The sequence below is a fragment of the Epinephelus lanceolatus genome, chromosome 3 (assembly GCF_041903045.1).
Source record: "Epinephelus lanceolatus isolate andai-2023 chromosome 3, ASM4190304v1, whole genome shotgun sequence".
In the NCBI taxonomy this organism is placed as follows: domain Eukaryota; kingdom Metazoa; phylum Chordata; class Actinopteri; order Perciformes; family Serranidae; genus Epinephelus; species Epinephelus lanceolatus.
This window is the reverse complement of record NC_135736.1, coordinates 47609420-47879613: the sequence shown is the minus strand read 5'-3', so window position 1 is coordinate 47879613 and position 270194 is coordinate 47609420. Positions and strand designations below refer to the sequence as shown.

Genomic DNA, 270194 nt, shown 5'->3' with positions numbered 1-270194 from the left:
CGACCCGGGAGAGACGCTAGTCACGGCTAGGAGTTCATCATGCCAAAAAGTTGCTGCGTTGTTCACTGCACAGCAAACAATTTAAAAAAAAAGAATTGCGATTTTCTTTGCTCCCGCAGAGAATGAAGAACGGGGAAAGAAGGGGGTCATCCCTTTGTTTCCCTGGTTCTATGTTTCTGTGTTCACTGCTTACCACTCAAAAAGGTCTTATGTTCCCCACTCAACCAAAAAGGGTTTTATGTTTCCCACTTGGTTAAGTGGGGAACATAGAACCCGGGAAACATAGAACCTTTTTTTGTGTAAGCGAGAAACATAGAACCTTTTTTGCAGGGTCAAGTGGGGAACATAGAACCCGGGAAACATAGAACCTTTTTTGTGTAAGCGGAAAAACATAGAACCTTTTTTGCAGGGTTAAGTGGGGAACATAGAACCTGGAAAACATAGAACCTTTTTTGTGTAAGCGGGAAACATAGAACCTTTTTTGTGTAAGCGGGGAACGTAGAACCTTTTTTGTGTAAGCGGGGAATGTAGAACCTATATTGCAGGGTTAAGTGGGGAACATAGAACCTATATTGCAGGGTTAAGTGGGGAACATAGAACCCGGGAAATATAGAACTCAGGAAACATAGATATGCTCCCGAAAGAAAAATTCTGTGGCTCACAGCCATCAAACGGCAGGGTAAAGACAGAAAGCTGTGGATCCAGCCAGTCACTACACCTAACCTTACGTCTGTGGCGGGCACTTCTTCACAGGTTAGTTAGCTAACATTAGCTAGCTAGCTAAAGTCAGTTGATCTCAACAATAACATGAGATATTCTAATGAATGTTAAGTAATGAATCAACAGGACATGAATTGAATTGACAGGGTCATTCGTCCACACAGAGGCTGGCAGCTGAAAAGGGCACACGCCTCCTATCATTTTCACTTTCTCGTCGTACCAAAGGGGATCAGGACCTCTTAAACTCTCTCCGTAGCATGTAGCCTGACTGGCCATTTCATCCGAAGGGGAAAGACTCAACTGATTTGTTTTACATTACACTTTATGTGTGTGAAGAGCTCCGCCGCCAGTCAAAATCCCATGTTTCTATCACCTATGACGTCACCAGCACACGACCCTTTGTAGTTCGTAGTAGTCCCGTTTAAGTCATGTATACTAAACCAGGCAGATGGAGGTTGTCAGGCAGAAGGCCATATCAGCCTCAGTCTGCAGTCATGACCTGTGTTTGTTTTTCAGGTAGGTGAGGGAGGAGACTTCAATTTGAGATAGGACAAGGAAGTTGTGGCAGCCCCCCTGCAGTAACTCTGAGGACCCCCTGGGGGTCCCGGACCACCTGTTGAAGACCCAGACTATAATCCAGTAAAATACAAATCAGAAATGGGACATGCTGCATACGTTTTGTAATTAAAAAATATGTTGTTGCTAATCAATAGTTGTCAGTTGTCACCAGCGTTCTCCTCTACGCTGTGGTGTGCTGGGGTGGCAGCATTAAGCAGAGGGACGCTACTCGACTGGACAGGCTGGTGAGGAGAGCTGGCTCTGTAGATGGCGCAGAGCTGGAGAGGAGGACCTGTAACAAGCTGCTGTCCATCATGGACAATACCCGCCACTCTCTGCACAGCACACTCACTAAGCAGAGTGTGTTCAGAGGCAGACTTCTCTCCCTGTCCTGCTCAACAGACAGACTGAGGAAGTATTTTGTCCCCCAGGCCATAAGGCTATTCAACTCCTCTCATCAATGAGAACTCACCTGCTCGACTGTCTTTAGGCTGCTTGCCCTTTTTTTTTTTTTTTCGATATTTACACCCTATTTGCATTTATATTTATGTATATATTTACCCATCCTGTTAGCATTTCATATTCAGCCTTCTGTGCATTTTAGAATTTATATTTCCCAGCATTCCTTATTCCTAATTTTACATGTTTTTTACTTTTAAGCACCTTCTCCAAAAGACAAATCTGTATTTGCATTGATATCTGTACATATATTTATCTTCAACTGCATTTATATTATCTGTAAGTGCTCTCACACTTTGATGTAATCACCTTACATACCTAAATTTGCATTATAGGCATATCTACTGTAGTAACAGCTCTCTGGAGTAGTCCTGGGACTCCATGTCACTGCTGTGTGTTTCTGTTCTTACACTTATATTCTCTATCCCTATGTGTATCTGTGTTTTTGTGTGCATCATGTAATAAGCTGCTAGTAACTTAATTTTCCTTTGGATTAATAAAGTGTATGTCTATTTATCTATCTATCTATCTATCTATCTATCTATCTTTTTTTATCCAGTATTTTATTCATTTTTAAACAGACACAGAACAGAGAACATACATGACAGCAGAGGCAAGTAAAAACATATCACAGACTGAATGACATATGGAAAGAGGCAATAAAATAAAATAAAATAAATAAAAATAAGGAAAATACAGGTAGAAATAAAACAAACACAAGAATAACAATACTGTAATGGACCTTACATGTAAAGTTCTAAGAGAGTTTACAGTTTAGACATTATACATGGAACAGGGACTGTGCAGCCATATCAATAAAACAAAATCAACACTTGAGAAAGAGCATTAGAGAGACACAGCTTATCAAAATAACTCTTGTTCCCCTTTAAAACTGAGCTCAGGCGCTCCATTGGCAGAACTTTAAATATCTCTCCATACCACTGGTTAACAGATGGGGGTCTGGGCTTGATCCACTGAAACAAAATGCATCTCCTAGCTAAAAGAAGTAACTTGTACAGGAGTTTTTGCTGGAGACCCACTCCTGAAAGATTAAGTAGAAATAAACCAGGATCTATTTGTATGTTCTTAACAAAAATTAAGTTAATTTCCTGTAAGACTTTTTCCCAAAATTTAAATATCAAAGGGCAGCGCCAGATGCAATGTATGTAAGACCCAACCTCCTGCTTGCATTTACTACACAGGGGAGAGATTTCAGGATAGAAAGAGTTCAAGGACTGGGGCGTGCGTTGTAATCTATGAAGGATCCTGTACTGGCTCTCAGTTTGTCTGTTGCATAAAAAGATCTTGCCTATTCATGCTATTGCATCTGACCATGCTTCCTCTCCAAACTCAGTTGCCAAGTCCCTGTGCCATAAACCTTTAATTTTATCAATATTACATAGTTTGAGGGACTGTAGTTTCCTATAGAAATGGGAAATAATTTTCTTGTTATGTTGACATTGTAACAAAAATGAGTCAATAGCTGAGGTTATTGGCTGGGCTTCAGTGAGACCTAGGCTATTAATAAAATGTCTGACCTGGAGGTAGCCATAAAAATGTTGAGATGGTACACCAAATTTGGCCCTTATTTGTTCGAAAGACAACAGTGCATCCCTCTCAAACAAATCTCCAACAATTTTAATACCAAGATCATACCAGCACTGGAATATATTTGTATCAAGTCCTGGGGGAAAGGCCTTATTCTGAATAATAGGGTGAAGGGCTGGTGAGGGACCTTTACTTTGAGTGGGCTTAACAATCCTCTCCCATGTTCTGATTGTGTTCATCATAATGGGACTGTTTTTGACCTTGACTGGGAGCAAAGACTTCTCATTAACAACAAGGCTAAGTGGAGACAATAAGGGGCAGTGCCAAGCGTCAATGTGGGTTTCCTGTGTAGGATCCATAAAATGTTTCGGCCACCCAAATACTGTACGCATATGACATGCCCAATTATAAAGTTTAAAGTCAGGCAATGAAAGACCCCCACTCTCCCTGGGCAGCCGCAGCATTCTCAAACTGAGACGTGGTTTCTTCCCATGCCAGATAAATTTTGAAATAGCTTTATCAATATCAGAGAAAACAGAATTATTTATCCTCAAAGGGAGCGTCTGCATTGGGTACAGGATTCTCGGAAGAACATTCATTTTGATTAAACTCACTCTTACCTATCTATCTTATATATATTTTTTTCATTTTCAATTATTTTACAACGTGGTATATTTAAACTACTTAGGTAAAACATTTAAATACTTCTTCACAGTAGAAATATACCTGACTGCTGTGTAAACGCCCATTGCCACATGACTACACTACCCATGATTCATATCCTCTGGTATTTCCGGGTAGGTATTGCTGACAGCCATATTTGATTCGATTATGCTGTTCTGGCTGCGACAACCAGTTTAGCCAGTTCTTGATTTTCAAAAAAAAACGGTGTCATTTCTTGTGTACGAGGCCAGCCTTTAGGTTCATCTCCGACGAAATCCAGCTGCATTCACAGTAACAACAGTTTATAACCTGTAGTCAACGATGAATCCCGAATAGTAAGTGTGAATTTTTAATGTCGATTATGACAGGTCCGGCTGAGCTGTCAGCTTAGCCGGGGAAGCTAAGCTAACGTTAGCTAGACTGTGTACAAAATGAACGTCAGCTGCTTTGTCTCCGGTGCTAAGCTAGCGAGCTAAAGGGCTGTGGTGGGGTGTACGCACTGTCAAATGACAGCGTTGATATTTATCACGAAACTCACCGTTATCAACATTTTCTGATCAGTATGACACCGATTAAACCGAATATTTATGTGTGTTCCGTCAGTGCGGTTTGTTAGCTCACTTATGGGAACTTAAATGGAAGTAGCATTAGTAGCTAGTATGCTAACTGAATAGCTACGTAGCGTTACCGGACACGGTTGGAGATTTTGTTATTGAGATAGTTATACACACAGTGACAGTTTGATAGGTCACGGTCGTGACAGTACAAGCTAATCGATGTTTCTGTACCGATCCGGTCTTTGTCCATCGGTAATTTCACTGTAATTTATCCGCCGCAAACAGGAAGTTGCTAAATTGTCGGCTGATGATGTGGAGTTAACGTTAGTTAGGTAATGTCAGCGTTACTTCACTACAGGGCTGCGACCAACGACTATTGATATTATGAGTCAGTTTATCGGTTATTTCGAGTAATGGATTACTCGTTTACTCGCTGATGGAAGATGTATTTAAAATATTAACTAAATGTGGCGATAATATACCGTGAAAACACCGGTGGAAGAAGGATTGAGATCATTTACTCTTGTAAACGTGCCAATACATGACTGTGAAAATACTCTGGTACAAGTGAAAGTCCTTCATTCAAAATCCTGCTTAAGTAAAAGGATGGGAGTGTTTTCACCTCACTGTACTAAAAGAATCAAAAGTGAAAGTACATGTTGTGCAGTAAAATGTCTCTTAATATCTGATTCTATGTGACATTATTACAGAGTTAATACTGCTGATCAATGTTAGAGTCGCATGTCACTGTGGTGGCTGCTCCAGTTTGGCTTTATATACAGTTAGCTAGTGTAATCCAGTGGTTACCAACCTGGGGGTCAGGCCCCTCCAAAGGGTCGCCATATAAATCTGATTAGTGGGTGATAGATGAGGAAGAAACTGTTTGTGCTATTTGTGTTTTTAGACTTTTCTCTAATCAGTGTATTGGATAGAATAGTAATGAAACCATGTGATGAGTTTAGATGCATTTTCCTTTAGTCTAAAAGGTTGGAAACTCTTTAATAATGCATTGTATTTTATAACACTATTATAATTTTTAATGTGAAATCTCAGTCTGCAAAGTGACTTGTAACTACAGTTGTCACATAAATGTAGTGGAGTTTAAAGTGCAGTATTTCCCTCTGAGATGTGGAGGAGTATAAGTATAAAGTAGCATAAAATCAAGATACTTCAGTAAAGTACAAGTACCTTGAATTTGTACTTTAGTTCAGTACTTGAGTAAATGTACTGAGTTACATTCCACCACTGTCTACAATCAATATCAAGTAAAAGTACAAAAGCAGTAGCATCAAAATATTCTTGAAGAACTGAAAGTAAAAGTACTCATTATGCAGAATGCCCCATTTCAAAATCATGTACATTATATTAATGGATTATAATTATTAATGCAATAATGTGTTCATCACTTTAATGTTGCAGCTGGTAAAGAAGGTGGAGCTCGTTTAATTACTTCATATAATGCTGGGTAGTTTAATCTGCAATAACACATTATCATTGGTTTCTTGATTATAGATTGTGTATTAATGTGAATCTGCAAATCACTAATAATGTCAAATAAATGTAGTGAGGGAAAAAGTTCAATATTTACCTCAGAGATGTGGAGCAGAAGTCTAAAGTAGCATAAAATGAAAATACTTAAGTAAAGTACAAGTTCCTCGAATTTGTACTTAAGTGTAGTACTTGAGTAAATGTACTTAGAGTAGATGTTAGCTCTATAAAATGTCAGGAGAATAATTAAAAATGGCCATCATAATTTCCCAGAGCACAAGGTGATGTAAACTGTTGATCATCCAGCAGTCCAAATTAAATAAAATGAATAAATAAAGCAAAACTGCAGATTCTCACATTTAAGAGACTGAACCAGAGAATTTGTGGTGTTTTTTGAGTCATAAATAACCTCAATGTTTTAAAAATAGTTGGAGATTAATCTTCTCCCGACTGATGAATGTGTAAACAATACCACACTATTAAGCTTGTCATATGTTGGTGAATTATTCAGATGTTTGTAACACACATGTAACTTAGAAGTAATTCGTAGATTACTTTGACATTCATGTTTTCATGAGTTTATTAATTATGTAACTATTCAGTTTTAGTGCTGAAACAGTTGGTTGACTGATGGAAAATCAAAATTAAAGACATATATTAAGCAAAAACATTAAACTTTCCTTGCTTCCAGCTGTCTCGTATTTTCTCTTTATTATACTTTTGTAAATTGGATATGTTCTGGACTGTTGCTTGGAAAAGTAGATGTCGCCTGGAACTCCGGGAAAATCTAATGTGCATTTTTCTGCATTTTTTCAATAGACAGATTATTTGATAATCAAAATAATCATAATTTGGAGTCTCAGTTCTATTACCTGACACTGAATAAGTTTAATGTTGATGCTATAATACCTCAATTAAGCAGCCTTTGGGAAAAAAAATATAGCTGAGTATTTATTACGCACATATATTTTTTTTTACACTTGACAAAGAAATACAAACTACTTAAAGCATCAATCCAAAGCATGAAAATTAAATTACTTAAATAAGGCACTGTCTGATCAATGTAAACAGGATTAAGATTCTGACAAAACACATTCAGTGACATTTTTAATTTGCTGATAAAGCACTTGTTAAAAGTGTTGTGAGTCTAACAGATCAAATGTTATGTGATTTAAAGTCTTGCAGGTGTTTTGATTATTATTTTGTGATGATGTTGTTTTCCCTCCTCCATCCTCACAGCGACTATTTATTCAAACTGCTCCTGATTGGTGATTCTGGTGTCGGAAAGTCTTGTCTCCTCCTCCGGTTTGCAGTAAGTGTCTGTTTCTCAGCTTCTGTTACGTAACAGGCTTTTATATTTTTTCTCTGTCAGCGCTGTGATGGTTGATAACTCTGCAGGGATCGTATCTGCCACCCAGACCCACCTGTGTGTGTGTGTGTGTGTGTGTGTTTTGTCCTAGGATGACACGTACACAGAGAGCTACATTAGTACCATCGGTGTGGACTTCAAGATCAGGACCATCGAGTTGGACGGAAAGACCATAAAACTTCAGATTGTAAGGAGAGCGTCTTGTCATCGGGCTGTAAATAGATAAGAAGTGATAAACTTTGGATAATGTTTGCACTAACGAGCTCTGCTTTGCTCTCTCAGTGGGACACTGCTGGTCAGGAACGGTTCCGCACCATCACGTCCAGTTACTACAGAGGAGCTCACGGCATTATAGTAGTTTATGATGTGACGGATCAGGTCAGTGCTTCTCCAGGATTTCCCCATGTCCTTAAAAATCCACAGCACCCAGTCATCATCCAGTCACACAGTGATGATAATGCTAATTGAATATGTTTGTTTAATAAGATATGATGACACTTTATTTACAGACTCCTCCGGCCTTGATCAGACAGAGTGAATTTTAGAAGCCTGGAGCGGCTTTTTGTAATTATTTTCAAAGAAAGTGAAGCCTGTCGCTCGCTGCTTTGCTTTTGCTGAGCGCCTGGGGTTTTTGCAGAACTTCCTGAATGCCTAGAGTTAAAAAACTTCAACTCAGAGCAGAAAAGCTCCTAACATAATATGCAGTTTTTCCATTTGTCTAATCGAATTAATTTAGAGGCAGGCGTTCTGTGGTGGTACTGACAACAGGTGGTGGCGTACAGTTCATGGTTTGTGTAAAGCTAACGTTAGCTTTCAATATCTGCGTCTGTATGATAGAACAGCAAGAACCATGGGTTGGAGTCAAAACCGCAGTAAGGACATAGCCTTAGTGTATGGGGCGCCTGCTCTAGAGGGCTACTGGACGCTCAGCTACAAAATATATGTTAACAAATTCAATGTTCCCACAGTCATGAAATTCCTGGAAAAGTAATAATAATAGAAAAGCTATTTACCAGGCCTGGAAAATAGTTTGGAATTAGCAGAATGTTTTGGAAAAGTTTTGAATAAATACATCATTTGGTTATTGCTTAAAATATATTCATATATTCACATGAAAATTGTAACTGTGTGTCCGTTGAAACTAGTATCATGTGATACACATAAACTGGACCGGCATCGCATCATCGCCAAGGCCAGATGTCTGGAGAAGCAATATCCGGTCAGTGCGTTGGGTCACTGATCCACCTGGATTATTAGGATATTGTGAGCACTCAAATTCATGCAAGGTTGCAAAATAATTGTCAAACGTGTCCATAAAACAAATTTTACAGGAAATAAATGCATACAGACGTGTTAAATTGCATTGACATCGACAGGATCTTCATGTTTCTATCCCTGAAATAGGGGTGTGGCCATTTGCAGTGTTTTGCAAAGTACCCACATTTGCCAGTCTGGTCTATATCTGGTCCATATGCAGCTAATGAGCAACTAAAGTTAGCAAGCGTTGCAGCTTGTGCCTCCGCAATTGCCTTGGAAGTGCATGTGTAATATTGTATGATAGTATGGGACAGCCTATGAAACGTCATGGCAGTGGAGTAAAATATAAAGAAAAAGTTCAGGGTAAGTTTTGCAGATTCACTTTGTAACGTTAAGGTTTAATGTAAAGCAAGTGACCAGCTGTTAGCTGAAATCCTTTTCACCCTGTCTTGTTGGAAGAAAGGGGACAGAGGGGGAAATGTCTCTCAGCATCGCAAAAGGGAAAAGCTTCACTTCCATTGAAAACAATTACAGACACCAGGCTGCTACTGAAAAGTGCTCTGTCTGATCAGGGCCTGCTTCAATAAAACTCATGTTTTGCAACTTGCTAAACGCAGCATCTTCAGTGTTCAGTGTCTGTTTTAATGGCTGTTGTCTTTCTGCTCTCCGTCCTCAGGAGTCCTTCAATAATGTCAAACAGTGGCTACAGGAGATCGACCGCTACGCCAGCGAGAACGTCAACAAGCTGCTAGTAGGCAACAAGTGTGACCTCACAACGAAGAAAGTTGTGGATTACACCACAGCCAAGGTAAGTGGACGGCACCCTGACACAGAGATGAGACTCTTTGTTACAGCAATGTCTGATTTAGTCCTCTGACATTTGTATCTGATAGTCTGTCCAAATATCTGTAGCTAGAACTGTGAGGAAACAAGCATTAGCTGACTGAGCAGCAGTTTTCCATCAGTCTGTGGTCTCACTGTAATAACCTTGACATTCTGATGAGTTCAGTTTTTGCTGTGAGATATCAGAGTGGAAAAGATGAGCTTGTAATCGACTGAGCATTTAGCTGCTGGTCAGACAGCTGGGTGAACTGTGGGCAGTGGTTTAGAAGTTGTTGACTGTGAGACACGTCGTTTAATAATCATCATATTTGGTTATATATATTTATACAAGTAATGACTTGTAAAAGGCTCACCACTGAGGTGCAAAGTCATTTTGGTCTGTGTGTACGAACCACACCCACTCTGGTTTTTCAGGCCCTAAAATGAGGTAAAGGTGGCACCTCAACCATGATCTACTGCACCATTTAATTTCCTGTAAATAACAAGAAATGTAAACATACAGCAGGTCCTAAGCAGATGTGCCTGCTTATAGGAGGCACTGGCAACAACTTGATTTAATATAACTCTTTAATTGTATAGTTAAAGATAGAAATATAAAGCGATACTCCCTCCAAATTTTTTTGAAGATCAAATTTTCCCCCACTGCTTAAAAGGTGTCTTTAAAAAATTTGTTGGTCAAAATCCACTTCTCTGTCAATTGTGTGCTCAGTAGGTTCAAAACACTCATATTAGCACCAAAATATGGCTGAATACTCTGCCTTTGAGTCAGTGATCAAATAAAACACCACTCATTTCCTTGTCATGACACCAAATATTCAAAGATTACCTCGACTGTGTTTGTTTAATATCTTTATTTAATATAATAATCAGTTGGCTGCCAGCAGGTTAATCATTACAAAGTGTTGCCGTAAAGCAAACATTATTAAGATCCACGGAACTTTATTTTTCAACTCCAGCGTTTCACATTCCAGTTCTGTCAGGCTGAATACTGGAGTAATGTGTCTGTAAAAAGCTGCTCTACACATCCTGAATATTTTCATTTGGTGTAAAGTTGCATCCATTAAAACATCTGCACCAAACAACATTTATGTTTACAATATTTCGCTCATTGTAAACACAGCGTAGCTTCAGTGATGATGATGCAGAATGTGAATGTTAGTGTCAGACAGTGTGAAATCAGATTATTTTAACAACCTTAAGATGGAAACTCTTAAATGTTAAATGTTAAATGGAACATTTTGGGCTGACTTGTTAGAAACATTAAGGTAAATTTTGATCGACTGTTTTACAATATTATTATTATTTATTTTGTTTGTAACTCAGATAGACCCTGTTGTCAAATTTTTCTTTCTTTCCGTCCACCATTTTGTTTTGTTTCTGGTCACCTATTTAAAGTGGCTGGTGCCATAATGGGTAATATGGGTAACATAGTCCAGAGTCTATACGGTTGGGGGGTTGATGATTAAACTCTTCAGTGTGAAAGCTCATCCTTGACCTTGGAAATAGTTGTGTGACAAAAAAAAAAAAATTCACAGCAAGAGTTTGACATTTTTGCAAATTTGCTTATTCACTTTACGCTTTTGTGTCTGTACAGTAAATATGATGCTACATTCCTCTCAACTCATGTGGAACAGTTATTTTTTGTTTTTTTCATGAACAAAGTTTTACATAGTACCTGGTGCTTTTTTTGGTGCCGCCTCAGTTGTGGCTCCAGGTGAACTGAGCCGATGCTAGATGGTGGAGTTAAAACACTGCAGACCACAAATTGGTCAGAGACAATCGTCACTGGTGCAACATGGGATTCAAATTAGTGTTTCCTTGGATAGCGAAGGCATGACCTGCCCTTCTTTGCCTTACTCTGCTTCTGATTGGCTCACCCTGACATTCTTACCCTAACCAAGTTCACTCCTCATGTCAAATCCAACCAGTCTGACCAACGAAGGCAACAACTACAAGCCAATCAGAGGGAGAGTAGGGAGTGTCATGCCTTCACTATCCTAGAAAATGTAAATTCACACACATGACCTCCTGCACAAACTCACCATTTTTTAAAAAGCCAAGCTACCGTCAAAAGCAACTGCAGTTTTTTTAATTCACCTGTCCCAGATTTTTTTTTAAATGGCTGCTTGCAAAACCCTGCTGTGGTCATTTGATGAAGTGCATACGTTGCTTTGGTTTGGTTGCCAGTGCAAGAATTCAGCATGTGTTGCGTTGACGATGCCACGCCAGTTTCACAGCAAAGAATCTTAGTTAAGAATCTCACCTACATGAGTGGGTACTATCTGCAGTGGAAAACAAAAACGAGAAAAGCACCTGGTACCAAAAGTGAGTCAAGTTGAGTCAAACTGTGCAGCGGAAATGAGGCGTTAGATTGAAAACGGAAACTTAACAGTCTCACCAACACAAGGTTTATTTAGCAGCAGCTCTGGAGCTTTCAATTGTATCACACAGTCTTCCTCAGCACATCATTTGTTGTTATGTTATGGCACTGAATTGATTTAACTCTCCTCGCACTCCCGTTCGTTCACCAGGAATTTGCCGACAACTTGGGGATCCCCTTCTTGGAGACGAGCGCCAAGAGCGCCACCAACGTGGAGCAAGCCTTCATGACCATGGCGGCCGAGATCAAGAAGAGGATGGGCCCCGGGGCCACGGCCGGCTCCTCGGAGAAGTCCAACGTCAAGATCCAGAGCAAGCCCGTCAACACCTCGTCTGGAGGCTGCTGCTGAGACCCCGAAAACAGCCACGACCTGAATCCACCCCCGAGCCCACGACCAGTCTCAATGTTACCATGCTCCACAGGGAAAGAACCAGAAAGAGAGGGAGGGAAAGAAAGACAGGAGGAAGACTTTGAGTGGACCGGTTTGTAAGTGTGTGTGCAGCTACAACACCAGATCCCCACCCCAACCCCCTTTCAAAGTCAGCAATAGGACGGTAAGCCCATCATACCTACAGAACACACTGGGCAGTTCTTGTTTTGTTTTTCTTACTTTACCAAAACACACTCATACTGGAATAAAAAAAACAAAATGTATACAATTTTTAACAGTGTGTGAAGTTAACCAATGAAAGAGAACACGTGTATACAACTTTTCTTTTTTTGTTTTGTTTTGTTTGCCCTGCTCTTCCTTTGTTAAATGAGTCACTTTTCTAAAAACTGAGAGAGAAAAAAACCACACAGTTGTCTTTATTTAGCTGTGGATAAAGCAGCATGACTTTGGCCCTGAATCTCCTCAGACATATGAAGCACTTCAAATGAAGCACATGCTTAAACCAGCATCATGCATGTTCAGAACAGATCACATGCTCCCTCAGTTGCATGTGAGCAGTTGCAGTCATGATGCAGTCATGAAAGCGAGTGGCTTCCCGCTCAAACTACACACAAGAAAACGTCACCTGCTCCAACTTCACCGTGTCGCCCCTAAAAACGATGTGCCAGTGCCTTTGTGGCAGGAGATCTACATGACATTTATGCCTTCGGTGCTCTTGTGTTGTCGGCGTATTCCCCTCATATGCCCGCAGTCGTGACTTCTTACTTAAAAGAATCCACTTTGTATGATAGCAGTTAACATTCCTGTATATATCTATATTCGGCTCTGTGTGTGCTCTGCTGGTATTCATGATACAATAAGCATGTGCTACATTGGGAGACATGACGTCAGCCGTGTGTTTTTCTCTGCTAATGTTCCTCAACCAACAGCACAACCACAACAGGAGAAACGAAACCACCATCCCAGCTCGAGAATAATCTATAAACTGTATATATTTATACATAAATGTAAGAAGTGATTTGCAAATTGTGTAGAGAAGCAAGTGAAGCGAATGACATGATGAATAGCTGGAATTAGTAATCTCGGCACGTGATTTGTGGCTGCGGACATGACATTTTTGTGGCACAATGTCTACTATTAAAACAATGAAGGAGATCTTTGATAACTGCTCGTCCTCACGGTGTGGTTTTTTGCCTACTGCACACTTTCCTCACACTTGTTGGCCGGTCTCAGTTCGACCTTTGTTTCAGAGGGTTTCTTTCAGCGCACCATAAGCTGAGAGGAATGATGACCTTTGGCCTACATTTCTCAGGCTGCAGTTTGGCACAGCAGCTTGTATTTTCACCGCAGCTCTAACGTGGATACACTACCATTAATTCAGGTGTTCAAAATAAAACCTCACCTTAAAGTTAAAGTCACATTTCCCAATATCTAAAGTGTTCAGTTTCTATTTATGGATTCTTGTAAAGAAGTCACACAATGTTTCAGTGGGCGTTTCAGGCCCTCAGTAGCAAAGTTTTCTAGCACAAGGCAGAAAAGTAAGTTTCACTGCTCTCCAAGATGACAAGGAAAAGCTTCATAAAAAACAAAGAATTTTTGAATTTCACAAGATATTTCAACAAATACATATGAACATAAAAAAGGTGCAAACATGAACAGCGACACAAGTCGACACTCAGGGTTCCCACAGTCATTGAAAACCTGGAAAAATCAAGGAAATTCACAATCACATTTTCCTGGAAAAGTCACTGAATTAGTAAAAATGAGTAAAAGTTTTCGAAGTCGTAGACGTTTGTCATGTGTAATGACATTAATACAGTAATATTCCACAGATAACCTCCATGTAATGCAACATCACAGCTTTTTCCTCTGTAGCTGTTGATGTAACGTAGCTCTAATACACACATGGACAAAATTGTTGGTACCTCTCCATTAAAGAAAGAAAAATTAACCATTGAAAATCAGACACTGCATACAAAGAAAAGAAGACTGTACCTACTGTGAAACATGGAGGAGGCTTGGGTCTGTTCTGGGGCTGCTTTGCTGCATCTGGCACAGGGTGTCTTGAATCTGTGCAGGTTACAATGAAATCTCAAGACTATCAAGGCATTCTGGAGCCAAACGTGCTGCCCATTGTCAGAAAGCTTGGTCTCAGTCGCAGGTCATGGGTCCTCCAACAGGATAATGGCAAGAACAAGAATAGCTAAGAACAAAACATTTGACTATTCTGAAGTGGCCTTCTATGAGCCCTGATCTAAATCCTGTTCAGCATCTGTGGAAGGAGCTCAAACCTGCAGTCTGGAGAAGGCACCCTTAAAATCTGAGAGAGCTGGAGCAGTTTGCTCACGAGGAGTGGGCCAAAATACCTGTCGACAGGTGCAGAAGTCTGATTGACAGTTATGGGAGAGAGAGAGCAAGGAAGCTCTTTCTCTCCCATCCTTCCTGTCATGCTTCACTGTCCTGTCAAATATAGGCAAAACATTTCTCCAGTCACCTTGAGGCGTCCTGTTCTACATATCTACCAAGTTTAGTAAAAATCCATATGGCGGTTAGGCCTAGATAAGAAATGAGCTCTCTAGCGCCCCCATTTTGTTTGATGGGGTCAATAATGGAGGGGTCCCCTCAGATTATGTGTGGTCATATGCCTACAAAGTTGCGTGGTGATGGGTGAAACCCTTGAGATGTTATACACCTTTATGTGATGAGCCACGCACACTGGAATGCAGCAATATTCTATATAATATATTGTATATAATAAATGTACTATAATATATAGCAAAATATAATAAATATATAAATATTAGGTGTGTATTAATGCAGTGTTGTGTAAAAATAGACTGGAAAAAAGATACAAACCAATACTTGATAAGACACAGTACAAACAGTACAAAGAAATAAAAAATAAAAATGACAGTGTGACCCTGCTCACATCTCCTGACGGTGTGAAGTGAAGTTACAGCTCCCCACCAGCTGAGGGCAGCGTCCGCTTCCTGCATACAAAAATTTAATTTAATGCAGCAGCAGCAGCAGCTGATGCTCACAGTCCGACTGAGGGTCAATAATCAGAATCAGAAATACATTATGGATCTCTGAGGGGAAATTGTGATTCGATACAGTCTCTGATGGAGAGAGTAGAGAATTATAAGAGGTAGAATAAGAGTATGAAATAGAGGTATGTGAATATAATGGAACAGAAATAAAAATATGCATTACGGTGTTTAACACTAGTGCTTAAGAAATTAAGTAGTAGTTTTATTATGTATAATGAGAATAATAAACTTTTTATATATCACCTTTCATACAAGACACGCAGCATTAAGTACTTTACAATAACACTTCATATGAAAATAGAAATAGTGAACATGAAAGAGACAAACAAGGTAATTCAATAACAGTTTCAAAAACAGTTTAAAACATGGATTCACTGATTCAACAATTTTTATTTAAAAGTGGTGTTGATCTGAGATCCTAATAATCAAACTCTCATATAGCTAGTATTTCCTCGCATGTCACCGTTTAGCCCTTCTGACGTCGTCAACAATCATCTGAATAACCGAAATAAGCATCTTTCAGATTACCCCTGAACGTCTGCTCAAGAGTTGACCTCACTGCGGGTATAGTCTGTGTCGGGTACGACCCACAGCTGCCCCAGAATACCTGCAGATCATAGCAGAACCACGGATCTTAAAATCATTCAGAAATATAAATCCCATCAGAGTAGGTCCTAAACATACGTGCATGAGTAGAACATATAATATTTACTTCTGACAGTGGTGGATGCAGCTACGCAAATTTACTCAAGTACTGTTCGAATACTTGTACTTGAATGAATGAATGAATAAAATAAAAAATAAACAACAATAACAGTGTCTGAAAAGGAGTAGATCGACGTAAAACTTAAATGCCCCTGCCTCTTTCTTACATTTCTTTTAACACATATATTATTTACAACTAATATCCAACCATCCCCGGTCTATTTACCACTCAATTAAATAAATAAGTAATAAACCCAGTTTATTTACAGTCCAAGTAGCACCCAGTGTTACAAAATAAATATGCACTCCCCTGACACAACCTGTCCTCGTCTATGTATCTGCCAAAATATCTCTTCTGTATCGTCCTTTACTTGAGTATTTCAGTATTATAAGACTTCTTCCCCTACACCACATCTCACAGGTTAGTATTGTACGTTTCACTGCACTGCATTTGTCTGACAGCTTAAGTTGAAACCATGTATCTCCAGATGTGCTGATGTTGAGTGTTTGTGATAAACTGAAGGATGACGTGTTCCTTCATGTGTTGAGAACATTCTCCTCCTTCTTCTCCTCCTTCTTTAAGCTGAATAAACTCCTTAGAAACCCTCTCGGATCAGCTGGAGACATCGTCGTCACAAAGCTGAAATCAGGATGTTTTTCTGACTTTTTAGAGATGCATTGTTCTCACAGGACAGCCACGCTACAAACATATGATGATCTTATAGGCCATGATGCTTCGCTGTAGATTAAACTGGCCAAGAGCATATGAAAGAGTTCAAATGAGCTCAACCTGAAACATCTACAGCAGGAAAGTGACACATTAATGCAGCGGTGATATTAGTCCAAAACATCAGATAGAATAAAACACTGACAGCAGGAACAGTTTACTGCAACATACACACTTAAACTGAGTAGAGCTTTGAATGCAGGACTCTTCCTTGTAGTGGAGTCTCGTCTCAGTGTGGTATTAGTACTTTTACTTCAGTAAAATGATGTGAGCACTTTTTCCAGCACAGCTCTCTGGTCTGGTGTTTAAAGCAGTGGAGCTTGTGAACATAAAGTGTTTTCTGTGTGAACCCGTCCTCCCTCGTTTATCAGCACGCTCTGATTATATTAAGCAATAAAAAAGGAAAAGGGAGCATGAGATCAGCCCCCTCCCCCTCTGAGACTGAACCCCCAGTTTGCTTTCAGCTGCACAACAAAACCCACAGTGAGCAGAGAGAGATGTTTTTAGTGTGGAGGAATGGGAGGGAGCAGTGGTGGAGCATGGGGGGAGGAGGACGGTGGCGGTACATCTGAGTAGCTGGGTCTGTTTGCCGGCTTCGTTTGTAGCCGGTTGCTGGGTGATGGTGGAGGTGGGGGTGGGGTGGGGGCGTCTGTGACAGCTGCAGAGGCCGAAGTCTTTCACCCTGCTGCTGCTGCAGGAGGAGGAGGAGGAGGAGGAGGAGAAAGAGAGAGGAGGTTATTATGAGTCCATGTGTGAAGTTCAGTCCCTCAGTCAGTCGGCTGCTCAGCAGCTGATGCGTGTGATGGCTCGCTGTAAAGAAACAGACCTGCAGTGTCACACAGCTGTCAGGGCACACACACATAAACACACACTGGAGGCCTCGTTAAAACCTGCAGCGCACCACAAACTGTCCAACTGCTGTTTATAACACAGCAGTGGAAAATAACATTTACTACAAATGTGAAGTTCTTCAGCATTTTCTTTTCACGCCACTTTCTACTTCTACTTCTAGATTTGTCTGGCAGCTTTAGTTACTCTACAAATCTACTTTTTTTAAACAATATGAAGATAAATTTGTCTTGTTATAAATGAAACTAAAATTAAACTACCTTACCAGGCTGTTCTCGTGCAGTGTTGCTTCGTTTTTCCATAAAAAGTAGCACACCAAAATTCATATATATCCCACGTACTCATGCACCAGCAATTGGTGCATAACCCATGTATTTTGGAAAGCAGCAGTCATGTGACCAGTGCCCTGACAGGAGTAAAGAACAAAAAAGGAAGCAGTCCCATAAGGTCGGAGGTTGGGGTGGTGGATGGGTCACAAAACACAGGACTTTCCCTGAGAGAGCAGTGATCTGAGCCGAGTGGACTTTGAGTTATTTTAAAGTATGTCGTCACCGTGTTTCTCATCCGAAACACCACAGTCTCACTCTGACCTCGTCACATATTGACGTTTTGGTCATGGACTTTCAAAGTCCACATATGACGTTCGTTCGTTGGTTGATGACGTTCTGGAACACTGTGTCAAGTTGTCTTCTTTCAAGATACACTTCCGTTTTCAAAGCACGTGGTTAAGTTTAGGAATAAAGGACAAGGTTTGGCTTTAGGATCTTACGAGACGTGAACACTGCTCTCTCGGATAAAGGTCTGTGTTTGTTGGAGCCCTCCCCCACCCGCTGTGTTTCCCCATGACGCCACCAGGTGCTGTTAAACTATAACGGCATAAAGAACGCCTTTTTCGTTGGTTTCTGACACCGCAAGTCACTGCCCATGCACTGGATTTTGATAACTTTCGAGTGAGACTGTGCTCTCCTACACCTAACCACGGTAACTTTACTTGCCTGAACCTAACCTCTGTAACTTAATGTTGATTACATTCGTTTAATCTGTAGGATATCTCTCATGTTTTGTTGAGGCTGAACCCAAAAGCAGACACAGGACTAGGTGAGGTGAATGGTTAAAGGGGTTTGGGGATGACGAGCAGGGGTTCAGGCAGAGGGCGTTGGTGTCTTGTCTGGGGGTGGATGGTCTTGGCAGGCGGGGGTTTTCTGTGAGGAAAGACTACTGGCAGCTTTACTAAGTTGGAAAATAGGTATGAATCTTCACAGCAGGCAAACAAACAGATTTCTTAAACAGACTAGCAAGCAAACTGAACAAGAGCTGGATCACTAACCGAGTTAGGCAGAGTATTTGTAGTGGAGAGGAGGAATGGCTTGACTGGAGGACCAGTGTGCTGAATACAGATGGAAAACCGGTGTGCAGATGATCAAGGAGGAGAATGAGAGAGAGCAAATTACTCACACAAATATAAAAAATAAGAGCCCAAACACCCACACACAGTTGTCACTAGCAGAGTCAGGGAGGAGGAGTTGTGACAATATCATACGGATCATTGCACGAGGATACGTTGGCCCAACATGTACAGCCAATACAAGAAGTCAGTTATGTGTATTACATGTGGAATATGTTGGCCAAGCTGCAACCTGCGGGGCTGAAAACTGACGCCAACACTGAAGTACCAAAAACTGCAGTTCCATTAACGGCCACTTGAGGCTGGCTCTTAGAGTGAGTCAATCCCCACAGACCTCCATGTTAAAATGCCCAATGTTACAGCAGAAATAAACATGTTTACAGCCTGGTACAAAAAACAGTTTTGGTCTCTGTAGTTAATTTCAACATTCATGAAAACTGCACAAGGGTGAATTTTTATGTAACTCACCTGTTGAAATGTTAGAGCGCCCCAGGAATGAGTCCTACAAAACAGAAATGAGTTAGCATTTTAGCACTCCTGGTTCCATCGTCTCGAAGTCAGTGGGTTTTTTGAACGGGTTTTTTGGTTAGATGCCTGTTAACACAAGCTTAGGAGACTATCATGTTTTGTTCTATGACATAAAATATATTAGTAAATACCCCACTCATAAATTCTGAAGCTTTTCTGTGTCTTAAGAAAAGGCGGTTAACAAGTGGCTAAATGATATCACAGACGCCATCAAGCCGAACACAGCTTTACAGCCTCGCTGTGGTGACAATGTTAAGTCATACGGACTGTGGTGTAGTTTGTTTCTAACCTAACATTAGCTTTGTACTTCTGCTGATTGCATTTAAGCTTCAAAAATAATAAAAGTCGTGTTAATTTGATTATCCTGCTTAACAAAATGCTTAAGTATCATTAACATTTGTTCACAACAGAGTTTATTTTCTGCAATAATCTACAATCCAGTGGAAAAATCCTTTTGGCTTTTTGACGAGGGAACCAGGGCAACGCCAGGTCAGCCTACAAAAAAAACGTCATCCCTGCAGCGCTCTATTAAAGGCTTAAAGTTACACATATTTAGGGGCAGGGACAATTTGAGTGACAGACAGACTGTGAGGCATCACTACAGTCTGAGTCAGATCCATCCCTCGCTCCTCCACATCTCCACCTTCTCATCCAAAATGGTCACCTCTGGCTGCAACAATAAAAAACAGACAGCCAAAATGCTGAACCCAAGGTTTCAAAAGGAGAGTCAAAAAACCAATGGGTGACGTCACAGTGGCTATATTTACTTGATTTGAAGTGTGTGATATCGCCATGTCCAGGTGACACTGCCTTGCGATGCTCAACAAATCCAAATCTTTTAATCTTATTTTAAAAATATATAACTATATCTAATTTAAGTCTGCAACATGGTTTGAGAATTTTTGGAAGGTAAAGATCTGGGAAAACTTCATATTCATGTTTTAAAAGCTGTCCTGGATGACTCAAGTCAAACTGCTTGCTGTAAGTTTCTTGTAGCTTCATGTCGAAGAGATAAAACAGCCTCCACAGCTGATGTGGTTTCTCTGGTGGTCACAGTCTGACGGATGGATCTGTTCTAGGCAGAAAAATTCAATCATCAAACCATTCCTCTTTTATCTCAGCAACGTCTGCAGCCCTCTGAAAGACTCCTGGCTGTGTCCTCACTTGACCTCAGCCTGTTTGTGCCAGACGTCGTACTCCGACTGACTGACAGCTGTTTTCTGGTGCCGCTCCGGTCAAGTACAAACACAACAAGACCTGATGTGAACTCTCTGTTCTGTTCACTCCGCTTTACGTGATCCACATACTGTTCATCCTCCGAGGCATTTACTCAGCCCTTGAACACTGACAGGCTCCTCCTGGCTGCTTTGTACGTGCATGTGTGTGTGTGTGTGTAGGTTCATCCCATCATGACGTAATCAAAGTTTCTCTCCTGCTCTGTTCACACTGTGCAGTTGTTTCTATCCAGTCACGTACAGAGAGATCAGAGTCACATAAAGAAGTATTTTTTGAGTTGTATGACGAGTCGGACCAAGTCAGCAAGTAACAATCCGGCAAGTTTGGTCTGATCTTCAGCTGAGGATCTATAGTCGATGCAGTCACAGCTACTTTGAGGCTGTGTTTAATTGTTTGATTACTTTGCATTTTATGAACTTTATACTTCCACTGTACTGTATCTCAGGGACAAATATTGTACTTGTACCATTATCTTCCACTTGCCTGGTTCTGGGGATACTCCAGACGTCCCTCCCTCCAGCAACGCTTTCAAATTCCTCCAGAGGGATCCTGAGGCATTCCCAGGCCAGATGAGGTATATAATCCTCCTACCAGTGGGACGTGCTTGGTACACCTCTAACAGGAGGCGCCCAGGAGGATCCTGATCAGATGTTGAACCACCTCAACTGACTCCTTTCGATGAGAAGAAGTAGCGGCTCTACTCCGAGCTCCCTCTGGACCACCTGGTCTCACTCCGAAGTCGTCAAAAAACAGTCCTTGGTCAGTGACTTCCAGCGTCAGACAGACAGAAGAAGCCATCCACGTGCCTGTGTTGGCAAAATGCAACCACATGTGCTTATTGCTGAAGGAAAAAAAAAATCAATTCCCAGTGTTGTACCGATATAGTGTGTTTAATTTGAAAGGGACTGTATCCAAACTGTACATTTCCTGTTTAAACGGAAGTGTCTTTTGAAAACAGACAATGTATGTAACAGGCTGAAGTTGACACAGCGTCCCAGAACGTCAGCAACCAACACACCCAGGGTACCTTGGAAAGTCTGTGACCAAACGTCAATATGTGACAAGGTCGAAGTGGTGCTCGAGATGTCTGACTCCCTATCTCTAAGGCTGAGCTCAGACACCCTTCGGAATAAACTCATTTCAGCCACTTGTATTCGTGATCTCATTCTTTCAGTCACTACCCAGAGCTCATGACCATAGGTGAGGGTTGGGACATAGACGGACCAGTAAATCGAAAGCTTTGCCTTCTGGCTCAGCTCCCTCTTCACCACAACTGTCCGTTGCAACACCTTCATTAATGCTGATGCTGCATCAAACCACCGATCCAACTCACGCTCCATTCTACCCTCACTCATGAACAAGACTCTGAGATACTTGAACTCCTTCACTTGAGGCAGTAACTCTCTCCCAACCCAGAGGGGGCAATCCACTGTTTCCTGGCAAAGAACCACGGCCTCAGACTTGGAGGTGCTGACTATCATAGCAATCACTTTACACTTGGCTGCAAACCGCCCCAGCAGACGAGGACCTGCTCCCCATGTAGCTATAAACAGCTCATTTTAAGGTAACGAAAACACAATTTTCAGGTGTGTATACACTAAAGAAAACATACTTATTATATTATATTATATTTCTACCAGTATATACCCCTAACACCTACACACTGGACCTTTAGTGTACTTAGTAGTTTAGTACTTATCCACTGCTGCTAAATACTCCACTCCCATAACAGCAGCTAAACCTCAGTTTCATTTAGAAGTTTTCACCTTTATAAGTGCCTCTGTCCTCTGTCCTGAACACCACGCTGCCCTCCTCTCCTCCTGACAGCAGCAGCGTGTTTGAAGCAGTGACTCAAGGGGAGAAAAGTGGAAAACACACTGATGGACGGACGCCCACGCTCTAAAACCACAGACTGTTACTTTCCTGGTTTCCACCTCTGTCTCTGCAGAGAGGAGACGGCTGTTTGGCACCTGCTAGGGGATCCACAAGTTAATTACCTTTTTTTGATGGCTTAGTTCCTGGAGAGACGAGGTTTTCGTATCCATGGCAACAGCGTAAACATTAAGCAGCGCATGCATGATGCCTTGCGTTGCGGTGAAGAAGCCACCAGTGTGTTTTGTGGAGACTCCGAGGCTGCAGTCAAACACACAAACTGTTTAATGAGTAAACAGAGGAGGACAGGAACAGGTCCTAATCACACTGTGCTTAAACTTTAACAGCAATGCTTGTCAGTCTTTCCATCCATCCTTTTGGTTTGGATACACTAACTGACATGTATGGCCAAAAGTATGTGGACACCCATGTCTAGTTAGTTTATTTATCTGGGGGTTCTGAAGGTTCCACCCTGCTGTATCTCAGGGTCCTCTATGCAAACGCTCCAAATCCACACCAACATCACTGTAATCAACCAAAGAAAGTCTTGGTCAACTGAAATTATACCTACTCTTCAACCAATCGATCGGTGTTGTTGCTTCAGAGATGCTCTTCTGCACACCTTGGTTGGAACCAGTGCTTATGTGACTTCCTGTTGCCTTTCTATCATCTTGAACCAATCTGGCCATTCTCCTCTGACCTCTGGCATCAACAAGGCATTTTGGCTCACTGGATATTTGCTCTTTTTGGGACCATCCTCTGTAAACCCTAGAGATGGTTGTGCTGAAAATCCCAGTAAATACTCAGACCAGCCCGTCTGGCACCAACAACCATGCCACATTCAAAGTCACTTCAATCACCTTTCTTCATCATTCTGATGCTCCGTTTGAACTTCAGCAGCTCGTCTTCACCATGTCTACATGACTAAATGTTAATGAGCTGCTGACACCTGATTGGCTGATTAGATATTTGCATTCAGGAGCAGTTGAACTGGTGTCCCTAATAAAGTGGTTGATGAGTGTACAGTGCACTGAGTGACATAGTGTGTCCACCAAAACATTTTTTTTTTTTTTGCTGTCACAGGGTTCGACATTAACACTTGCCAAGATCAAGTGGAACGCCCCTGAGTGAAAAATAAATGTGATCTCTGATGTAATAACGTCCGAAAATAAATTGCGCTCATTTAACACTTCCACCTGACCTGCTTGTGCGAGTCCATCTCACAACTACGTGTTGAACAGGGCTGATGAAAGGAAATCTGAACACTATAGAAGTTGACTCTGGCGTTGACAATGTCATATACAACTTAACGTTACTCAAATAAAATATCTTACTATTTTAAGCCCAGAAACTAACGTTAGCCATCCTGCCGCTCCAGCAAGAGCTCTGGTGTGAAGCTATTCCTTGAACCAGCCTTGGACTGTAGTGTCTTTTTGGAGACTTGGTGAAATAAATCTGTGATGAATAGTGATAAATCCGACACTGACACTGTCTTCTGTGATTATCTATCTGTTTTTCCGATTAAAAATAACTGTCAAAGAATGTTTAACATTGCATTAACAATCACAGAGGAGGAGGGGCAGGACAAACACAGCAAAGACAAACCTTCACAGAGGACAAATTTAAGTGCTGAACAACAACAGCTGTCGTTTTTCAGCTGGGAAAAGAAGAGCTTTGGTGGACACACGTCCTTATTAAAGTCACACCAGGGAACGTCCGACCAATGAGAATTTGTTCGGACGAGCATAACGACCAAACAATCGACCAACTGACCAGGACTTTACTGACCTAATAAAAACTTGTCTTCACAACGCTGACTTACAAGATGCTGTCAGTTGCATATTCCTCTGTCTTTGTTCCAAATCCTCCAGATGGTAACTGATGCAGATTGTTCTGCACTTCACACTCATTAGAAAACATCAGACCTGAGTCTCATGTGATTGGGAGAAATCATTGGAAGAGCCTTCAGCTGCAGCGTGAGCACAGTGTGAAAACCTTACCTGCCCACTGTGAGGCTGCCATCAGTGATCCATGTCTGTTTGAGCTGAGCACTCACAGATGGGATTTCCATATCTTTGCTCACATGTTCATTTAAAGGGGATCAGCTGCTGCTTTTGCTTTTTATTCAGGCCATCTGGCTGCAATTATGTCGCGCTCTGCCTCTCTCAGGCCCGACCAGCACATCACTGAACAGCTGCCTGAGAGCAGCAGGATCATCACATCACACTCAGAGGTGCAGCCACTGTGAACTTTGGGTGAAGTTTTAACTGAAAATGAAAGTCAGTGTTGGTTTCTGGCAGAAGGAGAACGAACAGCTGTCTGTTTGGTCGAACTCGTCAGACCAGTTTAACTTTGCTCAGTCACAGAGTGTGAGCTGTGACGTCAGGACGAGCTGCTGGCAGATGTCTTAAGTTAGAAGTCAGACAGAGAGTCAGCACGCTGTGCAGATAGTTCACCATGAAGAGTGTTTAACTGAGCTCTCCCAAGTCTCATACATTTAGAGAGTTAAAAAAAAAAGTGCAGCAACATTTTGCAGTGCATGTTTGCAGATGTGTGGACCCAAGTCACAGGACTTTGACTCGAGTTAGGCCCAATCCCATTTCTTATTTTTATCCCTACCCCTCATTTTTGAGTGCCACCTCACCCCTCAGAGCAGAGTTACAAGGATAAGTGGTTGAAACATTCCCCTATGAAATGGGACAACCCTTTAAGACCCTGACACGTCACTGGTCGTCAGTGCTGGTGTTTATGTAATAGATGCAAAGAATGTTGCCGGACATTGTGAATATGCTGTCTTCTTCTGTGGTAAATTCTCTTTGCTGGCAATTTGTTCATAGTTTGCTGTTTGCTGTTTTTGAGTTTTGTTTTATTCTGACTTAGCTCTATTTTATGATTCTTAAAAACTGTCTTTGAGCATTTGTAAAAGCACTTACAAATACAATGTATTATTATTATCATTATTATTATTATTATTAATTAAGTTTCACGCTATCCACCAATCAAACAAGTCACACAATAAAAAAGAACACTGCTTCATTACCAGACCATAAGCGCTGCTCTGTAAGCTAACAGTAGCAACCCGTGTTCCTACCCTGTGAGTCTGTGCTGATATTAGAGGAGTGGTAACAAGTGCAGCAACTTCACAGAACTTAAGTTAAATTTCAGCCATCCTAACAATGTTAACTCCATCAGCACTGTTGCTGTTGTTGGTGCTGTTTATCCACCAGCTCTAACACCACCGTGTTGAGAACTGTGTGCAGACAATGCCGCCCTAGACCCTGAATCATAGGCCCTGTTTATACCTGGTATTCACATGCGTCTTGGTCAGCACGGTGTCACTCCAAAGTCGTTGAAATCCGGCGCTTGGGCAGTGACTTGAAACCAACAAAAAAAGGTTTTCTTTAACGTCAGCAGCATTAGGGGAGTGAAAGGTTCGTACGTGTATGAGTAGAGTCTCTAGAAAGGGTGTGAGGGCTAGCACAGATACCTTGCAAACGTGTGGACCTTAAATAATAAAGCAGCTGCGTTACATCAGTGGACATTGTAGGATAATTAAAACAAAGTGAAATCACATAATATCTTTGACAGGAAAGGGGGAAAGTCACGCAAACACCGACTTTCACCCAAGAGAGCAGTATTCTTGTCCCATAAGATTCTAAAGCAAACCCTGTTCTTTTTTCCTAAACCTAACCACTTCCTTTTGTTGCCTAAACCTCGGCTGTCTGCAGAATTCAACATGTCTCCTTCTGTAGGGCAAAATGATAGATGGTCACATTATGGTCACGTTATTTTTTCTATTTGCACGCTCATAATACTGTATAAAATCCAACTAGTAAAAAAGACAGGATGACAATATGAAGCACACTGAATAAGCCTGTAGCTTCTTAAATAATCTTAAAGGAGCTGTATGTGACATTCAGAGCACATGTGCAGTGTGAGCCTGTTTACACCTGGTGTTAGCATGTATTTTGGTCATCTGAACCCTAGTGAACAGTTGAGACACATCACCTTTAACAGCTGTTTCTATCATGCGTCTCCAGCTGATCATTTGTGTTTAGATTCTGTTACTGCCTACGTCACTTATGCTAGGACAAAACGATAGATGGTCACATAACACTTTGTCCAACTTGTAAAAAATGGGCAAGTTATTTTTTTTATTTGCACTCTCATAAAACTGAATAAAATCCAACTAGTTGAAAATAAAAAATAAGTATGTGTCAGGAGAGTTTAATAAAACTGCTCATGCTGTAATAAAATAAATCCAACCTGCTAACCAGCAGAGAAAACTACAGCGAGAGTTATGAAGTTAATTTTAGGGCTGCATGTAAAAAAAGACACTTTAAGTCAAGAAAAAGCTGTCTGCATGAACGTAGTTTGGACTTGTGTGTTGCAAGAAGAACAAACTTTCCCTCTGAGTTTCATGTGCACAGCTGACAGTAAAGGACTTGAGATGTCCAGTGCTGAATAACTGGAATGCTTCACATAGTTGTGGTTTTTCACTCAGCAGGAGAAGCAAGAAAACAGTCGGTCGGATAAACAGACTAATATTCAGGCGGAAAACTCTGCAGCAGCTGGGCTGAACTGAACTGAGAGCTCTTTCTAAAGACTCTGTATTATATGTACAGTAAACAGCAGGTTAACAGTGATGGTACATTTGATCCTGGCTGAAGTTGAGGGATATTTACTATGAGAGAGGCGGGCCTGCTGTTAGAGAGGCAGCAGCCAGCGCTGTTAGAAACACGGATGCACTGAGGGACCTTTAAAGGTGTCATGAAGTGTCAGGGACTGTTCAGAACAGACACACTAAAAGACCAGGTCAGACCAAAGATTCACAATAAGACGAGTTCAGACAGACAGCTACCTGCAATGCACCGTTCAGCAACGTTCTAAAAACCGGCAGGTTGACAGGAAGTGACCACCATAAGACGGCATATCATCTCTAGTCAACAACTCTCTGTGCTTCTGATCTGTAACGTTGACAGGAAGTGACCGCCATGAGACGGCGTATCATCTCTAGTCAACGACTCTCTGTGCTTCTGATCTGTGACGTTGACAGGAAGTGACCGCCATGAGACGGCGTATCATCTCTAGTCAACGACTCTCTGTGCTTCTGATCTGTGACGTCGACAGGAAGTGACCGCCATGAGACGGCGTATCATCTCTAGTCAACGACTCTCTGTGCTTCTGATCTGTGACGTCGACAGGAAGTGACCGCCATGAGACGGCGTATCATCTCTAGTCAACGACTCTCTGTGCTTCTGATCTGTGACGTCGACAGGAAGTGACCGCCATGAGACGGCGTATCATCTCTAGTCAACGACTCTCTGTGCTTCTGATCTGTGACGTCGACAGGAAGTGACCACCATGAGACGGCGTATCATCTCTAGTCAACAACTCTCTGTACTTCGTTCTGATTTGCAGCTTTTCAGACTTATTTTGTGGCTGAATATAATTTGTAGCTTCTTACAATCTGAATGAGGATAGTGATAGTGAGATACTGGCTGCAGCTGCATTTGTAGTAGTGAGCTGTAGTAGGCTTGGCGGGGACGGAGCACCTGCTGCAGCAAGCGAACACGCCGTCTGCGGTCATTTTGACTTGACCAGCGGACTTCACTACAAGCTGATTGAATGTTAAAACAGGCGACGTGGTTTAAAACAGCTGCCTGTGATTTGACCAACAGAGTTGCAGGTGACACCATCAGCCGGCTTGAGTCAAGCTCAGACCGACCAGTTCACAGCGCTGCAACTTTTCTGTGTAACATTCTAAAATGCGGTTGTGCACAAGTTACTGGCTCGTCATTATGTGAAATATGTATGAATTTTGATGTGTTACTTTTCATGAGAACAGCCTGCCTATCTCTAATAAGTCAATAGTCTGCATGAAGCATAGACTGTAAAAATAATGGACGTAGCTACCTTGATGTCACTCACTGGTTTTGGTATTTTGGCTGTCGCCATCTTGGTTTTGTCTGGAGCCAGAAGTGACCATATTTGGGCGAGAGGATGGAGCTGTAAAGGAGTGAAGGCTGGATCTGACTGAGAAGCTAGCCTCGCATCATCAGGCTCTTCACGTACGGGGAAGAGCCTGGTTTCCATTCACTCTGAATTTTGTCTGGATTCTGGTTTCGGTCTAGAGAGTGGATCCAGAATTCACCAAATTCACCAAAGTAAAAGTGTTCACCAAAGTAAAATTCTGGTGCACCATCGATTTACAATAAAAGAAAAAGGTTAATTTAATGGCTTGGGGCTTTTCTTGTAAATTATATTCTTTAAATTAAAAAGTTTCACCACATTTTTATTAGCTTGGTGCTTTTATTTTGACGGAAAGGCGCATCCATTGAATTCCAGATCCTGTCTCTCTCGCCCTGGTTCCAGTTCCTTACCAAAACCGCCTCTAAATGGCCCCAGACTACTGAGAAGCAGACACTCAAATTATGTGTAACTTTTACCTGCCCTTGAGGTTGTAAAGTTCAAGTACCTTGAGTACCTACTTGAGTAAATGTACTCAGTTACGTTCCACCACTGGGTTTCAGATGCTGTCAGACGATCTGACAGGTACTTAGTTTGAATACTGAGTGTTGTGTCTTCCAGGCAGAAAGTTCGCTGATACTGAGACTTGTTACCTGCAATTAATTTAACAGTCACCACTGACCTCTGACCTCAACAAGACACGACCATGTACAACCAGGTGAATGATAGATGTTGTACCTGTCATGAAGAACAATGTAGACTGGCTGCAGCAGAGGAAATACAAGATGCAGCATATTAACTTGCATCTTTTTGCCTCTGCTGTCAGTTCAAACAGCGGTTACATCCCAGAACAAACCCTCAAAACAAATAGACATCAGCTTCAGCTCAGACCTGCAGTGTGAACACATTCTGTGGATCATATTTTTGTTTTGGTCTGAGCTGCAGAGAGAAGCAGCGGCAACAGTTACTCACCCGCCTGATCTGACTTTTATTTTTCTAACATTTCAAAAGTGTGCATGAAATCTTTCAGACAGTTTTCCAGAGATGGTGAAGCACCGAGAGTCTCATGGAGCCGAGTGTCGATCAGTAAGTTCCAACTCAGCCACAACTCTCTGTGCTCTGTCTCCCAACTGTCTGAATGAATCAAACCACCGCAGCTGAACTAAACGAACACACTCTGCTTCGAGAAGCTTCGGCTGTTTCGCAAGTGAAAACAGTTTCATAACTTGAGACAAATGGAAAACAGTTCGTCCAGAGTGTTTAACTGCAGTTATGAGCAGACCATTAACCTCAAATAATAATCAGGAAGCCTTTTAAGGCGATTTTAAAGAGCTTGTGGCAGACTGCATCGAAAAAAATAATGTGATTTTTTTATTTGGAACAAAGTTGGAGTCTTACAGCACATTACAACTACTGGGTTTTCTCTCTTTTTTTAAATAAAGTAATAAAGCGATCAAATAAAGATAAAACATTTGTTGTATAACCATTCATATATGCAGAGATGGTATAATGAACAAAAATAAACTTACAAAGGATATTTCAACCCTTGAGAAAACTGTTATTGCTGAAAATATTGGGCAGGAAAAAATAAACAAAATGGTTAATTAAAATAAATTATTTCTTTTACGTTGATACATATTCAGATAAACCAGAGGAGCCCCTTGTTGATCAGTTGCTTAATGCAAAGAAAAATAATAAGTAAAGAGAAACATGGAGGGGGTCTAACTGCGTTCAGATGCTCCTAAACAAAAGAACTTGCAGTAAACTACGTACACGTAACATCTGAGTAGCTCAGCGTAAACTTAACTCCGTCATTCATGACCAGCTAAATGACTCAGATTGCCACCTCAGAGCTGCTCCTGTGTTCATAGAAGAACTCACATTAAATTAAAAATAGTGCCATTTGCTATGAGCTATATGTCTTTAAAAGGCCAGATGAGATATATAATCCCTCCAGTGTGTTCTGGGTCTGCCCCGGGGCCTCCTACCAGTGGGATGTGCCCAGAACACCTCTGACAGGAGGCGCCCAGGAGGATCCTGATCAGATGTTGAACCACCTCAACGGACTCCTTTCGACATGAAGGAGCAGCGGCTCTACTCTGAGCTCCCTCCAGATGTCTGACTCCTCCCCCTATCTCTAAGGCTGAGCCCAGACACCCCACAGAGGAAACTCATTTCAGCTGCTTGTATCCACGACCTCATTCTTTCAGTCACTACCCAGAGCTCATGACCATAGGTGAGGGTTGGGACACAGATGGACCAGTAAATCGAAAGCTTCGCCTTCCAGCTCAGCTCCGTCTTCACCATGACGGACCGGCGCAGCGCCTGCATCGCTGCACACACTTCTACCCTCACCGTGAACAAGACTCTGAGATACTTGAACTCCCTCGCTTGAGGCAGTAACTCTCTCCCAACCCAGAGGGGGCAATCCACCGTTTTCCAGCAGAGAACCACGGCCTCAGATTTTGAGGTGCTGACTCTCATCCCGACTCTCATCATAGCAATCTATAACAAGATTAAAATATTTATTCTGCATACACTAAAAATCTGAATAAACTATATATTTAAAAAAAACTATTCAGTTAGATAAATAATTTCTCATGTTCTTTGATATTTTTGTCATATACAGGTGTGTGATGATGATCGTTGGGAACATGTATGTTGGTGTCACGTCTTTATTTGATCATGTGACGAGACAATACGATATCAGGTAGCTAGTTTAGGTGCAGAATCTCAAGACTGACAGTCACCAGTGTTGACCTTACGCCACTGGCCTTTGCTTTATTTTATATTCAGTGCTGGGATCTAGCTAAGGACATCACGCACTGTACTTCACAGCAAATTTAAGGTACTTGTACATTACTTGAGTCTTTTCTTTTCATGCTACTTCCTTCTACATATATCTGACAGCTTTAGTTACGGTACTGATTTACATTTTTGCACACACAACGTTTTCAAAGTGGCTCGAAAAACGGAAGTTGATGCTAAATCCAGGAGGCCTTACAGGCGGCCTCACAGCCTGTCATAACAAATATTAGCATCATGTCATCAAACTGGCATTTAAAGGGTTAAAAACCTGATAATTATTCAGTATTTGATAGTTTTGATCAGGACTTAAGTTAATCAAAAGATTTAACCCAAAAAAGCAGAAAAAATATCAATCCGTAAAGTTTTTATAGCAATTTATTGGAAGTGGACATTTTTGTCCTTAATGACTTAAGAGGGCTGTAAATTAAACTGATGCCTGAGGGTTAAATAAAAGATCTGAGCACTTCCTCTATTACTGTCTATATTTAGCTTCCATAAGATGTTGATGATGATGTTGATGGTGGAAGGCACAAGCTATGACATCACTATGAAATCTCCAGTACCTGCAGGTGTTTGGCTGGATCAGTGAACAGTGAACTCCACTGGCACTTTTTTTTAAATAAACAAGCTGTATTGTAAATGTGTTTTTATGCTTTCTGACACCTTATTTATATTCAAAGTAGGGCCACAAAAAACAAAACAAAAAAACCCCATGTGAATCAAATTATTGTTGAATTATAAAATGGTCGGCCCCCTATGGAGGGCCAGATTTGGCCCAGGAGCCACAGCCATAGCAGGTGAGTCACATCATTTGAATCCTTATCAGACCCTTGACTGAGCCTCCTCTCCTGTGTGGAGGCTGTGTGTGTCTTTAGAAAGGTCCCACAGTGCACCATTATTCTGTGAGTGTGCTGTGAGCACCTCTGCAGGAGCTGCATCAAACTCATCACAGTGAGGTCAGGACAATGTTTCCTGTTGGCCTTCAAACTAAAAGCTTTATATTTCACATGTTAAAAAAATAAGACTTGTTAGGGTCCGGGCAGCTAAGCTGCCAGGACACTATTGTAATCCTAGTCATCCTTATCATTCTTCTTCTACTTCCCATGGGTGAAAACTCACCAAACTTTGCACAAAGGTCCAGTCTCATGCCAGATATCCTCAGCTGTAAAGTCAAGCCAATAGTCCTGATGGTGACGCTACAGCAAGCGTCTAAAGTTCGAAGTTTATCTCAAAAACTGAATTTTTGACAGCATTTCGAATTTCGCTCTAATGTGAACAATTGGAGTCAATGTAAAAATGGCAATTTTAAACATCAGTTTTTCACTTATGAAGCAAATCAATCATTGTTACAAACAAATTACCAACATCTCCATGCTGTCTAGATGCAATATGTGTATTTTCAGATTTTTGTCTTAATAACTAAATTTTTTAAAGTGGTTTCAAATCTGCCTTTCCCTGCACGGATGGCTGCTTTCCTACACAACAGTGAATGGCTTACTCAATTTGTGAAGCCACTGTTGAGTTGCTACTTGCCAATTAGCTCAGAGTGGTAAATGACCGTCTTAGGTTTTAGAGGTTGCGAGTTTGAGCCTCAACTGGTGCTGAATCCACATTGTAATGTAAACATCTTCTTGTGCTCCAGCTTATTGCTTAAAATTGCCTGAGTGTGACTGATCACTGTGCAGCATCTTCAAGTCTTCTTCCTGCTAGAAAATCTGCCTTCTCATGCTTGAAAATAAACCAAACTTTGCACAAAGATCCAGCGTCAATACTTCAGTGTGAAACCATCTGAGGCTTCTCACTTTGCACATAGCTCAACTAGTTAAACATCAGTTTTTCACTTATGAAGCAAATCAATCATTGTTAAAATAAATTCCATGCATGGACGGCTGCTAAACCTGCACGTCTGGCTTTGTCAGTTTGTGAAGCTACACATGAATTGTCACTGACTAATTAGCTCAGTGAGATAGAAATTGATTCTTAGTCTCAGAGGTTGTGAGTTCAAGCCTCAGCTGATGCAAAAGGCAGATTGTGTTGCTAAATTCCTAAATTGTCTTCCAATTCTTCTGCTTGTTGCTCAGAACTGCCTAAAAATGCCCGGACCCGCCCCATCGCTGCACAGCAGCTATAGTTTTTTATATACTTGCCCATCATGACACTTATATGTTTTTTATCATCATATTATTATATAGTAATATATTTTGCTGGCTGTATATGAAGTTATGGTGACCTGTGTAACTACATAAAATGACACTGTAAAGCAGTCTAGTTTATGACTGGTTAATTTCCTTATACAGTTTATATATAAGGGAAAAATCCTTAAAGCTGCACAAAAGTTATGTATTTTAATGATGCCTGTATGTGTACCAACATGTACTTAATATACAGTAAAACACATGTGAGATACATTAACTACAAAAAAACCTCACATTGTTTTATTTTATATTTTTATGATAATTTTTGCATATTATTTATGCACTTTTTGTACATAAGCCCGGCACTCAGTGTTTTATTTATTGATTTATTTAGTCAATGATTATTATTTTATCTACTATATTTTTATTTATATTATTTATAGAAAAGTATATGTTTCTTTTTTTCCCCACTGAAAAAGTGTAATAGTAATATATTATTTTATTAAATAATTAATGTTATTAACAATATGTTTAATCTAAAAATTCATAAAAATGCAAAGTATTTTATTATATAATTAATATAATTCAATATTTGCAAATATATCAATTTATTTATTAACGTATTCATTTTATTTATTTATTCATTTCTAAGCCAACATTGACCAGTACTATAATAATAATACCAAAGAGAATGTTGATAAATATGTTTAATATTGGCTGTACTACAGTGGTTGAAAGTAACTAAGTACTTCACTTAACTACTAATTTTCTTGCTTGTATTTTGAGTATTTTCATTACCAGTTACGAGAGAGTACACCTTTGAAATGTAACAGGTTACAGATTAATAGTTAAAAATGTAATAAGTAATGTAATTACTCCATCAAAGTAATGTAACTTATTACATTTGATTACTTTCTAACAAATGTGTTAAACTGGGCAATAAAGCTGAAAAATGTCCGAAACATGCAAAGCAACAGAATGAATGTATTATTCTACCTATGATAATAATAATAATAATACTCCATAAGTACCACATACAATCCCACAAAAAAATCTGAACTATCCTTTCAAGGCATAAAATAGTTTTGAAAAATTACTTTAACCCATTGAAACCTGGAGTGACATCACATTTCTTGTGCTGCTTTCAGATGCCTTTTGCAGGTATTTAAATTACTATTTAAAAATTGGTGCGATTTATTTAGAAATCATGGGAAAAAAGTAATGAGCAGCTGGGGAAGAAATGTCCCACAAGATGTAAAAAAAAAAAAAAAAAAAACGATTTAGGAAAATTATATATAATAAAAAAATAAAATAAAATAAAATAAAATTTGGGAGAAAACTATTTTTTTTTGTTTTTAATTTTCTCTAATTTCTTGCAAATTTTTTGGGTCATCGTCTTTTGTTGCTCATTGTTTTCAAAAGAAATCAAGTCAATTTGTTCAGTTTTTAAGGATTAAACAAACAATCCCAGTAAAAAAAATCTGAACTATCCCTTTAATGCATTAAATACATTGCCTCCAGAGTAACGTTGTATCTGCTAAACCGGAAGCAGCTTTTATTTTGAAGTTTGTCACCGGAAGTAGGGGTAATGGCGGTTCTTGCCGTCTTGACTGACGTTCCTCAGTGACACATCTCCTCCTCCTCCTCCTCCACCTCCACCGCCGCTGCTGCTCCACTTCGCCATTGTGTGCGGAGCTCGGTGAGTGTCGAGGTCGAGGCAGCCACCGGGGGAACGATGGCGGAGTAGGAACAAACAAACGGACTAACGGCTCGCTTCTCCTCCATCTTCTTCTCCTTCTTCTTCCTGCCGTCCGTCCGCTGCTCCCGCTCCCACTCCCGGCCTCACCGACCGACGACACCCATGCAGCAGAGGAGACCCTGGATGGGACTAGCTACATGTGGTGAGTGACAGACCAGCACCGACCGGACCGACACCTTTAATACACGCAAACTTGTCTCCGTGGCGCCGCACCGGGGGAGCCGTCTGTCGGCTACGATCCCGGGACACTGCGGCCGGACCGTCCTAACTTATGGAGAGAAGAAGAAAGCTGCTGTTTGTGTTGTTTAACGTGTTTAAAATACTGATCACATCGTGGTTATCACCTTTGTCCACATAGAAACTAGTTTATTATTAAGAATAATGAGGGTTTGTGTTAAAATGTAACGAGAACAACCGCTTCTCTCTGCGGTGCTGTGTGGAGGCTGTGGCCGGGTGCGGGTGCCTGGTGGCCGGGCAGGTGGCGGGGAACAGCCGGTGGCCTCCAGGTCCCGGAGGGTCTGGAGACCAGCTGCTGCTTTGACAGCTTTATGCTGCTCTTACTGGGTCACCCGCACTGATTCACAGATATTTTATTTAAGCAAAAAATACTAATACCACACTATACAAATACTCTGCTGCAAAAAAAGTCCTGCACTCATAGTTTTACTGCAGTAAAAGTACAAAAGTATGTAGTTTGTGAATTTCACCAAGGCAGGCATCAATAAGGTTTTATCATAATAATAACAACACTTAATAATGTATTTGTTGATTGATATATTTTGTTAAGAATCCGAATCTGCAGAATTGCTAAAGCTTTGTATTCACAATTTTACAACATGGTTAGTTTGTGAATGTCACCAAACAAGGGATCAGTATCTTGATAACAACACATCATGTCTACTAGTTGATTTATATTTGTGTTAATAATCTGAATCTGCAGATAAAGCTGTCAGGTATTTCCTCTGACATAAAGGGGAAGTTGTAAGTGGCAGAAAATTGAAAAACTTAGGTAAAGTATAAGTACCTCAAAACTATACTCAAGTACAATACTTGAGTAAATGTACTTAGTTACCTTCCACCTCTGTGCAAATTTCCTGGGCAGGAACATGATGAGAAATAGTTTTTAAATGACAGTAATGTTGTTTTAGTTGGTTGTAATGAGTGAATGGTGTTCAGTGGTGACTTTATTAATCCTTGGTGGGCTGTTTATCTCCTGTGGTGGAACTTTAAAGTCACTTAAATGTTCATGTTAGGACTTGTAGCTCATTTTTGGCACTCGGCATCTAGTTTACGGTCATCTAATTATACCGTTGTATTACCAAAATGTAGCATAACTGTCACGTACCTAGCTTTTGGCAGAATAAAGTAGGGCTGCAAATAAATACTTACAGAGTTTAAATCATCTTAAAAATGGGTTTGGTTTGAGTTATTAAAGAGTTATGTCCCAAATACTGAACCAGACATGTAGTTAAAAAAATGAACTGGTCAAATGCATGACACCTAATGTTACACACTATATTTTTGTGGAAAATTAAATTAACAGCTATAAACAGCTTTTAAAATGTGTTGTTAAACCATTAAAAGTACAATAAACTATATTTAACTATAATCAACATTATGTGAAGTAGTATGTGTTGTGGACACTCTTGTAATATAAACATTAAATTAATTTTTGCCTGTCAACAATGACATTTATCCACCATTAACTGGTGTCATTATGCATTCCTCTGCTCCAATTTGTTGTTACTTACCAGCCAAGATTATAACAGCAATACAAAATATCGACATATATCTAAAATCAGCCGATAATCAGATGAAGTCTGAGGCTACTTCATCAGTTCATTAGCTGTCTGTGTCTATAAATGGACAAAAGTAATGATATCTTAAATTACTATGGTGTCTGACCTGCAGTCAAGAAACAAACCCAACTGTATTCAATTTATATTTAAAAAAATAAATAAATAAACAAACTCAGAAAAGAAGAAGAAAGTCTTGTTAAGCTTTCTTTTTTCACGTAGGGGATAAGTAATGTGTAAAAGGTGTAAAAGGTGCGTGTAGACCTGATTTACAGTAGCTACAGGATGACAGCGTGTAAAACAAGTTCTCCAGAGTTGTGTTTACTCTGGTTGTGGTGACACAGATCGGCAGCCGGGGGGGTCAAAGGTCAGCGTGCTGCATGTTTCCTGGTGTGGAGTTGAGGTTTAAAGAGAAGAATGTGGTCGGTGGAGTTTTAAAAAGTGGAGCAGGCGGAGTCACAGCGGACTGACAGACGTTCACTCTGCTCGCAGTACAATCAGCACTTTGTGTGTATTATATAAGACTTTGACATTGGACTCACACACACACTCTGCAGGATGCCAGTTACACTCAACTCTGATACAAGAGCTGACGGACCGAGTCAAGAAGATGTTGAAGACACAGTTGTGTTACTTCACTGTGAGCTGTGGTGTGGAGCTCAGAAGATCAGCTGATCAATCGTTAGTTAATCAATTTCTTTATAAGGAAAACAGTAGTTTACAGCCATGCAGGCTGCACTGTGAGGCTGTAACACACACAGGGGCGCTTTAAGCTTCAAGTTTCCCACAAAGATGATGCTAACATGCTGATGTTTAGCAGGGATAATGTTTACCATGCTCTTGTATTAGTTTGAGATAAGATACTTTATTTGTTGTGCAGCAGTCGCAGGACAAACTAGGAAAGAACCAGTGCAAAGACAACAAATAAAAACAATATAGATTATTAAAGAGGTGCAGGAAACAAATGCACAAAATGCCAGAGATGTATATCAGCTGTGTATCGCTGCAACCCTGTTTAAAATTTGCCTTTGTACGGTGGTGTGTTGGTACAATTATTTTAGTTGTTTTATAAAGTGGAAAACTAGAATATAATATCAGTGTCAGAGAGACCATATCGCTGTCGATCGTTATAGTTTTTGTAGAGTGTTAGTATGTCGTATAAAAGTCATAAAAAAGTCATATGCTGGCTCCCTACAGCGACACTAAGGACGCATTCACACTGGCGCTATTTGGTCCGCTTTAAACAAACCCTGGTCCACTTCCACGGATAGTTCGGTTCGTTTGTCATGGTGTGAACAATCATTTGAACTCTGGTGTGGACCAAACGAGCAAATCCTGGTCCGCTTGGAAACTGGGGGTCTTGTTTACAGTGGGAAATGCAAACGGACTATCCAGCGAACCAAAGAGAGGAAGTGACGTACAGCGCAGTGCATTTTGGGAAGACAAAAAACAAAGCCGTGAACGAACTGGGAGAAGCAGAGGTAAAGAAAAGAAAAAGTTCAAATATGTCTTGTGGGCAGACGTGGAGTAGTGAGGAGGTGCAGGCGCTTATTGATATATGGTCAGAGAAATATATTTCGCTGGTTAGTTGGATGGATTTCTGTTTTTGGTCCTGGCCAATCAGTGAGCTGGGTTTTCTTCTTCTTCATGCTTTTTTTCTTCCTGGTCAGTGGTCGTTTCGGGCAATTCCGCCCCCAAACGAGCAGCTGTTGTAACTGCGTGACGTTGTCCAGGCAGTTTGGTCCACTTTAAAAAGTGCAGTGTGAAAGTGAACCGAACCAAATGAAGGTGTGAAATTTTTTGGCAATCCCCGCCCAATCGAAGCGAGTCTCCCAGACTATCCTGGTGTGAATGCGCCGTTAGTCATCAACACTGTGAGAACAACTGATCTAAGATTTTTGTTTCAAAATGCTCTAGAATGGTCAGTGTAGCTGGTAAAGTTTAAAATTTATCTTGAGACCCGTCTCAAACGTTACGGCCCTGACTCACATTAAATTATTGTTGAGTACTTGCAAAAATAAACAACAAACATCCAAGCAAAAGTGTGGGTAGGGGTTAGGGTCGCCTACTTCCCTGCGCTGCACAGACTGTAGAGATTGTCAGGGTTTATGTCACGTAGCTTCCACTGCACATTCATCTCATTTATTCCTGGCCGCCATTCTGCCGGCAAGACAATCAAGAAAAACAACTTTTTAAATTATTTTTGTGAAATCTCTATTTTTACCCTTCTTTCCACTGGTGTCATATTTCAGGGTTAAGTTTAGTTTAAATGACTTCAGTTTCACTGTCTTTACACACTTCAGTTGCGACCCACTCTTTTTGTAAACACGACGATTTCTCATAAGCGCGTGTGCAGAATATTTTCTGTAACATCAGACAGAAAAGTTCAGTGACAAAGAAACAACAGACTGACTCATCAGTGACTCAAGAAGGAGTGACAGATAAAAGACGCTCGTATCAATTTGTTTGAAACCGGAGTTAAAAAGATGCAAATGCTTTGTTTGCTTTTCATCTTTAAGCTGAAGTGACTGCTGCTGGACGCACTGTACGCGATGACTCACACACACACACACACACACACACACACACACACACACACACAGCGGGGAATATCCTGCAGTGTGCTGAGGAGGCGTCAGCAGCAGTGAACACACAGGATTTCTCCTCTGTGAGTAAAGTCCACCTTCACTTCCTGGAGTCTCAGTTTCCCTTAAAACACAGTTATCAGCAGCAATAAGGAACAGACTGGTTTTATGTTTTTATACTGGAGCTCTAACCAGTAACACACAGACACAAAACCTTCACATTACAAAGTTAAAGAACGGAAGAGGCTGGTTATCTCTGCAAGTTTGGTAAAAAATAAAACAAATGGCTCACGTAAAGACAAAATAACTTTTACTGTAGTATTTTGTTGACGTGAGGAGAATCAGGAAAATGTTTTGATTTAAAGGAAACAAAGAAAATATGTCTCTTCCTCTGCTGAGCGCTGTGAATACAAGCGTCTCTTTAAACAGGTCAGTCGTCAGCAACATGTTCCTACATGTCAGCCTGAGCGGCGTGGGCAGACACACACACGCACACACACACACACACACACACACACTGTTCGTCAGATAGACAAACACTAACACACTGAACCATCCAGAGGCTGAACCCTTTTTTCTTTCCATAATCTTACAGAAAAAAACACCAAAAAAGCGTCTTCTCTGTTTTTTCCAAGTAGCACTGACTCAGTGAAAAACAGATTCAAATTAATGCTGATACTTTTTTAAAAAAATTTTTGATTCATTCTTGAGAATTGGGTTAAAACCTTATTTTGATTTTTACTCTTCAGTTAGGTTGTGAAAGATATTTTAAAAGATCAGTCTTGACTATGAAACCTTTTAACCTCCCAGTTATTTAATTTCTTCTTGAAAAGCATTCATGACAGACGTCAGAGAAAAGGCCAAAAAGTTATATATTTATTAATTTCACAGCAGTCATAGTGAGGAGACATTTCATTTCTAAAAGTTGCTCAGACTTCTCTTTATGCTAACTTAAAATACTCATTTTTAAACAATAATTCACATTTAGTTTGGACGTAGATGGCCGGCAGAGCTGACATGCGATGGTAGAGACACGACTGATAGCAATATTATTTAATGAATTTATCAAAAATAGGAAGCTGACCAGACTAGAGCAGCATTACCACCTTTCTGGAAACCAGGAAGTCAGACAGAGCTCTTTTTGATTAAAGGTTTCACCCTTTTATACCTGATTAAATGATGTTTTTGTAGAAATCTGAGAGTTGATGAAAAATTGGAGACATGTTTTTACAGGGCCAAATCGAGATACTTATGTGAATCGCGTGATAACATCTTCACGTCATAGATAACGGCAGATATTGGCTTTTAAATGAAATATCAGAATTGTCCAACATGCTTTTTCCTAATTTGCTTAATGAATGAATTTACCTTTAGTATGCATGCATAATATGACGTTAACTCCAAAATTAGGTGAGAAAATAGAGGATATATTGATATAGGTATCGGTCAAATGAGTTGTTACATATCGGTAAATCAGATACGGCACAAAATCCAACATGGTGCGTCCCCACTGTGTGTTGCAGACGCTGTTTGGTCTGTAACAGGAAAGAATTGACTTTGAATACGCAGCACTAAACGATGAAGGTGATCGTCACCCTTCAGAAACACAGCAGCAAAGCTAAGAAGCCAACAGTCTCTGTGTGGTCACTCAGTTTGAGTTTTAGACGAGTCCATCACTTCTCTCTGTTGTCAGACAGCTGAAGCACAAACAACATCTACACTGCGCTGCTGTCTGTGTGTCAAGATGACGCATCATCATCATCGTCATCGTGTTATCTGGTCATATTCCTAAAGATCTCCCAGCTGTAAACCTCCTCCTCCTCCTCTGTTGGTCGGTCAGTATGTGTTCAGATGGTCTGGTTCCTCTGCTGAGTCTCAGCTGGTTCTGATCTGTGATTACTTGCTCTGAGCCAGATTCATTATTCAGTTGTTCTGGTTGGCATATTTTCTGTTGCTGTTGTCAGACAGTGGAACAGGCAGAAAATAGTAATTTGATCAGTGCATGAATACAAGCTGTTGTTTAGACTAACATTATTTCCTGTGGTGAGACATCAATACAAGCATTATTTTATGATTATCAGGATGCATGAGCACATCTACAGAAATGATCTGAGGCATGTGATCAGCTCTGTTGACATTTTAAATGAGTTACTGCAGAAAAAGTCAGTTAGCAGCTACAGAAAAGTCTGCTTAACTTAACTGACAGACAGTGGTGCAGCAGAGCCTACAAGCATTTATACTTGTGTGGTGGTGTGTCTGTGTCACTCTGCAGTTACACCTTTCGAAACACTAGTTGGGGGCGGAGGCTTCTGTGAAGTGCTGTAGAGATTAGTTGATTCGAAACACACAGTAAACACACATTAAACATGGCTCAATAGAGACAGTTTCAAACACAAATCAGCTTCACTATAACTCGCAGCATTCACAGACAAACACTTGTCTTTATCTGGACACATTTTCACCACAAATACAACATGCTAACGTTATTAGCACAAGCCTATGGAATTTTACATGGTGTAAATTAGCCTAGCAGCTAGCAGAGATTTCCTCTGCTCATATGAAGCCAGGATAAATCACACACAAGACTTAAAATGCTATTTTTGTGGAGGCTTTATTGTCTTCACAATTTATTGTTTCTTATCTGTGAAATTAAAGTAAATGAAAACTTTGTTTCCACTGAGGGAAATGGTGTCAGCTTACAGAGACAGACAGGAGGTCTGCATCGCTGCAAGGTATAGTTAAATTTCTGGGGAGGTGCACGTCAGGCTACAGCGTAGGTACGGCTTCGACTCGGCGCAGTGGTATAAATTTTGCCTTAGTCATCGTTTTCCTCAGCCACACCAAAACCTGAGGCCTTCATCGATCAATCTGCAGATTATTATTTTAGCAATTACACTGATTTTTCACAGGGCTTTTTAAAAATGGTCTTCAGAGTGGATAAAAACATGATTAGTTGGTTTATCAACAGAAAAATAATCTGCACTGCAACTTCTTCAGTAATATTTCATAGCAGACGTACCAAACGTCGTGTGCGTTTAGCCTCTCAAATGTGAAAAGTTGATGCTGTATTTTGTCTTGCATGATAGTAAGCTGAATATATGGACGGACAAGAGCAACACGGGCTTTGAGGACGTTACCCTGAGCTGTGGGAAGTTCTAACATTTTCACTATCATCAGTCATTTTATAGACAGAACGATAACCATAGATGCACAGTTCAATCAGGCAGCTCTAGAGTGTATTTGTCGCTCTGAAAGTTAAAAGCTTTTTTGTTGCAGATTTAAAGCCTCGTGTCCCCCCTACACAGAGACCAGATAGTGATCACAAACCTGTAAGATGTGTTTACATGACGCTGAATCACAGTTTATTCAAGAAAACCCACGATAAGAGCTTTTGTCTGTAATCTGGATTTGATCTTTACATCTCCAAACACCGAAGCACTCGATCAGAAGTGTGAAACCAGAGTGAATAAAAAGACTCTGCAGCAGACACTGCACAGGACGCAGCTCCTGCTGAATCTGCACTGCAGGAGTCAGTTTGTGAAAAGAAAAAAGAAAGATGGCGGTCGGTGGTGTGCTGCTGGCTGTCATCAGGATGACTAAACACTGAAGCCTGCTGAGCAAGAAAATTCCTGTGAAGGAGGCAGCTGCAGCTTCAACAGCTCCCCACAGTGTGATAGTAACACGCTGACCTCAGTGTGTGAACACTGATCCAGGAGCAGCGACGGAGACGCTGTCATGTTGACTCTGCACTGTGAAAATCACTCCTGCAGAGAGTTTTTAATCTTAAATCAGAAAAGTTGACTCAGCTGTATTTAAGTTTTATTACGCTCAAGCAGCTGACTTACAAACGAGTCCAGACAGGTCACATGACTCTGGAGTTGGTGGCTTATTGGACGGAGTTTCTGGTCTGTGTGCTTTGCTGTTATTAATTTTAATACCCGACAGTGTAAATGATTTCTCTCACCCCACTGGTTGGTTTTTAGGAGACTTGCAGGTGTGTCAGTGGTTTGTTTTGTCGTCACCAGAGTTTAAATGGCGTCAGTTTTATCTGGACAGATTAAGAAAGAAATGTTGCAGAATTTAAACATCCATCCATCCATCCATCCATCCATTTTCAACCACTTATCCGGGGCCAGGTCACAGGGGCAGCAGGCCGAGCAAAGCACTCTAAACATCTCTCTCTTCAGCAACACTTTCCAGCTCCTCCTGGAGGATCCTGAGGAATTCCCAGGCCAGATGAGATATAAATTATCTCCAGTGTGTTCTGGGTCTGCCCCGGGGCCTCCTACCAGTGGGACGTGCCGAGAACACCTCGAATCGGAGGTACCCAGTTGGATCCCGATCAGATGCCCAAACCAGCTCAACTGACCCCTTTTGACACAAAGGAGCAGCGGTTATACTCCAAGCTCCCTCCAGATGTCTGAGCCCCGCCACCTGAACATGGTGGAGGGGTTTGTGTGTGATCCTGAAAGCTGCTTAGCCAGGCACATTCGGAAAAAGAATACCTTACCTGGAGACACTAGGGCCCCCCTGGAGCCAGACCTCACCGGCGAGTGTCTGGTGACCAGGCCTTGGGCTGTGGGGCCCAGTGAGGCTCAGCCCCAATGATTAACAGTGAGTCGCAGCTCTGTGGGCCCACCACCAGCAGGGACTGGCATCGGGGCCGGGTGCATTGTGTGCTGGGCAGCAGGCAGGGGCGGGGACCAGGGCATACTGACCCCCGGTGTCGCAGACTAGAATTTAACTAAACAATTCAGCACAAGATAATCAATCAGTCAGTTATTTTTTGGAGGAAAAACAGCAAACATTTGATTGTTCTGGCGTCTTTAATGTGACGTTTTGCTGCGTCTCTTCATCCTGTTTGATCACAAGCTTAATACGTTTTGGTTTTGAACCTTAGAGCGCGGGGTATATGGTCGAGAATCATCAGTAATACAGATATCTACAGATAAAACGCATGATTTTCTCATCTCAAATGATGTGGAATAGAGTTGCAACGATTAGTTAATTATTAATATTAATTAATTATATTTCAACTGTATGCCCTGTTTTGTTTTTGTGCTTTGTTGTATTTTAGCTAGCCTTGTGTAACATCTTGGCCAAGAGACTACAGATGAACAATAGCCTCTTGGCTAACTCTGGCATTTTCATAGCATGTACGTGTATTAATTTGCACTGTCCCTTCTCAAATAAACTAAACTGAATTAAATTAAACAGCAGCTACTTTGATGACACATTAATATGCAATAATTTCTCAAGCAAGAAATAGCAAAAATTCACTGGTTTCAGCTTCTTAGACGTGAAAATGTGTTGCTTTTTTTGGTCCTAACAGTAAAGTGATCTAAATATCTTTGTGTTTTGGACTGTTGGTCGGACAAGTAAGACATTTGATAACATTACTTTGGTCTACAGGCAATCGTAATCGTTCCAACAACCAAATGCTAATCAAAAGAATAAACAGCAGATAATAAAAACAATAGTAAGCTGCAGCCCTACTGTGATGTACTGTGTGTAGGATGTGGGGGACGTATTGGCAGACATTGAATATAATACAATAAGTATGTTTTCTGTAGTTTATAATCAACTGAAAATAAGAATCTTTGTGTTTGTAACCTTAGAATGAGACGTTTATATCTACACAGGGAGCAGGTCCTCGTCTACAGAGATCACCATTGTGCCCCCCGCCATGTTTCTACAGTAGTAACAAGAGCTTTGTTAAAACACTGATTTTCTTTTTTTTTCCTGGACAATGAACACTGAAGGAATTCTAACCAGGAGAAGTTTCAGCTGGTTGTAATCTGCAATCATCACCGCTCGATGCCACTAAATCCCCCTAAATCCTACACACACTGGACCTTTAAATGCACCTCAGGTTTTAAAACCAGTTCATGTTAGTCTGTACTCTGAGAGCAGAGCTGCTGTAACACAACACCAACTAGTTTACTCAATGGAAAGGTATGTGACACACACACACACACACACACACACACACACACACACACACCTGACACATCAGATCTTCATGACAAAGACTTTGCTTTTTTCCCCACAAATCTGAAACTATTTTTGGATTTTTACTTCATCAGACAGACAGCTGGCGGTGGGGGGGGGGGGGAGGGTGTGTGTGTGACATATACGAACCTCATTTAGCTGATCCAAGGTCAGTCACATGGTACAGTTTTGATTCGTGATGATTCACAATCAGTTCAGTGTTTGTAGTCAGTCAGAAGTTTCATTAGGCAAAGACAGACAGACATGGGGGGAGGATGGATGTCTCTCTGTCTCGCTCTGTCACCTCCTCACCTCGTCCTCTCTGGGTGTCGGAGCAGATGGCCCCTCTGAGGGGCCCCATATGGGTTTAAAGTAGTGAGGAGGAGGAGCTGGGGAATAGGCATTTATAAGAAGAAGTCTGTGTGTGTGTGTGTGTGTGTGTGTGTGTGCGTGCGTGTGTGCGTGTGTGCGCTGCTTAAGTCAGTCCCTGTCAGCACTTTGAGACGCCCGTTGGCCGAGTAATCGAGAGGTCACAGGTTCAAGCCCCACCACCAACACCACCACAGACCTCCAACCAAACAGCTGCTTCATCAGCTCTCCTACACACAGATACACACACACCATCACGTCTAACTCAGTGAAGGAAAGTAACTAAATCCATTTACTCAAGTACTGTACTGAAATACAGTTTTGACCTCAGTCGAGGGTCTGTGTCACCAGGCCGTGAACCACAGATCTGAACTTCTGAACTAATGGAAGTGAAACTAAAAGTGAGCTGATATGAAACATCCGCTGAAAAACTGTAAATCAGAGTCCTGGGTCCATTTTTGAAAACCTGCACCCGCCCATACCCACAAAGCTCAGCACCAGAACCGACCCGTAAATTTGTCTAAGTCAAAGCCACACCCACCCACACAATAAAAGTCCAGCTACCCGTATCCGTGATCAAAGGAACTGCAGCTTGATAACAGTGATTTAGATGTTAGAATATTACACATATACTGCACATATTTTTTACTGCGTTTAACTCTGAAGAATGAAAAAATATATTTTTATTCTCACCTGCTGCCAGCCTGCACATAGTTCATTTTTACCCATGGATTTATATATATATACATATTGTTAAACGTTACACAGCTTTTTGCAGGTTACCCATGGGTACTCACCCTGGTGCAGGACTCTGGTGTAAACCCACGACCATGATAAGTGCTGCAGGTTAACGCTGAATGTTAAAGCCAGTTTAAAGAAACTAATGAAAGTTTACATATGTTTACCTTGTTTTTCCCTTTTCGTACACACTGAACTGCTTAATAACGTCATTTCAGTCCTGACACCACTCTCAGTAAACAGATAAATGCATATGAATGCAGACGCTGTGGTGACGGCACAAGATTTTGAGATCAGAAGTGTTTTGGTTTCCAGTAATAGTCAGAGTAGAGTGCAGATACAATTTAAGAACCCATCAGCTATTATCTGACAATCATTTAGCTTTGTATCAGCTTTTTGTAAAATTCATATGTAGCTATCTGTTGATAGAGATACGCCAACGTGCCCCGCTACACAGGATCTTGTGTAATCGTGGCCCTCGCCCTCAGAGGCTTTAACATCGTCCAACCTGCTGTCATTCTGAAGTCGTCAAATACCACTGCTTGGTCCTTGATTTTGGCATCAGACACTGATGACAAACAGGCATCTTTTTGCGGCGGTATGATACACATCAGGCGGCGTCAGCTGATAACACCACACCACATCGAGGTGGATGGGTCCAACAACACTGGACTTTCACCCAGGAGGCTGATGTTAGCTTCCCATACAAATGTTTAGCCAAACCAAACCTAACCATGTGCTTCTGTTGCCTAAAATTAACCACAGCAAGGACACAGCCTCTGCACATGGGGCCCCTGCTCTAAGGTGAGCTCGTGGGCGCCCCAACCACAAGCACAATGAAATAAACACAAACAGGTGCTTTACCAATGTTGTACTTTTATTTTGAAAAACACTGAATGCTTCTAACTGTGCATTTCCTGTGAAAACAGAAGTGTATTTTGAAAAAAGACAATGCATTTAACAGACTTGATTGACACAACGTCTGTGAACGTCAACAACCGACGCACTCAGGGTACCTAGTGCGTCATACGTAGACGCAAAAGTCCACGGCGATGTGTGATGAGTTGAGTGAGAATATGTTGCATCATCAGATGATAGCCAGTTGGAGGCCAGATTGTCCTCAGACCAACAAATTAAATTAACTAACAAAGGATTTCGGACTGAGACACTGTTAGTAAAGTAAAGTGAGGACACAGAGCAGATCGGTTTTTGATCTGACTCACGTCTTTAAGACTTTATTGTGCACAAGAACTTTGCGGAGTGGGAAGCAGTAAAACCTCCTGGGGTTTGTTGTTGGTGTGAAAAGTTAAAGCTCAAGTAAAAACAGTTTCCCTCCAGATTCTTCTTCTGGTCACGTTAAAGTCATGACTCAGACATTTTAACTTTTCTGAACTTATTTATTTCAGAAGTTAAATTATAAACATCTTGTGGGAAACACAAAGCAAAGAGAGAGTTTAGGGGCACCGGCTGTTCACCCAGGGTATTGAAAGTGTGTGTGTGTGTGTGTGTGTGTGTGTGTGTGTGTGTGAGATTTGTTCAGTGTTTGGTTGTCAGGACGGAAGTCGCCTGTTTCCTGTGTTTTGTTGTTCAGAGAGTCAGAAGGTGTCAGACCGACTCCCACCCAATCAGCTGACTGCAGCTCACATGGGTGCAGGTCAGCTGACTGTTAACACACACACACACACACACACACACACACAGACACACACACACACACAGTCGTCCATCACACCAACTCTACGTGTCATCGGTCATGTGACACGCAGCTCAGTATTTCTCAGCATCACTCTTGATGTGTTTCAGTTCCCTGCAGAGGGGTTAAATGTTACATGCACCTCTGCAGCAGCTGTGGATCAGGGGGTTTGAACCTGTGACGTTCTTATCACAGGAGTCTGTCTGGGATCTGTAGGTGATCTCCGACACTCTGTCATCTTTCATTTTCTGTTTTGAGTTTTGCTCTGAATGTTGTTTCAGATCTTCTTTCAGTTTCCTGATTGTTTGTTGTTCCGTACAACAATTTATCGTCCTCGTATTTTCTTCCTGAGAGCGCGTCTGTGTTAATGATATTTACATCTGTAAGGGCGGCTCGTTATTTATATTTTTGTACAGATTTGACAAAAATAAGAATCCAAAAGTTGTTTTTCCCATTCAAATCAAACATTTACAAGAGTTATTGCTAAATAAGCAAAACTCAGAATATGTGCTGAAGATGTTTTTAATCCATTCTTCACCAAGATGTTTGTACCATTCATGTTTTTTAAAATTTTCACACAGTTTCTAAAAACAAATAATCACAGCTCACAGGTCATCTTGTTCATTTTTGTTCCAGAGCTTTCAGCCACAGCTCACTGTCTTTCTCGTCAGTGTGAGAGGTGGTTGAAAGCGTCGCGAAAAATAATAAGTAGACCTTGATTTAAAGCTGGCCTCCCACCAGACGACCACAAGCATGTGTGTGCAGTGACTTCAGTAACGCGGTGTTTCTTGGACATTGATTTATTTAATCTTATTTCATTGCACAGTTGCATTCAGCACATTCACTCAGCCCCTCGTTGCCCCGCTTTCTCTCTCTGTTTATCAGACAACAAATAAAACAAGAATTAGCTGCTCTCCACCTCACAGTCCCTTCACTGAGGAGAAGAGCAGACAGCAGCTCTGGAGACGCCGCCCCTGTAGATGGTGGCTGTAGCTGCTTAATTTCAGCCAGCACAAACCCTCCAGCACCGCATGTCACAGCGGGCTGGGTCTAACTTGTGTCACAGCAGCAACAGAAAGTTTGCTGATCCAGCAGGGAGTTAAATCCAAAGCTGGCTGGACTTGAGTTGCTGCAGCCGCTGACTGGGGGTCAGCCTCTGGAGCTGCTGCCCGCCCTCCTCCCAGTGAGGCAGAGGACACACACTGGTTTGAGGCTGTAGCTAACGTTAGCTAGGTAAACGTATAGCTGTGAGCCTTTAGCCTTGGTTAGCAGAAGGCTAAACTATCAGCAACATTTTCTTTCCATCTCTGAAACACTTTGCTGATACTGACATGTGTTTTTACTGACTTTCACCATCTGAAGGGACGTGCACGTGCATCTGCATTTGTAGATCAGCCAAGGAACGCCCTCCTTCTGAAATGACCTGTGATTGGCTAAAGTCTCCCATCCCGAGCTATATTTTCTGCAGCCTGAAAACAGAGCCAGGAGAAGGTGCAGAAGTCTGGTTTTCTCAGTGCACTTGAATAACAGTGTGCTCAGAGATTATTATGGGATATTTGTACGATGATGCCATCTGGTTTTGTACTTCTGACGCTTCAGTTTGTTGCGTGCGATCAGTAAAGTTTATCTTTTGATGCCATTCTTGTGGTTTGTCTCTGAGCTGTTTGTGTCTCTGCTCCACAGATTTATGTTGGGTAACGGGGTGAAGCGGAAACTGGACGAGGATGAGGATGTTCTGGAGGAGGACCAGCGTCTTCTGGCAGTCGGTGGCATGTCGCAGGCATCCTACACCCTGCAGCGTCAGACGGTCCTCAACATGTCTCTTATGAAGCTGTATGGTCCGCGGATGGGCGCTGATCTCGGCCTGCAGCGCCGAGTCCTCATCAACAACATTATCCGCCGCATCCAAGATGACTTCAGGCAAGAAGGAGGCATCGACACGCTCTTCTTCTCTGCTGCGCCGCCTGGCGCTGCTGCCACCGCCGCCCGTGAGGACGAAAGCTACCGGCAGCCTCCGCCTCCTTCCTCCTCTTTCAGCATCCTCTCGTCGTCGCTGTCAGGACTGACGGCACTGGACTCCTGCCTGACTCCTGCCTCACTGCTGGAGGAGGACCTGCCCATGTTCTTCACCCTGCCGCCCTCCTCCTCCACCCAACACCACCACCTGCACCACTCCCCAAGGCCGCTGCCACCGCCCTCGCCGTCACCCAAAGACAGCTTCTCCTCCGCCCTTGAGGAGATAGAGGAGCTCTGTCCTTCCTCTTCGTCTTCCTCTTCCTCTGGCCCGCCAGCACCCCCTCCTGCTCGGCTTCTGTTTGACGTCATCATGAAGGAGGAGGGGCGTGGCTTTCAGGAGGTGGAGAGCAGGTTGGAGAAACCTCCTCTTCCTCCCTCTCCGTCCTCCCCGGGCTCCTCCTTCCTGACTGACTTCGCCCTGGACGACGTCCTCTTCACAGACATTGACACGTCCATGTACGACCTCGGCCCCTGCCCGCCCCCGTCAGGAGCGCTGCCGTCTAAGATGGCTCCCGTCATGATGGCGGACGACCTCGTCCGGTCGATGTCCGGTTACGGAGCGGCGGGTGGCGGCGCTCAGAACCAGCCTTTTAAAATGGACCTGGCGGAGCTGGACCACATCATGGAGGTGCTGGTGGGCAGCTGAGAGGACGACGAGGCTTTTTATAACGTTTTGTTAATTTTGTACAGTTTTAAAATCACAGCGGACTTCACACGGGTTTTATTCTGGAGGGTTCAAGCTGCTGTGTGTCGAGTCTGGATAAATTATGACAACATTAGTTCACCTGCATAAACTGCATCTCACACAGAGAGAAATCTGCTGGATCCTTTTATTGAGCGTAGAGGGGTCAAGAGACAGAGACGAGGGTTTCACAGGTGGCAGGTGGAGGTTATGATAAAAGAGCAACAGAAAAATAATCCTTCAACCTGTTGAAGCTTTTCAGAAAGCGGAGAGAAACAGGAAACAGTGTAACGGCCCGGTCACAGCAGAAACATTCATCTGTGTCTCAAGTGTTTGGTTCTTACGTCTTGGTGACGTAGTGAGAACACGCAGAGCTACAATATTTATTAATGCGCTCTGTCCCGAACCAACCGAACATTAAATGAAATAAAAATGTTGTGTCAGGGCCTTTAAGCAAGAGTTTAAATGCAGGACTTTTACTTGTAACAGAGTATTTCTACCCTGCAGTATTACTACTTTTCCTTAAGACCTGAGTCCGTCTCCCATCACTGCGGGGCCTTTCATGTGTGAGGTGCAGTTTGTTCATGCTAATAAAGGTTCACTAATGTTTCTAAAAATCCACACAGCAGCTTTAATCACTGAGTTACAGTATTGGAGCCACGCGGTCACACTGAGCTTCACGCCGAGGAGCCCACGTGTGAATAATTTCCTCAGTAACACCAGTGTGAAGTCCCGTTTTCTACCGCTGTCCGAGAAATTGTAAGAAACAAACAAAAAAAAATCTCTAGAGACTTTTCTACCGTCGCTGCATGTTTCTACCAATAACAAAAAAAAAATCTCAATAGCATTTATGAAAAACAATCCAGTGCCTTTTTAAACCTCGATCACGCGGTCACGTCTTGCTGTTGCTCGTCACGTAGCAATACGAACTCTGACGGAAGTTTTATTCCAACATGCAGTTTCATTTCCTAAAAATTCATCATGTGACAGCTGTTAAAGTCCCGAGCATCCAGTCTGCAACGTGGGTTTCACTCTGTCATCAAAGAACATGAAAGTCTGTTTAAATGCAACGTGTGAATGTGGAGCTATTTATTGTGTCGTAGCTTTTAAAAATAAAATGTAAAGTTTTTCTTCTCATCAGTGAATCCCATGAAAAGAAACGCAGAGCGTAGTCGACAGTTTTATCTTGCTCTTTTCTTTGGATTTAATAAGAAGAAAAAAACATAACAGCTTCAGACTTTCTCGTTTCAGTTTGTTGCTAACGCTATCCGTCACACTTCCTGTCCGAGTCTGTAGTTCAACATGTGTCGGCTCAGTTTAAGCAAAATTAAATTGCAATAATTTTTACTGAGTGGTGGTGATGATGCAGACTTCCATATGCAGACGTTCCCTTTAGCAGAACTATGAATTATTTATTATCTCTCAGCTCTCAGTGTGTATTTATTGCAACTCTGGACACTAATATTTTGTTTGTACAGAACATAAAAATGTTTTATTTTAAAGGACAAATCCACCAACACTGACCTCTGAGTTGATCTGAGGAAGATTTTTGGGGAAAGATGAACTCTGAGGTCATTTTTGGTGGAAATCTCTTCTATGAAATGTCATTTAATAAATGATCTGAGGTTTTTTTTTTAATGCTATGTAATATATTTTAGGATATCAGCAATGCAAACGCCCTCAAGTCAGCCTGTGCCACAGCTCTGATGTGTGTGTGTCTGTGTGAAGATAGAAATGGATAAACACTGGGCCAGTTTTTAAACGTTTAATCTGAATTTTCTTTTAATCAAATGTGCAAAGTTGCTTCCGATCTGGAGGTAGTTTGAGTCAGGTCATAGAGTCACTGCATATGGATCCTTCCTTTCCTTAAGTAGCTTTAAGGTTGTAAAAATCGTATTGTGTTTTACAGTTCCAGTTGCTCATTTAAGCTCTACGCTCTTATCACAGAAACCTGAGCAAACTGGCTTGATTTTAAAAACATGGGAAGACGGCAATGAACGACGAGAGAAGAAATTATCCAAAAAATCTGTGAAAAGAGAAAATTAGTTTAAAAAAGAAAGTAAAAACAAACCAACAAGGAAATGACCTGAAAATGTGCCGAAAAATTCAAGAATTCTGCACCATAATTAGGAATATGTAATAATAACAATTATAAATATTTTTTCCCTAGCTTTTTGTCTGTAGTTTTTAAAAATAATTTTCTATTGTTATTTTATTTATTTTATTATTAATTATTTATTTTATTATTATTTTTTTAAATCTTTTTTTTATACCAAGTTGCTCACTGCCTTTTCCCCATGTTTTTGAATTTGAGTTCAAAGGTTTAAATATTTGCAAAAGGCGTCTGAAAGCAGCCCAAGAAAAGTGACGTCGCTCCAGGTTTCAATTAAACTGAGAGAAATATTCAACCCCAGTCTATCAGATTGAAATATTCCAGATGTACTGGGCATCATTTTAAACACATTTTCCCAAAATTCATCCTGATATATTTGGGATCTTTGAAGACATTAGGATTTCCACTAGAATCTAAAATATATCCAGGGGCCGTGTTCACAAAGCTTCCTCGTACTTAGAGCTGCTCCTGGTGACAATTTTCTCAGAATTTCCCCTTAAAGTTAAGACCAGGTCCTCGTAAAGATGAAAGTTATTCACAGAGTATCTCAGACATTAAAGGAGCTCCTAAGGTGACAAAGTGTCGGGAGCAGGGAGGAGGACTTGAAGAGTTTCTGAATCAGAGGAGAAAATGGTGGAAACACAAAGAGGTCGGACGAATATTCTCCAAACACAGGATGACAGAGAGGAAACGCTACAGATTAGATTGCATTTCCTCTGCAGGCTCACAAAAGGGTGTCTCTGTGACAACCAATCACGTCTGTTAAAAGACTGCATCACACCTGGCAGTGAGGTCAAACACACCTCCTCACTCAGGTAAACCTTTCAGTCCCTCCCTCGCTCAGAGAACTTTAAGCTCGGACTCTTTACAAACAACTTAAAGGCTGAGTTAGGAGCTCTGTGTCTCCACCTGCTGGTCAGATGATGTAACAGCATGTACTATGTCTTATTATGTAGTGTATTTTATATTAATGTAAAAAGATGCGCTCTGATCCACCTACCTTTTTGTAGTTCTGCCGTCAGTAGTCACTGTACTGTTGCCTGCAGTATGAACACCATCAAGACGTACTACTTCTTGCGCCCTGAACTTTGACCCTCTTGCTCATAATCTGTTACCTTGGAGATAAAACCAAACACTGTTTGGCAACCTCGAGATGGAGGTCAACCTGCAGAGCTCTGCTGTTGTTACTCTGCAGTGTTGGTAGGTTAACTTTAAAGTTATAACTGCAGACACTGCAGATTGTAGCGTATTCACCTCAGTGAAAATACATCTGCATTTCTGTCATCGTTATTTTCACAATTGTTCACTTAAATTATATTCCTATTATTACTGCTCGACTGGTCGTCAGTTACTTAAATGCACTGTCATCCATCGTTACAGCTTCTGACAGCGGTCAACAAGCCGTCAAACGTGTGCAGAGGATTGTGGGTCAGAATAACCAGAAAAGCATATTATAGAACATCCTGGTATTTTTTGGCACACTGCATTCAACATACTGTATTTAGGGACATGCCAAATCTTGTATGTGGAGTTGGTACAGGCCATCAAACTTTACAATGACACGACGAATTTAAGAGGCGATAGACTGAATTTTAAAAAGTATTTTAATGTCAGGAACATTATTTATTTAGTGACTTTGCTGTTGTAAAAACTGCTGTTGCTGCTCCACATATAACATGTTGATATATTTAAAACATTCACTAATGCTGTTCTGAATTTATTTTTAAATTATTTTCTAAAAAGCAGTTTAGAAATGAAAAATAACCAATAACAGTATCGATTAAAGTAGTAGTAGCAATAAATCCTTAACGATACCCATCCCGAGTCCTTTTTAAGCTTTAGTACTTATTTTATTAGTTTAGTAATTTATTAGTTTCCTAAGATGTTCCTGGAGCTGATTTATCATTTATTTTATTTTATTTTTTAGCTGTTAAAAATCATTTAATTTATCATGAGCACGCTGCAGACTCAAACTGCTGCTGTGAATCAGTGTGTGGTGCCGAACTGAGACACTTTACATACTGTTTCTGATGTAGAGTAAGATGGAGGAAACTCTGCGTCACCTGGATCATCAGCAGCACCCAGAGTGTCTCAGAGTGTCTGATATCTGAGACCTTCACCTCTGAATCGACTGTAAAACTCAACAGGAAGTCAAACTAAAATTTGACCAGATTTAAAAAAGAAACTGGCTCCAGATTGTTTATCCAGACTCTTCTTTGCTGGTTTTGTTTGTTTCCATCCAGAGACTGACAGACTGACACGTCTCTCATCAAACCGAATCTTCTTCTTCTTCTTCTTCTGTGGTTTGTAGCGTGTGTGTGGCTGCTGCAGGTTTTTACTGGACGTTAACAGGAGGGATGAAACTACACGACTCTGTGCCTTCTTTTATGCAATATGACATGTTTCTTCTGAGAATTAAATTTGAATGTGTCAGATGAGGATTCAGCTCTGGGGGGGGGGGGGGCACTTTAGTAATTTTATTTTCTACATTAAAAGGAAATGATGTCATCTCTGTCTGTCCTCTCGTGTCTTTTTGTCTCCGTGGGCGTTTCTTACAGCGCTCAGGAGGAATATTTTAACTTGTCTCTTGGTCTTTGTCTCATGAGCTGTTTGAACCTGACTCCCTGAGACAAAGCAGCACTTAAAGGAACAGTTCACCACAAAATAACATTTTCTGTATGAAGCCTGGAGGAGTGTGTCACCAGAATAACTGTCTTATGTAATTGAGTTTAATCAATAAATAAAGTGGTTTATTTCTCAAAACTTTATTTAGAAAAGAGACAGGGTTAGAAAAAACATTAAAAACATATTTTTCAATTTATGTCATTACTTTGCAAATTATTAAAAATATATATTAAATATGCCCCTCACTAATTCTATTTTATTTTGTCTTTAATGTAAAATTAATAGTACAAATAATACAAATGTATTGTGACATGAATATGATCACACTATGAAATAAAGTTACATTTAAAAGCAGTTTTAAAATTCATTATAGATAAAATAGGGAAAAATAATTAATGAATGGCATGAATATTTTTTATTTTTATTAGTTTTCTAACGCATCATTTAAATTAAATTTGCAGATTATGTAATTTAATTTTTATTATTTTTTATTAATTATTTATTGACTTGTTTCTCATGCAATATTTAAAATTAAATTAGTCCGTTTAATATAATTAAACATTGTAAAAGCCTATCATGTTTTTGGTGGCACTGTTTTCGAAAGTTAAAGAAAATTTGTATTTCAGTTATGTGTAGATATTAAATTTACTGTTTATTAATTCCACTTTATTTTTTTTTAATTAATTTTATTATTTAAAGACAGTAGGAAAAAATTGTGAATGGCATAAATATTTTTTATTTTATTAGTTTTAAAATACATCATTTAAATGCAAATTGACATAAAGTTTTTCATTATTAATCAACGTTTTTTAATGCATCATTCAAGTTAAAAATGAAACCGGTCGACTTGATATAATTAAATATTGTAAAAGTCCGTCATGTTCCTGTTGCACTCTTTTAAAAAAAAAACTGAGGAAAATTTGTATTATAGAGCAAAAAAATATAAAAAATGAATATGTTGTTCACCAACTTTATTATTGTCTGTAAATGTTAAATTTGTGGTTAAATAACACAGATGTATTGTGACAAAAATATGACCCATCAGTAAATAAATAGGATTTTTTAAATTAATCATATTTCAAGATTGATTTAGGAATATCATTAGTGAATGGCAGAATTAAATTTTTGTAATTATATTTTTTTTCTTAGCTTTACAATGCAATTGAAATCCAAGTCTTAATTATTATTATTATTTTTTTTTTAAATGCATCATTGAATTAACAATTAAACTGGTTAATTTGGTTTAATTTAATTATTATTTCATTTATTTTCTCTGTGGCACTCTCCACCCTCCAGAAACTTTAACTTATATCAGCTGGTTTCAAAAGATTCTGCCAGAATATTTTTTTAATCTGCAGAACTGAACACACAGCTGCAGCTGATGAAGACTCTGTGTCTGTCCCAAAGAAACCGAAACGAGCAGAGAAGATAACTATTTTAATTTCTTGTGTACACTAAAAGTAAAATTTACACACTTAGAGTCTCAAAAGAACCTGGGCATGCACAATAACCTTTTGACAGGCTCTTCAAGTGATTCAGTTTTTTTCCATAGGAATTTTCCCGTACATTTTACAGTCCATAGTTTAACTGTACACAGTCTAAAGCCACAGTGAACTATGATTACATCCATTTCATCTTTACAATGTGCAAAATCCTCCTGGGAGACGGGGCTGACAGTAGTATGAGCAAAAAGAAAACAAAAACAAAACATGAGCCAATAAGAGCCGCAACAACAAAAAGCACTTCATATGAGGAACAGTGAACAAAACCCGACACATGGAAGCAGAAATTGGTCCCTTAATTCCCTTCTGATGCGAGTCGACCTTCACTGCCGAGAATCTTTCGACTTTCAGTGGTTTTAACCAAAAAAAAAAAAAAAAAACAAAGTCCCATTTTCATTCCCTCAGAACAACAACAAGGAACAGTGTGAGAGAGAGTGAACACCAACAAGGAAGGAAACTTGTTTTTATCCACCGACCACAACAGCTGGAATAAACACGGAATAAAAATAAAACCTCCAAATGACGACTGAGGACACAAAGTTCCCCAAACTGAAGAATAAAATAATATCAGTCCCTCCTGTGTTCTAGAGACGGTGGATGGACTGCAGCAACAGTGACGGGGGCGGATATAGTTTATGTTAAAAAGCTGCATTAAAGGCTGCGTTCAGTATTTTTCAGCCTGGACTCTGTGTTCCTATTTCCCTGCGTCCAGTTTTGACAAAGTGATCTGAAGTCGACAGCGAAACAAGCTGCGTTGTCACCGCTCAGCAGGTTCACAGCCTCTGTTCAGTACGCTAAAAGGCTCGGACTGTTTGGTTCCCCTCACATTTAAATGGACAAAGGACACATGATAAAATTTCCATGACTGTTCCCGATGTATAACACAAACAGCATTCACACGGTCATGGAAAACCGGGAAAAGTCAACTGCGGGTCTCACTCCGAAGTCGTCAAAATCCGGTGCTTTGGCAGTGACTTGTGGCGTCAGAAACGAACAAAAAAAGGCGTCCTTTAACTTCGGCATGACACACAGTCGGTTGCTGTTATAGATTAACTGCTTCAGGGGAAAACGCAACGGAACAAGGACGAAAGTTAAGGCGGCAAAAGCCCGACTGGGACGGGCGGGATAGGTCCAACAAACACTTTCACACAAGAGAGCGGTGTTTGCGTCCTGTAAGATTGTAAAGTCAAACCCTGTTCTTTTTTCCTAAACCCAACCACGTGTTTTGTCGTTGAAGCGAAAAAAAAAACAACAACACTAACTAGCAGTGCTGTACCGATTAAGTGCTTTTATTTTGAAAGAGACTGTATGTAAATGTTAAATTTCCTGTGAAAAGAGAAGTGTATTTTGAAAGTTTAGAGTGAGAATGTGTTGGAAAGTCATGGAATTTGAAAAAATCATTGCCAGTTTTAGAAAACTCACGGATTCTTTGTGTGTAATGGCTCCAGTAATCGTGTGGATAACCTTCAGTGCACTATAACAGTGATTTATTTTCTTTAGCCGTCGACGTAGCGTACGGATCTCTAACGTGTGTCAGTGTGTGACGTTTCATTCACCATCACGTATGTTTCTCCCAGCGTTCCATCTCTTTTTAAATGTATACGTGCTCGCTGGAATCATGTCTGGATGGAAGTTGAATCTGAAAACGCCAGGCAAGTGGGGCAAGCAAAAAAAAAATGACTATGGGTCCTTGAACAGTCATGGAAAAGTTGTGAAACTTTGAACACTGCACGGACAGAGTCACATTACTGTTCTCTTATTAAAACACATCAGATTCAAATTTAATTCAAACCTAATTCCAGCTGGCGGTCGCACATGAAGGGAGAGACGGAACGCTGGGAGAAAATTAAGATGTGTACGTGATGGTGTACGAAACGTCACACATTGTCTCATTAAAAGCTACGTTACGTCGTCAACTACAAAAAAAAAAAAATCAGTTTTTTAATTACACTGAAGGTTATTGATGCAAGATTAATGTAAGAATTGATCTGGAAACACACAACACATTTCCACAACTTTCCTAAAAACTTTCAAGGATTTTTACTAATGCCATGACTTTTCCAGGTTTTCCATGACCGCAGGAACCCTGGATTGTTATCCTAAGTGTCTGATAACGTTATGAAAGGATCCCTACAGAGACGGACCTTTATGTTGACCAGTAAGATTTTTGTTTGACCAGAAACAGCCTGAACCCACCAGACTCGTCCACTGTCCATAGACTGTACATAAAGATGGACGACATCACAGCTCAAAACATCTCCGTCGCCCCCTGGTGGCTCGCTGCAGTACACGTCACAAAGCTTGCCTTCTCCATGTTTGTAAATCGGACACTTGCCAAACTTAAAATCAAAAGCACACATTGAATGATTGATCTTTTACTGTATTTTAATCACACTGCCGTTTGTTTAAGTGTTTTTCTGATAAGCTTGGATTTAATTAGTTACTTAATGCTATAAAACGGAGATTTGACGGCATGATTGACAGCCGTGTGAGCCAATACGTTCAATGGTGCTGCTTGCGATTGGTCGGACGGGTGTTTGGATGGAACTGTTCCACCAAAGTGATCGCTACTGTGCAGACTCTGGCTCCGAATGACGTCACCAGCACAAGATGGCAGCGGCCGTGTCCGGGATATTTTAGCTTCACTGACGTATACTGGGGGTAAGTGGGAACGCCTCGTCCGTCTGTATATACAGTCTGACATTTACACATCTAACTGGGTGAATTAACAGTTTATATCAACTAAACCAGAGCTGGTGATTGTTGGAACAGTGGAAAGACGAACTACGACGGGTTTTGTGAGTTTAATTTTGAGTCTGGTGGGTTTGGCGATGGCGATGGCGATTTCAGAAGGATCTTACGCTTCAACACAAAGCTCCGTCTCTGTAGGGATCCTTTCATGATGTCAGAGACTTTAAATCACACTCTGAGCCTGTCAGTGGCAAAAACAGACACTGCTAGTCGACGTACACTGACGGTGCGAACATGCTCGGAGTGGTTACATCACAGCCTGTTCAGCTGCTCACAGCTGCAGCGCTCTCTTTCAACACTGGACTCATTTCAAAGCGGCTGACTGGCATTAGTCACGTCGACACAAGAACACGGGAAAACGGTCCAGGTTGAAGAATACTGAACGTAACCTTTAAATTACGAAAAGGAAAAAGACAGAGTGGGTTAAAGATAAAATCTACACTGACTGCAGGTAAAAACTAAGGCCTTTAAACACAACGCCGGGACAAAACATTCAGCTGGATTTTGCAGGCAGTGTGGTTTCAAGTCGATAAATATATATTTATATATATAGATTTTATATATGTATATAAATGTATTAATTTAAACTTACATATATTCCACTTCAGTTTGATTTAAAGAGCTTCAGCCAGTGTTTCCTTCACAGACAGACACGAACACACTCCCACCAGAGACGTAAAATCATCCCAAATCATTCAGAATTAAAAAAAAAAAAAAAGGAAAATAAACATTTAATCCCTGATTATTTACACGATGATTCTTCTAGATATGAACAGCACACACTTCTACACCTTCCTCTATAAATTATCAACTCTATAAATTAATTTATCTCCTATTCTGTTAAATGTGCAGGTTGTCCGCCGAGCGCTTCTCCCTCCTCCACGTCCGAGCTGCTTCCTGTGATCATAAATGCTTCGCTTTATTTTTTTTTAAAAAGTATAAAGTGAAAAACAAAAGCGCAAATTTAATTTAAAAAAAGAAAAAGAAAAGACGTATGGAAAGGGAGGAACTAAGCCGCAGCGAGAGAACAAAAAAAGAAGAAGACGACTTGTTAAAATGGGTCGAGTCAGTGGGCGGGGCTATGGGAGAGGGAGGGGTGATGTCATGTGAAGGGGGAGGAGCTTCAGTCCGATGTGGCCTGGCAGCCGAGCGGCGTCAGTGTGGCGGGGAACATCAGCACTTTGGCCTGCATGAAGGAAAGATCGGGCAGACCTGCGATCACTTTGGCCGCCTCGTCGCTCAGATTCTCTTCTTTCCTCGGCTTCCTGTCAAACAGGAAGACACACAAACACAAGAGGCGTCACCACACACACCTGTGTACCAATGATGCACAAAAACTCTGATGTCATCTCTGAGCTTTTCTCCTGCTTCAACAGAACATGACATGAACCCTCGTGACACTGCTCTGCTGCACTCTCTCTGCTCTTTGACCTCTGACCTGGTGGAGGTGCTGGTCTTCTCCATGGTGGACATCAGGCGGGCGAAGGCATCTGCCACCCGACTACCGGAGCTGCCGGGGTCCAGCTTGGCCGTCGTCAGCTCGTAAAGCTCCGGGTCGACTCCTAAAAAAATTGAGAAACAAAAAGAGAAGTGACAAAGGAAGAAGGAAAACAGAAACGTGTCCAGGTTGAGTTTGTGTCACAGCAGCTGTCAGTCAGATTCACACCGGGCAGCGTCACAGACACGCTCACCTTCAACTACAACACAATAACAGTAACCGTCATTTACCATCACTGATATATGGCCACTGGTCTCATCCTCTGCTTGTACAGTAACAATCTCTCGATTTCCCAATTGATGGACATTTACAGCTGCTGTTCTTCTGCTCTGAGTTAGCTGCTAACGGCTGCTAGCTACTTACCAAATCTCCTGCAGTGGGTCACATGCATAACACGTCATCAAAACTTCACATTCATCCTGTTCATGGACCCATCCCGTCCCGTTAATACAGACATCATTTCAGTGCTGTTGCTACCTCGAATGCTTCATTAAAGGCGAGACAACTCCCGCGTCGTCATCACCGCGAACGTTAACTTGTAATGTTACTCAATGCATGAGTTGATGACGTGAATCCATCAGCATACCTTAAATTTCACTGTGACAACTTTGACCATCACTTTAGTTTTTATATGACACACACTTTTAGTAATGACTTTAAAAATATATTTTAATTTGGAGCGGATTATGTGAAGGTCATATATTCTAATCCTCACTTCCTGTGGGCTACAGCAACACTAAACCCCTGAGCTTGCCTGAGAAGGACTAAATGCACAAAGCTGCTATTTTTAAATATCCCATGGAGAGAGATTCTCACTGCAGCCTGTTCTATTTTGTTGTGAAAATGTGGGCGTGCAGCCTCGTTCTGTGGACGATAAACCAGGTGCAGACTTCCATCTGTGTCACCGCTGATGAGGAAATACAGCGAGAGTCATTTAAGAGGACTGTCTGAACAGACCGAGGGTCTAGGTACCATGTCTGAAGGGTCACTGCTGGTTCCACAGGTGCTGGACTGAAAGGGTTTGGTGGGAACAGTGATTTATACAGAACAGTGAGGCGGCGTAACTGCATAAATTCCCACCTTGAACAGGCGGCATAAAAAGGGGCTGGTGAAGGATAGCTTTGACGTCAGCAGATGAATCAGTTTTCTTTTCTAAAACGTGGCAGGCCTGCTGTTTGCCCCAAAAGAAAAAACCTGTTGCAGTGAACTAACTGTCCAGCCTCAGAGAGCACGTTGAGGTACGTAAACATTTGTTTAACTTCACAGAAACTTTTTGAAGTGTCCATGCTTGTAAGAGTTGCATGTTTTGTTTGGTCAAATTATTTTCTATGGATTTTTATGGATTTGCTCAAGTTGTTGTATTGGAACTTGAACATGTGAGAAAGACTTAAAGGAGCTATATGTAAGAAATCTAAAGCAAATAGTCGTAAAATCCTCCTAATATGTCACAGAGACTAAGGAATAATGTTCATATAACATACTGATCTCACCGACAACAATAGTACAGCCAGAATATTCGCATTTAAAAAACATTTTTACAGTCTGCAAATCATGTTTATGTTTTGAATTTGTGTTTTGGCCTGTTGCGCCATCCACCACCGTCTACCAGTCACGCAGTCAGTAGAGTCTCAGCATCAGTTACAGTTACGACTGAGCTACAGCAGCACGGCAAGCAGCGTTAGCAGTGTCCTGGTACATAGCATTAGCAGCCGGCTCCTCCTCTGCTGTATCCCGGCAGCAGTGTTAGCAGCAGAGAAGCCGGACATGCTTGAACGGTCCACTGGAAAACCGAAGATCAAGGACGCGGCGACGCGGCCCTGCCACGGCAGCCGCCCGTGGGCAAACAAATCAGTCTCCAGCGTGCCGCTGTCCAGCAACCTCGAGTCTGTAGGGGAGGGGGGGCGGACACGACTCGCGGCAGTATTTTGAATTTGAGTGCAGTAACCGTTTTGGCCACATTCTTACATACGGCGCCTTTAAGTCTTTTCATGTTTTATTTTGTCATACGAACACAACATTATTGGCGTGGATGGGAACCAAACCCCCAGTGTTAAAGGGCCCATGGGGCTCAATTACTAAAGACTGCTGTACTGATGAGCTCCAACGTTACAGGTTCTGATTCCAAAGTCAAACTTGTGATCTGATCCAAAGCCCAGCCTGTACACGTGCTCACTATCATCACATCTGTCCTGTATTCTCCCACAGAGGAGCGTTACGAACGAGAAGCAGAGATGGGAGGTTAATATAAAGAGGAGGAGCAGCAGAGGAGGAAGAGGAGGAGGAGGAGGCAGTGAGCAGCTGCTGACCTGGGATGGAGGGTGAGCTGGTGGAGCCTGAATCCTCCACAGGACCAAAGAAATCCAGGTTTAACAGAGACGAGCCTCCGCTCGCTGCAGAGCCGGGGGGGGGGGGGGGGGCAGCCGAGGTTAACAAACACACAGAGAGAGAGAGAGAGAGAGAGAGAAGAAACCAGAGACATGCAGCAGTGTCAGTGATCAGAGAGTCCGCTAAATGTTAGACAGGTTTGATGACACATGTCTTCATGCAGAGCAGCCATGTTGTTTCACTCACAAGGTTAAAGGAAAGATCCACCATCACCTCGGCTCACTGTGGCGACTCACTCAACATGTCTCAAGTTTGACTGATTCATTAGTGTAGTGACTTGGTGAGACATTTCCTGATTCAAATGTCCAGGGTGTCAGATTTAGGGGGATTTGGTGGCACCTAGTGGTGAGGACTGCACAATACAACCAGCTGAAACTCCTCCTGGTTAGAATTCCTTTAGTGTTTATTGTTCAGGAGGTTTTTACTGGGAGCTGCATTATCCACAGAGGTAGAGCAGCTGATTTAGGGTGTTTTCACACTTGGTCCTTTTCAGCCCTCTAAGCGGACTCAGAGCAGTGACTCAGCATTTTGGGCATATATGAACACTCCAAGAGAACTCAGACCCCTCTGAAGCGACTCAAACTCAGACTACCTCGGCAAGGGGTCTGACGGTTCGCCTCAAGTCTGCAGTGCTGTTCACTTAACCTGTGTCTTGTGAACACAAAGGTTTGCTTTGCTGGTTGCCATGGTATTCAGCCCTCTACATCACACGCTGTTGACCTGGGACGCTTGCAAGGACGCAGGACGAGGAGTAGTTTGGTCCACAGAAGATACTGCACGTCTCCAGATGTGGAACGCAGAATATATCAGACAGCAACAGTCTACAGCACAGAGACACTGAGGTTCTCCTACAATTTAAAGTTCATCTGAAAGCGAGGGGCGTCATAACCACACTGCAGGGACATGTCAAAGTAAAAGCAAAACTATGTCAATGTATATACATAGGCTATAGTGTGAACAGGAAGAGAACCGAGGCCCCATCAGAGCTGAAGTGGACCAGAAAGAGAACTGAGTCCTCTTTAAAATGAGCTGACAATGTGAACATAAAAAGAGCTGAGTCCCTTTTCTGTCGGCCCACTTGTTGGTGCACTTTAAGAGTTCGGTTTGTTTAAAGAGGACTAAATGTGAAAACACCCTTAAACCGGTAAAAACACTGAATAAAGCAGTTTAACATCACACATCAGTGTTTCTCCTACACTGATTGGCACGTAGGAGACAGGACGTTAGCTTAGCGCCTGCTATTGTCTGCTCACCTTATTTGTGTTTCAGATGTTCAGGAGGTTTTTACAGAGAGCTGAATTATCTGCAGAGGTCCATGTGTGTTTTCTGGCATGTTGGTATGGATATAGATTATCTGAGGCAGTGCTAGAACACTTGTGTGTGCGCAGATCGTTTTCATCTTAAGACAGTTTTAAAATCAAAATGTTTTAGTCTCATCACGTGACCCTTTGTGAGGGTCTGAACTGCTGCTGTGATTGGCTCGTTGTTTCACCGCCAGTGTTGCGATGCTCAGTGTGGATTTTTCCTTTAATGAAGAAAGTTTTCTCTGCATCCACAAAACCGTTAATGGTGTGACATTTCCATGCTCAGTCAGGATGTGAAAATACCACCAGCCACATGCTGCTGTCATGTTTGTCTCTCCTCCTGACGTCTGATTGGCTGGGAGCGGCTGCTGAATTTTGGACTGAAGAGTCTACAAACATGTGACGTTCAGAAACACTAGAAGGGTTAGAAAAGTGTGAGGAAGACAAGACGAGAGCAGCCAGGAAGGGTTCAGGGAGGCGCTGACAGGTCACCTACCGTCCAGAGGGTTGGTAAGGCCACTGCTGCTCCAGTCGAACTGGATGGGTGGGAGCGCCTCCTGCTGGAGGAGCCAGAGAGGAGGTCAATATGTGCCAGCCAGTTTATACACACACATTTACTACTAACAAGTACAGTGTGTATCTACAGTCTGATATATCTTCTTCGTCTGTGCAGTAAAGCTTCACTGTTGTTCAAAACAAATCACTGTGTCACTGTTCCTTCACCACCATGAACACACACACTGTGATTTATCCAGACTCAATCCAACACACACACCGTCCTGCTGCCACAAACACTCACTAGAGAGCCAAATGTGGATTAATCCACCGCTGAAAATAGTCCCCAACAAGTGCAATACTTTGTCCTGTGTTTAAAAAAACTAAACTGAGCAGCTGTTTTAAGAAGTTACTGTTGAAACTATTAATTTGTGTGTTTACAGATTTATATTTTCAGTAGGAACCAATGTGCTCACAGATGAGACATCTCAACCCCACTTCTTTTGATGGATTTTTTTTAAATAAATAAATAAATGAAGAACAGAGCAAAGGGTCAATCATTTTCCATAAATATTTCTAAAAATTTTCCAAAGAAAGTTAAATTTTGTGAAACCTGCATTTTGAAATTTTGCACAATTTCAATATAAAAATCATTTTTTTTACCATTTATTTTACTTACTTGGGGGGAAAATACAAAAAAAACATCAATACAAGGTCTTATGGCATGTTGTGGTTAAGTGTATGCCCACTTAACTGAACTGTAACCACGTTACCTGTTACCTTTTTTTGCTAGGTAACTCATCATATGGCACATTTCAAATTGTATGTATTTGACAACTGAATAGATTTATTTGGCAAATGAAAGGGTTATGTCTGCTGCTAATATGTTAACAGGTTTGTTTCTATCTGCAAATTTAAGCCTGAGCGAATAAACCCTATATTTCCATTTTATTCTGTGTATGCGGATCGAGAAGCAGGTGGAATGAAAATACATTCTTCCTATTATTGCAGCCTATTGCTGCACAAAGCTTGGGCATTTTTTATTTATTACTAGTGGTAAATAACTGTTTGTAAGCTAACTGTGATTTTACCGCCTGTTTATCAAGATCACAAGATCTCGCGAGAACTTGTTTTCTGAGACGGACAGGGCTCAAACAAAGTTAACTTTCTCTTGATCTGTGCAGATGAAAAATGCAGCTTTAGTGTCAGGATGTTGGGAAGATGTGTGGCTTGTGGAAAATGAACCCAATATTTACTTTAGTGACTACAGGGCGAAAGAATTGACCATATAAACTGTGATCACGTACATTCCTCATTGACGACAATACATTCAGAGCTGCCGCAAGTCTCCTACAGGGGCGTGGCGCTGACGTCACTGAATCAGGAAGTGAGCTGAGTGGGGTATCTCGCTTTATCCAATATCTCTGATTATGGCCAAAATGATAATCAAGATCAAGAGGGTTCCTGGTTTGAACCCAGGGTGGGGGAGCCCTTCTGTGTGGCGTTTGCGTGTTCTCCCTGTGTCAGCGTGGGTTTCCTCCAGGTGCTCCAGCTTCCTCCCACAGTCCAAAGACATGCAGGTTAATTGGTGACTCTAAATTGTCCGTAGGTGTGAATGTGAGAGTGACTCACATTGGTCATGTCAGTCCGTCTTTGAGAGCTGGATGGATAAGTATCCACAGCTGTACTTTATTTATTTTTTTATTTTTTGGTTACCGTGGTCACTGTACTGTGACACACTGCACAGCAGCGCTGTTAAAGATGTCTGAGTTGACGGTGGAAAAGAACGTGGATTCAATAAGGTAACATCAGCAATGTTATCCTTGTTGGCCTTCATGCATTCATCGTACTGGTTTAAATAGTTAGTTGTGCTGCTTTGCGGTGCAGACACAAGCCCAATGCACTCCTTGCAAAGAATTTGATCTCCCTTAATTTCTCCTTAAAACAATTTGGGAGGAACCCTGCTGCCAAGGCACTGACAGAGCTTCATAGTGTAAATGGTTTGTAAGGCCGGGGATGACTTAACCTCCTTCTTCAGTAGCTTCCACTTTAGTGGGAAATTATTAAAAAAAACTACACATGTAATGAAAGTGAGTGGTAGACTGATCGAATGTGGAAAAACTGAGACACACTGTTGAGTTTGCAGATATTTTTCTGAGGATATCGCAGGCTGTTCATCTGTTTTGTAAATGGATGAACACTTTCAGAGTGGACTTCCTTACAGGAAAAAAGGGGGAAAATTGAAAGTTATTATGCAGTGGTTTTATTGGTGCGGCCCACTTGAGATCAAACTGGGCCCTGAACTAAAATGAGTTGACACCACTGGTTAAGGCAGCTCTTGATTAAATGAGTAGCTGAGTTTTCTATGGGCGGAGCACACATTTTAAACGCCAATATCGCAGCTGATCATTTTCGTTCAATTGTAGAAGCCAAACTTGTGATATTCGATTAATTGTGCAGCCCTAACTTTCAGTGTGTTTCAGTGTTTTGGTGTCCTCCTGCAGACGCTCTGAGGTCCCACCTGGACTGTGTCTGAAGGACAGGAGCTTTTCTCTGGAGCCACTGGAGGCGCCTGGGCTATCGAAGCGATCATCTCTGCTGCAGAGACGGGCTTCACAGGCTCTTTGGTTGGTTCCAGCATCCCCTACAGACGACACACACGCACAACAACATGTTTCAAACACGTCAGGCCGAGTGCTTTCATTGGATGAAATGATAAAGAATATGTGGACCTTGGTTTTAATTAAAAACTGAAACAAGCAGAAACTAGATGCTGTATCTGCCATGATGTGGCGAGTTAACTTTACAGTGACCTCAGGGTCGTTTCAACACACAGTGAGAAGCTTGTTTATCAGATCAAAATGCTTTTATACGTGTGTATAAGTTTGTATTTGTGCAGTTTCCTTGTGAAAAGCCGGATCCAGAGGTTTGTGTCTGGTCTGCTGTACAGCTTGTTTTTTTTATTTCATTTATTTATTATCCTGCCTTCAGGAAGCTGCTGTCAGATTCTTCCTCTGGTCCAAACAGCTGCAGGTCGGTTACAGAAATCTCACAGCTGTTTCATGTCTCATGTGAATGTGGTGCTTAAAAAAATGTGTTTGTGTTTTCAGACTGAGTCGTCTGATTTAGGCAGAACTGCAAACTTTCCTTAAAACAACCTCAGACTGCTGCTTCTGTTCAGCAAAAACCAAAAAGATACAGAGCTTATAATGACGTTGAATTAAAAAAGGTATAGATGATAATGCATTGATCATCTGAGAACAGTAAATAACGTGACTATTTCCAGTCAAGGCGAGTGACACTGACGACATTAATGATGCTTCAGTGTTGCTGAGAAGCCTCACTGTTTGTGGATACATGATTAACAGTAAACATATGAACATGTGAAGTGCTGAATGAAGGTTCATCCTGACTTGGTGAAGCGGGCAGACGACTCACCAGGCTGGCGGCGTACATGGGCACGATGACCGGCTGCTTCTTCTGTCCCGTGAACAGCTGCACACATTAAAGCAGCAGGTTAGAAACATCACACACAATCCTGCTGCAAAGGTCATGTAAAAAAAAAAACCCATGAGAGAAAGTTTGATGTTGCAGTCTGTGATGGCTGCCAGCAGAGGTTAATAAAGGTCACAAATTACTTGAAGCGTCATTAAATCATTTCTAAAAATACACTTTGTGCAGATCAGGAGGTTATCTGTGCAGAATAACTGTGCTCAAGCTCCGGCCTATTTAATACCAACGACTTGTGACGATCTTCAAGTGCACGCTCTGATGTTTTTACTTTTCTTTCCTTCCCATCTGTGACAATAATTATCCAGCTGGATCGGTGAGCTGTCGGGGGACTTACAATGTTCCGGGTGTCGATGCCCAGGCAGCAGAGTAGTGCTTTGTTGCAGTAGGAGCCCCCCCACTGGTATCTGAGGCCGAACGCCTCGTTGATGTCCTGAAGCTGTGTCCACACGCCGCCATGCACAGACCTGCACCGCCCAATGAGACGCAGCAGAGTCAAAGACAAGGTACTGACAGGTTTAAAGGATGAAGAGATAAACATTAATACAGTGGGTGACAAAAAGAGGAAGAGGACTATTAGTATAAACACAGAAAAGATTTAAAACATATTTTAAATCCTCTGCACTGTTTTTTAAAGCTGAATCATGTTAAGTGATACAGCCCAACATCATACATTTGACTTTAACAAACTCTTGGTAACTTTTATGACAATAACTTATTTATTTATTTGCTGAAACTCACTGTATTCTGAAAGTAAATGAGACAGTCTGATCAAAAAAATCACTGAATATATCACTCAGAGCGTTCACATGACATTACAGAAAATCAGTTTAATGCGTCAGTCTGACTAAACCAGACTTTTAAAATTAAATGTGTAAGAGAAGAAGAAGCCGGTAACAACATGGAGAAATCTACATCCAGAGCCGTGACTTTTTGGACGGACCAAATGTACAGAGCTGTAAAGTTGTCCACCATGGTAGCAGTTAGCTGCTAGCTAACCGTAGCTAACTTGTTTGTCCATTGTTTGGTCTGTGACGTAATAGGTCAACAGGAAAAAGGTCCAATACTAACAAGCTGAAAGGGGGCATATCTCCACCTATCGTAGAGGAGTCGCACATACTTGGCTCAATAAATGGATTCCCCTCCCGTGCTTGTATACTGGGACAAGGACAGTAGGCCAGTTAGATGTCCTCGTCCAGCTGGGACTGTAGCTCCACTTCACTGTGAAACATACTGAGCCTCACATTTAAAAAAATCTGTGTTTTTCTGACACTGCTTGTTGTGAAGGGGACGCAAAGTATGGTGGCTGACACAAAAACACTAACGTCCCTGTCTAGAGCCAGTGTTTGGTTTGTCCATTCTGGGCTACTGTAGAAACATGGCAATCTCCATAGACAAGGACCTGATTAGACACTAAAGAAAACACACTTATTATATTATATTCCACTTCTGCCAATATATCCCCCCCCCCCACATCCTACACTGGACCTTTAAGTTTTTATGTTTTAAGATGTTTCATGTTGTTTTTATGTGAAGAAACAGACCGTAGCTCTGCGCCTAAAAGGAATTTCCCCTCTGGGACGATAAAGTTTATCTGTCTATCTTTACGACACTGCCTCACAGACAACAACAAAGAGAACGGGGCACAGCGGACTAACTTGTGGGTTTGACACAGAAAAGATGCTGACATGTTTAAATTTGTGGCCCACTGAGGAGGGACACACTCACCTGTTGCATGGCGACTTCTCCTCCTCCTCCTCCCCTTCAGCTCCTGGCTGTGGTTTGTCCTCTGGAGGTCCCAGCAGGATCCTCAGGGACGCCACTTCGTCCTCCACAGAGAGGGCGGCGGTCTGAGGGAAGCTGCCCTGAAACAGCTTCTCCAGTCGGCTCGACAGCGACGCCTGCAGGGAGCACAGCAGCAGTTTAGGCAGATCACACAAAACACTTTCACAGTTTCTGAGGAAATGATTTGTTTAGAAAACCACAGTTTGCATTTGTGTTGATTTGTTTAGCAACTTATCAAAGAGCCTTTTCCACTCGCGGCTCTACTCAGGGATCGTCTGTAACAGGCTCATAAACAAACTGAGGCTGCAGCTGAAAAACTAATCCAGGAGTTTTCCTCCTGTCAGGCCTTAAACTCTCGGGAGTCTCCATTTTAAATTGCTGGCAATAACAGAAGCTGCACAGATTCCTGGGACGAGCATGTTAAAAGGTGTCTGATCTGTTCTGCTTAGATCTTTGGTTGATTCATTTTCACAGAGCAGCATCTTAAAGCAGAGAGCTGAATATTTCCTCTTTGAATGAGAGTTTGTGTTTTGTTTTAAGGCTGTGGATGGACTCAGAGATGTGAACTTACAAGCAGAGCAGTCCCATCTTTTGTCACAGACCTGAAACACATCATCTGGCCACGCCTCTCCGGTCTGATAAAAGTCTGAGAGGCGAAAGCTCCGACTTTTCACTGTGTGTTGGCAACAAAGATAAACGTGTGGATCCTTTAACTTGTGTTCATTCACTACATCTTTTTGTACATCCAGTACCTTCTCACCTTGTGTTGGTGTGAGGCAGCTCTGAGTGTGAGAGGTGTTCATGTTACAGAGGGTGTGAAGTATGCTGCATGGTTGGCTGCTGAGCTCTGTGCTCCAGCAACAACTCCATTTTACATCCACTCAGAACATGTCGACACACTGATAAATGATAAAACGTTTTCAGAGAGTTTTTGAAAAGTTAAACTTCAACAACAATTAAATCTAATGTTTTACTTTAATAAACGGCTCAGTAGCGCCACCATCAGGTCAGGTCAGGAGTGTTGCTGGGTGGATGTTTGCCATGATGAACACGCTGGTCGTCTTTTTAATGTTTAGTGTTTTATCAGCTTTGACATGTCAACAATGACACACTGAGGTTATTTATTTTAAAGCTGCACACAGTCAAATAATCCGGCTCTCCGCACCAGCTCATGACGACTCTGTGCAGCCTGGTAGTGTTGAGAAGATCAGTGTCACTCACCCACCACTAGCAGGAATGTGTAGAAGTGGCGAGTACGCTATGTTCCACAAGCTCACTTTGCTTTTTTTAGTCTTATAAATAAACAACTCTGAGCCTGTTTACACTTGGTGTTAACATGCATCTTGGGTCATCCAATCACAAGCCAACAGCACTAAATAAAAACAACCACCAAGACGCACTGTGACCCGATCACTCAAACCACTTGCTGAGGTGGTCTCTGATGCATTTAGCCACATATTTTTTGTAGTAGATAACAACGTAACAGGAAAATACATCATCAGTGCAGGATGTAGTGGTTGTTTTGGTGACAGTGCATGAAGGCCAAAAAGTTAAACTTCCTGGGTTTAAAATTACCCGCATCTTCTGCAGCGTGGAGCCCACAGAGCAGGCGCACCTGAGACTTTGCTGGCAGAGGCGGCTGTATTAGTTTAGCGCCACGCTAACTCACAGGGGGAGAAAATGATTAAATCGCGCAGCTGAACTCCTGAGTTATTTTGCATCACATGACCAACACAGTTGTTGCACCGTTGCTCCACTGTGTCAAATCGGCTTCAAAGTCAAGAGCACTTCCTGCAAGCCTGGTGGCAGCGCACTAACACTCTGTAACTTGCCCATCTTACAACCAATTGGATGAAGCGTTGCCTTTGTTTTGTCCAATGAGAGAAGACATGTTGAATTCTGTGTTATCCCTGGCTGTACTGACACAACCACTAATGTGATTGGCACACATGCTAGCAAGAGTGTGGGTATAAAAACTGCGCAAGTGACATAGGCAGTTACTAAATCTGTGGTCAGCTGGAGAGGCATGATAGACAGAAGCGCGAACAGGGATGTGTCTCCGCTGTCCATTTGTGTTTAGATCACAAAAGGCACATTAATACCAGGTGTAAACAGGCTCTCCTGATTCACGCCACGTTCTTCAGCTCTGGGAACAAACAATGAACGAGAGTCTGAACGAGATTCGCGCTGAACGAGAGTCTGGAGCAGCGGCGCTGGGATGTTTACCTGGCTCTTATGCAGAACTGTGCCTGCAGCACACCGTGGCAGAATCTTGGATTCACTTCCGCTTGCAGACAAACTTGTTCCTCTTTCAGAGTCGTTCTAAACGGATGATTCATTCACGGATCTAACGTCACTACAGCTGGGTGTGTTCACAGTAACAAAGACCACTCCTCACCACACCCTGCTGTGAGGTTGGCTGGCACCAAGGGAACAACAGAAAATGCCATCAACCCTTAAAAGCCAGCGCAGCTTTGTTTTCACTCTTTAATAAATCTCATGTGGAAGGAAATCTGTTTGGACGAGGGAGATGGCAGCTTAGTGCGGACGAAGAGAAGAGGATCCTGGTGCACTATTCTCTCCCAAACAGAGAGGAAAAGTTTCCATTTGTGTGAGAGTGACCTCAGACTCAAACTTGTGACCCAGTTTCTTGCTGGCTGTCACACTACTTATACTGGCCATTCACCAGTGCTGCATGATGGGACAGGAGCTCCCAGCGTGACTGATGCAGCTATGAATAAATCCTGCACCAGGCTGCAGACTGTGGGAGACTGTGTGTTAATGTGGTTCAATTCAAATACCTGAGCAGGTCGCATCCTGAGGGCAGAGCTTCTCTATGCTCAGAATAAACATCTGTGTGTGTGTGTGTGTGTGTGTGGCTGCATCATCCACACCTATCCACCTGCACAGACAGCGGACACACCACCATCTGAGGACACTCGCCACCTTCTGATTTGCTTTTCCTGTTTGCAAAGTTCAGTCTCTGCTCCACTTCACCACATCAGAAGGCCGAACATTAATGGCTCGGTTAATGTTTAATGCAAACAGTGCAGGTTGGTGCGAGGGCTGTGACTCAGCTGAATATGAAGAAACACCAGATTTAAATGAAGTCTTTTCAAAATAACTTCCTCTTTTGGTTTGTGGACCGCAGATACTTTCTGTTCTATGTGTGTTATTGTCAAATTTTAACGTACTTTAACTGTCAGTGACCAGTGTGATGTTTGCTGATAGGAAACAAGTTTCATTTGATCAAAACTACTAACTGCTACAGAAATAGTCCCTGTGAGAACATCTGGTGATGATCCAGAGGAACAGGGACGCTGTTTTTGCTCATAAATGTTTTAAATATAAATTTCAATGTTTGAACACAACAAACTAAATTTTAATTAACGTCCACTGCATCTGGGTGGTTGTTTTTAGAAACAGTAAAGAATCTGGACAAATGAAACCGAGACTACAGACACCACTGAGAGTAATCTGGATGAACTGATCTCTGCGTTTTGCTCGTACTGTGCCTCCTTGTTTTGCAATTTATTAACTCCACATTGCATAAAGGTTCTTCACCAGACTGGTTCTCTGCTGTTCAGCTCTACATAAATATAATCAACATGAGCTGGATCATAATGTGGATTCATGGCTGAGTATCTCGACAAAGTTTCCCAGTCTGACCAGTTTATTTCCCACAGTTCTTACCGACTGTCTGTCTGTCCTGCTGGTTTGCTCAATGACTGCAGGTGGTTCACTTTCATGCCACTCCTCCTCCTCCTCCTCCTCCTCCTCCTCCTCCTCCTTTTCCACCTCCTCTTGGCTCTCTGCGGGAGGAGCGACGCTCTGACCCGTGCTGAATGCCGCCCAGGACTCCCCCTCCTCCACCTGGTGCTGCTGCTCCCCAAAGGCGCTCCACCCTACGTCCGCCTCACTGTCTGCGCCTTCGGCAGCTGAGCTGAAATTCCCAAAACTGTCGCTGACGGGGAACTCTGCAAACTTGGATCCATCCTCCCCCTCGGTTCCGCTGCTGTGAAATTTGGGGGAGTTGAAGTCGCCAAAGTCGTCATCGTCCTTGGCGTCTACAGCTTCCTGTGCAGGAGCAGGGCTGTCCGACCTGCTCTGCTCCTGCTGGACATCCAGCTGGTCAAAGTCGGTAAAGCCCTGACAGCTGAAGGAGCCGGCATCTCCAAAGTCCCCAAAGTCCTCGTCCTCGTCGTCCTCTGCCAGCTGGCTGTGGTCAGCGGGCGTGGCGGTCTCCCCTTGGAGGGGCGGAGAGGGCACGGACCCCGTGGTGCTCATGTCACCGTACTCCTCTAGAGCATCTGTTGACAGCGGCCGGCCCAGTGACGTCTCCGTCTCCGTTTCTGTCTCAGTCTCATTACCGGAGCCCTTCCCGTCCAATTGTCCCGCCTCACCGTCTGCAGCTGCGTCCGGTGAGAGGTCGCTTTCACTGCAGCCCGTGGCGTCTTTGGAATCGTCCCTGTCGGCTACATCCACCCCGTTCAGAGTGAGGGGTCTGTTAGTGCAAACTGCCTCTGAGGCCAAGTGATCCTGTGCAAAGGCTACGTCCCTTTGTTGAGAGTCAGCATCCGTGCGAGAGCCCCGGTCCGTGTTGCACGAGCCGTCCGGGGCCTCAGCAGGGACAGATATGGAATCAGAGCTGGGTCCAGTTCTGTTTGTGTCCCTGACATCGTCCTCTGAAGTCGTTCCCTGCTCTATATTACAGTGCTCCTCGTGGGAGGCAGCCTCTGCCAGCCGGCTGCCCCCTGTGGGATTGTCCGAGTCCTCGTTTGCCGTCTGGCTGAGGTGTCCTTCAGCATTGGAAAAAGCAGCAAAGTCTGCAAAATCGTCCTCGGGGCTGCCGGCGGGGACGCTGCCCGTGTCCTCAGTGGACGTTCCTTTTATATGAGAGTGGACAGAATTCTGCGAGGAAGGGCTTCCCTGAACGTCAAAGGTTGCAAACCCGTTTGTTAGCACCTCTGTGCCTCCGCCGTTGCAATCGGGGGGCTCGCTGCCAGCTGTGTCGCTCACTGAAAAATCCAGAGAGCTGGAGAGGACCTTTTTCATTTCAGTTCTCTCCGAGGGACTGCTGCCCAGGTGGCTCGCTGGCACAATGCCATTAGCCTTGGACAGCTCGTTGTTGGGGGCGTGTGTGCCATTAGAGGAGCTGTGGCTGAATCCCATCACCCCTCTGGTGTTGAGGAGCTCAGGCGGCGAGGTGGCGGTCAGAGCCTGGGTCTGGTTAAAAGTGGTCGGGGTGTCGAATTCTGTGAAGCTGATGCTGTTTGGGACGCTAGCAAAGGTGCCGAAGTCTCCAAACTCGTTGTCCTCTTCCTCTGCACCGTCCTCCATCGGGGGCGGCGAGGAAGAGTACATACGGATCACATCGGGCTCCATGATTCTCTCAATCAACGAATCCTCCTGGCTACACCTGAGAGAGTGAGAAAAGACATCATCAGAGACAAGTCACCTTCCACAGTGGATACACTCATAAAAACACGTGTTTCAGCCCCATTCAAGCTTCATAAACACAAGCAGTAAATAAGCGCAGCTCTCCGTGGCGCTCCAGGGCCAATTAGCTTGATGTGTGGTTTAAGCCGAAGCACAAATTGAATTACTGAAGCACTAAAAGAGGACAGATTGGCGTCAAATTGACAGTAATAAAGTGGTAATGAGAAACCAGTGCTGTGATGTATAAAACGGAGACAGCGCTGTAAACGAACTACAAGGACTCACATCAGTGTGCATCTTCTCACCCGACAAGTTCTGCTTATAAACTCCTCAATTCATGCGATGTTTGTACTGACCTGACGAATAACCTCAGGGCAACATGAAGCACAGAAACACTGCCTGCTGATGGAGTCTATCAAAATTAACTCTGCCTTGTCAACACAAATCAATCTTGACTTTTTGCTGGTTTTACATCCACTAGTATTTCACCTCTTCACTGAATTCTCACTTGCATGTTTCTGACAAGCAAAAAATTCCTTATCTAAACCTGAAATATGAATTTTCTCTTCACTTTCTCTTTCTGCAGAGTTCCTGGATGTGCTCCAAAGGCTTAATCTCAGTGAGTATCATGACGTTGTGTGTAGACAACAACCCTCATGCAAGAAGTATTTGTCTTACAAGCACTCAAAAAAGAGTCTTTACAGATCAGTGACATGTACTGCAAAAAAACACAGAATGGTTTCTTAAAAGTTTTTTCAGATTTTACTTGAATTCTGTGACTTGCAATGCAATCACTGATGGAAAATTTCAATCTTGTGTTCGGCTGAACAACATCCTTGAAATAAATATTTAATCATCATCCATTTCTCATATGAAACTTTACTCTTTATACACGTTGAAGCGTATGCTTTCCTGTGGACAATATCTAATCATTAGGTCAACACCAAACAACTAATCATGTAAGTTGAGCACAAACGCAAAGCAGTCCAGCGGCTTTTCTGTGTCTCATAGCCACTGTAAAATGATTATGTTAAGGTTTTGGAAAATGCAACTGAAGCGGGATGAGATGTTACGGCAACTTTTGGACAATTTTATGGTTGAAATAGTTACTGGTTGTTTGAAATAATCAAGAGATTCTTTTTAAACTGATCACTAGTTGCAGCCCTACTTAGCTCATGCCAAGTTCCACAGTTCTTTTAAAAGCCTTCCTGAGAATTTAATTACAACCCTGTGTGAGACAAAACTTTCTGATCTCAAGATCTTTGATTACATGAGAAGCACAAACAGGAGTTTCTCACCGCTTTGACTTCTAACTGAAAAAGAAAGGTCTGTTTGCATTCTCAAACACCAGTCAGAGCAGTGGGTGGCGTCGGATACGTGTGTTTGCTTTGTTGGCCTTATCTCGCTGAAAACCTGGGAGCAGGTACGTTTACACCCAGGTAGCGCTGACTTGGACTACAGACATGCAGGTCCAGAAAGACGAGTTAACGACAAAGCAACATTACAGAGAAAAAAAACATAAATGTTCTTCCTCTTCCTACTTTGTTCCCAAGGAGACGAAGTCGTGATCTGTGCCTCCATCCCCATTAAAGCATTTAATTTGTCCATCTGCTGAACTCACTGAACCTCCAGCTTTACCAGCTGCAACATTTAAGTGCTGAACACATCAACGCATCAATAATCATAATCCCATAATTTGCAGATCTAAAATTGACCATTCTGCAATACTGCACTTAAAGTTTACTCCTTCAGTAACATTTTACACAATAATATCACTACTTCTGTTGATAAGTTAAAGATCAATATACTTCGGTCACCACTGGAGGCAAATCTTGGACTTTTTACTCCTCTATACTTTTTTGACGACTTACGTTATGAGTTACGCTACAGATTGAGATTATAAAATATAAGTGACACATAAATGATGATATAAAAGTGTCAACAGGACTGTATTCATCCCCAGGGAGGTGTTCACCAGCTACCCTGCAGGGTAATGTACTTTAAACTGCCTCCAATTTTACCAGCTGCAACATTAAAATGATAAACACATGAATGCATCAATAATTATAATTCAATAATGTAATATCTTAAATGGGCAATTCAGCATAATGAGTACTTTTACTTTAAGTATATTCTGGTGCTACTACTTCTGTACTTTCACTTACATATTGAATGCAGTACTTTTACTTGTAACTGAGTATTTCTACTCTGATGTACTTATTACACAACTGCTGTTCAGAGAAAGCAGCTGTTTTAAACGAACGCTTCAACACAAAGTTAATTTATCAGCACACACAATATGTCATGTATCCAGACGAGCTGTCACCTTTATGACACGTTAGCATCTTCTCACAGCTGTTTGTTTCATAATGAACTCGCTCAAGATCCGCTGGTTTTAGGAATGTCTCGAGTTAGCCAAGTTTCACACATTTTCCTCACTTGTCTGACGTTTTAGTGAAGCTAGGAGGCTAACGTTGCTAACATCGCTAAGCATCTCGCTTAGCAGGCTAACAGGCTGTGCTAGTGCTATCGTTAGCTCAGCAGAAACCTGTCAGCTCAGTAGAGTTGTGTAGACCTTTAAAACGACTAGATTAGGGTCAATCTGACGTGAAGCTACCGGCTAGCCTTAACTAGGAGGCATCTAATTAAACTACAAGGCCGAGACACTTCGCTGAGACGGGGTGTAACGGGAGCTAACTTAGCTTAGCTTCGTTAGCCTGTGTAGAAAAACCAAAAGCCAAGCTAGTTTATAACCGATGGTGGCGGTTAACGTCTCATTAGTTTGTCGCCACTTTGCCGATTTTATATTGTTAAACACAAACATACCAGGTGTGTAAAGTCTAGCAGAGCAACATCATCAGGTACAAGTAAGTGAGAAGGCAACTACCTGGGCTAACTGCGCAGCTAGCGAACGTCAACGACAACAACAAGCATCTTCCCTCATTAGCTTTAGCTTTAGCCGATCCTCATCATCCGGCTTGGTGTCTTAGTTACCAAAAAAGAAACAAGTGATCTAACCGTGAGATGTGGTCCGCTGATGTCCATGACTCATTGGAAGACGGCGTCCTCCATAGGCTGTCAGATTGAGCCAGCTGCAGAGTGCGGGACGGCTGAAAGTGAAGCAGAAACTGAAGGTTGAGTCAGCCGGCTGCTGCTGCTGCTGCTCCCCTGCCTCAATGTCACCCAGCATGCACCGCTGTGGCAGCTCGGCTCTCTGCTGCTTCTTCCAAAACTTTCCATGTTGAACAGGTACATCACTTTAGACTGCACAGTGGAGCAAAGACCAGTGCTGGAACGAAACCAAGTACATTTACTCAAGTACTATACTGAAGTACTGATTTGATGTACTTTTACTTTTACTTGAGTATTTCCATTTTGTTCACATTTACAGTTCTACTCCACCACTACACCTCACCTTTTACTGTACTTCATTTGTCTGAAGCTTTAGTAACTCTTCAGATTACAGTTTTTCATCCCCTTCCTGTCCTGTGAGAACTTTGTATCTCAAGATGTATGATCTTGGATGCTCCTACGGTTGTTTGAGTATGACCAGGTGCCCACTGGGAGGCTCCTCTAGTGGAGATCATAAGTGCTGTATCGTAGGCAACTGGACTTGCTTGTGTTTCTTGAAGACGTTTCGCCTCTCATCCAAGAAGCTTCTTCAGTTCTAAATGACTGGTACGAAGTTGCAGGTTATAAACCCTGTGTGGGTGTGAACCCTTGCAGAGTCGTCAGGGTCACGTGACCTCTTAAGGCCCTGACACACCAAGCCGACGGTCGGCCGTCGACCAAAGTCGGGCGTCAGTGAGCGTCTGTCGCCCTAGTTTTTGCAGTGTGTCCCGCCCCGTCAGCACTTTGGCATCGGCGGCTTTTCGGCCGATTGAGCATGTTGAATCGGCGGTGGAGCTTGTCAGTGAGAGAGATCACTCTGATTGGCTGTTCAGGTTTTATTTCCTTGCCCCTGTAGCGAGTGAATCTGCCTGCAGTGAAACCGGGGCTAACCGGTGCTTCCTCCTCAGGCTCCACTTCACTCAGCTGCCCCACAGACCCACTCCGGTTGGATCCAAACGGAGAGCCGGGGCTAGCTCAGAGACTAGCGGAGGCTAACTGGCTGTGCTTCCCTCTGGTCATGCTGCGGCTAATGCTCCGCTAGCCGCTCCCAGCTAGCTCCGGTTTGTTATTCAGGTTAAAGTGTGAAGAAGCAGCGGGTCTGTGGGGCAGCTGAGTGAAGTGGAGCCTGAGGAGGAAGCACCGGTTAGCCCCGGTTTCACTGCAGGCAGATTCACTTGCTACAGGGGCGAGGGAATAAAACCTCAACAGCCAATCAGAGTGATCTCTTTCACCGACTAGCTCCGCCGCCGATTCAACATGCTCAATCGGCCGAAAAGCCGCCGTCACTGAAGTGCCGATGGTGCGGGACACACCGCAAAAACTAGGCTGACAGACACTCACCGACGGCCCGACTTTGGTCGACGGCCGACCGTCAGCTTGGTGTGTCAGGGCCTTTAGAGGTGTTTCAGGCACGTCCCACTGGTAGGAGGCCCCGGGGCAGACCCAGAACACACTGCAGGGATTACATATCTCATCTGGTCTGGGAACACCTTGGGGTCCCCCAGGAGGAGCTGGAAAATGTTGCTGAGGAGAGGGACGTCTGGAGTGCTTTGCTCAGTGCTGCCCCTGCAGCACTTATCCAGGGGCCTGCTCCCCTGGATAAGTGCCTAAAAATAGATGGATAAAGTGCCTAAAAATAGATGGATAAAGTGCTCTTCTAGTGAGGAAAACGTGATAGTGTGCCCTCTATGGGGCCCGTCTAGGGCACAGAATGTCATGGAGTGTCATTCTAGTAGAGAAAACATAAAGTGTGTTTTTTACAAACTTGACATGTTCACAAGTCACTTAGGTCCACTCAGAATGGACTCACGACCCATTTTTGGACCACAACCCACCAGTTGGGAACCACAGCTCTAGGGTGCCCTTTAGGACTTCTAGTGGAGAGATGCAATAATAGGCTACAATAGGCTTGATATTACATCCTATAAAACAACAGCATATAAAGCCTGCCCCACATGCAGCTGTCACTCAGACAGCCGCTGATTTTAAATGTTTCAAATGTCTAAAGAATATTTGTAAGATATCATTTTTTAGATATCAGTACAGTGTCTGAATTTTTTTTGTAAAAATATTTTTAAAATAGCTGAATAAGTATCAGCAAAATATCCAAAGATTATCAATAAAATCTTTTTGAACTATAAAATATTTAAAAAAAAAAAAAAAAAAATTATTTTATTTTTTGTAAAATCTTAGTAAAATTTAGTAAAAAAAAATATTTTGTTATATAGATTATCTTGGTTTTGCATTTAGACTTTCCATAAGAAATTAAAAAATAGATATTACTTAGTAATCAAAACGATTAATGTTTCAAGTTGCTGTTTTGTTGTCAGCTGTTTTAAATTTTTCCATCCATGTATTTTCAGGGTTGCAGCCAGCAGGCCGAGCAAAGCACCCCAGACGTCCCTCTCCCCAGCAACACTTTCCAGCTCCTCCTGGAGGACCCCAAGGTGTTCCCAGACCAGATGAGATATATAATCCCTCCAGTGTGTTCTGGGTCTGCCCCGGGGCCTCCTACCAGTGGGACGTGCCCAGAACACCTCTAACAGGAGGATCCTGATAAAATCAAAGATCTTGCTTTCTACTTTATTTTACTGTTACTTTAGAGAAATGTGACAATTTTGAATGTCATTAATCACTTTATTTTGAAAAATATAGAAAATTACAGTAGTTTTCATTGGATGTTAAAGACACACAGGCACACACTGAATAGAAAAATAGTTCAAACAGAATCATGTATTTCTCATAAAGATAATTATGTGCATAGTCTTTTATATATGAACGGCAGCAGGACGTCACTGTGTGGTTTGAGGTAGTCGTCACATACAGATCACATGGGCCTTTGCTGTGTTTATTCATGATCACAAAATATGATTAAAAATATACATATATTAATAAAACAATCTTACCCATGGCGTCTGTCGCCTTCAGTTAATCCCAATCAATGCCTTTATTTGTAGGAGACACATATAATATATACAGCTGCAGTGGTTGTGTCCTGTGGGCTGAATGTTATAAAAAATGGTGCCTCTAGTGACAGAAAGAGAAACCAAACAACAACAAAACAATAAACAGCATCACAATTACAAATTATAAATGTTCTTGAGACTTTTTGGGGAAGTTGGCGAACATTCCTACACAGTCAAAAATGACAGTTCCCACACAGTTTCCTTCAGTAGACCTTAAAACACATATTTCTTACTCATATTTACACCACTTTCTCCTCATGTTTAACATTTGGCACTATAAAGGGTGAATACAGAGTATGTTCAGACGAGGAGGTTTGTACTCAACAAAGTGATGACTCAAACAGTTTGAGATCCACATCTTCCAAAAAGAGGCTCGTGTGCAGAGTACTGAACACTGAAGTCTTTATTTCAAGCCAGTTTAGTGATGGTGATGCTTCCTTTGATCCATAACGTGTCGATGTCGCAGAGTGACGTCAATCTGTGGTGAAAGTCAAACAGCTTCTGTCCGTCCACAAACACGCGAAACCGACTTTGCTCACAGTGAATCTCAATCTGGGAGGAGAGGCGAGACACAAGTGGATGTTTGTGACATGTGAAAGTGAAACAGATTCAAACATGAATCATCCCTGTCAGATATTGCACTAATGTCAACATGACGATCACATTACAGCTTTAAAATGTGTCATTTTATGTACCAGAGCAAAATGCGACAGGTTCATGTGACCGTCTGTTTTCTAAAACTTTAAAACCCTGTGTTGGAAAAAAATAATTTAAAGTTTGGTAAAGGAACCACAGACTGTATAAAATAATGGACGTAGCCACAGTGAGGTCACCCGCTGGTTGTGGACGGTGGTTTTGAAGCCTCAAATTCAAACGTATTTGAACAAGAGGGTGGAGCTACGGAGGAGCGAGGGGTGGATCACAGAATGTGGTGACACCTTGCAGACAGCCTGTTAGCTCTCTGCAAGGTGTCTTAAAGTGGCCCGGACTCAAATATGCGTAACTTTAAGCCTTAATGAAATGTAAAGGGGTGAATTAGATAAAAATTCACCGCCTGTATAGACTCACAAGTCAGTCTTTAGACGCTTTGCTTAACTAAAGACTGATGACTTTCTCCCTGATTTTGTGTTTAGATGGGCGGATACAATTTCAGAGTTTAAAAAAACTCCCTACGTTGCAGAACCAACAGTAAATCTGCAGGGCGGTCCTTCGGTGGCTCGCTGAACTCTTGTGCTCGTAAACATAGTCCGACTAGAAACACGTGTAGTGGTACAAAATGGCTCAGCTGTGCTCACAGAAAACGCCGTCAAAGTTCAGTGGATGTTTGTCGCGTTTGCGGCGACACAATCTCGCCAACTAAAAGAAACAAACATAATCTTTTACAAGGCCATGACTCATCCGTCCGGCCGGACTATAGACTATAGAGGCAATCATCTTGTTGTTTACAAGGCGATTGCCTCTATAGTCTATAGTCCGGGTAGAAAACCAGCAGAGCTATATATATAACATATATATATATATATATATATATATATATATCACATTTTTCACATCACTGTATCACCATTTAGACTAATCCGATGTTTGTAAAGTCTATAAACACAATGATTGAACAAACATTACTATTTATGTGTGCACGTTTAGCTGGGCTAACCGTTAGCTGTTAGCCCTGTTAGCCGTTAGCGGTGTCTGTAATAGGTAATAACTCGTTAAACGGTCCGTGAAAAAAATATCTCTTCCAGCGGATATCTTAATTACAACATGATTGAGCTAGCAAAGCAGTTTTGTGTTGCTATGTGTGGTATTTATTCAGTTTTGGGAAATCATGATGTCTAGAAAACATCAGTGGCTGCAGCTGACAGGGACAGCTAACACTAGCAGCAAAGCTAACATCAGGACTTCATCTGTTAAAAGCCTCCTGTTGTCGGATACGACATGAAACTACTCCAGTTAGCTCAATCATGTTGTAACTAAGACATCCGCTGGAAAAAAAAAAAATTTCTTCACGGATGAGCACACGTTTGATAAAACGGAGTTAAATCTCTCGGCATCCATTTTCAAGCTCTCTGTGTGTTTGTTTCCTTGTGGACGAGAAAAGGGGGAGCGCACATTTCTGAGTAGGCGTGTCCTTTTCAAAAATGCAAGAGGCGTTGCTTTGTTGCCGGCCGTTTTTGCCGGTGTGTTAAACACACTTTAGAAAGGAGTGTCCCTGTCAGAAGGCGGAGATCTCTGATTGTCTGGTGGCGAGACTACCCCCGTACAGTCATCAGGGACGGAGAAATTAGCCATAGAGACCAAACCAGGCTGTAAACATGTTTATTTCTGCTGTAAAGTTGGGCATTTTGACATGGAAGTCTATGGGGATTGACTCACTCTTGGAGCCAGCCTCTAGTGGACATTAGGGGAACTGCAGTTTTTGCACTTGCCGTTTGGAAGGAACCAGTGGTTGTTATTCTTTTGATTTCAGCTCTGCAGACTGTCATGCTCATCACCTTTGGGTGGTGAATAAGTCTGTGTCACAGTACAAACAAAAATTAGGTGTACCTGACGTTTGGTTATGGTCAATAAATTTGTAATTTTCCATGTACGAGCCAGAGCTGGCAGCCTATCTCAGCTGACACTGGGTGAGAGGCAGGGTTCACCTTGGACAGGTCACCAGACTATCACAGGGCTGACACATAGAGACAGACAACCATTCACACTCACATTCACACCTACAGACAGTTTAGAGTCACCAATTAACCTGCATGTCTTTGGACTGTGGGAGGAAGCTGGAGCACCTGGAGGAAACCCACGCTGACACAGGGAGAACATGCAAACTCCACACAGAGGGGCTGCTGCCACATCTCAGTGACACAGATTGAGAGTTTATCGGTACCTTGAACGGCTGGTCTCTGATGAAGGGGAAGAAAGGCACGGCTCTGTCGACGTCTCCCCAGTATCCGGACACGCAGGCTCTGCGCAGGACTTGTCGGTCCCTGAATCGAACACACAGCTCCAGAGCCACATCAGGCGGAGGCTCCCTGGATGTTCCACGACCACATGTCAGGGCGATGTAGAACCTAACGGAGAGACAAGCTATAAATCGGACACTTAACTGACTTTATATAAAGGATTCAGGGGACACATTAACAGTAGAGAGCAAACAGAGGTTTCTCAGCAAACTCCAACTACCCACGGGTGGGTTATGAGTCAATGGGCCCCTGGGCACAGACAGGCCTCTCCTACATATGAGCAGGACACCCAGATGGTGGTTTTGCCTCTTTTGTTGTTGTAGTTATTTTGTCTCTCTTCGTGGTTGTTTCCTGAAGACTTTTTGTTGGCTTTTATGTCTTTTTCTGTCTCTTTTTTTGGAAATAAACCTTAACATTTTGACTATACACATACCAGCCTGTTCTCATTCCAAGGTCGTCAAATTCCACCGCTTTTGTCAGTGACTTTGGTGTCCGACACCAACGCCAAAAGCCACCTTTCCCGGTAGAATGAGATGCTACCAAGAGGCGTCAATTCAAAATGCGGCCGGACAGCATCTCACGTGGCGGTATGATATGCAGCTGGATGGCGTCATTTAGAAAAGCTGCCGATAACAAAATAATATGAGGAGCTGCAGGTGGGTCCAACACACCCTGAACTTTCACCCAGGAGGCCGGTGTTCGATCCCCATGTGAATGTAGAACCAAACCATGATGTTTATTTCTAAACCTAACCACAAGGTTGTGTTGCATAGTGTAAACTGACACACCGTCCTGGAACGTCAAACGCAGAAGGATACTGCGCATATGATATGTAGATATGAATGGCACTGACTAGGTGGTGATATGTGACGAGTTGGGATGAGAGGTTGCGCATACTTCCATTTGTACTGCTGCTTTTAACCAGGGTTTCATTTTATTGTAACTCCCATCATCCCCCAGGCTTTAAACAGGAGCATAACACTGACCGATATCGGTATGTGTTTCATTTCTGTGTGTTAAGATTTGACTCGAAGAAGGAGTGTGATTTTTGACCCAAATTTACCCCATACGGTATTTTTTACCTCACATCTCCCCCTCCGCCTCCTGAACTCTACAGCCCCCCTTCTCTTTTGTCTTTGTCCTGCTGAATGTCTGCGTCCATTACAGACCGAATCCTGAAATATCCTGATGGTTAAAATGCCATTTGGAACAACGAGTTTAATTGAAGTCTACGGTCCCACCCATAACTTCAAGAGGCAGAAATGTAATGTTTGTCTCGAGGGTGGCGCTAGAGGAAATGCCATTGTGTCATTAAAATCAAAATGGTTCATCCTTTTGAAAACACCAGTGTGGGGTGAATTAAGGGTGACGGGGACATACGGTCCAATGGGACTGTATAACTACATTTTGTTGATTTTCTCACCTTTGGTCAGATTTTTTATATTTTTTCCCTCCATCCATTTTCAACCGCTTATCCAGAGTCGGGTCACAGGGGCAGCAGGCCGAGCAAAGCACCCCAGACGTACCTCTCCCCAGCAACACTTTCCAGATCCTTTCATTCCCAGGCCAGATGAGATATCCCTCCAGCGTGTTCTGGGTCTGCCCCGGGGCCTCCTGCCAGTGGTACGTGCCTGGAACACCTCTAACAGGAGGATCGTGATCAGATGCCTGAACCACCTCAACCAGCGTTGGCAGGTGTACGATAATTATCGCATTTGTACGATAATTTGGCCCTCTGTACAATGTACGATCAATAATCCCAAAAAAGGCCAAATGTACGATAATTTGACCATTTCGTGAATGTGTGCTGTAATCAGTATGCCGTAGATTTTTTGTGAACCCTGAAGGCATCTATTCCCATGTGACATGTTTCCAGCCAATCGCGCTTTGCTTAGTGAGAGATACAGGTGACGTTTGTCTCAGAATAACGAGCACGATTGGCTGAATGGTCAGCTGCACCTGCCCCACGAGACGCTAGACTAGACCAGACTAAGTGAAGCAGGATTACTCTTTATTTTCTTGTTTGGTATCATGAATACAGTTTCTCTATGACAAAAATTAAACCAAAAAAGTAAAAAGAGTGACTATATTTGCCCATAGTGCATCATTAGGCTTGTTATTTATTATGACGGGTGTACGATAATTTCCCTCACAATACGATAATTTTGAGTCTCTGGTACAATAACACTACATTTCCTATCTGGCAACGCTGACCTCAACTGACTCCTTTCGACACTAAGGAGCAGCAGCTCTACTCCGAGCTCCCTCTGGATGTCTGAGCTCCTCACCCTATCTCTAAGGCTGAGCCCAGACACCCCAGCGAGCGTCTGGTGGGCAGGTCTTAGGCCATGGGGCCCCGTCAGGCTCAGCCCAGAAGAATAACACAGAGCCCTGGCCCTGTGGGCCCACCATCTGCAGGGACAGAAAGCAGGGTTCAGTGCATCGTGTGCCGGGCTGCAGGCAGGGGCGGGGCCCTGGGGTGCATGGCGTCGCGGACTGACTTGCAGACATGAGCTTTAGCTAGTTTTAATCATAAGGTCATTATATTGTCAAAGCTAATATATTGTACAAACATTTGATGGAAACATGGCCATGATGTACTACTGCTCTAAGATCAGTAAAAAATGTGCTCATGTCGTAACCCAGGTTTTTTACAGTAGTTATAAAGTTTACGTAATTTCGATTTTCCCTTACACGCATCGTGAGCAAGTTTCTGGTAGACACCCTATAAAAACTCCTCCCAAGTGTAACCGCCCCCATGGCAACGGGCAGGTGTCTAAGAAAAGTTACACCTGGAGAGGCAAGATAACTTTACGAAAATTGAAGTGGGTTTGAGATGAGTCAGCAGAGTGACGGAGTGCTGAGTCACCGTGTGAAGGAGGTTTTGTTGTCGCCTATTAACGTGGATATTCTGGTGAGTTAGCTCATTAGCCCGGGAAAAATTCCTTTGTTTAACATTTTGGTGTTACGTCATTTTATTTCATGATGTATAGAGCAAAAACTAGTCTAGTATTATGTGTGAACTGAAGCTATGTGTGTCCTGTGGCAGATATTAGAGACCTGTTTAGCCGCTAACACGCTAAGATGCTAAAGGCTAAGCTAAATGCTACATTCATAGCCGCTGCTGTAGCTTCAGTCCAGCTCACAAAGTAATTATGTGTAGTTGTAATGTGTTAAGTTAACATGTGTACGCTGTAAAAAGTGAACGCAGTGTGTGAATGTGCTTCTGAAATTATAAAGTATGAAATAATCTGTGCCATTTGGGGTCAGTTTACTCAAAAGATTATGTCACACCTCCTTTGAATATGATATAACTTTATTTCCTCCTCAGATGGATCAGTAACATCTTTGGTATTATCGAAAATTAGTATTTGTTGTGCTTTTTCTCTAATTAATAGCAAGAAAGCTTACAGAAGGAGGAAATTAAAAAAACTGTCCCAGTCACCTTTAGTTCACCTTATTTGAAATCTGGTCATGTGTTTTCAAAATCTCTCATGAACCAAAGTGTAGGTGAGTTGTGAATGTTAGCATGGTGGTGGCACCTGAAGATATCCATTATGATTCATTCCCAGGGGACCATGAGTATCCAGTTAGTAGCAGTGCAGTGAAACTGATGGGAGGAGGACGGATTAATAAAAGAGAGAGGAAGTTATATTTTACCTGTCCGGACAGGAGTCCACAACACCCACCACCACAACCTTCTTCCCTGGCCGCATCCCACTTGTGATGTGACCTCTGAAAGGAACCACCTGAACACACACAAACATTTAATGACGACAAAAAGATGAACAGAAAATGTGATGAATTATTCTGGAGTCGAACTGATTAAAGACAAAAGACAAGAATAATGAAAACATGCAATTAAAAAACTGATCGATGGAATAAAAATGATAAATGCTGTAAAATACAAAGTCATTAACATCATCTAATTTAAATAACAGAAATACTAGTAATATATAATATTATAATAAATCTTATTTATAGAATGCTTTTTAAAATAAAGTCACAAAGTGCTTTACATGGTTGATCCTGGATTTAAAACATGCAGAATTCAAGCAAATAAAATGAGGCAATTTTAAGAAAATACATCCAACAAAAAGATAAAAAGATAAAATACCATCACTGAAGATAAGCAACTAATTGCCCTGTAGATTGCTCTGAGGTACGGCAAATCAGCAATTAGAGTAATACAAAATAAAAGAGTAACTGCTGACAACACAAGATAAAAACAATAAAGATAATCAAATGAGACATATATGAAATTAGCAGTGTGCTGAAATTAATAATTAGTTTTTTAGAGTTATAAGAAGATTTAAATGTCACTGATTCAGTTTACCATTATTAAAACTCAATCAAGTCTTTGGGTCAATGTGAGGGAAAAATATTTTGAGAAACATGCTGCAACATTGTGAAAATAAAATTGTAATTTTGAGCAAAACGTTACCAGATTTCTCTCGGCTTCGGTGTCGGGAGGACGAACACTCGGTTTATTCTCATGAGTCGCACTTCTCTGTGGAATGGTCCATTTCTGAAGGACAAAACATAAATGTAACTTCACTGGATCAGTGCTGCATTTCCAAAAATAACTGAGGATATTTAGATTGTTTGAAATCACTTGGCCATTAGATTTTTCACTGCCCTCTTTTAAAGTCATCTCTCAAAACTCACTTCTACTGTCTGGCTTTCTCCTGACTTTTCTTAATTAGTTCTCAACTGTTGTCATCTGTTCTTTATGTGCACTTTTATTTGTGAACTCTGTGAATTTATATTTGATTGTTTTCGGTTATCTTTTATTTGTCCTCATGTGCGAAGCACTTTGTAACAGGTGTTTTTCAAAGGTGCTGTATAAAATAATGATTATTATTAATGTTATCATAAGTATGTCAAATTTTGTACTCGAGCACAGTGCTTGTATCTGTATTTCAGCTTCTTCCTTAAAACGTACATTACATATTTATATATTTTTCAGGATAGTTTTATTATTTATATTTTCCAGAATAAAGAACATCCCAGTTGAATACATTTTTTGATTTAGCATTATCTCTGTCTATAAAAACGTCAAAAGTTAAAGTATCAAGTAACATAAACTGATATGAAGACAGTTCGTACCCTTCAGAGAGTTTTGGGTAAAATCAAATCAAATCAAATAAAATTAAATAGAAATTAAATAAAATAAAAATGAAATTAAATTAAAATACGATGAAATTTGAAAAAAAAAAAAAACATAAAAGTTTTGTATTGTATTTTGTATTTAATTCACTGATGCTGACACTAATTTAACGGAATGAAGTCAAAGCAGCACATAGCTTGACGTCACATGCCCTGTGACCAGCACACGCTGCGTCACATCTGACTAAAACAGGAAGTTGAATGAGTTCAGCAGGTCTTACCTTCAAAATAAAGCTATCTGTTCTGAACATGTTGCTAAAAAGGTTCACAGATCAGGTTTGAATCCAAGGTGAAAAAGAAAGTTCCTTTATTCGATGTAGTGAAATGCAAATTCAGAATAAACCACCTAGAATAAACACCCTCAGTTTTTTTTTTTGAATGAATAACATTCAGCTGAAAAGACAAAAAAAAAATTCATCACTTTTTGTTTTTTGTAAAAAAAAAAAAAAAAAAAAACATTAAAAAATCAGGATTTTAGAAATGCTGAGGCCACAAGTCCCACTTCCTTTGGTACCTCAAATCTCTAAAAATATTTTTTTAGTCACAAAAAAAATCTGTGTAAATGTCTTTATATATTTTCTGTCAAACTAAATTATATTTTCTGTGAATAATATCCCTCTACACGAGGGTCGTAATACTGTTTCAAAGCACTGTTATTATATTATATTCCTGTTACATACCAAATACCAAATCCTTTTTTGAAATTAATTATTTTATTTTATTTTATTTATTTATTTATTTTGCCAATAATGTTTAGATTTAGCAGTACTGAGTTATATAATCATCAGAAACTCAGGCATATTATATATAACTTATTTGTACTTTGTGAATGCCATCTCAAGTCAATAAAACCCCAAAATACAAAGAAATACAAACCCCAAAACACAAGGACATGACCCTGGTGTCCTCCAGTGGTGTAAGAACTACTCAGTAACACCACAGTGTAGAAATACTCTGTTACAGCTAAACATCATTCATTCAAATTTTTTTTATTATTATTTTTTTAAAGATATTTTTTTGGGCCATTTAGCCTTTAATGGATAGGACAGTTAAGTGTGAAAGGGGGAGAGAGAGGGAGTGACATGCAGCAAAGGGCCACAGGCTGGATTCGAACCCGGGCCGCTGCGGCAACAGCCGTGTATATGGGGCGCCTGCTCTACCACTAAGCCACAGACGCCCCGCATGCATTCAAAATCTTACGTAAAAGTATGAAAAAGGCACCAAAAGTAAAAGTATATGCAGAACTGCCTCTTTCACAACAATGTTTGATATTATAGGATTAAAATTATTGATGCATTCATGTGTTCATCACTTTAATGTTGCAGCTCATAAAGGTGGAACTCATTTTTTTTAAATTATTTGTTACACTGTTGGGTAAATTAATCCACATAAATTATCAGTTAATTATATATTTATTGTATTATTAACTTGTAACTTAAGTTATCACATAAATGTAGAGGAGTAAAACGTACAGTCACATAAAATGGAAATACTCAAGCAAAGTTCAAGTACCTCAAAACTGTACGAAAGTATTTATACTGTCTTCATGGTGCTTAAAGTATTACTGTAAAAAGGTAAATACTTCCCTACTGAGCCTCCTGAATACAGTATGTTGAATTGTTTTACATTACTTAGTTAATACATTTTTAAAAAATGCTGCCACATTTATTTGATGCAGCTTTTATTTTGTTAGTTCTGACCAGAAGTTGGCGTGTTTCATTTCTGGTAGTTTGACAACAACGTGTTTCTGTCCAAACTAACAGAACAGGTTTTCAGTCACCTGAGAATTAAAGCTGCAGATCAGAAAAGTCAGTCTGATGTGGGGTTGGGGTTAGACGTGTACTGATCAGGCTCCTCTGCTGGGCTGGTTTATGTAATCTCCCTCACCTGCTTCCTGTTGCTCAGGTGTGTGTGTGTGTGTGTGTGTGTGTGTGTGTGTGAACTCACCTTCCTGCCCTGCGCCGTCACTCTGTGTGTTTCAGCCATGTTGAGTCGACCTGAAGGAAACAAACAGCAGAGAGTGAGCTGCACGTCCAGTTTGTCTGCCTCCTGTCGACTGAGTCCACACTGACGTAACAGCTTCAACCTGCCTCATTACACTCCAACACACACACACACACACACACACACACACACTGCTGTGTTAATCAGCTGCCCCTGCATGCCTTTCTCTCTCTCAGGTCAATAACAAGAGAGCTTATTGTGTGAGGCTGTAGCTGCAGGCAAAACCCCAAATATTAAATCCTCCACAGGTCTCTCTCCCAGCTGACTGAAAATACTTTACACCTTTTATTTATTCCTGAAAACAACAAGTCTCTCAGACTCATTATTTACTGTAATAATGGCAGAAAAATACATAATTGTTAACAATAAAGCAGACAGAGAATCTTTATATTTACCTGTACGTCTGATGACAGAGAGCCGAGCTCACACAGCTGCACTGTCAAATATTTGACTCTACGTTTACATTAAAGCAACAGCCAAAAGATTATCAGGGATGCAGCCTTTGTCAAATATGCCCCAAAGCTATTGAACACATGACCCACAGATATCAGGGAAGCTAGCTCATGAAATATTTTTAAAAGAAAGCTAAAAACATATTGTTCACTTTAGTCTTTAACTGACTTTCGTCACACAGGTCTGACACTCTTTCTTTTTGCTCCTCACGCTGCTGCAACTCTTTTAGAATCTCACTTGATTTTATAATTTATAGTTTTTGTGATTTTATGAATGAGTTAAGCCATGATTAAAATGTTATAAATGTCCTTTAACACTCACCTGCCTCTTTATTAGGTACACCTGTTCAACTGCTCGTTGACACAAACAGCTAATCAGCCAATCACATGGCAACAGCTCAAAGCGTTTAGTCATGTAGACATGGTGAAGACGTGCTGCTGAAGTTCAAACGGAGCATCAGAATGATGAAGAAAGGTGATTTAAGTGACTTTGAACGTGGCATGGTTGTTGGCGCCAGACGGGCTGCTCTGAGTATTTACTGGGATTTTCAGCACAACCATCTCTAGGGTTTACAGAGGATGGTCCCAAAAAGAGAAAATATCCAGTGAGCCAAAATGCCTTGTTGATGCCAGAGGTCAGAGGAGAATGGCCAGACTGGTTCAAGATGATAGAAAGGCAACAGGAAGTCAAATAAGCACTGGTTCCAACCAAGGTGTGCAGAAGAGCATCTCTGAAGCAACAACACCTTGTCCAACCTTGAAGCAGATGGGCTACAGCAGCAGAAGACCACACCAGGTGCCACTCCTGTCAGCTAACAACAGGAAACTGAGGCTACAATTCACCAAAACTGGACAATAGAAGATTGGAAAAACCACATTCAGATGGAAGCATGGATCCATCCTGCCTTGTATCAACGCTTCAGGCTGCTGCTGGTGGTGTAATGGTGTGGGGGAGATTTTCTTAGTACCAACTGAGCATGGTTTAAACACCACAGCCTACCTGAGTATTGTTGCTGAGCGTGTCCATCCCTTTATGACCACAGTGTACCCATCTTCTGATGGCTACTTCCAGCAGGATAACGCACCATGTCACAAAGCTCACATCATCTCAAACATGACAATGAGTTCACTGTACTCCAATGGCCTCCACAGTCACCAGATCTCAGTCCAATAGAGCACCTTTGGGATGTGCTGGAACGGGAGATTCTCATTATGGATCAACTGTGTGATGTCATCATGTCAATATGGACCAACATCTCTGAGGAATGTTTCCAGCACCTTGTTGAATCTGTGACACCAAGAATTAAAACCTGGTATTTTGTATTGTCATCATATCATTTCACACGTCCAACCCATCAATAAGCCCACACACTGATGACGGATGAAAGTCAGTGTTTGTTGAACCCATCCACCATCCGTCCTGCCTGCCTCGGTTGGACTTTCGGTGGTTTAACTTTTGTCCTTGTCCCGCCGTGTTTCCCCCTGACGCTGCCAGGCAGTGTTGAACTGTAACAGCAGCTGGCCATGTATCGTACCGACGTTAAAGGACGCCTTTTTTCGTTGGTTTCTGACACTGCAAGTCACTGCCCGAGTACTGGACTTCAGTGACTTCAGAGTAAGACGGGGCTCTGACCGCTAAATATCAACACAACTTTTGAGTAAATATGAAGTTGATAAACTTAAGTAAGTGTTTCAAGGTGAAAGCAAATCATGTTGGTTTTACTAAACTTATTGAGTTTGTCAGATTATAAAGGACTCATAGGATTTACTCTCAAAGGCCAGAGTTGGAACTACTCGAGAAGATGCATGCAAATTGTTACCTTTATGTTTATAAGTAAAAAAAAATTAACTAAAGCTCGTTCCTGCACTTTCCCATGAATAATGGGGTATTTTATTATTTCTGGGGTTATGTATGCCAAAGTAGTTTGAAATATTTTTTCTGCATAGCTTTAATGAACCAAACTATGTCTCTCCCTCAGGTAGCTTTGCTGTAGTTCAACTTCGTCCAGTGTGAAGGAACTGGAAGCTTGGCTTCCACAACGCTGGTTGTGAGGTTAACTTCGGCAATAACAGTTGTTAGTCTCACAGTTTATTTATAAAGAGAAATCACGAACAGAATCAAGCCAAAGAACTCACCTCACACGCCTGCAGCTTCACCAACAGCACAGTGTCTCTATCTTTGGCTCTGCTGGTTCATTTTTAAACACTGAAAAACCTCAAAGTCTTGTCGCAACTTTCCTTTTCATTCTCCATGTGGAGAGTAAAAGAATGGGAGGAAGCAGGAGGACATGAGGTCAAAGGAAAGGGCCGAGCTGGAGGAAGAGGAAATAACAGAGGCTCCATGCTTGAACAGTAAAAACAAATTCAAATATTTCGTCATAATTTATGAAGCTTGCTGACTCCGTCGAATGACTCCTGTTTCTACAGCTGATAATAAGTGTTGAACTCGTTTTCCACACGCCATTTTAGAAATGGAGTCACTGCTAGGTTATGGGATGTCATAGTTACCGGTATGAGTTATTTTTGCACGTATTTTTTGAATTGTGAACAATTGCACATTCTGCAGTCAATATTTTGAACATTCCATTCTCTCTTGTTTTTAAATTTTGCACAGCTCTTTTGATTTTAAAGGTCCAGTGTGTACGATTTAGGGAGCCTGGTCTCACTCCGAAGTCACTGAAATCCAGCGCTTGGGCAGTGACTTGCAGCGCCAGAAACCGAGGAAAAAAGGCGTCCTTTGACGTCGCCATGATACACAGCTGGTTGCCGTTATAGTTTAATGGCATCCGGCAGCATCAGGGAGAAACACTGCGAGACAAGGAGGAAAGTTAAGGAGGCCAAAGTCTGGGCGGCAACATAAAGTTTACATATATTCTTAATTGTACATTTCTTTTTTATTTCTGTGATTCCTGACTGTTGCAATACTTGTTTTTCATCCATTCATTGTCATCCGCTTATCAGGGGCCAGCAGGCCGAGCAAAGCACCCCAGACGTCCCTCTTTTCAGCAAAGCATTCCAGTTTCGTCAGGAGGACCCCAAGGTGTTCCCAGTCCAGATGAGATGTAATCCCTCCAGTGTGTTCTGGGTCTGCCCCGGGGCCTCCTACCAGTGGGACGTGCCTGAAACACCTCTAACAGGAGGCGCCCAGGAGGATCCTGATCAGATGTTGAACCACCTCAACTGACCCATTTTGACGCGGAGGAGCAGCGGCTCTACTCCAAGCTCCCTCCGGATGTCTGACTCCTCCCCCTATCTCTAAGGCTGAGCCCAGCCTCCCCACAGAGGAAACTCATTTCGGCTGACTGTGTCAGCAGTCTTATTCTTTCAGTCACTACCCAGAGCTCATGACCATAGGTGAGGGTTGGGACGTAGATGGACCAGTAAATCAAAAGCTTCACCTTCGGGCTCAGCTCCCTCTTCACCATGACGGTCCAGCGCAGTGTCTGCATCACTGCAGAAGCTGCACCAAACCACTGATCCATCTCACGCTCCAGGTTAGGTTCAAATTCCTTGTATGTAAAAACCTACACAACTGAAAAACAATGATAGTTTTGTGCATTTTATTAAAAGAGAACAGAAAATTGCTTTTCAGTTAATAAAATATGAAGGCAGGAAAAACATAAATAAGCAAGTAATAAAAAATGTCTTCAGTTATAAAAAATGAAGCACAACCAGGCCCAGCAGTATGACGTAAAAACACATTAATATAATATGAATGGTCCCTCATCAAAATGCAGTAAAAATAAAAACAAGTTGAAATTCAAATTCTGTGCATTAAAACATAAATAACAAAAAACAAACCAACAAAAAAACTGAAGTTCAGTGATTGATACACAGTCTGAATTTTAAATACAGTAACATGAAGTAAAATATAAAACTCATCAGCGTGTGACTTCTGTTAACCCGTTAAACTCTCAATACTCAATCAGTGTCTCGTTTAATTTAATCCAATATACAACATTCTCCGTTCTGCTTATCATGTTAGGGGGTGGGGTGGGGGATGAAGCCTATCCCAGCTGACACTGGGTGAGAGGCAGGGTTCACCCTGGACAGGTCACCAGACTATCACAGGGCTGACACATAGAGACAGACAACCATTCACACTCACATTCACACCTACGGACAATTTAGAGTCACCAATTAACCTGCATGTCTTTGGACTGTGGGAGGAAGCTGGAGCACCTGGAGGAAACCCACGCTGACACGGGGAGAACATGTAAACTCCACCCTAGGGTTCAAACCAGGAACCCTTTTCCTATGAGGCACCAATGCTAACCACTGTGACGAGGAAAAGACATTAATTTGGAAAGCTCTGAGTTCTGAAATGTTCATCTTGTCTTCAGAATAAAAGCAGGAATTTTAAATTAAAAGAAAAAAAATACACATATAATTGAGGTTGATCATTATGCCATGTGATAAAAGTACAAATCAATAAAAAATAAAATTCCTGTTTTTGACAAATTATTAATCTGGCCTCTCCGGAGACAACCACACTCTTTGATAATAATAATTCATAATCCCTAATAATCCCTGTAATTGTAGTTTTCCCTTCAATAATCCATGTATATTTACTGACACTGTAAACATTGATTTACAGGTATTTGTTTCTAAACTACGTGACTCTTGAGGGGCCGTGTAATTTCATTTAACCAGTGGTGGGACCAAAAATAAAAGATGTGTCTACAGTGAAAAATAAATATTCAGATTCTCAGCATGCTGACAAAATAAGAGCCCGTACTGGGGTTCATTCTTTCTTTCTTGACAGGATGAACTAAACATTTCATCACATGTTGGTGCTTCGTTTTGTTTGAGTCTCACATGGTTTGCTCAACCCAGTCGTCTAAACCAGTTTTCCCAGTAGGAAGGAGAAAGACGCTCCTATTGCCAAACCCAGCACGAGGAAGAACGTCATCAGGGAGCCGGCCGTCTCGCAGTCTTTACACCGCACTAACCTGACAGACACAAATACACAGTTACAACATGACCTCTCGCCATTTTGACTTTAAAACTCAAATCGTTTTGTGCAGTAGACGCAGCAGAGACTGCACTTCCTGTAGCAGACTCACTGTGGAGCGTAGGCCATGCAGAGGCTCGCCAGGTATCCGTTAGTGAAGGCGAACAGGGCTATGATGGTGACGAAGGCGCAGTCGTGGCTGAAGAGGACGGTGAGTCTGGAGTTGTGGACGTTACACAGCATGAGCAGAGGGATGAAGACCAGACGAGACAACACGGCGGCGGGAAACAGGAGGCTGTCCTTCGAAGGCTGCACAAACGGCAACGCAGTCGAACCATTACTATGACGACTGAACATTTGAATAGAACATAAAGCAACACTGAGCAGCAGACTCACCCACTGGCCAAGAGACGGGGCGCTGCGCCCGACCACGTCCATGACGTTGAAGACGATGAAGCAGCAAACGCAGGTGAACACTTTTTCTGTAAGAGAAGGAGAGCAGGACTGAGCTGGTGGAGTGACTTTCACACACACTGTGACCTGGTGATGAAACACTGCGTCCAGTCGGTCTCATTCATGAAATATGTCAGTAAATCTGTGAGTAGATTTGCACATAAAAAACCTTGGTGCTAAGAAACCTACACAGGATTCACGAACGCCGCAGGAAACTCGGATTTAACCGTAGGCACGTGTGTTTGTTCATGAATGCCAGTCAACTGCAAATTGACAGCGTGCTCAAATTAGCAATTAGTGGTGCAGTGGTTAGCATTGTCACACCACAGCAAGAGAGTTCCTGGTTCAAACCCTGGATAGAGGGTTTGAACCTGGAGCCCTTCTGTGTGGAGTTTGCATGTTCTTCCCGTGTCAGCGTGGGTTTCCTCCAGGTGCTCCAGCTTCCTCCCACGGTCCAAAGACATGCAGGTTAATTGGTGACTCTAAATTGTCCGTAGGTGTGAATGTGAGTGTGAATGGTTGTCTGTCTCTATGTGTCAGCCCTGTGATAGTCTGGTGACCTGTCCAGGGTGAACAACAAACACCAACTTTCACCTAAGAGAGCAGTGTTCGCGTCCTGTGAGATTATAAAAGCCAAACCCTGTTCTTTTTCCCCCAAACATAACCACATGCATTGGTTGTTGAAGAAAAAAAAACTTAAATTCACGGTGTTGAACCAACCTAGCTCGTTTATTTTGTTAGTACCCACGAAAAGATCAGAGCTACTAACATACCGATGAATTATGAATACATGTACATTTCCTTCTGCAAAGACTTTACACACAAATTCATTCTGCTCACGTTTCATGAATGAGACCCTTTGTGTGTAATTACTTTCACCATCTGACTTATATTTGGTTGGTTTTCAAGCACTTCCAAAATATTATTGAGCACCAAAGACATAACTAAGACTCTGACGCTATTTCAAAACTTGTAAACTCTTAATTACGATCACTCTAATAAGACATGAACACAGCATGATGGTGCGACGTCTCACCCCAAGCAGCGTTGCCCGTGTAGACGGTCTGAACTCGCACTGTGATCACAGGAAACACTGCCAGGGTGACGGCAAACACACACGTCACACAGGCAGCCATCAGCCAGATCTGCAGGACACACAAGGACTCGTTTAACACACACTCACTCTGTCAGTAAAGATTAGTAAAAAGAAAAGGTAAAAACAACATTTCTAAGGTAACAAAAAGAATATTTTTTTCTAATATAAGTATCAACATGTTAAAGTGCAGAGTGAGAATGTTATTGATGCTAACAGGAAGTAGACAAAGACCAAAATGTTTGAGTCACAAAAGTCAGAATTTAATTAATGATAAACTACAGCAGGAACACTCACTCATCACAGTTTGTTTGCTACTTTCGGTCCTTTAGTCCTTTAATAAATCTAAAAAAATAATCAAGGATCCAACGAAAAACAGTCAGTGTCCTTTTAAAAGTCATAATGTCCAAATCATTTGTATAAATTTTATGTCTTCAACCATCTGGACAAACATTAAATAGAATAAAGTGCGTAAAGTTCTTCACCTTCTTGAAGACGTTCAGGACCGACGAACGCTCCTGGTTCTCCTCTGGCTCCATGATGAACTTCCCGTTGGCCTCAAGTTCTTTCTCGTTGTTCAAGACTTTCTTCTCTTTAAAGGGAGGAAATAAGAATACATCAGTGACTTCACTGATAGTGTGATTAAAAGAACCTCACCTGGAGCCAGCTGCAGCTGCAGTTCCTAGGTTCAGATTTGGACCAAATTAAAGCACCTCATGAACCGTCGGGTGTTTCTGTTGTGTAGCTAACTGATAACGCTAACGTTAGCATGCCAATGCAAAAAGTAAAATATAGAATATGGTCGACATATCCAACCTGGTTTGAACAAAACACCTTTAGTTAAGATTTTCTTTTAAGTCCTTTTTCTCCTTATCTCCTTACCTTGTGAATCCCTAGACCGTTGCACAAAGACCGTAGCAACCAAACCAATTTCAAAAAAATCTAAAGGTACCTGTGACAGCAGCAACATGTCCCTGAGAAGAGTGTTCTGCGACCGGGAGAACCCAGCAGATATGTTTTTGATTTCACACTTTATATATGAATTCATTTTTATCTCAGTTTCTTCCTACAATCGTTTTGTTTCCTGGTATTTGGGGATCAAATTTACTTTGTAGTTTGTGCTCTCTATGATTGTAGTCCTCCAGAAGTTTAATCTTTTCCTCCTCTGACCAGTTTCTTGTTCTATTCTTCTTCTCTTCTGCCATTTTTCCACTGTCTAACTATGAGCCAATCTTGAGAGACGATAACAGGCATCACAAATGTGAGTCCAAGCAAACAAACCATCTCCATGGAAACTTTGACTGCTGTAAAAGCTCTTTCAACACACTTAATGAGTTGATGTTTTTCCTTAACTATGCAAACCTTTTAAGGGATTCTGTGCAACCGTGTTAGTCCCTCAGCTAAGGAGAAATTAAGCTGTAAGTGTCATACTTAAGGACAGAACTTAAGGTGTTTTGTGTAGCCGGTCCCTGAAACTTGTTTGATGCTGTTTAATAATTAAATAATAATTAAATAAATAATTTAATTTAAATATTTAGGAGTTTGAATTGCATCTCATTTAAATAGCACAACAAACCTTAAATGAGAGCAGCACGAGATGAGAAAAATACGCAGTGTCATTGCTGAATATCATGGTAACGCACTGCCAACTGGCTTAATGTTCTGATCACGCTGCAGCTCAAATATATATGACAATATTACTGTAGCTGATTACAACATTACTGAGGATGGAATCTCCATTTTCAACAAAAAAAAATCTTAAACTATATATTCACTTATTCCGATAGCAGTACCACCTGCTAAATATAACAGACAGACCATACTGTTGATGGTGAGATGTGGGACACTGTATCTACTCCTCCTAACAAATGTGTGTGTAAATATGTGTAATTATTTAAAGACATGACACATGCACCCTCTGTGACAATACGACAACACTGGAGCTCTTATTCTCTCAGTGCGCACATGTGACTGTCTTCAGGACTGATTTTCAGTGTCTCCAAAGACATTTTGGCAAAAACATTTCACTCAAAGAACCTGATTTGTTAATAATGTTCAAAAATCTAATCTAATTAATTTTCTTGTTATTATAGCTACATTTTATAAACATAAATTAAAATATAATAGAAACTGCCCCCCTCATATCACTGATGTAACATTATTGTGTCGCTGACCGAGACTTTGTACCGACCTGTGCTGCTGAGGAGTTCCTGTTTCGTCTCCACGTTCTCACACTGACTTCTGTTCAGGTAGAAACGAGCAAATTCCTGCAGAGGAGAGTCGACACTGTCAGAACATAATACTGTGAGCTCTACACAGGCTCCGAGATGATATGTTATTCAATAAAATGATTATATATCATATTTCAGGGACAGAGTTCATACACAAGACAACATAAACCTTGACTGATTTAAAAATCATAGTAATTATAAATGAAGACAATGTGCACAGCTGGATTTATCTCCTTCTGAATGTTTAGGAACTGGAGATAATTGTTATTTAACCTCCCGTGTGTGTGTGTGTGTGTGTGTGTTGTACTGTAACGTGTCCTCCTCACCAGGTGTGGCAGCAGCAGGTAACACATCAGAGTCCCCAGAGTGGCCACACACGGAGTGATGAAGTATCCCAACGCTGCCGAGCTTTCATCTGCGTTACCTGCCGAGAGAATCAGGCGCTTCAGCTCCATTTACAACCACAGGTTTATTTCTTATAACTATTTTACCAAACTACACATTCTGCAGGCCGTTATTACTGTGCGACTCCCAGTTTATTACAGTTATACTGGTGAATAAGTTTTAAGTTATTGTACCACCCCTGCACCTACATTGATTCATGTCCTGAAGTCTTTAAACCTACCAAGTCACCGGCTGTTTTCACCGTCCCAGTAACTCAGTATATGTATAGGACTGAGGAAGGTATCTACATGGAGTTTGTGTATCTTTGGTGTTGGAGTTTAAACACACTTGTGTTGGTTAGTTCATGTTGTCACTCACTTAAGATGGAGAGGAGCATCGCGAGTGCAGCGAAGATCCCGGCCAGACCCTGACCGCTCATGAACAGAGTGCTGTAACGAGGAGGAAACAGACCGACCACACCGAACAGACTGCCCTGCAGCACCGCACCGAACACTACACACACACACACACACACACACACACACACACACACACACACACACACACACGCGCAGGTTTGCATATGGCGGGTTGGTGATATGTCCCTAAAATATGATCACAATATTTTATGGTATCCTTGACGATATGACAAATTAGTAAACAAATATATCATTATTAATTTAATAATAATAATTCATTTGAGTGTGTGTGGACCTACTGTTGATGAACCAGATGGTTGCCATGGTGACGGAGAAGAAGGTGTCCGGCTGCATGGGGACCTGGACCAGAGCGGCAGTGAGGGAGAAGAGGATGAGGATGACGATCATGCTGAAGGCCACACGGAGACGCTCCCTCACCCTGCACACAGACCAGACAGGAGGTATTATCATCAACATGTCATCTTTGATCAATACAAGTGTTTTCACGTCAGCTGCTGCGGCAGCGGTGGCGGCGGTGGCGTTAACTCACCACTGATACAGGAAAGAGTTGAGCAGCGTGAACAGCAGCAGGGGCAGCTGGGAAAGCAAGGCCATCCAGCTGTCGTAGTTGTAGTCTTTGGCTGTGGCGCCTGATGTGCCGTTGGAGGTGATGTTCGGCGTCATGAGGCGCTTGTTGAAATACTTTAACACAGAGGGAAAAAGAAGACGAATTGATCAACATCTTTATATTAAATAACATGAGAAATGTTTGTAGTGTCGACTTTGTGTACAATCTGAGCAGTTTATGGTTTATTAAGCAGTTAATTAATCTGTCCACACATTACTAAATCCTCAGTTTTCTCCCTCTCGAGCCTTGATAGAGATGCTCCAGGCTACATCGCTCCTGAAGTTAAGTAGAGATGCCTTTATTCAAATATGTTTGTGGCTCCAAATAGATTTTATTTTGTCTTTTTTTTTTGGTCAATAATGGATCTTTCAATAGTAAAGGTTGCTGACCCCTGCTCTAGGCCACACAACACACATTTTAGCTGATGAAACGTTAAAACATTTTTTACTTTGATATACAGGCTGCACAGTCTTACAGTTGTAGAATGCAATAATCACTCTAGGCCTGATAATTTTATGTCACTGGAGAGAAGCTTAAGAGCGGCAGGTTGCCTTCCCCTGCTCCAGCCGATTGTACAATATTCTTGCATATGCTGTGATAAGTGACAAACCGTCTTGTAAGGCAAACTGCCACAAGATAATCATGGAGTGTTTTCCTCTGGGATACCTGACCTGTTTGCTTCACTCCACAAAGGGACAGTTCATGAAAATATGGACTCCATACCTCCGTTTCTCAAACTATACTGTGGCTTCAACACTTGCAAGGATTTTGCATGACCAACTAAAGACGCTGCACCTTTACACTGTGCTGTTGTTATGTATTTACATCTAAATGTTTTATTATTTTAATTCCCAATGGGGTTTGCTGAGCTGTTTGATGTTCGTAAAAAGAAGAACAGTCAATAACTATACTTGTAAAATAAATTAAAATCATGAAGAAGAGGAAGGTGTGGTTGTTAACCTGAGAGGCCGTCATGAAGAAGTTCCAGGGCAGCAGAGTTCCCAGACCGAGCACAAAGATGATGGCGGCTACAGCCTGACCGCTGTGGAGACAAAACACTCTCGTAACCTGAATTTAGAATTTATACAAATAAAATGTAAAAACCAAACGTCAGACTCACCGGTCAGCAGGTGGACTCTGTTTCTTCTCGTTCCACATGGTGTTGCTTCTGTCACTTTCTGCATAAAGCCAAGAGAAGCCTCTGAATAAACAACCCACAGGATGTGTTCACAGCACATGAGCTAGCTCTTTACTTCTGGCATCTGCATTAAGACTTCAGTAAACATGAGGGTGGGTTTTATTTGTGAAGGCTGTCCTGCTGAACAAAATGTTAGTATCACAAATGTTTGTTTGCCACAGAGCGGATTTTCAGAAATAATCCAAAATCCAGTGGAAAAATACCACATGCTTTTTGACGAGGACACCAGGGTGAAAAGCGAAATTATAAATAATATTTAACTGTTAGGTTACTGGGGCGGATGGTTCACATTGTCCCCTCACAGCAAGAGGGCTCATGTTCTCCCTGTGTCAGCGTGGGTTTCCTCCAGGTGCTCCAGCTTCCTCCCACAGTCCAAAGACATGCAGGTTAATTGGTGACTCTAAATTGTCCGTAGGTGTGAATGTGAGTGTGAATGGTTGTCTGTCTCTATGTGTCAGCCCTGTGATAGTCTGGTGACCTGTCCAGGGTGAACCCTGCCTAAAATAGACCCCAGATAATAACGTTACACTGGCAGACAGACAAGAGGAGACACAGCAGCGTGATATCAACCTGTCCTACTGATGTCAGTCATTTTCTGTTTAACCTTTGTTGAAGTTTGTTTTACCGGCAGTCGTGTAATAACTTGTGAACTTAATGTGTGACGTTTGGCAAACGCCTGTAGGAGCCAAACTGTGTATTTAACCTGTGTTGTTTATTATTTATTGTGAGGCTGGACACACTCTTGTGGTCACTTTCACTTCCGGTGGTAATTGCCACAGGTGTGGGTGTGGTTTCACAATATTTGACCAGTTCTTTCACTGGTGTGACGGTTTGTTTAGACAAAGAGGATTGGCTCCGATAAACTGTAGTGACTAATATAAAAGAAAAGCTGCTCAGAGGCTGAGTTTGGCTCTTAACTGTGACTCGATGAAAGAAATCCATGTAGAAGCCCATACTGCGTTTATAAACATCATTTATAAACAAACAACTGACGAGCTGAAGCAAAATGAGGCAACGGTCAACAGAAAATATCGGAGCCAACAACACCGTTACAGCATAAGTCAGAGCTAGTGGCGACCCAGCTTGCTAACATTAGCTAGCGTTATTAGCCTAAAGAAAATCAACTGCTGATTTATTTTTATCTTTTCGTTAACAGACGACAACACATTAAACTGACAGTTATATTGCTTGGTGAGTGATCATCCATTGTTCATTACTTTTCATTGTGGGACACTTTGAGTCCACTTTATAGGGTTTAATAATACCCACTGTACGTTCAGCACTACAAAATGGCGACCTCTCTATACAGTGAGTGGTGAGTGATTTTGGACACAGCCAAAGCGTGATTTAGTGTGATTGCACAAGGATTCATAGGTAACGGTTAAAAGGGATTTATGGTTGTGGGTAGACCCTACGCACATGGCCTTCACCGTTGTGAGCGTTTTTACTTGTGCGGTGGTGTGTCTGTGTCACTCTGCAGTTACACCTCCAAAACGCTAGTTGGCGGTGGAGGACTGTGTCAAGTGTTGTTAAATTTAGTTGATTCAAAACACACATTAAAAATACATTAAACACACATTAAACATGGCTTAATAGAGTGTGCCAGTAAACCCGGAACTCCGTTAGCGCTTTTAGCACTTCTGGTTCTCATCTAAAAGTCAATACGTTTTTGAATGGAATTTTGGTAAAATGCCTCAAATAAGGTCTGTGGTTAACAAAAGCTTAAGCGAGTTTCAGGTTTTGTTCTACGACATAAAACACGTCAGTAAATACCCTACTTGTGAATTTTGAAGCTTTTACGTGTCGTAAAAAAGGCGGTTGCTAACAAGTTGCTCAATACGACTACTAACCCTGTCGGGGACATTAAACGTCATCACCCCTGAACAGGCGAGAGTACTGGCAGTCCGCCATTACAGCTTCTTATTTAGCTTAAACAGTCCGATTTCCCCATTATACAATGTTTTTAAAATAAAGCGGCCGAAATCAGTTGAAAGCTTAGTGGCGGTGACGTCAAGAGTCATGCGACTGTGGAGTAGTCATGTAGTCCGTTAAAGCCTAACGTTAGCTTTTTACTTCTGCTGATCGCATTTAAGCTTCAAATGCGGTATGAAAGGTGTTCATATGTGAAGATTATCTCGCTGAACAAAACCTGTAAGTATCATAAACTTGTGTTAGCCACAGAGCTTATTTTCTGACATAATCCAAAACGCAATGCAAAAATCACATTCACTTTCTCTTCCGGGAACCAGCGCGATGCTAAACTTCCGGGTTTTGACGTCAGCCCTGGCACACTCTATGGAGACAAACACTTGTCTTTATCTGGACACATTTTCCCCACAAATACAACATGCTAACGTTATTAGCACAAGCCTATGGCATTTTACATTGTATAAATTAGCCTAGCAGCTAGCGATCTTTTCCTCTACTCATATAAAGTCACGATAGATCCCGAAGTATATATCCATAAAGGATAAATCACACACAAGACTTAAAATGCTATTTTAGTGGAGGCTTTATTGTCTTCACAATTTATTGTTTCTTATCTGTGAAATTAAATAAAAGCTTTGTTTCCACTGAGGGAAATGGTTTCAGCTTACAGAGACAGACAGGAGGTCTTCGTCACCACAACGCGTAGTTACAATTCTGGAGAGGTGCACGTAGCTACGGCGTCGATTCAACGCAGAAGTATAAATGAACTTTCAGCCTGTCGTTAAGATTGTGACCTGTAAATTATTATTTTTGTACCAATAGGCTGATTTATTTTTGCTATCAATATGTTGGATTCAAACTCACATTATCAAACTTGGCTGACCCCCTGCAGTAACTCTGAGGACCCCCCTCGGGGTCACAGACCCCCTGTTGAGAACCCAGGCTTTAGGACTTCTACCTCACTAAAGGTCTGAATGCAGATTTTATCACCTTGATTCCTCCTCTTCATCACTTAAACAACTTTAAGTGACAGTGTGCACTAAGAAATCTGGATTTGAATCTGTTTATTTCTGTACACAGGAACTTGTCACAAATTATTTTTGGTATTTTCATATATTTAAAACTAAATTTCACCATTAGAACACAAAACAGTGACTAAAGTCTGTGTCATTCAGCCTGCACATTGAGTTCACACTGTCAGTAACTCAGTGATACGGGCAGGTTGTGACTCATCTGGTTGCGTCATCTCACGTACAGTAGTTTCCACATCAGCTGTTGTTGCCAGTTCGCGCGGTTTTCCGTTTAATTTTGATTTCACTAGGCGGGTAAACTTGTTTTGGGTGGGTGGGATCACTTGGGCTTTGTTTTTGTGCCATTTGGACACCAACGAAAAGTTCAGCTATATTTCTGCATATCAATAAATGACTGATAACTGATCACCTGCAAAACTTAATTCTAATTTCAGTTCATTACAAAGTTAATATTATAATTATTCTGTCACAGCATAGTGATAAAACAGGCCTCCGTGTGCATCTGTTCATTTGGTGTTTTAATGCAACTGTCTAAAAGACTTTTAGATAAATACAAGATATTTTTATTTTCCATTTGACCTGTATTACACATATTAAGTGTATAAGTGTTACAACCACAGAAGACAGGAGGCAACATGACTCTATATTCCTCTGCACAGGTTACATCCACATTTTACTTTTTTAATTTCTTTGTTTTAAACCTAAATCAAACAGACATAATCTATGTGATAACGTATAAAGATCCAGTTTGTGTAAAACCATTATTCATAAACCCTCTGAGCAGCACAACAGAGTAAAGAACTTAGAAAGCAGCCTAAATGTAAAGACGTTATCTCACGAGTCCGGTTATGTCGGACATATATATAATATAACATGTTAGGTTACAGTCTACCTGTCATGTATTAATAATGACACGTTTAACTCGCGCGCCTTCCTCATTTAATGGCGCCTTAAGAGAGTCATAGCAAAGCCAACACGTGCAGAGAGACTCCATGTGAGACATGTTTCAGAGGTTCATAATAAATCACCACAGGCAGAAGTGATGAAGATGAAGGAGAAGGAGCTCACCTGAGGGTCGCAGGGAGGTCCTCGCGCGTCAGGTTCTGTTTGAATGAATGGAGCAGCTGGCGCGGGCGGACAGTGATGACGGTTAAAGAGGAGGACCTCATGTGCTTCCTTCCTTCCGGGACTTTATGGGAGTGTTGCCAGCACGTGCTGTAAAGTGGTTAATGGGGAAACTAGTTTATGTAGATTTTTTTATCACCAAAGTGTTTCTATAAAGACATGAAGAACATTTGTTAACTGATTACAGAAGATTGACACATCTGTTTGGGTCCTCCCCCCCTCTCATGTGTTTATGCCAACATGTCTGTTCTTTTATTTCCCAGCATAGCACACTGATTTTCCCTTTAATGTACAGTTTGGCTTTTCTAAGCTACTTACTTTTCTACAGAAGCACATCAATAGGGTAATGTATTGTCTGTTCAATTCTACTGGCAAAATATATTAATACATCTAAATTTTCCAATCATAAACCCTCCTTTTAGCTTTTGAAAATGAAATTAATTACAATACATCAGCCCAGGGACTGTTCATGATTTAAGGGGTGGTGCAAGAAAGGTGGAGGCATGTCAAATAACTTTTTAACCACTGGAGTTGAACCTTTTTTTATTATTATTATTATTTTAGCTTAGCTGAGGGGCATATTTTTAACATGTTTAGAAGGCATGATGTCTTTTTTAATTTGCTAATGTTACACTATTTATTATTGTTCTTTACTTATGAGGGGGGAAGAGGCGGTGCCAACAGGGGGGAGGCATGTTAAATATTTTTTTAAGAGCTGAGCACTTTTATTAATATTATTATAGCTTAGGCATACAAATTCAATTGGTTGTATTTTGATTTTATTCTACTGCTGGTTTTTGCCCTCAAAGCCTGAAGGTTTCTAAACCGGTGGGTTTGGAAGGCATGTTTTCTTTTAAATTCGCCAAAAATGACACCATTTATCACAGCCAGAAACTGTTAAAAAAGAAAGAGTCGTCAGAATCTGGCGCTTGGGCAGTGACTTGTGGCATCAGAAACCAGCAAAAACAAGGCGTCCTTTAACATCTGCAAATAATAAGAAGAAGAAAGTCTATATAGGTTGTTTTGTTTTTTTGTTGTAACCCAAAGCTTTAGGCCTGCTTATTAGAAAGCTATTACTTAGATATTTATGTTCCTAATGTAATCTCTCAAAACAGATTCTGCAATCTACATTGTAGATGTAAAGGAAGAACATTTTTATTTATTTATTTTTTTTTTTTACCGATGGATTTCCAGATTGTTCCTAATTGTATTTTCTCAACAAAATATGAAAAACAACAAAACAACTTTTCATCCATTCAAACACTTTTAGAAGCAGAAACTGAAAGATGTCTTTAAATATATTCTTTGGTTTTAAAATGTTGTCTGTCATTTAATTTTTCTTTCAAGTATTGCTGTTTGTTTTTATTGGTAACATTTTATTTTGAGTCTCCAAAAACTACACGTAGCCTTCTTTCTAGTGATTTCACATCTTTAACACTAGATGGCCTTACACACTGCCAACTTCACTATAACCTCTGTAAATACAGGTTATCTGAGAGTCAGTCAACATGACATTATCTGTCAAAATGAGCATGAGCTTTAATGTGAGAGGAAGAGGGACAAGAGAGAAAGATGAGGCAAAGACAGAAGTGAAGCTTGTCTTTCTCTTCTTTGAGTTTCAGTGGAAAGTTATTCAAAGAAAGGGAAACTTTGACCTAAATCCACTAACAGTTTCTTTCAGGTAGATTTAATCTGAGACGGATACACTCAGACATTTAGACACTTACTACATGTTAAATGATGTGACTCATGTTTCAGGAGACAGGATTACTTCATATATTTGAGCTGCCAGGCTGGTTGGCCCTGCTCTGCATGTTTGCACACCACACACTGCAGGAATGTGTTTGTGTGCTATGTGTAACTGAGGCCAGTACCTTTCTGTGCTGGTTTCTCTGAGGTCATGAGCTCATGACCATAGGTGAGGGTTGGGACGTAGATGGACCAGTAAATGGAAAGCTTCGCATTCTGGCTCAGCTCCCTCTTCACCACGATGATCCAGCGCAGCGCTCACATCACTGCCAACGCTGCACAAAACCACCGATCCATCTCACGCTCCATTCTACCCTCACTTGTGAACCAGACTCTGAGATACTTGAACTCCCTCGCTTGAGGCAGTAACTCTCCCCCAACCCAGAGGGGGCAATCCACCGGTTTCCAGCAGAGAACCATGGCCTCAGATTTGGAGGTGCTGACTCTCATCCTGACTGCTTCACACTTGGCTGTAAACCGCCCCGGTGCATGCTGGAGGTCACGGTGTGATGAAGCCAACAGAACCATTCATCAGTCACCACCACCCAATCATCTGCAAAAAGCAGAGACACACTTCTGAGGTCACTAAACTGGACAACTTCCTCCCCCCAGCTACACCTTCAGATCTTGTCCATGAATAACACAAACAGAATCGGAGACAAGGGAGAACCCTGGCGGAGGCCAACACACACTGAGAACATGTTTGATTTTGCGTCGTGCACATGGACACAGCTCTCACTTTGATCATACAGGGATTGGATGGCTCGTAGCACCGACCCTGTGCCCCATACTCCTGCGGTATCCCCCACAAGACTCCCCGAGCGACATGGTCGTAAGCCTTCTCCAAGTCCACAAAACACATGCAGACTGGATGAGCAAACTCCCATGACCCCTCCAGCAAAGAGCTGGTCCACTGTTCCACCAACACATTCTCACTCCGACCTCGTCACATATCAACGTTTGGTCATGGACTTTCCGTGTCCACGTACAAGATACCCTGGGTGTGTTGGTTGTTGATGTTCTGGGACACTGTGTCAACTTAAGCCTGTTAATGCATTGTCTTCTTTCAAAATTCACCTCTGTTTTCACAGGAAATTTAATGTTCACATACAGTCTCTTTCAAAATAAAAGCACTACATTGGTACAACACCACAAATAGTTTTTTTGTTCCTTCAACAGCTAACACACATGGTTGGGTTTAGGCAACAAAAACATGTGGTTATGTTTAGGAAAAAATAACAGGTTTTGACTTCCGAATCTTACGAGACGCAAACACCCCTCTTTTGGATGAAAGTTGGTGTTTGTTGAACCCATCCACCACACCTCCCGCCCAACCCTGTTGGACTTTTGTCGCCTTAACTTTCATCCTTGTCTTGCCACATTTCCCCCTGATGCCACCGGGTGCCATTAAACTATAATGACTATATGTATCATAGTGATGTTAAAGGATGCCTTTTTTCATTGGTTTCTGATGCAGCAAGTCGCTGCGACGACTTCAGAGTGAGACCGGGTTCATTCCACAGCCAGGGCAGAAGTCGCAACGCTCCCCCTGAATCTGAGGTTCAACAGGCAGTCGGCGCCTCCTCTTCAGCACCCTGGGATAAACTTTCCCTGAGAGGCTGAGCAGTGTGATATCCCGATGATTGGCGCAAACCCTCCAGTCCCCTTTTTTGAAAATGGGAACCACCACCCAGGTCTGCCACTCCACAGACACCCTACCTGACCTCCATGTGACACTGAGAGTGACAAAAACACAGATTTTTTTTTTTTTTTACGTGAAAGTGCTTTAATCAGTGTTTTTACTAGTTTAAATCAGCTGGTCTGTTTGTTCTGGTGAAGAAGAGACCTCTGCAGATAACCCAGCTCTCTGTCAAAACCTCCTGAACAATGAACACTGAAGGAATTCAGAAGTTTCAGCTGGTTGCAGTGTGCAGTCCTCACCACTAGATGCCACTAAATCGCCCTAAATCTCACACACTGGACCTTTAGGTGCCAGTTCTAGTGCTACGCGTTTGTACAGCATGGCTGTGACTGTCAACATTCAACAATAGATAATCTGATTAGGAATAAACCTGCCTGCTGAGTGAACCTTACGTAGCTGAGTACAGCAGGTTCATATTACTGTATGTAACACTGGGGATAGTGGTGGTATTTGGAGAAGTAGAATACGATGTAAAACGTTTGAGAACCACTGCTGTAAGAGATTTAACAACACAAATTCAGAACATAGAAGTTGTTCTCATGTACTCTGATTAGCTTATAACTGATCCATGAAGCATAATTTAACGATTAATCTGCCTTCATAAATTCATTACAGGTTATAAACCCTTATAAATGATGCCGTAGAGTCAAAGAAGTTAATGTATACAGTACAGAGTCTATCAGATAGAGTTAGATAGAGACCAGTAAGACCAGAGTAAAAACAGGAAGTTCTGGTTTGGGCCTTTCACAATAAAACACATGTTACTTGTTCAGTTTTGGTGAAGATTTACTTCTTGACAGCAAATATTAACAAAACAGAGAAAACAATATATAAAATACTGTGATACAGTGAAACTGCAATATTTTCTAAGACGGTCATTGCACCATGAAAATCTTATAATGTTGCAACTAAAAAGGGCCTACTGATGAAAACTAGCTTTTTAGCTCAGTTGTGTGCATTTGTTTAAGTCTGGATTAATATCAGTTGTCCCTTCGTAAATAAATAAATAAAATCTAAATTGTAAAAAACATGTTTTTTTTTTAATTCATTCTTTTGTTCTCTGACTAATTTCAAGTCAAAGCTAAAAACATTACTCTTTTACACTGGCTACTCTTCCCTGTAATGACTGCAACCTTATTGTTAAACTCAATTTTGAATCATTTTAAATAATAATTTTTCTCTTTGCTCTTTTCTGTATCCTTTATTATGTTTTTATTTTATTGCTTTGTAAAGAACTTTAAATTGACCTCGTGTATAAAATGTGTTATACAGATAAAACTGCCTTGCCTTTTTTTTTATTCCATTCCGATTTTAGTTTCTTTATACACTTCTTTTTATTTATTTATTTTACTTTGTCTAATTTCTGTACTATTGTAATCCTTATGCTGATGCACCAAAATGTTAAAGTAATAGGCTTTGGAACAGGTCTATGGTTATAAAGTTATTTGAAAAATATTGAAAAATAATATATATCCTCTAGGGTCCTGACAATTCATTTTTGTCCTCTGTGGAGGACATTAGTCTAACTAGTGTAACTCAAGTATTCTTTATGCTATCCATTTGGGTCAAATTGTGTTCTGAAGAGGACATCCAGGGCTTTCTAATGATGTAGACATTATGTGGGTGGGGTTAACAGGGCAAACACACACCCTTTTCAAAATGGCTGCCATTACATTTTTCTCGTTTTTTGCTGCCAGAGTGGTAATTGATCATTTTCTGGCAAAAGTTATGATTATTTTGTCAATATTTAATTTGTTTCCTGAATATAAGGGTCTTAACTTTAATTTAGAGAGATTTCAGAAATCCAGAGTAATTTTAACCTTTTCAAAATACACTTTTTATTCAATGTCCTCTGTAGAGGACATCGGGTCTTAGTACCCCCTGTTTTTTAACCAATTTCCATGATTCAGCAGGCAGAAGGCCATTAAAGGGAATGACGTTTTTTTTTCCTCATAATTTCTAATACATTTTAAAGGTTAGTCAGTGTGATAGCAGAAAATTGGCTTGGATTGAGACTCTGAAGTAATGTGTATGCAAGAATTTGGAGGTTTATTAGAAAATAAGAACACCTTAGGTGAACATACATTCCCATGCGTCTATGGTAGGATACTACCTAAAAGGAGGATTTTGAGAAACTTCTTGCTCTATTTCCTTTAAACAATGAAAATTCTTGCTGAGAGTGTATTCACACATACAATAGTATCTATAAAGCTTCACTCCACTGTTCTTTACCCTTCCTAGGCCACCACACACAATAAAATTTACCTGGTCTTTGGGGTCCGTCACATAGGGGTCATGAGTCAAACTATGGGGCTCCCCATCACTTCTTATTGCCTGGGCGAGTGTTAAATGACTACATAGCAAGCATTACACGGCATCATATCATAGATAGTGAGGGGTGAGTGCAGTTGGACCACTAGGCCCTGAAACCCAGTGGTACAGGGTACCAATCCTGCACCCTGACTGCAACGTCAGACCCATTGGTATAGCTATTAAGAATACACTCTACCTTGCTACAGCTATCCATCATAGTGTTGAGCATTGAAGACAGCCACATAATAATTCCAGGGAAGTAAAAGTCCTCTGTAGCTCATATATTTAGAAATAAAAGCATAAAATACCCCATAGTCCCATTGTAACTCAACTGAAACTTATTGACTAACTGGAAATTTAAGACTCGACTAAGTCCCAATGTCCTCTACAGAGGACGTGATAAAAAAATAAATAAATAATATTTTTGAATTTTTTTGATGCAAAATGTTTCTTTCAAGTCTAATACTTAAATTACATAAAACAAATCTTCATATCAAAACTTTTTTTCTTCTGGGTCCCAGGAGGATATAAAAAAATAGAATGATATAATATTATATCTTATATAGTAAATCAAATAATAATATATTAACAATGAAATTTTGTGATTAAAAAATATTTGTTTTGTTAATTAAATAAATTCAAATAAATTAAGTTAAATTCGATGAAATTGAATTAAAATTAAAATTAATAAAACAAAATAAAATGAAATAAGATTAAATTAAATTAAATTAAATTCTGTTACCGACAACTGCTTATTATATTTTTATTACCAGTTTAATGTTCGTCATTCTCGCTGCATCACCTAACACTACACATTATTTCACCTTTGAAATACGGGTTCTGAATTTGCTGTTTTTATTTTGAAATGTGCACCGGAAGTAGGTGCAGTTTACTTTGAAGGCTCAGGTTCCGGATGCAGTTCAGTTGGTATCAGCGCAGAGCAGACGGAGCCGAACCTCACTGACTTTTTATTTAATGTAACGAGTCAACTACCGGCTAGAGAACACGTTAAACTGCCCGGGTTACATTTAACTAGCTAACTCAGCTAACTGCTCAGAAACAGTTAACACCGTCGGTAACCGGAACGGACACATCCAGGAACAGAAAATGCTTTAGGACGACCGGTAACTTCGGTAAGTTTGTTGTTTAAAAAGTAGTTTATATTCATTCTTACTAACGTTAACAGCTGCTAACTATGCTAAGTGCTAATAAACGAGCTAGTTAGCTGACGAATTAGCAACTTTATGAGTTCTTTACTTGAACCGACCAAAAATCATACACGTTAACGTTAACTAGCTAACTGCTGTAACTTACAACGTTTAAATACTAATAACAAGTATTTCCGCATGCTTTTTAATATAGATATCCATAATTAAAAGTTATTATTAGGGAATAAAGGTTGTGTCTCTCTCAGAAATATCCAATAATGCTAATGTTCCTATGTTAAAGTCATGATGTTTAATGGTGGTGTGTTTATGTTGATATTTGGGTAATTTTTTATTATTTTATATAATAATAACAACCATAGGCATCACTTAAATACTCTTATAGTGACTTATAATGTAATTATAATGATAAAAGTTTAATCTTTAAATGTTTTTCTTTGTCTCTTCAAGTGGCACTATAATACTCCTATACACTGTATTGTTTTTATATTTTCTTCAAACGCGTGTGGTACTGACGTCTGATTTTAAATGACCAATTTAACCACTAAATAGTTATGATATACACTTCTCCAGGTACTTTGATCATAGCGTATATATATGTAGCATGTGATCCCAAAGTACTCCTTTACTCTATGATGTTTTTACATTTATGTATATGGACTTTATCAGTCTGAATTTTAAGTTAGCTGTCTTTTAAAAAGGTAATAAATATCACCCCATGCATGTAAATTTTTTGCCATACTATATATGCTATAGTTTGTAGTCCTTGAATACTCCTACACTCTATAATGTTTCTAGTCTGAATTTTAAGTTGCCTTTTTCACAGAGTGATCATAAATATTATTCTACATACTTTTTTGCCATAGTGTACGTATAGTATAGTATAGTATAGTATAGTATAGTATGCAGTATGTTATCCAAAAATACTCCTGTACTTCATGATGTTTGTGTTTCTCCATATAATTAGTTTATGAGTCTGAATTTTAAGTTGCCTTTTTTAGCATTTATAATTACAACTCCACGTACACATGCGTTTCACCATATTGTACGTATATGTATTATGTAGTCCTACGCAGGGCTCCAGCAGCGGTTGTGGTTGTCACGCCGGTCTGTCCGTCTCTTTGTGGCCCAGCTGGCCTCTTTTGTTCAGACCACACAAACTGATTAACATGCACCATCCTACCAGAGCATCTGTCCCCACAGACGCTGCTTTTGTTCCCCATGTAAAACTTGAAAGTTGGCCCTTTTTGTCCAACTGTCCGCTCACATTTAAAGCTTACAGACACGTCGTCAACCCTCTTCTCCACACGCAGATGTTGACTAAAACCTGGAGAAAGTTTAGTGTGGGTGGATTAAAGCAGTGCTGAAGCAGGGGGTGACCAGAAGTGATGGTCACAGTTCAAGCTGTCACGTTTGACCTAAAGCTGGGCGAAAGGGTGGAAGTTCGTATCACCACCTATTTTACTTTATGAAATATAGCATTAGCCCCCTACGAAAAGGAACAGAGAAACTTTTTTCACAGAAAAACACATCACATATAATGTACCTATTGTTTAGGCCGTTATCTACCATACGATGTATTGGGATTTGGGTTATTTACAGCCTCGACTAAACCATTTCTTGTGGGAATCGCTGTGATATGGAAATAATCTGAATTTGACACAAGTCACAGCATGACAAATGTTAAAAAAAAAGAATAAAAAAAAAGAATAGATAAGATAATCAACCTTATGTTAAAAGCAACAAATTGTTACGCATTGCGCACAATGCATTAAACACAAACCAAACTCTTTTTATGTGCAAAACATGAACCTTAATTTAATTTAATCTTGATTGAAATGAACATGTTCTTGAACTACACCTTGAGTTATTGATTCACCAATGATAACTTTAAAGGTCCAGTGTGTAAGATTCAGGGGGGTTTGGTGGCGTCTCGCGGTGAGGGTTACAGACATCAGGTAGCTTAAACTTTTCCCGGTTAGAATTCCTTCAGTGCTCATTGCTAAGGAGGTTTTAACCAGGAGCTGAATTATTCTAGAGGTCTCTTCCTCTTCAAAACAAATGGACTAGATGATTAAAACCGGTAAAGAGATTGAAAAAAGTAGTTTCAAGTTACGAATTAGTTTTTTACTTTGGCTGTTAGCCCAGCACCTGCTAATATGTGCTCACCTTTTTTCTCTGGTAACTGAAGATTCAGATGTTTAGGAGGACTGAATTATTATGAGCTGAATTATCCACAGAACTTTCCCCTCTAAAACAAATGGACCAGGTGATTAAAACACATTGCAGAGGGGCTGCTGACTACAATGGCCAACGCAAAAACATGAATATCTCTCTGGGGAGCCAGGGTTTGTTTTGTCCGTTGTGGGCTACTGTAGAAACTAGGGATGTGCGTAATTAGACGTCTGAACGATTAAACGTCCGCCCCCTCGCTAGTCGGCACCACAAATATTAGTCGGTTAAACCAATTGGTGTTTTATTCATGTACGAGGCCGCTTAATTGTCATGCAGCCGCCCGCCACTAGTGGTTGCTACAGAGCCGTCAGACAGCAGTCCCCCTCCCCGCAGTAATGCTCCAGTAGACTGGAGTTTTAAATTGGAGAGATGTCCTCTCACAAAACTTTTGAGATGCTATATTATCTGAGATTGTCAGATAATGTGCAGGTTTACATTCATACCGCACGGAGCAAAGTGTTTCGTACTTCAGCAGCATTTAAAATCCAACATGGTTGTTGAAGATTGCGATTGACTGTTTTCTGAGTGTTTTCCTTTTTTTTTTTTTTTTTAGACTAGACGACTAGTCTTAATTCAAATTTCCGTTTAGTCAACAGAGAAATTAGTCGCCAGGAACATCCCTAGTAGAAACATGGCGATCTTTGTAAACAAGGACCTGCTCCCTGTGTAGATATAAATGTCTCATTCTGAGGTAACAAAAACACAGTGATTCTTATTTTCAGGTGATTATACACTAAAGAAAATATACTTGTTATATTATAGTCTGTTTCTGCCAATATACCCCCCTAAATCGTGCACACCGGACCTTTAAGCCACCAGATTATTATATTGAACCATCACCCAGCCTTGTTAAGAGATTCCCAAAACTTAATTATGATGATTTTATAATGATTTGATCTGATGCTTTACGTCTTTTGTGCTTTAATTCAAAGATTGATGAATGACCTGTCTGTTAATCTTGTTACATGTGTCCTAATTTTGATTCTAACTCATCTGAAATAATCTATTTTAAACTCAGTTAGAAGCAGTAATGAGACCAGACTATTGCCCTAATCTGCTTGTAACTGAATTATTGGTGCACACTGACGGTATTGTGTCTCTGACCTCCCTCCAACCAACACACACATCCACACTCCGCCTGTTCTGGAGACAGTTTGATGTGGTTGACAGGCTGCTCACTGATACCTCACAGCCACAGTCTTTATCTCTGTCTGTTGTCATTGAGAACTGGGTTAGTTTGTGTTTGTGTGTGTGTGTGTGTGTGTGTGTGTGTGTGTGGGTGGGTGGGTGGGTGGGGGGGTATTTCCTCTTCAGGGTTGGTGTGAAGACAAACCCGGCTGGTGTTGCCCTCTGCCAGTAAATCCGCCAAACCAATAAATCGGTCAACCTCTCGTAAAAATATCTATTGCTCTTTATTGTCACTTGTAAAGCCAGTTATTTTATCAGGATCCCGTAGGAATGATGACTCAGTTTTTCCAGTGATCTGATTAGTTAGTAGTTTGGCTGATTGCATGTTTTTATCATATCCTCTCACGTGAACCTGCTCCTGGGCGTGTTAGCCACGGCGTGTATGTTACCATGGTGATCTACCCCTGTTAAAAGCAAGCCAGCTTTGTGATACCGGAAAACCTGAGTCGAGCCCAGAGATAGCGGTCTAACCCAGTTATTTGGCCTCGCAGTACAGTTCCCCAGGTGATGTTAGTGAAACCTGCTGTGTTGTTTATTTCCTCTCTAGATAAATAATTCACAAGTTTAAATTCACGAAACATGAGGCGTGAAGCAACACAAAAAAAAAAACAATTACAAAATGCCGCCTCCAGCTGCTGTAACGCTTTCTGTGTGATCAGGGCCTCAGTCATCATACCCAAAATACTGATGATCATTTATAAGAAATCTCATTATGTAAATATTTTTGAAAGCACCACAAGCATCACAATATCAATATCGAGGTAATATGGTGATATTTGATTTTCTCCACATCGCCCAGCTCTACAACATAGACACAGACATGAACTCAGTCATTAGATACTTTGGTGCATTAATATTTATATTATCTCTATATTTTAACGTCAGCACTATTTTAAGTCTTAAATCCGTGACACTCAGCTTACGGTCTGCAGGTCAAATCTGGCCCCGACAGGACACTGTGTTTTACAACTCTGGATATTTAGACACCAACATCATCAGCTGCTCCATCTTGTCTTCTTTCTGCTTCCATGATGAATTTCAATACTGTGAACTCAGAGCAAAATCTGTGCACGTTCACATGGGCGGCATCTGCTTCATACCCCTGCCGCCATGTTCAAAACCGCTTCCCCTCTGCCGCCTTCCCCATCTTGAGATCTTGTTTATTAAATCAAGTGCAGGGGGAAGTGGCCCCTGAGCAAAACAAGTTGAGTATCCCCGTCGTAGATTCTCATTTTTTACTTGCATGATTTTCTTTTTATACATATGTAAAGAGTTGGAGGTTGTTGGAGGGAGCCTGAGATTAGTGTTGTAAAAAAAATATGTATTGGTACGATATTTGAATACTCATTTTCCACAGTATTGATACACCAACACCAGCTGTGCCTTCTCATTCAGTCACTCTGCTGCTCTCTGCTACTAACCAAGTCATTGTTTTCACATCATAGCCTTGTTATATTTATCTTTTAATAAAAATGTTAGAAATTCAAAGTTACAAATTCCAGTATCATGAGATCTACGAGTTTTATTGCCAACTACTGCCGCCCTGTAATTGTTGTGCATATGATAATAAATAAATAACTTGAGCTAACTTGAATGATGTCAAGAATCCCCCGTTGCCATGGTGATGTCGGCAAACTGTAGTCAAAAGTAGGTTGTGTAACCTCGACCCCATGCAGCTTTGTGTTGTTGATCAGAAACCATGAGATCTGAGTCACATGTGAGGGATAAAATCAGCTTTGAGCCGCGGCGTGAACAGCGCAATTCACCTCCATGTCAGACTCGGGGGGACGCTACGTCTCCGTCACGAGAGGAAAGGGACGCACAAAAGAGCGGTTGTTGTGGAGGAGTGAAGTCACTTTAGAAGTCGTCCTCTTTATCTGGTGTCCAGTTACAGGCAGTGAATGGGTCTCTGTCCTCCTGCAGTTCACTGGCTGTATTCATGGCTGCTGAAATAAGCTGATGGAGGGGTGAGGCGCTCTTTTCATGATACGTGGACCTATAAATGTCTTTCACCCACTGAGTGCAGCAGATTTCCAACAGGGCTGCAGGGTTTCCCCACAGGAAATGGGATAGAGGAGGTGGGAAGCATCGGTCTGAAGGAGCACTGAACTGCAGTGTGGAAGATTTCAGCCACTGGTTTTACTGCAGACAAAAATAAAATAACTTCCTGATGAGTCATTAATACAATTAATCATTAATCACTGACTCACAGAGGTTAAAATACAAGTTCAGCTGATCAACACCTAGCTCTAAACCAAGATAGAAAGATACTGTATTTTTTCCAGGTGAGAAGCTTAAACGTCACAACAGCAGTACACGAACAAACCACATGGTACAAAGAAAAATGCAAAGAAGGGATGCATGTAAATATCAGCACATCATAGGTGTTGGCGGATATGATATTGGCTTTAAAATGAAATATTGGAATTAGCCAACCCGCCAATTTCTGCCGAAATGACAAACCAATTTCTTTTTTTTTAACTTTCAGTAAAAGTAGCTGTCAGTAAGTCATTGTGTACAAAAGGCAAATGATAAAGCACAAGTAACAAAACAACACATCTGAAAGATATAAGTATATATGAAGAATATAAGGGGCAACAAACAAAAGAAGGATAAATAGACGATGAAATAAATATGTGTAACCCTTCCACAGTCGCCTCATAGTGCCGTTATTACCACCAGAGTAACGGAGCAGAAAAGATAACTGTGGCATGCTGGTAAATGACGATTAAAGCCCCATTAACCAAAGATAACATGTCTGTGTCACTCTGCAGTTACACCTCCAAAACATGAGTCAGTGGCGGAGGTTTCTGTGAAGTGCTGTGAAGTTTAGTTGATTTATAACACATTAAACACACATTAAACATGGCTTAATAGAGACAGTTTCAAACACAAGTACACAAATCAGCTTCACTATAACTCGCAGCATTCACAGACAAACACTTGTCTTTATCTGGACACATTTTCCCTAGTGGCTAGCAGACTTTTCCTCTACTCATATGAAGCCAGGGACAACAGTAACACTTAACAAAGGTAACGTTACAACATTTAGCTCCATTACAGCTCACAAGGTTCACTGACAAAACAACTGTCTTATACTAAACACGTTTTCCAAACAAATCCAACATGCTAACTTTAGTAGCACAAGCCTATGGCATTTTACATTGTATAAATTAGCCTAGCGAGGAACAGAGATTTCCTCTGCTCATATGAAGCCAGGATAAATCACACACAAGACTTAAAGTGCTATTTTTGTGGAGTGTCAGCTAGGGCTGTACCCAAATATTCAGATATTCGAATATTCGTTTCTTTGGGTAGGTATTTGTGCTAAATGAAATTAAGAAAGTAGGCTCTGTTAAGCACATGCATAAATGTATATTATATATATAAATGTATTTTATATAATAAAAAGTATAAGAAATATATTTCACTCTGCCAGAGATTACAGAAAATGTCATTACAGGTCCAGCTGGTGAGTCAGACTGTAACAGTTGTGATGTTTTCCTTCACATTTCCCAACTAATTTGGGATTAACTGAGCTGTTTGCTTTGACCTTTCCCAACTTGTACATCTCAGAAGGTTCCACTGACGTCTTCAAATGTCTTTTTTTGTTCATTCAACAGTCCAAAACCCAAATAAATTCAGTTTACCGTCATGTAACATGCAGGAAACTGAACAAGAGTCACATTATAAAGCACTTTGATTTAAGAAGAGCTACATAACTGCAGTTTATTTACATGTGACAGACGTATTCTGACGCATCTCGTCTTGTGATCAGTGTAGCTGCTAACTGATGACCTAAACAGTCATCTCACTCATGAAAGCTGCCCTGTGGAGTTTTCTTGTAAACAAACATAGTGTCTGTTTACGTCCAGTGTTGCTCATCAGAACACAGTGTACACACGTATTGAATGCAGTTTTTTATTCATAAAACATTTGCAAAGCTGTTTTTTTTTCTTCAAATTTTGGACCATGTTTTATTTACGTTCATGTTTACTCAGTAGCTGTCTTCTTCTCTGCCTTTGTTGGTGTATTGCTGCATTTCTTGATGTGTCGCCTGTAGACCAGTGAGATAGTGTGAAACACAGTGATAGTGAATAGTGATATTTTCTGGAAAACATGAGTTATAACGTGGTACGTTGAAGCGTACCAGAGAAAACTTGTGAAGGTTTCTGGGTGCAGTGTGTCCTGAAGGTACTGATGTCATATTTTCAAACCAGGCTGATAGCTGTTAATATACAGTACAGGCCAAAAGTTTGGACACACCTTCTCATTCAATGCGTTTTCTTTATTTTCATGACTATTTACATTGTAGATTCTCACTGAAGGCATCAAAACTATGAATGAACACATGTGGAGTTATGTACTTAACAAAAAAAGGTGAAATAACTGAAAACATGTTTTATATTCTAGTTTCTTCAAAACAGCCACCCTTTGCTCTGATTACTGCTTTGCACACTCTTGGCATTCTCTCCATGAGCTTCAAGAGGTAGTCACCTGAAATGGTTTTCCAACAGTCTTGAAGGAGTTCCCAGAGGTGTTTAGCACTTGTTGGCCCCTTTGCCTTCACTCTGCGGTCCAGCTCACCCCAAACCATCTCGATTGGGTTCAGGTCCGGTGACTGTGGAGGCCAGGTCATCTGCCGCAGCACTCCATCACTCTCCTTCTTGGTCAAATAGCCCTTACACAGCCTGGAGGTGTGTTTGGGGTCATTGTCCTGTTGAGAAATAAATGATCGTCCAACTAAACGCAAACCGGATGGGATGGCATGTCGCTGCAGGATGCTGTGGTAGCCATGCTGGTTCAGTGTGCCTTCAATTTTGAATAAATCCCCAACAGTGTCACCAGCAAAACACCCCGACACCATCACACCTCCTCCTCCATGCTTCACAGTGGGAACCAGGCATGTGGAATCCATCCGTTCACCTTTTCTGCGTCTCACAAAGACACGGCGGTTGGAACCAAAGATCTCAAATTTGGACTCATCAGACCAAAGCACAGATTTCCACTGGTCTAATGTCCATTCCTTGTGTTTCTTGGCCCAAACAAATCTCTTCTGCTTGTTGCCTCTCCTTAGCAGTGGTTTCCTAGCAGCTTTTTGACCATGAAGGCCTGATTCGCACAGTCTCCTCTTAACAGTTGTTCTAGAGATGGGTCTGCTGCTAGAACTCTGTGTGGCATTCATCTGGTCTCTGATCTGAGCTGCTGTTAACTTGCGATTTCTGAGGCTGGTGACTCGGATGAACTTATCCTCAGAAGCAGAGGTGACTCTTGGTCTTCCTTTCCTGGGTCGGTCCTCATGTGTGCCAGTTTCCTTGTAGCGCTTGATGGTTTTTGCGACTCCACTTGGGGACACATTTAAAGTTTTTGCAATTTTCCGGACTGACTGACCTTCATTTCTTAAAGTAATGATGGCCACTCGTTTTTCTTTAGTTAGCTGATTGGTTCTTGCCATAATATGAATTTTAACAGTTGTCCAATAGGGCTGTCGGCTGTGTATTAACCTGACTTCTGCACAACACAACTGATGGTCCCAACCCCATTGATAAAGCAAGAAATTCCACTAATTAACCCTGATAAGGCACACCTGTGAAGTGGAAACCATTTCAGGTGACTACCTCTTGAAGCTCATGGAGAGAATGCCAAGAGTGTGCAAAGCAGTAATCAGAGCAAAGGGTGGCTATTTTGAAGAAACTAGAATATAAAACATGTTTTCAGTTATTTCACCTTTTTTTGTTAAGTACATAACTCCACATGTGTTCATTCATAGTTTTGATGCCTTCAGTGAAAATCTACAATGTAAATAGTCATGAAAATAAAGAAAACGCATTGAATGAGAAGGTGTGTCCAAACTTTTGGCCTGTACTGTATTTTGCAGCTCTGTATCTCAGCTCGTGGAAACACAGAATAGTCATCATCATCTTCACCATCTCTTCATCGTGCAACATCCTAACCTCAGATATTTTTTTGCTTTGACATTAATACCAGTAACTCTTGATACTGTTTTTGTTTCCTGTCATTTGACTCTTGTGATTTTATCTCGAGTGTCTGTTAAAAAAGGAAACGTGTCAGAGTCAGGCCTCGAGGTGGGTGTTTGTAACCTTATTTATCATGTTAACACATAAAGCTGTATTTTACCCCTACTGATGAGCGGAGGGGTCTGAGAAGATCGTGATCATTAGCTCAAAAGGTCACCAAGAGATGTCATCACTTCCAAACTATCACTCATCAACATGGTATCTTGAGCCAACATTTGTAAACTCTTCAGTTTAAATGTCAGACATTTAACCAATAGGAGTGGGAATCACCAAATGACCCATGATATGATATTATTGAGATATTACAACATGCTGAGTGTTGCGATACAATATATTGCAACTAAATGTGACACAGAGCAGACAGACTGACCAACACTGTTATAACACCTGTCAGAAATGCTGCATACACCTGACAGACTGAACTGTGGGCAGATTAAACGCCCTCTGAGAGGACAGATGAAGCACCTGAACACTTCTCATGCAGGTGTCCTGCTGACTGAATGACAACACACATGTTAGACGTGTTGTCTGTTACAGGAGGTCTGCAGTGTTTGCTCTGCTGTGACTTTGGTGTCCTGAGACAGTGTCTCCTGTCCTCTGTCAGATAATGTCCCGCTCTAGTTTGGAGAACGTGAGACAGTGTCTCCTGTCCTCTGTCAGATAATGTCCCGCTCTAGTTTTGAGAACCTGAGACAGGGTCTCCTGTCCTCTGTCAGATTATGTCCCGCTGTAGTTTTGAGAACGTGAGACAGCGGTCTCCTGTCCTCTGTCAGATAATGTCCCGCTCTAGTTTGGAGAACGTGAGACAGCGGTCTCCTGTCCTCTGTCAGATAATGTCCCGCTCTAGTTTTGAGAAAGTGAGACAGCGGTCTCCTGTCCTCTGTCAGATGATGTCCCGCTCTAGTTTGGAGAATGTGAGACAGTGTCTCCTGTCCTCTGTCAGATAACATCCCGCTCTAGTTTGGAGAACGTGAGACAGCGGTCTCCTGTCCTCTGTCAGATAACGTCCTGCTCTAATTTGGAGAATGTGAGACAGTGTCTCCTGTCCTCTGTCAGATAATGTCCCGCTCTAGTTTGGAGAACGTGAGACAGCGGTCTCCTGTCCTCTGTCAGATAATGTCCCGCTCTAGTTTTGAGAACGTGAGACAGGGTCTCCTGTCCTCTGTCAGATTATGTCCCGCTGTAGTTTTGAGAACGTGAGACAGCGGTCTCCTGTCCTCTGTCAGATAATGTCCCGCTCTAGTTTGGAGAACGTGAGACAGCGGTCTCCTGTCCTCTGTCAGATAATGCCCCGCTCTAGTTTTGAGAACGTGAGACAGCGGTCTCCTGTCCTCTGTCAGATGATGTCCCGCTCTAGTTTGGAGAATGTGAGACAGTGTCTCCTGTCCTCTGTCAGATAACATCCCGCTCTAGTTTGGAGAACGTGAGACAGCGGTCTCCTGTCCTCTGTCAGATAACGTCCTGCTCTAATTTGGAGAATGTGAGACAGTGTCTCCTGTCCTCTGTCAGATAATGTCCCGCTCTAGTTTGGAGAACGTGAGACAGCGGTCTCCTGTCCTCTTCCAGATAACATCCCGCTCTAATTTGGAGAACATGAGACAGCGGTCTCCTGTCCTCTGTCAGATAATGTCCCGCTCTAGTTTGGAGAACGTGAGACAGCGGTCTCCTGTCCTCTGTCAGATAACATTCCGCTCTAGTTTTGAGAACGTGAGACAATGTCTCCTGTCCTCTGTCAGATGATGTCCCACTCTAGTTTGGAGAACGTGAGACAGTGTCTCCTGTCCTCTGTCAGATAATGTCCCGCTCTAGTTTGGAGAACGTGAGACAGTGTCTCCTGTCCTCTGTCAGATAATGTCCCGCTCTAGTTTTGAGAACGTGAGACAGCGGTCTCCTGTCCTCTGTCAGATAACATTCCGCTCTAGTTTTGAGAACGTGAGACAATGTCTCCTGTCCTCTGTCAGATGATGTCCCACTCTAGTTTGGAGAACGTGAGACAGTGTCTCCTGTCCTCTGTCAGATAATGTCCCGCTCTAGTTTTGAGAACGTGAGACAATGTCTCCTGTCCTCTGTCAGATGATGTCCCGCTCTAGTTTTGAGAACGTGAGACAGCGGTCTCCTGTCCTCTGTCAGATAACATTCCGCTCTAGTTTTGAGAACGTGAGACAATGTCTCCTGTCCTCTGTCAGATGATGTCCCACTCTAGTTTGGAGAACGTGAGACAGCGGTCTCCTGTCCTCTGTCAGATAATGTCCCGCTCTAGTTTTGAGAACGTGAGACAGTGTCTCCTGTCCTCTGTCAGATAATGTCCCGCTCTAGTTTTGAGAACGTGAGACAGTGTCTCCTGTCCTCTGTCAGATAATGTCCCGCTCTAGTTTGGAGAACGTGAGACAGCGGTCTCCTGTCCTCTGTCAGATAATGTCCCGCTCTAGTTTGAGAACGTGAGACAGCGGTCTCCTGTCCTCTGTCAGATAATGTCCCGCTCTAGTTTTGAGAACGTGAGACAGTGTCTCCTGTCCTCTGTCAGATAATGTCCCGCTCTAGTTTGGAGAACGTGAGACAGTGTCTCCTGTCCTCTGTCAGATAATGTCCCGCTCTAGTTTGGAGAACGTGAGACAGTGTCTCCTGTCCTCTGTCAGATAATGTCCCGCTCTAGTTTGGAGAACGTGAGACAGTGTCTCCTGTCCTCTGTCAGATAATGTCCCGCTCTAGTTTGGAGAACGTGAGACAGCGGTCTCCTGTCCTCTTCCAGATAACATCCCGCTCTAATTTGGAGAACGTGAGACAGCGGTCTCCTGTCCTCTGTCAGATAATGTCCTGCTCTAGTTTGGAGAACGTGAGACAGCGGTCTCCTGTCCTCTGTCAGATAACATCCCGCTCTAGTTTTGAGAACGTGAGACAATGTCTCCTGTCCTCTGTCAGATGATGTCCCACTCTAGTTTTGAGAACGTGAGACAGTGTCTCCTGTCCTCTGTCAGATAATGTCCCGCTCTAGTTTGGAGAACGTGAGACAGTGTCTCCTGTCCTCTGTCAGATAATGTCCCGCTCTAGTTTGAGAACGTGAGACAGCGGTCTCCTGTCCTCTGTCAGATAATGTCCCGCTCTAGTTTGGAGAACGTGAGACAGCGGTCTCCTGTCCTCTGTCAGATAATGTCCCGCTCTAGTTTGGAGAACGTGAGACAGCGGTCTCCTGTCCTCTGTCAGATAATGTCCCGCTCTAGTTTGGAGAACGTGAGACAGCGGTCTCCTGTCCTCTGTCAGATAATGTCCCGCTCTAGTTTGGAGAACGTGAGACAGCGGTCTCCTGTCCTCTGTCAGATAATGTCCCGCTCTAGTTTGGAGAACGTGAGACAGCGGTCTCCTGTCCTCTGTCAGATAATGCCCCGCTCTAGTTTTGAGAACGTGAGACAGCGGTCTCCTGTCCTCTGTCAGATGATGTCCCGCTCTAGTTTGGAGAATGTGAGACAGTGTCTCCTGTCCTCTGTCAGATAACATCCCGCTCTAGTTTGGAGAACGTGAGACAGCGGTCTCCTGTCCTCTGTCAGATAACGTCCTGCTCTAATTTGGAGAATGTGAGACAGTGTCTCCTGTCCTCTGTCAGATAATGTCCCGCTCTAGTTTGGAGAACGTGAGACAGCGGTCTCCTGTCCTCTTCCAGATAACATCCCGCTCTAATTTGGAGAACATGAGACAGCGGTCTCCTGTCCTCTGTCAGATAATGTCCCGCTCTAGTTTGGAGAACGTGAGACAGCGGTCTCCTGTCCTCTGTCAGATAACATTCCGCTCTAGTTTTGAGAACGTGAGACAATGTCTCCTGTCCTCTGTCAGATGATGTCCCACTCTAGTTTGGAGAACGTGAGACAGTGTCTCCTGTCCTCTGTCAGATAATGTCCCGCTCTAGTTTGGAGAACGTGAGACAGTGTCTCCTGTCCTCTGTCAGATAATGTCCCGCTCTAGTTTTGAGAACGTGAGACAGCGGTCTCCTGTCCTCTGTCAGATAACATTCCGCTCTAGTTTTGAGAACGTGAGACAATGTCTCCTGTCCTCTGTCAGATGATGTCCCACTCTAGTTTGGAGAACGTGAGACAGTGTCTCCTGTCCTCTGTCAGATAATGTCCCGCTCTAGTTTTGAGAACGTGAGACAATGTCTCCTGTCCTCTGTCAGATGATGTCCCGCTCTAGTTTTGAGAACGTGAGACAGCGGTCTCCTGTCCTCTGTCAGATAACATTCCGCTCTAGTTTTGAGAACGTGAGACAATGTCTCCTGTCCTCTGTCAGATGATGTCCCACTCTAGTTTGGAGAACGTGAGACAGCGGTCTCCTGTCCTCTGTCAGATAATGTCCCGCTCTAGTTTTGAGAACGTGAGACAGTGTCTCCTGTCCTCTGTCAGATAATGTCCCGCTCTAGTTTTGAGAACGTGAGACAGTGTCTCCTGTCCTCTGTCAGATAATGTCCCGCTCTAGTTTGGAGAACGTGAGACAGCGGTCTCCTGTCCTCTGTCAGATAATGTCCCGCTCTAGTTTGAGAACGTGAGACAGCGGTCTCCTGTCCTCTGTCAGATAATGTCCCGCTCTAGTTTTGAGAACGTGAGACAGTGTCTCCTGTCCTCTGTCAGATAATGTCCCGCTCTAGTTTGGAGAACGTGAGACAGTGTCTCCTGTCCTCTGTCAGATAATGTCCCGCTCTAGTTTGGAGAACGTGAGACAGTGTCTCCTGTCCTCTGTCAGATAATGTCCCGCTCTAGTTTGGAGAACGTGAGACAGTGTCTCCTGTCCTCTGTCAGATAATGTCCCGCTCTAGTTTGGAGAACGTGAGACAGCGGTCTCCTGTCCTCTTCCAGATAACATCCCGCTCTAATTTGGAGAACGTGAGACAGCGGTCTCCTGTCCTCTGTCAGATAATGTCCTGCTCTAGTTTGGAGAACGTGAGACAGCGGTCTCCTGTCCTCTGTCAGATAACATCCCGCTCTAGTTTTGAGAACGTGAGACAATGTCTCCTGTCCTCTGTCAGATGATGTCCCACTCTAGTTTTGAGAACGTGAGACAGTGTCTCCTGTCCTCTGTCAGATAATGTCCCGCTCTAGTTTGGAGAACGTGAGACAGTGTCTCCTGTCCTCTGTCAGATAATGTCCCGCTCTAGTTTGAGAACGTGAGACAGCGGTCTCCTGTCCTCTGTCAGATAATGTCCCGCTCTAGTTTGGAGAACGTGAGACAGCGGTCTCCTGTCCTCTGTCAGATAATGTCCCGCTCTAGTTTGGAGAACGTGAGACAGCGGTCTCCTGTCCTCTGTCAGATAATGTCCCGCTCTAGTTTGGAGAACGTGAGACAGCGGTCTCCTGTCCTCTGTCAGATAATGTCCCGCTCTAGTTTGGAGAACGTGAGACAGCGGTCTCCTGTCCTCTGTCAGATAATGTCCCGCTCTAGTTTTGAGAACGTGAGACAGCGGTCTCCTGTCCTCTGTCAGATAATGTCCCGCTCTAGTTTGGAGAACATGAGACAGCGGTCTCCTGTCCTCTGTCAGATAATGTCCCGCTCTGGTTTGGAGAATATGAGACAGTGTCTCCTGTCCTCTGTCAGATAATGTCCCGCTCTAGTTTGGAGAATGTGAGACAGCGGTCTCCTGTCCTCGGTCAGATGATGTCCTCATTATATGAACGATATGAATCCACTGAGCTTGGAGTCCAGGCGTCACAGGTTAACGCCACCCTTCCTGCTGTTCTCAAAGATTCCTCAGCTTTATGCTTCACTTCTCTAGAGCTTGGGTACGGCTGTGTCGGTGAACAAATGTGGGGGCGGAGTCACATACCTGGGTTCACATGTTTTTAGCATGTAACAGTGAGAGGTGAGCCCTCATGTTTGTGGTATTCAGAGTATTTTTATTCTCATATGGCACAAATCACGTTGTGACAACGTGTCATATCCAAGTCCTTCGTCCCCTACTGTTAAAAAATCCAAAATAAGTCCAGACTATTGCGAGACTATGCTGTATTGATTCTTCCTCCACCCATGTTAAATAAGCTATGTCATTGTCTCCATTGAGTCCAGTAGCTTAGCTAAACAGTGGCTAATCGGTTTCATTTAATTCAGTTGGAATTTTTCTTTTTAAACTGTGTTTGAGTTGTGAGGATCATAGTGATGGGAAAAAAGGTGAAATGAAGAAATGTTTTTAGTAATGATATCAGTGACAGGTAGAGGTATTAAAGCAAACAGATGTTCAGTCAGTTGAATTCTTGGAAACAGTTGTCTTTTTTGGCTTTTGTGCACCACAAGGTTAATGTCTGTCATATGTTTGGTATGTTCTTTACATTGTTTGTTCTCATTTCTGTCATGAAAGCTTAGAAAAAAAGCTTCTAAGTGGGTTCAAAGTTGAGTTTATTTTGTCAAACTACAGCTCCCAAGGTCATGGTTCATGTTGGTGGTTGTCCGATGCAATTAATTTGGCAGTTTGGCTTTATCAAGATAAATAATTTTAGATATGAAGCATCTTGTGGTCTTGGTTTTTTATCTCTTAAGGGTGTTTACTTCACTTCAGTTTAGCGTTTTAAAAGTTCATCAGTGGTTTCACAAAGATAACACAAACACTGACTATAAACATAAAGATGCTGCCCACGGTAAATTTTAACACCAAAATCTTAACACCAAAATGTTTCATGTGGGACACTTCTTGTAGAAACCTCCAAGCAGATTTGCAGATTTTGCAGACTCTCCACAGTATGAACAGTGGTTACATGAGCCTCAAAACCAGACACAACTCAGCCCTGAGCAGAGTGACCGTCCTCTACCTATTCACATATATGGAGTTCGTTGTCGAGCTGCGAGCGTCACGTATAGTAGGGTTACATTCCCAAAGGTTTATGACAAAATCACTTGACGACACGAGAGAGGAGAGGGAGAGACGCTGTGCTGCTGCCAGAGGAGCCGCTGAATGCGTTCCCTCTGAGCGCTAAGAGAAGGAAAACATTCAGGACACCACAGTTTATTCCACACTACTGAAGCTGCTCCTCTCTTTGGAACCACTGCAGAGTTGCTAATAATTTCGCTGGCAGCCATGATTGTTGTTGCCGTGGGTAACAGCGTGACGTCAATATGCCAAAAAGTCAAAATACCACGAGTATCAGCGTAAGAATTTTTCATATAGATTTGGCCTGTGGGCAGTAAATTGAGTATCACTGCTCTATTCCATTGAGAAACCAGAAGATATGATTCGTCATAACAACCATTTTTGAAGCTCCTGGAGGTTTTTGGATCGTCCTCGGCCTTTTGACATCAGAGTCATGTTTCTGAGTGACACTCGGCCTGTTTTATTTTCATGGCACAAAGGATCATAACATCAGTTCCAGTTTGCTGCTCAGTGAGTCACCCGTCACAGACGCACACCTAACAACCCCGCTCAGTGTACTGGAGTGAATTCACACATTGTCTCAGTGTTGCTCCCAGCACAAAGACAGTGTGGGTGTATTGTAGTGATGAATGCTGTTGTGTTGAAGCCTCTGTGTGTGTGTTTGTGTGAATGTCTCAAGAGTGTTTGTTAAATTTTAAATGAAACCTCCAAAGTGATGTTTTTCCTGAAAACTCAAACTTATAAAATGACTTCTTTTGTTTGTGTGTGCAGGTGATGTTTGTACCTGCGCTGATGGAGACGCTCTGAAGGTGACAGTGGGAAAGACCTCATCCTTCCTCCCCCTCCTCCCCCCCTGAAGGCTGCACAGATGTTTTCTCTCGGTCAGGAGAACATCCCCACCTCCCCTGCTTCCACCAAAGGACCAGTCAAATATGGAGAGCTCATTGTGCTCGGGTAAGAAGCTCTCTGAGGAGCTTTAACAGCTGCGCTCAAAACTTCTAAATCAAGATGGAGAGTTTTAAAGGTTGTGCTTGTTTCAGCCTTTTAATTACTCGTATATGTGCACTTCATGTTACTGCTGAGCGTTTGATTCTCTGAAGAATAAAATTTGTTTTTAGATCAGGTTTGTTAAATTGTACAAAAATAAGGCCCTGTTTATACGTACACAGATGTTATTGTGAACAGATATCCTCTATGTTTGGGCCTCTTGTCCACATGCTAACAGAGTTTTAGGTCACTAGAACAAATATTTTTTTAAAACACCTTCTAAGGTGAAGATTTATCAAAACTCTGGTTACTCTTTATCTGTGTGGACGTGTTAAATGTGGAGCCAAATATAAATAAAATTGTGCCAAATCTTTCTACACAAAATCAAATAATCAGAACACTTCACTTTCACTTTGTGCCACATTCCTGTTAATTAAAAAAATCTTTTCATCAAAATAAGACTTAAAATAAAGTTCTTTTTCACCTGAATGCAGTACATCTCCTGTGGATAGGTCTCTGCCGCTGTATTATTTTTTACAGCGGTCACGGTACGGTGACATGCCGCAGCATTGCTGTCATAGTTTTCTGAGTTGACACGGGGAAGCGTGCATCTGCTCAGAGACGAGAGGCTCGTGCTTGTGACAGTGCAAGATGTAAACTCTTAGCAGTAGATGCACACTTTCTTCTGATACAGTTGGCAGGCGTAGTTCAGTAGAAAGAAAATGGTTCCTATATGAAGCTGCTCACAACAAGGTCTGTGGATTATCTTGAGAAACCTGGTCATAATTTCTGGAAAGAGACGCTGAGTTTTTTAAATGTTTTTGTGGCACTTTGAGCTCCACAGGCTGAGTACCATCTAGCTCCATTACATTGGAGAGAAGGCAGACATCTCCACCACTCAGCAACTCACACCAAAAGTATCCAGACTGATAGATAGCACGACAGGTGAGAGGAAAATATGTGATTTTGGGGAGAACTGTCCCTTTAAGTGTGTAAAACCCTTTAGGTGCAGATAATAATTTGAACACTGCCAATTTTGTTCAGATAAAAAGGATCAAACAAATAATTTGAGCTCAGTGTGCCGTGTAGCATCTTTATGAGCAGTATGAAAATGTTCAAAACTCATCCATTTAACGTGTGGAGAAACTCCACCACAGCAAAGAATGCAGCTGACTTCCTGACTGAAGGCCGTTCACTGTGGACACAAGAGAGCGCCTGTGGTTCAGGAAGGTGGAGAGACGTCAGGAGAGTTGTGGCTGCTGTGGTTTCAGACCCTTTGTTTGCTTTCGGATCATAGTGTCCGCATGTGGAACTCAACAATCTGAGAGAGCCAGTAACTGGCAATTACACTGGTCACAAGGTTTAATTTTAAAGAGCCATATAGTTTGTGAAAACAGAGGTTGTGTTATATGTCATGCAGTGGAGCCACAGTGGAGCTGGGGTGGTCTGAGTTTGTCTAAGAAAAGGAGGTGGGCGTCTCTTTATCTGAAACGCAGGAAGTTTGCATTATCCAGCCAAAGAATGGCTCCACTTTTAACTGAACTCAAATGTTTACTTAACCCGTGGTTGGCAGCAGTCTGGCTCTGAAGATAACCTCCAGCTAAACTTTAAATTAAAGGTCCAATAACATTCAGCTTTCATAAATGCACAACAGCTCAGGACGAGAATAACGTTCTGCAGATAAATGTTTTCAGTTTGAGTTGTATTTAACAGGCGTCCTGATGGATAAATAATAAACCACTTCACCACAACGTCCTGCTTTTAAATGTGGACTCAATCAGTCGTTGCTCTTTGGCCTTCTCTCCCCCACAGAGCTTCCTGTCTCCAGTGAAAGCTGTGAAAGAAACATTTGGGAAATATGTTTGTTTGACTTGACTTTGGACCAATCCTTGATTACATTTTGCCTTTAGTCTCTAAGGATCCACTGATAGAACGATTCAAAAAGTGTTTCTCATAATTCTCATAATACTGGATGAAGGTGTGTTGTGTTGGTTTGCTGGGTGCCGTGAATCGACCGTCAGAAGGGGCACATGATGTGTCTTTAACCCCCTGGAAAACACTTGGTTGAGCGCTGGGTAGAGCTGGGCGATTTATTGACTATGTACGATAGATCGATATATTTTCAAGCAAGATATAAATTTAGACAACACTGTTTATATCGATGTAGGGTCTCAGAGAGACACAGAGCTGCTCCTCTGTTTAATCTGTCTGTTCATTCGTCTACAGTGTGACGTCGCTCTATATGTTGCACGTGCTACGCTACATCAGTCTGAGAGAGTTACCGCAGCACACGTTCAGTACAGCGCTGCACTGCTAGTTTGTGTGTGAGGTGGATCATCGCCATCCTTCTTGGTAGTTGTAGTCTGTTTTGTGACACTGAGACAGCGCCTGGATGCAGGCGACAGATGTGTTTAATAAAAGCAGTGACAACACAGACGCTTCACATACAAGACGTATAATGAAGGCAAACTGTCTCTGTTTCCATCTCTCCCTCGGCCTCTCTGTTCATGTTAGGTGCATAAACATGATTAACAGCCTGAACAAATTAAAATATTTAAATCATTTTCCAGCACTAGATTCATTTGAAAGGCCATGGAAAGCGACATTATTCCTCCAGCAAAGCTTTTTAATTACAATGGATTTAGGCCGACTTGATACCTTTATACTCATGTTATAGTTTAGTGTCCTGTGCTGCAAACCTTTAAACCTCTGTAGCTCCAGTGCTGTGTGCAAAACGTAAACGTACAGCCCTGCTGTTTATTTTATATCATTTATAATGTTGTGCAGCTGTCTTTGTATTTTATTCTGGTCACAGTCTGTTTTTATAAAAGTGCTTGTGCTTGTGCTATCTCAAAATGTGGCTTTGACTTGCAGCTGAAAGCATGACGCCCATTTCATAGAAACTGCCGATATATATATATATATATATATATATATATATATATATATATATATATATATATATATATATATATATCGTGTATCATATCATACCATATCGCCCAGCCCTAGTGCTACTCTTGCTGCTAACTCTGACAACTTTTAAGATTGCCGAGGCAGGTTGCATTTTAGGTTGCTAAGTGACCATAACCAGATGTCCTGAGTGCAGAGCTGATCTTCTTCCAGGCGTTGTTTTGTAAGTATTAGGCCAAACATATCGTCCGTGGGACAGATGTAAAGCTCTGACAGCTCTGCACTTAAATAAATAACTTCCCCTCCATATTTATCACAGACTGATATTTACGGAAGAAGGGAAGATATCTGTCAGCTGTAATTGGTTGTTCCTTGTCACATGACATGCGGTACACGCTCCAAATGTTGATCTCAGGGTGCAGCCGTAGCGCCCTGAAAAATAGGCGCTCAGGAACACGTGTGTGGCGCTCAGGCATCGCTCTGGTGTTTGAGCGCAGCTGCTGCGCGTCTACATTAAAAACAATGAATCTGAGGGCATGTGTACGGCCCCCAACTCCCTCCGTCTCTCTCGTTCTCTGTTTTGCAAAAGTAGACTAATATTCATGATGGATAGAATAAACGGTTTCCAAGTTTATTTGATTGATGATTTGATTTTGATTGATATCCTAGCAGCCTGTTTCCCATCTTTGATGAACAAGAGGTTTGTGTGAAAGGAATTAAAGGCTTGTCCCGTATGGACGCTTGTTTCAAATATACACCGGTTGAGTTTAGTTATTGAAGCAATATGTGCTGATATGTGGGCATATGTAGACCTTACAACATCTACAACAATTTACTTACAGACTTAAATCACTGACAGTAGAAGTTTTATGTATTTACATTAAAAATAAATGTCATTATTATTAAAACACCATCTGATACTCCCACCCTGCGCAGGTACAGTGAAAGCTCACAATGCTATTTTATAACCAGCAACCTTATTATGCCCCTAATGAAGATGTAAAGCCGTCCTACATTAGTGAACTCTCATTTAAATCATACACGTTATCTGAAGCACACATTACCTTGTATTTGCATGTGGGGAACTCCCTGCAGAATCCTTTCGGCCGTACCTACATGACAAGTGGAGGTCACAGCTATCAGCCGCTATCGGAGCCCCGTTCCCTCATTATGGTAACTTGTATAAAGTCCTTATTGGCCAAACAGATGAACCGGTCGACCTCTGATCCATAATGCAAGTCAGGATGTTTTAGAAAATGCTGTTAGGTGTTACAATATGTTTTTGAAATTAGTAAGAGCATTATTATTTCTGTAACTTAACATTCAGTGAAGGGCACATAACAACTTGTTTAAGGCACAAAACACAAAGATCAGGACTTTAGACGTGTTTGTCTTGATTTAGGATTTCATGACTTATTTTGTGTTTTGCCAAACAACGACTTCGTCCCACCTCTGGTAGAAAGTGTTTATTGTTTGGGAGCAGCATAACTCAGCCTGAACACTGTTCAATGTGTTGAGAAACTCCACCACAGTGAAGAATGCAGCTGACTTCATGACTGAAGGCCATTCAGTGTGGACACAAGGAGCGCCTGTGGTTCAGGGAGGTCTGCTGCTGTGGTCTCAGACCTTTTGTTTGCTTTTGTATTATTGTATCCAGAGCTGAATTAAAGCTGTCTGGGACCCTGGACCGTCACATTGCAGGGCTTAAAATACTTCCTTCACTGCGTACATGCATCAGTGATTGAAACTTTTAAAATTGCATGCACCAATTTATTTATGTAATTTTGGTACTTCTTCTTTCTCTGCACTTTGGCCACAGCCGGATCTGATTAAAAGAAATCCAGTGTCGACTGCTTTCTTTTTTATGACGGTTCAAATATGAAGAAATCATGTTGTAATGTAATTTGAGCTGACTGTCCCTTCCCCTAACATTCCCATAAACTGTACAGTAAAAACTCGACTTGCGCAAAGTCCGGGTCATTCAGAACATGATGAAAATATCCACAAATCCTCTAAAGGAAAACATTTGTGCATTTTATTTATGAGTTTAAAATAAGGACATATTCTCAAAGTGTTGTTCCCTGTACAGTAATGTGCAGTGAAACTACTTCCTATTTACTAGTCTTATACGGTCATTGGAATGTGTTTAACAAAAATCCATTGCACATCCTAACAAACCAAACATGGAAACTGTTTTATCAAATTAGGATTTCTTTGGTGACGTCCCATATTCAGGAAGACGTATTTAACCCGGGTGCAAATATGTGCTCAGGTTAGATTTAATGTGTACTACTGTGCTTATCCACTTAGTATTTTGAGCCCTGCTTTGTTTCATCACTGAGGCAGGAACCAGGGTTTTGGGCTTGTTTTGGTAGATTTATATGATCAAATATGTACATTTACATGTTTGCCTCAAAAGCCTTTAAGGCGTCATATATCAACTTTGGAATGAGCCCGGCCTCATTCCAAAGTTGTCGTAATCCAAAGATGGGCAGTGACTTGCGGCATCAGAAACCAATGAAAAAAGGCGTCCTTTAACGTCAGCATGATACGCAGCCTGTTGCCGTTATAGTTTTACGCTGCCCGTCTAACGGTTTGTAGATGTGTCCAACACACCACGACTTTCACCCGAGAGAGCGGTGTTTGTGTCCCGTAAGATTATTCTAAAGCCAGACCCTGTTCTTTGTATTTTCCTAAACCTAACCACCTTTGTTTGTTTTTGGAGGAAAAAAAACATCAATTCGCAGTGTTGTACTGACATAGTGTTTTTATTTTGAAAGAGACTGTATATAAACTGTAAAGTGTATTTTAAAGGAGACAATGCTTGTAGTTGACACAGTGTCCTAGAACGTCAATAACCAACACACCCAGGGTACCTTGCACGTCGTATGTGGACGCTGAAACCAAACATCAATATGTGGTGAGGTCGGAGTGAGAAAGTGTTGATCTTAATAAAAAGTAATTTCTATAGTCAGTGGTGCAGGTTTGACGTGTCCTGATAACTTGTACAGATTTTATATGAATGTTCTAATACATTTCCCGTCTTGTGTGTTCAGGTGTAATGGCTCTCTGCCCAACGGTGACAAGGGGAGGCGGAAAAGTCGCTTCGCTCTGTGTCGCAGGAACAAGGCCAACGGTGTGAAACCCAGCACTGTCCACTCATCATGCACACCTCAGGCTGCCAAGGTGAGAGCACAACACACAGGTGACTGTGCACATAAGGTCCTACGACACAGCACAGGAGTGAGAGCTTTGAATGTTGTGTGCACACAAGAACACAGAAAGTGAAACTGATGAGGCTTGGAAACATATAACATGTACCTGTATATTTCTGTTTTTTTATCAGCTCTGTGTCTGTAACATTACCTGGATTAATAAGTGGATTTATATTTATGTTTCCACACACTGCAGCATGAATAAAATATGCCATTATCTAACATTAAGAACAGTAACAGTGGTGTTTGTCTTTCAGCATTAAAGCATTAAACACGTTATAACAGTGCATCTCTTGTGTGTTTCTGAAGGCTGTAAGCAACAAGGAGCAGCACAGTATTTCATACACACTGTCCCGGGCACAGACGGTGGTGGTGGAGTACACCCATGACAGCAACACAGACATGTTCCAGGTCTGTAGCATCCACTAACTGATGTCAGTTCAGACACACAGATCAGATTCAGCTTTTCGTGGTTTATTTTTGTTTGCTGCATCAGGATGAGAAGGAGTTCTTGGTGTAATAGTATGAGCTTCATTCTTGGTGCCCGTTCTTGCTTTCAGTTAATTTTATTTTATTTTTTTATCGCTGTTGTTGAAATCTTGCATCTCTAAAAAGTCCACTAATGTTTCCCAACTGTAAACGTCTTCACGTCTAAGAAGAATAGCAGTGATTTTTGTTCCTGGGTGCGTTTGTTTTTGACCACTGTACATTTTGCATGTTGCTCAATGTGGGCCAGCTGCTTGGTAGAATTTCCTCAACCCACAAAAGACAGTTAAGAGCGACAGGAAAGCCAAGACAAAAAACGAGGAACCACATTTTGAGGAACTGGAAACAGAAATGAGAATCAACACAGCTGCAGACAAACTGCTGTGAGAAAAATTCCAGAAATTAACCCATTTTTAAAAAAATATCGAAGGTTACATTTTCTCAGTTTGACTTTTCATGCTGTTTCTTGCACAGTCATCATCATTTTCCTGAGACAGGTGGGACGTACAGGCCACTTCATGTGAACATGACACTAAGATAAATGCTCCTGTGTACACACACTTTGTGGCAACATGAATTTTATCTGTGTCGTTACAGATCGGTCGTTCGACAGAGAATCCCATCGACTTTGTGGTGACGGACACGCTGCCCGGCGGTCAGAATCAATCTGACGGTCAGACAGTCCAGAGCACCATCTCCCGCTTCGCCTGCCGCATCATCTGCCAAAGAAACCCTCCGTACTCTGCACGGATCTACGCCGCAGGCTTCGACTCTTCCAAGAACATCTTCCTCGGGGTAGGCTGCAGTAACTGGTGCTGTCAGAGGCGGACGACGCTGCGATTCATCACTTGTGTTCTGTGTACTAAGAGGTGAAATCTCGACCTGTTCGCAGGAAAAAGCAGCCAAGTGGAGGATGCAGGACGGTCAGATGGACGGACTGACCACCAATGGCGTTCTGGTGATGCACCCGCGACACGGCTTCAGCCGAGACTCTAAACCTGGTCTGTGGAGGGAAATATCTGTCTGCGGCAACGTCTTCACGTTGCGGGAAACCAGATCATCTCAGCAGAGGGGCAAGATGGTGGGTGACTCCGTCGGCTCCTTGTGGGAGCTGTAATTTGTTTTCATTAATGTAAACACAAATAATCCTTTAAAGCTGCTCGGTGGAGATCCAGTGTTTCTCACCAAAGCTCACTGTGAATCCTTGAAATCTTCCAAACAAGTTGAATGCACACTCTTTCCTCAAAACATTTGCAAAGCCAATTAAATTAAAATCTTTGTGGTAGTTTACATTTTATGTCTCTTTGCTAACAGCCTTCATCTGTGCTATTAGTTAGTAGTTATTTTGCACATTACTGCCACCAACTGTCGATCAGCAGGAAACCAGAGGCAGGAATATGCACGCAATATTTAATGAGTGCATGTTTGTCCTCTGACTTGCAGGACTGATGGTTCATCACGTGCAACATCAGTGACATAATCATAGAACATTTGAATCAACCATGTGCACTTAACCTGTATGTAAAATATGATATTGTACATACATATCTATATGCAGCACACCAAGGAGCAACCTTAACACTAACTTTTTTTATAATAATAAACACTGATAATAATCTTTATTTATAAAGCTATTTATTATTTATCCTGCAGTAATCAGTGTGTAGCTGCTGTCATGTTGAGGCAGAGGGTACTGTCTGTAGCTCTGGTTGAGGGTGAGAGGCTGTCAGCAGATAAACAGAGATCTGTGTGGGTACATGAGACCCTAAAAAAGAGGCTGGATCATGGGGAGTACCACCAGTTGGTCCAGCAGCTTCTCCTCCATCATGGACGTTTACAGGCAGATTTTAGGATGACTCAGGGGCAGTTTGACAACCTGCTGTCTATCGTCGGGCCGTATAGCTCTGGGTATCTGGGTGTATTTTTGGCACTGTGCATTTAAATTTTGTGGATTTTGGATCTTTGTTTACTGATATTTCACTTATATTTGCACTTTTCTACTTCGTGCTCCAGCTGTTGCACAACAACTTACTCTAGGATAAGCCAAGTTCTACTTTAACTTATCTTAGGTGAGTGATGCAAACTGCAGATGTGCAACTCTGTCACTGAGGCCAATGTGATTAACATCTCAGTGCATCACCAAAGATCCACTTCATTAAAGATACATATGAAGCAACTACCACTGCGATATAATTCTCCCCAGTGTGATGCAGTGCGATTCACAGTGCGAGCACTTTGATGTGATGCAAAAGAATTTGATGCAGTGTGATTCAACGTGGAGTTTGATTTTATGTCTTTAGTTTTTCCTGCAAACAGCAAACTATGAAAAACGAAAAAAGTGTCATTTTTACTTCACATTTGTTTCTCTCGTCCTGCAGCTCAGTAAACATCTTGTTCTTGTTGTTTCTTTTTGACCTCTGAAAACTACATGACCCTTTTACAAACAGGCCTTTCTACAAGTCCTTTGTAGTGCACAAAAAAAGTCTCTGACAGAAGTACTGCCGGGGTCTAGTAGGAGCTGAATCTGAGGAGGAAGGGGAGGCAGACGTCTCCACACTTAAACCATGTCACCACTTCAGGCGAGCACCTAAGTTAGTCGTGCTGCCTGTGTACTTTATAGCGGCACGACATATTGTGCAAATTACATGCATCTTGTCATGTTGTCTAATTAGAAAAATCCGTTGCTGAAAAGTGTCACCGAACATTTGATTTATAGGAATTCAGTGGAACATGTAGCTCTTCCTCCTCCAGCTGGACACACACAGGCCTCTGTAGGAGTCACTGACGGCAGTGCAGCAGAGAGAGCGTGCTTGAGAAACAGAGGCTGTCAGCAGATAAACAGAGATCTGTGTGGGTACATGAGACCCTAAAGAAGAGGCTGGATCATGGGGAGTACCACCAGTTGGTCCAGAAGCTTCTCCTCCATCATGGACGTTTACAGGCATGTTTTAAGGATGACTTCGTGCTGTCTATTATCGGGCCGAGCATAACTAGAATGAATACTAACTACAGGGAGTCCAGTGGTCCTGCTGAGCGACTGAGCACCACTAGTTTCTCCTTCATTGTTTAACAACTGTAAAAATGTTGTGGTGAGCAGTTGGGAGAAATTTTCCTCGAGGGCTTTTTACCAGAAAGAGTCCTCTTGGTTAAGGTTAGGAAAAAAGTTGTGGTTTGGATTAAGATGAACAGGTTTCTGTCAGAAAGGGATTTCTTGGAGAAAGCCCTTTGACCACTACAGAAGGCCCGCCTCTCAAATCATCTGACTGGACAATGGGGAAAAAGCAGAGATGACGTGGGCCGTTTTTCTGCTCTGAGTTGAAGTTTCAACTTGAGGAGTTCAGAGCGCCAGGAGTCTAGAGCTTGCCCTTGATTGGGCCTTAAGTAATTACAAACTCCACAGGGTTCCTTTAAGTTTGTTAAAATCTAAAAGTTGGTGGTCATTTATCTTAGAGTATGGACAATAAACTCCAGGGACACGTTTCACTTTTTCAGAAAGGCTGAAGAAAGTGACAGGATCTCTTGGAACAGCAGCACGACAGGAGGTGACATCTTGAATTTGGCTCTCATACAATACAAATTTAAACAGGATGTTAAATATCTTCTGCTCGTCTCTCTTCCAGGTGGACCCCGAGTCTAACGAGCTGGTGGACGGGTCTCTCATCGACCTGTGCGGTGCCACCCTGCTGTGGCGGACAGCTGAGGGTCTGGCGCACACACCCACCGTCAAACACCTGGAGGCCCTGCGGCAGGAGCTGAACGCCGGGCGTCCGCAGTGCCCTGTGGGCTTCAACACGCTGGCCTTCCCCAGCCTCCGCCGCAAAGACGTCCTGGATGAGAAGCAGCCCTGGGCCTACCTGCACTGCGGCCACGTGCACGGTTACCACGGCTGGGGGAGCCGCCGGGACCCCGAGGTGGAGGCGGAGTGTCAGGAGAGAGAGTGCCCCATGTGCCGGGCGCGGGGCCCCTACAAGCCGCTGTGGCTGGGCTGCGAGGCCGGCTTCTACGTGGACGCAGAGCCCCCCACCCACGCCTTCGTCCCCTGCGGTCACGTCTGCTCAGAGAAGACGACGGCGTACTGGAGTCAGATCCCGCTGCCGCACGGCACGCACACCTTCCACGCTGCCTGCCCGTTCTGCATCCATCCGCTGAGCGGAGAGTCTGGCTGCATCAGACTCATCTTCCAAAGCCCGCTGGACTGAACCCACTCAGACTTCTTATGTCAAGCCTTAACCAACAGAGAGGTGGACACAGCTTTGAGTTTTTACATAACTTAATTTTTATAACTTAATTTAACTTAATTTTGACCAATATCGACACATGTACTGGGCTGACTCCCGCCTTTTTCTAATATTATATATGATTCAGGCAGTGTCGCCCTCTTTCCAAGTGGTCAAAGTTCTTCCCTGGACAAAACTGTGACGATGTGTGATTTGCTTTTTATTTATTCCCTGTCGTCTTCAGTAATGTCTTAACTCAACAGCTGCCTTAAAGAGCCATTAACACTAAGACGTGATCCCCAGTTTGGTTTCAGTGTCTCACTGTGGTCCAGTGCTTGATTTTAAAGGCAGAATTTTTATGCAGGAAATGGTAAAAGAAAAAGAAATCAGGTGATCCATAACATATTTATGTGTTTGATCCTTTTCTCTGAAATCAAGTGACCTTCCTCTGTACTGCTGTTTCCTCTTTGTACACAGAATAACTGTATTTTATGATTTTAATACGAGCTTTGTATCTTAACGTGACAAAAATATATTTCGTGGGAAACTTTTTAACGGCTGTCTCGTGACTTGAAGCACACACATCCAGACTCAATGTCGTTCTTACACAAAATAAAAATACACTACAGGCATGAGTGTCCATAAACCAGCGTGATCAAGTCGTTACATGACGAGTCAACATTTAATAAACTCATTAGATGATTCACATTCTGCCAAGGTGCTGTTAAAGGGATACGCCACTCTTGTACACATGCATTTACATATACTTGCCATGTATCAGATAAAAAGGTCTATCTACAACATTTAGATGACCAGATCACCATGTGATGCACCCAGAGGAGGATTCCTGTGATATTGGTGACTTTCTGACCTCTAGTGCCACCATGAGGCCACTTTTAAATAAATATTTCAAATCTATCATGTTGTTTCCTTCACCTTGCTCCGATCACATTCCTGTTCCCAAGATGATGAACTTTTTTCATTATATGACTCAATGACCTCTTTTGTCACCCTCAGAACTTTCATTTTTACCTCTGTCTTTGGTGAAATAGACGAGTTTATATACAGTTCTTTATCAGTGCCAATGGGATCTGTCAGAGGAATCCCATTCTACAGAGAACCTTAAAAATAAATGGGGGGAAATTTGAGATTTCAAGGGAGGGATGGTGTAGTTGTTGCAGCTTTCAGTGGAAGTGCTCTAATTCATGTGCATGGAGAGAATTTGGGTGGAAATGTCAAATTAGATTCTTCATTACAGAGGCTCCCCTGGAGATTGTGCGGGAACCAGGATGAAAATCACTGACATGTATTTTGTCCTGTAACAAGTGCACAAAATACTGGAAGGCATTTCTAACATAAAAATACCTTTCCATTTATTCATCTATTCTTTTTCAGTACCTGCTTATCCTGTTGATGGTCACAGGGGGGGCTGGAGCCTATCCCAGCTGACACTGGGTGAGAGGCAGGGTTCACCCTGGACAGGTCACCAGACTATCACAGGGCTGACACATAGAGACAGACAACCATTCACACTCACATTCACACCTACGGACAGTTTAGAGTCACCAATTAACCTGCATGTCTTTGGACTGTGGGAGGAAGCTGGAGCACCTGGAGGAAACCCACGCTGACACAGGGAGAACATGTGGGAGCACCTGGAGGAAACCCACGCTGACACAGGGAGAACATGCAAACTACACACAGAGAGGCTTTCACAGCACTCAAGGGTTACAGCCTACTGACACATCACGACCGTTTAAACAACATTCACAACTTGGATTAACTTTTATAAAAACACATTTGATTCTTTTGATCGGTGGACTCTCAGGGACTAAAGAAATATGAATAACTTATCGGGTAATTGAGGAACGGACACATAACATAGGAAGTAACGTAGGGAGACACCACTTGTTTTTTAGTCGTGCTGGTAAATGTGTGACATTGCAATTACAGTCTTCTCTGGTGCTCATGGTTTCAGTAAAATGAAATGAACTGAGCTAGCGATGTATAGCATCTCCATATCGACAAAAGTTAAAACATTTATATTTATGTGTGCGATCTAAGCAGGTAACTATTAGCGCTGGATAGTCAACAAACCTGGTTTTATACATCTAAGGAACCTCTATAAAATGAACTGCTTGACAACCAGACGAGGCCTCTAATTGAGACAGGCCTTTATTTGTCAAAATGTGTAGTCACACTGGGCGAGAAAGAGACTGTGTTTAACTGGCACTAGGCTTGTAATTGAAGTTTTATGGTAAGTGTGTTTTACAATTACAAAATTACTTATAAAAATTATTTAAATGAAGTCTGGTGTGTTTGGCGATGGCGATTTTAGGTCTGTTTCTAGTTTAACAAGAAGGTCTATCTCTGAAGGGATCCTTTCCATAATGTTGTCAGACACTTAGAATAACAGTCTGAGCCGGTCAGCTCACTTTAATTGGACGTATGTTGACGGTGCACAAATGCCCCGAGGGATGACGCTGCGGCCTTTTGTACTTTGACACAAAACCATGAGAAAACAGGGCCCGGGTTGAAAAGTACAGACCTTTAATGAGTGAATTTAGCGATGAACTATTCTTCAGTCAAACCAGTAAAACCTCAGCTGTTCTTAGTGTGAATGAGCACAGATGAAACCAGCAGGAGGGTAAAAACAGGAGCTGACCAGTTCACTGACTCATTTCATGTGATCCAGACTGAATGTGTTATTTATGTTTGTTTGCCTCGCAGCTTTGTGGTCGTGCTGCACGCTGACTGTTTTTACTGCAAATAATAAAAACACACACTGCTGATGTTTGTGCAGCTGTGTGTGTTTGTGTTGGTGGAAAGCTGCGTGTGCTGGAGGGATATTACCTTACAGATAATAATCACACCCTCAGAAAATATTGTGTACAGACATGAGTTCTAGGTTTTACCTGCTGCAACATTAGAGTGAACAACACAATTATAATCCAATAATATAATACACTCTGAAATCAGCCACACTGCAAAATAATCAGAACTTTCACACTGGGAACTTTAAGTATATTTCATTGCTAATACTTTTTTAAAACTTTTAAGTAATAATTTAACTGCGGGACTTTTAGTTATACAAACTGTTTTTACACTATGAAATAAAGATCTGGGGCCCAGTGGTTCAAAACATTTAAGGTAGCCAAGAACCCGCGTTAATGAATCTAAAGAACTTCTATTCAAGACGTCTAATTGAGACAGGCGTTAATTTGTCACGGTAGCCATACCTTAAAAGGGACTGAGCGTTTAATTTAAGTTTTATGGTACACCGATCAGCCAAAACATCACAGCCACTGACAGGTGACGTCATCGATCATTTCATTACAGTGCAATGTTCTGCTGAGAAATCTTTGGTCCTCACATTCATGTGGATGCTCCTTTACACACTCCACCCACCTAAACATTGTTATAGACCAAGTACCCCCACTCACTGCAACAGTGCACCATGCCACACTGCCAACACTGCTCAGGGATGGCCCAAAGAACGTGACAAAGAGCTCAAGGCATCGACCTAGCTTTCACATTCCCCAGATCCCAATCTGATAGAGCATCTGTGGGACAAACCAGAACCCCAAAGGTCCTTTGTCCAGGCCTTGACGGGTCAGAGCCAAGTCTGATCTACGGTGGAGCCTCTGGCCTGTCAAGGCCTGGACACAGGACCTCTGGGGGTGTCCTGTGTTGTCTGGCACCAAGATGTTTTGGACAGATCCTTTGAGTCCTGTGGGTTGTGAGGTAAGGTACCGGCATGCCCAATGGATGTTTGATCGGACGCCTTGAGCTCTTTGTCACGTCCTGAGCAGTTTTGTGATGTTGCATGGTGCATTGTCCTGCCTGGGGGGCACACTTCCATTGGGAGTGGAGTCGCCAGTGGGGGGGTGGGTGGGGGGTTGGGGGTGCACTTGGTCTGTCATGTTGTTTGGGTGGGTGGTGCATGTCTTCTGATTTATTAAAAACTGTTCTAAGTGAAACATGACGCTGAATTTAGCAGCAGACTTCAGTTGTAGTAATACAGAGTAGGAGTAAAAGAAATAACTTTTGACGTTCATTCTATATATATGATATAAAGGAAGTAAATCAGTGACACATTCTCAGCCCTGATGACTAAATACATATTTCACAGTTTATTCTCTAATGTAGGTTGAGAATGAAGTCAGACGGGGAAAGACAGGGACATCGTGTACTGACGCTGAGTGATGGACCTGTCAGTCTACGATATATTCGCTATGTCTGGTTAAACTCTTGTGGGTTTATTTCCCACATCAACGGTAACCATGGCAACAGGAAGAATCCCTTTCTGTTCTGGTTACACGTTCAACACACAATTGCTGAAGATAAAACTTTAGCTCAGATTGGTTGTTGGTCGTTACAGACACGGACAGTGCAACAGGTACCAGAGCTACGCAAAGACATTTTAGAAAATGCCAAGTTAACCTTAGTTAAATATTTGTCAAAAGATAAATCAGTATTTGCTAAACTGAAGGCAAATTACTTTGGAAAAGAACCAGCGTTGGCGGATAGCCACTAAGAGTAGCCACTGGGACTAACCACAGACAGTCTATGGGACTAACTAGCTTACTGCTACTTCCTCTGTCTCACAGGAAGTTGAGCCCAGAATCATTTCTACAGTCGTGCCCTCAGGAATAAGGTGGATACAAGGAAAATAAGATGGGGCCTAGTATGGAGCCTTGTGGTGTGCCACAGGAGATGGGTACAAAGGGGAAGAGGACACATTGTTGCTGAAACAGAGGCAGTGGAGTTTTGTAGGTAGGAAGCAAAGCAATGTACTCAAGTAAAGTTTAAGTACCCTTATTTGTACTTAAATACAATAGTGAGGTGAGTATACTCAGTTACATCCCACCACTGGTGTCCACATACTGTTACTGTGTGTTCATACAGGTGTCAGTTGATCAGCAGGTGGCAGCAGCGAGCTTTATGAGAAGCGAAGAAGAAACTGCCCCTCCTCCTGCAGTGCATGATGGTCGGTGTATCTGTTGCTGTGAGTGCTGTTGTTTTCCTCCCGGTTGCTCCGGTGTTCCTGTGATGGTGAAGAGGAGAAACACCGGCTGCTGTGCTTCACACGACAGGTACGGACGCGGCCGCAGCCCCGCGGTAACTGAACCTCCCCGGTGTGTCTCTCGTTTCATCCCGCCTGTCAGACTGTTAGCTGCGCGGCTAACCTGCTAGCATTAGCCAGTCTACGTGTAACCCCCGCTGACAACATTAGCTTCAGCGTTAGCTCCAGGCACGGCCCGCGGATATTCAGAGCCTTGTCAGCCCTGTCATCGACACTGAAATTTGGTTTCGTGTGTGTTGTGTTGCCGTTTATTGTCGACTTCACCGTCAGCTCGGTGGATTTAACGCTAACGGCTGCAGCAGTGAATGCACGGGAGCTAAGCTAACGCTAGCAGGCTAGCTTCTGTCACTGCTGCCTGTCCTGTTGGAAGGCAGCTGTGCAGGAATGTAACCTAGTATAACGATTTTGAGGTACTTGTACTTAACTTGAGTATTTCCATTTCATGCCACTGTATATTCTGCTCCTCTTCTACACCCCAGAGGTTAATATTGTACTTTGTAGTCAGTCAGTTACTTAGTAAGAATTTATTTCGGCCAGTTTTCTAAGAGGAACAGGCTACATAAAATAAAGATTAAACAACACCAAAGCATTAAATTAAAAAGACAAATAAAAAATACAGAACGATGTGTAGGCTGAAGCTTATTTTGCTTAACAACTGTACTTTGAATATTCTCATGAATAACTCATTAACTGCTAAGTCTAATTTAGGGACTGTTCTTTAGTGATCAGAGGAGGAGGGGTGGTTGGGTGTGATTTATTTGGACCCTCCCCAAAGCAACAAATATTTTTCTTTGAGCCTCCCTGAGTGACTGCCTGAAAATGCATGACCCTCCCTTCACCAGAAATTGTTATTATGAGGGAAGCACAATATTGATTTTTTTTTTTGGTCAGTATCTGATATGCAGATAACAATTCAGTTGACAGAACACTGATACTGATATCAATATATCCACTTCTTTCCCCACCTAATTCTAGTGATCATCAAGTCTCTTCTGCCGTGGAATTAACATCATATTATACATGCATACTTTTATCGTGACAGCCCCCCAGCTGATGGAGACATGAAATACAGTACTTTTAAATGTATGTAATATTCATTCATTGTGTAAGATGAGAAAAAGCACGTTGGCTGATTCTGATTGTTCATTTTAAAGCTGACGTTGGCCGACACCAAGGACGTGCCGATATTATCACGCATCCCTAATTTACTCTGTGATGTTTGAAAGCTCAAAGAAAAGACAAAATCCTGGAGTTAAAAAAACAACAACTTGGTTTTTCAGTCTTGTCGTGCGTCCTGGTTAGTTGTGCAAACCATTTATTTTTGGCTGAATTTGAAACAGGATTTACAATTAAGTGATTTTGATGACATCGGTATTTTAAGCTTAAATCTGGTTTTGTTTTGTTTTTTCTGAGGAAGGTGTTTGTCGCACATGATGTCTCCTAAGACAGTCGCAAATTTGAAAAGTCAATGCTAATTTCTGTTTTTAAATCGTCTGGTTATGAGAAATGGTTTGGAAGGCATATTAACTTTTTAAAAATCTGTGGTAAAATAGGTAACAAATATAACTATTCAAAGCTGTATGCCCGTCCCTAAGTCCCTCCCCAGTGCTTAAAAAATATTTGACATCCCCTCCCCTTTTTGCAGCCTTATGCCAAAAAAAGAAAACAGAATTAACTACAGGGAGACAAAAAGCAAAAATAATAACAAGTACTTAGGAGGTACTTGGTCTGAAAGGCTGTCGGTTAATTCTGATTCTTCTCTGCTCAGACAGCGCGCTGGGATCATTTTATTACAGAGTGATTATATAGAAAAGCATCTTTTTCTACCAAGCATGGACACATGACAATGGAAACACAGTAAACACCTGTAAAATAATGCTCTTTCTCTCTCATGTTGAAACACAGATCTAAATCAGTTTTAAAGGTTTCTAAGACGGCGGATAATGAAGTATTTTATCTGTTTTAATGTGCAACACCTCACTCTACAAAGCAGCCCTGTCATCCAAAAAAATAAATCGACCAATTATTTCTATTTTTACCTCACAGACGTCTCAGTGGGCAGTGGAGATGAGCAGCCAGGCCGGCTGTGACACTCTGAAGTTTTACACTTTGAGATGTTTATTCTGTCGTTGGAGATGAGACGATGAGACAGTTTTTCATGTGTTGACAGGATGAGCTAAAAACAGTGGTGGTAGTAAGAGTGAGGCTGCAGACCTCTCCTCTAATCCTCTCAGTCAGTCAGTGTGATGGGATTAACAGCAGAGGGTCTTACACCTCCACTGTCTGAGCAGTCAGATTAGAGCTGAAACAACACATTCACATCCTGTGCTGCTCAGTCAGGCGCCGCCATGCTCATTTAACAGCTCTGTTTCTGTGTCATCACTGCTTTTTGGTGATGAAGTGGATGTAGCACTGCACCGTAGATCGAGCACGGTCACAAATAGTGCTGGTTTTATATTGAAGTTTTTAGGCTGTGATTAATTAATCTGACAATATTTTATCTAATAATAGTTGTCTGTAAGATCTCAAAAATATTTTAACAAAATAATTGAAATTTTTCGCGATGACAATTTCCTGAAGATGAACATGACATCTTCATATGTCTGTACTAGAATTATAAAACCCAAGTAAATCCAGTTTACTGTCACATGGAACAAAAAAGCAGCAAATCCTCACATTTGGAGAAGCTGGTACGAGAGTGTGTTTAGCATTTTGACTTCAAAGTACAAATACCTTGAATTTGCACTCGAGTATTCTAGTTGAGTGAATATACTTAACGTTACATCATAGTACTAGTGTCATACATACTTTTAGTCGGTCTTAATTAGGGCTGGGTATTGTACCAGTTTTTGGGGCTGTGGTTGATTAATCTGAATATAATTTCATTGATCAGTCGCTGTCCGTAAGATCCCAAAAATATTTTAACAAAAAAAAACAACATTTTTCGCAATTACAGTTTCCTGAAGATGAACACAACATGTTCAGGAAATTGTAGAAAACCCCAAATAAATTCAGTTAAATTCAGTTTACTGTCACATTGAATCACGTCGTAAGGGTCTTATGTATTTTACCCACTTCGCCCAGAATTTAATGAACACCTTTTTCTGAAGATGAAGAGAGAGTGATCGTTTCCATAACATAAATATAATTTACAATATCTATCCAGTCCTCTAATGTGGGGGTTCAGGAAGCAACCAGCGCCTTGTGAGGGCTTTCTTGCAAGCAGATATCAAAATACCAAACACATATTTGTCGGAACGCTTTGCCTTAAAATCAGTACTTCCTAAAATTAATGTAGAAAATTACAAAGGAAGATCAGTGTTAAAGTATCTGTTTTAGTGCTGTATGAAATTCTGTCCAGAAAGGCCTGATCACTGGACACTCCCAGAATACATGTCAACCGCACCAGGATTCACTTGCAAATGAACTCTACAGTGGGATATGCAAACGGACTATCCAGCGAACCAAAGAGAAGAAGTGACGTAGAGTGCAGTGCATTTTGGGTAGAAAAAAAAACAGTGGACACATTGTTGCAGCGTAAACCTGAAGAAGCAGAGGTAAAAAAAAGAAAAAGTTGAAAAATTTTTCCTGGGCAGATGTGGAGTAGGTTTGAACACCAGAGTAAAAGCAGAAACCCCAAAACTGCATAAATTTGGTGTTGCTCCGTTGTTTTTGTGGTGACCAAGCCGGCTGAAGGGGATGGATTTCCGTTATCGGTCCTGGCCAATTGGTGAGCCAGGTTTTCTTTATTTCTTCCTGGTCAGTGGTCGTTTTGGGCAGTATCGCCCCCAAACGAGCAGCTGTTGTAACTGCGTGACGTTGTCCAGGCGATTTGGTCCACTTTGGTGAAAGTGAACCGAACCAAATGAAGGTGTGAAATTTTTCGGCACTCCCCGCCCAATTGAACCCTGGACTGTCCTGGTGTGAATGTGCCCTTATTTCAAATTTTGACAGCATTTTTGGTGCAAATTCAGGAGCAAATCCATCAGAAGAGCAAAATGTCAAAAGATAATGAGATGGATGTGTTATAGTGATGATGCTTTGCAGAGCCATGACATCATAGTCGGGATGATGTCAGTAAATTCAAGAGAAAAATACAGACTTGCTTATGCTGTTTGAATGTAGACGTCTGTATGTCCGTGCAAATAAGGCTGTAGTCACAACCTGTAGTGTTTACACGGGCGCAAGTGACGTTACTTTCATTCAGTGTGAAGAAGTCACTTCTTATCGCCTGCATTGTTTGACTAACAGTAAAAACAGTTTTCAGAGTGTGTACCTGATGAACTGATAAGAGACGTAGTACAGATGGTGCGGACGTGCCACAGAGGATGAACTACAAATCAGTTGGCATCACCGCCTTGAACCTGCTGCACACAACAAGCAAAAATACACTTTCAGTTCTGGATTGAAGTTCTGCAGCTGGCTGAAGTCAGCGTCACTGAACAACAGGTGTGACTTCCTGTACTTTGGAGAGCTTTCTACCAATGACAGAACTGACAGCAGCAGATTCTGAGACAGTTTGGATCAATCGGTCTGTGTGGACGAGATGTTTTACTCCTGATGCTCATCGTTATTCAGGTGATTTAAAATGTTGCAGCGCTGCTTAACAGGATCTGCCTGATGTTATTCTATACGTTTATTATCATCTTTAAAGTCCGTGAAAATATCAAAACCAATAACATGTTCTCAAGAAGAAAAGAAAAGTATCAGTTTCCCAAAACAGCTGCTCACTGTAGTTTTTTGTCAAACAGGAGAAAATCGTGCATTTGTTTGGGACTATTTTCAGTGGCTGATTAATCTTTTAATTGTCTTTTAATTTAATTAATTTGAAGATTTATTTTCCATAGTTAATTTATAACAGTAAGAGTTGGTAGGACCAGAAACGTTTTAACTTCTTCTCTTTTGAACATGAACGAGTTTTTGTTTTTTCATTGCCGATAAGTTTTACTTTGTGTTTGTATTGATTGAACATGTTCAATAATTTGACCAAAGAAATCCACATCAGGGCTGCAGATATTTGCAGTTTTAGTGGAAGTTAGTGGAACTGGTCTGCCATTGTGATGGAGATGAATCGCCAAACTTTACTTTTTCAGTATGTGTGTGTGTGTGTGTGTCCCTTCTCTAAATTCAGGGTTCATGAACGCAGCGTGTAACTCTTCATGATTCCTTTTCTTCCTCAGCAGCAGTTTGCAGAGTTTAAGTTGTAGGGTGGATAATTGATCAGTCGATCGAGGGTGAGAGGAGCAGCTGCTGCAGAGGCCAGTGAAAGCAAACCTTCAGACCCAGCACAATGAACACTGAAGTTTCACCGCACTCAGCATTCTGCTGCTCTGTCTGTGCCCTGAGTACGATCTGCTCTCAGAGAGTGTGGTGCAGTGAATAAGTTAACGGGATATATATTCCAACAGCGCTCCTAATGAACAGTCCAGCTCCAAAAATAAAAAATCAATAGGCGGCAGCAGATGTTGTTATTGTGGTGAATGTGTGAGACACCCTGAAACAAGCCAGTTCCCTAAAGAGGCTGCACACATGCTGCGTCTTTAACCACCTGGAAAACACTTGGCTACTTTTGTGCCTTTTCTGAGCCAGCTTTAAGGCTCAAAAAAGGCACAAAAGTGTGTGTGCGTGTGCGTCTTAAAACAATGAATTTGAGGGTGCAAAAATGCGGCATGTGTAAGTCTGGTAAATGATTTATAGGCCAGGGCATCTCCATAACACCCCAGTGCTTTATTAATAATGGTATGTTGTGACGAGGGCTGCACCTGACGCAGAATTATCTCAGTCAAGTTTGTAAAAAACACACTGCAGTGGATTTCTGGCACAGACTTTTTATTTTAAAGTGAGGTTTCCTGATGTAGAGTGAGTGAATAATGGAAAGCTACTTCACAGAGACAGCAAACTCCTCGACCACATGGTCAAACACAAGTTTGATGGTTAATGTATTTAACTGTGTGGACCGTGAACTAATGACTAAGGAGAAATCTGGACCCCGTAGCTGGACCAGTTAGGAACCACTGCTATAAACAATCATTAATGGTGGCAGATGTTGCTACAAATAAATGAATGTGTGGGAATCCCTGAGACGAGCGTGTTTCCTTAAGTCTGGAGTATGATTTGTAGGCGGGGGCATCTCTGTCGGGACACATTTTACCTTTGTCAAAAACTGCAGCTCCTCAGGTTGATTTTACACTTGGCCGTATTATGATTTCAGTTCATTGTGCAGCCCTGATCTACATTTGGTGCTGTCGTATTTGTGGCAGCAGGGCGGTGTGTGTGAGATTGAGTCAAATTAAACTGTGTGTGTGTTCGTGGTGATGAAGGAACATGTCACCCGGTGCAACAGTGTGACTCACCGACGTGTTTTTAACAACAGTGGAGCTCTGCAGCACCGAGGATACACACACTGTTGGTTTGTTTTTTTGAATGGGATTTGTTGACAAGAGAAATACATCGACAGCCCCGTCCTTTAGTTTTCCTGTCCTGTATCTAACGCCAGCATCATTCATGTGTGTGTGTCTCCAGCTAGCCTCCTGGGAGGCGAGTCCCAATGCCATGGCCTCCAGCCACAGCTCCTCCCCAGTGCCTCGTGGAGGCCGAGATGGGATCTATCGCAAGGAGCGGGATACCTCCCCCCCTCGCTGCCGGTCCATCCGCTCCCTGCCTGACGTCTGCCCCAAGGAGCCCACAGGTGGGAACAGCTGCAGTCCGTCTGTCGCAGCATTTAAGTTAGATAATAGATTATCAGACGGTAGTGAAAAATGTCTGAGGTGACGTCTGAAATTATTTTGTATTTTTTGAACAGTTGAAAAGCAAAAGTTAACAGTGATATAAAGCAAAGAAAATATTATATATTTGAATCTGAGAAGCTGGAATCAGGATATGTTTGGATTTTTATCTTGCCTGACAACTTAAAGTGACTTTTATGATTGATAAAAACTGTCTAAGATTCATTTTCTGTCATCATGTCAGCACTTTATGCCAAAGTGGTACAGACTTTACACTTTGCTTTAATACCTGACTCTGCTTTCCTGCAGGTGAGGGGCGGGGCCTGTGTGACGGCCCGTCCGTGGTGGCGGAGCACGACAGGTGGACGGTGTACAGCTCCAAGGTCAACCTCCCCGCTGCGCTGAACGACCCGCGGCTCGCCAAGCGGGAGTCCGACTTTTTCACCAAAACATGGGGGCTGGACTTCGCAGAGACGGAGGTGATGCCCTCCTTCTACCTCCCCAACATCACCAGGGAACACTTCGGGCCCTACCTGCAGGAGATGGCTCAGGTAACCCACACCCACACTGAATTATTCAGAGCATTTGTGATAGACAGAGAACGGATTCACTCAGCATCACTGCGGCTCAGACCTCGACACACCCACTGACTGAACCTTCCTGCTGGGGAAGGAGGGCGTAGCGTTGATGCTGAACATGTGACGTGTGTGATATTTGTTGTGTTTGTGGGTGTGTCAGGAATCCTGTTGAAGCAGTTTCAGCTCCTGTTGTTTTTTTTAACAGGCTCAACACAGAAGCCTTTTGAGATCGGAGAGATTTTTGGCTCAGTTTAAATGTTTCCATTCATATATTTTAATCCTCAAATTTAAAATACACAGGATGGAAACACATCGACCAGTTTCAAGCTTCCCCATCTTTCATTCTGTGTCGTGTAACTGCAGAAATGAAAAGTTTTTTTGTTTTTCCTGTTGGTCGAGAGGTTTAAAACCAGATGTGATTTTTCCCTCACTGTCACACCATCAAATATGGAGATCCTTAAAAAATAGGAAGCATGTTTTAAAGAGGAGGAAAAGATGACAAGCTTTAGGAGAGCCAGAGCCTGTGAGTATTTAAAGCTGTAATGTGAGTCACAGGTGAGATTTGTGTGGATTTGACACGATGGCTAACAGACAGTTGAATACAGCCCTGTTTCAACCAATGGAAGCGTTCCTTAGCGTCCCCATGTTTGGTCCCCCCTCTGTTGGGGTACCTAGCACACAGATCTGGTACTAAAAGGTGGAGCTGTGAACACTGCAGTCTGATTGGTCAGTAGAGGACGGTCACTCTGCTCAGGGCTGAGTTGTGTCTGGTTTTGAGGCTCATGTAACCACTGTTCATACTGTGGAGAGTTTTATTAGTAAACTGTAACTACAAAATGAAAGGATGTTTTGCTGCCTCTCACAGCAGCTGGAGTCTGAGAAAAAATAACTTCATTCACTGGGCCGACTGCCGGCGACTTTTAAGGTGGAACGTTAACTTGTAATGTTACTCAGTGCATGAGTTGATGACGTGAATCCATCAGCGCACCTTAAATTTCACTGTGACAACTTTGACCATCACTTTAGTTTTTATATGACACACACTTTTAGTAATGACTTTAAAAATATAGATTAATTTGGAGCGGATTATGTGAAGGTCATATATTCTAATCCTCACTTCCTGTGGGCTACAGCAACACTAAACCCCTGAGCTTGCCTGAGAAGGACTAAATGCACAAAGCTGCTATTTTTAAATATCCCATGAATGAAGGCTGCTTCATGTGATGTGTGATGAAACTCCTCTGAATATGTGACATAAAACACGTTAAAGTAACACCAGACTGTTTCTGCTGCTGAAGTAAAGAGTGGAAGAGTAGTTAATGACTGATGAGGTCTGTCTGACTGACACGCTACATTTATAATAACAGCAGCTGATTAACAGTGTGTGGATTATTTTACTGATAAAATATGATGTGTTTTATCCCAGTTCTCATCACACAGGTGTCTCATGTTATGTTGAGCTGCAGTGATGAATCAGAGTGTAAAAGTAGCAGCACTGTCACTGAGGATTCAAACAAACTTTGCATCATTTTAAATCCTGCTAAAATCATGTGTTTAGTGTGTAAACGATCTCTGTGTTTGTTAGGGCTGCAACGATTAGTCGACTATTAAAATAATCTTTGACTATTTCAGTACTCGACTAATCGGTTTGAGTCATTTTTCATAGGAAAGTACTATAAAAGTACCCCAAAATACTCTTATTGCAGCTTCGTATGTTCAAATATTGGCAGCTTTACACACTCTCCCATGACAGTCAACTAAAACTCTTTGGTATGAGTACGAAACAAGACATTAAATGACATCATTTTGGGGTTTGGGAGAGACAGACCGACATTTTTCAACATTTTAACACATTTTTCGATAAAATGATTAGTCAGCTAATCGAAGAAATAATGGACAGATTAGTCGCCAGTGAAAATAATCGTTAGTTGCAGCCCTAGTGTTTGTTTGGAGCTCTGTTTGAAAACCAGTGGAAACAGTGAAATGATTCTCCTGACTCTGGACTTCTGCTCGCTGATTCTTTTTTCTTCAGTGATCTGATTGGTCAGAGGTCGGGATGTTGACAGGCTTGTTAACTCCAACTCCTGCGTCGTAGTACATGCGTCTGTCCTTTCCTTACGATGACTGTGAACCAGCCAGAGCCCTAACGAGCTCATTAAGGGCTGGTAAAAGTTGTCTGAGACCTCAAATGTCTTGGGGTGCCCGAACTTCTGCACGGTGTTCCTTTTCGTTTTACTCTAATATTGTACAAAACAGAAATAAAACACTGATCCTCACCTTTAACGTCATGCCGTTTGCAGTTCATCTTCGTGTTCACTAACAAAAGGGCTGCCCAAACTTCATCATGCCACTGTAATGTTCAGATTAAATCCCATATCAAAGTATTTAACATTTTTATTGTTGACAGTATGAAAACTGGCGAGTCTGCTCTCTACTGAAATCTGTCAGGGCAGTGTTGTTCCTCCGCTTGTGCACTTTATTATTTATGATTGTGCCGTGGTTGTTGTGAAACTGTAGCGGTGCACCACAGATGAGATTTTAATGGGGAACACTTACAATATGTGACCACAGTAAAACATCAGGGAGGAGCCACGAACATGGAGGCGTCCTGCTGCTCAACTGAATGTGCCGACTGTTTCCTGTTTTATTATCAGATTAAATCATTAGACGCGTCACACGCTGGAAATGGAACAAGCCTCAGTGTTGTATGGTGGAATCTGGGACACATTTTTAATGTTGTGACGCTGTGTTCGACAACACAACACAGCAGAATCTGGAGGAGCACATAAAGTGTTTTCATCTGAATCCTTTCTGACATGTTGTGGTTTGAGTCTTGTACTGATTTGCTTTGCGCTGACATTTTTAGACCTGACAGAGTATTAGAATATCTCGAGTTTGTTTTACATTCCTCACGTCACATCCTTTTTGTGTTGTTTTAGCTGCATGTGTGTTTTCAGGTCTTCTTTTTCTCATTCTTCCTGTTTGTAGGGTCATGAAGTTTCATCACAAATCTGCTCATACAGCAGCTTTTTATTCCTTTTTGAAAACATTATTACTCAGCTTTATCTTCACGTCCTTACAGCTGTGAAAGGGAATAAACGTTTTGAAATTGGTTATAAAACTCTTCAGATAAGCCGTCTGTGGTTTTAAACTCCAGGCTGAGTTGTTTATGAACTTTGTCATCTGAACCGACTTCTTTTCGTTCCTGTAAGAGCTGTCGAGTTCTTAGAAATGTCACCATCGACATGTCATTGTCACATCGTGTTCATTTCCCCCTTCAGGTTTCAGGGTGATGTGTTGGAGACGATAAAACAATGAGATTGAAGAACAGCTGTCAGACTTTCCCCTGATACTTCCTTATTCCTGTGGCGTGCTGCTTGTAACTGTGGCCTTTGGAAACTTTCCTCTTTGTCATTGAGCGCCACCCTCGGGCCAAACACGCCAAAGTGCGGCTGCAGATGTTGAGTTTCAATCAGAATGATCCTGAAGCTTTTTTGTGTTTTCTGTGTTTTTATTTTTAGAGGGAAAGAATCCACGAGCGCTGCAAGACGATCTGTCCCAACAAAGACGACGTGGACGCTGTCTCCAGTATCACCACCAACCACGGTATGAATTATTAACCAGCTGCTGCTGCAGGACGCTCCCTGACCGCCTCCGCTCCAGTCCATAAAATGACCCACACACATGCACAAACCTCCCACCACCAGTGTCGTGCTCCTCTGCAGCGGGACACCCCTGATAGGGCTGCAACTAACAGTTATTTTCATTGTTGATTAATCTGTGGATTATTTTCTCGATCATGTCATCAGTAGTTTAGCATATAAAATGTCAGAATATGGTAAAAAAAAAATGTTGATCTGTGTTTCCTTAGCTCGAGATGACGTCCTCAAATTCCTTATTTTGTCCGCACTTCCTGTCACAGAGGACAGAAACCAGAAAATATTCACATTTAAGAAGCTGGAATCAGACAATTTTTACTTTTTCCTTTAGTAAATAAATCAAACTGATTAATAATCAAATTAGTTTGCTAAATTCAGATTGATGTAGAACTCAAAGATGCACTTGAGTTGCTCTGAGTTGTAACCGTGGAAACCCTGACAGGAAATGGCACTTGTAATAAACATCAGATATGATCTGGTTTCGAGGTTTTGAGATGAGTAATGTGACAGTAGGTTGTTTCTGACTGTTGGCACTTTGCACAGACAGATAGTTTCATTATCTCCCTTTAATTTAGGGCAGCAACTATAATTATTTCATTGTTGATTAACTTGCTTATTATCTTCTTGATTCATTTTTTTGTCAGTAAAATGTCAGAAAATAGTGGAACATGCCGTGCTGTGTAATTTCCCAGACCAAGGTAGAGCTGCTCCCAATGAGGCGTTTTCCTAGTCGACCAATAGTCGTCGCTTCACTGTGACATCATAACGTTCTACATAAAACACTTCTCTGTCCAATACTCAGCGTCATATCTCAGGAACAGAAGAGGAGACATTTGGTCAGATACTGAATTGGTGACTCCAATCTTGAAACTGTGCTGGTTGTATAGATCTGTGTGTGAAGCATCCATGTTTTCACTGACATGGATGGAGACTGTCAGAGAAAAAGGCGAACAACCGCAGGGCGATAATTCTGGTTATTTATGTATCATTCAACTTTGTTTGTTTATCATGTAAAATGAGCTAAAGCACAACTGACTAATCAAACGATGACGAGAGACTGATTCAGAACTTTTGTTGTTCCTAGATAAATCCAGAGCTGAGCTGGAACAAGTCCCGAAGGTAACACGTCTACTTTATTCTGTTTTTATTGGATCAGAGTTGAGGAAACTAATATTTCTGCTCAGAAACCTGATTTTTATTAACTGAAACTTATTTGCAGATCTTCATGAAGCCTGAGTTTGCTCTGGAGGACCCGGCCACCTTCAACACCGTCCTGCCCTGGTCGCACTTCAACAGTGCCGGTGGGAAGAGCAGCAGAGACGTGGCGTCCTCCAAACTGCTGCAGGAGAAGGTGAACTCTCTCAGAACACACATCACAGGCTTTTCTAAGACACGTAAACATAAGGTTAAACTCTGTGTCTCTGCCTTCCCGCAGCTGAGTCACTACCTGGACGTGGTGGAGGTGAGCATTGCCCGGCAGATCTCGCTGCGCTCCGAGGCGTTCTTCCACGCCATGTCCTCGCAGCACGAGCTGCAGGACCGGCTGCAGGAAACACAGCGGGCCGTGGCCGTCCTGCGGGGCCGAACTGCCGCCATCGACAGGGTCATGTGCCAGGGGCCTCTACAGGCCCTCCGCACCGCCCTGACCCGCAACAACTGCGTAAAGCTGCACAACAAACTGAAGTTAATGGCCGCGGTGCATCAGACGCAGCCCACCGTGCAGCTGCTGCTCTCCACATCTGAGTTCGTTGGAGCGTTGGAGCTCATCTCCACCACCAAGGAGGTGCTGCAGCAGGAGCTGCAGGGAATCCACAGCTTCAGGTGAGTGAGCAGGTGTCTGTGTTCATGCTCTACAAACAGCCATTGTACCCAGTGTGTGTGGATGTTAATGTAAGCTGAACATTTTCAGCCACTGCAGATTTGTCTTTGCCTCAACTGAAGCAGCCCAGCACTCATTTATCCTCCCTTTACATACACTTAAATTTCAAACCATGTTACCATCACTGACCACATATGTGTTCTTCACATTGGCATAGATCCATCCACTAGAGGGCAGCGGTCTTACATGGACCTCCACTTTTCTTTGGCTCCTCTCCAGTTCACATTTAATGCCTGTCCAGTCTCCTCCCAGCTATTTGCCCCTGTGCATGGCGTCATATAGATGTTAAAATCTCTGACCAACTTGCATAACCTCTCCTCAAAAAATAGCTTTGTCTGTATAAGGTCCTCGTCGTGTCATATGGTCGTGTCTCGTTTGAACTGTTGGCTATACTGCTCATATGATTTCCTGTGGTCCCGCTCTGTTTCATCTGTATCCGTGAGCTTTCAGAAAACATGCACGAATACGGATGACAAGAACGCAGGCTACGGACAGAAGGCTCCGTCTGTGTCTGGATATGTATCTAAAGTTGAGCCTTTACAACAAACTCACATTTATGTGTGTGTGTGTTGTGTGTTTCCACTGACTTTGTGTTCAGGCTGAAAATCCGTCGACCGCCTGATCACACCACGAAAAGGCTCTGTGAAATTCATTTGCCTGTTGCAAAATAAATACAAAGAGGAAGTCTCTTCCTGAGTTGCTGCTCTTTCAGCAGAGCCTGATAATATAAGACTGAGTGTTGTAACATTTTAAATACAAGTGCAGTGCCCGTTGAAATCCTGCCTGATCAGAACAGGAACTAGAACTGCTCGGCCTGTGGTGTTGCTGCTGGAAGCTTCCTCGACAACGCTCATCCAGACACCTTCACACTCAACACCTTACGAGCAGTACACCTGGGTTCACACAACCAAATTTGAATTCATTGTGGAGGAAAATAAAGAACAATTGGAACCCTTGATTCGTCCAAGTCTGCTTTTATTTTTAGTCATGTTTCAGCTGTCATAATTTGTGCAGTCTTTTTATGGCAACAGTGAGATTTAAGTCTATTTTTAATCAAAGACAGACGAGCATAGATGAGAGCATCATGAGGCTGAATCTTCACAGCAGAAGATGATGAGCGCAGTGACAGGCGGGTTTGCTGTTTAGCAATAATCATAATACTATCCAGGTTTTTAAAAGAGATCTAGTCACAGTCACAATAAATCAAAGACGATCATCAAGTAATTTAATGTGAGTCTTTAAAGCCTCCGTACAGGAAGTTGTGGAAATACTGCTCACTGTCTGACCGTCTGTGTGTGTTTCTGTCCACCTGTCCCTCAGACATCTGGGCTCGCAGCTGTGCGAGCTGGAGAAGCTGATCGATAAGATGATGGTGGAGGATTTCAGCATGTACGCACGCAGCGACCTGAACCGCAGCCTGAGGGACGAGCCACAGGTCCTCGAGAAGGTCTGAACACACTCCTCCATCACCTCCAAACCATTCATTCATTCATTCATCCCTGAGTCTGTCACCTTTTATAGTTAAACCCTCTTCACACAGTATTTACCCCAGTGCCTGATGGGAACTATAACTCTGAAGCTTGTCATAAATATAAGAACACAACTAGACAAATGTGGATCAGCCACAGGTGAAAGAAATCAGCTGAGGGGAGTTATGTCACGTGACACAAAGGATGGGAGTTATTTAAAATCAGTAAATGTGGAGTGGAATTTGTTGACAAAAAGACAGATTTCCAACAATCACATTTACTCAGAGAGACGCCTCTCAGCACTGATGTGAACTGTTGTGTGTTTAACGGATGCTGTGCCCATCACAGGTCCACCAGCCAAACGCTGCCTCACAGAAGGTGGGACACACACACACACACAAACACACACACACGAAAATCCCATCAAAATCATGCCTGCTGCTGAAATCAGTCTCGTTGTTGCAGTGTGAGTCAGTGATCCATCAAATCCTGAATATAAGTAATTATTTGAGTGTTTGTTTTAACGTGCTTGGAGCGCCAGGTGGGAAGAGTTAGTGTTTTCAGGAGGATTCAGATGGTGTCAAGTAGCTCATCAAGCTCCAGAACACTCATTAAACAACTTAGAGGTTTCTGTGGAAGCTGATTTCTGCCAGTGTGATGAAACAAAAGATTCTGTAAGTCGTTACAATGAGAAACCTTCTGGAAGAATAATGACAAGGGGCAGCGCAACTGTCGCAGTCGTCAGTTTCACAGCTAGCGGCCACGTTTTGTAAGAAGCAAATGTATTGTCAGCCACCTCTGCACCCATGGGCGTGTTTCACACCTCGTTTCCACTTATGGCTTCCACAGAGTTTCTAATTATGAGTTAACATTTGTACCCATGTGGTGAATCTGTCTGATCTCCAAGCAGGTTAAATAAACCCTCTGAGTGTGAGTTAAATGTGTTTTACTTTAATTCATTCTGAAGGATGATCTTTGAGTTTGGGTTGGGCTCTCCTTTTTTTAAATTTTTAATTTACTATATATTAATATTTATTTTCAGTCGAATCATACAGTGATAAAGTAAGGATTTTAATGTTGTAGTGCAAAATGAATGTTTGCATCAAATACTGTTGAAAAAAATCTTCGTTAAACAACTCATTTAATCCTTAATTTAATCAGGTCTGATTATTTACAGCTGGTTATGTTTTTGTGTCTCTTTTGCAATTTAAAAATTCATCCTGTGTGTTTTAGATACCGTCAGTGTAAATGAGGATTTAAAGGCAAATAAAGATTTTTGTTTAAAATGGATGAAATGTTATTTTAGATAATCATGGTGTCAATATCTAGACAATAATCATGAATTATGGAATTGTCGTTTGTGATCTCAGCTTGTGGAAGAAATCTTAATTTATGTATAATCTAATTAAATTTCTTGTCGTGTGAAACGCTGCTGATCGAGTTTGACATTTGTTTGTTTGCACAAATTTGGAATCTATTGTTGAGGAATTGTTATTTTTTGCTGTTATTTCTGTGTGTGTTTCAGGAGCGTCTGGAGTCTCTGGTGTTCGGCCTGCTGCGGCAGAGGAAGCTGGACTTTCTGGACATTTACAGCGATGAGATGATCATGGCTGCGAAGGCCATCGTCTCTCAGGTACAACAGCTGACAGCGACTGTGTGCTGCTGCTTAACCTGCAGATCAGTCATCAAACATTCAGTTGTTATTAGGGCCAACAGTCAACCAACCAACCAACCAACCAACAGTCCTCATCAGGGTCCATCAGTGGACTAGTCTCCTGCATGTTTCTGATATGAATGTAATGATTAAATGATATATTTTGGTGGTTTGAGTTGAAGGTGTGAGAAAGAATAGTATCAGTAACATTGTTAACACTGTGCTACATTACAGAGAAATACAAACCGTACTAATGAACCTTCATTAATATAGGCCTATATTTTATCTCCAAGTGCACGTCACACACTGAGCGAGCCGCCTGTTAATGACGCTGTGGGCTAATGGGCATGTAGCTACTTCCATGTTTCAGATGATACGTCATGTTTGTAGTCGACCAATGAAGATGAGTTTACATATCACCTTGGGTTCGTCCTTCACCTTCTCAAAATGATCCCACACTTTGGATTTCCTGCCCGACATGTTATTAACTAGCCTGTGGAATAACCGCAGGTACCAGCCCTGGAAATTAACCTGACTCCTGTCTGACTGCTGAGCGTGGACACTTCCTGTGTCTGTCCTTTCAAAGTAAACTCCCACATGGTCCAGTCACATAGGTTTGGATTTATTTTGACAAGGCGCAGCTCATAATAGTTTCCCGTTTACCTAATTGGTTGACTACCGTTTGGTCGACTGTTCGGGGGGGCAGTCCTGTTTATTAGGTAATGACATAACTCTCCTCATCTGTCGTGTTTGTGTTTTTCAGTGTGTGGCAGAAAATGTTTTGCACATAGAAGAAATTGACACTGAAGTCGTCACTAAGTAAGTAAGAAATGTGAATGTAAGCTGATTGAAAGGGTGACACTCTGCTAACTGTCATATACTGTGATCACATATTGGTTTTATTACTTTACTGTGGCATTTACAAATTGAACTACATCAGTGTGACCTGGATTTGTCACATATTGCTGGACATCATAGACTATGAACTTCTTTTTAAATGTATTATATCATGATATAGATCAATATTGTGGTTTAAATTCACAGTTACATGTCGCCTGTATTGCCTTCTCTAGAGTACAGTTGTTTATTTTTAGTGAGTTTATTATTCTAACAGGAATTCTCTGTTTTTTTTTAATGATAACAGTAATAACTTTAAAAGCGCTATATAAATGAAGTTAAAGCTCAAAGAGCTAAAAGTGATTAACTTTAGATAAGATGTGTGATTAATTCAGAGGTGAATCATTCAGCACTGACATTTAAGGTCATCACTTTAAACTTTGTGAGGAATCAGGACTGTTGAGTCTCATAAATGGAAGGTAGATAATGTTCCCAGGAGGCCACTTACTGGTTTCCGCACGACCCCTAACAGCGGTTAAGGAAAATGAATGAATGTATCAGTGTGTTGTGTGCACTCATTTCCTAATAAGGAGGCAAACTAGCTAAAAAATGGAATTTAATTCAGTTTAATTTAAGAAATCTTCACAGGGAACCTGTTTGTTGCTATTTTTATGTGGGAATTGTTAGTGTGTGACACATCACAGGCCCTGATTGGCAGCCAGTGTGAGGGATGATAACATTTAAAGGAGAAAGCTGTGAGTTGGTCAAATTACAACAAAGCACCAGCGACGACGACCTACTGCTGAATAAAAGAGAAAAAACTGTCAGCAGACAGAATCATGAAAGCTGTCTTACCTTTTCTTATTTTTATCATGTTATGTCATGATAAGAGTGATGACACATGTTCTAGAAGCTGTTGTGCACAGATATAAACACAGGTGCATTGAGATTTTGGCGTGCCCTTTGGTGTGCCTCGGGGACAAAAAGTTTGTAAACCACTGGTCTAGGAATAAAAGCATCGGATCAGGACTCTGTATCGGCAGATAAATGACTCATTTATCAATAAAGGTGACTGGGACATCTCTAATTATGATATAGAAATGACTCTCATGTCACAGGATGTCTTTGACTTTATATAAAATGTGTGTGTGTCTTAAGGCTAGCTGACCAGATGCGTCTGATGACGTTCCCTCAGTGGTTTGAGCTGCTGAAAACCGTCTTTGAGAGTTTCCTTCTCTTCCTGCAGAGGATCAAGGTGAGTTAAATGTCTCAGCTACAGAAAATGATCCCGCGTGATTGACTCATCTCATTCAGTCAGTGTTCAGAGGAAGGCTCAGGTATCATAGATGTGGTAATAAAAGAAATGTAAATGTAACAGACTAATCGATGAGCAGAGGTCTACGTAGAAGATTATTCAAGCGCTTAACCGGCTCAGGTGTCATCAAAACATGACTGGATGCATCTTTTATTTCCCATCTGTCTCCCAGGCCACTCTGAGTGTGGTTAAAAACGTGGTTCTGGAGGTTCTGGCATCAAACCAGAAGAACCGGCTCCTGGAGGAGGTCGGGTCCGGAGCTTCAGTCCAGGAGGCTCCCCACGGCACGTCGCTCCTGCAGGGGGAGGCCGAGCTGGCCTACCTCACCCACGAGGGTCTGTTCATCAGCGACGCTCTGAACGACGCGCAGCAGCAGCAGCAGCAGCAGCAGACGGTCCAGGATCAGAGCTCCACTGTGGGCTCCAGGATCCAGCCGAGTCGGGCGGAGGCAGCCAGCAGCGACTCTGCGTCCGGGACATCAGAGACCTCCGTCAGCAGGGAGCAGAGCTTCATGTACGTCACTCTGCTTTACCTTCAGCAGTAACGAGCTTTGTTGGGGTTCAGTTTTGTTCGTTCTGTAACTCTGACAGAAAACATGTTGACACAGATTGCTCAGATGATGACGTGGTTATGAGCAACTTTTATATTTTGACCAGTAACTCCCTCGAGGCTTGGAATTCAGTAATGTTTTCAAGTTCAAATTGGTGACCCTAAATTGTCCGTAGGTGTGAATGTGAGTGTGAATGGTTGTCTGTCTCTGTGTGTCAGCCCTGTGATAGTCTGGTGACCTGTCCAGGGTGAACCCTGTGTTAATGACGTGATCATTTTAAGATGGCAGGTGAAGTTTTCATGTGTTTTGTCTATAAATGTGTCAGTGTGTGTGTTTTTGTTCAGGTCTGGTGAGAACATGATGCCCACTGATCTGGAACTGAACCGTGTGATCAATAACATCCAGGAGCTGCTTTACAACGCGTCCGATGTCAGCCACGACCGCTGTGTCAAAGTCCTCACAGCCAGAGCCAAGGTACGATATAAACACCACCTCTCAGTAATCAGCTCACATCAGACACTAATGACGACATTATTATCGCATAAGGTAATTATCTTATATATGAAGTTTATTTCCTAATGTCTGTATATGAAATGAGCCAACACCGAACTGCTTAATTCAAATGTCAGAAACTAAATAGGTGCACTCAGGATCACATCAATGCAGAAAGGTGAAGTTAAACAACAGCAGCCTAAACAGTGTGTGTCCACGTCTCTCATGATGCTCCAGTTTGTTTCATTTTTGCAGAGGTCGATATTCTCATGTTTGTTTTGCGAAGAGGAAAACTCACTGAATTCAGCAAAACTTATTCAAACCTAGAAGTGTTTTCATAAATGTTAAGATTTGGTTTGACCTCTGGTATCGTCTCTGTCTCCAACAGGACGGCTCTCTGGAGCGTCTCAGCTCGGCGGAGTTCGTGTGCCTCTCTCAGGCCGTGGAGGGTTTCGTCAGGGACACCGAGGAGCTGTGCGGCAGGCGCAGCGTCTCCCTGAGGGGGGCGCTGCAGAGCCAGGCCAACCGCTTCGTCCACCGCTTCCACGAAGAGCGCAAGACCAAACTCAGGTTACCTGCAGCTCAAATATGAAGTACACAAATGTGGAAGATAAACCCTGTACATGAACTTGACTACATACACTAGAACTAAGGGAGTTTACATTTCTACTGCTCGTATCAGGAGGGGAGAGGAAGAAGAAACAGTCGTGGAGTTTTACAAAGTCTGCTCTTAATATGGTTATAATTTGATCAATTTATTGCAGATTTAATTGAATATGTTCTTTTGGATCCTTGAAGAGAAGGTCAACTTTTCCATTTTAAATATTTCTAAAATTATTACATACGTATCTTCCAAAGTAGGTGGTGCTGGGTTTAGCTGTTTTATAGTGACTGATTTCTTACTTGCAGCCAAGTTGGCCTGCAGCAGCTTTGTGTCTCTCCTCTGTTTCAAAAACACAACGTGACCCAGATAAAGAGTCTCCAAGTTCAGAGATACTTGAGTCTAAGGGTGCTCTCTTACTGTTTGGTTCAGTTCAGTCAAACTCAAGTTGGTTTGCCCCTCAGTGTGGTTCGTTTGGGGGCAGGTGTGAAGACAGCAATCACACTCAAGTGTGAACACACCAAAACAACCAGACCGAGACCTTCTTGAAGAGGTGGTCTCAGTCCGGTTCCAAAGGAACTCTGGTGCGGTTGGTTTGTGGTGAGAAGGTGTTGCGACCTGGATGTGAAGCAACTGCAGTCACATGACACATTGTTTGGGTTAAACATGAGCATGTTACAGTCCTGGAGGATTATTAATGTGCACCTCCTCCTGTACTGCCTTAATATGCACATTCAGCACATCCAATGCATCAAAACATTGTTTTCTAGTTGGAGCCGCGCCTCGTTTTCAAACTGTATGCTTTGACTAAAATGAACAATGACAGCAATATAGTCCACGATGAGCAGCGCTAAAATCAACCTGCGTAGTTGTCCCTCCATTGTGACATTAGAAAGTGTCACATTTATCTTGCAAGTGTACTCTTCTTCAACGTTTGCTTTACTTCCTGGATTTTTCCCACATGGAAATTCTGACCAATCAAGAGCAGCTTTCTCACACAAGGCATTTGATCTGGTCCTCTTGTAAATGCTGCCGTGAGAACACCAACCAACTCTAGGCAATTATACAACTTTGGAACAACATGAGTCCCTGATTCAGACCAGAGGAGACGACTCTAGGGCTGACAGCAGCCTGAGACACAAACTCAATTTGGGACAATCCCAAGAAAACATCCAGTATTATTAACTCTTTGTTCTTCGGGCAACAATCTGAATTTGTAAAGTCACTAAAGCTGTCATATAAATGTTGTGAAATAGAATCAGAAAGTGACGTGAGAAGAAAATACTCAAGTCAAGTACAAGTCCTGCATATTTGTACTTAAGTACAGTGCTTGAGTAAATGTACTTGGCTACATTCAATCACTGAAGTTTATATCGGTATCAAACATGAAAAGGTTGAGGAGTGTTCATATGATTTAGTTCCTGCTTTTATAATGTTGAGTTTAACTTTTTAAACTCTTCCAGTTCTTTGTTTTGCAGTGTCGGCTCTGTTTGTGTGTCCTGATGTTGTTTGTCGTTTATTTGCAGCCTCCTCCTGGATAACGAGCGCTGGAAGCAGGCGGAGGTTCCTGCTGAGTTTCAGGATCTTGTGAACTCCATTGCTGATGGAAGAATAACACTACCAGAGCGCAAAATCCCAGGTGACCAAAAAACACCAAAACCTTTAACACATACCAGCTTCAAAAGCCCCTCTGCTTCTGCTTCACATTGTTTCTAATGCATCAACAACACCTCCAAAAACCTCCCAAAACTGTAATAACAGAAGTTACTGGAACTGGCTGATAATCATTTTACTATAAAACACTTACACACATGGGTGATGTGGATGTTATCATACTCTATAACATCACACTTCATGATTTCCTTTTTCGGCACAATCCATGCTTGTGCTAATTTATAGTTTACAGTTTGCATGGTCGTAGTTTAGTGTCTGAGCGTGCTCGTCTTCTTTTCAGCTGCAGCTGAGCTTCAGGGACAAACTGTCCTCACCAAAATGTCTGACTGTTCAGTAGGAATGGGAACATTAAGGTTTTAACAATACTACTACTCTTACATGTCCTTATCGATCCGGTACTTTTAACGGTGCTCTTATCGGTTCTTTTGGATTTTTTAAGAGAAAAAAGTTAAACAAACTAAGAACAGAATCAACATTGCTTTATTTTCTATGTATGTTAGTACAGTATATAAATTAATATTCTGCAACAACATTGTTTTGAAGTCAATATCACAGATCACAGCAGACAAGGAAAAACTCCCCAGAAATCCCTTTAACGAGAGAAAAATGGCAGACACCTCAGCAACCTGAATGAACCACTGTTCTAGACTATAACATACCCATTTTGCGCCCTCCGCCATCGTCACTGAGAGCATGGTGTGACGCAGAGTGGCAGACGTGGCCCTGCCCTACGCACATGCAGCAGGCTGTAAGGCTGCGACACAGAGAGCTCTCCTCTGGGTTGAACAGCAGAAATGCATCATGAATGTCTTCATCTTACTGCAAATTAGAAACAGAGTTGGTGAGATAAAAACTGTACAAGATAATGTTTATGTGACCTAAATGAACAAGAAATATCTCTTATAAACTAGCAGAACTGTTAACGTTGGAGCTTATCGATACTACGGTCTTCAACAATTCGGCCTCAGGGCCCGTTATACCGGATCTCATTCCCATCCCTACTGTTCAGTGGACAAAAAAGGATTTCAGGAGGAAGTTAGCTACGGCTACATGTCTAAAAACAGTGCAACAGCACATGTCCTTTTTCAATAAAGCTTTATTCAGCCAAAAAGGAACTGGTGATCTTCAACAGCTCTGACACATAAAGTTTTAGATGTGGGTGTTCTGATTGGCTGCTTGTTGTGTTGACACAAAGGGACTCTGCATTGAAGGATGCAAGATGTTGTTGTGGACATGGACGTGTATCCGTCTGTCAGATAGAGGACAGAAAGTGCTCCATAAATACTTAATACAACATCGTGGGTGTGGATCAGCTCCCATTTGACCTTCACTCTGATAAAAGACAGGAAATATGAGCTGTGATCAATAATCTGTTTGGGAATCATTTATGATAATCATCTGAGAGACGTCACTTCTCAGAGCAAACAGAGCTCCGTTAATGTATGTGAAGATTTGAAGACTTCAGCTGTGACATGTTGACTTCCTGTGTGCAGGTCCAGAGGACAGGAAGCCCACCGAGTTCCTGCTCGTCAACGGGCAGAAATACGCTGTCGTCGGGTACGTGACCTCCTACAGCCACAGATGGAACATTCCTGATGTAACACAGCAGTTAAACCAAAGCACACAGTACTGTTAATGTAGGACGATAAAAGACGGCAGGACACTGACCTGTGAGGAGTTTGTTTGTGACCATCGTCTCTTTGTTTTTGTTTTCAGGACAGTTCTGCTGCTGATCCGGATCTTTCTGGAATACTGTCAGTGTGTTAACGACATCCCATCCATCGCCACCGACATGCTGACACGTCTGTCGGACCTCCTCAAGGTCAGAACCACCTCGAACCCTCAGACCACATCGTGTTCAGTTAGCAGTTAGCTGGTCATGAAGTGTTACGTTAAAGAGTGGAGGTTAAGGGTAGGATGAGGGTGATGGGAAGGGTGAGCTCTTGTTGCTTAAAAAGTAAATGACGTTTTCATATAATGTGAATTATAAAGTTCATTAATGCTACATTTGGTCTCATTTATTCATGACAGCATTGTAGCAGGGTCAGGGTTGGGATCCGGATCCGGTTCTTTTTTGGAACTGGGTCCAAAGTTCCGGTTCCGGAACCGGTTCCATCACATTTGGAGTAATGGTTCCTGCAAATGGTTCCTAGATTGTAAAAAAAAAAAAAAAAAACAACGTCACATGCATTTCCATTAGAGTGCGGCACGGGCCGCATATTTCTGTCCGAACCCGACCGAGCCCAACATTATTTAATGACTAAAGCACTGAGTTTGTGTCACACAGTTGTCATGGTTACAGGCTATTTAACAGGCCGGGCGTGCGCCGTGGGTGCTCAGCAGAGAGGGAGACCTCCGTGTTTGAGACGGGAGTGGGCGGCGGGAGGTCCGACGCTTCCAGCGAGGGGAGAGGGAGAAATATAACAAAATAAGATAAAATAGGAGACACCTGTCTCCCTCTTTTATTTAATTTTCAGTGTTTAATCAAGGCGGGGGCGGGCGGCGGGAGGTCCGTGGCTTCCAGCGAGGGGAGCGGTAGAAACAAACAGCCAATGTGTGTGTGTGTGTGTGTTCTGTTCAGGTGTTGTCACGTAAATAACAGTGGCCAAGCATGAATGCATATAAGTATTTTTTACTGCATTGCTGTGGTTAATTTGAGGTAATAGTGTTACTGTAGAAATCAGAATCACTTTTTGTTGTTATATATTCTCAGGGAGATGATACAGGCTCTAAATCTTGTATCAGAGGAGGCTGCAGTTTGTAGCAGCATGTCGTGTTCGGACTCTGTCTGCAGCTATACATGTCTCAAACCCACGGACGCTGCAGCAGGGTCGTAGCCTTTGTACACGCCCACACCGTCATCAGCAGCTGTTTCTAAACTTCTCACTTTTAAAATTTAACATTTAGATTTTTAAGCTGTAGAAATGCTGCAGACTGAATCAAAACAATGGGCACAGCCATGATGAGTTTTTTCATCTCAGGATTCACACGGTCATAGAAAACCTGGAAAGGTCAGTCTCATTTTCCAGGCCTGGACAAGTCGTGCAATTTTGTTGTGTGTAATGAAATAAATTGTTAGAGCAATCTTCCAGGTATAACTCTCCACGTCATGTAACATTACAGCGAATTTATTTTCTGTAAGTTAGCTGGTGACATAACGTGGCGCTAATATGCGTCAGCTAAGAGCTGCACGATACATCGTTTCAGCATCGACATTGTAATGTGAGCAAACAAATTATTCGATGCCTGATACAAATGGAAAACTTTAATGGTTCTTATTTTCCATGACTAATACCGGCCAAGCCTTCCGCTTTTAGATGTTACATGTGTGTGACGTAGCGTGGCGCCGTTTGTTAAGGGAAGCGTGACCAAACACTGAACAAGACTCTTTTAGGTGACCAAAACATTACAGGTGACTTTCATGAACAGGAAACATGCTGAAATAGCAACAGCTACGGCTACACCTATACTCTGAATCTGTGGTTACACCATGGTTACGTTACCTGACTGACGTTGCTATGGTAGCCACTTGTCAATCAACCACCCCTAAGTGTCACTCAGAGTAATCATGCTCTTAATTATGCATAACTTTAAGCCTTAATAAAATGTAAACAGCTGAGTTATATAAAAATTCAGCCCCTGTACAGTTGTCAGAAATGTTAACTTTATCTGTAGAGACCAAAACAGTTTTGTGTACCAGGCTGTAAACATGTTTAGGGGGAGACAACATGTGTGTCGGCTTCGTCGAGTGTAACAAGTGCAGCTGATGCTGGTATATGACAGCAAAAAGACGGGAACCTTGACACTTAAGAGGCACATGACGAAGGCTTGCCATGGAAAGAAAGACGAGAGTCAGTCTTCAATGTCCACGTTTGTATCCTTTGAAAAACGTCGGGTTTAAACCGGGCTCGGGCTCATAATTACAATCAAAGGGCCGGGCCGGGCTCGGACAGAGCATGGGTGGGGTCGGGCTGGATTTTTTGGCTCCGATCTAAGCTCTAATCTCTGGACCATCATTGAAGCTGGAGAGTGACTGCAATGGAATATAGCGAGACGTTCTGCTGTGAAAAATCACCCAATAAAAGCTTCTTAACACAACGGGACACGTTCCAGCAGGAATATGATCTGAAGTTGGGGAAAAATTTACAACATCAGCATCCAAGATTACATGTTTCTGTGACGTTAGCATGTAGCTACATGTAGCAGTGTATGTGATGTAAACACTTGCAACAAAACTGTCACAAGCTGATGTCATTACTGACACCAGAGTTGAAAAAAAACTGTTAGAAACAGAGCATTGAAGCCTGAGGTTTTCACAGGGATTGTTTTTTTATACCTTCACCTTATTATCTGTAACTGTGGCCATGTTTAATATGATCCTCCAACACTGTAACATTATACATGTGACAGTAAATAAGGGAAAGCATAACAGGTCCTGTTTAAATTATCACCGTGTTTTTGTGTTTCTGCAGCACTTCAACTCTCGGAGTTGCCAGCTGGTTCTGGGAGCCGGAGCTCTGCAGGTCGTCGGCCTGAAGACCATCACCACCAAAAACCTCGGTATGACCAGCTGCACACACCAGTCACGTTGCTTTTAAGGCTTGTTTATCTGAAAATGAAGATGCTCAGTTTGTCACTCAGCCACAAACACAAGTGTTGCGTTTGCTGTCTAATATTCAGACTCCATCTGTGTGTTTGCAGCGTTAGCTTCCCGCTGCCTGCAGCTCGTGGTTCACTACATTCCTATCATCAGAGCTCATTTTGAGACCAAACTGCAGCCCAAACAGTTCAGCGTCCTCAGACACTTCGACCACATCACCAAGGTAAAGCACAGAAATAGATGTACACTTATACACACACGGTGACTTTACTGTTTCCTTACGTCTCTTCATTCAACATTAAAAACAAGAAGAAGTGTTCGCATCAGATTTGTGACGATGACTTTTACAGCTGATCCAAGAGAGTTTTTGAAGAGTTTATTTAGCTCAAGAAGGAGAAGAATTTTCTCAACACATGAAGGAACACGTTCCCTCTGAGATGTAGTGGAGTAGAAGTATTAAGTAGCGTGAAATGAAAATTTAATTGTGAACATTTCATCTCTCTGCTTTGAGTCATTGTGGTAAACTGTTGTGGCCCGTGTTGCTGAGGCTGTTATATTTTGCAGGACTACAACGATCACATAGCAGAGATATCTGCTAAGCTGGTGGCCATCATGGACAGTCTGTTTGAGAAGGTTTTATCTAAGGTGAGATCAGGTGTTCTGCACGTCAGCTTTCAGTTTGATCACTGAACACATGTTGATGCTGATCTGTCAGGACGTATTTGTTGTTGTTGTTGTTGTTTACTCAGTATGAAGTGAAGGCTCCCATGCCCTCGGCCTGCTTCAGAAACGTCTGCAAACAGATGGCGAAGATGCATGAAGCCATATCTGAACTTCTACCTGAAGAGCAGACGCAGGTGAGACTCAACACAACTCACCCCTCTGTTGTTATTGTAATGCATCATGGTTTGTTTTTGTGTGTGTGTGTGTGTGTGTGTGTGTTCCGAAGCCTGTACGACGAAGCAGGATTTGAAGTTAACAACGTAACTTCACCTACTGTGAAACTGATTCACCAGCATAAATCAGTCTGTATGTTTACATGACATTAGAGAAAATGGATTTATTGTGCATGCTGACTAAAACCGGACTTTTAAAATATCTGTAGGCATGTTGACACTTTGAGAAATTTGATTTAGTACTATTGCAGTGGGACTAACACACCCAGATAATGTGCATGTATACAGTCAGTCAGACCCAAACTGGCTGAGGCGCTCTGAGCATGCTCCACAAGTTAGCTACGGCTAACTTGTTTGTCCATTGTTTGGTCTGTGACGTAATAGGTCAACAGGAAAAAGGTAACCAGCTTCATGATACCCGTTGTCTGACAGTCAGTGTTAGGCTTACTGAAGCCAGATAACGAGAAGATATGTTAGGTATGTTGAACTGGCTTCGTAGTACCGGCCTCTGATGTGCAGCTGTGTGAACATAAATCTGCTGCAGGCTCACACAGAGGTGTGTTTTCCTGTACAGATGTTGTTTCTGAGGATTAATGCCAGTTATAAGATGCACCTGAAGAGGCAGCTGGCTCGACTGGGGGTCGTTAATGATGGAGGACCACAGCACGGGTAAATGACACACACACACACACACGGCTCATAACTAAAGTCACACTTAAAGATAATGACTGACAACTTCCTGGTCCACTGAGAGGAGAATTCAAGTCTCATCGACTGAGGTATTTTTAAAGAATGTATTTTTCACTCTGTCTTCACATCTTCCTGTTTTAATTCATGTCAACACACACAGCTGTTTGTGGCCGGAGAAGATAAACTGACCAACATCTACGAATAGTTTAAGGGTCGCGTCAAATATGAACTCAGTTTCCTGCTCGTTGTCTCTGTAAACTGCTTTTGGAGTTTTTAAGCCCAGTTCAGACCAAAGATTCACAATGATATTAAAACCGTTTTAGATCGTTGCAGAGAAAAGTGTCAGCAGTGTGAAATGGCCGGCTCGACTCAAGCCGGCTGATGGTGTCACCTGACACTCAGCTGGTCAAATGGCCGGCGGCTGGTTTTAAAGCACGTCCCCTGTTTCAACAGCCAATCAGCTTGTTGTGAAGTCCGCTGGTCAAGTCAGAATGACCGCAGATGGCGCGTTGGCTTGCTGCAGCAGGTGCTCCGTCCCCACAGAGCCCTCTGGTTCCGTCCTCACGGTGTGCCGGTGTCAGACGGTGGGTCGCTGCCTTGGCGCTGGTTATTTATATTATTGTGGCGTATTGATTATGAATACAGTCCATCTGATGCTGATCTTGAAGGCTGAAATCAGCTGTGATGAAATGAACCAGACTCTCATTTTTGAGTTCTCCGTGATTGCGAGAAAAGAAAATGTTTTCTCGTGATAAATAATGTCGTTACTTTGAGAAATTAGACTTTTGTTTTCCCGAAAACCAACTTAAAATCGACCTGTTGTCATTAAAAAATGAGCTGTTACCTCGATAGCAAAAATAATTCCGGCATTAACAAAATAACTGCACAAACGACCGTTCTCGACTTCTTTAAAAAACAACAAAATAGATTGGGATTATTGATCCATCACTCGGCTAATCAATGAACAGTTTGAGCTCTTATCTGACAGTTGAATTGACTGTGGTTGTTCGCAGGCTGGTGGTGGTGGACGTTGCCTTCTACACGGAGAACGTCCAGGCGCTGAAGAGCCTCGAGCGGCTCGACCTGAACATGGCCGAGATCTGGGAGCAGAAGAGGTGATGGAGGACGCAGACAGGACGTCCAGGACCGACCGACCAACCCGGAGACAGGGGGGCCGACCTCGGGGGCCGACCTCGGGGGCCGACGGCGGCCTGCTGAGGGTGGAGGAGGCCCGGAGGGACCAAAAATACAAAACTGGGAGTAGAAGCGCAGCAACACACTGGAGGCTTCCTGAACTGCTCCACCTTAAAAGACTTAATCAAGTAACACACAGAGCCTCCTTAAAAACTGCTGCCACCTCATCTCACTGTGTGCAATCCAACAGGAATACTAGTAAATTATTAGAGACACTTTTAGTGGGAGCCAAGGGTGTAGATAATGTTTAAGAAATGGCGGGGTAATTTATTTTTCTGTCGTCTTGAAAACATTCTATACTGTGGCGGACTCTTTCTCCAGATGTCGGAGCTGAAGGGATTTTTTATCACCAATGCACACTGAGACCGAATTTTTCTGTTGCTGGTTTCGCAGACGTTTGCTCAACGTTCCCAGCCGAGGATTCAGGGTTCAGATAACAGAATATTTCTCTCTTTCCTGCTCTGAAAGAATCAACAGGGTTCCTTCACGGTGTTTCCAGACTTTTTCCAAACCTCCTTCATCAGCTGGTTTTGGTTTTATTTGCTGAGGTGACTGCGGTAAAATGGATTCTTAAACTTTTATACTCCAAAACAAGAATATTTTCCAGACTTGTTGTGGTCAAGTCCTGGACATCCAGACAGTTGGAGACCTGGAGGAACCCAAAAATGTGTAATTGAAGAGTTAATTTCCTTAAAAACTTTAAATAAACAACATCCAGACTGTGAAAGCATCGCAACTCTCAGCTACATCCTGTTGTTACCAAAGTAAAACACTTTCTAATTCAGGAAATAGACTCTTCAGCTACACAGTTTTTTTTTCCTTCACTCAAATGATGCATTAAGTTTTCTTCAGTCGTGACAATCCAGAGACGAAGGTGATTTTCATACGTGTAGTAAATGGATGAGTTTGACTGCAGAACATGAAGCATGAAAATCAGCTGTTGACTCAAACTACTGTTCTCCCTCTTACTGTAGTTTTATTTAATCTGCATGAACAAAACGTGAGCTTTTTGTTTCCTCCGAGGCTCAAATGACTCAAAACGGAACAGAAAATCTGGCTTCATTTCCATCTCTACAATCTACATCAGATCTTCTTCTTCTTGTTTTTATAATGAAGAAAACAAACCACCAGGATTTAATCTGCACAAAGTGACACTTTAATCAAACGATGCGTCTGCAGCAGGTTCGTCCTGATTTTCCAAAATACATTAAATGTCAGGAGGTTAAATTAAATTAAATCTGTATCGGCTCCTAAAGTCAGAAAATAATCAAGTGACCAAGTTGTGTCTCCCAGGTGTTAGTGTTCAGGCTGATGTTGGTTACAGGTGGTCACGGTCACACATGAGCCCGCTGACATGATATTTGTGTTGAATATGAGCAGTGATGGTTTAAAGGACGTAGAAAGCTAGCTTGCTAGCTATTTATCAAGCTTGCTAATAAATGCTGCATCATACAACGTTATTGGTACATTTTCCATGTCCTTACGTTCTTTACTTGTCTCTGACTCGCTGCCAGCCAGGCAGCATCTCTCATGGTTGGTATCATACAATATCAGCTGCTTAAACACGACAACAGTCAGTGTATAACTTCTGTGGTGATACTTTGGCTGCTTCTACAAACTGGCAACCGCCATCCACTGAAGGTAACACACTGACTCTAGATAAATACGTCATACAACAACTCCTTGAGTTGCGCCAAATTGTAGTTCTTGAAACGTCAGATTTTCTGTTCCTGAGTGAAGTTCAGTCGTTCTGAGCTCCAACCCAACAAAACACACCTGACCAGCTGCGGCCACATCACCTCCCGTCTCTGAAATGGACGTCAACACTACAGGCAGCGTTTGGCTCCCAGAAAGTCCAGGATGAAATGACCCCAGGGTCTCATGTCTCTTGTCTCACTGCATTAAACAGCTGACATACTTTCATACAAATAGTTTGTTTCCAGATTATATCCTGTTATCATGAGAAAGCTCCCGAGGTCATGTGATGCTACAGCTGATCTTGACCGTCCCGGTTTGGAAACAGAGGAGGCTGAATTCAGAGCGTGTGATCATGTGACCGCAGCTGTCAGTCTGTCATCACTGTCTGCTTCAGAAGTGCCTACTTTTGATCTGAGACGACACATCTGAGCTCTCTGCTACAGTGTGCCTACCATACCACTGTGTGTGTGTGTGTGTGTGCGTGCGTGAGTGTGTGTGTGTGTGTGTGAGAGTGAATGAGTTGGGTTGCATGTCTGAAAATCCAAAATGTCTTGAATCCTTCAAACCTGATGTGAATAAAACAGGATGATGGAGCAACTTGTTTTTCAGTTTGTTCATCTGCTGCACGTTTTTATGCCGTGTTCACACTACACGATTACAGCCCGACGCAGCGTCGTACGGTGACGGCTGGATCGTGAACAACAACAAGTGTCGTACACGATAATCCGTCATTTCTTCTCATGTAGTGTGTCATTGTAGATGACAACCAATGCCACGTCTGGGACGCCTCACGACATCCCGACAGAAAGTTGATTTTCTTTTTGTCTTTCGTGACTTCTCCCGTCACAGCCATCACTTTGACCAATAGGAACACAGAGCGATCTGCTGTCATGGAAACTGTGCGACAAGAACACCCCAGGCTTTTAGATATTTCCTGTAGGGACCTTAGCACACAGAGTAAAAAGGAAACAGCAGAGGCACTTTATCAACAGTTAGCGTCAAGCTAGCAAACAGTGTTATTTCTTCATAATGGAGACGAGCATAAAGTAATAAAATTAAAAAATAGTGGCTTTTCTTCACCACCTCATTTGAAACAGACCACATTATAAATGGGCCGTTATTTATTATTCCCTCTGTACTTTTATATTTTTTACTTTTTATCTGCTTCTGTTGCCTTGATGAAGTTAATGCATCGCGCCGTGGTTTCAAACTCAACTCTTCCTGTATCTGTTTCAAATTAAAAGCCTCTTTTAACTTCAGTTGAGTGAATCCCTTCATTTTCTAAAAGGCTTTTATTGTGAAACATTTGCAGGAACTTGTGGAGGATTTAGTGGCTTGTATGTTTGCATGCTGTGCTTCAAATGTAGCTCCGCCCCTCTGGTGGCACTCTTCACATTACTACAGTAACATTTCAGCTGGCACATGAACAGACACAGTGACTGAAATAATAGTAACAACAGTAAAAATAGGACAAGAATAACCTGATGACATCACACACGTCGGGGGTTTATGGTGTGGGCCAACGTGTAGTGTGTCATGTCTGTCAGCTAAGTCACAGCACGATGTTATGACTCCACAATTGTGTAATCTAACATGGTGACCATTGGAATGGACAGTAGTGTCGTGTAGTGTGAACCAGGCATTAGCTTTAAAGGCACAGTTCATATATTTTTTTCTGAGGTGGGGCTGTATGAGATACTGACCTGTAGTCAGTGCGTTACATACAAAAACAGATGGGACCAGCATCTCTGCTGTTTATTAGGGTTAACAGCAAAATTTAATATAGCTACTTAAAAAAAAAGAAAGACTTGAACGTTTCCTTGATGACGGTCAGGAAGTCATAAATCGATATACTGTGTGAAATGGATATAGAGGAACATGACTACATAAAACGGACGGATGAATCTGCAGGTGACAGAAAAATTGAATCTCATGTTGGACTTCATCCAGACAAAACTAAGAAGTAATTTTTTCCTCAACTTAACTGATTTACACGACGCTGAAGTTCACGTCTGATTCAGCAGTTTTAAGGGGAGACTTAAGGGAAAAGTCATTTATATTGCTGAGAGACCCATCTTTGACTTTTTGTACTTTTTATTGTCGTAAAAGCACGTTGGACATTTTAGGTAAATCCTCAGTGCTGTCTGAAACTCACTTTCAGATTTGTGAATCCTTTATTCTATTTGTGAAAATGTAAAGCAGGGAGAGAGGCCTTTTTCTCATGTAGACCACATTAGACCAGGTTACTTGAAAACCACTACACTTCTATGGATCAAATCTGGACTAGATTTTTGTAGAGAGTCTAAATATTATTCAAAAACACACTTTCAGATTTGTTAAACCTTTATTCTGTTTGTGAAAATGAGCTAAAAAAAAAAGAAAAAAAGACATTACACCATTTTTTTTCATGTATAGACCATGTCAGACCAGGTCCAGATCAAAACCACTATACTGAAACGGATCAAACATGGACTAGATTATCACAGAGAATAAATGTTGATTTAAAAAAACCAAAAAAACACACAGTTTCACATCTGTGAAATTTTTTATTCTATTAAGGGAGATGCAAAACATTTGTCTGTGGTTTTCACAAAAAGACCACACTGAACCAGATCCAGATCGAAAACCACGATACTAAATCCTGTCTAACATGGACTGGATTATCACAGAGAGACTAAATGCTGATAAAACACAGTTTCAGATTTGTAAAATATTCATTCTGCTTGTGAAAATACAAGAAAGGGGACACATCTAGTATAAATAGTCCTGTCTAGTCCAGAACTGACCAAGTACATTGGTTTTTGATCTGGACCTGGTCTAAAGCGGTCTATGCATGAAAAACACAGTGAGGTGTCAATTTTTTTGCATCTCCACAAATAGAACAGGTTTCACAAATCTGACTTGACCAGACTTGACCTGTTGAAATATAGTGGTTTTTGACCTGGACCTGGTCTGATGTGGTCTCCATCTGAAAAACGCAGTGAAATGTGCCCTTCTTTTGCATCTGTACAGACAGAATGAAGATGTCACACATGTGAAGCTGTGTCTCAGACAGAGTTGAGACTTTTCCTAAACTGTCAAACATACTTTTACAACGACGTCATTAACGGTAACTACCGAATCGGAAGCGAACTTCAGCGTCGTGTGATGTGCCCACAGTGAACACGGTCGTCATTACAAATGACCTCCTGTTGTTACACAGCCAGCCGATAAAAGCCTACAAGGATCCAATGGGCTCTCTGCGCCATCTTGTTTTTCTCCGGGTGAGTAAACGTGTCTGACAATAACTAGCCTATCTTTTACGTTTAATTTAATTTTAATTTATTTTATTTTGTCAAGAGGGACAGTGTACATTAATGAACATTTTCATAAACATAAAAACGTAAAGGGACCCAATGGAGTTCTCAACGGGCCCAAAAATTCAACCCGAAACCGAAATGACCCGAGGGACTTGAAGCCCGAAACCGGCTCGGCCCGACATCATCACATACATCACAACCAAACAAGTTAACCGGAGTTTGTTTTTTTTTTTTTTTAAATGGAAGGGGGAAATAATGATGCTCCCCCTGTGTGCCTCAGCAGTCTGGCTTCCCTGGCTCAAATACAGTATCTTTAATCACTTAAAGTCAACCAATCATTCATGTCCCAAAATAATATCACCAGACAGACAGGCTTCAACGTCAGCGTGGGGGAGAGCAACCATTGCGCATCATGTAGCGCTGCGCCGCTGCATTTAATGAGCCGCAGCCGCTCTCAACACTTTTCCTGCACCTGAACGCTGACTGACTGACTGAACTTCACTCACACTTCACAGCAGCATATCTTGTTTTAGTATTATTTTTTTCGTCAGAACGGAATTCAGCTTTCTTTATTTTTATAATTCGCATTTTCTTCTTGCTTAATTATTATATCCCTATTATCATCCCCCTTACACACACACACACACACACACACACACACAGCAGACAATACTTCAACTTCAACTCGAACACTTTATTAAAAACGGTAACTATAACCTTCAAATATCAACATAACATTGAATAATGAATGGATTTGGAATAATCTTAACAGACATGCATATTTTCTTCCTCACAGGCTGCTCAGAGGTGAGAACCATGGACAGCAGCATTGTGTGTTAGTGCTGCTGTCACACCCTCACACAGTGCGCTTCTCTGACAGACACATATTTCTCTCTCTCTCTCTCTCTCCGCTGTCCGAGCCCGACTCAGCCCTCCCCAATTAACTTAATTAGTCGGCCCAAACCGACCCGACCCGTCGGGCTTATTCGGGCTCGGGCTCAGGCTCAGGTTGAAATTGAGAAATCTACACCAAATTACAGCCAAAGGCTGATTTCCATTGCCAGTCCCCCTGCCAGATGGTACACGCGACAGTTCCTAAAAATAGTGTAAACACTAAGCATATTAAAGGCATAGCAATTACAGTAATGAAATCATAACTCAATCTCAAGGCTAAGTAAGTACACAATATAAAACATACATTTGTCATATACAACAATCACAACAAATTGCAAAAACCCTCAGGTACTTCCTATAACATATTGCACCCCGTATGCTGCACCCAGCACCCATGCAGCATCTACTACAGTATACAGATAACACATCAGAGGTCGTCAAGTGCTTCATATAATATTGCACACAGTATATTGCACCTGAGAGACACCATCACAACACTATTACAACACATAAATACAGCACATAAACCAGTCAGTCACATAATATACAAGCTACCTCACATGGTACTGAGCACTCAAGAGCTGTGGAAACAATTTTTGGTGGACCTCAGCCATCCCTTCAAATGTTTTTTAAAAGTGCCAAAGGTGAGACACTCCCCAACAGTGGATGGTATGGTGTTCCAGAAGTTTCTACCCTGGACAGACAGAACCATCTGACTAAAGGTGGTGCGCCTGCGTGGAATGACACAGTCACCTCGGGCAGATGCTCGGGTGGTGGCCATTTAGCGATATGAAAATTACACAGGCTCTTTTTAAAGTTGAATCCATATTTCTCAAGGATCTTACAGTAATGATAAGATTGCGGTTTCTTAGCAAATACTTTCAGCGATCTTTTATATAATGATTCTAAGGGCTTGAGAGTGGAAGCGCATGTGAGGGACCAGCTGGTCAGACAGTATTCAATGTGACTGAAAATCATAGAATGCAGAAATGTCCTGGCTGGCTATGATTTGAACCAAGAGACTGCGTGTGTAGAAAGGTTGAAATGGGTTAACCTAGATAAAAGGACTTGGTGGTCTATAGTGTCGAATGCTCTCTTTAGATCAAGAAAAACTGCAGCAACACAACAAGCACTCTTATCTACCATGCATTTAATTTTTTCAATAAGGACGCACAAGGCAGTTTCAGTGGAGTGGTGAGTGCGGAAAACAAACTGCATAGGATGTAGAAGAGGAAGATCACTGTTAAGATGCTCTACAAGAAGTTGGGCAACCCATTTCTCAGCAATTTTGGACACAACTTAGCCCAGAGACATCCCTGGACCTTTAGCCACCTCTGATTCAGTAATATCTATAAAATTGAAGGTTGGTCGGGTGTGGTCGACTGGAGAATAAACACACTCAGGAGAGGAAAGCTGCTGGACTATGTCATTCACAGATTCAAGAAAGAAGTGATTTAAACTAGTGGCCAAAGTAAGGGGATCCTTCACTGGCGTGTTTTTTATACAGAGCTCCAGTCCCTTGTCCTGTTTGCCTTGGCAACCCAGCACTTTATTAATATTTTGCCAGATAACTTTACCATTACCATAAGCATTCTCGATTATACCCATGAAGAACTACGTAAAGCCTGAGTAACTTTATTTCTGGCAGTGGTGAATTTTAATCTGTCAGGGACCAGACCAGACCTTAAAGAGCGTTTCAGTAAGATGTCCCTAGCAGACGTGAGCATCCTGCACTCCTCATCAACCCATGGCAGAGTGTGACCCAATTTTTTCCCGTATTTCCCTCTACAGGTAAGAGGGGCCAAGACCTCCTTGATTGATCTATCAAATAGATCCCAGCCACTCTCCAGGTTCACACATGCAAGGATTTTAGACCAACTGAACTCTTTAAGTGCTGAGGCTAAGTTATGTTGCTGGTTTTTGGGTATAAACTCAAACACAGATGTGGAGTTAACTGGAATAGGGGGAACATTAGAGAAACGTGATCTTGTAAGTTTTCGAGAAAAAATGATCGCATTATGATCAGAGAGCCCTGTTAACAGATTGTGGGTAGCCGTTATCCTCTCAGGTCTATTTGTAAATAGCAGGTCTATTCTAGTTCTAGAAGAATTAGTAATTCTGGTCGGTTGTTCAAGCAACTGAGATAGATTGAAATGATCCATAGATTGTTTAAAGATTTTTCTGTCTTTTTTCACATCCCAGTTAATGTTGAAGTCCCTCATTACCAAAATTTCAGACTGATGATCAGTGTGGTGATTTAGGAGAGCTTTTAGATGGGCAAAAAAATCTGATTTGGCAGAAGGAGGGCGGTACATACAAATCAACACAAAAGACATTTCAGCAGAGAGAGAGACTTTCACACTGACAGCTTCAATATCAACTCCACTAGGAGCAGTGAGTTGACTGCATTTGATGGTGTCTTTAACATAAAGAAGAACCCCACCACCCTTACCTATGGCCCTGTCATGCCTGAATACATTATAATGGGGTAAAAGAATGGCAGCTTCAGGTGAGGAGCTGGACAGCCATGTCTCAGATAAACCTAGAATATCTAAATTTGAGTTACCAAGTAGATGTTCAATTTGTTCACATTTGGGTACCATGCTACAGATATTTAAATGACCACATAATAACCCATTAGGTTTAGAAAGAGGGTCCAATACTAACTTGGCATGATTTAAAGTGCTGAAGATTCATGTCCGTTATTTCTTTAGAGCTGGATTCCTGCATTTTGCCAGGCCCGCGGGAGGCTCTGCTGCTGGGCCACTGACCACCGGAGAAAAGGGCTGCTCAGTCCGATGACCCACTGGAGAGGTAGACAGTTCAGTCCACTGACCGACCAGAGCCTGCCGACCCGCCGAAGAAGAGAGCTGCTCAGTCCACCGACTCACCGGAGAAGTAGACAGCTCCGTCGACAGACCAACTGGAGCCCGCTGACCCGCCGGAGAAAAAGGCTGCAGGATGGATGGAGCCACGAGCTGCTGAGCTGGACGCTCTGAGCGCGACCCCCGCTGGTGGAGCCGCTGCTGCCGGTCCGCCGCTGCTACGGTAGGACAGGTGCCCGTCCAGCGGTCCCGCAGGAGATGACGGCTGCTCGGAGATCAGACCCGCCGAAGGTGGTATGGGCCCCCCAGCTGCTAGGCACACTGCCGTCGGCGTATACCCGCTGGGGGCCCACTGCTGCCCGCTGGGGACCTCGGCTAGCAGGCCCGCTGGAGATGTTAGCTGCCAGGCTAGTAGCTCCGCTGGAAGTGACAGCTTCCCGCCCGGCAAGCCCGTCGACGTTGAGCTTGATGAATCATCCTCAGACGAATCTGCACCATCACCAGTGACTGGATCCTCATGCCTTCCTTGTACAGCCAATGAGGGACCCTGGGAAAAGACTGAGTCTCTTGACCCAGAGTCACCTGATCTTTACCCTTGCAGCGAAGAAGCTGCTACACAAGAAGGACCTGAGCTTGATGAATCAACCGCCGTCATGCCGATCATTCACAGCTGGGATTTAGCCAGAACCTACAGTAACCTCAGGTTACAGCGTCAGGGAGGACTCATCAGGTTTGGTGTTGGACTTTTCCACCCCAGTTCACTCCCTGTTAACACAGGGGAACCTGAGCGCAGTGAATTGCCCTCAGACGACCCTGTTGTAGAGGCAGCAGCTCAAACAGACTCGGAGTTCATTAGCTTACATAATGTGAGGTTGCTGCATCAGTGTGCTGTCAGTAGCTCTGGTCTGGACTGTCTGGGTGATGACACTCAGCACAGGACACAAGAGCTGGACAGCACCTCTTTATGGACCAGCGCCGAGATTCACAGCTGCGATATAGCCAGAAACAATAATTTAAGGCTTCTGCATTGCGTGTGTGGTGGACACAACAGGAATAATGTAGACATTATTCGCCCCACGTCACCCCTGGAGAATGCAGCAGAACCTGAGCTTGATGAGTCATCCTCAGACGAATCTGCACCATCACCAGTGACTGGATCCCCATGCCATGGTCCAGCCAATGAGGGACCCTGGGAAAAGACTGAGTCTCTTCACCCAGAGTCACCTGATCTTTTTCCTTGCAGCGAAGAAGCTGCTACACAAGAAGGACCTGAGCTCAATGAGTCAGCCTTAGTCAAGACGGCACCATCACCAGTGACTGGATCCCCATCCCATCTCTGTCCAGCCAATGAGGGACCCTGGGAGAAGACTGAGTCTCTTGACCCAGAGTCATCTGATCATTTTTCTTGCTGCAATGAAGCTGTTAGCCAATACAGACCAGAGCTCAGTGAATCCCGTTCAGATGAATCTGAACCACTAGCAGCTCAAACACACATGGAGTTCAGAAACCACAGTAATCTCAGATTTTTGTGTCTGGATGGACTCGTCAGGTATAATGTGGAACGTATTTGCCCCAGTTCACTCTCGGTTAACACAGCCGAACCTATGAATCATCTTTAGATGATTCTACTCAACCACCAGTCACTGGATCCCCATGCCATCCCTGCTGTGCCGATGAGACCCTGGGAAAACACTGAAACACTTGACCCAGGGTCACCAGATCTTGTATCTGGTAAAGAAGACATTGCTGTTTCCAAAGAAGGACCTGAGCTCAGTGAATTATCCTCAGATGAATCTGCACTGACCCCAGCAGCTCAGACAGACCTGGGGATCAGAAAGAGCCGTAAACTCAGGTTGCTGCATCCGGGTAGACTTTTCAGGTGTGGTGGGAGACGTAATCCCTCCAATTCACCCCCAGTTAATACACCAGCACCTGAGCTGAATGGATCGACCCCAGAAGAGTTTGTGCCATCAGGAGCCCAAACAGACTCTGAGCGTAGTCGTAATTCGGGCAGCGAGACTCTCAAGAAGAAAGAAAAGGAAAACACACCAAGAAAAGTAAATGAGAGACCCTGAGGAAATATTGAAACACCTGACCCGCAGTCACCAGGGCCTCTTAGCAGAGGGACAAAATTTTCACTGAGGCTCGAGCAGCAATGTCAACTTATTGGGTTTACTCCGGGTGCTCCGGTTTTCCCCAAACATGTAAGATAAAATAATAATAAAAAAATCTATCTATCTATCTATCTATCTATACAGTACAGGCCAAAAGTTTGGACACACCTTCTCATTCAATGCGTTTTCTTTATTTTCATGACTATTTACATTGTAGATTCTCACTGAAGGCATCAAAACTATGAATGAACACGTGGAGTTATGTACTTAACAAAAAAAGGTGAAATAACTGAAAACATGTTTTATATTCTAGTTTCTTCAAAATAGCCACCCTTTGCTCTGATTACTGCTTTGCACACTCTTGGCATTCTCTCCATGAGCTTCAAGAGGTAGTCACCTGAAATGGTTTTCCAACAGTCTTGAAGGAGTTCCCAGAGGTGTTTAGCACTTGTTGGCCCCTTTGCCTTCACTCTGCGGTCCAGCTCACCCCAAACCATCTCGACTGGGTTCAGGTCCGGTGACTGTGGAGGCCAGGTCATCTGCCGCAGCACTCCATCACTCTCCTTCTTAGTCAAATAGCCCTTACACAGCCTGGAGGTGTGTTTGGGGTCATTGTCCTGTTGAAAAATAAATGATCGTCCAACTAAACGCACACCGGATGGGATGGCATGTCGCTGCAGGATGCTGTGGTAGCCATGCTGGTTCAGTGTGCCTTCAATTTTGAATAAATCCCCAACAGTGTCACCAGCAAAACACCCCCACACCATCACACCTCCTCCTCCATGCTTCACAGTGGGAACCAGGCATGTGGAATCCATCCGTTCACCTTTTCTGAGTCTCACAAAGACACGGCGGTTGGAACCAAAGATCTCAAATTTGGACTCATCAGACCAAAGCACAGATTTCCACTGGTCTAATGTCCATTCCTTGTGTTTCTTGGCCCAAACAAATCTCTTCTGCTTGTTGCCTCTCCTTAGCAGTGGTTTCCTAGCAGCTATTTGACCATGAAGGCCTGATTCGCGCAGTCTCCTCTTAACAGTTGTTCTAGAGATGGGTCTGCTGCTAGAACTCTGTGTGGCATTCATCTGGTCTCTGATCTGAGCTGCTGTTAACTTGCGATTTCTGAGGCTGGTGACTCGGATGAACTTATCCTCAGAAGCAGAGGTGACTCTTGGTCTTCCTTTCCTGGGTCGGTCCTCATGTGTGCCAGTTTCGTTGTAGCGCTTGATGGTTTTTGCGACTCCACTTGGGGACACATTTAAAGTTTTTGCAATTTTCCGGACTGACTGACCTTCATTTCTTAAAGTAATGATGGCCACTGGTTTTTCTTTAGTTAGCTGATTGGTTCTTGCCATAATATGAATTTTAACAGTTGTCCAATAGGGCTGTCGGCTGTGTATTAACCTGACTTCTGCACAACACAACTGATGGTCCCAACCCCATTGATAGAGCAAGAAATTCCACTAATTAACCCTGATAAGGCACACCTGTGAAGTGGAAACCATTTCAGGTGACTACCTCTTGAAGCTCATCCAGAGAATGCCAAGAGTGTGCAAAGCAGTAATCAGAGCAAAGGGTGGCTATTTTGAAGAAACTAGAATATAAAACAGGTTTTCAGTTATTTCACCTTTTTTTGTTAAGTACATAACTCCACATGTGTTCATTCATAGTTTTGATGCCTTCAGTGAGAATCTACAATGTAAATAGTCATGAAAAGAAAGAAACTGCATTGAATGAGAAGGTGTGTCCAAACTTTTGGCCTGTACTGTATATATATAGATGTAGATATATGGCCTGTTGTCAGATGTAAAGCTCTGACAGCTCTGCACTGAAAAGATCAACTTCTCCATATTTATCACAGACTGATATTTACTGATTAAAGGAAAAGATGATGCCACATGATGTGCGGTGAGCGCTGCTGCATTACAAAAGCCAAACTTTGTTTATCTCAGGGCACAGCCGTTGTGTCTGCTGCACGTCTACACTGATAACAATGAACACGAAGGCAGCATGTGTACGACCCCAAAGAGGTGCCAGGTTTCAGGAGCAAGTTAAACAGTGAGGGACCTGCTTCATGTAAAATGCTGCCTCAGGGGCTTTTCAGCCCAACCAGAATACAGTTCTCTGAACAAACAATAATACTTATTGTGGTCATATTTTAAGGGACTGGGTCTCATTCATGAACTGTCAGTAAATCTGTGAAACAATAAAAAACAATGGCACTAAAAATCTACCCAGGATTCATGAACGCTGTGGAAGACTTGGATTTGATCGTAGGCATGTTTGTATGTTCATGAATGCCAATCAATCGTAAGTCGACATCGTGTTCCCGCTAGTCAGCAGTTAGCATCCATCCCCGCCCATGAATATCCAGTGACCACCATGTATGGAGGTGATAATTACAGTGGGTAGGTGCATCCTTTCGACCTGTGGACATGGAGCAACCTAAGAAAGAGGGAGAAAAAGAAAAACGTTTCTGACATTGAAATTGAAGTTATTTTAGGTGAAGTGGGGTTCACCAAAACGCTTGATTTGTAAATGGTCTCTAAAGCTGGGAGTAAATCAAACTGCTTTCTCAGTAGGTAACACTTTAGTTTGGTGGGTGATGCCAGTTTTACTACACAGGAGTGGAAATGTCTGCACATGAACTCACTGAATGTTGAGAAGCAGGAATATTGTTGACATGGCACTTATTTTTCTGAAGATATCTCAGACTGTTCATCGTCTGTTTTTTATAACAGGATGAAGGTTTTCAAAATGTACTTTTACTTCTTCACACTAAAAGAGAGTTATTATTTATAGGTTAAATCTGCAGTGGTTTTCCAGGTGCGGCCCACTTGAGATCACACTGGGCTGTATGTTGCCCATGAACTAAAGTGAGTGTGACACCCCTGATAAAGGTCTTAATGCATTCAAACACTTAATCCCCAACAAACACTGACATGTAAAACTGGAAACCGTTACATTAATCAATGTATTCGGACTCTGCCTCACAACAGGTTACCATTTGTTGGCAACTCGTAGTTCAGAAATAATGAATAACTATTAATAATAATTGTTAATTATGTTAGTGTGACTTAATTTACATTGAATCACCTCGTGGGGCAGCGTTCCTGAAAAAGGTTAAATGATTGTCACTTAATGAAGTCAGTCTCATAAAATACACTCAACTGTCAATGTGGAACTCTGAACTGTGATTAATAATTAAATAAGTATTAATTATTATTAAATGAATAATTGCAGAGGTGAATTAGCCTTGACAAGACAACACTTGACATGTTTGATGAGGACGATGAACAGTTGTCTGTCATTTTCAATTTATGCTTTAATCACATAATATTACAACTTTTTTTTCTTGAAGTTTCAACTTTATTCTGGTAATATTTGGACTTCATTCTTGAAATCTAAATTTTTTTAACATGGCTAATTCTAATTCTCTGTTTTAAGTTTCTTTGGTTGAGAGAAAAAACAGTAGGAAGGAGCTGTAGGAGCCATAAATTATATTCACGTTTAAATGTAATATCCCACCAGGCCACAAGGGGGAGGTTATAGTACTGGCTGAGGCCAGCCAGCGTAGCGTTAAGTTCATGCCAGGAACACAGGTGCTGCTGATGGAAGGAGACAAACAGTTTTTGACTGTGCTCTGATAAAGATTTGTCCGGCTCCAGACACTGATGAACAAATAAACGTATGATGATATAAAGTATTGGTAAAGACTGGAAAACATTTTCTGAATACATGTCATATTTGAGGTATCTGTACTTCACTTGAGTATTAGTAGACACTTCATACTTCTACATAATATTTCAAAGAGGGTCATTGTACTTTTAACTCCACTAATTAATTGCCAGCTGTGGTAATTATTTTACAAACACAACTTATGAAGAACTGATGCATTGTAAAAATTGTGTGTTTGTGTGTATACACATATAGTTGTCGTTTTTTCCAGGAGAAAACTATTCTGTTATTTAATTATCTTAAGATAAAGGTATAACTTCCTGAATTCAAGCTAATGAGATAACAGTCATCTTTTAATGAGAACATAATAAATCTTATCATCTAAAATAAGTTAGAAATATTTCTTTGGGATAACTATCTCAAACCTGATAATTATAATCGTCATCTTGACGTAGAAATGTTTGTTTTCTTGTGATTATGGTCTAATTGTCTCCTTATTTTAGGGAAGCAAAGTTATTTTTAGTGATATTTTCAGAAAAAAAACCCCAACAACATAAAAAAACATAGTTTTATGTTGAAATAACAAGATAATTATTCTGTAAAATAACAGGATATTTATCTAAAGAAACAAACATTTTGTTTTTTTGCAAGTAACAAAAAGGTTTTCCTTTGTCATCTTGGGATAAAGAGATAACTGAACTCAGCATAATGAATTTGATGAAGTCATTTATTGTGAGATCACAATAATTTTCTCGTTATCTGGAAAGGTTAAATGTCAGTTCCTTCAGCCTTTATTAAATTAACCACAAAAATTTAACGTATACTTTAACGCTCAAAGTATCGTCACTGTCAAAGGGTTCAAGTTGGATTCTTTTTTTAAAGTGCCGACAGTGTTTTTGTCGTAGATCAGAAATCAATAAGAGGAAGAATATCCAGTGATGATTCTGATGTTGTTTGTTGTGCAGGTTCAGGATTTTCTGACCAGAGGCCTGCACTATGAAGCCAGTTGAACTTACCCAGGATATCTTCTCACCATCTGGTTTGACTAACCCCAACATCGGCCGTCTGGATAACCGTTACTACAAAGCTGGTTGTGAACTAGGTCAGTCAACTCTGGGTTTTCCTATCCAGCCATGAGTGCGATCATGTAAAAGAAGCGGGGTTGTCAAGTGTGAGCGTCATCATCAGAACCATGAATGAAGGAGGCTGCTTGATATGAGATGAGATGAAATGGTAGTGACAGTGAATTGTTGATGAGACAGTAAAATGTCAGTGGCGCAGGATATAAACGACAAACTGTAATCTGAAAACAGAAGATCTAGACACATTGAAAGCACCATCCAAAAATTCACCATTGTCCGACTCTTAAAATACGTGCAGGTATCACTGAGCTATCGCTATGGGCCTCTGTGACATTAGTACAGAGTATGTTTTGCTGTTTAGTTGGATGATGACGAAACTCCTCTGAATATGTCACATAAACACGTTAAAGTAACACCAGACTGTTTCTGCTGCTGAAGTAAAGAGTGGAAGAGTAGTTAATGACTGATGAGGTCTGTCTGACTGACATGTTACATTTATAATAACAGGAGCTTATTAACAGTGTGTGGATTATTTTACTGATAAAATATGATGTGTTTTATCCCAGTTCTCATCACACAGGTGTCTCATGTTATGTTGAGCTGCAGTGATGAATCAGAGTGTAAAAGTAGCAGCACTGTCAGCCATCACTGAGGATTCAAACAAACTCTGCATCATTTTAAATCCTGCTAAAATCATGTGTTTAGTGTGTAAACGATCTCTGTGTTTGTTAGAAGCTCTGTTTTAAAACCAGTGGAAATATTAAATGTTCTTCTGGCCTATAACAGCATACAGGCTCCTCTTTTTAAACCGAGACTCTGGACTTTGATTCATGTATTCATGCTTCCTCAGTGATCTGATCGGTCAGAGGTCGGGGTGTTGACAGGCTGTGATCTGATACCCTGAAGTTAACCTGCTCCAGAGCAGGTTAACTGTTCAGCATCAACTACCATGGTGATTTAGCTTCCCGCTTCCAGCTTCCCAGTACTGAAAACCCAGAGTTAACCCTGAAGTTACCTCACTAACTCCAAATCCTGCTTTGTAGTACAGGCCTCTGGTTTGAGAGCATCCTTGACATGTTGGAGTTTTGAGACAAATTTGTTACTGAAGTCCTAAAGAATAAACTTTGGAGGTTAAAGAAGAGTTAAATTACCTTGACCGTTATTGGCTGGCATCAGGCAGCCATGTTTATTGGCTTCTTTGAGGCACTTATGTCCAGACTTGACCTGTTGAAATATAGTGGCTTTTGACCTGGTTTTTGGTCTGATGTGGTCTCCATCTGAAAAACGCAGTGAAATGTGCCCTTCTTTTGCATCTGTACAGACAGAATGAAGATGTCACACGTGAAGCTGTGTCTCAGACAGAGTTGAGACTTTTCCTAAACTGTCAAACATACTTTTACAACAGTAAGAGGTGCGACAAGCCGGGGAGCCCCGCGACGTCATTAACGGTAACTACCGAATCGGAAGCGAACTTCAGCGCCGTGTGATGTGCCCACAGTGAACACGGTCGTCGTTACAAATGACCTCCTGTTGTTACACAGCCAGCCGATAAAAGCCTACAAGGATCCAATGGGCTCTCTGCGCCATCTTGTTTTTCTCCGGGTGAGTAAACGTGTCTGACAGTAACTATCTTTTACGTTTAAACTCGCTGTCGGGCTAATGCTACTAGCTAACGTTAGCTAACGCTAGCTTTGTGTGCTAGCTGCTCTCCCTTTGTCTGCCCCAAGGAGGGAACATAACTCAACATTAACTTAAATTTAAACCGTATATTGACTTACCCTGCTGTACAAGAACCTTATTTGTTCCTGTATTTGTCCTTCACGTGAAGTGTCAAGACGTGGGGTGCCTGATGGTTGCGTTGCATGTTCTGCAATGTTCTCGTGTTTTATACTCCGCCAGCAGATGATATTGTGAATGTAGCTCTCACATGCACATTGAAAACCTTTCTGTCGTCTTCTCTCTATCTCCGAACAGTTTTAACAGAAATTTGATGTTATTTCCTTTGGAATATCTCTCACTGAAATCGCTGAAAACTCCGTATTTCTTACTAGGAGCGAAAGCTTGACGGACGTGGCAACAGTAACCAAGGGGGGCGGGGCTTAGGGGGTAAATTGCAACGTGATGTCACTGTGACGTCACAGTTTTGATTAAAAAGTTTGTAAATATACCCCGTCCAACCTTCTGAGTTCCCCCGTCGCCAGCAGCCACATTGTCTCACGTTCGTGTGAAACTTGACGACTCGTGTTAGACATCAGAAGACACTGAAATTCTCCTTTCAGTTCACTTCAACCGCCGTCATGCCGATCATTCACAGCTGGGATTTAGCCAGAACCTACAGTAACCTCAGGTTACAGCATCAGGGAGGAATCATCAGGTGTGGTGTTGGACTTTTCCACCCCAGTTCACTCCCTGTTAACACAGGGGAACCTGAGCGCAGTGAATTGCCCTCAGACGACCCTGTTGTAGAGGCAGCAGCTCAAACAGACTCGGAGTTCAGAAGCTTGGATAATGTGAGGTTGCTGCATCAGCGTGCCATCAGTACCTCTGGTCTGGACTGTCTGGGTGATGACACTCAGCACAGGACACGAGAGCTGGATAGCATGCTGATGCAGGGACTTTTCCACCCCAGTTCACTCCCTGTTAACACAGGGGAACCTGAGCGCAGTGAATTGCCCCCAGACGACCCTGTTGTAGAGGCAGCAGCTCAAACAGACTCGGAGTTCAGAAGCTTGGATAATGTGAGGTTGCTGCATCAGCGTGCCATCAGTACCTCTGGTCTGGACTGTCTGGGTGATGACACTCAGCACAGGACACGAGAGCTGGATAGCATGCTGATGCAGGGACTTTTCCACCCCAGTTCACTCCCTGTTAACACAGGGGAACCTGAGCGCAGTGAATTGCCCCCAGACGACCCTGTTGTAGAGGCAGCAGCTCAAACAGACTCGGAGTTCAGAAGCTTGGATAATGTGAGGTTGCTGCATCAGCGTGCCATCAGTACCTCTGGTCTGGACTGTCTGGGTGATGACACTCAGCACAGGACACGAGAGCTGGATAGCATGCTGATGCAGGGACTTTTCCACCCCAGTTCACTCCCTGTTAACACAGGGGAACCTGAGCGCAGTGAATTGCCCCCAGACGACCCTGTTGTAGAGGCAGCAGCTCAAACAGACTCGGAGTTCAGAAGCTTGGATAATGTGAGGTTGCTGCATCAGCGTGCCATCAGTACCTCTGGTCTGGACTGTCTGGGTGATGACACTCAGCACAGGACACGAGAGCTGGATAGCATGCTGATGCAGGGACTTTTCCACCCCAGTTCACTCCCTGTTAACACAGGGGAACCTGAGCGCAGTGAATTGCCCTCAGACGACCCTGTTGTAGAGGCAGCAGCTCAAACAGACTCGGAGTTCAGAAGCTTGGATAATGTGAGGTTGCTGCATCAGCGTGCCATCAGTACCTCTGGTCTGGACTGTCTGGGTGATGACACTCAGCACAGGACACGAGAGCTGGATAGCATGCTGATGCAGGGACTTTTCCACCCCAGTTCACTCCCTGTTAACACAGGGGAACCTGAGCGCAGTGAATTGCCCCCAGATGACCCTGTTGTAGAGGCAGCAGCTCAAACAGACTCGGAGTTCATTAGCTTAGATAATGTGAGGTTGCTGCATCAGTGTGCTGTCAGTAGCTCTGGTCTGGACTGTCTGGGTGATGACACTCAGCACAGGACACAAGAACTGGATAGCACCTCTTTATGGACCAGCTCCGAGATTCACAAGAATAATGTAGACATTATTCGCCCCACGTCACCCCTGGAGAATGTAGCAGAACCTGAGCTTGATGAGTCATCCTCAGACGAATCTGCACCATCACCAGGGACTGGATCCCCATGCCATGGTCCAGCCAATGAGGGACCCTGGGAAAAGACTGAGTCTCTTGACTCAGAGTCACCTGATCTTTTTCCTTGCAGCGAAGAAGCTGCTACACAAGAAGGACCTGAGCTTGATGAGTCATACTTAGTCAAGATGGCACCATCACCAGTGACTGGATCCCCATCCCATGTCTGTGCAGCCAATGAGGGACCCTGGGAAAAGACTGAGTCTCTTGACTCAGAGTCACCTGATCTTTTTCCTTGCAGCGAAGAAGCTGCTTCACAAGAAGGACCTGAGCTCGATGAGTCATCCTCAGTTGAATCTGCACCATCACCAGTGACTGGATCCCCATTCATTCCTTGTGCAGCCAATGAGGGACCCTGGAAGAAGACTGAGTCTCTTGACTCAGAGTCACCTGATCTTTTTCCTTGCAGCGAAGAAGCTGCTTCACAAGAAGGACCTGAGCTTGATGAGTCATCCTCAGTTGAATCTGCACCATCACCAGTGACTGGATCCCCATTCATTCCTTGTGCAGCCAATGAGGGACCCTGGAAGAAGACTGAGTCTCTTGACTCAGAGTCACCTGATCTTTTTCCTTGCAGCGAAGAAGCTGCTTCACAAGAAGGACCTGAGCTCGATGAGTCATCCTCAGTTGAATCTGCACCATCACCAGTGACTGGATCCCCAATCATTCCTTGTGCAGCCAATGAGGGACCCTGGGAAAAGACTGAGTCTCTTGACCCAGAGTCATCTGATCATTTTTCTTGCTGCAGCGAAGCTGTTAGCCAATACGGACCGGAGCTCAGTGAATCCCGTTCAGATGACTCTGAACCACTAGCAGCTCAAACACACGTGGAGTTCAGAAACTACAGTACAGTCAGGATTCTGTGTCCGCGTAGACTGGTCTGGTATTCTGTGGAACATCTTCGCCCCTATTCACTCTCAGTTAATACAGCAGAACAGAAACTCAGGTTTCTGTGTCCGGATGGACTCCTCAGGTATTATGAGGAACTTCTTTACCCCACTTCACTCTCGGTTAACGCAGCCGAACCTGAGGCCAATGAATCATCTTTAGATGATTCTACTCAACCACCAGTCACTGGATCCCCATGCCATCCCTGCTGCGCCGATGAGATACCCTGGGAAAACACTGAAACACTTGATCCAGGGTCACCAGATCTTGTATCTGGTGAAGAAGACATTGCTGTTTCCAAAGAAGGACCTGAGCTCAGTGAATTATCCTCAGATGAATCTGCACTGACCCCAGCAGCTCAAACAGACCCGGGGATCAGAAAGAGCCGTAAACTCAGGTTGCTGCATCTGGGTAGACTTTTCGGGTGTGGTGGGAGACGTAATCCCTCCAATTCACCCCCGGTTAATACACCAGCACCTGAGCACAATGATTCATCTGAGGATGAATCTACACTGACCCCAGCAGCTCAAACAGACCCGGGGATCAGAAAGAGCCGTAAACTCAGGTTGCTGCATCTGGGTAGACTTTTCGGGTGTGGTGGGAGACGTAATCCCTCCAATTCACCCCCGGTTAATACACCAGCACCTGAGCACAATGATTCATCTGAGGATGAATCTGCACTGACCCCAGCAGCTCAAACAGACCCGGGGATCAGAAAGAGCCGTAAACTCAGGTTGCTGCATCTGGGTAAACTTTTCAGGTGTGGTGGGAGACGTTATCGCCTCATTTCACCCCTGGTTAATGCAGCAGAACCTGAGCTGAATGTATCGACCCCAGAAGAGTTTGTGCCATCAGGAGCCCAAACAGACTCTGAGCGTAGTCGTAATTCGGGCAGCGAGACCCTCAAGAAGAAAGAAAAGAGAAAACACACCAAGAAAAGTAAATGAGAGACCCTGAGGAAATATTGAAACACCTGACCCGCAGTCACCAGAGCCTCTTAGCAGAGGGACAAAATTTTCACTGAGGCTCGAGCAGCAATGTCAACTTATTGGGTTTACTCCGGGTGCTCCGGTTTTTCCCAAACATGTAAATAGATAATTAAATAGATAAATAAATTATATAAATATAAATTACATATATTTATATAAATTATATATGTACATAAATAAATAAATATATTCTATTAAGTTTAAGTTTATTTACTTTATTAATTAATCCCCTGAGGGGAAATTCAATGTTTTCACTCTTGCTTGTCAATTACACACAGGTCTGAAAGACACACACATGCACAAACAGGACCTATACATGCACAAAGTGGAGAGATGTCAGAGTGAGGGGGGCTGCCCTTTGGTCAGGCGCCCCGAGCGGTTGGGGGATTCGGTGCCTTGCTCAAGGGCACCTCGGCAGTGCCCAGGAGGTGAACTGGCACCTCTCCAGCCACCAGTCCACGCTCCATATTTGGTCCGGACGGAGACTCACGGGGCCAGAACTGGTCTACCAGAGGGTCCAGTCTGGCCCACTCTTCAACCTTCTGGATGAAGGTTTTCAAAATGTGCTTTTACTTCTTCACACTAAAAGAGTATTATTTATAGGTTAAATCTGCAGTGGTTTTCCAGGTGCGGCCCACTTGAGATCACACTGGGCTGTATGTTGCCCATGAACTAAAGTGAGTGTGACACCCCTGATAAAGGCCTTAATGCATTCAAACACTTAATCCCCAACAAACACTGACATGTAAAACTGGACATAAATATGTACCGTTACATTAATCAATTAATTTATGTACCATTTTTTCCCCTGTTAAAGGGAGTTTTTCCTGATCAGCTGAGAGGGTCCTAAGGACAGAGGGATATCGTATGCTGTAAAGCCCTGTGAGGCAAATTGTGATTTGTGATATTGGGCTTTATAAATTAAATTGATTGATAGATGTATACATATGTGTATATTTGTGTATATATACACATATGTGTGTGTCTACCAAAAAGTCATAATTACAACTTTTCCTTTCAGATATATCAGCCTACTGAACCTCCAGAAGTGCCTCAAAGAAATCAATAGACATGGCTGCCTGATGCCAGCCAGTAACTGTCAAGGTAATTTAACCCCTCTTTAACCTCCAAAGATTATTCTTTAGAACTTTAGTAACTCATGTCAGTGATTGTCAGTATTTGTAATCCTCAGACTCTTAATTTGAAACCAATAAACAGTCCAGAGGATGAAAACTTTCAAATCTTATTCAAAATATGACATTAAAAAAACCCCAAAACTCTCATATGAAATTTGTGAGGAGTTTCTGTCAGAGTCCAAACATCACATGACACTCAGCTGACCCATATTGCACTTGTTTATTTGACAGCAGAAGCAGACGACACACAGTGGACTCAGACTCTGCAGCGGCTGTTTGCAGTAACAGGAAGTTTCATCACGTCTGCATCAGGAGGAACATGGAAGACGCTGACCTTTGACCCTTTCAGGTTGGCTTTACATTGAAAACAGACAAACAAACAAAGTGAGATAGTTCATCAGAGAAGAGAAGAAAAATAATCTCTTTAAGTCTCTTCAAGGCGCAGATGGCTTCGTCTTTGTTTCCCCCCAGAAGGCCTCAGTGGTCGAGGATCCGCAGGTTTCCTGAAACGATCTTGTTCTCCAGCATCGCTCCGGCAGGGATGTCGATCCTGTCGCCATGATTGGCTATGATGATGACGGTTCCCTGGTGAGGGTAGAAAGGTTTTATTAATAAACACAGTGACGTCATTTTACTGGTTTATTGTTTGTGTGGAGTGGAGGAGGTCCTCAGATCCTTTACTTCAGTAGAAGTACTGACAATACACTGTGGCCCAAATCACTCACCACTCCATGATGTTGATATGACATATTTTCATTGTGCAACAGCAATGATGTAATAAACGGCGCAGAAGAAAATGACCTGAGTACTGTCAGAAAGTGTTCTTTCATGTTTATATAGTCCTCTACATAGAGCTCCCTGTATAGTGAGTTATGGAAGAGTGAATGAGTGAATGATTTCAGACACAGCCTGTGAAAATACTCCGCTACAAGTAAAAGTCCTGTACTGAAAGTGCTACTTAAGTTAAAGTATGTAAATATAATCGGAAAATGTATGTAAAGTATCAAATATATATATACAGTACAGGCCAAAAGTTTGGACACACCTTCTCATTCAATGCGTTTTCTTTATTTTCATGACTATTTACATTGTAGATTCTCACTGAAGGCATCAAAACTATGAATGAACACGTGGAGTTATGTACTTAACAAAAAAAGGTGAAATAACTGAAAACATGTTTTATATTCTAGTTTCTTCAAAATAGCCACCCTTTGCTCTGATTACTGCTTTGCACACTCTTGGCATTCTCTCCATGAGCTTCAAGAGGTAGTCACCTGAAATGGTTTCCACTTCACAGGTGTGCCTTATCAGGGTTAATTAGTGGAATTTCTTGCTTTATCAATGGGGTTGGGACCATCAGTTGTGTTATGCAGAAGTCAGGTTAATACACAGCCGACAGCCCTATTGGACAACTGTTAAAATTCATATTATGGCAAGAACCAATCAGCTAACTAAAGAAAAACCAGTGGCCATCATTACTTTAAGAAATGAAGGTCAGTCAGTCGGGAAAATTGCAAAAACTTTAAATGTGTCCCCAAGTGGAGTCGCAAAAACCATCAAGCGCTACAACGAAACTGGCACACATGAGGACCGACCCAGGAAAGGAAGACCAAGAGTCACCTCTGCTTCTGAGGATAAGTTCATCCGAGTCACCAGCCTCAGAAATCGCAAGTTAACAGCAGCTCAGATCAGAGACCAGATGAATGCCACACAGGGTTCTAGCAGCAGACCCATCTCTAGAACAACTGTTAAGAGGAGACTGCGCCAATCAGGCCTTCATGGTCAAATAGCTGCTAGGAAACCACTGCTAAGGAGAGGCAACAAGCAGAAGAGATTTGTTTGGGCCAAGAAACACAAGGAATGGACATTAGACCAGTGGAAATCTGTGCTTTGGTCTGATGAGTCCAAATTTGAGATCTTTGGTTCCAACCGCCGTGTCTTTGTGAGACGCAGAAAAGGTGAACGGATGGATTCCACATGCCTGGTTCCCACTGTGAAGCATGGAGGAGGAGGTGTGATGGTGTGGGGGTGTTTTGCTGGTGACACTGTTGGGGATTTATTCAAAATTGAAGGCACACTGAACCAGCATGGTTACCACAGCATCCTACAGCAACATGCCATCCCGTCCGGTTTGCGTTTAGTTGGACGATCATTTATTTTTCAACAGGACAATGACCCCAAACACACCTCCAGGCTGTGTAAGGGCTATTTGACCAAGAAGGAGAGTGATGGAGTGCTGCGGCAGATGACCTGGCCTCCACAGTCACCGGACCTGAACCCAATCGAGATGGTTTGGGGTGAGCTGGACCGCAGAGTGAAGGCAAAGGGGCCAACAAGTGCTAAACACCTCTGGGAACTCCTTCAAGACTGTTGGAAAACCATTTCAGGTGACTACCTCTTGAAGCTCATGGAGAGAATGCCAAGAGTGTGCAAAGCAGTAATCAGAGCAAAGGGTGGCTATTTTGAAGAAACTAGAATATAAAACATGTTTTCAGTTATTTCACCTTTTTTTGTTAAGTACATAACTCCACGTGTTCATTCATAGTTTTGATGCCTTCAGTGAGAATCTACAATGTAAATAGTCATGAAAATAAAGAAAACGCATTGAATGAGAAGGTGTGTCCAAACTTTTGGCCTGTACTGTATATATATATATATATATATATTTTTTTAAATATTTTTATATATATGTGTGTGTGTGTGTATGTATATATATATTTTTTTTAATATTTTTATATATATATGTGTGTGTGTGTGTATATATACGTACAGTACGTGTGTGTGTATATATGTACATAAATGATTTTTTGACAGATCATCTGTCTCATGTACTGCTGTGTGAATATTGTGACACTTTCAACAAATATAAAAAATGTTATTTTTTGTAAAAGTTACCAACTACAGCTAGGGTTGGGTATCGTTTGAATTTTAGCGATTCCGATTCTGCTTTCCAATTCCGGTTCCTAACGATTCTCGATTCCGATTCTTTGAGGGGCGGGGTCAAAAAATGTCAAATGCTTATTTCACACAATTTTTATTTTTATACACCTTTCCACAAATTGACTCACATTCAGTCAGTCATTCACATTCTGCAGGAAACTAGCAGGTATAAAAAACAGAATAGAAACAGTTCAAGAAAATAAGCATATCTCAAGCCTTCTCAGTCAGTATACGTGAACGTTCAGCACAGATTGTGTTTCCTGCAGTGGAGAAAACTCGTTCACTTGGTGTAGAGGAGGCCTGTACACATAAAAATGAAAAGGCCATGTCTGACGAACAAGGATACGTCGTTTGCATGGTCCACCACCAAGCAGCAGGGTCATCAGATGTAACGATGGGTGGCATATCCTTGTACATCTGCAACTCCGTCCTGGATGGATATGGAGGTCTGCAGTGATGTCATCTTTACAGCATCTTCGTCAGCAAAAAGCTCCTCCAGTGGAGTCATCCTCACAGTTTTGCAGGGAGGTGGCTGCAAAACAAATAACGAACAAGCTTATCCAAAAAAGTTCCAGCATCCATAGATAATAAATAAGATTCAGAATCTATCAAATATAATTTCTGCTATCATATGCTTACATGCTCCTCTTCCTCACTCTCCACTCCTTGCTTGTCGCCCTGGCTCCTCTCACCATCTCCTCCACAATCATGCACTGTTAACTACAGACAACATTTGGCATTTAGATAAAACACTGTAATGACTGAGGAGAGACAGTGTTTGTGCATGAATGACATTTCACCTGTTCAGTGTCGATCAGCTTTCCAGCCAGGAGCCTCTCCTTGATTCGATCCCAGACAGCGGCATTGTCAGTCATCTTCTGGGTGTACTTGGGGTTTAAAGCACTGAGCATGTCTCTATAAACACAAAAACAAACATGACATAACGTTACTGTTAGTGTGAGTCGCTAACAAGTTAGCTAAACTGTTTTCTTACCTGAATGTCGGTGCTTCAGCTTCTGAGAAGGGATGCAGCCTTTTCACCACATGAGTCGTGACTTTTCTGTGGCACTCCTCAACTTCCTCCTGTGACAACTTTCCCTTCGCCGCTAAGGTGAAGGGAGTTTCACGTTGTGGGACCAGCTTGTTAGCTTGAGCAGTAATGTTAGGCCGTAAACTCTGCGACTGCGAGCTTTCATCTATAAAAACACATTTGACACAGTTGCTTTATTAAATTTCGAAACTAAACAAACGTTATTTAAATGTTCAATAAAAATTCACTGAACTTACCCGACTGCGAGGGCTCCGACGAGGAGGTGCTGGCTGTTGGCTGAGCCGGGCTGACGGAGGAGGACGAGGCTTGTGAGGAGGAGGGAGGCTGGCGCAACATGTCGAGCACAGTACATTATTTGATTTGTATACCGTGCTGCTGGCGAAGATGTTTTGCCATATTCGTGGTGCGTCCTCCATTGCATGAAATACGTTTGTCACAGGTGTTGCACTGTGCCAAACAGTCATCCATTTTGACACAATGAAGCCACACTTTAGAGCGCCTGCTGCGCTCCATGATGGCAAACAGCTTACATTATACAGGTTCGTATCGTGTTTTCAACAAAGAAAATATCCGTGTGCAGTCCAAAAAGAGTGGCGTGCCGTGAGAAGCTGGGGATAGATGCAGCTGCACGTGCGTTTTTAACAGAAACGAGTGTGTGCGGCGAGGGACAATTTTTAGGAATCGAAAAGCAGAACTGAAATTAAAATTTCTTAATGATTCAGGTGGAACCGAAAACTCGGAACCAGTTCTAATTTGGAACCGGTTCTCGGGACCCAACCCTAGCTTTAATGCTCATTAATCGAGACTAAACATGTTTTAAAAACAGACTTAACCATTTGTGAACTTATCCTCTTGCCTGAATTAGGAAAACTCAACTTTTTATAAAAAGCAGAATTATTGTAGTTTTTAAAAAAATCTAAAATCAGCAGTGCAGCATCAATGAAAAGTGTAAAAGGGCACTGAAACCTTTACCTTCAGACAGACGTTCTTTCCGAAGGTGACATCGCCGGACACAGTGAGGTGGTCGAGCTCCAACATGTCCGGGATGCTCTCGAACCTGGTCAGAAAATCCTGAACCTGCACAACAAACAACATCAGAATCATCACTGGATATTCTTCCTCTTATTGATTTCTGATCTACGACAAAAACAGTGTCGGCACTTTAAAAAAAGAATCCAACTTGAACCCTTTGACAGTGACGAGAAAATTATTGTGATCTCACAATAAATGACTTCATCAAATTCATTATGTTGAGTTCAGTTTATCCCAAGATGACAAAGAAAAACCTTTTTGTTACTTGCAAAAAAACAACATGTTTGTTTCTTTAGATAAATATCCTGTTATCTTACAGAATAATTATCTTGTTATTTCGACAAAAAACTATGTTTTTTTTTTATGTTGTTGGTTTTTTTTTTTTTTTTTCTGAAAATATCATTAAAAATAACTTTGCTTCCCTAAAATAACGAGACAATTAGACCACTATCACAAGAAAACAAACATTTCTACCTCAAGATGACGATTATAATTATCAGGTATGAGAAATTTATCCCAAAGAAATATTTTTAACTTCTTTTAGATGATAAGATTTATGTCATCATTAAAAGATGATTGTTATCTCATTATCTTGAATTCAGGAAGTTATACCTTTATCTTAAGATAATTAAATAACAGAATAATTTTCTCATCTAAAAAAAAACTGTTCTTGAAATGATTTTTTGAACTTATAAAGATAACAACAAAATTATTCCATTATCATGAAAAACTAACTGCTTTCCTAAAATAACGACACAAACCATTATCTCTACATCAAGATAACAAGATAATTATGAGGTAAGAGAGAACAGGATGTTTATCTCAAAAAACTAACTTTTTGTTTTCCAAGATAACAAGAAAATTATTACTTGAACTCCTGATTTAAAAATAACGTCTGCTTTTGGCCTCCGTATAAAAGAAACTGATAAAAGAAGTGAAGTTGACAGCAGTGATATTTAAATGTTTCCCTGCTCGTGTTTTCCAGTCGTCGCTGACCTTGGTGAAGGAGCTGCCCAGCTTGACATGCGGCGTGGTGGGGAACTCTCTCTTCTTGCTCATGGTGAGCGAGCCGGCGTCCAGGCTGTACAGATTGGACATCACCAGCAGCAGGTCGGACGACGTCTTCACCGGCAGGAAGCGGCTACGGGGGACGTTCACACCCATGGCGTTGTTGAAGCTCTTGATGGCAGCACCTACGGCTGTCTCCAGCTGGATGACGTTCAAACCGCCGTCCAACGTCTGCAGAGACATTCAGGGGTTTGGGGTTAAGAGTAGGAAAAGGCAGCATCTGTACCGTGCAGTGAGAACATTCTGAAGGCCTCAAGGCTGTAAAGAAAGAAAAGTTAATTATTCATGTCCGTCACCTTTGGGTTGACGATGATCTCCAGGTCCATGGCGTTCTTCTCGTGCAGCCTCTTGATGGCGGGCAGAGAGATCCACAGGTTGTTGGTGTTGAAGATCTTAAACTTGGTGACGGACTTGAACTCATCGACGTGGGCCTTCGGCACCTGCGCGATCTCCAGCAGCCTCAGGTGATCCTCGTACTGGATCAGCGTACCGCCCTGCAGAGAGGAGGACACAGAAAGCACAGAGACTGAGCAGAACCTCATCTCATCTTGCCAAGATCACCACGTAAATGAAAACCTGCACTGACCTTGACGTCAGCTCTGGTCTTGTCTGTGACCTCCATGATGAACTCGCAGCGTCTGTCGGCCGGCTGGCTCATCAGGTGGTGGAGGATGAAGAGGTCGACGGTGGCGCCCAGGTTGTCGATGTTGGACACGAAGATGTACTCCTTCCCCTCAGCGAGGAGTTTGTCCAGCACGCCGCTGTTGGAGAAGCTGGCATAGATGTCTCCGTGACCCGGCGGGTACCATGCCTCCCCGTTCTCTCCGCTCATCCCCATGTTTTTGGCGATCGGCAGCAGTGACTCCTTGTTGATCCTCGGATACCTGCGAGGAAAATAATTGATCACTGTGGTAAAAAAACAAAAAGGTACAGATGTTGCATGAGAAGAATTAAGATACTTAAAGGGACAATTATTTATGTCGCACCAAACTATGATTTAACAGGAATGTACATCCGTGTGTTTGCAAAAGGAACTTTTGTAGAATTTTACAATTTTAGCCCAGATTCCAGAAGATTTATATTCTAAAACCACTAACAGAGCTAAGTCTCAAACCCCAAATTTTCATGGTACCAAACTTAATGTAAGTATCAAAAAACTGTCAAATATTCTTGGCCATGTCTGGTCAGATTTATAATCATCTTGTTCTTTCATCACATAGTTCCTGATTTAATTCCTAATTTTAGACTTCATGTTAGTTTAAGTTCTTGTACAGCTGCTTCTGTTTAAACATTTAACATTTGAGAAGTTTGTCTTCTTTTGTTAAATGAAGAAAATGTTTTGCAGAAAAAGATGTTTGTTTATCAAAGTGAGCTACCTATAAAACTAGAATTTGAAATCTGAAGAAAATCCCTTGAGGCGTTCTTGAGATATCACGTTCACAAGGATGAGACGTATGGACGTACTGACGGACAGCCTGAAAACATAATGCCATAAGAAGTATCATTTTAGTATTAGTGCTTAAGACACTGTGTGGAAAGATGTTATACTGTATTGAACCCTGGTTACTACTCTCGGTTTGTTAAGATTTTAAATACAATATATCATTTAACAAAACACTTTGTTAATGTTTTCTGGATTAAGATGAAATGCACTGTTCCTGCTGTTTTTACAGGGTTTCAACACTTTTTTTTTTTAACATTAAAATGAAATAATTTCCACTGTTCTGTCATCAAAACACTGCTCCACCTTCCTCTGTAACAAATGCGTATTTCCCAGGAGGCCACTGACAGTTACTGGAAGAGCAATGGTAATTCTAACGGTAAAATACTTCACCTGAAACAAATGAACACACCTCCTGGCTGCAGTCAAATATAGTTACTGTAGTGAGCCGCACTTCACCACTGCCTCCTGTTTTTTCAGTGTAATGGGACTGACTGTTTCTTTAAATATGGACATACAAACATCGATGTTATAATATTTTACCATTTATACTTCCACAATATATTTAGGCGAGTTTGCACTTCTCTCTTTGAGTTCACTGTGTGCTCTGTGTATCATCATATATCATTGATCCAAGTCAGATGTTAAGTTCTTGTGGCCACAGTGTGTTGTTGGTGATGTCTGTGTCTTCGTTTATGTGTTAGTAATAAAATTACTGTTCAAAAAGATGACTTGCACGTACTTCATACTAACACAATGAACACAGACCAGCATGTTCACGTCTTTACAAGTCAGTGTCGTTACAATTTAAGACACAAGATGAGAAATACTGGTAACTGTAAAAACTCAGTATGTTTAGATAAGTCATAGTACACAGTATGTCGATAAAGAGTCATAGTATAGTATGTCGAAACAAAAGTCATAGTATAGTATGCCGAAAAGAGTCATAGTACAGGATGTCGTAAAAAAAATCATAGTATAGTATGTAAAAAAAAATTAAATCATAGTATAGCATGTCAGGAGAAAAAAAGTCAGTATAGCATGTCGGAAAAAGTGATAGTAGAGCATGTTGAAAAAGAGTCATAGTAGAGCATATTGAAAAAGAGTCATAGTATAGTATGTTGAAAAAGAGTCATAGTATAGCATGTCGGAAAAAAAGTCATAGTATAGTATGTGGAAAACAAGTCATAGTATAGCATGTCGGAAAAACAAGTCATAGTATAGCATGTCGAAAAAAGTCATAGTATAGTATGTGGAAAAAAGTCATAGTATAGTATGTGGAAAACAAGTCATAGTATAGCATGTCGAAAAAAGTCATAGTATAGTATGTGGAAAAAAGTCATAGTATAGTATGTCGAAAAAAGTCATAGTATAGTATGTGGAAAACAAGTCATAGTATAGCATGTCGAAAAAAGTCATAGTATAGTATGTGGAAAACAAGTCATAGTATAGCATGTCGGAAAAAGTGATAGTAGAGCATGTCAAAAAAAGTCATAGTATAGCATAGCATGTTGAAAAAAGTGATAGTAGAGCATGTTGAAAAAAGTCATAGTATAGTATGTTGAAAAAGAGTCATAGTATAGCATGTTGAAAAAGAGTCATAGTATAGAATGTTGAAAAAGAGTCATAGTATAGCATGTCGAAAAAAGTGATAGTAGAGCATGTTGAAAAAAGTCATAGTATAGTATGTTGAAAAAGAGTCATAGTATAGTATGTTGAAAAAGAGTCATAGTATAGCATGTCGGAAAAAAAAGTCATAGTATAGTATGTGGAAAAAAGTCATAGTATAGTATGTCGAAAAAACTCATAGTATAGTATGTGGAAAACAAGTCATAGTATAGCATGTCGAAAAAAGTCATAGTATAGTATGTCGAAAAAAGTGATAGTAGAGCATGTTGAAAAAAGTCATAGCATAGTATGTTGAAAAAGAGTCATAGTATAGCATGTTGAAAAAGAGTCATAGTATAGCATGTCGAAAAAAGTGATAGTAGAGCATGTTGAAAAAAGTCATAGTATAGTATGTTGAAAAAGAGTCATAGTATAGCATGTCGGAAAAAAAAGTCATAGTATAGTATGTGGAAAAAAGTCATAGTATAGTATGTCGAAAAAACTCATAGTATAGTATGTGGAAAACAAGTCATAGTATAGCATGTCGAAAAAAGTCATAGTATAGTATGTCGAAAAAAGTGATAGTAGAGCATGTTGAAAAAAGTCATAGCATAGTATGTTGAAAAAGAGTCATAGTATAGTATGTTGAAAAAGTCATAGTGTAGCATGTCGAAAAAAGTGATAGTAGAGCATGTCAAAAAAAGTCATAGTATAGCATGTTGAAAAAAGTGATAGTAGAGCATGTTGAAAAAAGTCATAGTATAGTATGTTGAAAAAGAGTCATAGTATAGCATGTCGAAAAAAGTGATAGTAGAGCATGTTGAAAAAAGTCATAGTATAGTATGTTGAAAAAGAGTCATAGTATAGCATGTCGGAAAAAAAAGTCATAGTATAGTATGTGGAAAACAAGTCATTGTATAGCATGTCGAAAAAAGTCATAGTATAGCATGTCGAAAAAAGTCATAGTAAAGTATGCTGAAAAAGAGTCATAGTATAGCATGTCGGAAAAACAAGTCATAGTATAGTATGTGGAAAACAAGTCATTGTATAGCATGTCGAAAAAAGTCATAGTATAGCATGTCGAAAAAAGTCATAGTCAAGTATGCTGAAAAAAAGTCATAGTATAGCATGTCGGAAAAACAAGTCATAGTATAGTATGTGGAAAAAAGTCATAGTATAGTATAGTATGTGGAAAACAAGTCATAGTATAGGATGTCAGTGGGGCGCCAGTTAGCATTAACAAAGGCTTTGTCCATGCTGCAGCAGCCGTTGGTTTGATTCCAACCTATGGCCTTTTGCTGCATGTCATCGCCTCTCTCTTTCCCCCTTTCACGCTAACAACTGTTCCATCAATTAATAGCAGAAAAAAACCCTTAAAAAAATACACAGTATAGTATAGTTTATCGAGAAGTCATCAAATGGTATGTTAAAAAAAGTCACAGTATAGTATGTTGTAAAAAGTAATAGTAAAGAGACTCAGTATTGTATGTTCAAAAACAGTCAGTGCAGTATGTCACAAAACCTGTTAAAAAATATAGTATAATATGTTGGAAAAAAGTCAAAGTATAGTATGTCGAAACTAGAATTACGCTTTGGGGTTGTATGCCTCCACACACCAGTTGCACTTACAGTTTACATCCACGTCAGTGAAAACATGGATGCTTCACACACGTTTTCCCCTCGACAGCACAGAAGATCTATACAGTGAGCACAGTTTCAAGGTGGACTCAAACTCAAATGAGATGGACACAAGGTCACACCAAAGTCTAATCAGTTCATTCTTGAGTCCAAGTATATGTTTGTGCCAAATTTGAAGACATTCCCTTCAGGTATTCTTGAGATATTGTGTTAATGAGAAAGAGATGGATACAAGGTCACGGATGACCTTGACATTTGACCTTTGTGTGTGTGTGTGTGTGTGTGTGTGTGTGTGCGTGCTCTACCTGCTCTGGTTGAAGGTGTGGATCTTGACACGGTGGTGTTTGTATTTCTGCAGGATCTTGTTTGTGTCTTCGTCAGTGTTGAAGGAGTTCATGAGAACGAGCGGCACTTCTGCGTTAAAGGTTTTGTTCAGATGCTGAAAACAACAACAGAAACACAGAGTTCAGTTCAGCCTGGTGCGAAGGTTCAAAGGTTCAGAGCTGCTTGTTGTGACGTTTTGTGAGTCTCTACCTCGATCTGCTGGACGGTCAGGTCCAGGAAGGTGTTCTCGTTGCGGACGCTGATCAGACTCTTGGGACCCTTACAGCCCATACTAGTTCCCAGACCGCCGTTCAGTTTGACCACAGCGAGCTTGTTGAGGCTGGCGGTGATGTTGTCAGGAAGACCTTTCATCTTGATCTTCTCGTACGGCTGGATCTGAGCAGAGACATAATTAAAGGGACATTACGTCAGGTTTTGACTGGGTAGAACAGAGTATCACAACATGTGTGTGTCGACAGGTAACATGCCTGTGCCTTCCCCTCTTTCAGTACACTAGGACGCCAGCGTCCTCAGCTGACACCACGACGTCTTTCAGAGGTAGCAGAAGTTAAGAGGAACTCAGCCATCCACTGGTACCTACCATGTCCTGCTATCTTGTCGGGAAGGTGGTTAAATAATGCTCGAAAGGTGGGCTAAATTTTGTCGAGGGAAAAACTGACATGGTCACTTTCACAGAGGTCCCTGAACCTCTCACCTCAAGATATGTGAAATTAAAATGGTTTCTATGGATACCCACCAGTCCCCTCTTTACAGACATACCCGTTTTATGGTCCTGTGCTGTTTTTGGCAAAAACTGCAGACTTTCAAGAGCACGGCAGCGTTTGCGTCTAAGTTGCTAAGCAACCTTAACAAGCACTGCTTCATAATCTATTTACCCAAAATCCTGAGAGCAGAGTTGATCTTCTTCCAGGAGCTGTCTATAAGTGTGTAGGCCTGTTGTCTGTGGGACAGATGTAAAGCTCTGACAGCTCTGCACTAACATGATCAACTTCTCCTCCATATTTATCACAGACTGGATATTTACGGAAGAAGGGAAAGATATCTGTCGGCTGTGATTGGTCATTCCTCGTCACATGACATGCGTTGCGCGCTGCTGTGTTCCAAAAGTTGGGGCGCAGCCGTGGCACCCTGAAAAATAGGTGCTTGGGAACGCGTGCACACCGCGACAACATCACTCTGGGGTTGCTCTGGTGTTTGAGCTCGACGGTGTGTCTATATTGAAAACAATGAATTTGAGGGTGCAATAAACGCAGCATGTGTACAGCACCTCGTCATTGTTACAGAGAACGTTTCCACCTGCACATGTTCCTGCTCAATTTCAAGTTATCTTCTTACTGTGCACGTCATGTTTGGATGTAGTATAACATGTTTACCTATCTAAACAGGTAAAACGATGAGGTTTCACTTTAAAGACTTGTCTTCTGTCTGCTGTGCCTGCATCCCTGTCTGTCTGTCTGTCTTTTTTAGTAACCTGTTCCCCAAAATGTTTTTGTATTACTAATCAATGCACACAAAAACACTCCACTCATTCACACCTGCAAACACATGCATAGATTTAAAAGTGCTGCAGTTTGACAAGATGAATATTAGCTTCCTGCTTCTGTCTGACAGTCTGAATCCAAATGAATGATGCAGCAAAGCTTTGACATCAGAAGTTAGACCTAAACACAAGCTAACTTTATCTACTGAAGCCACGAGAGCAGAAGCACTTTAGTGAATTGAATGATGTCGGGATATTCTCTGGTGAATGAATTTCCTGCCTGCCAAACACATTTACACTTATAAAAGACAAAATATATGTTTAACCGTGTCCTCAGGGGGTAACTGACATTATGCACTGAGGAAATCTGCAGGTAAACAGGAACAGACTGAGGTCGAGGTCAGACTGAGAGCAAACAGTTTGCTTTACAGAGCAGACAGCAGACTGTTAGGCAACGACACAACCTTATTTTACCCTGATTGCCAACCAGTGTTAACACAGCTGGAGGACAGTGGCTTAATATTACACACAGTGAAATATATTTTAAAAAATATCTACTTCATCATTAAACAGTTCTGACATGGAAGTGTTTTTATGCTGTCACGACTTCAGGAACCTCGTTTTCCTTTCAGAGTGACCAAAACATGTAACTTCACATGTTGAAACGTGAAGCCTGAAATAACTTACTAAGTAATACTAAAGAAGGATCAAAAGACAAGTTGATAAAATCATGTACAGATGCTACAATAAAAAGAAAAGAAACTGAAGGGACAGATGGAAATCAACACATACTGACCCAAAGTCCAGACAGTTGGGACACTATGTTAAACAGAATGCAATGATTTGCAAATTCTTTTTAACCTATATTCAACTGAGTACAGTATGAAGACGAGATATTAAACATTCAAACTCATAAACTTTATTGTTTTGTTGTATCATTCTGAGTTTGATGCTGCAAAGGAGCAACCTCGAAAGTAGTAAGGCCAAAGAATTTAGGGATTCCACATCTACAACTGATAATATCATCAAAGGATTCAGAGAATCTGGAGAAATCTCTGCATGTAAGAGGCCAAGGCTGAAAACCATCACTAAACCTCCGTGACCTTCGACCCCTCAGGCAGTCTCGCGTGACCAGCCTCCCTTACTCCAGAATGGGAGTCTGGGGACATTTGTCTTTTGTTTTGTAATAGAAATGAACAGGGATATCCAGACCACGTGACGGCGTTGCCATAGGTTCAGCACGTGTGTTACATGTAACAGAGACATTGCAGCTCTGCAATAGAGCTGAATCAAATGAAATCATATCTATTTTAATCTCTTGTTGCGATGCACTGAACACTTCCTTTTCTGTTGTACTACGGACAACAATTTGGGAAACAGCAATTCCGGTGTAGGCGGGTGTAAGGCAAAGCTAATCAGCCGTTAGTCGAGGAAGTACGGAAGTACATGGATTTGGATCCAATCACATCACTGCCGCTGGGAGCCAGAGCTAGTTCTATTACAACTTTCCTATGGGAATGTCCACAGACGACAGAGTCAGCCAGCGTGCTGACGTCATCGGCGTCTGTGTAAGAGACTGCACCTCAGGCTGCACTACATTAGAAACCACAACTGTCTAACAGGAGACACTGTCTCACGTCCTCCAAACTAGAGTGGGACATTATCTGACAGAGGACAAGAGGCTGTGGTCTCACGTCCTCCAAACTAGAGCAGGACATTATCTGACAGAGGACAGGAGACACTGTCTCAGGACACCAAAGTCACAGCGGAGCAAACACTGCAGACCTCCTGTAACAAACAACACGTCTAACATGTGTGTTGTCATTCAGTCAGCAGGACACCTGCATGAGAAGTGTTCAGGTGCTTCATCTGACCTCTCAGAGGGCGTTTAATCTGCCCACAGTTCAGTCTGTCAGGTGTATGCAGCATTTCTGACAGGTGTTATAACAGTGTTGGTCAGTCTGTCTGCTCTGTGTCACATTCTGCTGCAATAAAAATGATTGAAGTCGATGAACAGACTGAAAACTGTGTCTTAGGAGGTAAAACTGATGCTGACAAAGTTTTCCTTTAGGAATAATTTGCAGTTGGAAAAAAAGGTAATACATCGCAATAATATCATGTCATGACCAAAGTATTGTGATACTATCGTATTGTGAGCCCTTGGCGATTACACCTCTATCATTTATTGATTCATTCATTTATTTTCATGGTAAAAGGATAATATATGCAACCAAAATTCTGGTAAACAGCAGCATGAATTAGGGCTGTGTGATATGATGATATATATATTGTGTGACGAGAGAATAATGTCTGTCGTTTCATATTTTGCTCTATCGTTGATATCGTTATGACGCAAATTACACTTTTTACGGCAATATTTTTCGTCATTTGGAGTCTGTCCATCTTTTGCACGGATCACACTGATTAATTACTCTTGGCTTTTTACTTCACGAAGCTTTTACGGCACTTACAGTCACATAACGAGTTTATAACTTTTATTCATTGGATTAAAATGTGCTATATCGTGATATGAGATTTTGGTCATATCACCCAGCCCTAGCATGACTCAAATAAAAGTGATACAAATACATATAAAGATCATTAAATGGGAGTAACTGGTTACTAAACATAACGACAGCTCCTTTTTCAGCCGCAGAGAGGGACGTGTCCCAAAGCCTGCCGCTGTGTTTACACCCTGCACCTTAATGTAGCTTCATTCAGCTGTGAAAGTGACTACAAACGTACACTCCGTGTGACACTGAGTGGGAGTGTGCAGGGTCCGGTTTAGAAAGGCCCCATCAGACTTTCGAATGCTGCGGCGGTCAGACTATTCTTAGTCCTAACCTTCACTCAGCTCGAGTATTTTGGGAACACTGAGGGGTGGAAAGCGTGTGTGTGTGTGTGTGTGTGTGTGTGTGTGAGTGAAATGTCAGCATGCTGATAAATAGCTGGCTTTAGGCTGAATGTTCTCTGTACTCAGATCTGGTTACGTTAGCTTGTTTCTGAAGCAGGAACAGTCCTACGTTCAGTCAGATGATAAAATGGATCATCTTCATCTCTGCGGTGCACATTTTGATTCATAGCTCAGCTCACTGACAACACAGCTCCAGATGAACTGCTTTAATTACATTTCCTACAACAGCTGCGTTCTTTTCGTTCATTCACTACACTCCGTTTTACGAGCGATGGTGGGAACGGATACGTCTTTAGATACGCAGCAAAGGCTCTTTGTGTCTTCTCCTGTTTCTGATGCTGTTGGAGATTGTTGAGCGTGAAGGCAATATTGAAGTCATTAAAGACAGACTCTCAGGTGCCTTCTCCTCAATAACACACACCTAGCTAAGCCAGTACCCTGCAGACATTTATGCACAAAGCATTCCCTCTTGTGGAGTATTTCACCGCAGGTAGGACGGTCTTAATAAAACTGGGCTGTCGCTGCAGCAGGAAGTGGTGCTACATGGTGAGAGAAAACAGAGGGAAAGGACTGTGACATCTGTTTTTGCTCAAGAGGTAGAAAACCTATAACTACCAGAATGCACTGCGCCTCACCGGACCAGTAAACATTGGGCGACAACGCTATGTGAACTCGTCAGTTTGACACAATGGCGGCCGGATGGTAACAAATGATCCTGTATTACAGTTAAATATGTTTCTAAAGACATCTGAGGAGAGAAATGAGCGATGCTGTGACAGAATCTTCATTTATATTCGATCAGTGCTGCTTAGCTTTACGGTTTGATCTCAGTTTTTTTGGCCTCCATTTTCACTGTGCAGGAAACAGTATGACACCTACTTCCTGTTCACAAACTTTCCCTATTACAGCTAAACAGGGCACTAAAAATGTTTCTGAAAACATTTTAGGGGAGAAACAGGCAGTGCAGTAACATAATCTTGATATATGTTTTGTCAGTACTTCCACGTTTTACCGTTTGATTAGAGTTTGGGAGACAGGGGGACGGGTCCGTGTCTTGACCTGCTTCTATGCCCCTTGTGTCTGCGATGGCAGAATGGGTGGTCGGCAAGATGAAAATGCGGAAGTACAGCTTGTACTTTAATCAATGGCCTGGGAGGGCAAGCAAACGCTGCCGGATGACAAGTTTTGTGCCATCTGCGTTATTCAGCAGAGCTTTGCCGTGGGGCAAGGAGAGATATGTAAGCACTGGTTTGATGGAAGGAAGTTTACAGTTAATGTACACACACTACCCACACTGTTAAGATAAAGAGCTGGTTGAAAATCGGAGAAGTGCCCTTTTCAGCAAAGATAGTTGTGTTTAGATTTCCATGAGCCAACAAATGGATACACGTAGGGTTTTAGCGGTATACTGGTTTCAAGGTATACCGCTGTATGAATCATGAGTGCTAATATCGTAGGCAACTGGACTTGCTTGCATTTCTTGAAGACGTTTCGACTCTCGTCCAAGAAGCTTCTTCAGTTCTAAGTAGGGATGCACCGAAAATTCGGTAACCGAACATATTCGGCTGAATATTGCAAAAAAAACCCCACACATTCGGTATTCGGTGGAATAAGTTAAAAGCAAGGCCGAATAACAGTGGCGTGTTTTGATAACGCAATCAAACAGCGTGCCGTGACGGGCGGAGTAAAATGTCGGCAGTGTGGCGATCCGTCCATCACCGCACTCGCATTTGCGACTAAAAATAGTTTTGAGGGAGCAAAATAGGCTTAAATCATTCAGCACACTGTGCGAGCAGCCTACAGATTTCAACCAGCAGCAGAAACGAAATCCAACTGGTTGTGGGTTGAACGGGGGTCACAGACACAGACAGTAATGTATCTCTGTCAAATACGGCGGCCATCGGCTTACCTGCGACAGAGAAGTCGGCTCCAATAATATCCTCTTCTCGGCGTCATGACTGCCCAGTAGTACCTGAACAGCCGAGCCGTGGCGGCACAAAGGTATGTGACGTGTCAGAGGAGAAACGGGCCGATCACATTACTCTTTGTGGCAGGTAACGGCCCACAAACCTCACCGCACTTTAGGGACTGTTCTTTACTTATGAAGGGACTGTTCTTTACTTGTCAGGGGAGGAGGGTGGCTGGTTGATTTTTGTTTTATTTATTTATTTTATTTTGATCCCCCCTATGTTCATCACTTTTTGATGTTGTTTTTGAAGTATGAATAAGTCAATAAGTAATTTATTCCATTGAAATATCATTGATGTATTATAGAAAAGTGATTTATCTTTTTATAAATGACAAAAGGCACATCTGCGTCATTTTCGCTGTGGTATCCTGATACTACTCAGAACCATGATATTTTCACTGGTATCGTACCGTGGGTCCCAATTTTGGTACCGTGACAACACTAATCTGGAGGGGGTTCATCCGCAAAAACTAATGAAAAACTAAAAAATGGCATTCGGTATTCGGTACTCTGTATTCGGCCAAGCATTTAATATTATTCGGCTTCGGCCACAAATTTTCATTTCGGTGCATCCCTAGTTCTAAGTGACTGGTGCAGAGTTGAACGAGTCACATTGTGACACCAACAATTCAAAGTCAAAGTTCACTCCCACACAGGGTTTAAGGCATGCAACTCTGCATCAGTCAGAACTGAAGAAGCTTCTTGGATGAGAGGTGAAACGTCTTCAAGAAACGCAAGCAAGTCCAGTTGGCTACGATATAGCACTTATGATTACTTTGACCTGGATGACTGAGAATCTTCACCGACACCTCTGTAAGAACATTGACAGTTATCGTACTATGACCATTTCTTCATCTACAGTGTTGCAACTGGATGGAGAATCTCACCTTTATTTAAGTTTTTTTCAAAGGGGAAACTTAATTCATACTTACAGGGTTGGGCGATAAAACAATCTCGAAACGGGATCACAATAAAATGTCGATGACGATAATAAAGTAAAGTTACTTTTACTCGATATGGACGGACCTAGATATACCCAAACTTGGCTACTTGACGGTCTGCAAAATCTGTCGCTGGTTGGTGCCAACCAGGACGGGACACACAACAAACCTTTTCCATCACCTGAAAAGGTGGCATCCCAGCGAGTACACTGAGAGCATGGAAGTCCAGCCCCAACTGCAGTCAGTCCACTAACAAGTGTTGGCCAATGGCCGAGCACTTCGGCTACTGTGGGCAGCGCTAATGTGGCCTCACAAAAACAGCAATCAATTGTGTCCTCTTTTGCCGCCGTAACCCGAAAAGGAGCAGAGATATAACAGACGCAGTGATACTTTCTAGCCAAAGACGTTATGCCCATGAGCACTGCGGAGAAAGACGGTTTCAAGTGCGAGACTGCGGGTAGGAGCTCACAGGCAGGAAATATTTTTGTCAAACTGCTCTGCCCAGCTTTACAACAAGTGCTGTGAGAAGCTGGAAAACCATTTGGTTTCTTCAGGTGTCAGACATTATCAGGATACTTTTCAAACTCTAAGCATTATCAAAATATATCGTGATAAATATCGATATCGATCAATACGGGGAAAATTATTGTGCTAATATTTTTTGCCGTATCGCTCAGCCCTACATACTTAGATTAAAAATAATCCATTATATTCAATTATTACACGGCTCTATTAAATGCTGTATTCTGATTGGTAAGTAGCGGCATTCTGCGGTCTGATATTACTGTGTAATGACCGCTGCTAGTAGCAGCGGTCCGCTGCGCGTCGGGGTTCTATTCCCCTGTCGGGAGTTATTTTCCCAGTATTCACCGGCTCATTATACATTATCCCTTACTTATTACACGGCTCTATTAAATGCTGTATTCTGATTGGTCAGTCACAGCATTCAGAGGTCTGATATTACTGTGTAATGACCGTTGCTATGCAGCCCAGCGTTGCTAGGGACGCTGCTTTTCATTTTCTCTTGATTCCCTGTAGCTATTGTAGCGCAGATTCAGTCGTTGCCGGCAGTTTTTTTTTCTCTCCTCCCGATTTAATTTATAAATAGTGCTGCACATTTTGGTAAAAATGTGCGATTGCGATTATGGTGGACAATATCGCGATTTGCGATTGCGATTACAATATAATTACAATAAAATGTATTTATTAAATGGTATCATGAGTCTTTTTGCTTGATTCAGTGTTTCCCCTACATTATATCAGGGGGGCACTGACCTGACATTACGTTATTGTTATGGACAGACAGTGTGTCTGTGACCATCAACAGACTGAGCACAGTCAAACTCGCTGCTCACACAGCAGCGCAGCACGGAACTGTACACACAGCAGAGCGAGCCTGTGTTGCGTTCAGGCGTTGTCACGTAAATGACAAATTCCAGCACGCCATAGCACAACACAGCAGCATGTCAAGTGGGCCGAATCCAAGCAAAATTGCTCAATTTTTCATTTGTTATGGAGTCCATGATTTCCCTGTGACACTTACAAATGTTTGCTTAACTGTGCTTGGATGTTGTTTTATGAGGCTCTGGCGGCTTTCAGTTGTCTCTTTGTCTTTAACGTTACACGGCTCCGCTTTCTCTCGCATGCACTCTTCCTACTTTTCTCTGTGCTGTCTCAAGTGTTGATATAGATTGGTTGTGTTGCCGCGGGACGTGGCGACTTTAACTTTTAAACTTTTACACAGCACATCTTTCAGGTACGGCGACGTTGGACAGAAAGATGTGCTGTGTAAAAGTTTAAAAGTTAAAGTCGCCACGTCCCGTCTCAAGTGCTGATATAGATTGGTCATGTTGCCGCGGGACGTGGCGACTTTAACTTTTACACTTTCACAGCACGTCTGTTCAACGTCGCCGTACCTGAATCCAAAGTATCACCATGTAACAGACGTTTTTTTCGCCACCTACTCAGCCTGTTCATGGTCGAGCTCATGCTCTTCAGCGTCTGTGTTGGTCACTGCTGCACGCCGGCTGCACGCACCAGGATAGCTTGTGGGCGTGATGTCAATAAACTCCACACACTACAGGAGAGGCAGTCACGTTCACAGGCACACACGTTAACATTTATTTAGCCTACATTAAATTGCAAATCGCAGCCTTTTATGCGGTTATGTAATCGCACAGCCTGACATCCCAATTGCGATTAGATTAATCGTGCAGCACTATTTATAAATCAATAAAAATCGTATAATTAATCAATATTCTGTCTCAAATTATTTATTTAACTGATAATTAGCCGTGAAATAAGCTGCGCGTCAGGGTTCTATTCCCCTGTCGGGAGTTATTTTCCCAGTATTCACCAGCTCATTATATGTTATCCCTTACTTAACGTCCTTAAAGTTCATCCCTTTAAGGATCATTCTAACTGATAATAATACAAATTCTGTAATACCGTGAAACCACAACACTCCGAATTTTACTGGGGCTACTGTTGCAACCCTAGACACACAACACTTTTATTATGCTGCACAGGAATTCTCAGAAAGATTTTCTGATGTTTTACGAACTTTTCCTGTCGTTCATTGTCTATTTGTCACAATCTGTTTGCACCAGGTTCTCAGGAACGCAGCTCAGCCTCGCTTTGAATTTTCCGCAGTGGCTACTTGCGGTATTACTGCGAAAAACATCCCCTACGACCCAAAAAGCATTTTGACAGGACAAGTCAAACTGCAAACAAGCACAATAACTCTTTTTATTCTGAATTTTTGATCCATGGAGGTTTAATATTTAGAAAACATTCCTCAAGCTAAGAAACGCAAATTAAAAACCTGTGACAACATCACAGTGTAAAGTCTACGAGCCGGGGGAGATCTTATAGGCGTACTGCACATATTCAGTGGGCTGCAAACTAGGGAAGTAAAACAGGAAGCTAGAGGTTTTTCGGGTATACGCCAAGCGAGTAATTCTCATTTGAGCTAATAGGTGCTGTCTTAGGTTCCTGTATCTATAATCCATCCATGGTTTGCAGGTATGCTTTAATTTTTCAGGTGCACTCTGCTCTCCTTAACACCATTTGATAGGAGACATTTTCTGGGACCATAGAGAGCTGAGGGAGGAGGGCACTATACACAATTTATATTATTATTGGGTGAACTATTCCTTTAATGCACAACAGCTAACACTGGTCCAGCTCGACTCCTGATGATCTGTGCAGTCAGTTAACACTTTGTCGTTCTGGTGTCTGAGCTGGGCCTCTGTATGACCTTGGATTACAACACAGAGGATTGCAACATGAGACCCTGGCCTCTGGGAAACAGTGTGACCGGCGGTATCTGGAGCTTACCGAGTCCTCTGGCGGACGGTTGATCTTGGCCCATTCGACTGAAGGACCTTTGACCTGCAGGAATCTGTGGAAGAGCTCTTTGAAGCCATCGAAATCTTTTCTGGAGATCTGAAACAGAACAAACCACAAAAACTTCTGATAAACTGAATGGCAGTGACAGTAAGAACAAAAATCTATCCAGCTGAAAGTCTGCAGAGTCAATATTTGTTTTGGGGTATTTCTTTAAGCAGATAAAACTCCGGCACATTTAGAGGAATGTTTACTAATGTACACAGCCCCATTCAATTAACCAATGAATACATATTTCCTGTGTTAATCAGCAGACACACAGAGGACAAAACCCAAAAAGTAAAGCTGGTGATTTACAAAAAAAAAGAACATTTTGAAGCGCCAACAGGCACCAACTCTCAACTCTTTTAAATCAAGGCTGAAGACGTTTCTGCTGCTGCCTGTAACTTTCATTCTTGTATCTTATAACCATCTTCGTATGTTTAAGCTTGCTTTTATTTTCTCTTCTCTATCTCTATCTCTCTGTGCTTTTATAATGTCTTTCTTTTTCTTTGTCTCGATGCTTTTGATGTTTTATGTAAAGCACTTGGAGCTGTCTTATTGCCGAACTGTGTGACATAAATAAACTTGCCTTGCCGCATTGCATTCATGGCAGCAGGATGGTGTGTGTGAGTCAAAATAAACTACAGAGTGTGTGTTCATGGAAATGAAGGGACATGTCGCGCAGTGCAACAGTGTGGCTCACTGATGTGATTTAAACAATGGAGCTCCACGGCACAGAGAACGACAGATACACACGCTACTCTTGTCAGAATACATTCACTGTTGGTTTTGGTCTTTTTTGCGCACGAGTGTGCAGAATGTGTGTGTGTGTAAACTCAGGGTTGTTCACCTCATGTTCAACCAGAAGGCCAAAACTCTACCAGCAGAGTCTGTGTTTTATCTGTGTGATAAGATGACCAAGTGGACCCTCTGTATGCAACACTTTACAAATATTTGTAACAGATACATTAACCTATGACGACACTCGTTACCTCGTGTGCCACTGTAACTGCAATCTGTGGTTCAAAAATTCACATTTTTAAAATGTTTTGATGCTGCCTCAGACTGAATTCACTCCGTTTACCACAGCTAAAAACACAAAAACAAGGCAGGAAATTGTGAACCTTTGGATTCTTGTAGGTCTGCTACAATTAGTTGTCGACTTATTGAAGTCAGCGCAAATGATAAAGGTCATGTCCATTTGTTGTACGATGCTGCCTGCTCCGTGACAATGTCGCCAACATTTTAGCCAACATGATGCCAGAATAAACAGCAGCGTATCCCTGACCATAAGAAGACTTTGATGCAGCACTAAAGCCAAATGAACAGAAAAAAACTAGCATTACCTTTGACCTTTGGATTTAGTGTGTCATTAGATGTGCCTGAATAGTGGGTGGAATTTGTGACCCACCTGCCAATTTTGGTGTTTCTAGGTCTTAGGATTTTTGCTGCAGGAACACTCACAGCAGAAAAAGACAACGACAATGAAGAAGACGAAGATGTAGAAAAAGATGATGAAGACAGCAAAGAAGACGAAGATGTAGAAGATGACAAAGAATAAGACAAAGAAGAAAATGACAGTGAAAAAGACAAAGATGACAAAGAAGACACTAAAGAAGACAAAGGGGAAGACGAAGACGTAGCAGACGATGACGAGATGACAAAGTAGAAGATGAAGACAAAGAATAACACAACAATAAAGAGGAAGATGAAGACGCAGGAAAACATGACAAAGAAGACAGCAAAGAAGACAACGAAGAAGACAGAGATGTAGAAAGAGACGATGACGAAGAAGATGACTGTATGACAAGAAAACAAAGAAGTAGACAAACATGACGAAAAAGACAGCAAAGACAAAGAGGAAGACAAAGAAGAAGACAAAGAGGAAGACAAAGAAGAAGACAAAGACGTAAAAGAAGACAACGTCGAAGAAGACGGTAAAGAAGATTGCAGAGAATAAGATGAAAATGACAATGAATAAGACAAAGAAGATAACGAAAAAGAAGACGAAGAAGTAGAAACAGATAATGAAGAAGACAGCAAAGAAGACGATGACATTGCCGAAGATGACAACGACGACGACAAAGAAGATAAAAGAGAAAATGACATGAAGACAAAGAAGACAACAACAGAGAAGAAGGTAGAAAAAAATTACAAAGAAGACAAAATAGAAAAGGATGACGAAGAAGACAGCAAAGAAGACAAAGATGAAGACCATGATGACAAAGAAAATAAAGAAAAAAATTACAAAGAAGACAAAGAAGTAGACGACAACAACAAAGAAGACGAAGACGTAGAAACAGATGACAAAGACAATAAAAAATAAGACGGCAACGACAAAGCAGACGACATCGAGGACAATAAAGAGGATGACGAAAAATAAGAAGGTAGAAAAGACAATGAGGAAGAACAGCAGCTGCTTGGACCTCTAAACACGGTTCTATCAGCTTAAAAATATATATATATATATCAGTCCATTCCCTACACAAGTTATTACAGTGTTAAGGCGACCCAGTGACTGTTTGATGATGTCTGACGTAAACTTTAAAAGAAACTCAGGAGTTGAGTTACAAGAGTTGAAAACTTCCACAGAAACATGTTCAGTAGTTGAGAGCTTATTCTGTAAAAACATTACACAGCTGTGGCTGTGAGGTGGTACGGGTATAAACTGAGACTTCTTCTTACCTCTGCCTCCGCCTTGTTGGCTGTACTGAGCAGCGCCTCCAACTCGCGGTGCATCGACTCCTCATGCTGCTGACGGAGCTTCTCCTGGAACTCTGTCATCGCTCCTCTGGTCAGGTCTGTAAGGACGCACAGATCTTTAAGTTTTACTTTTCATTAGAGACCAAACCCTGAGGACAATCTGTTTATCTGCGTGTATGAGGTCACACACTGCTGATAAAACAGTCAACTCAGACAGCCCTTAAAGACAGAGTGCCCCTTACAACGAAGACTCAACTTACACAGAACAGTTCAGGACAGTTTAACATCTATCAAAACACATACTGTAGAAAAATCTTAACAGGAGCATCAGGTTTACTAAGGTTCGGACGATATCTGATGTGTTTCTAAAGCTGCTTTCAGTCCTTAAAAAACAAACAAATTCAACAGAAAACACAAAGTATTGATTTTAAAGATATTACTACAAACTATTGGCAGCTGCAGTCTAAACATGTGAGCTGACCTTGAACAACCTGAATCAGCTGAGGCAAACCGTCTTGTTCAAGTTTGCAAATTGTGCAACGTCAGTAAAACATATCTGAAGTGAAGTCTCTGTATCTCTAAAAACTCAATCTGAACGCTACCATAAAAATAATATTTTTAATGACACCAACAACAAATTTTCCCCCAAAAAACAGCAGTATACTGGGAAATAACAGGGCTGCCCCTTAATAGTGCACCAACCTTAAGTCAACCAGAAAAGCATCGGCAGTCGGCAAGATTTCATTGGTTGCTTAGTCGTAGAAAAACACAAAACAAACAAATATGAAACTCTATTAGGAGCTGCACCTTGTCAAAATAAATCCAAACCTATATGACTGGACCGTGTGTGACTTTAATGTGAAAGGACAGACACAGGAAGTGTCCACGCTCAGCAGTCAGACAGGAGTCAGGTTAATTTCCAGGGCTGGTACCTGCGGTTATTCCACAGGCTAGTTAATAACATGTCGGGCAGGAAATCCAAAGTGTGGGATCATTTTGAGAAGGTGAAGGACGAACCCAAGGTGATATGTAAACTCATCTTCATTGGTCGACTACAAGGGGCAAAAAAATCCCACTGGCTTTTTGTTGAGGGCACCAGGACGACCCTAACTTCCGTGGTGGCCAACACATAAAGTCATCCCTGCAGCACATTTTCACATTTGTTCAATAAATTATTTAAAACATTTTCCACTTAAACAAAATATATGTGCTCTTGATCAATATATCCTTATCTGATTTTTTAAACTCCCAAATATCAATATCAGTATCCGGCTAAAAAAAATAAAATAAAAAAGATAAGTCAGTATTGGTTGGGCTATAAATCAAGTCTAAAGCACCGACTATCGAAAACTGTCAAGTACCAAAACTGGCGTTAAATATCTGGTCAGGTTTTGAGTCTTGTTTCCTCGTTGTCTGACTGGCTAGTTCCTGGTTTAGCTCAGAATTTCCCCAATTTTAGGTTGTAATTTATCTGGGAAAGGTTCTGGTTTATAGTGTTTATAGAACATTTGAAAAAGGAGCATTTTTGTATCTTTACTGCAACTATTTATTCAGTTCCTCACTTCGACTTTTCCATAAAGTCACAGCTGAAACTAAGATACCACACTTAAAAAAAAAAAAAAAAAAAAAGATCTAATACAATTTGGAGGCTTTTCAAGGTTCATGTGTTGCAAACTTTGACAAGAAATTCTCCAATTTAATCTAAAATGTAAAGATCACAAACGCTGAAGTTACAGTTTCCAACAATTAATTCAGAGACAGACACGTCACGCTGTCCAACAAGACCAAGACTATTATTATTATTATTATTATTATCATTATTATTATTATTATTATTATTATTGTATTAAACTGATTTTAAAACAAGCTGCTGAAAAGTAAAATTCACTGTCAGTGTCTGCAAGAAAATTACGTCATTCAAAGTTTTGAAGATGAAATTGTTTTCTTATAATTCATGATAAATTATAAAAACCAAAATATTTTATACTCTGAAGTACTGTTTATGTAAAACACCATGTCACATCGGCTCTGCTACTTACTACTTATTAACTTCTGTGAAAGGACAAAAGTCTAATCACACACAAACACACTCAGTCCCAAAATCTGGTTGAACAACGTGGATATAAACTTACCAGCTACAGTCAGAGACATTTTATCACAGTCTACTTAAAACCAAGTCACAACAAAGATACTGTCTGAAGGTTTCTGGCAGCAGGTGCGTCGCTCACAGTGAGTCCATATGTTTGTTAAAAAGTTAAAAAAAAAAATGGTCCCAGAGAGAAAAAGAGTCAGCAGCTGTCAGAGAACAACAGACGTCCTCCTCATCCTCAGCTCAGAGGAAGCCCACAGAACTGCAGCTCCGACCCTGAGCTCGACACAAGGCCTGCCCACAGCCACACACGCCAATCACACACAGCCAGACAGGGTGTGTGTGTGTGTGTGTGTGTGTGTGTGTGTGTGTGTGTGTGTGTGGGTGTGTGTGACAGCGCAGCCCACTCCACGTCACACACTCCAGAGTGCTTTAAATGTTCAGTTAGTTTAGTGTTTTTACATCCTGAGACACAATAAAACAACTAGTGCTGAACCAATATGTTGGTGAAGATCAGTGCTGGATTGTAACTAAGTACATTTACTTAAGTACAATTTTGAGGTACTTGTATTTTACTTAAGTCTTTCCATTTTCTGCTACGTTATATTTCTACTCCACTACATCACAGAGACACACTGCGCTTTGTCCTCCTCTACATTTATCACTTTGCAGATTCAGATGATTGATACAGAAATAAAGCTGCATGATGGGAGGAAAATATGTAATAATGTTCATGAATATCAAGATAACGATCTTAATTGCAATAAATAAACAAATATTAAAGTGTATGATCAATCATTATTATTACACATTAGTGGGATGTTAATGATCCCTGGGGGAATTTAAATGGTTGTATTTTTTGTTTATTTTGCAATTAAAAAATGTCTTTTTTCTTATAAAATCACCAAAATTACACGAGAAATTACAAGATTATGGAGGTTCGAGGACAGGCCTACTGAAAAGCCATCATGTCGATATCAGAGGCTGCTGATCGAAGCAGCAACTGGCTTTGGAAGAAGAGGAAGGACCCCAACCGGTCTGCAGGATGTCCAACATGAGGGCTAAAAGCGGAGGGGGGTACACCTGGGACACCAGGTGTCACTGTTGAGCCCTGTGGAGGTGTCGTCCTGTTAACGAAACACCAATGAAGGAGGGTGCCCACCTGATGACCCCCATGAAGTGATTACCCCTCTCACACTCAAGACACCAGGCAAGTGCTCATGACCCTTAAGGCCTTGACACACCAAGCCGACGGTCGACCGTCGACCAAAGTCAGGCCGTCGGTGAGCATCTGTCGGCCTAGTTTTTGCAGTGTGTCCTGCACCGTCGGCACTTTGGCTGCTAGCTAGAATCCAAACAGAGAGCCGGAGCTAGCTGGGAAGCTAGCGGAGCGTTAGCTGCAGCATGACCGGAGGGAAGCACAGCCAGTTAGCCTCCGCTAGTCTCTGAGCTAGCCCCGGCTCTCCGTTTGGATCCAACCGGAGCACCGAGCCCTGGTTTGTTATTCAGGTTAAAGTGGGAAGAAGCAGCGGGTTTATCGGGCAGCTGAGTGAAGTGGAGCCTGCGGAGGAAACACCGGGACCGTCTGGATGTAATAGTCCGTGGAGGTGCTGCAGTGCTCGGCTGCACAGATAGGAAACCCCTCGGCTGACAGGATGTACCACTCTCTCACTCCGCTCTCTCTCACGCAGGCGCAGAACGTACGTGCTACTTGGCCGTCGGATGTAGTCCGTGTGGTGTGTTCAAATGCAACTGACACAGGGCGACGTGAGGCGACGTCGACGACGCAACAGTTGGCTTTTGTCGCCGCTAGTTCTTTGATGTCGGTTTGGTGTGTCCGCACCTTTAGGGACTGTAACAACAAGTCCTCTAAGCTCAACTATTTTTACAGGTTAGAGAAGAAGTTATTGATCCCCGGGGTAATTTAGACAGGATGTCGAGGCACAGCTGGGGGGGTCTGGTTTTGGTGACCTCAGAATTGCATCTCTGCTTTTTGCAGATGATGTGGTTCTGTTGGCTCCATCACACCGTGACCTCCAGCGTGCACTGGGGCGGTTTGCAGTTGAGTGTGAAGCAGTCAGGATGAGAGTCAGCACCTCCAAATCTGAGGCCATGGCTCTCTGCTGGAAAACGGTGGATTGCCCCCTCTGGGTTGGGGGAGAGTTACTGCCTCAAGAGAAAGAGTTCAAGTATCTCAGAGTCTGGTTCACGAATGAGGGTAGAATGGAGCGTGAGATGGATTGGTGGTTTGGCGCAGTCCATCATGGTGAAGAAGGAGCTGAGCCGGGAAGCGAAACTTTGGATTTACTGGTCCATCTATGTCCCAACCCTCAGCTATGGTCATGAGCTCTGGGTAGTGACTGAAAGAATGAGATCGCAGATACAAGCGGCCAAAATGAGTTTCCTCTGTGGGGATTACATATCTCATCTGGCCTGGGAACACCTTGGGGTCCTCCAGGAGGAGCTGGAAAGCGTTGCTGGGGAGAGGGACGTCTGGGGTGCTTTGCTCAGCCTGCTGCCCCGTGACCCGGCCTCAGATAAGCGGATGAAAATGGATGGATGATTTAAGTATGCTACCACAGGTTTAATTTGAATTTGAAATATTACTTATTTACATAATCTAAAATGTAAATGTATACTTGGAGTCTGTGCACTGAAACATTATTGCCATGCAAAATACTGCGACACTATGCTGTGTCTGCACCACCATCTCTAGCAGTGCCTCAGCTGCAGGGCTCCACCAAATGTGTTTTAAAACAGAAGTCTGACACAGATTCTGTTGCACTGAAACTGCTGATTGACAACATTCTGCACAGTGTTCAACATCCTTAAACATGACTCCAAAAGTATTTATTGTATTTCCAGTGAACTGTACTGTGGTCGGGGTGGAGGAGCCTCTGAAGCAGCTTTTCACACTGAGTATGAGAACTGGCTCCAGACAGCTGTGCGTCGTAGCCGTCACAACTGCTTCAATATCAGGTGTGCAAAGTCATTTAAAGGGCCGCATTGGACCCTTTGGCAGTCGGTTCTGGATCTTGTGCCGTATGTTTGACACCCCGGCTCCAACCTCAGATTTATAGTCTTGTAGTTGTTGCAGATGATACGTGTCAAAGTCAGGTGCAGCTGTCAGTTATGTCTGCTGCTTTAATGGCTCACATCTGCGAGGTTGTAATGGTGACCTTTATCTTGGCTTCTACACCCTAAAGGTCAACTTAGTATTAGTATTATTCAGAGTCTTTTAAAATGTGTTCAGAGTGATCACAGTGTGGCCTTAATGAGCGTTCAAATGAGGATCGTTATGAGTTGAATGTATTTTAATTCACCTCTAAAGCAACACGTCTGTCTGGTTTGTTTCCTTTAACTACTTACTATTGTTTTTAATTTTAATTTTACTAGTTTAGTTACAGTTTACTAATTTATATGACCTACTAAAGCACATTTTAAAACACATTAACTGTATGTCTTTTAACACGGCCTTGGGTTTCTTCCATATAACGCCTTGCTAAACCTTGTTTACAACAAAAATAACATCTTATAAAGTTAATTTATAATTTCAGATATGAATATTTAATATTTTTATACAGGTTATCTTCACATATTTTGATGCATACCTCAATAATGTTGCTGTGGGAATTAGTTTTTCTGTTTGGTAGTTCACTGGTGACACGCCTCTAAATGACTCACTCACACTCACACACCCACACACACACACACACACACACACACACAGGTCCATGACAGCAGACATGTCAGACACGTTTAAGTCATAGTTTAAATGCGTTAAATTCCCATTGAACCCCCCCACACTGCAGACACCAACTTGTTTATGACAAACTTTTGGTGCAAGCTCAATATGTCAATATGTCTGTCAGACGGAGCTTTACCCACCTGGACACAGTGGACAGCCTCAAAGACACAGCCGAGGACAACAGGGACAGCCTGAGACGGGGACAGACCACCAACACACCCGGAGGACTCAGTGTTATAAAACAGAACTCGAGTTAAACGGTTAAATGTCGCAGTTTCATCCTCCTGCTGCAGCCTGTTAGCTTCTGTAGCTGACAGTCCGCCAGACAAACCCGCTGCTGAACGCGGTGACGTAGGACGCACAACAATAAAGAAGAACGGTGATTGGTGAAAGTAATCTGTCAATCAGAGGAAGTTGCCGACATGTCCCGCCCACACAGAATGGTCTATTTTTACTACAAAAATGATTTTATTTTATTAAAATAACGTCTTTATTTCAATGTTATTTAAATATATTAAGGTTTTAATACAGTTAACTAATATTTCGTCACATTTCGGATCAGTTTTATTCAGTTTTATGCCCATTTTATTTATTTTTAGTTCAATTTTGACTCAAATCCTGTTTATTCTACTGCAAATTTAAACATTAGAAATAATTTAACTGATTTTTTTTTTTTTTACATAATTTTATTGTCCCCTTTACACTTAACCTTCATACTACTATTACTATCTGTTTATATCTGAACACACTGCAAGTTACATATGTATTTATTTGTTTCTGTCTATATTACAATTTATTTTATCACTAGAGTATCTCAGCCTAAGAGTAGAGCTGCCACACCATGATTTATAAATAAAAATAAGATAAAATAAAATGAGATGAAATGAAATTTAAAAAAAAAGAAATAAAATGAAATAAAATAATGAAATAAAAAAAAAGAAATGAAATAAAATAATGAAATGAAATAAAATTAAATGAAATAAAATAAAATAAAAAAGGAAATCAAATAAAAATAAAATCATTATCAGGTAATGACATGAAAAGTTGTTTTTTTTATTATAAAAAGATTTCATTTTATTTTTTTTTTTTTACATTTTTACAAGATACTTTCACGTTATAACAAGAAACTGTTCTTGTAAAAAAATAAGTTGTAACAATGAATTTTTTTTATCTTGTTATTTCATGTTATTATGCAATAACATATTGTTTTAATATGAGGCAACTACCAGCCTACCACATATTATATTATATTATATTAATATATATTTGATCTTGTTCAGTCATATGAAATTCAGTATTACGTTAATCAAATGACCAAAAACACACACAGTGAACCTTTTAGGGTCCCTCAGCAGTCTTTTACTGCATTTTTTTTTTTTTTTAATACAGTAGGCCGACTGATTTTATTTGCAGTTCACACATTTTGTTTTGAAGAGAATATAGTTTCTTGTTATTGTATTTTTTCCAAATATAAAGAGAGTGAATGTTCAAGCTCCTAAGATAATAAATAAGTAACTGAATAAATAAATAAATAGTTGAAAAAGAATCACACAATTTATGTTCAGTTTAATTCGATCCTGCCCTCATGTGGTTAAAATGATCCACTGCAAAACACTGGAGGACTTCATGTAAGTCACTTACAGGTAGATAAAAACTGAGGCTGACAGAAATCACTCTAATCTGTTTACTGTTAGATTTCACTTTTTATATTACATTGGATTCAAATCCTAAATTTACATTTTTTTAAACCGTTAAATAAAAGAAAATTGTCATCATACAAACTGAGATTTGTACTGGTAGTTTTCCCGGGAGGGAGTTTGAAAGTGATGTCATGTCTCTCTTGGCTGCTGAAACACTGCCACATATTGTCCTTGTGTTTTTAAAAGTTTTTAAACAAATTACCTGAGCATCAAATATTAACTTGAAGAAGCCTCAAGCTTCTATGTAAAAAAATATCTACAGCAGAACGCCCCCAAAACTCAAACTCTGCTCCAACTGTCTCTTTTATTAAATTACAGGATATTTACCCCTATCTCTACCTCCACTGACATTTTTCTGTTTTGTTTGACTCAGTTTTAGTTTGTTATAATCTTATATTTTTAAAACAATTAGAATGCAGCAGAAAATTTCATTTATCTAATACAAGCAAAAAATCTTTTATTCCTTCAGAATCCTCTTTGTGTCATTTTATATCACTGTATTTTTGGTTTTAATATACTTTGTATTGTCTGTTAAAGGTGCTGTGCGAACAGATAAACTTGTCTTCCCTATGAGGATGTTAAACTTTTTCGATGAGATGTTCTGACAATGTTGAAAAACAGTTTCTAAAGCTTAAGGTAGAACTGAGAAGCTAGTGGAGCTAATAATAACCTCCTTTATACTGTAAATACATCAACAAAATATCCAAATAACAAAAGTCACTTAGATTTATGTAAATAACGGCACTTGTTTGAGGTTTGATTTCTTGGTGCCAAAACTGTTTAATACGTCATTGATTTGAACTTTGTTTTGTTAAGGCCTCTTTTAGTTTTCATTTCTTTTGAACGAGACAGTCGAGACATTCAGCTCATAGCGTCATCTGGCAACTCTTCACACATCCTGCAAATCAGTCGACTCTAAAGCCAACTGAAACACCTGGATCACTGAACAGTGAGTAAAACTAAACCAAAGACAGTGAGGGCATCAGATCTCCTCTTATGGCGTCTGTGGGCGGCCATTTTTTAACGTATTTGGAAGCCCTAATCCCCCCTCTGTGGTATTTATGTTCAAATTAAAGTTTAAGAGTGTATTTTTCAGGTAAAAACATCTGTGATAACTGCCTGCAGAGTAAAATACTAAGACTTGTGAACATTAAAAGAAGCAAGAAGGAGAGCGTGATTGCATAATGTCAGTTTCCTTGTTGTTTTATTGGTGACAACATGTTCCGTTACAGTTTCTGGACAGCTAGTGTGTGTTATCATCTACCAACGGAGACATTCTCTCAGTGTCTTGCAGACAGAGGAGGCCAGGTTGTGGTCGTTAAACAGGTTTTCTGTAAACCTGAAGAAGTGGCCAGTTGACACGCGCACACACACTCTCACACACGCTGACACACACGCACACACACACAGAGGTGACACACAGACACCAGCTGGGACGGTAAGTAAGAGTGGAGGGTTTCTTCTTCTTCAGAGCCGTGAGCAGCGAGCCTTCAGGGGAGCTATGTGCTGCTCTTGGCCAGCAGGAGGCGACAGTCACTGGGACAGGAAGTCCAGGGCGGTGTCTCGCTCCTCCACCAGCTCAGCCGCTGTGGCGTCCATCTTGGCGCGGGAGAAGTCGTTGATGGAGAGTCCGTCAACCATTTTCCAGGTCTTGTTCTGTGGGGGAAAACAGAGGGAAGGTCAGAGGTCAAGATTTTCATTTTGTGGTATTTTATCTGGTTCTGTTTGGACTTCAAATATGGCTGATGCCAAATTGTGTCTCTCAGGTTCTCATATCTTGATACTATGAGAAATAATTGACCAGAATGGCGCCGTGTCATCACCACAGCCAAGCCTGCTTATCGAACACACCTTCCACACACACCGTGGACTGGTTTTACAAATACAGCCTGTCTGTGATGTTCACTCAGTGTGTTTATTCATTTATTGTGTTGGTCTAACTACAATGAAAACATGTTAGTGCAACTGAAATTGTACTAAATTGAATTTCTCAAAGTCGCACTAACACACCCAGATCATGTGACTCCTGCATGTATACAGTCAATCAGACGCAAACTGGCCGAGGCGCTCTGAGCATGCTCCACAGTTTCCTCCCCGGGCTTTGACCTGGAAGTTGGTCCAATACTAACAAGCTGAAAGGGGGCATATCTCCACCTATCGTAGAGGAGTCGCACAATAAATGGATTCCCCTTGTGTGCTTGTATACTGGGACAAGGACAGTAGGCCAGTTAAATGTCCCAGTCGAGCTGGAACTGTAGCTCCACTTCACTGTGCAGGTAAACGTACTGACTGTGACATCAGCGCCTATGTTCTGTTGGCTGGCAGCTGATTGGATGGAATTAGGAACACAATAAGTTATGTTAGTGTCTCTTCTTCTAGATGTTCTTGGTCTTCCTTATTTAATGATATACGGTGGGAGAAATCCTGTTTAAACAACAAGCAAGATAATTACATATAATTTACCTGCTTGTGTTAGAAAGAAGTTGAATATTTATTATAAGTGTGATTTCTTTCGACTAGAAAAACTATTTGTATTTGTCATGTATTTTTTCACTGTGCACTCCAGAGTGTTTTGGATTGATGTTTCCAACTTTCTAAAAAAGGAACTTGAGATGGAATAAATACGTTTATTTAATGCTCTATTTCAGATAAGAATGTTGTTCATCATACATACAAGTCTTCAGTATTTTTGGAAAATTCCACATTCATCTGAAACAAACTGTCTTTCCTGAACTTTATTAATGACTTTCTACTGTTATTTAATGTTAAGAACATTCATGTATTTCATTTTTTAAGTCTATATGTCTATTTGTATTTCTGTAAATGAATGAAAGTGGGGGGAAAAAAATGCCGGCAACTCACCTTGATCTCGACAGGGAAGGAGTAGATGAGGTCCTCTGGGATGCCGTAGGAGTTTCCGGCAGCGTACACGCCCATGGAGATGAACTCACCCTGTGGGCAGGAAACACAACAACTTCAGTCAGTCAAAAACAACAACAACACGTCCTGCTGCAACAATAAATATCAGACACTGTGCAGCCTGTTGTCAGATCATTATAAGTTTTGTTTTCACTTTTTATTTTAATAAATTATTTATTTAATTAAAATAAATAAATAACAGGGAGCCCTTCTGTGCATGTTCTCCCTGTGTCAGTGTGGGTTTCCTCCAGGTGCTCCAGCTTCCTCCCACAGTCCAAAGACATGCAGGTTAATTGGTGACTCTAAATTGTCCGTAGGTGTCATTATTGGAAACTATTGCATCGTACGTCGTAGCCTGTGATTCAGTAGGCGCTGTCATCGTACAGTCTGCAGACATCAAACCTGACGTCGTACCCAAGTTTATTAGATCCACGTCGCACAGTGTAGCTGCACTAAACTTGTAAGACTCCTAAAATCTCACAGTGTGTGGGAGGCTTTTGTGTGATGGACGCGTTTCCTTTCACAGACACCACAGTGGAGCAAAGCTGACACATCGTCCTCATCCTGTTCACAACCGTCTCTCTGTTGCTGTTATAGCTGACGGGGAAAATGGAGGCAGGTCGTCTTAATCCACCGTTTCATTTGCACTCACCACAGTGTAACTGACTCACACTGTGTGCGAACCTCAGCACGTTTCTAACAGCATACAGCTACAAGTTCACGGGCAGATCTTGGCTTGTGAACTTTTGCTCTGCATTACATGTGTCAGTCTACACACCATGTATTCTGCGAGCATCATCTGTGACGGTACTGGACAAATTCACGCACCGTTTCAGCCCTAATCTGTACACAAAGAATTTAAGTTTGTGAATAACTGAACTGCAGACACATTGCTGCAGAAACACTGAGAATATTTCCTTGACGTAAAGCTGCCGCCATAAAAAAAATACCACCTGTGATGTGAATATATTTATCCCTCTATATCCTCTTACAAACAGGAACATCTTTTCTTTAACTTGACAATTGACTTGAAAGTAACTCATAACTAATGTTTACATTTCTTGTTTGTTTTTTAAAATCAGTTTAAGTGAATAAAACTTTTCTCTGACTGAATATTAAACTTTTCCCAGGCCTGGAAAATGTGCTAAAATGTTCATCACTGTCAGACTGAAACATTCAGCTCTGTCTCTGTTTGTCTCTCCGTCCACACTGACCTCCTTGGTGCCGAACCAGATGTCCCTCATGTGGTCGCAGATGGCCTTGGCAGCAGACATGGCGCTGGACAGCTTCCTGGCTTTGATAACGGCTGCACCGCGCTGCTGCACTGTCTGCAGGAGGAAGAGGAAGATGAAGAGGTTTGAAAAGAGGACAGAAACAAGCTCTACTGTTTAATTAAGGGAAAAAAACTGTCTTAAATCTCATCAGAATTAAATCAGATGAAAACAGTGAGCGCTCACAGAGATGAAGTCTCCTCTGAGCCAGGCGTCGTCCTTGACGGCGTCGTAGGCGGCCTTCTCGCTGCCGTTTAAGTTGACCTTGGCGTGGTGGACGTCCGGGTACTGGGTGGAGGAGTGGTTCCCCCAGATGATGACGTTCTTCACTTTGTCAGAGGACACGCCACAACGCATCGCCACCTGCAGGTGAGGGACAGGTACAGCAACAGTGTCACTCTAGTTATTCCATTAATCAGAAATAAATCAAAGTGACTTTCACCTGATGATCAATAATGGAGAACAATTATTAATGTAAATGAATATTAGATTGGTCAATATTATCAAGATATCCCCAAGATTTGTGACGAGTTGAAACAGGCGACTACCTGCAACGTGTGGTCTGCAACGTTCTGACTGCAACTAGATGAGACGGTGTGTCATCTCTGTGCAACAACTCTTTGTACCTTTTATTCTGATTTGCAGCTTTTCAGACTTATTTTGTGGCTGAATATAATTTGTAGCTTCTCAAAATATGAATGAGGATAGGGATAGTGAGCCGCCGGTGATTTGACCAGCTGAGTTGCAGGTGACACCATCAGCCGGCTTGAGTCAAGCTCAGACCGCCCAGTTCACAAAGCTGCAACGTTCTAAAACAGTTTCGTCTTGTCGTGAATCTTTGGTCTGAGCTGGGCTTTAGAGACAATGGAGACGCAATTTAAGTTGTTTAACTGTGGGGTGAAAAGTTCGAGTAACCCGTCAACATCACAAAGAAATGTGCAAACTGATTCAACTGACAAAGAACCAGATGAGCCTGCATGAATGGATAAGATCAGATAAATAATATAATCACACGTCTATGAGCGCTGGCGTACGTCTAGCTGCCGCCGCTGTGCAGCTGTACATAGAAAATAATCAGGGCTACCGTGTATGTGTGTGTGTGTGTGTACCTGGGAGCTGGCTCTGTTGTGGTCCAGTCGGGTCAGGCAGGAGAAGTTCTCTTTGGGGATGGATGGAGCAGACTTGGAGGCGATCAGACAGTTGGTGTTCGCTGGGTTTCCAACAACCAGAACCTGAAAAACATGAAACACCTTCATCAGACTGACGGTGACACACAGGTGAGCCGGCAGCTGGGTGAAAATATGGAATCAATATGGAATGAAATGTGAAGATCTCAATTGTTTGGTGTAAGTTTTTAGTCTTGGCTCAATCAGTGATGTGAATGATGTCAACAACCAATAGCTGCCCTCTCTCGAACACCAAACAGGAAGCGGCCAACTGGGTAGACCGTGAACATGGAAAGGACTGTGGAGAGGCACAAGAACGTGAACAAGTCTTGTTTCTCATGTACTGTGAGAAAGGAGGAGAAACTGTGGAGTTGTGGAGTGAACAATAGTCAGTGTTTAATTCAGCGAGTATCTGATCCATCAACCAGCACTTATTTTAGAGAGAAATCTTAAGTTTTGAAATGATTGTCTTCTCCTCTGACTAAACAGTGCAGCTCACCAACAGAGGCTGGCAGAGGGTACTGTGTGTAGCTCTGGTTGAGGGTGAGAGGCTGTCAGCAGATAAACAGAGGTCTGTGTGGGTACATGAGACCCTAAAAAAGAGGCTGGATCATGGGGAGTACCACCAGTTGGTCCAGGAGCTTCTCCTCCATCATGGACGTTTACAGGCAGATTTTAGGATGACTCAGGGGCAGTTTGACAACCTGCTGTCTATCATCAGGCCGTATAGCTCTGGGTATCCAGCAACCACTACCACCAGTTTCTTCTCCATTGTTCACCAACTGTAAACTTGTTGTCATGACCACCACAGAAGGCCCGCCTCTCAAATCATCCCATTGGACAATAGGAAAAAAGCAGAGATGACGTGGGGCGTGTTTCAGCTCTTAGTTTAAGGGCCTGTCCCATTTCTACCCCTTAAATCTTCCACTTGGTATTGAGTGCTCTCGTTTGTGAGATAACCCTTGGTGAGGGAAGTGAGAAATATTAGGGTAGAGATCTTTCCCTAAGAAATGGTGCACCACTTCATGCAAATCGGCGTGGCCGACGTGTGGGCATACGTCACACGTAGAGGCGACACAATGAAAATGCCGGCTCCAGCGCTTGTGTTGTGGCGTGCGCTATGTTTATTCTTCTCCGTCTGATGAATCAACGGAGAAGAAATGCTGAAAACAGGAGGCGCCTACGACGTCTTCTAGTTCTGATCGATTCTGTTTGGGTAAGTCGATTTGTTAAAATATTTTGACGCTGAGTTGCTGATGAGTTTACGCTAGTCCAACCATCTGTTGTTTGTATAGCCTACATTCCAATCATACAGTAACAAACTGTTTTCCAAAACTTGCCGAAGTTGCTGACCTTGCAAGGTGTTCTGGGAAATTTCATCTTCCACTTTGTTGAGAGTGTGGGTCAGGGCTCCCTTGGAATCTAGGGCAGGTTTTAAGTGTTGGAAACCACTTCCACTACCTCAGTTCTGTTTTGGGACACCACTAGCCTAAACATGAACGCACACAACCAAGTGCAAGTGGGTATTTCTAGGGGAAGTGTGGGTATTGGGACAGGCCCTCAGTTTTTAACTTGAGGAGTTCAGAGCGCTCCAGCAAAAGCTCCAGGCCCCTAGAACGCAGAAATGCAAAAACTGTGAGCAAAAAGCTTCATTCTCATTAAAAACAATTACACAAAGCTGCCTCCAGCTTCTATAACGCTTTCTGTGTGATTGGCGCCTTAAGGCGACAAAATCCAAAATATAAAAGTTTGTACACAAATACAGTTTATCTTTATGGTTTATACTGATGTCGAATTAACAAGAATGCTGTCGATATATGACACGTTTTATCTTGTATTTCTAGAGTTATGTGTTTTGCGGACACATAAGGAATTGTTAATATGACTTATTTCTTAAAGGGACTTTGGCGTAATATTTTCCACCAAGAGCAGGATGAGAAATAATCAAAAGTAATCTAGTTGTAGTTTTGCAAAAGGTGACCCTGCAAGATCTCCAGTCTTGGTGAAATCTTATAGTGTGCGACTAAAACCGCTCACTGTCTTTAGATGTAAGAGGGTTTCAGTCTTTTAAAATGTCTTCTCAAAGTCTCAAGAAACAGATTCTTGTGTACAACCACAGCTGAAGGTGAATCAAATTAGTACTATCTTAAGTAAACTTTAGGGGGCGAATATTAAGTTTTACTGTCTAGATGTTTATTTCTAAATTAACTTTTTCACCATTTCGCAGTTAAAAGTTAAAAATAAAGAGACAAATCTGTTTTTTCTGAAGGTTTCTGGTATAACAACAGTTGCACACATATCCTCCTGCAAATCAAAACACTGTCCGACAGAAACGCACTCCTGTTTTTGGTTTTCTCGTGTGGCATAAAGGGACGACAGCCTGCACGTGGTGGTGCAGAAAGACAATAAATGAACCTTGAACATCAGGCTGTTTTCTTTTCTCCACAGATTCCTGACATGTGAAGCTTTGACCTTTGACCTCAGCAGAGACTCTGATGCTGGGCCTCACAGTGGACTCAGGGTCATTAGGGGCCCTCCTGCTGATCTACGAGCTATGGGACTGACACATTACAGCACAAGCGGCTCTAAACACACAGAGGAACTTTGGAGAGCTGCTGAGCTTTTCCAGATTAGAGCTGTGCAGGAACATAAAGCCGCAGTAAGAGAAACATTCAGCTTTGTTAAAGGAAAGATGTTTGGAGAAGCACTTTCATTTCCCCCTGTTTGAACAACACAGCTAAAACTCCCAGAAAACCCTGAGACAGAGTTCAGCGACCCTCCAGCATGAGTGATTGATCCACACTGAGTGAATGAGGAGGCTGTGGGAACAACATCAGTGAAGGAATAAATGATGAAATGATAATACATATAATGGAGGATTAAACGTCACCTTGACGGTCTTCTTGGCGTACTTGTCCAGGGCGGCTCCCTGAGTCTTGAAGATGGCCACGTTGGCCTTCAGCAGGTCCTTCCTCTCCATCCCCTCCTTCCTGGGCATGGAGCCCACCAGGATGGCAGCGTCGATGTCCTTGAAGCCGACCTCCACCTTGTCAGTGGGGATCACCTCTGTGGGGGGAGGAGAGGGACGTGTTCAGCATGGACTCACTTTATTACTTTATCAGAGGCAACGCACAGCTGTATTATTATTAAGATTATTAGATAAATGTGTAGGGCCGCCCCCGAAGAGTCGACCAAGCGTTTGTCGACCAGAAAGGTCATTAGTCGGCAAGATTTCAGTAGTTGCTTAGTCGCAGAAAAACAAGGAGCTGCACCTTTTCAAAATAAATCCAAACCTATGTGACTGGAACATGTGGGAGTTTAATTTGAAAGGACAGACACAGGAAGTGTCCACGCTCAGCAGTCAGACAGGACTCAGGTTAATTTCCAGGGCTGGTACCTGCGGTTATTCCACAGGCTGGTTAATAACATGTCGGGCAGGAAATCCAAAGTGTGGCATCATTTTGAGAAGGTGAAGGACGAACCCAAGGTGATATGTAAACTCATCTTCATTGGTCGACTACAAACATGACGTATCATGTGAAACATGGAAGTAGCTACATGCCCATTAGCCCACAGCGTCATTAACAGGCGGCTCGCTCAGTGTGTGACGTGCACTTGGAGATAAAATATAGGCCTATATTAATGAAGGTTCATTAGTACGGTTTGTATTTCTCTGTAATGTAGCACAGTGTTAACAATGTTACTGATACTATTCTTTCTCACACCTTCAACTCAAACCACCAAAATATATCATTTAATCATTACATTCATATCAGAAACATGCAGGAGACTAGTCCACTGATGGACCCTGATGAGGACTGCTGGGTGTTGTAGTCAGGAGCAGCCCTAATTTCTGTGGACTGAGACCTCAACATTTTGGAAATTAACTCCTCAATTTAACTAATACTTAAACTTTAAAGGGGGTGAACTGTCCCTTTACAGTTTAAATATAAGATGAAGAGTTAAATTCCGATTTTTTTAGTCTTAGTTTGGGGAAATCTTCCGAAATTTCAATAAAAAATAAAACATAAATCATAATTTTGCATTGAAGTCAACTACTTTTCGAACTGACGATGAAGACGATGCTCAACTATATCAACAAACTCCCTGTCCCTTTAAGGAGAATTTCATATCCACAGTGCTTCAGTCATTTCACCCTGAGACACATCAATTTATTGATATGTATTGAGAGTCTGTTGCAGTGAGGGATATCTTATCTGTCGGTGCAGATAACAGGAGGCAGCTCTGCTACAGGGACACCGTGATAACGATAAGATGATGTATTGGGACTCATTCGACATGTGCGTACGTCAACCCTCTCTGTATCACAATATTTTTTACTCACTCTGCCTCGACTTAATGTACTTTCTCAACTTAATTTGCTCTGAGTCTCTGTTCACGTTCCCACTGTCATTGAACGTCCTCAGACAGGAGACTCTCATTTGATAATTAAAGTCCATAGACTCTGATTATTTCACAGCCTCTGTGATAAATTTCCTGCTGCTCGTCTGAGCTCGATGATAAGATGTGTTTGGTGTCCGCTGCTGCTATCAGACTGGACTTCAGTCAGAGTTCACTTCTCCTGCGGTCATTGTTGTCACACCACTGATCTGATTGGCTCCTGTGGTGCTTTCACCAGCAGCCAACCAGAGGCCTTATTTTAGACACTCCTTCCTCCTCCTCCTCCTCCTCCTCCTCCTCCTCCTCCTCACAGCAGCAGCACAGAGAAGAGGTTATGAAGGACAAATACCTCACACTCAAAATCACACAGTGTGTGCAGCTAAAAAAAACTTAGCAGATGCTCCACATTGAACAACAGCAGTTGAGACACTGTGGTCGACCACACAACGAGCAGCTGTGGTTTGGACTGCAGAGGCTCCTGTAGATAACGCAAGTTTAACATTTTGTTCTTGTCAGGGGGGTAAATACCGCTAGCTGTGCCCATGGGTGCATGATTCATTTCATTGATCATTTTGTACATGTATTTCTTGCTGGAAGGAGCCAGCACCTCTACAGGTATCAGACAGTTCAATTTAATGCTTTTTAAAACCTGTTCGAGACACTTTAACCAAGTTTAGGACAGACTTTTGGACAAATCACGTTTTACTTATTCAAACACTGCAGGCAATTAGTATGTATGTGGTCCTGTGTGTGCAGACGCAAGTGTTATGTAGAAATATGGTTATTAGAGTGAGTTAAGTTAATCTACATTTTGCCAACAGGTAACTGCAGGTATGAAATAAAATGACAATATTATAGTGTTTTAAGGTTTGTAACATTAGAAATGTGGACTTTCACATAGGAAGGGTTCGCTCATTTTCATTACAAGAAATTAAAAAATGGATAAATAAAATGAGATAAAATGTCTGTAGTAGTTCACAGGGTGAAACACGCCAGTGTGACCTTCCGCCACCCGACACGTCATATCATCCACGCCTTTTGTTTTCTATGTAAGTCGACCGGAGTGTGGACGTCAGTGAGGTCGACACCACGCTGTCCTGTTCCAAGCACTAACGCAACATCATGACATTCGCTCCCCGTATCTCCACCTCTGACCTACTGCACCTTCACTACGTCTCCTGCTTGTGCGACACATCCAGTGTGTGGTGCAGAATCAGAGTAGGGCTGTGTCATATCATCTCGTTCATGGTAATACCAGCATTATTTTTGATATGATATGAAAAATGTACATCATGATACTTGTGATATTTCCACTTGCTGACATATTTACGTCATACTGTTATCCACGGCAACAACAAGCGTGGCTGAAAGCAAAATTATTAGCGACTCCGTGGTGGTTCCAAAAAGAGGAGCAGCTTCAGTAGTGTGGAATAAACTGTGGCGTCCTGAATGTTTTACTTCTCTTAGCGCTCAGAGGGAACTCAGCACAGCGTCTCTCCCTCTCCTCTCTCACACACACACACACAGGAGTCTGTGTCGTCAAGTGATTTTGTCATAACTCTTTGGTGATGTAAACCCACGTGATGTTTGCAGCTCGACAACAAACTCCATATATGTGACTGTGTGATAGTTTTGGTATCATAACAGCCTGTCACAGGTTACAGCATGATGATTAGAGGAGAAATGGCAGAGCATAAAGGTCCAGGTGGAAAAAACACAAACTGTTATATCCAGATATTAAACCACTATAAAAGTTAATTAATAATTGTGGTGCTGAATCAGCGCATAGAGTCACGTACTCACCAATACCAGGTCTCGCTTTTAGGTAGTATGGAAGACATTTCTGATGCTGCTTTCAGTACTGGAACAACTCCAGAGGAAACATTCCTCCAGCATAAAAAATATTATCGTTGGAGTCTCAGATTTGCACCAACTGCAACTGATTTTAAAAACAGGCTGAAGACGGCAACGTTCATTACTAACATTTATTAACATTACACTCTTTTAACCTTTCTTTAAATTTTAGATCACTTTACTGCTGCTACCATTGTTTCTTTAAACTTCTTTATGTAAAAGATGAAGTTATTTTGCACTTTTATTTCCTGTTTTTTTAAAGCTTCATTATGTAAAGCACCTTGAGCTGCCTGTGTGTGTGAAATGTGCTGTATAAACATACTGTCTCACCTTGAAAAACACCGGGTCAAACCTCCACACCAAAAGCGTTAATGAAGCGGAACGCATTTTATTTTGTATTAAAAGGTCAGATCAGTGTTTTGGTTTAAACACACAGTCACACACACACACACACACACACACAGTTGGCTCACCCCTCAGCAGTGGGAGGGCGCAGTCCTGCAGCTCCATGACGACTCCGTCCAGTACCGGCAGCATGGGAGGGATGTCCAGAAGGATCAAGATGATTGGCTGGAAAACAAGAAGGACAACAAAAAGGTGTCACCTGAAAACGATACCTGTATATTAAATGAAAAAGCACACACAACAGTCACTAACAAGTCACCTGAAAACCTTTAAATGACTTTGATCCGGCCACATAAAGGTCATGTTTCAAATCACAACATGGAGACAAATCAAGGTCTAAAATAAGATAATCCCCCGCACGTCTTTGTGACCAATATTTGTTTTCAAACTTCCAAAATGGTGAGAATGTATTTCTTGCAGATCTTGAAGATTTAGAAAATTATTTTAATTATCATTTAAGGGGGAAACAAGAAGCTAGGGGAAAAAAAATATTTACAATTATGATTACTACACGTTTAAAATTATGTTACAGAATTATTATAATTTTTTAATCTCGTCTTTACAGGTCATTTCCTTGTTTGTTTGTTTTTACCTCTTTTTTTGGGTCTCTTTATTTTAGACTAATTTTCTTATTTAATTTTTTTGTTTTCCACCTTTATCTTTTTTCCTCTTTTAAAACTATTTTTCTTGTTTTCAATTTTTTTGCTAATTTTTTGGGTCATCTCGTCTGTCGTTGCTCGTTGCCTTCTTCTCATGTTTTGTAAAGTCAAGCCAATTTGCGCAGGTTTCAAAGGGTTATTTCAGCATGCACTGCATCAATGGGAAACTTTCCATTTCCAAGGATAGTGCAAATGCTACCAGAGATGTATATTGGTACAAAGTTTCATATCACTTGATGAGTCTATTTCACGGTGCCTCCTATGGGTCAATCATCTTATGGGGCTTGATGGAAAGGTATGATATTTTCGTGCTGACTTAAAAAGCAGAATATTTAGAGACAATACGATGGTTTCTTCCTTCTGTATCTGACAATATTTCACTGATCATGTGCTGATGGCATCCCTACATTAAAGCATGTATTATTCATGGTAAGTACTTTATGTAACAGCCATGCCACACACAGTGCATCATCGCCCAGCTGTCTGTGCAGTGATCAGCTTCAAGGGGGGGGAGGGAGCTCTGCTGCTGCTGCTGCTGCTGCTGCTGCTGCTGCTGCTGCTGCTGCAGGTTATGTAATCAAGAGATCAGGCTCAGTCTTACCTGGTCCTTTCCGAACACATCTCCCTTGGCGATGCTGTACAGCAGGGAGTAGGCAATCTGGCCAGCAGCGCCGGTCACCACAACACGGATTGGTTCGGCCTGGGGGTAAAACAAAACAGATCTGGTTCATATGTGTCATTGACCTAGACAAACAACAGGGGGAGGAATCCAAGCAACAGCACATGCATTGATTGGTGTGAAGTCACAAGGTCTATATTTAAACAGATTGAATCCTCACAGTGAGGCTGCTGGTTCACAGGGCCTTCATCAGTGGCTCCTCCTCCTGGGGAACTCTGCCCTTTGTATCAACAGGACTCGCCACCAAACTCCATTAAGAAAATCGCGTAATACAGATTGACCTTGGTGCTGGCAGGAATGGGTACGACTTTCAGTTTACTGTTAGACTTTATCTGTAACAGCTGATGTCACTCTTTAATTCGGCGTGCATATTATCAGCAGACAAACTTTTTAAAAACCCGTCAGCTTTACACAACCTTCTAATGAGTGTCACTGTGCGAGGTAATGAATGAAAGGGCAACCCACGAGAATTTAGTAACTCTAAACCATACAGTGATTAAACATGAGCCGAAATGAAGGGTGTTTCTGGTACATTCATAAATCGCCTTGCATCATATTTTAACTGGTTGCAGCTGGTCTCATCAGCAAGAAATCTTTACTTTGCGAGATTTGAGAAGCGAGGTTCAGCCTCCTGCCATGCTCGATGAACCGGACTCAATAAAAGAATAGGCCGATGATGTAACATGACGCTGACGCCACGCCACAGCCTGCTCATTAAAATGGAGGCAGATGCTTCAGAGTACAGTGTGTTAAAACAGCGGAAATAAACCTGCACCCTCGGCTGCAGACACTAACGCTGCATCTTTGACCATCATCTGTAATCTGCGCGTTGCAACTGCGCCACAAACTGCGTGCAGCTGTGCCCTTGGTTCAATGAGGAAGTCAGCGCAATCGTTTATCACACCGTTACAATCATCTCATGCACTCATAAAGGACTTAAATTATCATATCAAAGTTTTACAATCAGATCAGGACGATAAACAGCTCATGTGCCATCTTACCATTTTAGCTATCGGGTGGAGATGCTTCGGGTCTGCGGTGCCTGTGCCCCCTGCTCAGAGTCGGTCTAGACGGAAGGGTCACCTCTATCCCTGTATTGTAAAGTCAGGCGGTGAAACGACTCGTGCTTCACTCACTTCGGGACTTGTAGTCGTTTTATGGCACAAACAGGTTTTGCAACCGAGCCGCTTTGACAAAAGGAACACACTCTCCCATGATGCACCGTAATAGTCACGCCACTCCCACCCACTCCATACACGGCAGAGGATTTTCTGAAAAGGCTCCTTTTTTAACTGAACCTCAGGAGACTGTGCTTTGGCGACATCTCGTGGCTGGCAGCGGAACTGCACCGCTGTCCTGCACAATAGTTTTGCTTTGAGAGTGGTCTTGTCTGTTACTGTTTTTATTCATTCTTACTTGTGTATGACTTCTCATATTAAAAAAAAAATAGGTCAGTGATTGTGTAAGCCCCTTAAGACCCAAGAAACCCTCTGAAAACCCTCTCAAGAACTTCCACATACCCATTTGACAGTGCTTGTTATTAACCCCAGGATTCCTTGGATCCTATGAGTCTCCTCAAGAACTCCTGGAACTCCCACAAAGACTCCTTGGGTACCTTATCAATAAACACACCTCCTCCAGGAGTCCCCTCACTAACTCCTGGGACGCTTTGAGGGAACCCATCAGGAACCCATGGAACCCACTTGAAATTCCCGAAAACACATAAACAACGCCAGGAACATCCTCAGGAACCAAAACCCATTTAGGACCTTTAAACCCTGGAAACACTGGAGGTTCTCAGGCACCCCTGGAGCCACCTGAAGAAACAACTGTAATCCCATAAGGACCCTCCCAAGGTACCCCTTATAAGCTATAGAAACTGCTTAAGAATCCATGGTATCCACTTAAAGCCCCTGAAACACAGGGACATCCTCAGGAACTTAGAATGGTAAATGGTCAATGGACTGCACTTGTATAGTGTCTTCTGACCACTCAAGGCATTTTTACACCCATTCACACACCAATCGAACAGCCACTGGGAGAAATTTGGGGTTCAGTATCTTGCCAAAGGATACTTCAACACACAGACTGGAGGACCCAGGGACGAACCACCAATCTTCCCATTAGAGGACGACCCGGTCTACCTCTGAGCCACAGCCACCCCTTAGAACTTCTCAAAGACCCTTGATTTCTGGAAACATTGGAGCCTCGTATGTCCCTGACCCCCCTGAAAAACAACTAAGAGCATTTTCATATGAGGTATGATTGATTCGTACAGAGTATGATTGCCCTGGTATCTCCTGAAGACCAGTAAAACCACAGAAGAATCCTTTGAACTCATAAAGGATCTCACAAATGTCCCCCTCAATGATCCCCGGGTGTCCTCAAGAACAACTTGAAAAAATCTCAAGGACCCTTTAAGCCCCATCAACTTCTAGATCTCTATCAAGAACTCCAACATTTACTCAATTTTTACACTGAATTACTATCAAGTTTAAGGTAAAACAATTTAAGGTACCTGTACTTTTCTTGAGTATTTCCATTACATGCTGCTTTAAACCTCTGCTCCACTACATCTCAGAGGGAAATATTGTACTTTGACTCCACCACATTTATCTGACAGATATAGTTACTAGTTACTTCTCCGATCAAGTTTTCATTCATCAAACAAGCGTGTGAAGTGAGTCACCAGGTTACAGCCTTAACCCTTACAGATATATATCCAGAGAAAGGAGAACACTGACTACCACTGTATACTAACAACATTCCTCTGTTGCCTGCAGGGAGTTAAGCAGCTTCACGTAATGATCCTTTAAGTGACTTAAAGGTCCCATAAAAATGGACAGTGCTTTTCCATGTTGTTACCAAGCCCCCAGGAACAGCGCCTGACATTGAGGACAATCTACAGTGGCTAAACTGTAGAATCACAACTTCAGGGTCCTTCTGTGACACCATGTGGCCAAAAAGACCTTACATTGTGAAAGAGATGTCTTTAAATCATTGGATACATATTTTTGAGCATCACAACCCCTGCAAAATGACTTGTTTCTCTGTTGGGATTTGATCCATTTGGTCTGACAGCATTTCAAAAGCCTAGTAAAGCTAGCCTGAGTGTCAGACTGAAGCTCCCAGAACCTTCAGACTGACATCGCCTCCATTGAAGGTGATTTACAAGGGGGAGGGAATTTGATTTTTCCCTAACCAATCAATAGAGATCAACGACTCACCCAGAATCTGACGTCATTAGTATCCATGCCTCGGGATGCCGAAAACAAGCGAGCATTGCCCGTTTAAAATGTCTCCGTCGTTGTGCACGCCCAGCTGCATTGCCGTTAAATCCAGTTTAGCAGCTTCCTTAATTTGGTCCTCCATTAACGCGAGTAGTGGCGAAATACCTCGATAGCATCGTCAATGTGGTCTGTAGGATCTGTAGCGGTCGCCATTGTTGCTATCCTCACCAGTTACCCACCGGCGCACAGCTTGACATCAGCGTGGCACTGATTGGCTAATCGCTAGACCCGCCCCCACCCCCAGCGTTCATTGGTCCGTCCATCGTTTGGACGAGATAAATCGCAAATTCATTCTAGTATGCCAGACCAGAGATGCAAGCCTACTCAGTTGAGTGGGCAGGGTCTATGGTCTGGAACCAGGCTATAGTAAAGCTGCACAATTAGAAATTTTTATCTCCATTCAAGTAAGCAGAGGGTCAAACTGGAAGTTAGCTGCTTGGCCAGCGTAGTGTTTAGTGAACCTGCTCTATAGGCCAACGATTCAAAAGATCCAGGTAATTTTATACCTGGGAAGTTGAACTTTTTTGTACCACTGAGCATCTTTTAAAGGAATGAACTGGGCCAGGCCTCCAACACTATGCATTTTATGTGGTTTTTTATGTGGTTTAATGACAAAATCAAACCATGGATGTATTAGGAGAACTGGATACAGCATTGAACACAATGTCCTGTTCAGGTCTATGAAATTTGTTCAGTGGCATATGAAGCCAAAATGGTTCAACTGCCGCAAAAAAATTACCCGGATGATTCTGGGATTGCTGGAACTACTTTCACACTGTGCAGCCCATAGAGCAGGTGCACTAGAGACTTACAGCGGCCAAGTGCGACAGAGTGTGGCCAAGAGTCTTACTTCTGCCGTCTGTGTTAACTTCCAGTTTAACGCTCTGCTAACTTGAAAGGGCATGACATGATTTCATTGTGCGGTTTTCCAAATGATATCAAGACTAAATGGACTAAATCCTCTAACAAATCATTTTGTGGGGGTTGTGACGCTCAGAAATATGTATCCACAGATTTACGCCATATAAGTCCATGGGGAAAAGTCTTTTTAGGCGCAGGGCATCACGTGACGGAGCCCAGTGCAGTACCACTGTTTGGTCACTAGGAAAACTGACTTAAAAGTCCGGGGCACTTCCTGGGGGCCTAAATCGAACATTTTCTCTTCCTTTTAAAGTTTTTCACCGATAAATCCTGGAACATGGGAACACACATAACAATTCCATGCACCCCAATACGATGGAGGCAAATGTAATTTCATTTGGACCTAAAAGGTTTTGTCCCAGTTCCTCTGGAAGATCCACACAGCTCACAGTTCACAGTGAGGTCTGTGGATTATTCTGGATGACCAGGGTCAAAGGTGAAAGGTCTCTTCAGGTCAAGTTCACTGCCCAGACTACAGGAAGTCATTGGGTTCTGTTGCCAGCTTGTTAAGTTGTTGTTCAGCCTGTTATCTGCGGCCTCGCAGGAGGTAAATCTGAGCCGAGACGAGCTGTCTGATCTGCTGACAATTATAGAGCAGAACAGCAGAAAGTTCAGACATCACCAGTGGTGGAAGAAGTACTCTGATCATTTAAGTGAAAGTACAACAGCATAAAAATACTTCCTTACAAGCAGAAGTCCTGCACTGAATGTTACTCAAGTAAAAGTGCCTTACATTATCATATTATTAATACTAGCGTATCAGTGGTAGAGCAGCATGCTATGGTTGTCGCTGCTTGAGGTGGAGCTAATTTTCTCTTTGGTTCTCAACCTAGGGATCGGGCCCCTTAAAAGGGTCACCAGAAAAATCTGAGCCATTGTATGTTTCTGCGAACCACGGATATATCAAGTTTACACGTAATGATGTTGCAGATACGTTGAAACATTTAGTTAATAAAAAACACTGTTGTTAATGTGTTTAGGTTAAGCCACAAAAACACTTTTTAAGGTTTGGAAAATATCATGTTTTGGCTTAAAAAGATATGGTTCTGGGGGCACAATCCCCGTTGGAGAAGCAGCAATATCTATATAAAAAAACAACTTCTTTTTTCAGGCTATTATCTTGGCAGGAAAAGCAGAAATGTCTCTGTGGAAAACAGCTGCTTTTGGTGGCGCTATCCCTGCTGGAAAAACAGTGACGGGTCCCTAAAAAACACCCCATTTGATGCCTAACAGGTAAGCAGCAAACTCCAGGGCTAAAAAATGAAGCCAACACGGAAGTGCCAAAAACTGCAGTTCCTCTAACTGCCACTTGAGGCTGGCTCCAAGAGCGAGTCAATCCCCATAGACCCCCATGGTAACATGCCCAAATTAACAGCAGAAATGAACAAGTTTACATCCTCATACAAAAAATAGCTTTGGTCTCTATAGCTTATTTCCCCGTTTATGACAACTGAACGGAGAAGGAATTTTTATATAACTCACCCTTTTACATTTTACTAAGGCTCAAAGTTATGCAAAATTAAGAGCGGGCCGCTTTGAGTGACAGGCTGCCTGCCGATAGTGCCCTCAGCTTCTCAGTCAGATCCACCCCTCACTCCACAGCTCCACCTCTTGCCCAAATATGGTCACTTCTGGCTCCAAAAAAACAAGATGGTGACGGTCAAATGCCAAACTCAAGGCTTCAAAAATGGAGTCCACAAACCAATGGTACGTCCAGTATTTTTACAGTCTATGCTAAAAAACTGCTGGAAATAGAGCCTGGTCTCACTCCGGCGCTTGAGCAGTGACTTGCGGCGTCAGAAGCCAACGAAAAAAGGCATCCTTTAATGCTGGCATGATATGCAACCGGTTGCTGTTATAGTTTAACAACGCCCACCAGCATCAGGGGGGGACACGGCGGGACAAGGACTATAGTTAAGGTGGTGTAAGTCTGAGAGGGGTGGCGGCAGGGGTGGTGGATGGGACCTGAGAGAGCGGTGTTTGCATCCCGTAAGATTCTAAAGCCAAACCATGTTCTTGTGGTGTTGTACCTACGTAGCGTGTTTATTTTAAAAGAGACTGTATGCTAACTGTACATTTCCTGCGAAAATGGAAGTATATTTTGAAAACAGACAATGCATGTAACAGGCAGAACTTGACACGGTGTCCCAGAACGTCAACAACCAACAACATCCGGGTACCTTGCACATCGTATGTGGACGTGGAAAGTCCATGACCAAAACGTCAATATGTGACGAAGTTGGAGTGATAATGTGTTGTAAAAACAGCAGTGACTCACTAAAAAAAATAACCGTTTTTGTTTTTGTTTTTGTTTTTTTTAACAGTCTGCAGCATGGCAGGCGTCTCACTTAGGTGTTACGTCACTGTAGACACTTTAATATGATATGTATAAAACGTGCAAATGTAGCGTATTCATGGTTTGCAGAAACGTACAATGCCAGCATTTTCTTCTGGTGACTGGGCTGCTGTGAAAGGATTAAGGGGAGAAGAAAGAAGCAACCTTTTTACCCCAAAAAGGTCACAAACCACTGGTTTAATTTTTTAACAATGTATCATATTTATATAGCTCATCACATGTTGTAATGAGTTAAAAGTACAATATTTCCTACTGAAATGTCGTGGAGGGTAAGTGTAAAGTTCCATAAAATGGAAATACTTAAGTAAAGTACAAGAACCTTTTCGCTGAAAATTACTTTTGAAATGTGGCTTTTGTAGTATACTGTAAAACTTCAATTAAAGGCCTAGCCCCAAGTAAATTCACAGTCTCTTTTACTAGCCTGGTGTAGCTACACATTTTGACAAATAAAGGCCTGTCTCAATTAGGCGCCTGGTCTGGTTGCCAAGCAGTTCTTTGCATGTATAAAACCAGGTGGTTGACTAACCAACGCTAACGTTAGTTACCTGCTCAGATCGCACACATGAATATAAATGTTTAAACTTTTGTCAATATGGAGATGCTATACATCGCTAGCTTGGTTCATCTCAATTTACTGAAACCATGAGCACCAGAGAAGACCTTAAGTCATTCAGATTTAATGGCATGACGGGAAATCAAGTGGTGACTCCCTACATTCCCTCTGAAGCTGTCATGAAGTCAGAGTATGTGTCCTTTCCTCCATTACCCAGTAAGTTATAGATATTTCATTAGTTTGTAAGGGTCCACCAATCAAAAGAATCAAAAGTGTTTTTATGAAAATTAATCCAAGTTACAAAAATTGTTTTTAAAGAATAAAGTGGTGTTGTGTCAGTATGCTGGGTGCCATAATCCTTGGGTGCCGTGAAACAAGTGTCATATGACACATAATTGAGACATAAGGAACTAAAGGCCTGTCTCATATAGACACCTGTCCCAAGAGCATGGTCTCACTCCGAAGTCGTCGAAATCCGACGCTCGACGCAACTCTCGACTCTCTCAACTTTCACCAGAGAGAGCGGTGTTCACGCTCCATAAGATTCTAAAGCCAAACCCTGTTCTTTTTTCCTAAACCCAACCACGTGTGTTTGTTGTTGAACGAAAAAAACATCAATTTGTGGTGCTTTACTAACGTAGTACGTTTATTTTGAAAGAGACTGTATGTAAACATGAAACTTCCTGTGAAAATGGAAGTGTATTTTGAAAGAAGAGAACTCAACACGGTGTCCCAGAACGTCAACAACCAACACACCCAGGGTACCTTGCATGTCGTATGTAGACGTGGAAAGTCCATGACCAATATGTGACGAGGTCGGAGTGAGAATGTGTTGGTCCCAAATATAAGCCTGTTGAGTTCAGTGATTTTTAGTAGCCCAGGCTACTAATTGAAGTTTTATTGAACATACAAACTGGAGTTAATGACTGCGTTAAAATACAAGTATACAACACTGGCTGCCCAGTATATGTGACATTTTCAAAATTGCCAGGAGTATGTGTAATTCTGGTCTGGGGCTGTTTTTCCTTGTTTGGACCCCTTCGTTCTAGTAAAGGGAAATCTTAATGTTACAGCGCACAGTATTATTTTAGACAGCTGTGTTCTTCTAACATCGGCTACAGTTTGGGGAAAGCCCTTTACTTAAAAATGACAGTGCCCCTGTGCACAAAGTCATAAAGAAATGATTCTCCCAGCCTGATGTGGAACAACTTGCCCTGACCACCATCCAACACCCTGCAGCCAACACGTGCAGGCAGCTGTAACAGAGGAGTTGAGGCTGTAGCAGCAGATCTGCAGCTATTCTGTGTGGCTGGAATGTTCAGGTGTCCACATACTTTTGTCAACCAACTGCTCCCTTAAAGGAAAGAGCTCAGAATGAAAGTGAATGAGATGGATGTGAGGGATGTTGTTTGAGAGAGAGTATAAGTTTCAGCCAGGTGAGGTTTTAAATTACAGTCAGACTTCCATCCATCCTTCAGACCATCAAGGACACCGGCGGCCATGTTGGATCTGTGTGCTGTGTGCTGGGCTCAGTTTCTGTAAAGCTGCCTGAAGCTAAAACAGGCTGCGGTTCTGGGCTTCTGGCAGGAACTGACCGTGGTGCTGATAATCTGTAGGCAGGACTGCTGCATCAAGGTGGCGGCAAAACAGGGAACTCAGCCCCGGAAGTCTGGTAACTGAGCCTTCAAAATAAAAGCGCAGATATTGCTGCTTTATAATAAGATATAAAAAGGAATTCTAAGTGAAATATCATATTAAGTGCTTTGTTTTGCTCACCATATATATAGTTTTCTATCGTGTCTTTTGTTTTATTGATGCTTATCTTAGATGTACCCTTTATGGAGTATTTCTTTAGCAGAAAATCTAATCTCATCTGACCTCTCAAAAAACTATTTTGTATATTATTTTTTGCATATTACGTCCTACAAATTAATTAATGATGATGTTAAGAAACATTTAGGTACAACTATAAAATTATTCTAAAATAGTGAAACTATCTGCGCAGGTAGTGTAAGAGGTAATCAAAATGTTGGAGACTACAATGGGATAACACCTGATTATAGTCTTTTTGCTAAAAAATGTAGAAAATAACATTCCTTCTGTTGCTTCGCATCTTTTCACTGTGCAGGAACGTCTTCTTTTGACACAGCCTATTTCTGGACATTTTTCAGCTTGATGGCCCGGTTTTAAACACTTTTTGAAGAAGTTCTCAAGCAGTAATCACTTGTAATGAGTTACATTACCTAGATGAAGTAATCAAAATGGTTACATTACTTGTTACATTTTTAACAGGTAATCTGTAATCTATTTAGTTTCAAAAGTAACCTCCCCAATATTGATGATCAGATTACAGATTACATTATGATGACTCAATTACTCAGTTATTAAATAGGTCAATACTTTTTCAGACTTTTCTCTTATTTCAATAAAACTTGCTCAGTAAGAGGTTAAAACCAAGGATCGATTAATGCCTTTCAATTAAAAATACATTTACATAAAGACAAATAATGAAACTATTTAAATGCTGTCCTGTTGCAGCTGTCAGGGAAGACTGCTTACTAGGGATGCACAATAATATCAGGACATCATCGGTATCGGCCGATATTGGCTTTAAAATGAACTACTGGAATTGGGAGATATGTTTTTTTATTATTTTGCACAATGAATGAATATAACATACATTGAAAAGTATTGTATTTCATGTTTCCATCTGCTGGTGGGCCATCACAATAAGAGCATGCATACATGATGTTGCGTTAATTCCACTACATGAGAGACTTGATGATCACTAAAATTAGGTGGGGAAAAAAGGAATATATCAATATCGGTATCTGTAATTGGCCAAATGAGTTGTTACGTATCGGCGTGTTTGATATTGGTAATATAAATGTATACTTTAAATGTATAGTGTATACTATTGTATACACCTCTGTTTGATTTATAAGTTATTATTTTACAACAAAAAGTGCTTTTATTGATTTTTTTTAATTCTAAGAATATTTTCTGGGGGTTAAACAGACTTCAGTACTACTAAGAATTTGTAATTAACACTTCTTTTTGTTTTATAAGTTATTATTTTACAACAGAAAGTTCTTTTTTTTTTTAATTTTAAGAATTTTTTGGGGGTAACCAGGCTTCCCTACTATTGTGAGTTTGTAGTTTACACTTCTTTTTGTTTTATAAGTTATTATTTTACTTTCATTAAGTAATTCTATTGGACCTTTACTAATTTTAGGAATATTTTCTGGAGGTAAAGAGTCATCCCTACTATTGCAAGTTTGTAGTTAACACTTCTTTTTGTTTTATAAGTTATTATTTTACTTACATTAAGTACTTTTATCGATCCTTTTTTAATTTTAAGAATTTTCTGGGGGTAACCAGGCTTCCCTACTATTGTGAGTTTATAGTTTACACTTCTTTTTGTTTTATAAGTTATTATTTTACAACAGAAAGTGCTTTTTTTTTAATTTTAAGAATTTTCTGGGGTAACCAGGCTTCCCTACTATTGCGAGTTTGTAGTTTACACTTCTTTTTGTTTTATGTTATTATTTTACTTTCATTAAGTAATTTTATTAGACCTTTACTAATTTTAGGACTATTTTCTGGGGGTAACCAGGCATCCCTACTATTGCAAGTTTGTAGTTAACACTTCTTTTTGTTTTATAAGTTATTATTTTACTTACATTAAGTACTTTTATCGATCCTTTTTTAATTTTAAGAATTTTCTGGGGGTAACCAGGCTTCCCTACTATTGTGAGTTTATAGTTTACACTTCTTTTTGTTTTATAAGTTATTATTTTACAACAGAAAGTGCTTTTTTTTTAATTTTAAGAATTTTCTGGGGTAACCAGGCTTCCCTACTATTGCGAGTTTGTAGTTTACACTTCTTTTTGTTTTATGTTATTATTTTACTTTCATTAAGTAATTTTATTAGACCTTTACTAATTTTAGGACTATTTTCTGGGGGTAACCAGGCATCCCTACTATTGCAAGTTTGTAGTTAACACTTCTTTTTGTTTTATAAGTTATTATTTTACTTACATTAAGTACTTTTATCGATCCTTTTTTAATTTTAAGAATTTTCTGGGGGTAACCAGGCTTCCCTACTATTGTGAGTTTATAGTTTACACTTCTTTTTGTTTTATAAGTTATTATTTTACAACAGAAAGTGCTTTTTTTTTAATTTTAAGAATTTTCTGGGGTAACCAGGCTTCCCTACTATTGCGAGTTTGTAGTTTACACTTCTTTTTGTTTTATGTTATTATTTTACTTTCATTAAGTAATTTTATTAGACCTTTACTAATTTTAGGACTATTTTCTGGGGGTAACCAGGCATCCCTACTATTGCAAGTTTGTAGTTAACACTTCTTTTTGTTTTATAAGTTATTATTTTACTTACATTAAGTACTTTTATCGATCCTTTTTTAATTTTAAGAATTTTCTGGGGGTAACCAGGCTTCCCTACTATTGTGAGTTTATAGTTTACACTTCTTTTTGTTTTATAAGTTATTATTTTACAACAGAAAGTGCTTTTTTTTTAATTTTAAGAATTTTCTGGGGGTAACCAGGCTTCCCTACTATTGCGAGTTTGTAGTTTACACTTCTTTTTGTTTTATAAGTTATTATTTTACTTTCATTAAGTAATTAGACCTTTACTAATTTTAGGACTATTTTCTGGGGGTAACCAGGCATCCCTACTATTGCAAGTTTGTAGTTAACACTTCTTTTTGTTTTATAAGTTATTATTTTACTTACATTAAATACTTTTATCAATCCTTTTTTAATTTTAGGAATATTTTCTGGGGGTAAACAAGCTTCCCTACTATTAGGAGCTTGTAGTAAACACTTTTTGTTATTTTTATTTAAATCTGACATAAACATTATCAGATCTACTCAGCGTTCGAATTTAGAGCTTTTATTTTGAAGGCTCGCACCGGATGTCCTGTTGTTAACCATGGCGTGCTTCACTAAACTCTCCGCCAAAGCTGCCAAGTGAAGACTACTCTCACTGAATTAATAATGACGGGGTCAGAAAAAGACGCAACCTGCCGAGGTCCTTCACCTACACGGAGGTGGTGTTTGGTTTCCGGCGGCCATTTTCACACCTGAAGTGTAACGGGAAAAGGCCCCGGGTACAGAAACACCGGGGGCTGTTCTCCTTGTCAAGTCGCCCATCTGTTCATTAAACAACGATGAGATACACCTAAGTAACCCCGACACGACACTTAGTTTGGGAGGGCAAACGGAGTCCAGCCGGTTTGTAACGGTCAAGTTTCAGACCGGACGCGCAGCCGGTCAGCTCCGTCCCCGGCCGCGGCGGCGGACCGGCCATTAAACGGCTGCGTTTCAACTCACCTGCGAGGAAAACGCCCGCACCACCAGATACATGGAGGTCAGCATAGTCAACATGGTCCCGCCGGTGTTTGGGTGTCGTTTCTCTGACAAACTGACGGTCCTCTAAAGCAGAAATGGCGGCTCGACCCGACACGGTACCGGGAGAAAGACAGCTAGAGAGACAGGTAGACACCCACAGAGGACGGTGGAGAGAGACAGACAGGCAGGCAGGTGCGACAGGCAGCGGCACCGGAGGCGACCTTACACCGCGCTGCAGTTCGACTTTCACGGCTTCTTGTACCTCGTTTGCCTCGGGACTCACTCACACCTCCACCCGCCAACTCTACACACACACACACACACACACACACACACACACACACACACACACACACCGCAGTTAGTCTAGTCCCTTAATAAGATTTTGAGGACGTAAATAGCCGCTGACCGGACTGCTATAGCTTTTCAGGTGTGATCACAGGTGTAAATTAAAGGACTGAAGCTAAAACACAAAACACTGCACAAAAACAAAAAAAAGGCAGCTTGGTATGTAGGAGTACGTGACGTCACTGCAGGGGAACGGGATATTATGGCTGCTCCAACTCAAAATGCACATTTCAGGGTCACATGAGGACAGACAGGACCGCGCTGCTGCAGAGTCAGTGGGAACTGGGATGTGAGAGCACCAGTGAGGGAGGAATACTGGAGGTGTGTGTGGAGAGTGTTTGAATCAAAATGATCAAAATAGTGACACAAAGTGAAATGAAAAGGCTCAAAATTCCTCTTTAATGTATTTATTTCTCAGCTGAGGGGGGCTCAGAGCTACACAGCAAAGCTTCAGTAGTTCACACCTGCTCCTAATGATCATTTTCATCATCAATTAATCTGCAGATTATTTTATTAATTACATATATGTGTGACAGGGTCAGTTATACAGCAGTAATGTGTGTGACAAGTCGAATTTGTAATGTTGAGTATTATAATTCCACAAAATTTGGTTCAGGTGTCATTACCTGACACGCTCAGTCCTCCGTAGTCAACATGTGGAACGTTTCATACCCAGTTTCTGTACCCCTACATTCACCTTTAGGGACACCCCACCTATAAAGAGGTGTCTACTGCCTTACCTCTCCCCTTTTGTTGTTGCGCTCTGTGGGAGAGGTAAATCACATCCCTCTTGTGGTAATTTCCAGAGTTTTAGCGCTGTTAAGCTTAGCTATTTTATGCTAACATAATCTTGTGTTGCTTTATTTTACAGAAGATATCCACGGCCTGGGCTTCTTAATATCAAAACTCAAGGGGACCTTTCAGGTTAAATTCACTAATCAAATAATTGATTAAACGTTTAAGCTCTTTATTAGCTTCTGTGTGTCAAATACAAGTCACCAAGACATTGTTTTTTTGTGGGTGTTGGCAGAAAGGGACAGTAGTGGTGTCGGTGTGAGCACCAAATAAACTGTAAAAAGCACTATTACATTTATATTTCTTAACCGATTGCAATGACTCGTTCCTATATCCATGAGTTTATGATCTACGTGTTGTGGAAAAAAAGGTTTGTCTCAGTTAATGAGGACTTTAGGAGTGTGTGTTCAACTTCTTTCCGAACATCTACAGATACGTGCAACGTGCTAGCGTGCTAGCCAGCTAACAGTCAGCTTATTAACACCTTGATCATAACAAAGTATATTAACTTTCACAACTGCTCACTTTAGAAAGGACACCGCAAGAAAGCCTTTAATGTATGTTTCGATCCCATCTGCATCCAGGCAGGGAAAGTAAAGGGCATCCTAACATTAGCAATGTAGCTAACATAGCTAGCTGCTGATCAGTGTCAGCCAGAAACAAACAATGATCCATCGTCTGTTTATTAATCTAAACAAAGAACATGTTTTCTTGTGGTGTCCTTTTCAAAAATGAGCAGTGGTGAAAGTTTCTATATTCTGTTATGATCAAGGAGTTAATAAACAGACAGCGTTAGCTAGCTAGCTAAAAAGTTGTCTGTTACTTCCACATTATATGTGGACGTCTCTAAAAGTTTTAAACAAGATAATAAGACAAATCCATGTTTGACAAATGGGAGTTTTTACAGTTCCTTATGATGATGAATTATCTTTCACCACGTCAGTAATTCTGTTCATGTACGTCAAACACACACTCCTCTACTGAGCGTCTAGCAGTGATTATATCCTGAATATCAAGATTATAATTAACTGGAGACAAAACTTTATTTTCGACTACGGCGTCCTCTGCGACTATTCTATAAAAATGAAGGTAATCTTAAACCTGTGTTCCTGTTCTGACATCCAACAGTTGGGCCTTAATAAAACGTAAACGGGCGAGTTGTAGGTTGTGAGGTTGCCATTGGAATGGTACTCAGCTCAAAGTGCCAAAATAAATAAATAAATACATTTGAAAAACTCAACAACAATGTCTTTTTCCAGAAGTCATGACCATGCACCAGTGAACAAAAATGCAAACAGTAATGAAACATTTCCGCTAAAGAGCTCAATGGCTAAAGAAAATAATCGTACTTTATGTAACAAGTTTGTTATGATCTCACTCCCTCTTGACTTTAGCTGTTTGTTTACCGACTAGGGCGACAGACGCTCACCATCGGCCCAACACTGGTCAACGGCCGACCTTTGGCTTAGAGTGTCGGGGCCTATAACCTGGGACTTGACTCTGGACTTGCCCATCTTGACTTGAGACTTAAGTGCAAAGACCTGAGACTTACTTGTGACTTGAAAAACAATGACTTGATCCCACCTCTCTAAGCTACTCATGGACGAGAGGCTCATGCTCATGACAGTGTGAGACATAAACATTAATGGCGATGAAAGTCGACTGTTGCAACGCCTCAGGTTGCCTGTGTGATGGCTGAAAAGTTGCACATGAACACACCGATGAGACTACAGCTAACCAGCACGTATGTTCTGTGCCTGTGAGAGGAAATAACTCTCCACACCAGCAGAGGGCGGTCGTCTGTATTCATCATTCAAAAAGGGAAAATAGACGACCATCCTGATGCTAGTTAGCCAGTTAGCACATTAACAACACAGTCCACTGTTAAAAGAACGGAGCATAATTTACCATCTGCCAATGCAACATGCTGAATCAGCCAAAAATAAAAGCCGACGTGGGGCAATGCTCACCAATGGCCGATTGTTGGCTTGGTGCATCAGGGCCTTTAGCTTGGGACCTGACTCATGGACTCACCCATCTTGACTTGGGACTTGAGTGCAAAGACTTGAGACTTACTTGTGACTTGCAAAACAATGACTTGGCCCCATCTCTGCATGTAGGCTAGTCATGGACGAGAGGCTCGTGTTTGTGACAACATGAGATGTGAGCATTGCTGGTATCCTCCTTGTCTGAGCTGTAACGTTAGCTAGCTCAGTGGCGCTAGATGCATGGTTCATCTGCGTGGCAATACAGTTGGCAGGTGCAGTTTGCTAGAAAGAAAATAGTTCCTCCATGAAACTGCTGCTGATTTCTGGAGAGAGACATTGCTGTTGAATTTTTCAAATGTATTTTTTGGCCCTTTGAGCACCACAAGCCGAGTGCTGTCTAGCTCCATACGCCAGAGAAAAGGTAAACATCTCTACGGCTGATATCTCCAACACTCAGCAACGCACACCCAAACAATCTAGACTGAGAAACAGCACTACAGGTAAGAATAAAAATATGTATTTTTGATTCGGGGGTGAACTGTCTCTTTAAAGTTTCGCAAGTTGCAGATTAAATATGCCCTGTTTTTTGCTCGTCCAAGTCACTGGGGTCAAATACAAGTCACTGAGATCAAATAGACTAAAGTCAAGTCAAGGTGAACAGTGATGGCTGAGCCAGGAGATGGGTCTGTCATGGGCTGAAGCATCAGCCAAAGCACAAGAGAGTGGTGCATGGAGCAAGCTTATTGCAGCCATATGACCCACAGGGATCAACGTGGATAAGTAAAGTCAAGTCTCATACCGCCTTGATGTGAAAGTCTTGCACTCACTGTTTTACTGAAACAATCAGTGAAATACACTGAAACATGTAGAAGTTTAATGATTTGAAGTTTTCCTCACAGCAGCTGCAGGTCAAACACATTTCTTTGAAAGTGCAAAGTACCACCAAGTACCAAGTCACCTGTAAAAGCACCTCAGCTTTCTATGAAAGACCCTCCACATTAACGCTAATGCAAGTTCCTATAATTAAACGTGCTCACGTCAGCAGCAGCTGTGCATATTAACTGTGTTTACATTGTGGACTGATCCGTGGTCGTGTGTTTATTTTGTCATTACTGACCAGCAGCGTTATCAACCGAGTCCTGGAAGACATGAAAATACAGGCGGGATGCTGGATGACAGGGACCCGCTGCTGCTCTCAGGACCATTCTGTGAAATCTACATGGATGAATGAGTCACGGCGCCAAAACGTCTGATACAGTCAGAGGTGACGGGTCCATGCAGGCCTCAGGGTCAGTCCAGTACACAGATATGAATTCTGTGGATGAGGAGGAGAAACAAAATGTCACCCTGTTGACCTAATATCTTTTGTTAATATTTTTTGTGACATAAGCATGAGTGTTTGTTTTTTTAATCAGAAACAGGTTTATTTACAAGTTACTAAAACTTAAACATTTTATGAAATAAAAATAAAGATAAACTGCAGCCTGAAGAAGTATAAGAGGTAAAATAATAAGTTGTCAGATATTTGACCTTTGACCCCTGTGGCTGATTTGTAAAGATGAAGATAATTTCTGGACTAAAATAAAAAATCTGAATTAAGTCTCGAGTTGAGGAGGAATTATTCACTTGTAAACATACCGATACTACAGTGTAAAAATACTCCATTACAAGTAAACGTCCTGAGCTAAATATAACATTGAAAGTAAAAGTACTTGTCAGGCCCTGTGACTGATGTTGATACTGAAGCATCAATGTTAGAGCAGCATGTTCCTGGTGTAGCTGCTCCAGGTGGAGCCAGTTTGAAATATTTTATATAAAGCTGGCTAGTTTAGTCCAGTGGTTCCAAACTTGGGGGTCGGGCCCCTCCAAAAGGTCACCTTAAATCACTTAGGCCACTTAAATGACGAACTAAAGTTTCAAAGTCAGTGTGCAAACGTGAATGACACAATGTTAGGCCTTAAACAGTGCAATGTTTCCAAAATTGAAATTCCTTTAGTAACTCAAAATAGTATTCCAGTATCTGAGTAAATAAACTTATATTCCACCACTGTGTAACCCTGTGTGTATAACTGGATGCGATGCAAGTGAGCATCAGCGACTACATCCGTTTGACTGCACTGTTTTCTATTGGACTGTCCTAACTGCCCATGAGCGACGCACCGCTTTGAAACTTGTCAGACGCCTTGTTTCTATTTTCTGTCAATCACACTGAAAGCACCGTACTGGACGAAGAATGGCTGATTCACAAGATTGAGATGAGGAGTTTTTTTTATATAATAACTCCTCATTTCACCATTAAAACCAAATTAAGTTGGCATCTGGCTGGACGGGAGTTCACCAGGGAGCTGAACATTTCTGGTAAGTATTGCGTGGGATGCTCAGCAGAGCTTGTTTTACAAAGTGGAGATGATGCAATGATATCTAAAAGTCATCCACAGTAGTGTTGACATGAATATGAATGATAAGGTTACTCTGAGACCACAGCTGCTAGGTGTGTGGTTTGTTTACATGACATGACAGAGATTCATACTGAACAGATCCAGTGTGGACAGAGAGCGTCCAATGAAACACAATGTGGCGCGATAGCATGGCGCTCGCTTGTTGCTAGGACACGGTGTAATTCTCTGAGTAAACCACTTTGGTTGTCGGTTGCCCTTTTTACACTGAGGTTGTGCCATAGGGCTGCCACAGAGTCCCTTCGTTATGCCGCTTTTGTTTTTTACCCAGAACCCAAAGAACGGCGCCAGTGTGTTGCTCCAGTTTGTGATTTTAGACAGCATACTGACATTGTCGAAGCAGAGGTGTGACGGGCGTGACATGTAGCACAACAGCTTGCCCTCTAGTGTGACATGTAACATAGGCCTCAGTAGCACTTTATGAACAATGCCAAGTGATGGCAGTGTCGGCAGCCGGAATCGTGCCAGCTGATTTGGCCCGAATCTGGGGCGTCATTCATGCCAAGTGTCAGCCAAGTCGGGCAACTGGAGGCGGCCCGGCTAATTTCATCGTACATGTTAAGTCTAGGCCACTTTGGCTAACTTTACCATCCCTGTTATGTGGCGGCTGATCTCATCCTCTGCTCGGAGAGTTGGAGTTCCTGGGCTTCATTGTTTGTTCTCATTTATGGCCGCTATTTCTCTCTTCTTTGAGTTAGCTGCTAACTGCTATCAGCTGCTTTTTAAGTATTCTGTAGTGGGTCGCTGACACAATACGTGGTCAAAACGTCACACCCGTCCTGTCGATGGTCCTTTCCTGCCAGCAGTCCTTTTTACACAGAGGCCATTTCGGGGCTGTTACTACCTCCACTGTCTCAAAGGTGAGACAAGTCTGTCCCCCATTCCACCACTGTACCTTTTATACAGAAAGGAGAGGCGGTATAATGGCGTGAAATTTCTGCCTTAGAGAAGCAGCGCAAAAGGGGCTGCAGACTGTTGGTCTCAACCTTTTTCGTGTCAAGAACTCTTAACTTGACACACACTGGATAAGAATTGGCTTCCTTTGCTTCTTGATTTTGGTTGTTCGTTATGATTAAGACCAGAATTCTTTTACTGTCAACTACAGCTGCAGCAAGTAGTCAATTAATTGATTGAAAATGATTTGGCAGAAAATATTTCGATGATCACGTAATCGTTTTTGGAATTTGGAAGGCCCAAAATTTGCTGGTTTCATCTTTCTCAAATGTGAGAATTTGATGCCTTACTTCATACATGATAATAAACTGAATTACTTTGAATTTTTGGACTGTTAAGCCCTATTTGCAAGGGACTAGTTTTACATGGGGACCTCTGGTAGTTTGTAATAACTGCAGAAGTCGTCTGTGATCTTTATCCCATGTGAATCTGCCATGTCTGCCATATTTCACCAAATAGTATTTATGCTGTGTGAATCAGCATCTCTGTGATTTGGGGTCATATCTAGGTTTTCTGTTTTCTCTGCGCCTTGTTTATTTCCTAGTCCAGAATTCTGAAGGCTGTGTTGGCAATTATACACGAACGTTTTGACAGCATTTCAGACACAACATGGAGCTCCATTCACAGATAAAGCAAACTCAAATCAATCTGAGGATGTCTCGGAAGGTGATGAGATGGATGACCCTGGGAGATTACATAGGGCATGTTTCACTATTTTCTGACATTTTATTAACAAAATTATAAATGGATCAATTGACAAAATAAGGGGCAGATGAATCAATAATGAAAAATAATAGTGGCCCAACTGTCAACAACTGAGGAGGTAAGTGTGGAGGAGGTGAAACTTAAGATCATAATACTCACTCTTATGATCTACTCACATTGGCCTGACCTCTATAGTTAATTAAATAGTGAGAATAAACAGTCCCCAATTTTCCAGGGACACCCTGGAACTCCTTCAAGGATCACTGGGGGTCCCTGGACCCCTGGTTGAGAACCACTGGTCTGTAACTGCTGACAGACCTGGACGTGTTACTCCTGCCTGCCGCCAGCAGAGGACGCTGCCTGCATGAGGAACTGATTTTAAGAAAAGAGGCTGCTGTCTGGATGTTTGAGGGTTTGTGTCGGCCGGCTAGTTGAGACCAAAAGTTTACAAAAGGGCCTCCTAGTTAAATATCATGCCAATTTCAACATACATAATGACATCTTCTAAAGTAGAGCTGGTTTTAGATGACCCAAAATTAACAGTAGAAAGATGAGCAGCTTTGAAATAGATTAGACAAATTTTATTCAGACGGAAATCATTTTGCAGCAGTGGTATTAAAGAGTGCAAATAACAGGGTACAAATAGAATAGAATATAAACAATAAGGAGTATTGATAAGGTGCAAAAACCAAATGTACAAAATGCCTGAAATGTAAGCAGGTTATTTAGTAAAGTGTCATAAATACAAACTGTTGAACGGCAGTTAAAAATATACATATGCCAGATAGTAAGCAGTAATGGTAAGGGTTAATTGTTAACTCAGATTATTTTGACTATGATTTATTGTCATTTTATTAAACCCTTAGATACAGTTTACATGGGTGCAGATCTGATGACAAGTTTGGGGGGGACACAATCAGTTGTGATTTTTTTTAAAAATTGCACACGTGCAAATCATGCCCACAGAGCGCTTGAGATTGCCAGCATATTTCACGATTTCATAGAGGCTCATCACCATCACCAAGTCATTCAAAAAGCGCTACAAAGAGAATCATATGCTTACCTTTACTATTTATTTCTCTTAAACAGCCAGTAGTACATGGAACCAGCCATCACCCTCCTTTTCACTGCTTCGCTGTTAGTTAATGCTACTTCTAGTTTCAGGGTCTCAGGCATGTTATGTCCACTCACGTTCTCATCTCTCGCCTCTCACGGATTCCCATTTCTCCTCATCATCTTCCCTTTCTCCCAGTATATAGGACTACTGTATACATTTGTTCAATTTCAATCATTTAAGCTATTTAGAATTGGGGGGGACAATTTGTGTTTTTCAGAATTTGGGGGGGACATGTCCCCCCCGTCCCCCCCGGGATCTGCACTCATGACAGTTTATGGTTATCTGATAATGTGAGAGGAGTGAACTTTCTTCCATCTTTATTTGGTTTACATTTCACAATTTTCATGGTCTGTGTAGTGTTTAAGCACTGAGTAGTAAATGCCAGTGGCCATACGGTGTTTTCTGGATGGCCTTTTAAAGGAGTGGGTAACTACTGTAAAACTTCTATTAACAGCCTATTATTTGCTTAAATCACAGAACTCAACAGGCCTATATTTGGGAGAGGCCTTTAATTCATTTCAAACAAAACATTTGCTCAGCAAAGATGGGAAAATAGAGCCCGGCCTCTCTCCAAAGTCGGTGCTTGGGCAGTGACTTGCAGCGTCAGAAACCAATGAAAAAAGTGTCCTTTAACGTCGGCATGATACGTGGCCAATTGCTGTTATAGTTTAACAGAGCAAGGCAGCGTCAGAGGGAAACATGGCGGGACAAGGACGAAAGTTAAGGTGGTGAAAGTCTGAGTGGGCCGGGCGGTAGGGGTGGGGGATGGGTCCAACAAACACCACCTTCACCCGAGAGAGTGATGTTCGTGTCCCGTAAGATTCTACAGCCAAACCCTGTTCTTTTTCAACCCAACCCTGAGTTAACAAGGAAAAAAACCTTGTTAATTTGTGGTGTTGTACCAATGTTAATATGTGACGAGGTCGGAGTGAGAATGTGTCGGAAAATACAGTCAAATTGTTTGAACTAGTACAAATATTACTTGTTTAGAAATTACATTTTGAATGACGTATTAATTATGTGTCATTCATTTAATCTAACTCCGACAGAGCATCAGAGAGAGTGAGAGTTACGGTACTCGAGGGTTACAGCACCCGGCATACTGACACAACAGGACTTTATCCTGTTAAAATAATATTCACAACTTGGATTATTTTCTATGAAACACCCTTTTGATTTTTTTGTATTTATTTTTTTTATCCATGAACCCTTACAGACTAAAGAACTATAAATAACTTACTGGGTAATTGAGGAATGGACACATATTCAGACCTTATGACAGCTTCAGAGGTAATGTAGGGAGTCACCAGTTTTTATTGTTTACCATGCCGGTAAATCACAATGAATTATTTTTTGGTGCTCGTGGCTTTAGTAAAAGGAACTGAATGATTGAAGTGTGGATAATGTAACCGAGCTAATGATGTGTAGCATGTCTATACTGACAAAAGTTTAAACATGCATATTTGTTTGTGCGATCTATACAGCTATCTGACGTTAGCTGAGGTGGGTAGCAAACAACCTGGTTTAGGGGCCGTACACATGCTATGTTTTTTCAATGGAAACACAAGTCAGGCGCACGCAAATGCCAGGGTGACGCCATCACGGTGTGCACGTGTTCGCGAGCGCCTATTTTTCAGGGCGCGATGGCTGCACCCCAAGATTAACCAAGTTCAACTTTTGAAACGCAGCAGCGACCAATCACTCACAGCCGACAGACATCTGTCCCTTCTTAAAATATCAGTGTGTGATAAATATGGAGGAGAAGTTGATCATGTTAGTGCAGAGCTGTCAGAGCTTTACATCTGCCCCACAGACATTAGGCCTACACACTTATAAACAGCTCCTGGAAGAAGATCAGCTCTGCTCTCAGGATTTCAGGTAAATAGGCTACACAGTGCTTCTTAAAGGATAACTTTGGTATTTTTCAACCTGGGCCCTATTTCCCCATATGTATGTGTGCGTATGATTCATAGGTACAACTCGTTCTAAAATTGGTTCAGTATTGAGGGAGGCGGATGCAGCCGGTAGCCGCGAAATGAGCTAAAACGGTAACAGGGGCAAATGCGTCCCGTATAGATCGCCAGTGCTATCTCTGTAAATAGCATACTAAGCGTTTCCCTGACCTCTGGGCTGTGTGAGACTTCATCTCGCGAGAGCTTTGCTCGTTGCCGGAAGAAAACAGAGGAGCCATGCTGAGCGCCGCTCAGAGTGGCGCTGGTTGTCCCGGAGTACAGCTGAGAGTTTTACTGCATGGATTGTAAACAATGGTTCGTGTTTGTGCTTATCCGAATTGCAAGAACAGGATGTTGCGCAACACCCCGTACAGCTTTCATAGGCTGCCTTTGTCGGACGGCGAGATGCTGAAGTTGTGGCTAGTTGTGCTACAAATGGATGCTAACACTCCTGTCCAGACACTGCACCTTGCAGACCATCGGATCTGCAGTGCTCACTTCTCCCAAGATGACTACTGCCAGCCGAAGAAGAGAAGACATCCAATCCCGAAACACCTCTTCCTCAAGAAAACGGCTGTTTCACGAGTAGAGAGAGCTACAGACACAGTGGAGCAAAGCTCTCGCGAGATGACGTCACACAGCCCAGAGGTAAGGGAAACGCTTAGTATGCTATTTACAGAGATAGCACTGGCGATCTGAACCGGTCAGTGGTGAAAAAAAAGCACTTTTAATGCGTAAACTTATACTGGACGCATTTGCCCCTGTTACCGTTTTAGCTCATTTCACGGCTGCCTGCTGCATCCGCCTCCCTCAATACTGAACCAGTTTTAGAACGAGCTGTACCTATGAATCATACGCACACATACACATGGGGAAATAGGGCCCAGGTTGAAAAATACCAAAGTTATCCTTTAAGGTTGCTTAGCAACCTCAGATACAACCTGCCGCTGCGCTCTTGAAAGCAGCGCCTAACCTTGTGTTTTCCAGGCGGTTAAAGACGCTGCATGTGTACGGACCTTGCAAAGAACTTCTATAGAAATGAACTGCTTGTCAACCAGACCAGGCGTCCAATTAAGACAGGCGTTTATGTGTCAAAATGTGGCTAGTACCAGGCTAGTAAAAGGGAGTGGGCGTTTGATTTAAGTTTTCCTGTAATACTGAAATATCACCATTATTGAAGCTGGAGTGTGGGACGTTTATACATAAGTGAATGTCTGTCTCTCGCTAAATGAGTTAACATAATGCTAATTAAGGGTATCGCTGCCAGGGAAAGCTCTCTGTATCACAGTGTACCGGAGTTGTGGTGTCTGTGGCGCACCAGAAGTGTGTTTTATGTCAACCAGCCAGAGTTAACGAGGAGAGACATTAAAGGTATACCATGCAGGATTTCCCTAAAAAAAACAGTATAGTCTCTTACGGAAATAATTCCTCTCCATCATCACTTATGACCCACATATCAGTGTGGCGGGAGAGACTTTTTATTATTTTCTTATTGTCTGTGTTCTGGATGTTTATGGGCGTGTCTCACCACAGCGCTCAGGTGAGGTCAGGGCTTTATAAAAAACGTAGCAACCAGCTGCCAGACCTTAAGCAGCAGGCATCCAACAGACACAACGCCAAAAACACAAATACAGCGAGGTGAAACATTAAACAAGAGCAAATCTGAGGTTGGCTGTCGCTTTGACTTCCACCAGCGAGCATGTAAAAAAACAGTAACTGACAATCCTGCATGGTATACACTTTAAAATATTTATTCTATGATCGTTTTGTTTTTGAAAAAATAAAGACAAATTTCACTGTTTTTCTTAATGCTTCATCTGTATGTGCATGATTCTGATGTTTTCTAACACTATGTATTGCTACAGTACAAATAAAGATTT

General features: G+C 41.9%; 8 protein-coding genes, 2 long non-coding RNA genes and 1 pseudogene across 21 annotated transcripts; 6 read left to right on the top strand and 5 right to left on the bottom strand.

Moving 5' to 3' along the window:
* The first annotated feature begins 4086 nt into the window (after window positions 1-4086).
* Window positions 4087-13398, top strand: LOC117255678 (ras-related protein ORAB-1). Its single transcript, XM_033624804.2, has 6 exons — window positions 4087-4283; window positions 7233-7305; window positions 7454-7549; window positions 7645-7740; window positions 9296-9427; window positions 11994-13398. The coding sequence occupies exons 1-6, from the start codon at window positions 4270-4272 to the stop codon at window positions 12189-12191; spliced, it is 609 nt and encodes a 202-aa protein (XP_033480695.1). The 5' UTR covers window positions 4087-4269; the 3' UTR covers window positions 12192-13398.
* A 21723-nt stretch (window positions 13399-35121) lies between these two features.
* On the top strand, window positions 35122-57773 carry LOC117255602 (SERTA domain-containing protein 2 pseudogene; annotated as a pseudogene). Its single transcript, XR_013490800.1, has 2 exons — window positions 35122-35419; window positions 50133-57773. The product of XR_013490800.1 is annotated as an SERTA domain-containing protein 2 pseudogene (transcript).
* aftpha (aftiphilin a) lies at window positions 56021-79741 on the bottom strand. Of its 5 annotated transcripts, none has more exons than XM_033624156.2 (10): window positions 79573-79741; window positions 74809-76534; window positions 71059-71231; window positions 69668-69797; window positions 69259-69315; window positions 68342-68464; window positions 65822-65885; window positions 63943-64026; window positions 61577-61700; window positions 56021-61403 (listed from the first exon to the last, which is right to left on the bottom strand). In XM_033624156.2, exons 2-10 carry the CDS (start codon window positions 76498-76500, stop codon window positions 61262-61264), a joined length of 2589 nt encoding a protein of 862 aa, XP_033480047.2. In that variant the 5' UTR covers window positions 76501-76534; window positions 79573-79741; the 3' UTR covers window positions 56021-61261. The 5 variants fall into 5 exon arrangements, with proteins under 5 accessions (XP_033480047.2, XP_033480048.2, XP_078022639.1 ...); XM_033624157.2 differs by having other exon boundaries at window positions 65822-65882; XM_078166513.1 differs by lacking the exon at window positions 79573-79741 and adding an exon at window positions 79442-79544.
* Window positions 69727-82572, top strand: LOC117255353 (uncharacterized). The gene is made up of 3 exons (XR_004501552.2): window positions 69727-69836; window positions 77141-77173; window positions 82029-82572. It is a non-coding gene; the product is annotated as an uncharacterized LOC117255353 (long non-coding RNA).
* A 112-nt stretch (window positions 82573-82684) lies between these two features.
* LOC117254977 (galectin-related protein-like) lies at window positions 82685-95494 on the bottom strand. Of its 3 annotated transcripts, XM_078166515.1 has the most exons (7): window positions 95347-95477; window positions 94211-94498; window positions 92702-92751; window positions 90030-90113; window positions 89246-89334; window positions 85510-85693; window positions 82685-83183 (listed from the first exon to the last, which is right to left on the bottom strand). In XM_078166515.1, exons 3-7 carry the CDS (start codon window positions 92738-92740, stop codon window positions 83040-83042), a joined length of 540 nt encoding a protein of 179 aa, XP_078022641.1. In that variant the 5' UTR covers window positions 92741-92751; window positions 94211-94498; window positions 95347-95477; the 3' UTR covers window positions 82685-83039. The 3 variants fall into 3 exon arrangements, with proteins under 3 accessions (XP_078022641.1, XP_033479361.1, XP_078022640.1); XM_033623470.2 differs by lacking the exon at window positions 94211-94498 and having other exon boundaries at window positions 95347-95494; XM_078166514.1 differs by lacking the exons at window positions 94211-94498; window positions 95347-95477 and having other exon boundaries at window positions 92702-93896.
* Window positions 95495-96755: 1261 nt separating this feature from the next.
* On the bottom strand, window positions 96756-108695 carry LOC117255039 (equilibrative nucleoside transporter 2-like). The gene is made up of 13 exons (XM_033623592.2): window positions 108599-108695; window positions 104493-104550; window positions 104333-104414; window positions 103295-103446; window positions 103044-103183; window positions 102704-102838; window positions 102268-102365; window positions 101902-101977; window positions 100196-100302; window positions 99654-99762; window positions 98561-98646; window positions 98277-98473; window positions 96756-98162 (listed from the first exon to the last, which is right to left on the bottom strand). The coding sequence occupies exons 2-13, from the start codon at window positions 104528-104530 to the stop codon at window positions 98051-98053; spliced, it is 1332 nt and encodes a 443-aa protein (XP_033479483.2). The 5' UTR covers window positions 104531-104550; window positions 108599-108695; the 3' UTR covers window positions 96756-98050.
* A 6630-nt stretch (window positions 108696-115325) lies between these two features.
* LOC117255830 (E3 ubiquitin-protein ligase pellino homolog 1-like) lies at window positions 115326-144257 on the top strand. Its single transcript, XM_033625035.2, has 7 exons — window positions 115326-115552; window positions 132656-132838; window positions 138841-138970; window positions 139309-139410; window positions 140083-140280; window positions 140378-140566; window positions 143106-144257. The coding sequence occupies exons 2-7, from the start codon at window positions 132753-132755 to the stop codon at window positions 143682-143684; spliced, it is 1284 nt and encodes a 427-aa protein (XP_033480926.1). The 5' UTR covers window positions 115326-115552; window positions 132656-132752; the 3' UTR covers window positions 143685-144257.
* A 4416-nt stretch (window positions 144258-148673) lies between these two features.
* Window positions 148674-179896, top strand: vps54 (VPS54 subunit of GARP complex). 2 transcript variants are annotated; one of them, XM_033624290.2, is made up of 24 exons: window positions 148674-148798; window positions 155311-155476; window positions 155823-156064; window positions 159613-159697; window positions 160835-160869; window positions 160970-161101; window positions 161186-161571; window positions 162950-163076; window positions 163447-163476; window positions 164624-164731; window positions 165516-165571; window positions 166748-166844; window positions 167077-167417; window positions 167799-167928; window positions 168335-168516; window positions 170074-170186; window positions 171715-171778; window positions 171938-172043; window positions 174694-174781; window positions 174923-175044; window positions 175386-175466; window positions 175571-175678; window positions 176292-176386; window positions 177421-179896. In XM_033624290.2, the coding sequence occupies exons 2-24, from the start codon at window positions 155341-155343 to the stop codon at window positions 177524-177526; spliced, it is 2970 nt and encodes a 989-aa protein (XP_033480181.2). In that variant the 5' UTR covers window positions 148674-148798; window positions 155311-155340; the 3' UTR covers window positions 177527-179896. The 2 variants fall into 2 exon arrangements, with proteins under 2 accessions (XP_033480181.2, XP_033480182.2); XM_033624291.2 differs by lacking the exon at window positions 163447-163476.
* A 14631-nt stretch (window positions 179897-194527) lies between these two features.
* On the top strand, window positions 194528-201113 carry LOC144462523 (uncharacterized). The gene is made up of 2 exons (XR_013490799.1): window positions 194528-194793; window positions 199981-201113. It is a non-coding gene; the product is annotated as an uncharacterized LOC144462523 (long non-coding RNA).
* On the bottom strand, window positions 200297-230787 carry LOC117255460 (UTP--glucose-1-phosphate uridylyltransferase-like). 4 transcript variants are annotated; one of them, XM_033624407.2, is made up of 14 exons: window positions 230593-230787; window positions 224598-224713; window positions 221862-221969; window positions 211408-211593; window positions 211179-211312; window positions 206773-207070; window positions 206483-206680; window positions 206115-206357; window positions 205059-205163; window positions 204323-204410; window positions 204030-204231; window positions 203836-203950; window positions 203675-203755; window positions 203114-203567 (listed from the first exon to the last, which is right to left on the bottom strand). In XM_033624407.2, exons 2-14 carry the CDS (start codon window positions 224694-224696, stop codon window positions 203418-203420), a joined length of 2007 nt encoding a protein of 668 aa, XP_033480298.2. In that variant the 5' UTR covers window positions 224697-224713; window positions 230593-230787; the 3' UTR covers window positions 203114-203417. The 4 variants fall into 4 exon arrangements, with proteins under 4 accessions (XP_078022637.1, XP_033480299.1, XP_033480298.2 ...); XM_033624406.2 differs by lacking the exon at window positions 230593-230787 and adding an exon at window positions 226748-226988; XM_078166511.1 differs by lacking the exons at window positions 203114-203567; window positions 203675-203755; window positions 203836-203950; window positions 204030-204231; window positions 204323-204410 and adding an exon at window positions 200297-200680 and having other exon boundaries at window positions 230593-230781.
* A 2552-nt stretch (window positions 230788-233339) lies between these two features.
* Window positions 233340-246647, bottom strand: LOC117255683 (malate dehydrogenase, cytoplasmic-like). The gene is made up of 9 exons (XM_033624815.2): window positions 246508-246647; window positions 245429-245527; window positions 244237-244333; window positions 240399-240574; window positions 237452-237574; window positions 236529-236705; window positions 236286-236399; window positions 235015-235104; window positions 233340-233808 (listed from the first exon to the last, which is right to left on the bottom strand). Exons 1-9 carry the CDS (start codon window positions 246508-246510, stop codon window positions 233686-233688), a joined length of 1002 nt encoding a protein of 333 aa, XP_033480706.1. The 5' UTR covers window positions 246511-246647; the 3' UTR covers window positions 233340-233685.
* Between the last annotated feature and the right edge of the window lie 23547 nt (window positions 246648-270194).

Coding starts and splice junctions, on each gene's coding strand:
- LOC117255678 (XM_033624804.2), top strand. Junction 7,306..7,453: donor GTCTCCTCCTCCGGTTTGCA/GTAAGTGTCTGT, acceptor GTTTTGTCCTAG/GATGACACGTACACAGAGAG. Junction 7,741..9,295: donor TTTATGATGTGACGGATCAG/GTCAGTGCTTCT, acceptor CTCCGTCCTCAG/GAGTCCTTCAATAATGTCAA.
- aftpha (XM_033624156.2), bottom strand. CDS start 76,500: ATGGAGCCCGATGTGATCCGTATGTACTCTTCCTCGCCGCCCCCGATG. Junction 65,886..68,341: donor GTCCTTCAGACACAGTCCAG/GTGGGACCTCAG, acceptor TGGCTCCTCCAG/CAGGAGGCGCTCCCACCCAT. Junction 61,404..61,576: donor AAGACCAGCACCTCCACCAG/GTCAGAGGTCAA, acceptor CCTGTTTGACAG/GAAGCCGAGGAAAGAAGAGA.
- LOC117254977 (XM_033623470.2), bottom strand. CDS start 92,740: ATGGCTGAAACACACAGAGTGACGGCGCAGGGCAGGAAG. Junction 89,335..90,029: donor CCGAAGCCGAGAGAAATCTG/GTAACGTTTTGC, acceptor GTGTGTGTTCAG/GTGGTTCCTTTCAGAGGTCA. Junction 85,694..89,245: donor GTGGACTCCTGTCCGGACAG/GTAAAATATAAC, acceptor TCTCTCCGTTAG/GTTCTACATCGCCCTGACAT.
- LOC117255039 (XM_033623592.2), bottom strand. CDS start 104,530: ATGTGGAACGAGAAGAAACAGAGTCCACCTGCTGACCG. Junction 104,415..104,492: donor CAGAGTCCACCTGCTGACCG/GTGAGTCTGACG, acceptor TTGTCTCCACAG/CGGTCAGGCTGTAGCCGCCA. Junction 98,474..98,560: donor CCCCGTCTCTTGGCCAGTGG/GTGAGTCTGCTG, acceptor CCGTTTGTGCAG/CCTTCGAAGGACAGCCTCCT.
- LOC117255830 (XM_033625035.2), top strand. CDS start 132,753: ATGTTTTCTCTCGGTCAGGAGAACATCCCCACCTCCCCTGCTTCCACC. Junction 138,971..139,308: donor GCACACCTCAGGCTGCCAAG/GTGAGAGCACAA, acceptor GTGTTTCTGAAG/GCTGTAAGCAACAAGGAGCA. Junction 139,411..140,082: donor GCAACACAGACATGTTCCAG/GTCTGTAGCATC, acceptor GTGTCGTTACAG/ATCGGTCGTTCGACAGAGAA.
- vps54 (XM_033624290.2), top strand. CDS start 155,341: ATGGCCTCCAGCCACAGCTCCTCCCCAGTGCCTCGTGGAGGCCGAGAT. Junction 165,572..166,747: donor GACACTGAAGTCGTCACTAA/GTAAGTAAGAAA, acceptor GTGTGTCTTAAG/GCTAGCTGACCAGATGCGTC. Junction 167,418..167,798: donor AGCAGGGAGCAGAGCTTCAT/GTACGTCACTCT, acceptor GTTTTTGTTCAG/GTCTGGTGAGAACATGATGC.
- LOC117255460 (XM_033624406.2), bottom strand. Junction 211,594..221,861: donor ACCGTCCGCCAGAGGACTCG/GTAAGCTCCAGA, acceptor GTCTCTGCTCAG/ATCCAGCCGTACGAGAAGAT. Junction 206,358..206,482: donor AGATCATCGTCAACCCAAAG/GTGACGGACATG, acceptor ATGTCTCTGCAG/ACGTTGGACGGCGGTTTGAA.
- LOC117255683 (XM_033624815.2), bottom strand. Junction 244,334..245,428: donor ATGTGTTCGGAAAGGACCAG/GTAAGACTGAGC, acceptor CTTGTTTTCCAG/CCAATCATCTTGATCCTTCT. Junction 237,575..240,398: donor ACGCCAAGAAGACCGTCAAG/GTGACGTTTAAT, acceptor CATGTTTTTCAG/GTTCTGGTTGTTGGAAACCC.